This window comes from Sciurus carolinensis, chromosome 8, assembly GCF_902686445.1.
Source record: "Sciurus carolinensis chromosome 8, mSciCar1.2, whole genome shotgun sequence".
NCBI classification, from domain to species: Eukaryota; Metazoa; Chordata; class Mammalia; order Rodentia; family Sciuridae; genus Sciurus; species Sciurus carolinensis.
Window position 1 is genome coordinate 14,688,153 of NC_062220.1, and position 228,679 is coordinate 14,916,831.

The window sequence follows — 228,679 nt, forward strand, 5'->3', positions numbered from 1 at the left end:
TTAAGCACGATACCGACAATTTAGCTGTTTCTAAATATATTTCTGAAATTCTGCTTAAATGTTTCAACCCTGGGCTTTAAGGTCTTATTTTTAGGACACTAAGACTTTCAGTGTAATGGAAACAACACGTAGTATGGGCTTCCCCGCCTTCCTCCCTCTAGGATTTCAAATTCTCCTCGACACCACCCCAGTTCTTCTAGTAACTCCACATTTCAGAGCAGGCCGAGTACCGAGGAGAGCAAGAAAGGAAACCGGCTCCATGGAAACCGCGGATCAGAGGAAACGTGCGAGCAAGCGCTAGAGTGGTTGGAGGGAAAGGAACCCTCCTCCTGACGACGGCGCGAGGGCGCTCCGCGGATGACGTCACGCTCCCGCGGTGACGTCACGGCCGTGACACGCGGGTGACGCCGTTGCCGCGGCGACTTCTCGTCGTCTCCGCCCCCTTCGTCCGCCCCCCCACCCCGCGTCCTTCCCCCAATCCCCTCAGGCTCGACTGCGCCCGGGGCCGCGGGCCGGTACCTGAGGCGGCCCAGGCGCCCTCCCGCCCGCGGCGCCGCCCCGGCCGCCCCTCCCGCGCCCCCTGCGCCTCCGCCCCCGCCTCTTCCCGCCCTCCGCCTCCCTCCCCCTCCCCGCCCAGCGGCGGCCGCTCGGGCCCGGCTCTCGGTTATAAGATGGCGGCGCTGAGCGGCGGCGGCGGCGCGGAGCAGGGCCAGGCTCTGTTCAACGGGGACATGGAGTCGGAGGCTGGCGCTGCGGCCTCTTCGGCTGCGGATCCGGCCATTCCTGAGGAGGTGAGTACCGGCGCCACCCTGCCGCCCCTCGCGTCGCCGCGCTCGGCTGACTGGTGTTTATTTGGGGGAAAGAGGCGGCGGCGGGGGCTCTGGTGCCCTGGGCCACCTTCTGCCGTCGGCTCCGCGGGGTGGTTGGTGGGCATGGTCCCGGGGTCCTTCCCCGTCATGCGGCTCCTCGCTACGTAAACACACAATGGCCCGGGGTGGGGGTTTCCCTGGCCCCCGCCCCAGATGTGGGAATGGGGCAGCGGTGGCTGGGCAGGAGGCAGTAGGGGCGAGACTCGGGTGGCCCGAGAAGGTCACGCCTGGCTGGGGGATCAGTCCCTGCATCTCTTCGACGCTTTCGTTATTTGGGGAGGGGGAGGGTGCGGCTTCGTCGAAGTGGAGGCGGTAGGTTTGCGGCCTGGCCGGGACCCCGGCCCGGGTTCCTGCCGTGTGTGGTTATGACACGGTCTTGGGGACGGATGATGGGGCGCATCTGCCGCTCTCTGCCCTCCCTGACTCCCCTCCCACCCTTTCCAGGCCGCGGTCCCTCCTTCCACTTTTGTACTTGTTTGGGGGATTTTTTTTTCACCTATTTTCCCCGGCGGATAGTTTTGATTTTTGTCTTCGCTTTCTCACCCCCAGATTACACTGTTTCTGCTGTCTTTCTCATCCCGGTCTCTGGTCCCTCGTAATGTTTGTCCAGTGCCCTGTCGCTGACTGGTAACCCGCATCCCGTCCTCATCTCTCGCTCCGCACATTTTTCCATTTGTCGGACCTGCCAGCTTCCTAACCTCAGCTCGCACTGAAGAGCATTTTTGCACTTCTCTTACCCTGGTCCTCTCAGGCCCTCTGCTTCATTCCACCGCTCCCTTACATCGTTGTCTATTGTTATCTTCACGAACCCTTCTGCACACTTTCTAAACCCTGAAGCTGTCAAGATTCCCTCGGGTTTCACTTGGCTCCTTGCACCCTTACACTCCTGGCACCTTTTGATTAGTCCCTCAGTGTGCATTCACACCTCTTTCTTCTTCTTCTTCTTCTTCTTCTTCTTCTTCTTTTTTTTTTTTTTTTTTTTTAAGTAAATGTGATTTTCTTGTGTTGTCCTCCTTTTTGTCCTATTTTTCTCTTTTACTTTTCCTCTTTAATTTTTGCCTCTTCCCTGTTTTTGCACTATTAAGCCTCTTGTCACCTTTGTCAGTTTACTTCATTTACATTTTTATTACATAAACTACACTGTATTCAGTATTTGGTACCTTACTACATAGAACAACATGCACTATTATACTTCACTAATAATAATGTAATATCTGACCTAACTGTACTGTTATTGATTAGATGATGTGGTTTACTGTATAGACTTTGCTCAGAGTTCTATTCCTTCCTGCTACTTACATCTTGTTTCCCAATTCTCATAACATCTTACTCTCATCTCTGCTGTTTTCCTTTTCCTGCCTCATCATCTTTATTTTGGAAATTGGTCTAATATATTTTCTTTATTCAGTAGCAGTTTATTGTTTTCCATCCTTTTATACCATCTGTCTCTGTACCCAGAATGCGTTCTGTACATCATTTGATGTAGTCTAAATTTCTCCTTTTTTCTTATTTAACTTAAAATTATTTCACTTTTCAGTCATTTCTGCTCACATCAGTTCCTACTAATAGCTACTCAATTCACTCAACTGCTTGGATTCCCAGGATAAAGCTCTTCCCTTCATCCAGTTCCTAGTTTATTCTGTTTCCCTTTCCCTGTTACCATTCATTCTGTCTTGTTTCCTGGCTTTTGGTACTTAACTTACTGAAGCTTCCTCTTGTCTTCCCCACACCTCCACATTCCTTCTTATTTATAAACATCTTTGTTCTGTTGACATGGAAATTTATTTTTAGGATACATTGTTTTCAATGGATAAATATGAGGGGTCACATCTGCTGTCTATTTTCTCCTGGAATCGGATATGCCTTTGTCTTATCAGGCACAGGTGCCTTTGGACTTTACTTACTCTGCCCTGCATGTGTGGTTTTGTTGACTTGTATAGATGTTTGAAGGCTGCTACAGAGAAGAATAGATGAATTAATGAGTAAGAGTTATGAAATTGTAATTCTCTGATACACCATTGTTTACATTGAGAATTTAGTTTCAGAGTTATTGGGACACTTTGCAATTCTATAGAGAAGGCTTTTGTTAAGTCAAATTTCTGCCCTGCTGTTTCACTTAAAAAGGCCAGGTTGTTTGGAATTCTACCTGCTGAAGAGTACCCTAGGTTAGCACTAGGGCTATGGTTTTCTGTATTTGGCATACTTCCTGAGCAGTTCCCACATCCAGTGCTTGAGAACCTCTAGGGTAGATGAAGTTGAGCTTAAATTGCCAGCAGCTGAAAAATATTCTCATCTTTTGAAACTGTACAGGCATTCTTTAATTTTATTTAGTAAAAAAACAAATGTTTCCCACTGATTCCCTCCACCCAGGTTTTGATGTTTAGTGATGAATTATTTATCCTCAATTTTTTTTGTAAGAACTAATAATAAAGGTGTTTATCTGGGGGATATAAATGATAAAAAGTGGACCTCTTTTGAGTGTAGATATCAATATTACAGATGACAAAATTCATTCAAGATACAATTTTTAATTTGAAGTTGATATTCAGTGGAAATTGACATACTATGATTTTTTTTAATTAAAATGTCTTCCTTGTACTAAGAAGAATGTCATATAATTGTCAAGGACATGGGAAGACATGAAAAATTGTGCTTGTGTGTAACAACATATTACATTCTGAAGATTTTATCTTAACTGACGTTAAAATATAAGCGTTAAAAAACTGTCAAGAGGAAAATTTCATCTGCGGTAAATAAAAATTCTAATTACAGAGGGAAAACACATGTTGAAAAATCAGAAATGTAAGTAGAAAAAGGAAAATAAAAGTCATCTGTAATCTTAACCACCAAGATAAAATTACTATAAACATTTTGGAGTATGTCTACTCTTTCTGTGCTGATGTAGTACACTGTATGTGGTTTATAGCTCCCCCTGCCCCCACTAGAGGTTGAATCCAAAGCCTCACACATGCTAGGCAAGCTCTTTACCTTAGATTGTGTCCCAGTCCCTTTTTTATTTATTTAGCCAGGATCTCTCTCATTGCCCAGGTTATCCTTGAACTTTAGATCCTTAAGCCTCATCCTCCTAAGTAACTGAAATTACAGGTGTGTGCCATGCCCAATTTGTAATTATTTATAACTTAAAAATATAGCAAAGCTTTTTATATATCATTAGCTAATCATTATTTAGCTAATCAACTTTTTTGGATATGAGGTTATTTTCAATTTTTTTTTTTTTTTACTATTATCAAACATCTTGGATATAGACTGTAGATTTTACTATTTAAAATTACTTTGAGGGATGAACAGATCTCATGTCCTGTATTTTTATTACTTTGTAGGGCTCGAATTAGAATTTTGTGACAGGAACTTATTAAATGTTTATTAAATGAATGCTTATACTTGAGGCATTAAATGTTTACTTTTAATCATTCATATTTCCTTGATGTGTCTTTCAGGCTGTTTGTGAAGTCTGTTTTTTCTGTTGGATTTGACTGTCTTTATAAATTACAGAACCCATGTACCTATCTCATGACTAATTTGTTTGTTTTTCTGTGGGTCTGGAGGTTGAACCCAGAATCTCATGCATGCTAGGCCATCACTCTATTACTGAACTTCATCCTCAATTTGATGTTGCTTTCTGTGACCTTGTGGTATATGGTGTAATATGAAAATAAGATACAATAAATACATCGGATGTAAAAAATACGTGGTACTTGGATATTACCTTGTTCCTCTTGTGCTGTTTCTGTAGAAGGGTTTCTTACGTTTGGTTTACAATTGCAATTGTATTTTTTTGTTTTCAAGATCTCTTATGGACAATTTTGGTTAAGCTGTGCAATTATGATAATGCAATGACTAGGGAATATTCTGGGATGGGATCTCCTTTATAATGAGGTCCACTGTATTTGTGAACCAGGAGTTGTATTGCATCATATCCCTGAATAGTGGTATTCCCACTAAGATAGGTGCTGTGCAGTTTGGCTATTGCTGTTAATATTTGTGTAGATATATTCAAAGGTTTCCTTTATGTAAAAAATTATGCAACAGTTGATTTTGGTATTTATGTTCCCTTTGGTACATTTTTCTTTGTCCTTTATGAGCTCCTTTAGGCATCTACTTACTCCTTTTATTTAGGAAATTATCTGATATTGGTCACTTATATTTGTTGGCAGTTGATTGTCAGTAAACAGATGAGAAAGGAGTATTGGATGGGATACTTGAATGTAGTAAACCTGGGCATAAATTTGATTTAATTATATTTGGACAATAGAAAAATTATATTAGGATAATAAGCTAGAGCAGTCTGACTTTTCTTGTTTTTCTGACCCCTGCTTTCCTGATTAGGATGAATAGGAAGCAGATCTAGCTAATAGAACCTGTGTTCTGTGAGTGATGAGGAAGCTGCATCTTTTTTTTTAGCTTTTTTTTTTTCCCCCACCTGGGATTGGACCTAAGGACACTTAACCACTGAGCCACATCCCCAGCCCCTTATTTATATTTTATTAGAGACAGGGTCCCATTGAGTTGCTTGGGCCTTACTAACTTACTGAGTCTGGCTTTGAATTCACGATTCTCCTGCTTTAGCCTCCTGAGCTGCTGGAATTACAGGCACATGCTACTGTGCCCCGCCATTTTTGGCATTTTCTTAGACCTGCTGCCCACCTTGTAAAATGAGGCAACTGCTTGGTGTTCTTCCTTTTCTTTTTTTCTGTAATCATAAAATGTTTTCTCCTTCAGAACTGATAAAGTGCATTTTGTTTGCTACCTTGATATTTAATTTAGCTGAGAACTTATTGAACATTTTATCATAATTTCCTTGTTTTGTGAAATTTCGGATGTTCCTAATTTCAGTATTTCTGCCTTAGATTATCATTAAGGTAAGCCTTTTTTTTTTTTTCCTAAATCCCTTACTATTTCTCAGGCCTTAAATTATTTTAAGTTTTTTGCTCATTCTCTTTATTTCACCTATATTGGTTATTCTGTAAAGTCATAATCAGGAATAGTTATAGAACTTCTGGTTTCAAAGTAGGTGGGCCTGTTTGGGAGTTTTTCTGTCTTTTACAGTTAGGTAGGGCTTTCTTAATTGTAGTTTTAGAGATAAATTTGTTAGTAAAACAAAACAAAAAGCTTCATTTGTTCTATTCCTTCCTTAAATATTTTATGGAGGCATCGATATGTTCTTGGAGGTAGTTTTTATTTTTTCAGTCTCTTTGGGCTACTAACCTAATTTACTATCATACTTAATTAGTGTGATAGTCAGAAGGAACTCTTAATACTGCCTCTACCCTAACATTAAGCAATTATTTTTTTCATCTTTCTGCCCTCTGAGATTATTTTCGTTCCCATGTTTTCTCTTGGGCTTTTAAAAAAACACCAACAAACTATTATTCTTTTTCCTTCCTATATCAAGACTGGTGCCTAAGAGGGAAATTGATGCCTTGTAACTTTACATTCCTTTCTGGGTCTTGGGAATGCCTTTGATACCGAATATAAAAATTGCTTTGAACTCTATTAACTTTATATCATCTGGAAGCTCTGTAACATCAAATGAAAGATTATTTTCATCCTTATTATGTAGCTAGTTATTGACAGCACTTTGGGGACAAATGTATCATAGGATGGTGGTTTTCAGATTACTCCAGAGAACAATTTTTAAAAAGACACTCTATCATTTTATAAGAAATAAGAAATAAGCATTTTAAATCTCCCTAGTATATACACGTGTGAAATAGATTTGTCTGTTTTATACCTTTTTTTATCTTCACCCTGTGTAACAGTAACTGGCACATAGGTACTCAGATATTTAGAGAAAGAGTGAGTGAATGAATGAAACCCTATTAGATATGAGTGAATGAATGAAACCCTATTATTTTCTATACTATTCAATTTTTTCTCTTTTTTAAAATGCTAGTCATAAAATCAGTTTATTAGATTGACCACCACATTGCAACAGGCAATTTGCAAAACTGTTATGGTGTTTCAAGAACCTTCTTTAGAGTTTACCCCAATGCTTTGTGTAATGTCTCTGTACTTTAATTATTGAAGTTCTTCATTTATCTCTTTATGAGTTGGTTTCCTTGAAAAGGGGTTTCATGGCTATAAAAATGATAGAGCTCCTATATATAAAGGAGAGGTTTGGGCTGGTATGAATCTTAAGTGTCATAAACTGTGTAGAAAATTTAATCAACTTGTGTCTAATGCAGGGGTCCACACACTTTCTGAAGAATCATATGGTAAATATTTTAGGCATTGTGGCCATAAGGTTCCTGTCAACAACCTCTCAACAATGTTACTGTAGCTCAGAAACAGCTAATAGACAGTATATAAATGAATGAACTTGACTGTGTTCCAATAAAATTTATTTAAGGATGCTGAAATATGAAAGTCTTTTTTGAGGGAGGGGAGTACTGAGGGTTGAACCCAGAGGTACTTTGCCACATACCCAGCTTTTAAAATTTTTTTGGGGGGGCGGTGGGTACGGGGAGTTGAACTCTGGGTCACTCAACCACTGAGCCACATCCCCAACCCTATTTTGTATTTTATTTAGAGATAGGTTCTCACTGAGTTGCTTAGCATGCCCCCACCCCCTTGCTAAGGCTGGCTTTGAACTCCTGATCCTCCTGTCTCAGCCTCCCAAGCTACTAGGATTATAGACAGGCACCACTGCAACTCGCATGTAAGTCTTGATATGTGTTTTGCACATATCTCCTCCACTGGTTTGTTGTCCAATTTATTTTCCTAAGTGTCTTTTTTAAGACCAGAAGTTTTATTTTCTTTTTCTTTTTCTTTGAAGTGCTGAGGATTGAACCCAGGGCACTATGCTTGCTAGGTAAGCTGTATCACTAAGCTATAAGACATAGTTTTATTTTTTGATGAAATCCAATTTATGAATTCATTCTTTTATGATTCATGATTCATAAAAGTTTCCTCCTGTTTTCTTATAGAATTTTTATAGTTTTACCTTTTATGTCTATGATTCATTTGGAGTTAATTTTTTTATGTAGTTGGCCTGTTGCATTTGTGAATTCAGTTGAACATAGGTCAGAAATATTCGAAAAGGGCTGGGAGTGTAGCTTAGTGGTAGAGCTCTTGCCTAGCATGTGTGATGCCCTGGGTTCAATGCCCAGCACTGGGGGGAAAATTTTTTTTAATAAATTGAGTCGGGCTGAGGTTGTGATTCAGTGGTAGTGAGCTCACCTAGCATGCGTGAATCCCTGGGTTCGAACTTCAGCACTACATAAAAGTAAAGGTATTGTGTCCACCTCCAACTAAAAAATTGAAAAAAAAAAAAAAGAATTGGGTCTATACTGAATTAGTACAAACTTTTTTCTTATCATTGTTCCCTAAACAATATAGTGTAACAACTATTTCTATAACATTTACATTGTATTAAGTATTATAAGTAATCTACAGGTGATTTAAAGTTTATAGGAGTAGGACAATGTGCAAAGGTTATGTGCATATTTATCACAACATTATATGTAAGGGACTTGAGCATCCTCCAATTTTGGTATCCCTGGGAGTTCTGGAACCAATGCCCTATAGATACCCAGGGGTAGCTGCGAATTGTAAGGTAGTGGTTGAGGTTCATTTGTTCTTTCATGTAAAGATGTCCAGGTGTTTAACATTTCTTTAAATGACTCACCTTTTTCTATGTAATTAACTTTATTTGTTAATAACAAATTGTGCCTTTATTGAAATCAATTGCTTATGTTTGTTTACTTTGGACTCTACATAGTTTTACTAATCTTTGTTCTTAGAGTGATACCACATTATCTTGATTGCTGTAGCTTTACAGTTAAGTCTTCAAATAAGGTAAATCCAGTTGAGAGAATTTTAAGAGCTTTGAAATTTGATTTTTAAGTTTCATGTATTACTGAACTCTGGGAAGAAGATCCATAATTTTCTTTAGATTCCCAAAGGTATCTTCTACTCCCAAAAAACTTAAGATTCACTGCAGTATAAAGTTAATATATCTCTGACTTGAATTGTTTGGAGGTAAGTTTCATTAAAGATGCAGGTTAAAAAAAAGTTTCATCAAAAATTAATTTCCTTATAAGAAATAGATGAGATATTCTAATGGGTTGCATAAAATGTCAACCATTTCCTTTTTCTTTTTCTTTTTTTTTTTTTTTAACCATAATTTAAAAATACTAACTGTAATCAAGATACATGTTGGGGACTGGATGTATCATTCAGTGCTGGAGTGCTTGCCTGTATATGTGAGACCCTGGGTTCAATACCCAGCACTACAGGAAGAAAAAAAAAAAAAAAAGATGTGTAGGGGGAAAGTGAGTAAGTGTAATTTATTAAGATGTTTACTCACCAAAGAAAGTCACTGAAAATGTCAATCCGGCTTTGGAAGATAAAAGTTCACAATACCAGCTATGTTATTCTCCATTGTAAGAGTTCATCTGTTTGAAACCTGTATCATATTCTGTGATATTTCAGAATTAACACTCTTCTTAATTTTAGAGGCATTATTAAACTTGTTATGGTTTTGCTAAGGATAAGTATAAGGAGGTGGTGGTTCATATTTCTACCTTTTTTCAGTGGACCCATAGGCCCTTCGCCTTGTTAGATTATACTGGTGGTAGCTTATTACTGCTTAGCCTTAGAGCCATTCCTACAATACTAAAGGGTATTTCTAGTCATGATTTTCACTTAAGAATTAAAAAACAAAGAATCAGGAAATACATGTACGTGAAGCCTAAGCCTGGAATAACTGAATTGAACAGGGTCCTGTGATGATTGAAGAGGTAGAAATTGTCTAGGCCTTTGTTCATGTTGTAAGAAGTGTTCTAATTTTGTTTTGCCACCTTGCAGATTTTGAAACAGTACTTCCAGGGAGGGAGAAACATTTTGATAGATGGTTTTCAACTGTTAAGTTAGTGTGTTTAAAAAAAAAAAAAAAAAAAAAAAAAAAAAGATACCCATCTCATTGTAAAAAATACTTGGTGTTTAAATTGAGAAATACTCATTTTGGTTTTATGTTCTTGTACTACATATATAAAACTTTTAAATTAATACCAGACATTTTTTACTCTCTATTTTTAGAATAACTTAATTAAAATAAAATTTTGATGCTTAAAATTAGTCACTTTGAGTATTTTAAGCAGTTTAGTATACTGATTGGGATTATTCCTCCCTTGACCTAATATTTCCTGCCTTGAAGCAATTATTTTGCAAAATAAGTTTTTGGTTGGAATTATAAATATATTTTTAATATTAAAGGGGATTGCAAATACCAGCAGTAACATTGTAAAGTTATTGGAACTTACACTTTTCTGTACATAATACCCGACTTACTCCTTTTCCTGTTTCATACTCTCTAAGAAATCTCTCTGTTGCTTAGAGGGGGGAAAAAAATCAAACAATTACTAATATAACAGTCTTAAGTAGATGTGTTTATTTTTAAAGAGTTCTTGTTAGCCTAGTTTCTGGTAATGTTTGAAGGGAATTTAATTCCCATTATTAAAAATATTCTGTATTTTTTATGAATACCAAGCAATATTTATACCTTTTTTAAATTGTTAAAAGATGAAATACCATTGTTAATTACTCCTAAATAACTCAAAATTGGTTTTTATTTTTGGTACTAGGGATTGAACCCTGGGCTTTGTATACTCCAAGCATGCACTTTACCATTGAGTTGTACCTCAAGTCTAATTATTTTTTAATGCATTATATTACTATACTTCCAGAGAACTTCAGATAGGGAACAAAATAAAATTCAGAGTAGTCCTTACAATCCTATTGTAGAGCCATTGAAAGAGTTCATTTCCTCTTAGGTTGTACATGACTGCCTCTAACATTGACTATCCATTCCAGTCTTATTACACATGCCTTCTCATATTAACAGAAACTTACACAACCTCAAGTAGGTTTCTGTGTGTATGATTCAACTCAGTACTTGCCTTTCACTGGCATCTCTTGATTCCCCATCTCCTTTAAGTTACACACTGAACTTGATAACCCAAATGTGTTACATGGATCTTAAGAGTGTTATGAGAATAAGGTGAGATGATGAATAGTAAAAACCTTCACAAAATTAAAGTACTGTTAATTTTTTTTTCTGATTTTCAAAACAGGAGGTAAATGTATTTCAGATTTTCCTTCAGAAATATTTTTTATTTTTCTTAAAGTCCAGTGACATACTTAGCAAAGGTGCCTAGTAGTTAAGAACTGTTAGAACTGTTTGAATGTTGACTACATTCCACTAATGTTATCTTTAAACTGCTTTTGAATTAAACACACAAAAGGGCAACATATTGATATATTGGGTAAGCAATCCATGGGAAAGAGGTAAAACCTTTTAATATTATAGTAGAAAGATTGTATGTTAGGGCTTTATGGGGGGGAATATAAACATTATGATTTGTGTTTTGGCATTTTCATAACTGGTCACTATTTACTTGTGCAATCATCCAAAACTACATTGGTGACTTTTACATTGAATCATTTCATAGGACACATATTCATGAATTCAGTAAATATCTGAGTACCTGCTATATCCCAGATAGTACTCAGAGTATTTGGAAGTATGTTTGAAAACAAAAGTCTCTGCCCTTATCTAGCCACCTTCTGGTGCAGCTGTGTATTAGTGGACTGCAGGGCAGACAAACCATAGACACGCAAAAAAGAAATTATGTAATAAGTTTCAAAGTAATGAATACTATGGAAAAATGAAAGTAAAGCAGGTTGGAGTTGGGGGATGTAGATTGCCATTTATAACAGGGAGATCAAGGTAGACTTAATTGAGAAGGTGGCATTTGACAAAAATCTTCAGAAGATCAGGAAAAAGTTCACAGGTTCTCTTGACAGGAATGTGCCTTCCTAATTCAAGAAACAAGAAGACCAAGGTTACTGGAGTAACTCAAATACTGAAAGGTGAGTAGTAGGAGATGAATTTCCGGAGGGGTGAGGGAATAGCCAAGGGCTATTGTAGAGACTGATTTTGTGTTAAAGGGTAGCTAGTTGGTGTGTGCCCATAATCCTAGCAGTTCAAGAGGCCTAGGTAGAAGGATTACAAGTCCCAGACCAACCTGGGTAACTTAGCTAGGCCCTGTCTCAAAAAAAATAAAAAATAAAAAAGTTGAGTATGTAACTCAAAGTAGAGTGATAGTTCAATCTCCAGTACCACAAAAAAAGATTTAAAAAAGAAAGGGAAACTGCTCAGGGTTTAGCAGCCAGAACTGAGTTATATGATTTCACTACATTTTAACAGGAGTACTGTGGTTGTGGTATACAGAATCAAATGTAACGTTGCAGGATAGAAACTGGGGGACTAGGGTTAGGACAGAGAGTGGTGCAGTAGAAACATCAACTGGTCACATTTGGAATGTTTTCAGAGTAGGTCCAATGGGATTCGTTGATAGATTGAACTTGAGGTATGTAAGAAAAAGAAGTATCAAGGGTGAAGGAAAAGACAGATGGAAAATTCAGTTTGAGAGCTGGGCGTGGTGACACATGACTGTAATCCCAGTAACTCAGGAAGTTAAGATCAACTCAGGAGGCTAGGATCACAAATTCAAGGCCAATCCGTGCAACTTAGACCCTGTCCCTCCCTCCAAAAAAAAAGACAGGGCATGTTCTGGGTTCAATTCCCAACACCACCACCACCCAATAAATAAATAAATAAATAAATAAGCAAGCAAGCCGTTTGGAGCTCTCTAAGATGTTGAGTAGGTAGTTGAATTTGTGACTCTGGAGTTTTGGAGTGCGTACATGCAACAGAGTTCACCATACCCATGTGTCATTTTTTTCTTGGTATACAGCTGGACAGCATTTCTCCCTTGCTTACAGTTGTCATATGATTGAGTTCTAGCTAGTGAAATGTGAACACAAGTGATATGTACCATTTCTAGGTCTGTCCATTACAAATACACTCCATCCTGTTTTCTCCTGACTGGCTGGAATGGAGATGATTATCAGAATACCCGAATATGTTGACAGTTATGTGTTACAAATGGTAGTTGTCCACAGCATAGTTTCCAGAATGTGGGGAAAAGGACCACCCTGCTAACCTGTTCAGTCACCTAATACTGTTAGATAACTAAGAAATACACTACATAGTGTTTGAGTTCTTATCATTTTGGGGTGTTACAGCAGTTAGCCTATCCTAAATTAGGGAATTTAGATGATATTTAAAGCTATGAGACATGTTTGCCCATCAAGGGGCTGAGTATAGAAAGGAAAAAGAAGAGATCCAAAGTTGGAGAAAAGAGTCAAGAACCTGAGAAGGAGCAGCCAGTGAGGTAGGAAATCAGATGAAGAAAGTTTATTAATAGAGAGTGGTCAAGTGTAAAATTTTACTGAGAGGCCAATTAAGATAAAAAGTTGAGAATGTATCATGGAGTTAACAAAGTGGTATTATTCCTGTGATCTATACAAGAATAAAGCTAAGGGATTTTTTGGGGTTTTTTTTTTTTTTTTTTTTTTGGAGTGATTTTAAGAAAGAAAGGGAAATGAAGATAGTGCTATATGATTTGGATGTGGTTTGTCCCCCACAAGTTCATGTACTTGATCCCCAGTGTGGTAGTGTTGAGGTGATAGAACCTTTAAGAGGTTGGACCTTGGACTGGGTATGTAGCTCAATAGTAGAGTGCTTGTCTAGTCCGGGGTTCAGTCTTCAGCACCAGGAACAAATAAAATAAAAACAGATATGGGACCTTAACTGTCCAAACTGGGTTAATGCTACCTCAAGAACAGCAAGGCTACGCCTCATTGCCTTGACCCCCTTCTGCATGCTGCCAGTTAGTTCCCTTTCTGCTTCTCTGCCATGATACAACTAGCTTCCCTCACCCATATTCATGTTATTTGAACCCCTACCCACCAGAATTGTGAGTTGAATAACCCTTTTTTATTAGTTATCCAGCATTGGGTATTTGTTATAGGAACACAAAATGGAATAAAACAGTGAGGGGGGGGCGCTGGGGTTGTGGCTCAGTGGTAGAGTGCTCGCCTAGTCTGTGTAAGGCACTGGGTTCGATCCTCAGCACCACATAAAAAGAAAAAATAAAGTTATTAAAAAAAAAAAAACAGGGAAGTAGGGTCAAGAAAATTTTTTGATGATGAAAAAATAAGGGCATAATGTACCAGAAATGAACCATTAGATAGTAAAACATCAGTGATTTCAAGACGAGGTAATTGCTGAAGCAGTGTTTCTGAAGAGGCAAGAGAGAAAGGATTTAGTACACAAGAGAAGGATTTTAGTCCTATTGACTTTCAATAGAATACTTCATGATCACAGGAAAATAAGGTAAAGTATGTGCTAACAAGTTATGCTAGGTCAATAGATAATGATGGTTGGAGTCTGATGTGACTTCTTACAGTTGCTTCAGCCTTTTTCCCTTAAGGAAGTAAGGTTATCAACCTGCAGTAATAATTTGGAGATACGGTATTTCAAGGTGAGAAATTAGTGTGTTAAAGTTTTTTAGCAGCATGAGAGTGAATTGAGTAGTGACAAGTAGTGAAATTGATAAGCAACATTAAGTTATGAAAGGTCTGGACAGCACTGTGAATCTCCTGACTTTTTGGTGTAGGTCCTCAGATCAGAGTTAAATGTAACTTGTCAAGGCAGTTTAACACTTGGTATGAGTCATTCTCATTTTGACTCAAACGTAGCATCATTGGGAAATAGAACATGAATTTTTAAAAAATTTCCTTCATTCTATTAGGTATTTAGTGTTTTGTGTATGTAGAAAAAACAAAGAAATCACTGCCATCTGACTTTTTTATTCTATGCAGTGCTATTGTTACTTATTTTACTCTTCAAATTTGATTTGTCTTAGCCCATACTTTTTCTATTGCCTGAAATATAGATGTGTTCCCCATCCTAGTCCTCCAAACCTTTCAGACTTAACTCACCTGCCATTTATTGTAGAAGGCCTTCATAACCTCTAAGGCCTAATTTGTCCTCTCCTTTTACAGCGCCCAGAATTTACCTGTATCATTTTATTCACCATTGTATTATAAGTTTTTTGTTGGTGTCTGTTTCCTCTCAACCGGTACTGTTCAGACATACTTTCAGTAACAATGGAAATGTTCTTTGTCGTCCAGTGGGGTAGACACCAGCCATATATGTATGTGATTATTTTACACTCAGAATTTGCACACTAGAACTGAGAACTCGATTATTTTTAAATTTTAATTAAATGATCACATGTAGCTAGTGATCACCTTGATCAGTGCAGCTCTACACTTTTATTTATTTATTTATTTATTTAAGACAAAAGAATCTTTGTTGCCCCAACTGGTCTGGAACTCCTGGAGTTGAGCAGGTCTGCCTCAGCCTCCTGAGTAGCCGAGACTATGGATACACAACACCCAGTTTCTCTACCCCATTAAAGTTGAGAATCATGTGGGATTCATATTTAATGTATCATTGGTTAACATTGGACTTACTGCTGCTTAAATAACTGAATGCCTTTTCAGTACTCTTGGTCAAAATACTCACCACTCAGCTAGAATATGGCAATTTCCTTAATAAAACTCTATCTTTAACCAGTTTTTCAGTTTGTTTTCAAAATTACATTGACTTATGCAGCACTAAGTTCTTTAGTCCTGTAAATTTAAGGGATTTTCTTCCCCATTAGGACTGAAAAATCACATACCATAAGATTACTTCAAAGATTGTCTGAGGATTGGGGAGTGCTTAAGAAGCAGTTCATGGGCCAGGCTTAGTTTGTGAGGCAATTTCTGCTTCAGCCAAAATAATTCTACTTCATAAGTTAATATACTGGAATTGTGCTTGATTTCATTTGAAGAGTGGAAAAGTTCTTCTAAAAGATAACTGTGGTGTGTGTGTGTGTGTGTGTGTGTGTGTGAGAGAGAGAGAGAGCGCATGAGCGTGTGCATGCGCATGCGTGTACATGTATGAGCGTGTGTGTATGTGTGATGCTGGAGATCAGATCCCAGTTTCATACATGCTGGGCATGTGCTCTACACTGAGAGCATCCCTAACCCCAAAAATAACACTCTTAATTAAGGTGACAAGTCATGCACATGGTAGCATATGATTGAGATGGAGAATTACTAAATGCTCTAGGAGTTCAGAAATAAAAGACTATTTTGGGCTAATGGGGTCTTGATATGAAGTAATCTAGGCAGGTAGAAGAAGGGAAAAAGGGTGAAATAGACAGTGGAAATCATATTTACAAAGCATTAGAGTCTTAAATACATATAATAGTTTTTGGCTAAGGATTATAACAATCATTATAGTTGCAAATTCTGTGATGTAAAATTTGACTAAATTAGATGGGACTGGATGGTGGAAAAGAATGATAAACTGGGGGAAAAATGTGCACTTTCTATTGTATGCAGTGGGGTAAAATCTTTTGAGGTGTTTTGTTTGTTTACCGAGATCGGAGAAGGGGACACCGTTAGCATTTAACGAACAAGATTCAGGGAAGTCAGCCATCCCACAATACTCAGTATGGTCTGCACATTTAAAAATTATTCCAAATGACTACATGATTTGCTGGGTTTCAATGATGTGGGTGAAAAAAGGTGATCATAATGATCTGAGCTTAGAAATTTAACTCTGTTTTATGTATAATAAGGCATTTGTAGAGCACACAAAATTTCAGGAATTCAGTTGTTATATATGTTGGAGGAAGATTAAAGTTTTTTTTCTTTGAAAACTTTATCAAGAGTTCTTCATCACTTTAGAGGATGTGGGGGGAAAGGTACCCTCATACATTGCTGGTGGGAACTGTAAATTGGTGCAACCACTCTGGAAAGCAGTCTGGAGGTTCCTTAGAAAACTTGGAATGGAACCACCATTTGACCCAGTTATCCAACTCCTCAATTTATACCCAAAGGACTTAAAATGAGCATACTCATGACACAGCCACATCATTGTTTATAGTAGCTCAATTCACAATAGCTATGCTGTGGAACCTAGATGCCCTTCAGCAGATGAATAGATAAGGAAAATGTACCTGTACACAATGGAATATTGCTTGGCCATAAAGAATGAAATTATGGCATTTACCAGTAAATGGATGGAACTGGAGACATTATACTAAGTGAAATAAGCCAATCCCCATAAACCAAAGGCCAGTTGTTCTCTCTGATATACAGATGCTGACTCTTGGGGGTTTGGGAGGAGTGTTCACCAGACTGGAAAGGGGAAGGGGGATGGGAATGGGAACGAGTAGAATAAATTGGACATAACTTTCCTACGTTCTTACATGAATCCATGACCAGTGTAACTCCATATCATGTACTCCATGTATATATGATATGTCAAAATACATTCTACAGCTATGTATAACTAAAAAGAAAAAAGAGAAGGCCTCTCAAAGGAAAAAATACTTTACCTGAGAACAAACCAAAGGCTGAATGTTGTCTCTGCTATGTGGATGCTAACACACAATTTGGGAGGGGGCGGTCTACAGACGTACTTTGGATTAGACAGAGGGGAATGAAGGGAGGGAGGATGGGAATGGGAAAGGTAGTAGAATAAATCAGTCATTATTTTCCTGTGTTCATATATAAATAGACCCTAGTGCAACTCCACATCATATACAACCATAAGAATTGGAAGTTATACTCCATGTATGTATGTCAAAATACATTCTACTGTCATGTATAACTAGAAAGAACAAAAAATTTTTTAAAAAGAAAATTATGTAATTGATGGCAGCACCACTTGTACATGTTTTTGACTCAAATATTCTTCCCTTCAGTCTGAAGTTGTAGCTCTCATACTCATAGTGATTCTATGTATAATATAGAAGCAAGCAACTCATTATGCTGTTTATCATAATAATTATTTATACATTTTAAAATGTAAAATATTTTAAATATTAAAATAAATTTAAATTGATTTGTTTCATATTATTGATCACATCAATATTAATAAGTAGTAGGTTTTTCAAATTGCACTTAGGCAGGTGATCTCTCTATTTCATTTAGGACAGTTAAGGAATTATTGCAAAATAGTTGTTATAAAAAGGGGAAATCAATTTCTGTTCTCTGTAATGGTGGACTGGATTATTATGACAAACCTTTCTGATGAATAACCTAAACACCTTTGATTTTTTTTTTTTTTTTTTTTTTTTTTTAAACTTTAACTCGAAGAACTGAAAAGATAATGGGGAGCTATTAGGCCAAATTCTAGGAAAATAGCAGGAAACAAATAAGAATGAAATGGCTTTTCCCCTAAGGTTAGTTTCTAGTCTGTATATGTTTGGACCTGGGTTTGGTAGGTTTTTATGGAATGAAGAGGTCAGAAGTCATGGCCTAACATTCATCTAAAGTCAGTGTCAGAAAGAACAGTCTCATTGTTAGATGGATCTCCAAGGATTATCATTAGGTTATCAGCAAAGCAGAACTAAATTGTTTACCCATTCTTGTACCTCAGGGATCAAAGGGAAGGTTGAATGGAGCAGGGGAAGAAATGAAAGTAAGGAAAACAAATCTTTCAAATTGTGAGAACAGTTTAGGCCTTCACACCGATTTTGCTGCCCAGGTTTGTTGTGAGTGGTCCATTGACCCTCAATCCATTTATCATGATTCTTAGTTTCAGACTAATGGTATTCCAAGGCCTGGCAGAAGGAAAGGCAGATCATTTGTGGAGAAAGAACTTTCATTCTCAGGGAATTACTATCCATAATTTTTCAAGGACAGTGAATAGTATGTTGTCACAAGTAACCAAGCATAGTAAAAAAAAAAATAAGCAAAATTATGTATAATTGTAGTAGACTACATGTTATATATTTGTAGAATTATTTGAGCAGTATAATTTGTGCAGTTTTCTTTATGTACTTAAAACTAAGCTTTTTAAAAATAGAAAATAACGAAGCATGCATTCAGATGGCAATATGAATAAGAAATAGAGCAGAAATAGATCCACAAAATTCTCAGATACTGTAAACATCAGATGAATTTAAAACAATTGCTGTTAAGTTTAAAGAATTGAAGATAAGCAGAGAAGAGGAGACTATAAAGAATGACTTCCTCGACTGGGGGAAAAAGTAAATTCCAGAAATGAAACCACTGTATACCAAATACACCTAAGTGAAAGACTTAACAGGTTGTACTTAGCTGAAGAAAGAATTGGTTCGCCTAGAAAATGAGACAAAAGAGGCTTACCAGAATACAACCCTGAGAATCAGAAAACTAAAATATTGAAGAGACATGGAAGACAGTGAGACCTGACATTTAATCAGAGCTTGGGAAAGAGGTGAGGAGAAAGAATAGTGCAGAGGTAATATAGATGAATGAGTAAAGAAACTGTGGTATATATACACAATGGAATATTATTCAGCCATAAAGAATAATAATATTATGGAATTTACAGATAAATGGATGGAATTGGAGAATATCATGCTAAGTTAAATGAACCAGTCCCAAAAAACCAAAGACCAAATGTTTTCCCTGACTAGTGGATGATTATATATAATGGGAGGGGGGAGTGAGAGAAGAATGGAGGAATTTTAGATTACTTAGAGGGAAGGGAGGTATGAAAAATGGTAGAATGACAGACACCATTACGCTGTGCTCACTTAGAATGGGGGGGAATAGAGGTTCACTGAATTGGAGAGGGAGGATTTGTGGGAAGCAAGAGGGGTTGAAAATGGAAAAGACAGTAGAATTAATCGGACCCACCATTCCTGTGTTCATATTATTACATGACCAGTGTAGCTCCACATCAAGTGCAACCACAAAAATGAGAAGCTATACTCCATGTATGTATAAAATGTCAAAATACATTGTTTATTCATGTATAAGTAAAAAGAACAAATAAAATATTTTTAAAAAGAAGTGCATTGAATTTCTAACCATATCAATAAGAAATCTGCACCCAGACAAATCATAGTAAAACCACACAAACCCTAAAAGAAAAAAATTTTAAAAGCAGCCAGAAACAAAGATTGCCTTCAAAGGAGAAATTGTGGACTGACAGCTAACTTTTCAACAAATACTCATACATTCTCAAAATAATTGTCAATTGAAAGAAAATTCTGAAGTATACTTTAGGTGGAAAGATTTAAGATAAAGGTCTGAAATGAAAAAGGGTGTAAAAAGCAGAGAGTGGCAAATATGAAATGCACTGAAATAAACTAACTCTAAAATATTGGTAAAGCCTTAATTAAAGTATGACACAAGAAGTATTGAGACCTTTATGTTGTCTGGGAGATAGATAAATGTTGTCCATTGTAACTACTAAGGCAAGAAAAAGAAACTTAAAAAAAACAAAAGGATTGGAAAAGAAAAAATGAAACCATTCATGGACTACAGACTATATATTTAGAAAGTCTAAAATACAAATGTTAATGCATTCAGAGGTAGCTTTTATTACAGTATACTGGCAATAAATAGAAAGGAAAAATCTTAAGTCATAATCACTGACAATAGCATTAAAAAAGATATACCCAGAAATAAATCTAAATTATGGCTTAAGACTTAAAGTCTTATTGAAATAAATTATAAAAGACTTAATGGTTGGTGCCATATGCCATGTCATAGATAGAGTCTGTAATGTATAGATATTTGTCCTCCCCCAATGGATTTATATAATCCCAGTCAAAATTTTAAGGGTGATTTTGGGCACAGGGTTGGTGTTGTGTTTTAGTGGAAAATCTGATTCTAAAATTCTATGGAAGATAAAGGGCCTGAAACAGCCAAAACGCTCAAAGAAGAATAAGGTAGAAGGACTTAAATCAATTATTAAAACTTACTTCAAAGTTTAGTAAATAAGACTCTGTCATGATAGTCTGGTTATAGATGAACAGTGGAATAGAAAAAAATCTATGTGCCTGGGTTACTTTGATAAATGATGAATATATGCTGGTAATTAGAGAATGCCTTTTTAATTAAATGGTCCTGGAAAAATTGAGAAAGATTAGACTGTTTATAAGGTTCATAAATCCTGGGTAGATTAAATGCAAATAATAAAGCTTTTTTAAGATTATATGAGAAAATGTTCTAGCCTGTTTATTTAGAGAGGTTATTAGAAAGCTTTTTCATTAAATTTAAGAAGTCATTGATTCTGAAATGTACCATTATTTATTTTTGTATCTTTAAAATAAAATGTTGCCATGAATGCTAATTGTATAAAGTGTATCTCAATTTTCACATTTTTCATCTTTCAACATCTTAAAAACAACAAAATGTAGTGCATTTCCAAAATTTTCTTATATCTAGTGGGGCTATAACTTAGGTTCTTTCCTTAGTTAGATGCATTCTCACAATTGGGAAGGTACAGAAGATGGCTTTCTTTTTACTGCTGTTTCGACTGGTTGGCATGGTTGTGAGATCTGTTTAGAAGCAGTTGAGGTAGTTAGACTAACCATTCCAGTGTTCACTACCAGCCTTGTGGGGATGAAAAGCCAGTAATATCAGCAGTGACCTCAGCTTTGGGACCTCTGGTTCTCAGAGTATCCTTTATCTCAGTTCAGTGACTGACTTCCATTATTTTGAATGACTTATAAGCATCTTAGTTCTTGTATTAAATGGTTTTCTAGTCGAAATATCTAAACTGATGTTTTAATTTCTTTTTCTGCACTGAAACCTGATTAATAAAATTTTATTGACTTAGGGAATCATTTAATTTTGAGGAGCGGTCTGGGGATTAAACCTAGGGGTACTTTACCACTGAGCCACATCCCCAGCCATTTTTTATATTTTATTTTGAAACAGGATCTCACTAAGTTACTCAGGCTGACCCAGACTTTTAATCCCCTCCTCAGCCTCCCAGGTTGCTGGGATTATAGTTGTGTGCCACCATGCGCAGCTATTAATGGTTTTTTGTTTGTTTATTTGTTTTTGTGGTGCTGGGGATTGAACCCAGTTCCTTGTTTATGCTTGGCAAATATTCTACCACTGAGCTTCATCCTCAGCCATAATTTTTTCTTGGTTTTTAAAATTTTGATAAAATGTACATAACATGATTTTTGTCATTTTAACCATTCATATGTGTATAATTCCATGGCCTTAAGTACATTTAAAATGCTGTATAATTATCACCATTATTTATACCCCAAACTTTTTCATCTTCTCCAACAAAAACTCCCTGCTCTTTAGTCATTGGGGAGATGGAAATCAAAACCATAGTGAGCTGGCACTTCACTCTTAGAAGGATGCTGTGATAAAGATAGAAGAAGGAAGGGGCTGGGGTTGTGGCTCAGTGGTAGAGCACTCACCTAGCATGTGTGAGGCCCTGGGTTCGATCCTTAGCACCACATAAAATAAAGGTATTGTGTTCACCTACAACTAAGGGGGGGGGGAAATATATATATATATATATATATGAGAATAAGTGTTGGTGAAGATCTGGGAAAATTGGAAACCTCATGCCTTATGGGTAAAATTGTGCTACTGCAGTGAAAAACAATTTGGTGGTTTCTCAAAAAGCTAAACATGGAATTTCTCTACAACTCAACAATTGTAGTATTAGTAGTCCCCAGAGAATTGGAAACAGACTTGAGCAAATAGTTGTAAACTAATGTTCATTGCAACATTATTTACAATAGCCAAAAGTAGAACCCACCCTGTCCATTAGCAGATAACAAAATGTAGTGTATGTGTATAATGGAATATTATTCAGCCATAAAAAGGAATGAAGTTCTGATACATGCTGTGATGTGGATAAACTGAGTTGTATGCTGGTTACTGGGTTATAGAAATGAATATAAGCTCCTTGTAGAAGTAGACAAATCAAGAATTAAGGATAGTGTACTATAATGTGCCCCATATACAGAAGGGAAGAGGGGCACATAATTCAAAATGGGTGGAGGGAATGGAGGACAGAAATATTTCCTAGGAAAGGAGATACTTAAATTAAAAAAAATTTTTCATCCCAGCCCTTTTTATTTTTCATTTTAAGACAGATTCTCACTAGATTGCTTAGGTTCTCGCTAAATTGCAGAGGCTGGCCTCAAACTTGCAATCCTTTCAAATCACAGATTACAGGCGTGTGCCATCATGCCCGGCAAATTTTAAATATTTAAGATGTGCAAGACTCTTATAAAGAAGAATAGTTAAACCTTATGGAGAGACATAAAAGGGGACCTAAATAAATGGTATTGCATACCATGTACTAGGGTGAATTAAGAGTGGTAAAAAATATTTTTCTTAAATTGATAGTACATTTATTGAAATCTAAATACCCATTCCTGTAGGCTTGTCTATGGCACTTGGCAACCTAATGGAACAATTTCTGTAGAAGTAGAAAGGACCAAGTATAGAATATTCTTAAAATAAGGTGGGAAGACTTCTTTAATTCATCATCTCAGTCAACAAATTTTGACTGCTATAGCTAAGCACTGCTGGGATCTGGTTATTACCTGGGTGAATATAGTCCCGTCTCGCATCCAGAGCTCACATTTGAATCTACTTGTAGTGATATCTAGAATGTTTAATAGACCACTTCCTAAAATATCAGGTAAGTGCCAAGACTATCAACAAACATATTGCTCCAGTTTTATTATTTGAATTTTATGTTTAAAATTTTCCTTATCATATATGTTGGGTTTTTTCCCTATAAATTTTCTGTAATCGGTTTTTGCTAATTTCTCTTAACAGGAGGAAACCTAGAACTAGAGGTTTGCTTTAAATAAATCTCGAGTATAGTATCATTTGGGTCACAACTTTGTAAGAAGTGGGTAGGGTTGGAGAAGAATGTGTGGTTGAGTGGTATCTGAAGAGGTGTCCCACTTTGGGAAAAGAGGGAGGATGATGACCTGGAGGGTCTCACAGGCATGGAGTTTGAGTTGCAGCCTGTAGGGTATCTGAGTGGCTGATAAAAATGGAAGATGAATAACAAAATTACAGGTAATACAAAACAGGTAGATGTTACTAATCAATTTTGTATGCTTATTGGGAGTAGGTAGTTGGACATATGCTACATGACACTTGTTGAAACACTTATTTACTGTGTTGAATAAATGAAGTCAGGACCTGCCCCCCAACACATACCTGTTACTATGAATAAAAATCAGTTCCTAGATTAAATATGAAAAGGTAAACCCAGAAAGCTTTTACACAAATAAAAAGGCATAATTTTATAAGCTCAAGACAGGGAAAGGATTTCTTTTTTCTTTTTTGCAGAACTGGGGTTGAACCCATGAGTGCTCTACCATTGAGCTAAATTCCCAGCCTTTTTGATTTTTTTTTTTTTTTTTTTTTTTTTTTTTTTTTCATTTTGAGATGCTCTCACTAAGTTGTCTAAGCTGTCCTCAAACTTGTGATCGTCCTGTCTCAGCCTCCTGAGTAGCTGGGATTGCAGGTATGTGTCACCACACCTTTCTCTTTTGGGGCTGGGAACTGAATCCAGGGCCTCCAGAATTCCAACATCTGAGCTATTCCCCCAGCCCAAGAACAGATTTAGAACAAAAATTTGATAAAATTTGATTTAAATATAGAAACTTGTGTTCATTGATACCTTATCTGTAAAGACAACCCTCATCTGGAGGTCTTTTGTCCTGGCACGGCTATGCAGGCACCCAGAGGTGTTTTCCCTGGATGAGGCTACCACCTACTCTGCTGCCCCTAATACTGCTGCTGCTGTTGCCCTGAGCTCTTCTCTGTGGGTGCTGCTACCACCAATGCTGCTGCTGCCAACCCTTTTTCTCGGTGCCACTGTCGGTGGCCTGCCACCTGCTTCTGCTGCCACCCAGAGGTACACTGCCAGAGTACCTGCAGGTTTGGTTACACTTGGCTACCTCCATCTTGGAATGGTGGCCAGTGCCTGGGGGCCAGGGTGCGGGTTTGCTGCCACCACCAACTCTAGTCACAGCCACCTCTGGGGATACCAGCTGGAACTTAGAAGTCCAGTGTCAGAGTGCCTGCAGGGTTGGCTGCATCTGGAGTTGTCTCAATGGGAGTGCTGGTAGCCACCATCTTGCAGCTTCTTTTCAGGGTTACTCCTCTACGTGTGCCCATCCCTGGTGATCTCTCTGCAAATCCAAACAGCATTGAGACCTTGGAACTACAACGTGGCCAAGCCTCGGGTATCTAAAGCCCATATCTGTGGGATAATGACTGGGTCTGCATGGGCTGGTCTGGGCCTGGTAATCCCATGAAGAATCAGAGACAGGACTGAGAAAACTTTGACATAAACAGTTGTTCAGTTTTCCATTGAGGTTTTTGTTTTGTTTTGTTTTTCTTTTTAAAGAATTTTTTTTCAATCTTCTCTAGCATGTTTACTATTTCTGGGACCAGGTATTTTTCATGCATCAATTTGTTGAGGACTGTGGCATATTTTGCAGTTTCGTTGTGTATTCTTATATTTTTAAATTTTTTTGTTGTATGTATTTTTCCTTTCACTTGTCTGTTTCCTGGATTCTCTGTCTTTTCTCCTGCTAATGGTCATTCTTTGTCAATTGGTCTTCCACTCTTACTACAGATTTTGCTTCTGGCTTCACTCTTCCTTCTCCATCATGAACATCACATCCTACACCACTTTTGTTCTTTGTCCAACATTTAGAATTGTGAACCCTTTTAGCAAATTTGCTGTGTATCTTATGGACAGCAAGTGACTCGTCAAGTTTCTGTTTGTTGCGAGAAAGCTGTGGAAGTCTTGATAGGATCTAGTGGTTTTGGGGCTGTGTGTTTTTACATTGGGTGCTGTTGATGTTGGTCTCCCCTCTTGAAGGCAAGGTGCTAGAAACCTTTAAGGACACTATTGGTCTGCAGGATATAGTTTTTGCTGCCTTAGATCCATACTGCTAGATGGGAAAACACACAAACAACATGATAAAACAAGGAAATAAAGCGCCCAAACAAACCAAGATACTCCAATGACAGAATCCACTAACAACAGTAGAAGAAATGTCAGAGAAGGAGTTCAGAATGTATATAAACTGATCTGCAAAGTATAGTATAAGGAGTGAAATCAAAGGAAAAAACACAGGAAGCAAAAGATCACTTCAATAATTAGAGATTGTTAAAAAAAGACATCTTTGAAATGAAAGAATCAATAAACCAAATTATAAATTCAATAGAAAGCATCACCAAGAGACTAGACCACTTGGAAGACAGAACCTCAGGCAATGAAGTCAAAATATATAATCTTGAAAATAGAGTTGACCGTGCAGAGAAGATGGTAAGAAACCATGAACAGAACATCCAAGAATTATGGCATAACATGAAAAGACCAAATTTAACAGTTATCAGGATAAAGGGAAGTAGTGGAGATACGAAAGGAATGTGCAATCTTTTCAATGATATAATATCAGAAAATTTCTGAAACCTAAAGAATGAAATGGAAATCAAATACAGGGGCTTACAGAACCCCAAATATACAAAATTATAGCAGACCCACAGTGCCAAGACACATTGTAATGAGAATGACTAACACACACAATAAAGATAAAATCTTAAAGACCATGAGAGAAAAAAAATCACATACAAGGGGAAACCAATTCCGATCTCAACTGGTTTCTCAACCCAGACCCTGAAAGCTGGGAGATCAGGAATTATATATTTAAAACTTTTGGGCTAGGGTTGTGGCTCAGTGGCAGAGTGCTTCCCTAGCATGTGTGAGGTATTGGGTTCAATTCTCAGCACTGCATATAAATAAATAAATAAAAATAAAAGTTTATTGACAACTAAAAAATTTTTTAAAATATATACATATGTTTCAAACTCTGAAAGAAATAAATGACAACCAAGAATTTTATATCCAGCATAATTGTTTCAGATTTGAAGACGGAATAGAAACCTTCCATGATATGCAAAAGTTAAAAGAATTCACAACTAGAAAGCCTGCACTACAGAATATTCTCAACAGAATATTCCATGAGGATGAAGTAAGGGGAAAAAAGTGAAAACCAGCAAAGAGAGGAGCAACACTAAAGGAATAATCAATCAAAGGAGAAACTAAGTCAAATTAAAAACCAGAAATAAATAAATAAAAATGACCAGGAACACAAATCATATCTCAGTAATAAAATTTAATGTTACTGACCTAAACTCATCAATCAAAATACCCAGACTGGCAAATTGGATTAAAAAACAAGGTTCAACAATATGCTCCAAGAGACTCACCTTATAGGCAAATATATCCACAGACTGAAGGTGAAAGAATGGGAAAAAATATATCATTCACATAAACAAGCAGGGATTTCTATACTCATATTAGATAAAAGTGGACTTTAAGCCAGAGTTATTCAGAAGGAACGAAGAAGGACATTTCATACTGCTTAAGGGAATTATTTATCAACAAGACATAACAATTGTAAATATGCCCCAGGCAATGGAATATCTATGTACATCAAAGAAAGCCTTCTCAATTTCAAGAATCAAATAGACCATAACTCAGTAATACTGGATGGCTTTAACTCACCTCTCTCACCACTGCATAGATTCCACAACAAAAACTAAATAAAGAAGCTATAGAATAAAAAAAAAAAACAATCAATAAATTACTTAACAGACCTGTGTAGAAAATTTTATCCATCAATGATTGAATACACTTTCTTCTCAGCAACACATGGATCCTTCTTTAAAATAGACCGTATCTTAGGCCACAAAGCAGCTGTTAGCAAATCAAAAAATAGAGATAATACCCTGCACTCTATCAGATCATTGTGAATGATATTAAAATCAATAAATGATAGAAAAAAATAGAAGCTACTATAATACCTGGAGACTAAATAATATGCTACTGAATGATGAATGAATAACAGGTGAAATCAGAGAAGAAATTAAAAAATACTTAGGGGTAAATGGGAATAGTAATACAACTTATCAAAATCTGTGGGACACCATGAAGGCAGTGCTAAGAGGAAAGTACTTTGCATTGATCTTGGTCATTTAAAAGAATAAAAAGTCAACAAATAAACAACATAACGTTACAACTAAGAACCCTAGAAAAAGAACAAGTCAACATCAAAACCAGTAGAAGACAGGAAATAATTAAAATCAGAGCTGAAATCAATGAAATTGAAGAAAAAGAAACAATAGAAAAAATTGACAAAACAAAAAGTCAGTACTCTGAAAAAAAATAAATAAAAATGATAATCCTCTAGTTGCTTTAACAAAGAGGAAAAGAGAAAACTCAAATTACTAAAATACGTGATGAAAAAGGAAATATCACAATGAACACAGCTGAAATACAGAAGATAATTAGAAACTATCAAAAATTTATACTCTAGTAAAATAGAAAACCATTCAGACTTTGACAAATTTCTAGAGACATATGGCCTACCCAAACTGATTCTGGAGGACATACATGTTTAAAACAGATCAATTGCAAGTAATGAAAATAGAAAACACCATTAAAATCATAGTGATCAAGAAAAACCCAGGATTGGGTTTCTCAGCCGAGTTCTACAGGACCTACAAAGAAGAATTAACACCAGTACTTCTCAAAGTATTACATGAAATATAAAAGGAGGGAACCCTTCCAAACTCATTCTATAAGGCTAATATTACCTTGATACCAAAACCAGACAAAGACACATCAGAGAAAGAAAAATTCAGACCAATATCCCTGATGAACATAGATGCAAAAATTCTGGCAAATCACATGCAAAAACATATTAAAAAGGTAGTACACCATGATCAAGTGGGGTTCATCCCAGGGATGCGAGGTTTGTTCGACATCCAGAAATCAATAAACATAATTCATCACATCAATAGACAATCATATGATCATCTAATTAGATGCAGAAAAAGCATTTGACGTAGTACAGCTATCCATTCATGTTCAAAACACTAGAAAAACTAGGGATAGTAGGATCATTATAAAAAGCTGTATATGCTAAACCCAAGACCAACATCATTCTAAATGGAGAAAAATTGAAAGCATTCCCTCTAAAAACTGGAACAAGAAGGATGCCCTCTTTGACCACTTCTATTGAACATTGTCCTTGAAACTCTAGCCAGACCAATTAGGAGAAATTAAAGGGTTATGAATAGGAAAAGAACAACTCAATCTATCTCTGTTTGCTGACAACATGATTCTGTGTTTAGAAGATCCAAAAAATTCTACCAGAAAACTTCTAAAACTCATAAATGAATTCAGGAAAGTAGCAGATTTTAAATCAACACCCGTAAATCAAACTCATTCCTATATATCAGTGATCAGTCTACCAAAAGAGAAATTAAGAGAACTACCCTATTCACAACAGCTTCAAAAATAAAATACTTGGGAATCGATCTAACAAAAGAGGTAATAGACCTCTACAATGAAAATTGCAGAACCCTAAAGAAAGAAGACCTGAGAAAATGGAAAGACCTCCCATGCTCCTGAATAGGCAGAATTAATATTGTCAAAATGGCCATACTACCAAAAGTGTTATACAGATTTAATGCAATTCCTATCATTTGGAAAAATGAAAAACTCAGAATAGCCAAGGCAATTCTTAGCAAGAAAAGTGAAGCAGGAGGCATCACAATAACAGACCTTAAACTATATTGCAGAGCCATAGTAACAAAAACAACATGGTATTGGCACCGAAACAGACATGAAGACCAATGGTACAGAATAGAAGACAGAGACAAACCCATATAAATGTAGTTGTCTCATACTATACAAAGACTCCATAAACATACACTGGAGAAAAGAACCTATTCAATAATTGGTGCTGCGAAAACTGGAAAACCACATGTAGCAAAATGAAATTAGACCCCTATCTATCAACCTGTATGAAACTCAACTCAAAGTGGATCAGAGACTTGGGCACTAGACCAGAGATCCTACACCTAATAGAAGGGCCAAATCTTTGTCATATCAGCTTATGACCTGACTTCCTTAACAAGACTCCTAAAACTCAAGAAGTAAAATCAAGAATCAATGGGATGGATTCCAACTAAAAAACTTCTTCTCAGCAAAGGAAACAATGCGAAGAGAGAGCCTAAAAAATGGGAGATCTCTGCCACCTAGGTGCACCTCAGATAGAGCATCAATCTCCAGGATATGTAAAGAACTCAAAAAACTTGACAACAAAAAAACAAGTAACCTGACCAATAATTGGGAACTGAACAGACACTTCACAGAAGAAATAAAGTCAATCAACAAATAAATGAAAAAGTGTTCGACATATTTAGCAATTACAAAAATACAAATCAAAACTATTCTAAGATTTCATCTCATCCCAGTCAGAATGGCAGTTATCAACAATACAAACAATAATAAATGTTGGCAAGGATATGGGGCGAGGCTACAACTCATACCTTGCTGATGGGAATGCAAGTTGTTGCAACCATTATGGAAAGAGGTATGAAGATTCCTCAGAAAACTTGGAATGGAATTACCATTTGACCCAGCTATCCCACCTCTCAGTTTACACCCAAAGGACATATTAGTGATGCAGCCACACCAATGTTTATAGCAACTCAATTCACATTAGTTTAACTGTGGAACCAACCTAGGTTCCCTTCAACCAATGAATGGTTTTAAAAAATGGGATATATATTACTCAGCCTTAAAGAAGAATGAAATCATTGCATTTGCTGTAAGCGAATGGAGCTAAACAATATCCAATCCAAAAAACCAAAAGCCAAATGTTTTCTCTGATGTGCGGATGCCAATTCACAATGGGGGGAGGCTCGGGAATAGTTACTTTAGGTAGAGGTGAGTGAAGGGAGTGGGGAGGGGTTATGGGGGTAGGAAGGACAGTAGAATGAATCGCACTTGATCATCCTATGTGTATATATACTATATGACTGGTGGGATTCTACATCATGCATAACCAGAAGAATGAGAAATTATACTCATTTTATATGATGTATCAGAGTGCATTCTACTGCCATGTATAACTAATTAAAACAATTTTAAAAAATCAATTAAAAAAAGAGAGATAGTTGCCCAAACTTGGACATTTAGTCTCCAAAACTGTGTGCTAAATAAACCTCTCTCTTTCTTCAAAAGAAAAAAGTAAAAAAGGATTTGTAAAGGCAAAGCATGAAATTAGTGAAGGTACTTGCAATACACACATATTAGTTATCTATTACTTATAATAAATTACCCAAAATTTAGCAGCTGAAAATAACATCACACTTTCATGGGTTAGGAATCAGAGCAACTTAGCTTGGTGTTTCTGGTTCAGGGGTCTCATGAGGATAAAATCAAGGGCTACAGTCATCTCAAGGCTTTACTGAGGGAGGAGCTGCTTCTGGGCTTCCTTGTGTGGTTTGACTGGCCTCAGCATGTCTACTTCCAAATTTTCTTATGTCCACCTCTTCACAGTATGGCAGTTGATTTTCCAGAAGAGAGTGAAAGAGACAGTCCAAGACTGAAGCCACAGCCTTTTTGTAACCTAATTTTAGAAGTGACATCTCATCACTTCTGCCATGTTGAATTAGAAGTAAATCAATAATTCGAATCTATACTCAAGGGGAAGAGGTAGTACAAGGTATGAATACCAGGAAGTAAGGATCACTAGGGCCCATTTTAGAGGCTTCCTACCACAACATATGATGGTCTTTAACTTATATTAACGGGGATAAAAATGAAAACTACAGTGAGATCATTTTGAATAAATCAGATGGATAGAAATGAAAACATCCCTCAGTATCAAGCATTGGTGATGATATAAAGCAGAAGGAACTTTATTCCACTGTTGGTGGCACTGCTGGTGGAAGTGTAAATGGGAAGAACCACTTTGGAAAATAAAAGTACAAGCAGTACTAACCCCACTCCTGTGGTTCTCAAACTTGAGTGCCCATCAGAATACCCGGAGGGATTGTTAAAACTTCCAAACTGAATCCACCCCACCCCTCCACCCCCACAGTTTCTGGATTAGATAGGATGGGGTGGGGGGTGATAATTTGCATTTCTAAATTCCAAGTTGGTGACTGATGCTGCTGGTCCAGAAATCATAGTTTGAGAATCAGCCATTGCCCTAGAGAAATGTGTGAAAGAAATAATGTATTTGAATGTTTATAATAGCATTATTTAAATTAGCACCAAAATATTTAAAAATTTAAGTGTCCCTCAGTAGGGTAATAGATAAATAATTTTGTATTTAATTATAAAATAAAAACCTGGGCTGGGGATATAGCTCAGTTGGTAGCGTGCTTGCCTCGTAAGCACAAGACCCTGGGTTCAGTCCCCAGCACCGCAAAAAAATAAATAAAAAATAAAAACCTAGTTCATATAGAGGAGAAAAACATAAATCATAAACAACTGCATTAATATGTATGAATCACACAAATACACTATTAGTCAAACAAAAAAAGGAATGTGCAACATAATTCTATTCATAAAACACTATTAGTCAAACATAAGAAGCAATGTGCAACATGATTCTATTCATAAAAAGTTCAGAAGAGGATGATATTTACTGTATTATTCAGGAATGCAAATATAGGTACTAGAATTATAAAGGAATCATTGAATCAGTGATGAATGATAATAATTACCTTAGGAATGACAAAAAATGGATGTGATTGAGGAATGGCACAGAGAAGATTGACAGTGTTATGTTTTTAACTTGAACTGAGTCGCTCGGTTTATTCTTTAAACTATGTTTTGCAAACTATTTAGATAATTTTATAATAAAAAGAAAAATATCACTTTGATTTCCATCTTTGATTATTAGGTTAAACTTGTTTTATAAGTTTATTAGCCTTTGAATTTTTTTCTTACTAGTTATTTATGGACATTTTAGGTTTGTTTTTACATTTTATTTTTAGGTATCCTCTATTATGAACATTGTTATCCATTATGTGTTGAAGTATTTTCTTCTATGCCTTAGTTATAAGGAAGTTTGTTATTGTTTATGTGGCCAAATATATTTGACTTTTCATTTATAGCTTTTGTCTTTTGTTTCTTCTTATTTAGAAACTTTCCTCTCTGGGTTTACAAAGGATATTTTTTATGTTATCTTCTGATAAATTTAAAATTTGAAAAATTTATGTTCAGCGATTTACACAGTTTGGTTATGTGAAGATATGAAGATATTTGGGTAGACAAAATTATCCCATCATTATTTGTGTGTATGTGCATGATCTTTATCTGATTCATGAAATAATCTCTAATATATTCCAGATTCCCATGGGCCTATTCCCGTTTGTCTGTAATAGCATCAAGTCCACACTACTACTTTTTATAATATATTGGTTTTCAATAATGCCATTCTCTTCTAGTTCATTTTGCGCAAACCTGTGTTTATATACTCAGACCATTAGAATTAGGTTGTCAAGTTCCATAAAATGTCCTTTTGGAATTTTTTTTTTTTTTATTGTAAACAAATGGGATACATGCTGTTTCTCTGTCTGTACATGGTGTAAAGGCATACCATTGGTGTAATCATAAATCTACATAGGGTAATGTTGTTTGATTCATTCTGCCATTTTTTTCTCTTCCCCCGCACCCCTCCCACCCCTCCCCTCCACTATACAGTCCTTCCTTCCTCCATTCCTGCCCCCCTCCCTAAACCCAACTCCAACCCCAACACTAACCCTTCCCACCCCCCATTATGTGTCATCATCCACTTATTAGCGATATCATTCTTCCTTTGGTTTTTTGAGATTGGTTTATCTCACTTAGCATGATATTCTCCAGTTTCATCCATTTGCCTGCAAATGCCATAATTTTATCATTCTTTATGGCTGAGTAATATTCCATTGTATATATATACCACATTTTCTTTATCCATTCATCAATTGAAGGATATCTAGATTGGTTCCACAATCTGGCTATTGTGAATTGAGCAGCTATGAACATTGATGTGGCTGTATCTCTGTAATATGCTGATTTTAAGTCCTTCGGGTATAGGCCAAGGAGTGGGATAGCTGGGTCAAATGGTGGTTCCATTCCAAGTTTTCTAAGGAATCTCCACACTGCTTTCCAGAGTGGCTGCACTAATTTGCAGCCCCACCAGCAATGTATGAGTGTACCTTTCTCCCCACATCCTCGCCAACACCTGTTGTTGCTTGTATTCTTGATAATCGCCATTCTAATTGGGGTGAGATGGAATCTTAGGGTGGTTTTGATTTGCATTTCTCTTATTACTAGAGATGTTGAACATTTTTCCTTATGTTTGTTGATTGCTTGTATATCTTCTTCTGTGAAGTGTCTGTTCATTTCTTTAGCCCATTTGTCAATTGGATTATTTACATACTTGGTGTAGAGTTTTTTGAGTTCTTTATAGATTCTGGAGATTAGTGCTCTATCTGAAGTATGATTGGCAAAGATTTTCTCCCACTCTGTAGGCTCTTTCTTTGCATTGCTGATAGTTTCCTTTGCTGAGAGAAAGCTTTTTAGTTTGAATCTATCCCAGTCATTGATTCTTGCTTTTATTTCTTGTGCTATGGGAGTCCTGTTGAGGAAGTCTGGTCCTAAGCCGACATGTTGAAGCTCTGGACCTACTTTTTCTTCTATAAGATGCAAGGTCTCTAGTCTGATTCCGAGGTCCTTGATCCATTTTGAGTTTAGTTTCGTGCATGGTGAGAGATATGGGTTTAGTTTCATTCTGTTGCATATGGATTTCCAATTCTCCCAGCACCATTTGTTGAAGAGGCTATCTTTTCTCCTTTGCATGTTTTTGGCCCCTTTGTCTAGTATGAGAAAATTGTATTTATTTGGGTTTGTGTCCGTGTCCTCTATTCTGTACTATTGATCCACCTTTCTATTTTGGTACCAATACCATGCCGCTTTTGTTACTCTTGCTTTGTAGTAGAGTTGAAGATCTGGTATTGCGATACCCCCTGCTTCACTCTTTCTACTGAGGATTGCTTTAGCTATTCTGGGTTTTTTATTCTTCCAGATGAATTTCATAATTGCTTGCTCTATTTCTGTAAGGTAAATCATTGGGATTTTAATTGGAATTGCATTGAATCTGTATAGCACTTTAGGTAGTATGGCCATTTTGACAATATTAATTCTTCCTATCCAAGAACTTGGGAGATATTTCCATCTTCTAAGGTTTTCTTTAATTTCTTTCTTTAGTGTTCTGTAGTTCTCATTGTAGAGGTCTTTCACGTCTTTTGTGAGATTGATTCCCAAGTATTTTTTTTTGATGCTATTGTGAATGGGGTAGTTTTCCTAATTTCTCTTTCTAAAGATTCATCACTTATGTTTAAAAATGCCTTAGATTTATGTGCATTGATCTTATATCCCGCTACTTTACTGAATTCACTTATGAGATCTAAAAGTTTTCTGGTGGAATTTTCTGGTTCCTCTAAGTATACCATCATATCATCAGCAAATAGGGATAGTTTGAGTTCTTCTTTTCCTATTCGTATCCCTTTAATTTCTTTGGTCTGTCTAATTGCTCTGGCTAGAGTTTCAAGGACGATATTGAATAGAAGTGGTGAAAGAGGGCATCCCTGCCTTGTTCCAGTTTTTAGAGGGAATGCTTTCAGTTTTTCACCATTTAGAATGATATTAGCCATGGGTTTAGCGTAGATGGCCTTTACAATGTTAAGGAATGTTCCCACTATCCCTATTTTTTCTAGTGTTTTGAGCGTGAAGGGGTGCTGTATTTTATCAAATGCTTTTTCTGCATCTATCGAAATAATCATGTGACTCTTGACCTTAAGTCTATTGATATGGTGAATTACATTTATTGATTTCCTGATGTTGAACCAACCTTGCATCCCTGGAATGAAATCCACTTGATCATGGTGCACTATCTTTTTAATATGTTTTTGTATGCGATTTGCTAAAATTTTGTTGAGAATTTTTGCGTCAATGTTCATTAAGGATATTGGTCTGAAATTTTCTTTCCTTGATGTGTCTCTGTCTGGTTTAGGAATCAGGGTAATATTGGCTTCATAGAATGAGTTTGGGAGAGTTCCCTCCTCTTCTGTTTTCTGGAATACTTTGAGAAGTATTGGAATGAGCTCTTCTTTAAAGGTTTTGTAGAACTCGGCTGAGAACCCATCTGGTCCTGGACTTTTCTTTGTTGGAAGGCTTTTGATGACTTCTTCTATTTCATTACTTGAAATTGGTCTATTTAAATTGTGTATGTCCTCCTCGTTCAGTTTAGGCAATTCATATGTCTCTAGAAACCTGTTGATGTCTTCGAAATTTTCTATTTTATTGGAGTATAGATTTTCAAAATAGCTTCTAATTATGTTTTGTATTTCACTCGTGTCTGTTGTGATATTTCCTTATTCATTCCGAATTTTAGTGATTTGGGTTTTCTCTCGGCTTCTCTTTGTTAGTGTGGCTAAAGGTTTATCAATTTTGTTTATTTTTTCGAAGAACCAACTATTTATTTTGTCAATTTTTTGTATTGTTTCTTTCGTTTCAATTTCGTTGATTTCAGCTCTGAATTTAGCTATTTCCTGTCTTCTACTACTTTTGGTGTTGGTCTGTTCTTCTTTTCTAGGGCTTTCAGCTGTAGTGTTAGGTCATTTACTTGTTCAGGTTTACTTCTTTTATTAAATGCGCTCCATGAAATAAATCTTCCTCTAAGTACTGCTTTCATAGTGTCCCAGAGATTTTGATATGATGTTTCTTTGTTCTCGTTTACCTCTAAGAATTTTTTAATTTCCTTCCTAATATCTTCTGTTATCCATTCATCATATAATAGCATATTGTTTAATCTCCAGGTGTTGGAGTAGTTTCTGTTTTTTACTCTTTCATTAATTTGTAACTTCAATCCATTATGATCTGATAGAATACAAGGTAGTGTCTCTATCTTCTTGTATTTGCTGACATTAGCTTTGTGGCATAATATGTGGTCTATTTTAGAGAAGGATCCATGTGCTGCTGAGAAGAAAGTGTATTCGCTCTTGGTTGGATGGTATATTCTATAAATGTCTGTTAAGTCTAAATTATTGATTGTGTTATTGAGATCTATGGTTTCTTTGTTCAATTTTTGTTTGGAAGATCTGTCCAGTGGTGAGAGAGGCGTGTTGAAATCACCTAGTATTATTGTGTTATGGTCTATTTGGTTTCTAAAATTGAGGAGGATTTGTTTAACATACATGGATGAGCCACTGTTTGGGGCATAGATGTTTATGATTGTTATATCTTGCTGATTTATGCTTCCCTTAAGCAGTATGAAATGTCCTTCTTTTTCCCTTCTGACTAATGTTGGCTTGAAGTCCACATTATCTGAAATGAGGATGGATACTCCAGCTTTTTTGCTGAGTCCATGTGCATGGTATGTTTTTCCCCATCCTTTCACCTTTAGTCTATGGGTATCTCTTTCTATGAAGTGAGTCTCTTGCAGGCAACATATTGTTGGATCTTTCTTTTTAATCCAATCTGCCAGTCTATGTCTTTTGATTGATGAATTCAGGCCATTAACATTCAGGGTTATTATTGAGATATGATTTGTATTCCCAGTCATTTGGTTCATATTTAAAATTTTTGACACATCTTGGTTCCTCCTTTATTTGACAGTTCCTTTAGGATAATTCCTCCCTTTGCTGATTTGCTTCTTTGTTTTTTATGTCTTCCTCATGAAATATTTTGCTGAGAATGTTCTGTAATGCTGGCTTTCTTTTTGTAAATTCTTTTAGCTTTTGTTTATCATGGAAGGATTTTATTTCATCGTCAAATTTGAAGGTAAGTTTTGCTGGGTATAAGATTCTTGGTTGGCATCCATTTTCTTTCAGAGCTTGAAAAATGTTGTTCCAGGCCCTTCTAGCTTTTAGGGTCTGGATTGAAAAATCTGCTGATATCCTTATTGGCTTCCCCCTGAATGTAATTTGGTTCTTTTCTCTCACAGCCTTTAAAATTCTGTCTTTATTTTGTATGTTAGGTATTTTCATTATAATGTGCCTTGGTGTGGGTCTGTTGTAATTTTGTGTATTTGGAGTCCTATAAGCCTCTTGGACTTGATTTTCCATTTCATTCTTCAGATTTGGGAAATTTTCTGATATTATTTCTTCAAATAGATTGTTCATTCCTTTGGTTTGTTTCTCTAAGCCTTCCTCAATCCCAATAATTCTCAAATTTGGCCTTTTCATGATATCCCATAGTTCTTGGAGATTCTGTTCATGATTTCTCACCATCTTCTCTGTTTGTTCAACTTTGTTTTCGAGGTTAAATATTTTGTCTTCAATATCTGAAGTTCTGTCTTCCAGCTGTTCTATCCTATTGGTTATGCTTTCTATGGAGTTCTTAATTTGGTTTATTGTTTCCTTCATTTCAAGGATTTCTGTTTGGTTTTTTTTTTTTTTTTTTTTTGGTTTTTTTTCAATATCTCTAACTCTTTATTGAAATGATCTTTTGCTTCCTGAATTTGCTCTGTTAACTGTGGATTGGTGCGATCGTTCAATGCCTGCATTTGCTCTTTCATCTCATCGTTTGCTTCCCTAATCATTTTAATTATGTACATTCTGAACTCCCTTTCTGTCATTTCTTCTGCCATGCTGTCGTTGGATTTTGTTGATGTAACATCTAGATTTGTTTGGGGCATTTTCTTCCCTTGTTTTCTCATATTGTTCAGGAGTCAGTGGGTCATTAAGATATTGCAGATTTCCTCTATCAACTTATAATGTCCCTGAAGATTGCTAGTATATCCCCTCTTATCCTTCAGTAGCCTGAAGTCTTGGAGGAGGTTGATAATGCAGAGCTCCACGAAGAAGCTGCCTCTCTAGGGGTGGTGACCCTCAGGTGGCGTATATTCCCTGCTAGTGGGCAGAGGTGCCTCCACTTGTTGACCAATGGTCATCCAAAGGGGAACTAGACTGCGGGCTGAGGCAAGGCCTGTTTGTGCCTGTGTCTCTGGTTTTACTGTCCCTGTGGGAAAACCTTCCCCGGCCGGGAAGACTCACTCGGTGGGGACATCTCGCTGGTCAGTTGCCCTCCTAGAGGTTCCCCTCAATCTACAACTACCACCTGGGCTGGGCTGTCTTCCTCTGCAACGATCGCAGGGGCCCGGACCTACGTCCTGGACCTGGGAGCCTCACCCTTCGCAGGCGAGTCTCCTTAGGCTGCCTCTCCCAAAGAATCTGCCTGCAGCCCTGGAAACTTCGCTCCGCCCCTAGGCGTGTCTCTGTGCGGCTCTTCCAGCAAGAAACCACCTAGCTCCTGGGATCCTGCTCTGCACCAATCGCCTGGCTATGCAGCCCCTCCTCTGAGCCACCACCTGGAGCCCCGTACAATAGCTCTGAGACCCAGAGACCTGCCACACACCTCCTCCTCTGGTCAGCCGCCCGGTTTCCGACACAGCCACTAGGAGTCCAAACAACTTACTTCGGGTCTCCTCCCGCCAACCACCCGTAGCCCTAGGCAGTCACTCCAAGTCCAAGTGACCCGCCCTGTTCCTCCTCCTCCTCCTTGGGGTAGCCCCCCGGGTGTTCAGGAGCGGTGGCTCCGAGACCAAGTGACTCACCACGCTCCTCCTCCAGGCAGGCCACCGGTGTTCAGCAACGGTCGCTTTTAGTCCAATGAACTCACCACTCGCCTCCTCCCCTGGCAACCACCCATGGCTCCGATGCAGTCACTCCTAGACCAAGCGTCCCACCGCTCTCCTCCTCCAGGCAGGCCACCAGTGTTCTGGAGCAGTTGTTCTGAGATCAAACAGCTAGCCACACAGCTCCTCCTCTGGCAACTGCCTGTGGCTCTGATGCAGTCACTCCTAGGTCAAGCAACTCGCTGCGCTCCTCCTCTTCCTCCGGGCAGTCCCCCAGTGTTCAGGAGCGCTCGCTCTGAGTTCAAACAGCTCACCACGCAGCTCCTCCTCTGGCAACCGCCTGTGGCTCCGATGCAGTCACTCCTAGACCAAGTGACCCGCCGAGCTTCTCCTCTTCCTCCGGGCAACCTCCCGGTGTTCAGAAGCGGTCGTTCTGGGTCTAAACAGCTCGCCACGCAGCTCCTCTTCAGGCAGTCGCCCGGAGCCCCAGTGGTTGCTCGAGTCCAAGCGCTGTGCTGAGCCGCCTCCTCTACGATGATCCCAGTTGTCCGTGTTTACCGCTCCAGTGGGGGGAGGGGCGTCTCGCCGAGCAACTCCACTTCACAAATTCCCTGCGTTCCGGGGCTACCGCCCCATCCGGGACGCCTCCCCAACGGGAGAGACTCACCCGGCAGCTTTGAGTTGGTCCCAAGTCTCTCACTATCTCCTCTTTTGAATCTTGCGTCCTGGAGCAACGTGAAATGCAGCCGCCCTCTAGTCCGCCATCTTGGCCCGCCTCCTTTTGGAATTTTGATTGTAATTGTTTTGAATTTTTATACTAATATAGGAACATGTATATGAGAGATTTATGATTATAATACAGAGTTTTTCAATTTATGAATGTGGTCTTTACCTTCATTTATTGAGGTCTTTTAAAGTTTTCCTTAATTAAAGATTCATAGTTTTCTAAATAATGTTATACTGTGGGGAGTGGGAGTTGATTTGATTCCTGGGAATCTTTTTGTGCTATTGTGAATGAATTGTTTTTTTAAATGATCTTTTCTTATTATTTGGTGGTGGTATAGGAAGATTGTTGGTTCTTCAGTACATGTGTTTTGTATGTGGTTCTTATAGAATGTTAATTTTCTCAAGTTCACCATTAGATGGATCTGGATTTTTAAGTTACTCATATTTACAGATAATTGTTTTTATTTGTTATTTTTCCATTCTTATATGTCTTGTTCTTGTTGTTCTAATGGATTGGCTTAGGTCCTTCCACAGATTTGGTTGTTACAGTAATATCTTTTAATTCTTGTATCTTTAACGGAAATGCTTCTATTCTGCTTAGTGATTATTATAATTTATTAATATTCTGTATGAAGTTTAAGAATGTTTTTTCCATTTTTAGTGTGCTGAGTGTTCTTAAATCATAAAAGATATTGATTATAGACATTCTATCTTATAGACATCCTATCATCTCTTGAATTACTGGATACACTTTATTACAATGTATTCTTTTAATTCATTCTTGATTTGATTCACTGATGCACATTTGTATTTTGATGTTTACATCTGTATTCATAAATGAGATTAGTCTATAGCTTTCTTGTGCAATTACACCCTAGTTTTGGCATCAACTTTTTATTAGGTATTGGTATTATTAGAAAGAGCCCATCAGCTTTCCAGGTTTTTCTGTATCTTGGACATTTTTCATGCCAGTTTAGAGAATATGTTTCTTGAAAGTTGTTTGGATGGACTTCAAGTAACCTTTGGGCCTATCCTTTTACTGAACGTTTTTGAGTGAATTTTAGATTTGAATGTTGTATACTGCATTTGTTTGGGGCTTGGTTTTTGAGCCCGGTGTCTTTTTTTTAGTGAATGAATTTATCCCATTTGTATTTTTGGTAGGGCAGTTCTCACATACTATATTTTTTTCATCACGGCCTTTGTTTTGTCTCTTAGGGATGTGTGTGTGCGCGCATATACACGTGTGCATGGGTGTATTTGTTTCTCATCTAGTAATTTTTGATGGTTTATAAGTCTTACTAATTCTGCTGACTACCTTTATAGATGTAATATCTGTAAACCTCTATTTCTTGATTTGCCAAGTTAATCAGGATTATCTTAATCCTTTGTTATTAAAGATAAGATAATAAATGCACTTGTATCTCCCCTACCTCCATCAATCCTTTCTTTACCTCTTCATATGAGAGATAAACCTTGTCAGTGATTTATTATTGTCATTTATTTTGTACTTTATGCTTAAGTCTCAAAGTGATGTGTTTAAATGGAATTGTTGACCTTTAATTCTTTAAAACCCAGGAGTCTTAATTTCTGATTACACTATTTATTCATCTTTTCATCAACCAAATTATACTCTTAAATATGTTTAGATGAGCTGGACATGGAGGTTCATGCCTGTAATCCCAGTGACTGAAGAGGCTGAGGCAGAAGAATCACAAGTTCAAGGCCAGCCTCAGCAATTTAGCAAGAGGCTAAGCAACCTAGCAAGATCCTGTCTCAAAATAAAATAAAAGGGACTGAGGATGTAGCTCAGTGCTAAAGCATCCCTATGTTCAATCCCCTGTACAAAAGAGGTTTAGATTGATTTTCATGGCCTTTGTATTTATGTGAACGTAATGTAAAAGTGGGCAACTATAAAATTGTTGAATTATGTATATTTTTTTCTCCTCTGAATTCTGTAGATACTTTTTCACAAACTTTTTCTTCTAGTATTAAATATTACTGAAGAGAAAAGATGTAAGATCAGCCTGATTGCTCTTTTCTGTTCTTAGTTGCCAAATGTACTAACTTCTCCAGTGCAAAACTTTCTAGTATTGGTACATACATTATTTTTTCTTCATCAGCTACATCATTTAATTATATGTTAGCTGTCCTTTATCTTCAGTAATTAGCATCATCTCACATTTTGACTCTTTATTCTTTTCATTATATTAAATGTGGCTTTTTTCTCCCTCACACTTACCTTCTATGTTCCTAACAAGTGTCTACTCCGTTTCATGCTATTTTCAATATGACTTTCTTCTCATTTCTTTCTCTAACCTGCTAATTTACTTTTTGTTTTCTTTTTCATCTGTTCCCCAATCTTTATTTTCAAACGTTTTTTCTTACAAAAAATGCATTTAATAGTGATAGTTGGGGATGTATTAGACAGTTTCCCTGACAGACACCTGTACATTTCATCTGCCTTTTGTTTGTTGTTTTTTTTCTCCTCCTTCTCCTGCACCTTTTTTATTGGAGCAGAGATGTTAAAATTTCTAAGCATAGGTCCCATGCTTGATCCTTTATTGTTCATCTGTCTCATTTAAATAGACTACTTCTATTTGAGCCTCTCTTTGCTCAAGAATGCTGTGGGGAACACCAGGAAGAGTGAACCCAGCGCAGGCCAAGCTTTTTACAGACATCTTATCTCAAAGCTTCCTCAACAAATCTGTTGTGTTCTCATCACTCCTTTTTAAAAATACCTTTCTTCCCCTTCCTGCCATTTTGGGCCAAACCAGTCATTCAGTCAGCTTGAAGAGTCCACTCAGGCAGGAGATAGGTGAGCTTTATTCTTGTTTAATGATTTGACTTTTATTTTTATTCTGCTCAACTGACATCGGACTTTTTAATCTTTTATATGTAATCTTCAGGTCATTCTTATTAAGGAACTGGTTCCCACTAGAAGAAGAATATTAAAGAAACTGTTGTTTAAATTAGATTTTTCCAAACCTTGTTGACTGGAACATTGCTTGTGTGAATGTGACTATATACTATGAAACATTTAGGGAAATGCTATTTTAATACCAAACTCTTGTGTTTCTTCTCAAGAATGTTTTTTCTGCCTCTAGCCTAGAATGCTCTGTAACTTCATCTTCCCATCACCTGCCCTTCCCGCCCCAACCCCCCCAGTGATTTATGCAGTGGTACCTCCCCCACTGGGAGACATTTGGAAGTGTTTTGATGTCATAATGACTAGAGAATGCCTGTCACTCAGTGCCATAGGCCAGGGAATGCAATACACTAGAAGTCCTGCCTGGCAGAGTTGCCCCACCCAAAGTACCACTCATGTACCCCTTTGAGAAACACTGAACTCATCGACTTTTACTCATCTTTTATAACTCACTTTTGGTTATCTTTTACAGAAACTTTCTCTAACTTCTTTTGTTTTCCTGCCCACACTACCTCCATCCCTACTCCCCTTTCACCCTATCCGATTGTACTCTTGTGACATTTTATACAAAACCAGATTACTGAAGTAATTTTTTTAATAGTATAGTTGTCTAGGACTGTGTAATTCAACCTTACTGTGGGAGCTCAAATTTTTCATGGTAAAGATATAGTGTGTCATTGGTCCAAGGCAGATTTTTTAAAAATGATTGTTACATGACATTAATGAATGAGTTATACTTTTAATATAAATTAGAAGTATGGTATGACTCTTAAAAAACTATTCTCTTATACTGCATTGATAATATTGTGCAATAATGATCTCTCTTAAAATATGCTTCCTTTTTTCAGATATGGGTGATAGAATTTAGAGTAGTGTTTTGTTTTGATTTTAAGCTTGCCTGCACATTGGAAAAACTTGAATAACTTTAAAAAGTATAGATACCTATGTCCTATCCTCAGAGACTCTGGTGTTTGAGAGTGAGGCCTTTCATTTGGAGTTTTAAAGTCCCCCAAGTGATTTTTTAATCTATAGCCAGGGTTGAAAACTGTCATTTTGTGAGCCACTGATGTGCAACATTTTGAAAATTCAGAAAAGAGAAGACTGAGAAGCTACTAAATCATTGAAGAACAATGAAGAGAGTAGGGAATTTTGGCTTAGGAAAAACAAAACTAAACAGAACCTGCGAGTTTTTTTGAGGGGAAGAACTTTGTCAGTTTTGTTCAATTCAGCTCTCAGATCAAGTCTGAGCACAAGTAAGGATTTGGTAAATATTGACTGAATGAAAGTATATAGTTAGGTATTTAAAAGATAGTTGCTGAAGAACTATAGAAAACAATCATATACAAAAAATATTTTTACAATGATACAGTGCCACTTTAATTAGTCAAATTAATAAACTGAGTATTTAATTCACTTGTTATTTCAGTTCATTAATTACTTTGTGCCAGACAGTGAATCTCATGTGATTCTCAGATCAACTCAATGAAGTTTGTATCATTTGAAGGATGATAGGAATATGTCAGAAAACTGACACTTGAGGGCTGAGTAACTTGCCCAATTTGCATAGCTAAGTGACAGAAGCAGTAATTCTGATTTTAAAGCCTGTGTTCTTAGCTACTACATTGGACAATAAGTCTTCACAACAACTCTGAGAGTTAGATATGATAATTCCATTTTGTAGATGAAGTTTGTTTGGAAAGGTTATGCAACTTGCCTAGGGGCACACTGCTTAAGTGGAAGATCTGGGATTTGGATTCAGACATTCTGACTCCAGAGTTCATGCTTGTAACCACTGTGCTGTTGGAGCCTCCCCATTTAGTAACGTATAATGTACAGCCACCTCTTTTTGTGAGGTTTTTAACCACAGTTGTTCACAGTTTTTCTGTTCATTTTACGACTTCTGGCATCTTCACTGATTTTCTGCTGATGGTTTTCAATGTGGATTTTTATCTTAATTCTGATAAGTACCTTAGGCTTGCTATTCCTGGAGAATAAAACATTACTTTACCAGGTTCTTTCATTCTTATTTTCTGTTTTCTTTTAGTGATTTTTAAATTAGATTTTTCCTCTGCCCTGGAGTTTGAACCTAGTGGTACACTACCACTGAGCTATATCCCCAGCCCCTTTGATTTTTTTATTTCAAAGACAGTCTTGCTAAGTTGCTAAAGATGGCCTTGAACTTGTGATCCTCCTGCCTCAGCATCCCAGGTAGGTGGTATTACAGGCAAGGGCCACCATAACTATTTTTGAATTCGAATTTTAATAAACTTGCTTGTATTATTTCAGTCTCTTTGTAAACCTCAGTTGTTTGAATCAGTAGTCTTCAGACTTTATTTTGTGCCCTATCAGCAAAAAGAATTTAAACACATTATTTCCACTGCATATTTGTTTTGTGTCTACCACTATATAAAATCATGATCATACATTATAAAATTTGAACATCCTTATTAGCATATTTTTTAAAACTAAACAAAAAAATGAGTTTAAAATTGTGATTTTGGGTTCATCTTTAGGTTGATATGTCGTCATAATGTACTCTTAGGGCATGGGTCATCATTACAGTACTAGATACAAGTCCATATTTTAAATAATCTGGGTAATTTTTTTTTCCAAACAAGCCAGTTTCTTGTCAGATGTGATTAGATCAAGGTTTCTCAGTCTTGACACTATTGATGTTTTGAGCTGGGTAATTCTTGGTTGTGGAGAACAGTCATGTGTATTGGAGGATGTTTAGTAGGTTCTGTGACTTCTACCCACTAGGTGCTGGTAGTACTCTTCTTTGAATAGAGACATCAGAACAGTGGATTGCAATGCAGTGGCCAAAGCTGTGGTCTACAGTGTAAGTACACATACTCTTTAAGTGTGGGGTGTTGGCTGGCCATGTATTAGTAATGCATTCATCTAGAAAATTAACAAAAAAAATCCTTTTCATATTTAATATTTATAAATGTACAGCCTTTGGGCTCTAGGGACTTCCAGGTATCTTTGGGGCAAAATCACCCCTGGCTGAGAACTACTGAATTAGTTGTGTGTTGTGGATTTTTATCCTGCATCATGGTCGACAAACAGCTTGTACTAGAAACAGGCAAAGCTTAGGCTTTGATTTTTTTCTGGCAGCAATAGTATTATCTTTAATACTAATCATTATTTAATAATCAATAGGAATTATTTTAAGTCACTGCCATTCTATAAGGTTTTGGTAAAACTCAATATAATCCATACATACTTAATTCAGTCTGTGGGAGTCAGAGTATGCTCACAGTAAGACTAATGTGCAAGAGGAGAGTGACACTGTCAAGTGCTGTACTGTATGGAACACCCAGTCTTCAGTGTGCTTCTTGACCATACGGGGACATGCTCCTCTGATAATCAGCCCCAAGGGAAGATGCCTGTGTAAATATTAAAAGCTGATTTTTTCCCTTAATTTTCTAGGTGAATGCATTACTAAATAATGTAACCAGCCAACACCCCCAATAAAGCGTGCTCTCAGTAGTGTATTTATTTTGTAGACTACAGCTTTGACTATTGCACCATGTTATTTCAGCAGTAGTATTCAAAAGGAAAAATAGTCAAATGTGATGGTGCACACCTGTAATCCCAGCAACATGAAACTGGGGCAGGAAGTTTAAGGCCAGCTCCACAGTTTAGCAAGACCCTAAGCAATTTAGTGAGAACCTGTTTCAAAATAAAAAATCTATAGGGCCAGGAATGTGGCTCAGGGGTTAAGCACACTTGGGTTCAATCCCCAGTACTAAGAAGAAAAAAAAGAAAGGGAAAAATAGTTTAAGCTTTCTGAATTGACCTCCACCTAATCAGTTTATCAGGTTAACTGATGTTCTCCATTTAAAAAAATATTTGCTGCAAATTAGGTGTTAATTCATATTTAAAGGAAGATACTTGGAATGAATGCTCATTTTATAGTTTCAAGTTAACATAAAATGTTTAAGGAACTGGGGGTGTAGCTCAGTGATAGAGTGCTTACCTAGCAAGTGTGAGACACTGGGTTCAATCCTCAGCACCACGTAAAAATAAATAAAGGTATCATGTCCATCTACAACTAAAAAAAGTATTTAAAAAAATTTAAGGTATGAGCTTGCCATTTCTTTATGATTTTCTAACTTAAATGATATTTTCGGTTAACTAATCACCAGACAAAATTACATTGATTAAAGGGACTTCTTTTGCATTCGTATCAGTGTTGGAATTGTCATGATTTACTTTGGAGTTAGAATGTTATTTTCTTTCACCGACCTATTTTTCTGGTCATCTAAATTCAGAGCTGAATTATTACACCAAAAGTTTTCAGTTCCTCTTTTGGAATGGTCATTTACTCTCAGAATCTTGACTTTCTCCTTGCTACCTTACAGAAGAGTATTAGATCTATCAGCAGCTCAGACTCTGATTACTTCTTGGCTAGAATTGTAGCATGCTTTTCATGAGACTCCCTGCCTCAAGTGCCTCTCTGACTTGTTGGTTAACCTAAACATGTTGCCAGAGTAAACATCTTAAAATAGTATGTCTAAGATCAAAAGCCATTTATGACAATAAAAAGTGCATTTAAAAATTTTACTATATGTGATTTGCTTAGATGTGATCTCTGCAATCAGAAGTCTATTAATCATTATCAAAATATACACACGTGTGCGTGCACACGTACACACACACATTCTAAATTTTGATATATGCCAAGAAAAAATATGGAATGCTGTGAGAATTTAATGAGGATCTAATATAGAAGAAGTGTGAGTAAAGTTCCTCTGAGGAAGTGAGATTTAAACTCTGAATGAAGGAACTGCTCTTTGTTTGGAAAAGTGTGGGACAGAGAGTGTTCCAGGCTTCTTCCTGGAATAAAATGTGTGAATTTGTGGTTACTGAAGCAAAAGGTAGGCAAGGATAAGCTCTTGTAGGACCTTGATTTCTATATTATGAAGTTTTATTCTGATTGGGATGGGTGTAAGCAATGGAAGTGATAGAGTCAGATATGTGTTTCAGAGATTTCGCTCTGGAGAATGGATGAGAGTTGAATAGGAATAGTACAAAAAAAGTTGGGGAATCAGTTAGGATGCCTTTGTAAGTAGTACTAGTTCAGAAAGAGCATAATAGTTTTTACTAGAGTAATGACAGTAAACAAGGTAACTCAAGAAGTAATTAACACATCAAAAATTCATCACAATAAACTTGTGAAGTGTAAACAGAATAACATTTGGAATAAGCCTGCCTAATAAATAGTGTTGTAAGGAGTTAGAACACGTGGTATTGACCATTTTTTGGTCCTTGTCTCCAAAGTAAAATCTAAACTCCATTGAAGGTTTTTCAGCCAAAATTTATTTCTTTATCTTTTCCTAAACTCTTACCTATGCTCTAGCCAAACTAAACTTTTGAACTTAGTTTTCATGGACATACACCATGCCTTGATGCCCCTGATAATTGTTTCCTATGACAGTCAATCTGATAACCAAAAAAGATAGTAAATAACTAATAGGTAGTGTATGTAGTGTGAACAAACTGGACAAAATGATTAGAGGTGCGTGTGTGCGTGTGTTTATATTTGTTAAGTCTGAGGAAAAACAAATTGGTTTAGCGTCAGTATTTTGCTTGTGAAAATTAAAGACCTATAGTATATGAACCATAGGTCTTGTCTTATTTCTAAAATATGTGTAAAGTTATGTAATACTCATGAATAGATGACAGTGTTGGAAATTCTGCTTAAGTGGTTAAAGTAGTATGACATAAAGTGGTCTACCAAAAATCACAAAACTTCCTGTAAGAATCAGGCTTACATATTTCTGATATATGAATATTAGTTTAGAAAGATTCCTTATAATCTGGCTTATTTTAAAAAGTGAATTTCAGTAGTTAAACAGATTTTATCTTGAAATTTAGTTAATATAGCTATAATTATTATACAGTTTTACTTATATAAATTCTTCATCTGTTTAATGCTTGATTTTGAAATGGGCAAAACTATTACAGAGTGTCTACACTTCCGTAGTTATGTGGCTTTATACACAATTTAAAACAGTTATAATTAGCCTCTTATTGGAAGGTACCCCCCTTTATTTTTTTAACCAAAGCATATACAGTAAAGAATAACTTCCACCCTGACAGACCTCTAACCTTATTTCCCATGTATAACCACTAGTCATGATTTCTGTATGTCATTTCTGAATTTTTTTGTACACAGCCAAGTGTTCAAAGACTTTTAAACTGACAGAGTGGAGTCATTTTAAAGTGTATGATAGTACAGTTTAAGTTAATTGTATACACAGAAAATTTTGGGTGATACTGCCCTTTTATGTTTTGTTTTTTACCTACATCTAATGAAGTGTTGAAGTTTGGATAATCAGAGATAGGCAGAAAAGTGAATCAGGTCGTTCAAGATGTTTTACTTTCTAATTTTAAAATTGTATAAATTTTGGCTGCATCAGTTATATAAATTGTATTGATTTAAAGTTGTTCATAATAGTTTTGTGTCTTAAATTTAATCTTTTTTTTTTGGCTGAGTATATAGGGTGCTTTATTCTCCACAGAATGGTACATGTTAAGGTGGGTGGGGCTTGGGCCAATGTCCCCATATGTACAGAACTGAATACAGTGGGTCTCTGAGCAGAAGTCTTAATTTGCCTTGATGTGAAAGGGTGATGGGTAAGATGTTACAACCAGAGATGTGTTCAGTCCTGTGCTGGTTCTGTTGTGGAATGTAGAGATGAGGCAGCTCTCAATGTGGTCATTTTTTTTTTTTTTTTTTAGAATTTTTTTTTTTATTGTAAACAAATGGGATACATGTTGGTTCTCTGTACATGGAGTAAAGGCATACCATTTGTGTAATCATAAATTTACATAGGGTAATGTTGTTTGATTCATTGTTATTTTTCCCTTCCCCCCACCCCTCCCACCCTTCTTTTCCCTCTATACAGTCCTTCCTTCCTCCATTCTTGCCCCCTACCTAACCCTAACTCTAACCCCTCCCACCCCCATTATATGTCATCATCCACTTATTAGCAATATCATTCGTCTTTTGGTTTTTTGAGATTGGCTTATCTCACTTAGCATGATATTCTCCAGTTTCATCCATTTGCCTACAAATGCCATAATTTTATCATTCTTTATGGCTGAGTAATATTCCATTGTATATATATACCACAGTTTCTTTATCCATTCATCAATTGAAGGACATCTAGGTTGGTTCCACAATCTGGCTATTGTGAACTGAGCAGCTATGAACATTGATGTGGCTGTATCTCTGTAATATGCTGATTTTAAGTCCTTTGGGTATAGGCCAAGGAGTGGGATAGCTGGGTCAAATGGTGGTTCCATTCCAAGTTTTCTAAGGAGTCTCCACACTGCTTTCCAGAGTGGCTGCACTAATTTGCAGCCCCACCAGCAATGTATGAGTGTGCCTTTCTCCCCACATCCTCGCCAACACCTATTGTTGCTTGTATTCTTGATAATCGCCATTCTAATGGAATCTTAGGGTGGTTTTGACTTGCATTTCTCTTATTACTAGAGATGCTGAACATTTTTCCATATGTTTGTTGATTGCTTGTACATCTTCTTCTGTGAAGTGTCTATTCATTTCCTTAGCCCATTTGTTGATTGGATTATTTGCATTCTTGGTGTAGAGTTTTTTGAGTTCTTTATAGATTCTGGAGATTAGTGCTCTATCTGAAGTATGATTGGCAAAGATTTTCTCCCACTCTGTAGGCTCTTTCTTCGCATTGCTGATAGTTTCCTTTGCTGAGAGAAAGCTTTTTAGTTTGAATCTATCCCAGTCATTGATTCTTGCTTTTATTTCTTGTGCTATGGGAGTCCTGTTGAGGAAGTCTGGTCCTAAGCCGACATGTTGAAGCTCTGGACCTACTTTTTCTTCTATAAGATGCAAGGTCTCTGGTCTGATTCCAAGGTCCTTAATCCATTTTGAGTTTAGTTTCGTGCATGGTGAGAGATATGGGTTTAGTTTCATTCTGTTGCATATGGATTTCCAATTCTCCCAGCACCATTTGTTGAAGAGGCTATCTTTTCTCCTTTGCATGTTTTTGGCCCCTTTGTCTAGTATGAGAAAATTGTATTTATTTGGGTTTGTGTCCGTGTCCTCTATTCTGTACTATTGATCCACCTTTCTATTTTGGTACCAATACCATGCCGCTTTGTTACTCTTGCTTTGTAGTAGAGTTGAAGATCTGGTATTGCGATACCACCTGCTTTGCTCTTTCTACTGAGCACTGCTTTAGCTATTCTGGGTTTTTTATTCTTCCAGATGAATTTCATAATTGCTTGCTCTATTTCTGTAAGGTAAATCATTGGGATTTTAATTGGAATTGCATTGAATCTGTATAGCACTTTAGGTAGTATGGCCATTTTGACAATATTAATTCTTCCTATCCAAGAACTTGGGAGATATTTCCATCTTCTAAGGTTTTCTTTAATTTCTTTCTTTAGTGTTCTGTAGTTCTCATTGTAGAGGTCTTTCACGTCTTTTGTGAGATTGATTCCCAAGTATTTTTTTTTTGATGCTATTGTGAATGGGGTAGTTTTCCTAATTTCTCTTTCTAAAGATTCATCACTTATGTTTAAAAATGCCTTAGATTTATGTGCATTGATCTTATATCCTGCTACTTTACTGAATTCACTTATGAGATCTAAAAGTTTTCTGGTGGAATTTCCTGGTTCCTCTAAGTATATAATCATATCATCAGCAAATAGGGATAGTTTGAGTTCTTCTTTTCCTATTCGTATCCCTTTAATTTCTTTGGTCTGTCTAATTGCTCTGGCTAGAATTTCAAGGATGATATTGAATAGAAGTGGTGAAAGAGGGCATCCCTGCCTTGTTCCAGTTTTTAGGGGGAACGCTTTCAGTTTTTCACCATTTAGAATGATATTAGCCATGGGCTTAGCATAGACAGCCTTTACGATGTTAAGGAATGTTCCCACTATCTCTGTTTTTTCTAGTGTTTTGAGCATGAAGGGGTGCTGTATTTTATCAAATACTTTTTCTGCATCTATTGAAATAATCATGTGACTTTTGACTTTAAGTCTATTGATATGGTGAATTACATTTATTGATTTCCTGATGTTGAACCAACCTTGCATCCCTGGGATGAAACCCACTTGATCATGGTGCACTGTCTTTTAAATATGTTTTTGTATGCGATTTGCTAAAATTTTGTTGAGAATTTTTGTGTCGATATTCATTAAGGATATTGGTCTGAAATTTTCTTTCCTCGATGTGTCTCTGTCTGGTTTAGGTATCAGGGTAATATTGGCTTCATAGAATGAGTTTGGGAGGGTTCCCTCCTCTTCTATTTTATGGAATACTTGGAGAAGTATGGGATGAGCTCTTCTTTAAAGGTTTTGTAGAACTTGGCTGAGAACCCATCTGGTCCTGGACTTTTCCTTGTTGGTAGGCTTTTGATGACTTCTACTTCATTACTTGAAATTGGTCTATTTAAATTGTGTGTGTCCTCCTCATTCAGTTTAGGTAATTCATATGTCTCTAGAAACCTGGTGATGTCTTCGAAATTTTCTATTTTGTTGGAGTATAGATTTTCAAAATAGTTTCTAATTATGTTTTGTATTTCAGTCGTGTCTGTTGTGATATTTCCTTGTTCATTCCGAATTTTAGTGATTTGGGTTTTCTCTCGGCTTCTCTTCGTTAGTGTGGCTAAAGGTTTATCAATTTTGTTTATTTTTTCGAAGAACCAACTATTTATTTTGTCAATTTTTTGTATTGTTTCTTTTGTTTCAATTTCGTTGATTTCAGCTCTGAATTTAGCTATTTCCTGTCCTACTACTTTTGGTGTTGGTCTGTTCTTCTTTTTCTAGGGCTTTGAGCTGTAGTGTTAGGTCATTTACTTGTTGAGGTTTACTTCTTTTATTAAATGCGCTTCATGAAATAAATTTTCCTCCAAGTACTGCTTTCATAGTGTCCCAGAGATTTTGATATGTTTCTTTGTTCTCATTTACCTCTAAGAATTTTTTAATTTTCTTCCTAATACCTTCTGTTATCCATTCATCATATAATAGCATATTGTTTAATCTCCAGGTGTTGGAGTAGTTTCTGTTTTTTACTCTTTCATTAATTTGTAACTTCAATCCATTATGATCTGATAGAATACAAGGTAGTGTCTCTATCTTCTTGTATTTGCTGACATTAGCTTTGTGGCATAATATATGGTCTATTTTAGAGAAGGATCCATGTGCTGCTGAGAAGAAAGTGTATTCGCTCTTGGTTGGATGGTATATTCTATAAATGTCTGTTAAGTCTAAATTATTGATTGTGTTATTGAGATCTATGGTTTCTTTGTTCAATTTTTGTTTGGAAGATCTGTCCAGTGGTGAGAGAGGCGTGTTGAAATCACCTAGTATTATTGTGTTATGGTCTATTTGGCTTCTAAAATTGAGAAGGATTTGTTTGACATACGTGGATGAGCCACTGTTTGGGGCATAGATGTTTATGATTGTTATATCTTGCTGATTTATGCTTCCCTTAAGCAGTATGAAATGTCCTTCTTTTTCCGTTCTGACTAACATTGGCTTGAAGTCCACATTATCTGAAATGAGGATGGATACTCCAGCTTTTTTGCTGAGTCCATGTGCATGGTATGTTTTTCCCCATCCTTTCACCTTTAGTCTATGGGTATCTCTTTCTATGAGGTGAGTCTCTTGCAGGCAACATATTGTTGGGTCTTTCTTTTTAATCCAATCTGCCAGTCTGTGTCTTTTCATTGATGAATTCAGGCCATTAACATTCAGGGTTATTATTGAGATATGATTTGTATTCCCGGTCATTTGGTTCCTTTTTTAAATTTTATTTATTTATTTATTTTTTGACACACCTTGGTTCCTCCTTTATTTGACAGTTCCTTTAGGATAATTCCTCCCTTTGCTAATTTGCTTCTTTGTTTTTTATCTCTTCCTCATGGAATATTTTGCTGAGAATGTTCTGTAATGCTGTCTTTCTTTTTGTAAATTCTTTTAGCTTTTGTTTATCATGGAAAGATTTTATTTCATTGTCAAATTTGAAGGTAAGTTTTGCTGGGTATAAGATTCTTGGTTGGCATCCATTTTCTTTCAGAGCTTGAAAAATGTTGTTCCAGGCCCTTCTAGCTTTTAGGGTCTGGATTGAAAAATCTGCTGATATCCGTATTGGTTTCCCCCTGAATGTAATTTGGTTCTTTTCTCTCACAGCCTTTAAAATTCTGTCTTTATTTTGTATGTTAGGTATTTTCATTATAATGTGCCTTGGTGTGAGTCTGTTGTAATTTTGTGTATTTGGAGTCCTATAAGCCTCTTGGACTTGATTTTCCATTTCATTCTTCAGGTTTGGGAAATTTTCTGATATTTCATTGAATAGATTGTTCATTCCTTTGGTTTGTTTCTCTCTAAGCCTTCCTCAATCCCAATAATTCTCAAATTTGGCCTTTTCATGATATCCCATAGTTCTTGGAGATTCTGTTCATGATTTCTTACCATCTTCTCTGTTTGTTCAACTTTGTTTTCAAGGTTAAATATTTTGTCTTCAATATATGAGGTTCTGTCTTCCAGGTGTTCTATCCTATTGGTTATGCTTTCTATGGAGTTCTTAATTTGGTTTATTGTTTCCTTCATTTCAAGGATTTTTGTTTGTTTTTTTTTCAATATCTCTAACTCTTTATTGAAATGATTGGTGCGATCATTCAGTGCCTGCATTTGCTCTTTCATCTCTTCGTTTGCTTCTCTGATCATTTTAATTATGTACATTCTGAACTCCCTTTCTGTCATTTCTTCTGCCATGCTGTCGTTGGATTTTATTGATGTAACATCTAGATTTGTTTGGGGTATTTTCTTCCCTTGTTTTCTCATATTGTTCAGGAATCAGTAGATCATTAAGATATTGCAGATTTCCTCTATTGACTTATAATGTCCCTGAAGATTGCTAGTATATCCCCTCTTATCCTTCAGTAACCTGAAGTCTTGAAGGAAGTTGATAATGTGCTGCTCCACAAGGAAGCCGCCTCTCTAGGGTTGGTGACCCTCGGGTGGGGTATATTCCCTGATAGAGGGCAGAGGTGCCTCCACTTGTTGACCAATGGTCATCCAAAGGGGAACTAGGCTGCGGGCTGAGGCAAGGCCTGTTTGTGCCTGTGTCTCTGGTTTTACCGTCCTTGTGGGAAATCCTCACCCGGCAGGGAAGACTCACCCGGTAGGGAGGTCTCTCTGGTCAGTTCCCCTCCTAGAGGTTCCCCTCAATCTACAACTACTGCCTGGGCTGGGCTGCCTTCCTCTGCAACATTCCCAGGGCCCCGGATCTACCTCCTGGACCTGGGAGCCTCACCCTTCGCAGACGAGTCTCCTTAGGCTGCCTCTCCTCAGAGAATCTGCCCGCAGTCCTGGAACCTTCACTCCGCCCTAAGCGTGTCTCTGTGCGGCTCTTCCACCAAGAAGCCGCCTAGGTCCTGGGACCCTACTCTGCCCTTAATTGCCTGGCTATGCGACCCCTCCTCTGAGCCGCCACCTGAGACCCGACACACACCTCTTCCTGAGGACAACCGCCCGGTGTTCCAACGCAGTCACTAGGAGTCCAAGCAACTCACTTCGCGTCTCCTCCTCCCGCCAACCGCCCGTAGCCCTAGGCAGTCACTTCGAGTCCAAGTGACCCGCCCTGTTCCTCCTCCTCCTCGGGGTAGGCCCCCCCCCCCGGTGTTCAGGAGCAGTCGTTCCGAGACCAAGTGACCCACTGCGCACCTCCTGCAGCCAGGCCACCGGTGTTCAGGAGCAGTCGCTTTGAATCCAAACAACTCACCACTCGCCTCCTCCTCTGAGTAGCCCCCGGAGCTCTGATGTAGTCACTCCTAGACCAAGCGACCCGCTGCTCTCCTCCTCTTCCTCTGGGCAGCCCCCCGGTGTTCAGAAGCGATCGCTCTGAGTACAAACAGCTCGCCACGCAGCTCCTCTTCAGGCAGTCGCCCGGAGCCCCAGTGGTTGCTCCGAGTCCAAGCGCTGTGCTGAGCAGCCACCTCTATGATGATCCCAGTGGTCTGTGTTTACCGCTCCAGCGGGGGGAGGGGCGTCTCGCCAGGCAACTCTACTTCACAAAGTTCCCTGCGTTCCGGGACTGCCGCCCCATCCGGGACGCCTCCCCAATGGGAGAGACTCACCCAGTGACTTTGAGTTGGTCCCAAGTCTCTCACTATCTCCTCTTTTGAATCCTGCGTCCTGGAGCAACATGAAATGCAGCCACCCTCTAGTCCGCCATCTTGAAACCTCCAGTGTGGTCATTTCTAAGCAGGAGATGCCTGCCAGGCTTGCAGGGCTTTCTTTACCACATCTTCCCACTGGGCATCCGATAGCTCCCAAGCCCAGGCAGGAATTCCTGGTTCAGGCAGGATTACTCCAGCCATTGTTGTTTTTACCAACTCTCTGTGTTCTGGGTCCATGGGAATAGAGCTGTGCTGTTGAATCCATTCGCTCCCTCCTCATTTTCATCCTCACTCTCTAATGGTGGGTCTGGCAAATGAAGCCCCAGGGCCTGGATCCAATCCTGGATGTCAGCAACTACTTCTTCTCCATCCCCCACTGGTGCGAGCTTCATCTCCTCTTGTTGTGGATCTTGGTTTAGGGGCTGTAGGAGTAGCCAGCCAGGCCTGCTCCTGTTTCCTCCTGCTCTTCTTTAGGCTCTTCACTGCTCCAATCCCCAGTGCCTTCTGTAGGTCTCTGATGTGGCCCCAGTTCTTCAGTCTGATTGGAGAAGATACTCTCAGGGCCAATGGTGTCTCCCCCTAGAACTACTACAGCCATCCTGGCAGCGGGCCTCTCAGCCCACCTTAAATTTAATCTTCATGTGCAATTATTTTACCTTTTGATTGTTAATGTTGTCTTACCCCTTTTGTTTTCTTCCCTCCCTCCCATCTTTCTTTTTTCTTCCTTTTCTCTTTCCCTTTCTTTCCCTTTTTTTGCTGTGAGTGTAACCCAGGGCCTTGTATATGCTAGGCAAGTACTCCTACCACTATACTACCCCAGCCCTAGAGATATCTTTTTAATAAAGGTTTTTAACTATGTGTTGAGTTTCCTTCATAGTTATAGGACCATTCATATTATTTGTTCCACCTTCTGAGGACTTTATGTATGTGTTTTTGATTTTTGAGTAATTTATTCATTCCCCCCCCCCAGGGTTTTGTATTTATATTCACTGAATTTTTTATAACATTCTCTTTTTATTAACCTTTAAATGTCAGTCAGGGGCCTGTGGTTTATTTGATTATTAACATTGGGAATTTGTATATTTTTTTCATCAGTCTTGCTAAATAATTATAAATTTTGTTTTCAAAGAACAGCTTTTGTTTTATTAATAGCATTCTTTTTCACTGATTTCTGCTCTTTATTATTTCTGTCTTGCTTTTTTTGGGTTCTTCAAATTTTCTCAGGTGGATTTGAGGTCATTTTCACCCCAATAATGGTATAAAATTAGTGAGACTTTTTGTTTGTTTCCAACATGGGATCTTGCTCTGTTGCCCAGGCTGATCTCTAACTCATGGGCTAGAGTGATCATCCCGCCTCAGCTTCCTGAATCACTGAGACTACAGGTGTGTGCCACTGTGCCTGGCTTAATGGTATAAAGTTCATTGTAATCACTCCTTGAATTTCATCCCACAGATGCCTGTGTTCTTTGGATTGCATTTCTTTTTCTTCTTCCTCCGCCTCTCCTTCCTCTTCCTCTTGTTCTCCTCCTCCTCCTCTTCTTTTTCTTCGTGTTCTTGGTTTTTCTTAGATGCCTAGGGGTCATAGTGAAGGTTAAAAATGATCAGTATTGAAAGCTAGAGTGAACTTCATCAATACTTAACCTATTCTCACCTGGTCTCCTAAAAATAGGTCACTTATAAGAACCTAAATTGAGCACAGATAGCCCATTTATGGTAACTTTTTAAAGTCTCTGGAGAAAGTGGGTATTGAATATAGGAATCTGTGGATTTGTGGAAGAATTAGGCAGTCTTCACTATTTAGGGAATATGGGTACCATGTGACTTGTGCTCCTTATGGTAGTCCAAACTTACTATGAATAATCCTCTCCTTGGCCATTCTATCCAGACAGAACTCCCAAGGCTGATTACCTTTTTCTTCCAGATTTAGACCAGATACAAGTATTTGGGGGCAAAGACAGGAACTCTTGAAATTGTGATTTGTATGTATGACAACTCTGTAAGAGACTTTGTTTAAAAATAGAAGGAAAAGGCAGTGATTTTGACATATCTTACTAGGAAAGGAAAAGGTGGAAAAAAACATTTTTAAAGAAAACTAAGAAAGCTTTGCTAGAATTGATCTGACTAGTGAATGACAGAGTGAGTCATTTTAGGTTCATAGTAAAGCCTAGGAATGCTCTTTGTACTTCTCTCCTCTCTCTTTTGCTTTTGCTATATTCAGGAAAGCCAAACTGACTGCAGACTACTTGAGTAATAGAGTAAAACTTTTTTCTCTAGTTACCTAAGTCAAAAGGGTAGGATTACTAGAGGTTTGGAAGGACTTTAGATGCCAAAATTACCTGGAACCTGAGAGCTGCAGGTAGGGCCTTTTACTGTTAGTTATGAAAAGATAAGAACTATTACAAATAGTCTATATTAATATTAATCATTAGATTTTAGTTTTAGCATATAATTTAAATTGTTAAAAGTCTGTTTATTTTTTATTTATTTTTCAACTTTTATTTTATCTTATTTCATTTTTTTGAGATAAGGCTGTCTCTATGTTGCCCAGGCTGGACCTGAACCTGGGATTCAAGCCATTCTACTTTCTCTTTCCTCTGCCTCTCCAGTAGCTGGGACCATAGACATGTACTTATCTTTTTTTTTTTTTTTTTTTTTTTTTTTAGTGGCACAAATTTTTATTTTATTTATTTATTTTTATTTAGCTTTTAATTTTTTACAGACTGCATTTTGATTCATTGTACACAAATGGGGTACATAATTTCATTTTTATGGTAGTATACCATATAGATTCATACTATTCATATAATCATGCATGTACATAGGTTAATGATGTCTGTCTCATTCCACCATTTTTCATACCCCCTCATTTTCTTTTACATATTCTAAAGTTCCCCCATTATTCTCTCATTCCCCACCCCCACCCCCATTATATATCATCCTCCACTTATCAGGGAAAACATTTGGCCTTTGTTTTTTTGGGCTTGGCTTATTTCACTTATGATATTCTCCAATTCCATCCATTTATTTGCAAATGCCATATTATTATTCTTTATGGCTGAGTAATATTCCATTGTGTATATATACCACAGTTTCTTTATCCATTTATCTGTTGAGTAGAAATGGTGAAAGAGGGCATCCCTGTCTTGTTCCAGTTTTTAGAGGAAATGTTTTCAGTTTTTCTCCTTTAAGAATGATGTTGGCTGTAGGCTTAGCATAGATAGCCTTTACAGTGTTGAGGTATGTTCCTACTATTCCTATTTTTTCTAGTGTTTTAAGCATGAAGGGGGTGCTGTATTTTATCAAATGCTTTCTCAGTATCAATTGAAATAATCATGTGATTCTTAACTTTAAGTCTATTGATGTGGTGAATTACATTTATTGTTTTCCGGATGTTGAACCAACCTTGTATCCTTGGGATAAACCCCACTTGATCATGGTGCACTATCTTTTTAATATATTTTTGTATGCGATTTGCCAGTATTTTGTTAAGGATTTTTGCATCTATATTCATCAGGGATATTGGTCTAAAGTTTTCTTTCTTTGATTTGTCTTTGTCTGGTTTTGGTATTAGAGTGATTCTGGCCTCATAGAATGAATTTGGAAGGGTTCCCTCCTTTTATATTTCCTGAAATACTTTGAGGAGTATTGGTACCAGTACTTCTTTAAAGGTCTTGTAGAATTCAGCTGAGAATCCATCTGGTCCTGGGCTTTTCTTGGTTGGTAGACTTTTGATGGCTTCTATTTCAGTGCTTGAAATTGATCTGTTTAGATTGTGTACATCTTCCTGATTCAGTTTAGGAGGATCATGTGTGTCTAAAAATTTGTCGATATCTTCGATATTTTCTATTTTGTTGGTGTACTTATCTTTTAAAAGTTAAATCTTAAAAAAAAATAATCTAAGATAGAGCACTAATCTCCAGAATCTATAAAGAACTCAAAAAACTCAACACCAAGACTACAAATAATCCAATCGACAAATGGTCTAAGGAAATGAACAGACACTTCACAGAAGAAGACCTACAAACAATCAACAAACATATGGAAAAATGTTCAACATCTCTAGTAATAAAAGAAATGCAAATCAAAACCACCCTAAGATTCCATCTCACCCCAATCAGAATGGCGATTATCAAGAACACAAGCAACAACAGGTGTTGGCGAGGATGTGGGGAAAAAGGTACACTCATACATTGCTGGTGGGGTTGCAAATTAGTGCAACCACTCTGGAAGGCAGTATGGAGATTCCTTAAAAAACTTGGAATGGAACTACCATTTGACCCAGCTATCCCACTCCTTGGCCTATACCCAAAGGACTTAAAATCAGCATACTACAGAGATACAGCCACATCAATGTTCATTGCTGCTCAATTCACCATAGCCAGATTGTGGAACCAACCTAGATGCCCTTCAGTTGATGAATGGATAAAGAAACTGTGGCATATATATACAATGGAATATTACTCAGCCATAAAGAATGATAAAATTATGGCATTTGCAAGCAAATGGACGAAATTGGAGAATATCATGCTAAGTGAGATAAGCCAATCTCAAAAAACCAAAGGAAGAATGATCTCGCTGATAAGTGGATGATGATACATAATGGGGTGTGGGAGGGGTTAGTTTTAGGGTTAGAGTAAGGGTTAGGGAGGGGGGCAAGAATGGGGGAAGGAAGGACTGTATAGAGGGAAAAGAGGGATGGGAGGGGTGGGGGGAAGGGGAAAAAAATAACAGAATGAATCAACCAACATCACCCTATGTAAACGTATGATTACACAAATGGTATGCCTTTACTCTATGTACAAACAGTGAAAGAACATGTATCCCATTTGTTCACAATAAAAAAAAAAAAAAAAAAAAAATAATAATCTAAAGTAAGCTTATACATCTAACATGTAAAAAATTCCTCATCCTCCTCCATCACGGTCATTGTGGTGTGTGCATGCACAGTGCTAGGGATTTAATGCAGGGCCTTGTACATGCTAAACCAAGTATTTTACCACTGAGCTATACCCCCAACCCCAGGTAAAAAAGAAAGTCGTTTCAACAGTTTAAACAGAATCAGACTTTCAACAGATTTGAGAATAGTTGAAGTTCTCCATTACTGTCATAACTTTTCTTTGTAATAGATGTGTAATCTTTATTATAGAATGTCATCTAAATACTTGGCATCTGGTATTTTCTTCTACTTTCCTGACAAGACGAAAACCTTTGATTATATCTCTTTTAATCTGTACTGAGATGTCACCACCTCAGATTTACGTACAGTAATAATTGCTGTTCCCGTCTCCAACCCTGTCTCTCCTTTTTAAATTTGTTCTAATTAGTTATACATGACAGTAGAATGCATTTTGACACATTGTTCACAAATGGAGCACAACTTCTCATTGCTCTGACTGTATGTACATGATGCTGTCACACCAGTAGTTTAATCATACATGTATATAAGGTAATAATGTCTGTCTCATTCCACCATCCTTCCATTCCCATATCCCCTCCCCTTGCTCCACTTTGCCTAGTCCAATGTTCCTTCATCTCCCCTGTACTCTCCCCACTCGCTACCACCACCATTATGCATCAGCATCCGCTTATCAGAGAAAACATTTGACCTTTGGTTTTGGGGGATTGGCTTATTTCACTTAGCTTGATATTCTCCAGCTCCATCCATTTACCTGCAAATGCCATAATTTCATTTTTCTTTAAGGCTGAGTAATATCCCATTGTGTATATGGTATATATGTACCACATTTTCTTTATCCATTCATCTGTTAAAGGGCATCTAGGTTGGTTCCACAATCTATCAATTGTGAATTCAGCTGCTGTAAACATTGATGTGACTGTGTCACTGTAGTATGCTGATTTTAAGTCTTTTGGGAATAAACTGAGGAGTGGAATTCCTTTCTCTTTTTCTTTTCAATACCAGGATTGAACTCAGGGATGCTTAACCACCAAGCCACATCCCCAATTTCTCTCCCCCTTTATTTTTGGACAGGACCTTTCTAAGCTCCTGAGACTGTCTTTGAATTTTCAATCTTCCTGTTTCAGCCTTCCTAGCTGCTAGGGTTACAGGTGTGCACCACCAGACCCAGCTTCCTTTCTCTTTTGATTGAATATATTTCAGTGTCATGTATTGAATATACAAAGTTTTGGTGAAAGTTACTATGTTATAATTTTGACTTCCCTATTTTAATTATACTTAATAACTTGATAATGGATATTTGAATTTTGTTTCAATGCAGAATCATTATTTTTCTGAAGGCGTTTTAACGTGGCAGTTAATCTTGACAGTAATAGCAACAGTGTACTTAACAGTTGAATAATAACATCATGAATATCCTTAATCAAGTTGTATGTGTGCTGACAATAACAACTATATCATGCACACTGCCTGGACATCAGCAGTTTTAACATGTGATCAGCTGTTATTATGGGGAGGGGTCTCCAATAGTTTTTTTCTTAACTTCCAAATTTGTATTTCCAGCCAGACCTCTTAATTCCAGATTTGTGTATCTAACTCCCCTTATTATGCTCCTGATTGTTTAATAGGCCTCTCAGGATGTTTAAAATAAAATTCTTTATTTTATATCCTGTGTCCTTACCCCCCAACACTAGTGCTGCTTCTGCATTAGTTTGATCTGGGGCTCTTGCATTCTTTGATTTATGCAGGTTAAAAAGTGTAAAATGAAAAATGACTCCTTTCTATAATGCCCTGCATCCAATTCATCTGCAAATTCTACGGTCTCCACTTTTATAATATACCCAGTATCTGACACTTCTTACCATCTCTGCCACTGTCAGTCTAGTTAGTAAAAAGGCTTTCACTTGGTTTCTTGGCATCTACCCTTCTCCCACTATGGTCCCTTTCCATATAGCAGCTAGAGTAATGCTTTTGAAAACATAAGTGGTCATGTCATTTTCTTTTTTAAAAATATGACATATATAGAGATCGATCACATATCATATAAATCACCATGTAAAACATCCAGTTCAAAGGCTTTTAATATATTCACAGAGTTGTACAACAACCATCACCAAAATTAATGTTAGAATATTTTCATCTCTCCAAAAAAGAAACCCCAGATGCTTTTAACTGTCATCCCTTTTTACTCCCTTTTCCCCCCTCCATTCCTAGGCACCTACTAATCTAATTTCTGTCTCTATAGATTTCCCTATTCTGGGCATTTTATATAAGTGGAATCGTACAATACACAATCCTTTGTGACTAGCTTCTTTTACCTTAGTAGCAAGGTTTGTTCATGTTAATATTTATCAATATTTTGTTTCTTTGTATTGCCAAATAAAATTCTATTGACTGAATACATTGTATTTTATGCATTCATTAACTGATAAACATTTTGAACTATTCACATTTTGGCTATTACATGTAGTACTGTTATGAACATTCATGTACAAGTATTTGTGTGTTCTTTTGTGTGTTTATGTTCCTCCAACACAGTGTATTTCTGTTGTGTAACAAATTACTGCAAAGCATAGTACTTAAAACAACCACTATTTTAAGTATATAAACAGGCCTTTGTGTGTTGTGCTTAACCTTGGTTGGACTCAGTCACATATCAGTGACCAGTTGGTTCTAGGTATCCAGCTGTTGTAGGATTGCCTGAGTGGCACAGCTTGGTTCTAGTAGACTAGCCTGGGTTTATTCTTTTACAGAGGTAAAAGAGCAAGCAAATTAATTTGTTCAAGATGGCAAGAAGAAATGCATATGTCCTTTTTAAGCCTCTGCTGGGTCATGGTTATTAATATCATGTTGTAAGATAACATAAGAGTAAGTCACTTGGAGAAGTCCAGAATCAGAGGGGAAGGGACTGCTAAGTTACAGGTGTACCTATGGGGAAGCCATTGATTGAGGTCATTTACACATTCAGTCTGTCACACGAACACCAAACCAGTTTTACTCCTACCCTAATTCCTGTTGCATATTTTTCTCCTTTATTTGGACTCATTTCCTCTTCCTTACCTACATGGTGAACTTGATCCCTTTCCTTCACGTCTTTGTTCATATATCTTATCAATGAGACCCTCAAATTTGACTGTGCTACAGAATTAAAAGCCACTGTCCCCTCCTGCTCATCAGCTATTTTCGTTTGTTTGTTTTCTCTTAACTTATAACCATCTAACATATGTTGTTTGTTTAGTTCTTATCTTACCTCGACTAGAATGTGTACTTCATGAGGTCAAGCACTTTACTTTAGTTGCAGTGTCTTCATTACCTAGAACCTTGGCACTCATTATTTCTTGAGTGAAGGAATGAATCTACACAGATCCACTTTTACCTGAATGCTTAGTATTTTAAAGTTCTAACCTGCCTTCATAGTGTGAAATGTCTAGTATGCTCTTGGTCAGTGTTTTAGTCAACTTTTTCGCTGTTGTGACTAAAAGGATCTGACCAACACAATTGTAGAAGAGGAAGAGTTTATTTGAGGGCTCATGGTTTCAGAAGTTTCAATCCACAGACAGCTGGCTCCATTACTCAGTGTTCGGGGTGAGCTGAACATGATGACAGAAGAGTGTGGCAGAGGGAAGCAGTGCACATCATCAGGAAGCAGAGAGAAATTCCACTCTCCAGTTACAAAACATATTATATCCTGTAGCCAGGCCCCAATTCCACCTCCTCCAACCACACCCTACCACTTCAGTTAATCCCTAATGGGATTAATTCACTGATTGGGTTAAGACTCTTAGACCCCAATCATTTCTTTGAACTTTCCTGCATTATTTCACATGTGAGCTTTTGGGGGATACCTCAAAACCATAACAGTCAGCATACCTAATGAAATATTTCTTCTGCTTTTCATAAATGTTCATAGAGGCTGTGCAATATAAGAGTAATTCTAAGTTGTCTAACATGGTTCAAGTCTTTTTTAATCCCTGTTTACTCATCTTTGAAATAGGGTTAAGTATCCCAAACCTCATTGAATTGTTGGGAGGAGCTGAATGAATTAATATAGAAAGAGTATATGGTGCAAAGTAAGCATTACAATAAGATTGGTACAACAGGAGCTGCATAATATTCCTAGCACCCATACTAGAACAGTGAGAGATTATGACAGGGAGTATATGGCACAAGCTGGAGAAAGCTTATATTAATGGAAGAATCTTTGAAAAACTGATAAAGTCTTTGAAAACTGTTTTTTTTTTTTTAAAAGGGGTTTGAAAAGCACATTAAGCAAGTCAAAGAGTCAGTTGATATTTTTCTAACGTATAGTAACATTTTGTCTTTAAAATATTCAAATACTATGAAATGTTCTCCACTGTTGTTTATTTTAGTGTTTACAAAAAAAAAGTAAACTAATGAATATACATTTAAAACTCCATCTCTCTTAAGTGTTCTAGAAATACCATTCTAGATGCATGGAGAAGAGGCAATTCATTACTTATGCAGTTTGCCTTTTGGGATATTAAGACTTAATTTTCTCATGGTACCCTAATTAAGAAAGAACAAATACACCATCTTGACTAAAGTGGCTTCTACTTTTCTGGCTTACCTGTAGCCTGTTACAGTACTTCTGTGTGTGACCTCAATAGAATCCTCTTGAATGTGATTTCATGAATTTCCTCTGAGTGTAATTAAAATATGGAATTTTTATAGAAAAATAAAGAATATTTTCATGTAGCCAGCACTTACAAACTACCTGCTTCATGCTAGACAGTGTCCTTTGATACTAGTAATAAAATAGTGATCAACATGGTATAAATAGATCCCAACTTCCCAGAACTCAGTCCTAATTGACTGTTATGCCCCAGTTATTTATTTGTGATGATGTTTTCCCACAGAACTTTAGTTTTGTAATAGTAAGATGTACCCTGGATGGTGTCTCAGAGTTTGGGAAAACTGAGAATAACTTGGGAAAGGCGGCTACAGTGAGAGAATATGACAGGGAGTTGTACCAAAGGCAGGAAATGTGCATTGCTAAGATGTGTAAAAGTATTTGCAGTTGTCGTGAACTTGAACTGCTTTTATTGTTTCACTTGTATCTATGTTTTCATTCAGTTTAACCCCTCCAGATACAGTTCCATTCATTTCAATTCTATGTATGTGACAAAATTTGATCTGTAATAAAGGCTCTTTTGAATAGTACCAGTGAGCAGTTGTTGAATTTTAAAAATTAGGTAGATTTAGTCAATGACTCTGTGAACAGTTCATGACAATATGGACATTACCAATTTGTACTTATTTTCCTTCCAGGATCTTTGAAACTTAGAATTTACTTGCGCTTAACTAGCCAGGAGGAGAAAAAAAAAAAAAGGTGATTTTTCCCTGAATCCTGGGGATTGAACCCAGGGTCTTGGGCATAAAAGGCAAACCACTCTACCACTTAGCACTGTCCCCAGTCTAGAAAAATTCTTGATCCTTTTATTCAGTTTTAGATCATTTTAGGTGAATTTCAAAATTTAAAATAGAGTACCACTTTCTTACTTTTATTTCTCTCTTTACCTAGCCAAAGGAATTGTGAAACTAGAGTCAACAAACTCCTAAATCCTCAACTTCTTTCCTAACCATTAAAAATGTTCTGACCTCATATTACAGCCCCACTTCTTCATGGCCCACCTTTCAGACTATAAAAATTACTAATACCTTTGACTCTTTAATTCTTCTTCTCTTTCATTTTGTAGGACTGTCAAAATACTAGCTATCCACATTCTCTGCCTGCACATAGGCAGTTGAACGTACTGCTTTAAATTTATGCCAGAAACCTCAATAGGGCATCACAGTGTCTGTCAGTGAGCTGCTTCTTTGCTTCCCCCATGTAGAGTGTATTTCCACTCCCTGCAGACCTTCCACAGTTCTTGCTGTCATCTGTGGACTTCACTTCAAACCTACTGAGAAATCATGCAGCTGCCGTCATATTTTCACCACCAGTTCTACAAATCTATCCACTTGGTCCTCATGTTCTATCTTCATTTCACTTGTTATCAAAGACCATTCTTAACAGTCTGACTCCTCTACTTATGGAGGATTTCATCTCTTGCAACTGTCTCTAAAGCTTTTTCCCTGAAGTTAACAACTCTTCCACATCACTTTCTCCTACGTCACTGGATATTCCCTTCAGCCACAAATGTGCTGTTATCTTGCAGCCCTTATCTGTTTGCAAATGTATGTACATATGAATGACCACACCCTTCCTAGGTGTCTCCTAGCCACTATCTCCTGTTCCCATTTTCCCAATCTTAACCATGAAATTTTCTTCACTCAATAGTTTTCATCTACCTCGGTGTCTGTTTCTTCTCAGCTGTTTTTGGCGTCTCTGTTCTCCACCCATCTTACTAATGTTGGTGGGTTCTTACATGCTGAGTCTGCTTCATCTACACTCCCTTGAAGATATGCTTATTGATATGTTGGTGACACCCAAATGTGTCTCTAGCCTCATCTCTCTTCCTGAGTTCCAAACTCACATAGCCAGTTACCTCCTGGGTCATTTAATCAACCTCTCCTGTTGGTGATATATGCTTGATTTCTTTCCCTCATGAAACCACTGCCCACCCCTGTTGCTCACACCAGAGTTTTAGTCAACCTTGATCCCTTATTAATTTCCCTCACCACTACTCCATGTCTAATGTACTAGTGGTTGTTTTTTATTTTATTTATTTATTTTTTTTGTCTACCTTTAAAACATAATCTCAGATTCACCAGTTTTTCTCTCTACATTAGACCAAGCAGTAATCTCAGTCAGTCTCAATTGGTCATCCCTGCATTCACTCTTGCCCCCATTATAATCCAATCTCCTCTAGGGTGATATTTAGAGATACCATAATATATATTCTGCTTTGGATTTTTATTGTTTAGAATTAAATCCTGATGCCATCATTTACCAGTTGTGTGACCTTGAGCAAGATATTTAACACCTCTGTACCCCAATATTCTCAACTGTAAAATGGTGATAATAATAAAAATAAACTATAAATCATTAAATTGTTATGCAAACCTGCTTTTGAAACTTTAGATTCTAATTGCACTTAGTTTAAAATTCAAACTGTTTATCATTGCTTTCAAGGTTGTTCCATTGCCTGCACTATGATCTGATTTTTCTGATTCCCCTCTCTTGTATGACCCCTCTCCTTTTACTTACCATACATTCTGTACTATAGCTTTAACCACTGTCTTTAACTTTCTACTTTGTAACATGGCTTTTTTGAGTAGGGTATGTTTTCATTTTTGGATGAATTTATTCACATCCGTTTTTGTGCTTGTATGTATGTAAAGACTGCTTTTTTAGTGTTATTTTCACCTAGTGAATTATTGCTTTATCTTTATCAGTTCTGGGACTAGCAACCTACTCTATTTCTCAACTTCATGGTTGATAGAATTCCTAGAAGTAGAATTGCTAGGACAAAAGTTAGAAATGTTCTCAGGTCTGTGATTTCTGCTGAGGTACATTGAACCATTACATGTCTAAAAGTTGTCATTTGCTCTCATGAGTGATTGGTAGTTTGCTTGAACATAAAATTTCCACACTGAAAATCATTGTTTGGTTAAGGCAGTGAAGGCATTAGTCCACTGATTAATGGAGGGGGGCATTTTGGCTTTTTTTTTTTTTTTTTTTTATAGTGCCAGGGTCTTACACATGCTAAGCAAGCACTACCACTTAGCTAAACTCCCAGACTGCCTTTGTCTTTTAAAAACAGATTTATTGGTATATAATTCACATGCCATGCAATGTAGTTGTTTAATATATTCTCAGAGTTGTGCAGCTGTCACCACCGTCCATTATAGAATGTTTTTTATCATTCCAAAAAGAAACTCCTGGACTTACTAGTAATCCCCATTCTAACCAGCCTCCTAGCTTAAGTCAGCAAGTATTCTCTGTCTTCATTATCTTTCATGTTGCTGAAGAAAAGTCTGATGACAAGTTAATTGTAAGAATATTATGGGAAGCTTTTGGGGATTTTCTTTCAGTTTTGAATTTCTAAAAGTTAATCATGGAAACTAGGGTTTATCCTGATACATAGTCTTTTTAATTCCTAATACATAAGTCTTTTTAACTCAACATCCTTACTCTCTACTGAACTCTTTTAGTAGAAGATAGGTGTTTTTCTTTGGCCCCAAATACTTTTAGGATCACCTTTATTTCTTCATTTACTTTATCTAGAACTCTTACTAAATAGATTTGAACATCCACATGCATTCTTAACATCTCAGCTTTCTTTGAATCATCCATCTCTTTACTCCTCCCCTTTCTTTTTCTCTCTGTTAACTGGGAATTTTCTTTATCTTATAAATCATTACCATGATCATCAATATTCATTCTATTATTTATCCCTTGTTATTGTAAAATGTGTTTTCAATAATAATTTTTTTCTTTTTGCCCAGTTATTCTATTTACTTATGATGATCTTTTTCTTAGATTTTTCAGTGTCTTCTGACTGTTGCCTATTAACATTCACAAATAAACAATTAAATTGATCACAGAAGAGAACTTTGCAGTTATGTATTTCTAAGCTTCTTTTCTAAATGGGAGATCTGATTGTGGTTTCTCTACAGGTGTTATGCTCACTGATTGCCTTTCCTCTAGGGTGCAAGGATTGTCGCAGGCATGTTTAGGGCCACCTAAATTATAAAAGAAAGAACAGTTCAGTATGTTTTATTTCTGGAAGGTGCTCAGTTTAACACCTCAATTCCTTCCCTCTGTCACTTCCTCCCTCCCTCCTTTCTTCAAGTGTACAGAGAAAAGTGTAGGGAATAATATACCATGTACCCCATTACTCAGCTTTCTTGAACCATGTATTTTACATATTTGCTTTATATTTTTCTGAGCAAATTTTAAAAACTACAGACACAGATAAAGCACCTTATAGGCTTATCTTTATTGTGTTGCACTAAATTCATTTGGGGAAATTTGAATCTTTCTGTAAAAGAACATTTATGTAGGTCTTCACCAAGTGAAGGGGGACATGTGTGCACCTGCTTGTCATTTGGTGTAAATGTGAAGTAAGGTTTAGTGAGAGGCTGGGGGTATAACTCAGTGGTAGGCACTTGCCTAACATACACAAGGCCGTACATTCAATCCTGGCACCACCAAATAATGATAGAAATGGTGATGGTGATGATGACATTGATGGTGATGACATTGTTATTGTTTAGTGAAGAGAAATAAAGGTGTACCAGGGCACACACAATCTCCTTAGATCTGTTATCCCCATAATGATGTGTGCTTAGGCCAGACATAACCAGAATAAACCACTTAGCTAAACTCCCTAAATAAATGTATTATGGAAAGGACTCCTATTTAATATTTGGGGCTTATCAGATGGCTTTATTAGAAAAGGGAAGCTTCCTTCCTGAGTTCTGAGACTGTAATCAGTCTTTTTTCTTCTATTAAGCAAACAGACTTGCTGAGCCAGCTTCCTGATAGGCTACCAAAAGAGGGAGGTCATCTGACTTTGTCTCTTCTGAGTCTTTTATGCACTTACATTCTTTTGTTGCTTTTACCACAAAAGTCTTAGCAATATTTGATAGATTTTTCCCCCTGGATTTTTATAGTTTCTGTTGCTATCATGAAAAGCGTTTCCTTTTAAAATTGACTTTGGCTAATGCATTAGAGCATTTGTGTTCTTAATCTTATATCCAGCAACTTTACTAATCTTTTACATTAGTTTTTATAGTTATAGTTATTAACCCCAATCATTTATAAAATTTCTGTAGATTTCTGTTTTAGTCAGCTTTTTCACTCCTGTAACTAAAGGATCTGACCAGAACAATTTTAGAAGGAAAGTTTATTTGAGGGTTCATGGTTTCAGATCTTAGTCCACAGAAGGCCGACTCGATTTGTCAGGGCTCTAGGTGAGGCTGAAAAGTGTGGCAGAAGAAAGCAGCTAACATGGTGATCAGGAAACAGGGAGAGACCCACTCTGCAGATATAAAATACATACCTGGTAGCCACCCCCACCCTGCCCCATGAACCACTCCTCCAGCCACAACCCCCTGCCTCTAGCTATCACCCACTTAATCCCATCAGGGAATCAATTTACTGATTAGGTTAAGGCTATGACCCAATCATTTCTCTTCAAACCTTCTTGCATTACCTCACATGAGAGATTTTAGGGAATGAATACCTTACATCCAAACCATAACAGTTGATTATATCCTACAAATATTCCTATGATATGTTTATACACCTTGTCCCATGGCATTAGCTCTAACCTCTTATCTGTAATAGCAAAGACACCTTTATCATATCTCTGATTATTCACTGTGACATTTTGCTGTTTCTTGTAGATATATCCTTTATTAATTTATAAGATCCCTACTTCTAATGTTCTAAGAATTTTTATGAATTTAATGTTGACATTTTCAAAGGTATATTCAAATAGTTATTGATTTCCAAATTATATGGGAATATCTGTCTGATAACAATTTTTAAAAATATTTATGAAATTTGCTTTGTGGCCTAGAATGTGGCCACTAGTAGATGTAAGAGAAAGAATACCAAAACTTGATCAGTTCAATAGAAACCAGAAAAGCAAGAAAAAGCACATAATTAGATGGTAGAATTAAATGAACTATAAAAATGTAAGTGAACTCAGTTCTTGGTTAAAGTACAGTTACATCTGCTTAAAACAAAACAAGCTAACAAGAAAGTCTAGTTATGATCCATTTATAAAAGAGATACAATAGGTGAAAGTAAAGGATGAGAAAATTCATACCAGGCAAACGGGTGAAAACTCTATGCAGATTAGTATCACATAAATTAGACATTAAGAGAAAAGCATTATTGTGGAGAAAAGATCACTACTCAACATTAAAGGATAAAGAAAGAAAAGGTTTAGGGGAAAAACTCAAATTTCTAGTAAAGTTAAAGTGTAATGCACACTCATGGAAACATTACCTACACCATTGTAATGATTGTTATTTAATGTTTTGCCATGTTCGTGTCTCCCAAGAGAAAGGAAATTACTTCATCTAACCAAAATATCATCATATCTAGGAAAATAAATAGTTCTGTATTCTTACATCTACTATATGTTCAAATTTTTGAAGTTATTTTCTCCAGAATGTCCTTTAAGGCCATCCTCCATCCCTATACTAGGGTCTACTTTTCATGCAAGCCCAGAATTAGTTGTCTTTTAGTAGTTACTTTTTCTCTACTTCTTTGTTTATTTGTTTGCAGTGCAGAGGCTTGTGCTCAGGGCCTTGCTTGTGCTGTTTTGTTTCCCCATGCCATGATTTATTAAAGATTCAAACACAGTTGTCCTGCAGTGTCCCATATTTTGTATTTGTTTTGTCTGACTGTCTTACTATTAATTTTTCTAAGTCAGTCTCCTTGTAAGGTTTGTTTTCCCCTTTATCTTAATCTCTGGGGAAATAACTTTACTATGTGAATATCCTTTTCCCCATCAACTTTTCACTTAATGGTTTTAGCATCCTTGGATCCTTCCCTGAATCAGTAATTTTATATTAACTGGCATTCTTTTGTAAAGAAGAGCTTCCTCACATCAAAGGAATAACTATCATTTTTTTCTAAAAAGGCAATACGAATGTGTAGTTCTTTTCCTTTAATATTCAGATTACTAAGGTTATAAGTAAGTGTGGTGGTAAATGCCTCCCCCCACATTTGTGAACCCATGAGTTTTTTTTTTTTTGTTTGTTTGTTTTGTTTTTTTTAGTATACAGTCTGTTTTGCTGGAAAACTTCTAAATTTGTTAAGTAGGAATCTCATCAAGTTGGCTCCGGTTATTTTGACATCTGTCTGGCATAGTAAAATGTTCTAGGGATTCCTCTTGTTGAATAATAATAGATCTTAGAATGCTTTACTGCTTACCTTTCCCCCATTATTTGTTGTCACCACTGTTTTTTAATTTTTTTATTTTTTAAAATTTGTTATAATTAGCTATACATGACAGTAGAATGAATTTTGACACATTGTACATGAATGGAGCATAACTCCTCATTCCTCTGACCCTACATGGTGCAGAGTCACACCTGTCATGTAATCATAAATATTATCATGTAATCATAAATATTATATAGGGTAATAATGTCTGTCTCATTCTCTGTCCTTCCCATCCCCACCGCCCCATCTTTCCCCTACTCCCCTCTGCACAATCCAAAGTCCTTCATTCTCCCCCACCCCACCACCACATTGTGTTGTTTTTAAATATAGTCTGCTTGTTTAGGTTTACCCTCATTTTTATTAGTCTCTAGGATTTCCATTTGTATGTGTTTTCTGCAGCTGCTATAATGAAGTACCACAAAATTGGTGTTTTATCATACTGCAGATTTATTTTCTTAAAATTCTAGAGGTCAGAAATACAGAATGGATTTCAATGGACCAAAATCAAGGTGTCAGCAAGGCTGCACTCTCTCTTGAGGCTTTAGGGAGGAATCTAATCACTTCCCCTTTCCAGCCTCAGAGCTACATTTTATGTATGTATTGACTGGGTCCCATCTTCAAGGCCAGCGTATACTATCTTTAAATCTCTATTGGTTTCTTCATATCACATGATTCTCTGTAGTAAAATTTCCTTTTAGTTCCCTTTTATAAGGACATTTATGATTATATTTAAGACCCTCCTAGATAGTCTGGGATAATCCCCCATTGCAAGTTCCTTAATTTGATCACAGCTGTGAAGTTCCTTTTGCGATTTAAGGTAAAATTTACAGGTTATGGCTTTTAGGATATAGCCAGCTAAAGGAGGGTATTATTCAGCCAACCATACCATTCATTTTTTTTTTTTCTTACTACTGCTGAGTTTAGTTTCCTTTTTCTAGGTTGCCAGATATTTTCTTTTTGCATCTTAAAACTGTTTCATTATCTTTCTGCTTCTTTTACTATTGTTGAGAAGTTTGCCATCAGTCTGACTTATCTTTCTTTTCTCTCTGGTTGACTTTAAGAACTCTTCTGTTCTTTCATTTTTGGAGTTAGTTTTATCTCTCATGGCCAGGATTTTAGTGTACTCCTTTAATCTCAGTGTTTTTGATTATCAACTGGTTTGGAAAATTTATGGCCATTTCCTGTTCAGATATTTCTAATTTACTAATTAGACTTACTAATAAACTATTTTTTATATCTTACAATCCATCTGTCTCTGACTTTTGGCTAATTTTTTCAAAATCATCTTTCAGTTCTAATCTTTTTACCTCACCTGAAGTTTTTGTCTTAATGACTGTATGATTCAAGATTCAAGTCATTTGGCAGGGAGGGTACCCAGTATTGAGCCCAGGGTCTTACACATGTTAGGCAGGTACTTTACCACTCAGCTCCATCCCGTCCTTTAAAAAAAATTTTATCTATCTTTAGGCAGGGTCTCCCTAAATTGCCCACGCTGGCCTCAGATTTGCAGTCCTCCTGTGTCGGTTTCCCGAGTAGTTGGGATTACTGGTGCGTACTACCACCCAACTCAAAAATTCAAGTCTTTGTAATTTCCTCCTCCTTCTGTATTTGTTGTCCTTAAGCTTGGAGGTCTTCTAGAGTTATTTCAGTAGAAGATGCCTCATGTTTTGATCTGCAGTTTATTAGCTTTAATTTCTTTGCAGAGCCGATTATATTCCATTTCTGTTTTTCAGGATTGTTCTGATCCCACCCTTGCACCCCAACCTCTGTCATTGATGCCCTGACCTCCTTGATTTCAGTACCATGATTCTTCCGACATTTTTCTTTTTTTTTTGAATTTTAGGTCTCTTTGTGTTTTTTCTATTACAATAGTCATGTAGTTTTCTCTTTGACCTATTAAGTATTATGTTAGTCCCCACTAGTAACTATCCTTGCATTTTACACACATATATATTTATATCATTATCTATATCTCTGTATCTTAAATATAATTCAAGGATTATATTTAAGGGCTCTTTTACTCCATGGGTTGGATTGTTTATGGTTTTAGTTTTTCCTCTTAGTCTTTGTTTGGCTAACTTCAGAAAGTGAATTTAGGAATTTTTCATACGTACACTATCACAATATATATATATATTTTTTTTTTTTTGCACAGTGGGAGAAGCTAGTATTAGAACCCAGGGATTCCCCCCGCCCCCCAGCCATATCCCCAGTCCATCAGTCCCTTCCCCCCTCTCTTCTTTCTTTCTTTTTTCTTTTCTTGTTTTTTTTTTTTTTTTTTTTTAAAGATAGAGTCTTGCTAAGTTGCAGAGGGTCTCTCTCTCAAACCTGTGACCCTCCTGCCTTAGCCTCCCAAGTCACTGGGATTACAGGTGTGGGCCCATGCTCCCAGCTCCTCAGTCTTTTATTTTTTCTTTTTCTTTTTTTAATTTTATTTTCATTTTTTATTTATTTATTTTTTTGGTGGTGCTGGGGATTGAACCCAGGGCCTTGTGCATGCAAGGCAAGCACTCTACCAACTGAGCTATCTCCCCAGCCCTCCTCAGTCCTTTTGTGGAGAGGGAATTTTGCCATTTGTGAAGTCATTAGAAGTGATCAGTTGTTTACTAAAGTTTCCTGGTTTTAATTGCTGCCTACTGAAGAGATCAAGATAGGACAGGAATCTTTTAGTACCTTTCTCAAAGCTTTAAATTTTTTTTTTCATTCCTGTTTAGGATCATTGTAATGGATACTCCTCTTTTTCCTAGAAGGCATTTTAAGTCCAAAACTATGTATCTTTTGTTAGCTTTACAAATACCTTACTTACTTTTTAATATACCTCATTTTATAAGAATCCTCAAAGTTCTTTCTCTCAACTCTTCTGGGAAATTGAAAGAATCTTCTTCCCAAACTCATTATTTCTAATTTCCACTAGGCTCATTATAATTTTTCTCCATTATTTGGTATAAAATTACTTTCCTTTGAGAAAATAAGAAAAACAACTTCCAGACACACTCATGGACTGGCCCCATACCACCCTCCAAAAGCAGTCTTATTTTCTGGTTCCAGCAAGAAAAGTTCATTATCAACTCAGTCTCTTCATTTCTCCCATGTTCATTACCCCCTTAACTATTCTCCCCCTTTTTCTTTTCCATCCCTTGAGGGAGCAGTTATTAATGCTAAGTGAACGTGTGGTTCAGGTATGGAACTTTGCGGGGAGGGGGAAGACTAATAGAATCCTGAATTAACTGGGCAAAGAGAAGGACCACTGAACTGGGATTCATTTTTATTGTTATTACCCTGTTCTGAAAATAGCTTAAATGTTTTGCTTTAATTGAATGTCTGTAATAACTAAGACACCAAGTGATGAGGTCACAAAAAGATAAACATATTTCTGATATTAAATTAGCTAATAGACATGAAAAACATAATCAACTAAAAGATATAAAATTCTGACTTATAAAACATGTTTGCCTAGGTTGTCAGTAAATTCATCTTAGAGGGAAGATCTAAACAAAGTATTCATTTTTACTACCAAATATATATTTGAGTGTTTACAATATGCTAAGCACTATTCTAGGTGCTAGGGTATCAGAAAACAAAACAAGACAAAAACTCCTGCCCTCCTGAACTTGACTCTGTTAGGGACTAGAGAAAGACACATACTATTAACAAAAGATAAAATATAGTAAGGTGGTTACCTGTGTAACAAAGTTAGCAAAGGGAACTAGAAACTGATCTGTTTGCTCATGGGAATAGGGAGAGAGAGAGAGGCCATTCTAAAGATAATCAGATAATATCTCATTGATAAGGCGACACTGGAATAAAGAGATAAATAAACTTGGTATGCTAACAAACCTTGTAGAAAGAAATCTTAGGGAAAGAGTATTCCCTACAAAAGGAGTAGTAAGTGCAGGATTCCTGCATTGGAATTACACTTGATGTGTTTAGTAAGGCCAAGTGAAATTTAGGAAAGGGAAAAAGGGGAGAACAGTAAAAGATCTGGATAAACAAGTAACAGAGGGCCAGATCATGTAATGCCTTCCAGACTTCCATTAAGGCCTTGGAGATTTTTACTTGGGAAACTATTGGAGTGTTTTAAGCAAAAGATTGACTGTTGATCTGTAGTTGCAGTTTTAGGTATACACAGTGAAATGTTATAAAAAACCATTAAAAAGAACAAAATTCTGTCATTGGCAGCAACATGGATGGCACTGGAGAATATTATGTTAAATGAAATAAATCAGCCACAGAAAACCAATTACTAAAGTTGCTCTGAAAGGAGTAGAGAATAGAATAATGGAAAGAGCGTTGGGGAGGGAGGGATGAAGAGAGACTGGCTAGTGAGTATGGGAGTACAGCTTGATAGGAAGATTAACTTTAATGAAGTTCTATAGCACATAGGCTAACTATAACTGACAATTAATTTACTATTTCAGGGTAGCTAATAGGATTTTGAATGTTCTCAACACAAAGCAGTGACATGTCTGAGGTGATGGATATACCAGTTACCCTGATGTGATCCTTGAACATTATGTACATAATATTAAAATGTCACATTATACCCCATAAATATGTACCCCATAGATACTGTACTGTGTGTCAATTGAAATATATTTTAAAAGTGAAAATTAAAAAGATTACCTACTGTTTTCATTCTAGGCATGAAATAGGAGTGACCACTTCAGAGAGAGTTAGTATAAACTAAGAAATCATGATGACTTAGACCAAGGTGGTAGTGGTAGAAAAGGTGAATATATCTTGATTTGGAGATGGATTAGATATCACTTTTGAGAACGAGAGTGTCAAGGATGATTTTAGCAGCTCAAAGAATAGAGTTTGTCATTTTCTGAGTCAAAAATAACTAAAAAACAAAAACATTTTTGGGGGTGGTTGGTGAGAAGATCAGATCTTACTTTTTGAACATGTTAAGTTTGAGATGCCTATTAGTTATCCTAGTAGAGATGTTCAATAGGAAGTTGGAAAGAGAGTAGTAAGTCGAGAGAAGACAGAGCTGGCTGTTAAAATTTAGACTTCATCTGTTCATAGTAGACATATAAAGACACAATGACATTATCTAGGAAGTAAGCATAGCTAGAGAAAAGAAGACATCTAATTTGCCCTTTTGGGAAATAAATTAGCAAAGTCATCATAAAATAAAATGTTATATCTGACAATGAAAGAATTCAAAACCTCTGTCATTACTTCTCAAGCTTTGATGTACATTTGAATCATTTTGTTAAAAGGAACAAAGTAAAGCCTGGCACAGTGGCACATGCCTGTAATCCCAGCAACTCTGAAGGATAAGGCAGGAGGATTGCAAATTCAAACCCAACCTCAGCAATTTAGCAAGAATGCCTCAAAATAAAATTTAAAAAGACTGGGGGTGTAGCTCAGTGGTTTAAGCCCTGGTCCCCCCCCCCCAAAAAAAAAAAAAAAAAAAAAGAGAGAGACAAAGTGAAAAACAAGTGCAGGATTAATTTCCAGAATAAAGAATATATCTATAGATAAGAAATTAATGGATGAGAAAAAACAACTCTATAGAACAAAAGGGAGTACAATACAGGTGGCCAGTAAACATGAAAAACACCCAACTTTCCAGGAAGTGCAGATTAAAACAACACAACCCCCATATCCCTTTCAGAAAGTTTGTTAATGCCTAATGTTGGTAAATTTGTGGAGAAAAGGGAGGGCTCATACCATGTAGATAGGCAGATAGCATTTGACATGTCTTCTTTTGGGAGACATTTGGCATATTTATTAAACTTTTAAAATATATGGGGTTGGAGAAGTGTGACTCTGTCAGAGCACTTGCTTAGCCTGTGTGAGGACCTGTGTTCAATCCCCAGGACTGAAGAAGAGTTGAGGGGGTGGGGGTGGGGGTGGGGAGGAGGATTAGGGTGAAGGTGAGGATGAGGGTGAGGAGAAGAGAAAGAGGGAGAGAAAGAGAGGAGAGAAAGAAAAGAAATAGAAAAAACCCTTCTGTCCATGAATCCTCTGCCTAAATATTGAATAGAAAGACTTGCACCTTTGCTCAGAAAGGCAGTTCAAAACTATTCGTTGAAGCATTGAGTTTGAGAAAAATGATATAACCTAAATGTACTTGAGTAAGGGAATTATTAAAGGCTCTTGAAATCTTCTACTCATTTATTTTCCTTTGTACTTTTTAAAATTGATATCTCGCTTTTTTTTTTTTTTTTTTTTTTTTTTTTTTAATGAGGTCTCACTATATTGATCCTCCTGCCTCAGCCTCCTGAGTATTTGGGACTACGGGTACACACCATCACTCCTGGCATCACATCTTGTATTTGTAATTTTAAATAGCTTAAAAGGTCATAATTTCTACTGTATTACATTTATAATGTTAAATACATCTAGGAGGGGTCAAACCTTAAAAACTGCAGATTAAAATATTTGGTTTATACATAATATTGCCACATAATGTTATTTTTAAGCCAATTCTCGCTGTGAAACTAAATTGGACAACATTGTTTACCAAGAAAAAAATTCTGACCTTTTTACATTATCTTAAATGTGTTAATATGTGCCTTCGTTAATTACTACTATACTACTGAATTCTGTGCTTAGTGACTAGATAAATGAAAAAGACTTGGGACCTTATAGAACTCCATTTCATTGATAAAATAAGGTGTTGCCCTTAATTTTTATCTTTTCACCTTTTTTTCCCAAGAGATTTCCCTCTTTTAGTTATCTATTTATTAGATACTTTGGAATTTATATATCTCAGAGTAGTATCTTAGCAGTATTTGAGAACTTTGCCTTTCTTCCAAATGATGATTTTAATAGGGGAAGTGGGCAAGAAGAACTAGTTCTGGTTTTGTTTTGGGTTTGTTGTTTTGTTTTGTTTTTTGAAGGAGGAGATTGGTGTGTGTAGTTTTTTTTTTGTTTTGTTTTGTTTTTGCAGTTCTGGGAATGGAACTTAGGGTCTCATGCATACTAAGCCAGCACTGTCACTGAATTACATTCCCAGCCCAGAATTAGTCCTTAAGCAAATCAGTTAAGGAGAGTACAATACAGATGGAAGCTAATCAATCTGCAGTTGATTTTCTTAAAATTATCTTGTCCACCTAACCCCTGGTTACCACTGAAGTTTGGAGATCATTAAAATTTAGCAGTGTCCTAAAAAGATCATAAAATGGATATTTATTCAGCCATTAAAGAGGAGTAAATGTGTACTAATGTCAGAATAATTTTGAGCATTGTTATTTAATGGGGGTAAAAGCATCAAAATGTTTTATATAATATTTATATTAAGCGTATTTTTATGTTTTATACACATATGTACTTGTTTTTTACACAAGTCAAAAGGGAATATAAGATGTAACTTATTAAACATTTACCTTTTTGATGGAGGACCTGGAATGTACTAAGTGATCTTTATTTAAATTCTTTTAAAATATTTTTTTTAGGTGTGGAATATCAAACAAATGATTAAGTTGACACAGGAACATATAGAGGCCCTACTGGACAAATTTGGTGGGGAGCATAATCCACCATCAATATACCTGGAGGTAAGCTTTTGAGTATCATTATCTGTAGTAATTTTGAAAAGAAAAATAAATGGATTTGTAAAAAGTTTTGTACTGTTGATTTGATTCTTGTAAGGAGGTGGGAGTAGGAATAAATATTAGAAGAGAGAATTAGAATTAGCTTTGACTTTATTATGGTCTTGTTTCACTTGTTAAAATACACATGCACTACTTTCATAATTTAGGAAATATCAAAACTAAGGAGGAAGTCCTCTTTAAACTTTAAAACGTTGCTCCAAATAAAGAATTTTAAAAAGAGAGAAAGCACACTGTTTTGGTTGTCAGCAAAACTAGTAACCATATTGGAAAATGGGACAGTTTTATAAATTATCTTTTCTAGAACAAGTTTCCCCACAATTATTTTGTTCCATAATAGAAAAAAAAAAAAAAGTATCACCTTGAACTAACCCAATGTTGCTTAGCTTTTCTGTTTAATAGTTCCTTGAGATTTGTATCAAGCCTTGGTTATGATTGCAAATTTATATAGAGAGTTAGTCTTTGTGTTAGTCTTAATCCTGTGAAATAGTGGGTACTGTTTTAATCACTGATAAACCTTCTTGACCTTCGTTTCCTTCAGGAAGTCAGCCTGGTTCCATAGTGAGTCAGCTGTTCCCAAATCTAGGCAGATTATACAGTACACAAGGCACACCATTACCCTCCACTGCCTTTCTCTATGAAAGCTACTTCAGCTGTAATCACTAGTCATAAAGGAAGACAACTCTAAATGATAAATGATTAGATTATCATTTGGCTCCAAATGACAGGGATTTTAAAGCATAAATTAAAAGACTCCTAACTAAATTTCTAATATAATACTCTAATTACTTTTTAAAGGAAAAATTCTTTGTTATTTCATGAGAAAGTAAATTTGCATTTCTGAAATAAATCTTGGAATGAGGGGCATGTAGCAGTGGTAGAGCCCTGGCCTAGCAGGCACAAGTCTTGTGTTCAGTCCCCAGCACCTCCTGCCACCCTGCCCCCCAAATCTAAACAGGGTAAAATAAATGTTGGAAGTTTGGAAATACCAACCAGCTAATAAACTGTTCTATTCTTTTCCTCCTCTTCGTATGACTTACAAACAGCACACTAGTTATAGTCAGTGCTAGGACTAGAATTTTTATCTGGATACTAGTTAGTATATTTTCTAATATCTCATGCTGTCCCTTTTACTTGGATGTCTTAGGATGCCAAGCAAAAGAGTCATAAAGAGATAAATAGTCCTAGTAAAACTGACAATTCTTTGTTAATCAGAGTTAGACTGTAAGCAGCAATTTATCACACACCCATTTCTATGTCTTGGGAACTTTTCCCCCATGCTCAAATATAATACATTTGCAGAAGTAACCATGTCTTTCAATAGTAGTGATTCACCTCCTCCTCCACACACATACTCTTCAGACTCTTTAATATTTGAAGACTGATCATTAACAGTAACAAACCTGTAACTTAATGTGTGCTCAATACTGTGTTAAATGCATTTATTAATTTAATCCTTATCGTTACTTTGAGCTTGGTGATAGATGGTAGGTATTCTTGTTATCCCCATTTTGCAGGTAAATAAACAAAGCTTAAGAGATTCTAGTGCTACATAATTTTTAGCTATATATCGTGTTTTTAAAAATATTTTTACACATGTATGTTTATGTATAAACAAACAAACACGCAAATATACACACACAGATACATAGAGGGCCATAAAATATAGTGATTAAGGTGAGCCAGTGAGGTCACATCAAAAGTATTTTTGAATCCCAATCGTGCTTTAGTTCCTGCATACAGGTTACTCAGTTTCCCTGCATCCCACCTCATAATATGAGAATAAGATTACACATGTGGTAATTTAAGGATTGAGTTTTATATAGTTTCTTAAAAGACCCTAAATTTCTGCCTTGAAATAGCTGTGCTTGAGTCAGGGAATGGAGGTATAGACGGTGAACATATAAGTGAACTTGAACATTGTACTTTACAACATTTGATATACTGTGAAGGAGACCCTGGCTAGAGATTACAGAATTCTTGCCTATGAAAACTGATCAGTCCAAGAGAAAAGACTTGTAGGTTCTGGTATTTCAAGACCCTTCAATGAAAGCCAAGTCTATACCCACCGTTCTACAGGTTTCTAATCCACCACCTAAGAGTCCTTAACGCTTTTTCTTTTTTCCTTTTATAGGGGTGAAATATTCAGAAAATTTAATATTATAACAACTTTTAGATATACAGTTCTGTGGTGGTATGGCATTCATAGTCTTATGCAACCATTACCATTATTTATCTCCAGAAGATTTTTTTTAACAAAGAACATGTTGGTAACTTATTTTCTTGATTAAATTTATTAGAGAAAGATTCTTAAGAATATTGAAGACCTAAATAAATAAGTGAATTATATTTAGTTCTATCTAATATGAAAATTTCTGCCTGTGACTTGGAAACAAGAATATCTATCTTTTTACAAGTATAGTGGCCAATCACAAGATTTAAAAAAAAAAAAAAAAAGACCATCAATACATGTGAAAAAGAAGAAATAAGAAATAATACAGACAGCGTTTTTGGATCACAGTTCTTGCAGAAGTAAGGACCAAGTTCTCCAGAAGATCTTTATCATCCCACACTGAACCTTTTTATCCATTAACTACTAATTCCCCTTTCCTCTCTCTTCCCAATATATAATAACCGCCATTCTCCTGTTTATATGAATTTTAATACTCTTATAGAATCATACAATATTAGTCCTTTTGTGATGGGCTTTTTTCACTCAGCATAATGTCTTTATGATTTAGCCATGCTTCAACATGGATAATGCATGCATAAAAATTTCCATCCTTTTTTAAAAAAATTTTATTTTATTTTAGTACCCTTCAATTGAACTCAGGTTCACTTGGCCACTGAGCCACATCCCCAGCACTATTTTGTATTTTATTTTGAGAGAGGATCTCACTGAGTTGCTTAGCACTCACTTTTGCTAAGGCTGGCTTTGAATTCAAATCGTCCTGCCTCAGCCTTCTGAGTTGCTGGAATTACAGGTGCACACCACCCCGCCTAGCAAAATTTCCTTCCTTTTGAAGCCTAAATAATATTCCATTATATGTATGTGCCACATTTGGTTTAGGCATTCATTTGTCAGTGGACCACTTGGGTTGCTTTCACTGTTATGAAGAATGCTTCTATGAACATGGCTGTACAAATAACAGTCCTTTTCAGTTTTTATGGAAATATAGCAAAAAAATAGAATTGCAGGATTGTATGGTAATTCTATTTAAGTTTTTAAGGAAATTGCCAAGACTTTTAACAGTGCGCTTGCAATGCCTTACATTTTTTATAAGTTTTTTTTAAATTTTATTTATTTTTATGTGGTGCTAGGATTGAACCCAGTTCCTTGCTTGTGCTAGGCAAGTACTCTACCACTGAGCTACTGCCCCAGCCCCTATAAGTTTTTATTTGTTGTTTTTAGTTAAACATGACAGTGGAATGTATTGATGTATCATGCATACATGAAGTATAAATTCCCATTCTTGTGGTTGTACATGATATGGAGTTACACTGATCGTGTATTTATATATGAACATAGGAAAGTTACAACTGTTTTATTCTACTGTCTTTCCTATCCCTCCGCCTCTGCTCCAATTCAGTGAACCTTCACTCCTCCATCCCCTCTGGCCTATAGTGAGTCATCATTTGAATATCAGAGAAAACATTCAACCTTTGGTTTGAGGGATTGGCTTATTTCACTTAGCATGATAGTCTCCAGTTCCATACATTTACTGGCAAAAGATTTTCATTCTTTATGGCTGAGTAATATTCCACCGTGTATATGTACCACATTTTCTTTATCCATTCATTTGTTGAAGGGCACCTAGGTTGGTTCCACAGCTTAGCTATCGTGAATTGAGCTGCTACAAAAATTGAAGTGGCCGCAAAACTATAGTATACTGATTTTAAGTCCTTTGGAACTTTTTTTTGCCAAGGAGTAGGATAACTGGGTCAAATGGTGATTTCATTCCAAGTTTTCTGAGGAATCTCCATACTACTTTCCAGAGTGGTTGCACCAATTTGCAGTCCCACCAGCCTTGTATGAGTGTACCTTTTCTCCCACATCCTCTCCAACATTTATTGTTACTTGTACTCTTGATAATTGCCATTCTGACTAGAGTGAGATGAAATCTCAGTGTAGTTTTAATTTCCTTTTGTCTAATTGCTAGTGATGTTGAACATTTTTTCATGTATTTGTTGACCAGTCGTATTTCTTCTGTAAAGTGACTGTTCATTTCCTTTACCCATTTATTGATTGGATTATTTGGGGGTTTTTTTTTTGGTGTTAAGTTTTTTGAGTTCTTTATATATCCTGGAGATTGATGCTGTATCTGAGGTGCAGTTGGCAGAGATCTTCTCCCATTCTTTAGGCTCTCTCTTCATGTTCTTAATTGTTTCCTTTGCTGTGAGGAAGCATTCTAGTTTGATACAATCCCATTTATTGATCCTTGCTTTTTTTTCTTGTGCCTTAGGAGTCTTGTTAAGGAATTCAGTTCCCAAGCTGACAATGATATAGTTTTGGGCCTCCTTTTTCTTCTGGTAGGCTCATGGTCTGTGGTCTCATGCCTACTTAATCCACTTTGGATTGAGTTTTGTGCAGGGTTGAGAGATAGAGTTCTAATTTCACTTTGTTACATGTGGATTTCCAGTTTTCCCAGCACCATTTGTCAAAGAGGCTATCTTTTCTCCAACGTATGTTTATGGCACCTTTGTCTAGTATGAGATAACTATATTTATGTGGGTTTGTCTCTGTGTCTTCTGTTCTGTACCATTGGTTTTCATGTCTGTTTTGGTGTCAATACCATGTCGTTTTTGTTACTATAGTTCTGTAGTATAATTGAAGGTCTGGTATTGTGATGCCTCCTGCTTCACTTTCCTTGCCAAAGATTGTATTGGCTATTCTGGGCCTCTTATTTTTCCAAATGATTTTCATGACTGCTTTTTCTATTTCTATGAAGAACATCATCAGAACCTTAATAGGAATTGCACTGAATCTGTATAATGCTTGTAGTAGTATGGCCGTTTTGACAATATTAATTCAGAAATGTGGGAGATCTTTCCATCTTCTCAGGTCTTCTTCATTTTCTTTCTTTAGTGTTCTTTAGTTTTCTTTGTGGAGGTCTTTCGCCTCTTTTGTTAGATTGATTCCCAAATATTTTATTTTCTTTGAGGCTATTGTGAATGGGATAGTTTTCCTAATTTCTTTCAGTTGATTCATGACTGATGTATAAGAATTCAGTTGATTTATGGGTGTTAATTTTATATCCTGCTACTTTGCTGATTTTGTTCATGAGTTCATGAAGCTTTCTGGTGGACTTTTTGGGATCTTCTAAACATAGAATCATGTTGTCAGCCAATAGGGATAGTTTGAGTTCTTATTTTCCTTTTTGTATCCCTTTAATTTCTTTCTTTTGTCTAATTGCTCTGGCTAGAATTTCAAGGACTTTGTTGAATAGAAGTGGTGAAAGAGGGCATCCCTGTCTAGTTCCTGTTTTTAGAGGTAATGCTTTCAATTTTTCTCCATTTAGAATGATGTTGGCCTTAGGTGTAGCATGTATAGCTTTTATAATTTTGAGGAATGTTCCTGTGTTTTTCCTAGTGTTTTGAACACGAATGGATAGCTGTATTGTTAAATGCTTTTTCTGCATCTTTTGAGATAATCATGTAATTCTTGAAGTCTTTCAATGTGATGAATTAATTCATCAATTTCTGTATGTTGAACCAGCCTTGCATCCCTGGGATGAACCCTACCTGATCATGGTGCACCATCTTTTTAATATGTTTTGTATGTGATTTGCCAGTATTGAGAATTTTTGTATCTATGTTCATTAGGGATATTGATCTGAAATTTTCTGTCCTTGATGTGTCATTGCCTGGTTTTGGTATCAGGGTGATAGTAGCCTCATAGAATGAGTTTGGAAGGGTTTCCTCCTTTTCTGTTTCATGGAATAATTTGAGTAGAGTTGGTGTTAGTTCTTCTTTGAATGTCTGGTAAAACTCAGTTGAGAATCTGTCTGGTCCTGGACTTTTCTTTCTTGGTGGACTTTTGATGGTATCTTCAGTTTCACTGCTTAAAATTGATGTTTAAATTTTCTTTGTCCTCCTTCATTTTGGGTAGGTTGTATGTGTCTAAAAGTTTGTCCATGTCTTCAAGATTTTCTATTAGAGTATACATTTTCAAAATAAGATCCATTATGATATTTCCTTTTACATTGTGAATTTTATTAATTTGAGTTTTCTGTTTCTCTTTGTTAGCTTGGCTAAGGGTTTGTTGATTTTATTAATTTTTGTTCGAAGAACCAGCTTTTTGTTTTGTCGATGTCATAGTGTCCCAGAGATTTTGATGTGTTGTATTGCTATTCTCAATTTCATCACTGATTTCTTCCACTATCCATTGGTCATTCAGTAGCATATTATTTAGTATTCAGGTGTTAGAGCAGTTTCTATTTTTATTTTATCATTGATTTCTAATTTCATTCTATTATGATCTGAGAGAATGCAAGGTATTATCTCTCTCTCTTTTTTTGTATTTGCTAAGAGTTGCTTTGTGGCCTAAAATATGATCTGTTTAGGAGAAGGATCTGTGTGTTGCTGAGAAGAAAGTGTATTTGGTCCTTGATGATGAAATATTCTATATATGTCTGTTAGGTCTAAATTATTAATTGTATTTTGTAATTCTATACTTTATTTAGTTTTTGTTTGTAGGATCTATCCAGTGGTGAGAGAGGTGAGTTAAAGCCACCTAGTATTATTATGTTACGGTCTGTTTGCTTCTTGAAATTGAGAAGGGTTTGATGTATGTAGATGCTCCATCATTTGGGGCATAAATATTTATGATCGGTGTGTTTTGTTGTTGTATAATTGCCTTAAGCAGTATGAAATGTCCTTCTTTGTCCCTTCTTATTAACTTTGACTTGAAGTTCACTTTATCTAATATGAGGATAGGAAACCCTGCTTATTTTCATGATCCATGTTAGAGATGTTTTTTCCCATCCTTTCACCTTTAGTTTATGGGTGTCTTTGCCTATGAGGTGAGTCTCTTGGAGACAGCATATTGTTGGATCTTGTTTTTTAATCCAGTCTGCCAACCTTTTGATTGATGAATTTAGGCCATTTACATTCAATGTTATTTTTATTTTCTGTCATATGATTTATTTCTGGTTTTTAATTTGAATTAGTTTCTCCATTGATTGACTGTTCTTTTAGTGTAGTTCTCCCTTTGCTGTTTTTCATTTTTATTTTTCATTTCTTGTTCATGAAATATCTTACTGAGTTTGTTTTGTAGTGTGGGCTTTCTAGTTGTGAATTCTTTTCTGCCTTACATTCTTGATAGCAGTACACAAGGGTTCTGATTTCTCCAGATCTTCACCAACACATTATTTTCTTGTTTTTGTTTTCGATAGTAGCCATCCTTGTGGGTGAGGAGTAGTATCTTTTTGTGGTTTTGATTTGCATTTTTCTGATGGCTAGTGATGTTGAGGATCCTTTCATGTTCTTATTGGCCATTCGTATATCTTCCTTGAAAAAATGTCTATTTAAGCATTTTGCTCATTTCTCAATTGGGTTGTTTGGATATTGGTTATAGCATTAAAACATTTTTTTTAATGTTCTGGATATCAGGCTTTATCAGATAAATGATTCATAGATATTCCTCCCATCCTGTGGTTTCCTTTTTCACTCTGTTGAAGTATCCTTTGATTCACAGAAGTTTTTTTTTTTTTTTTTTTTTTTTTCCTTTTCTTTTGATAAAGGCCAACTTAACTAGTTCTCCTTTGGTAGCCTGTTGTTTTAGAGGCACAATAATATTTAAAATTTAATACCAAATCCAGTGTCATTTATTTTTTCCTGTAGGAGTTTTATAGTTTTAGCTCTTATGTTTTGATCTTTGATCCATTTTGAGTTAATTTTTGTATACAGTATAAGGTAAGGGTCCATTTTCATTTTTTCACACATGGATAGCCAATTTCCCTACACAATTTATCAAGAAGACTATTCTTTCCCAATTGAATAGCCTTGACCCTCTTGTCATATTTGGGAGAGTCTATTTCTGGGCTTTCTGCTCTGTTGGTCTATATGTCTGTGATTGTTTGATCTCTAACTTTGTAGTAAGTTTTGTAATCAGAAGTGTGAGTTCTCTAACATTGTTCTTTTTCAAGATTGTTTTAGCTATTCTGGGTCCCTTGAAGTGTCATATGAATTTTAGAAAAGGTTTTGTTTTGTTCTGTTTTGTTTTTTAAATTCTGTAAGTAGGTCATCAGGATTTTGGTAGAGATTGCATTGAATCTGTAGATTGCTTTGCTTATGATTGACATTTTAAGAGGGTTTTTTTTTTTTTCTTTGTACCAAGAATTGAACTCAGTGACACTTGACCACTAAACCACATTCCCAGCCCTATTTTACGTTTTATTTAGAAACAGGGTCTTACTGAGTTGCTTGCTTTGGCTGAGGCTAGCTTTGAACTTGGATCCTTCTCCCTCAGCCTCCAGAGCTGCTGGGATACAGGTGTCTCTGGAGGCCTACTGTAATCCCAGCAAAGAATAACCATATAGTTAAGAAAGAAAACTTTTAGCTGGGAAGACAACTGCAAATATGGTGATAGGAACTCAGAAATAATGCAGAAAACCGAAGAAAATCTGAAAGTAACTATAATTAACATCAGAGCTAAGAGAAGATAAGAGTAATCCATTTTGTGTCATAGTTCTAAAGATGCAAAAGTAACAGAACTCTTGGAAACTAAAATTACTATACAGAAAAAAAAAATTCTATATACGCATATATGAATTCACAGACTTGTGTATATGTATACAAATTAAGAAATATTGAAAGAAATGTTTCAGAAAACAATAAAAACAGATAAAAATGTTAGAGGAAAGATCAGAAAATCAGAATATATCCAGATCTGTACAAATTATTAGTACTTTAAATACAAGAAATAGAAATTGCCAAAAACAGGTTGACAAAACAAATAGAGGTTTTATTTTCCCTTAACAAGAAGAATGGAGGTAAATTATTCTAAGATTGATTGTATACTCAAGGTTGTCAAACACTGGATTGTATCTCTACAATCATTTTTGGCTTTTTTTTTTTTTTTTTTGGGTCAAGGCTATAGCAGCTCTGAGACTTTCTTTCTCAGAAAATTCTCAAAGAGAAAGCAGAAAACAGATTCTCTTGTATTTTGAGTTCTTGCTGAGAGGAAACACTTTCCCCAAAATTCCCTGTAAGTCTTCCCTTTATATCTTATTGACAAAAATTAGGTCTCTTTTAGCCCTAGACCTATTGACCATACTTACTAACATTTCCTAAAATGAGAGTAGAGTCAATTTTTCCAGTATCAACAGTTTTTCTTCACATTAGTTTGTACACTGGCAAGTAGAAATTGTACTGTAGTTATTTCATTACATGATGTTTCTGTAAGGAGATAAGTCATTATCTACCTATCCCTGTCTTTTCCTTGTAGCAAAATAGAGAAATTATGTCACCATCAGAAATCCTCTTGATTTTCTTTTTTTTCCATATACTAATTTATTTAAAAACTAGATTTTAAGTTGTTCTAGACTTTCTCCTGCTGACAGATAATAATTAGCTTTTTGTTGATTGCCTTCATGATAAATATAATGAAATAAGCTCTAGTACTCTAAGGAATTTCAAATTTGTCTTCTCAGTTGTGGTTCTCTGTTTTCAGCCATCATCTAAAGACAGAAAAGATGTGTTTGCCCTAAATATTTCTTCCCAAGAGTTTCTTTTTTTTCTTCAGTACTGAATGATTCAGTACTTTTTAATATTATTACAATAAGTTGTACAACATCATCACTAACTCTAAAACTCCTTTATCACCTTTAGAAAAGAATCCTTAATTCATTAGTGTTCATTCCCTTCTGCCCTTAGAAACCACTGATCTATCTGTTCTTATGGATTTGTCTCCATTAACATTTTAATAAATGGAATCATATACACTGTGTGGCCTTTTGTAACTGGAAGCTTTTACTTAACATTATGTTTTCAGTGTTTATCCATCTTGTAGCAGGTAATAATACTTCATTTCATTTTATGGCTAACTGATGTTCTGTTATATGAATAAAACATTTTCTGTATCCATTCATCAACTGATGAAAAAGAGGGATATTTATACTTTTTGGTTATTGTTAATAATTCTGTGAGCTTTCATATACAGACATAGGTTCATATGTAGACATAGGTTTTTCATTTCTCTTGGTTGTGTGCCTAGGTTTAGAATTGCTGGGTCCTATGAACTCTTATGTTTCAAGGAACTACCAGTTTTCCCATGCCCTTGCACTATTTTACATTCCTGCCAACAGTATATGAGGGTCCCAGTTTTGCCACATCCTCACCAGCCTCTGTTATTTTCTGTTATGTTTTCATTATAACCATCTCATTTAACCCCCCCAATTATTTCAGAGGTAAGAAAAATTAGCCATATAAAGAAGGGTATGATTAATACTCTAGAGGAGATTAAAGAATAGCTCTTGTGACTTTTATCTCTTTTTTTCCTTTTTTCTTTTCTCTGGCTTTTATCTTAATTAGGGTTTTGATGAGAAGTAGGGATTTTGAAAAGTTGCATTCAGAAAAAGTGTCTGGTATCAGCAACATTTTAAAGAACCAAAGGAATTTTTTTGGTGGTAGTTGTTGAAGTATATGACTTGCCCATATTTGTAGTTAGGAAACAGGAGAAAGGGGAAACATAGAAGATATCAAGAGGAAATGGTAATGATGATGGACCAAGGCCACCATAGTTGAGGCCCTTGAATAGTGCTAGTGCTAAATTAAGAGTAGAAGGTTGGGGAAGGACTCAAATTGTTTAGACAAAAAGTAGAGGAAGCTTTCATTTGATGACTTTAATCTTTAAGATTTAAGTGGAAGGTAATGTTGTTTCCAGAATGAATTAAAGGTTGGAGGATGAGATTGGGATTCATAGAAAAATAAAGAAGGTTGGGATAAATATGATGGGTTCAGTGACCCACACTTGTAATCCCAGCGGTTCAGGAAGCTTAGGCAGGAGGATTCGAGTTCAAAGCCAGCCTCAGCAAAAGTGAAGGCACTAAGCAACTCAGTGAGACCCTGTCTCTAAATAAAATACAAAATAGAACTGGGGATGTAGCTCAGTGATCGAGAACCCCTGAGTTCAATCCCTTTCACACCCCCCCAACAAAAAAAGAATAAATATGATTTAAAAAATTATGATGCTGTTAAAAACAAGTAAAAAATGTCAGGCAAATAGTGCGGAGGACCTGATGAGTCTTAAGTTCCATGAATTGATGATGGAAACTGTCCTAGAACAAAACTGTCCTAGTTTTGTCCTTTTCTCCAGCAAATATGTGGTAACTTGAGAGAAAAATGGAATAGTTGAAAGAAGAACTAGCTAGAGAACTAAGATGCTACAATGGCATTATTGAAATTATGAGCCATAGAGGAAGGGGGAGGAAGACAACAGTGACCCAAATCTGAGAAATGACTTGAGGTATTAATGTTGACCTGAAAATGTGGTAGTAAGTTGTAAATTGAAGAAGGTATATAAGTATGTGCATGTAGGGTCGTGAAAGGTGGATTTCTTTTGTAAATACTGTGGTTTGAATGTCTCTGGGCCTTGAAGGTAAATAGAAATAAATACCTTCAGAGATGAGATTTAGGTAACTCTAAGGCAGGCGTAATGAGGCGAAAGGACCCAGGTGCCTTGGTGAACAACAGCTGCAAGGATGAAGAGAGGCAGAGTACATAGATGTGTCATACATAAAAGAAGGACTGCTGATAAGTGTGAAATGAGAGTTTGTAAGCCATAGTGGAGGAATCCGTATATTTTCAAAAATTAAAGCTAACATTTTGATAAGGAAATACCATTAGGAAAATTGTTTCCACAACTTCATTACCTTTCCTAAGCCCAGTCTTGTGTAGTAAATGGACCTGCCCAGATGACATTAATAAGAATAGTTATGTATACTAGAGGAAGCTGTTGCCTCCTAGCTTGCATGTATATAATCTTCAAAGGGTTAAAGTTTTGTCTGTCTTATTTATTTTTGTAGTCTAAACCCTAAACAATGCCAGACACATGTGCACTAAATATATATTTATTGAGTAAATGAATCACTTTGAGAAAGATGCCTTTTGTTTGGAACCAAAAGCTAAACAGAATTATAGCTCACACAAATTTGAATTGATATGTGTATACTGCCCTGATATTCTCTGAAATAATTTAGGATCAGAATAGGGCAATTAGCAAGTTGTAAAGGAGGAGAGGGTATTTTGATGTAGTTTAGTTCTCTTACCTTAGTAGTTCATTTTACTCCCCCTTTCCCCCCCCCATTTTTTTTTTTTTTCTTCCTTCAAAGTTATGTGGTAAGTAAGATAGAGCCTATCAGGGTGCTGCTATAACCTTTACTGAAATGAAATTTCTTTTTTATTCTCCTTTTTCTTTGGCAATTTTCCTTTACTTATAGAATAAATATCAGACTGTAGAGGATGCCATATACACTCTACGCACCCTTGTCTCTTACCATTTTTCTAGTCTTATTGTTTTCCTGTTTGCTTAAATTCTACAAACACATTGATCCCTTGTTCTGTTCCACATACTATGTGGCATTCTGCTTTACCAGTTTGTAGTTTTTCCTCTGTGTCTTAAACTTTAACATCTCCCTACTATGTTAAAGAATTTCTTCTGTACATAGGTCTCTCCTCCCTGTATATATCCTCCATCCAAGTGATAACCTTTCTAAACCCCCCTCCTTGCTAATTTTCACCTGATATCTAGAGTGTACTGTTTCTCATGTATGATACTTAAAAGTGAAATTACCACTACCTTAAATAATAACTGTGGACATAATAGCATCTGATTTATTCCATCTCTTTACTTTCAGTGTCATCTCTTCCTTTAGAATTTGATACCTTATGTAGTCAGTTGTTCTGATAGCCTTAGTCAAATGAAAAACGCTGAGGATATAGCATTGCATAGTGGTCCCAGAATTTCTTGATGGGTTATAAGTCACATTTTCAAATACAGTTCTTATTTTCTAAGCAGTATTTGGTAGGGAAAGAAGAAATCTGTGGTATTTTTAATCCAGGCTACTCAGGAGGATCACAGGTTCAAGGCTTACCAACCCTGACTCAAAATAAAAAATGAAAAGGAATGTGGATATAGCATTCCTGAGTTCAGTCCCCAATATGGCAAATAAATAAATACATACATAAATAGAAAAAAAGTAAAGTATTTAAGGAAGAAGGTGACTGTCACACATCCTGAAGAGATTTTGGGACTAACAACAAGATCTGGCTATATACCTCAATCTTGTATTTTGACGAATCCCTTTTAACCCTTCTTGTTTTCAACTTCTTTTTCTGTTACTGAAGTGAGAGAGAGTGAGTGTGAGTGTGTTATGAGTGTGTATATGAGAGAGAGAGAGAGAGAGAGAGAGAGAGAGAGAGAGAGAGAGAGAGAGACTGAGAGACTGAGATTTTATATACCTACAGCTTTCTGGAAAATAAAACTTAGTGGAAACAGAAGTAGCTGTTCTTTGGCTCCAAAATAGGAAAATACATACTTTTTAAATTAATATTCATGAACCATCTAGACATCACATATATAGGTCAGGTTTCTCAGTGTAATGTAGTAGTATCTTACAGTAGTTTATCCATTTAAAAGTGAAAGTATTCATTTACAGTATTTTCAGCACTTATTTTGTAACTTCTGACTTAAAACCCTGTTAGCTAGATTATAAGGTTTTAATTAAAGACTGAAACTTCATATTTTTTGTTTATGTCAGGCAAAGTCCAGATTCAATGTGAGTCTACTTTATTTTATAGGCCTATGAAGAATACACCAGCAAGCTAGATGCCCTCCAACAAAGAGAACAACAGTTATTGGAATCCCTGGGGAATGGAACTGATTTTTCTGTTTCTAGCTCTGCATCAATGGACACCGTTACATCTTCTTCCTCTTCTAGCCTTTCAGTGCTACCTTCATCTCTTTCAGTTTTTCAAAATCCCACAGATGTGTCACGGAGCAACCCCAAGTCACCACAAAAACCTATCGTTAGAGTCTTCCTGCCCAACAAACAGAGGACAGTGGTGAGTCATTTTCTTTGTCTTTTTCAGACAGACTAGTTGTTGAAAATTAATATTTCATCACTTCATATTCAGAGGTTATGCAAATGGGAACATTTGTTTCAAACAAGAATGGAAGCGCATGATTATTTGATGCCAAAGTCTGTACACCTTAACAGGGACAAATGATAGTGTCAGATTTGACATTTAAAACTGTCTGCCAAACTTGAACAACACTTAAGTCTAAGTACAAGTTAAAAATCAGAATTCAAGACTTGAGCTTGTTTGTTGTCTGTCAGGTAAGATTGTTCCCCCTTGAGAAATCTCTATTCTGTCTTATTATCAAATGTTGAATTTTTTAGCGTCCTTGATATTTTTCACCTTGTATGTATAACTCTTTATTGTTTATTATTAGTATCATCTCTGGAACTGCATACCCTGTAAATAACATTTAAAGCAAAGAAATCTGCAGAATTATGATAAATGACCTGTAATCCTCAAGTGCAGCAGTTATCATCAGTAACCCTAATAATAATGCATGTACAAACATCACTACACTTGTAATGCATTTGGTTGGCTTTTACCATTAATTTTAAAAATTCCCAATCAGCTGAAGCCAAAGTAGTTTTTTCTTTTTTTTTTCCTCAGACAACAGAAATTAAAAGTATGATTGCTGTTTTTCTGTGTTATTCAGAAATTCCTTTCTTACTTTAAAAATATATATATAAGGCACTATGCCTCAGATTTTAGGAATTCATGCATTTGAGATAAAACTAAAAAAACTAAGAGTTGCCAGCAACCAGCCTATAGATTTTGAGCTTACCGAGGAAATATGGCTTTCCAAAGGAGTTATTATCAGGGGGTCATTCATGCATACTTTTTCTGTCCTTTCTTCCATGGACAGAGAAGAGTAGGTTGTAATAAAATGACTTTAGATTATTCACTGTGCAGAATTACTACTCAACTTATAAAAGAAAATTAGTTCTCCTACCCTCTTTCTTATTTAAAAAGAAATAGCAATTGTTTACATAGATAATTTCTTAGCAGTATCTTTCCACAGATACCCCCTTAAAAAGGGGAATATAAGGTGAAATTTTATGTGAATTATCTATCAATAGAAATTCTATTATCTTTGAAGCAATCTGTTAACACAATTTATGACAAGCCATCCCATCCCAAATAGATCTTAAATTAATTCTTTATTGTCTGTATTCATGAGCAGAAAGTGGGAAATATGTTCTTAAGTTCTAGACTTTTCACTTTTCCTCACTGTAGTATTCGTCATCCAAGCTCTGCTAAACTTAGTGTGTGAGTTTTTAAAGATAGCCTTTCAGATTTCTCAGACTAATCTAAATGATTAAGGTAAGGTAGCCTCATATTTTATAAGGGAGTCTTAGAGAATTCTTAAAAATACTACCACTAAAGCTTATGATTTTCCCCTTTAAAAAGCAATAAATAGGATCAAAACTCTTCAAAAATGTAAAATGATAATAAATGAAGAACTGCTAGGTACTTGACTACTCTTACCTTTATAATCCTAGCTAACCTTAAAATTAATAAGTTACTGGTTCTTATCCATTATACTTGTACCTTAACTTTCCATATTCCATCCTCAGGGAAACTACACATCATGAACTTTAAGAAAGTTTATGAATAGTCAGTAAATGGGTCTGTGGTGTTAAAATCTTTCAAGTACATCATTTTGTTATTCTCCCTTTACCCTTAACTTCCGATATTCTTTTCCCTTTCTTCCCTCAATTCTTAATTAATATCAAAAGTTACTGTTTGAGGACTTACCATGTTCAGGTTTTGTGTTGAGGTCTTTGCATCTGATGTCTTAATCAGGATACTCATTTTTTAAGTAAAATTGTGAGTGGTAGTCAACAACTCCTCAGTCAAAATACATACCTCTATCTCTTTGTCCTTAACTCAGGAACAGAGGGCCCTAGAACCAACTAGAAGTAAATGGAATTAAGTACCGAAATGGGGTTTTTTTTTAAAAAAAAGATGTAGGTTTGTAGTACAAGATTGCAAACTTAGCATTTGCCTTTCTATTTTTTTTTTTCTGTCCAAAAATTCCATTTAAATGACAGTAAGGATGTGTTTTTTAAAAATTCATAATTTTAACAAAACAGGATAAAATGCTGTCAGGGAACAAGACAGTTTTAGGAATTCCTGAAAGATAGAAAATATATGACTGGATAAATGAATAAACCAAAATAGAAAAACAAACTAAATACTAGTAACTGGATCCATGAAGAAGAGATTCTTCTAAGCCCAATCCTGATGAATCATAAAGCTTAGTCAGCAATTACCAAGAAGAGGATTTGCCTCTTGGGCAGTCATTGAAATAGTAATTAATTCAAGGTCTCTTGGCAATAGGACAAAATCATGTCTTTGGAATCAGGCAGATAATTTAAATATGAATATGTTGAAAGTGTGTGTTAGTTATGAGCCCTATAGAAAACTAAAGTGAACTAGACCCCGCTGAAAACATTGAAGTTCTGAATTTTGAAAAGAATAATTTTTTAAAGGTACTGGTCAGATATTTTGAACCCTGTGCTGAGTTCTTAGCATAGCCCTGTACTACACACAGCCATAGAACAGGGAAGTTCAGGAAGGGGGCCCTAGCAGTTCCTTTTCTATATATAGACAGCAAATGGTTTATAGCAATTACTGTTAATAAAACTCTGAAATTGCCTTCTAAACAAAATGAAATTTCTGCCTGGAGACTTCTGCATGTGTGGTAGGGGAAAGATGAGTAGAACTGAATATCAGATGCCTGAGAACCTCAGAGAAATCCAATGAGGGAAAAAAAGGAAAGGCTAATCCACTCAGGAATTAAAGAATACTCTGTTTCCATCTGGAGTGTACCAGATTTCCAGACTTTCCCTCACCCATGTACCCTTCAATAGTGTGTCTGTGTATAATAGGGAAAAAAACTGCTTTTTCCTACTCTAGTCTGAGCATAATACACTTCTGTGACCAAATGTGTTGGGTGTTTTCCTCCCACTAAGCAGTTCCCGGATTCTCTGTAGACGTCAACTGGGTGCCTTACAATTCTTTTTTAAAAATTTTTATTGAAACATAATTGTACATTTCTGTGGGATGCATTATGTGGCAATTCTATACATATTCAATGTGTAAATAACCAAATCAGGGTAACAAGCATTTCCATCTCTTCAAGCATTAATCATTTTTGAGTATTGGGATTTTGTACTCTTCTAGTGATTTTTTAAATATATTATAGATTGTTTTATCTTCTAGTTACCCTACTATGCTAACGAAAAACCAGAAGTAATTGCTCCATTCTCTGTTTAGGTGCTTTTTATTGAACTTCTTTGCACCCCTCCCCATTTCCCTGACCTTCCCAGTCTCAAGTGGGATCCTTTAAAATTCCCTCAATTCTGAAACCTTCTACAGGTTAAAGACTCTGGTCCCACAAGAATGCCTCACTTCAGCCAGGTGTAATGGCATAATACAGGAGGCAGAGGCGGAGGCAGGAGGATTGCAAGCTCAAGGCTAGCTCCTGTAACTTAGTGAGACCTTGTCTCAAAAATAAAGGTTGCAGGACTGGGGCTGTTACTCAGTGGTAGAGTGTTTGCCTAGCATGTGTGAAGCACTGAGTTTGATTCTCAGCAGCACATATAAATAAATGAATAAAATAAAGGTCTATCAACATCTAAAAAAATTTTTTTTTTAATTAATAAAGGCTGGGATGTAGTTCAGTGGTAAAGTGCCCCTGGGTTCAATCCACTGTAGTCCCTCCCCTACCCCACCCCCAAAAAATTGCCCCACTTCAGATGCCAATGCAGATTCTAGGTTGTGACCTATATTTTTTTTCTTTTCTTTTTTTTTTTTTTTGATTTGAAAACTCAACTTTATTTACAGATGTTTTCCTATCAACAAAGATGCCATTATACCCCTTCAAAATAACTGATAATTTTCACAAAGACCATTTACATAGTTTTAACCTTTCTATATAAAACTGTATAATGGGATGAATAAATAACCTCACTATGATGATCCAGGACACATAAACAAAAAATAAAAAACAACAACTAGCATGAATACTCTTGACAGAATAAAGAATTAAGAATCATACTTTTTAATGTGCTGCTCCACCAAGAAATGAAAACATGGTAATATTTTGGGAGGTAAAGGCTTCACAATAAACAGTCTTACATAGGATAGTTTAATTGTAATTGTTTAGGATTGATATTGCCAGCTAATATTTATGCTGATTTTATAAGATAAGTCATCATCATTGTAAAAAGGGCACAGATGTTTCTACACAGATTTTTCTACTGATGAAAATATGTGGATACTGGTTTGGTCTCATTATTCAGGCAAATTAATAATAAATGCATAAAAAGAACTTAAAACCACAATCATCAGGTGACCAACTTACAAAATTAGAATTTTCCCTGAAATCAAAGAGTATTATCCTTAATAGTATTAAATTTTACTAACACAATATAGACTAAATGTTTAACCAAACAGTTCAAAGTAAAATTATCCAGATTACTTATTTATCATTTATGTGTAATAATTACATTTTTAAAATCCTTTAAATTTAATCTAGGGGGATATTCATTATCACATCACAGCTAAGTCACAAGGAACTTCCAAACTTTGGGAAAAAATTCATCCCTGAGAAGTGAGAGAGAGAAAAACATCTAAACAACCAACCCAGAAACAACAGTCCTATACCCTTTTAACAATCTTTTTCTATAGCATGAACTTTTATTAATAGCCAGCAATCAAATGTATTTCAATCCTGGAGAGCTACTACCCCTGGTGATCGATCTTTCTGTAATTAAACTTCAAGTGCAACATTTTTAAAAAATCAGATAAATAGAAATTCTGCCTTTATTGTCGACTTCACCGTTTTGTCAAGTGCAAGGTCAGCCTGCTAAGAAATGAATATTCTAGTAATGACTGAAGTAACAACTTCCACAGACATCTCTTCTTCAGGGTCCCCTTTACTCCCATAGATGTTCACTCAAATAATAAAAGCAGTATGATAACAACTGAGTTTACTATTATGATGGCACTTGCATCACAGTTCTTACACATCCAATAAGGTTCATTAGCTGAGATTTAATTCCTGGCTTCTCTCTGAATCCACCGATTCCCTGGGCTGTTAAGGAAGTGCTCCTAATGCAGCATGGCAATGGTGTTGATGCACAGCAGGACTGCCTGCAGTATTGTTTACAGGGTAAAGGCCATGGTCACCAGGAGCCTTTCTGAGGCCCAACTGATCCCTCTCCTGCCACCACAGTGGACATAGCAGATGTGACCCCGCAGCCACCTCCACTGTGACCTATATTTCCTACTGGCAATAAATTGAGGGTTCCCTCAACTCCTTTATCAGATTTGAATATTTACTAGAGCAGTTTACAGAACTTAGGGAAACATTTACTGGTTTCCTATAAAAAGGATATCACAAAGGATGAAAGATGTTGTACGAGCTTGGTACAGTGGCACATGCCATAATTTCAGCTGTGCAGGAGGCCAAGGCCAAGAGGATTGCAGGTTCAAGGTCAGCCTGGACAACTTAGCAAGACCCTTTCTCAAAATCAAAAAAGGAATCAAAGAAAGGAATATCGTTAGTCACTTATAACTTAGTGATAAGAGTATCCCTGGGTTCAATCCCCTGGACCACAACAAATAACAAAAAACAAATAGTCTTCTTGTGCAAAGACTGCTTTAAACTGCTTTAAAATTGACTACCAAAAAAAAAAAGGCAACCTTGCAGAAAAGATATATATAGCAAAAAATATAAATAGGCAATTCATATAAGTTTAAATCTAAATGAACAATATACATGAACATTGTTCAGATTCACACAGTTGTGAGAGAAATGAAAATTAAAGCAAGAGATTATTTTATCTTTCTAGCAAAAGTTAAATTATTATTGTTAAGGGTGCAGGGAGAAAACTCATTACACTGTGGGTAGAAGTGTGTTATTGGAAAGCACTTTGATAATCTCTCAAGACTCACAAGTACTGTGTCTCCCAAGCCAGTACTCCAACTATCAGGAATTTAGTCCATAGAAATAAAAGTACCAATATATAAGGACATCTATACAAGGATATTTGTTGTCATTGTTCATAATGACAAAAGAATACAGACAATTAAAAAATAGAAATGCCCATTAATATGGAAATTATTATACAATTATTATGGTTTATCCTTATCCTTTAGTACACTGAAAGCCTCTTAAAAAGAGTGAACTAAAACAGTAGTTGTTCTTGAAGGTTTTTCTAAGAAGTATTACTGAATGGGAAAAAAAGTGTAGGAAATTATCATATTACCTATTTGGGTTTTAGGAAATTCTTCATGTGTGACACTTATGGTATTCTTATATGTCCACAAATCTCTCTCACACCTAGAGATGCTGAATAAAAATACATGTATTTAAATGTATAACATGTATAACTTAGCTTACTTGAAAATAAGAAAAAGCCTACCAAGGGTGAAAACAGAGGAAACTAAAAAACCAGAGAAGTATGTGACTGAAGTTTTACAGTATCACTGAAGTGTGAACCTCAGGCTAAATCCAGTCCACCACCTGTTCTTGGATAGCCTGTAAACTAAGAATGGACTTAATGTTTTTAAATGCTTGGAGGAAAAAAAAAATCAAAGGAAGAATAATATTTCATAACACATGAAATTCAAATTTCAGTGCCTATATATAGTATTGAAATGTAATGCTACTATTCTGTTTACATATCGTCTGTGGCTAATTTTGTGATATATATATAGCCACAGTGTTGAAAAGGCATACACCACTGTGTGACCTTCAAAACTGGTTCTTTTTGAAAGAAATTTACTGGCCTTTGCTTTAATAGTCTTCAATGAAGTCATTATGTCACTTTCTGCAACAAAGGGGTGTGAATGTCTATGTGAGGGGACACAAGAGTGGGCCTGGGGTGGTTGTCATAAACAACAATAGTGGAACTCAGATTATAACATAAATCTGAGCCTTTGAAGGGCATTGCCTTCAGTTAAAGGATGAAACCTTTTCACCAGCATATATAAATGAAACGAGTCTGTCTTTTTGATGATTCTAAGATGAATGTTTTCCCTGTGACTTCTTAACTTTGGACCTACTCTCATCCTAGTATGAGCTACACATTTATGCTACCTACATTCTGCAGGAACTTTCAAACCAAGAAATCAGTATTTAACAGCTGGTCCTGGAGTTGTAGTAACACTTAGGCAGTGGGTAGAAGCAATTCAAAGCCTCCCTTGACCCATCTAGATTTCACAGAATCACAGAGATAACACCCTCCTGAAGAGCTCAAGATCCCAAATTATAAAACATACAAAGAAACAGTCCGCTATTGGTACATTAGAAGGCTTAAGAACAGCAGAGTTAGACTCCTAAGAAGAAACCAAATAGAGAATGTAGGTATTCTTGAATTTTAATACTCAGGGGATAATTTCCTTTTTGAGGTATCCTTGTTAGGTATGAATAAGCTTCTGAACCTTCCATCTTATAATTATGAAACACAGCGTATTGTGCTGCTGAGAGAACTTTAAATGTTTCAGCTGATCTATGAATTTAACTAGGTTAACAACAATGGGTAAATCCACAATAAAGACCTTTCTAGACAATTTCTCTTTTAACACTGTCTTTTGAAGACCATAAGTTTTTAATTTTTATTAAGCCAGTTTATCAATAAACATTATGGATTATGCTTTTGATGTTATATTTAAGAAAATTTTGCGAACTCCCAAGTGTCCTTTCACAGGCTTTGCTTGAAGGAATTACCCCAAAAAGGTTTATTTTAGAAAGGAAATTGAATACAGAATGAAGGAATGAAAAGTTAAAAACTAAACATTAAACTATAAAATTGGTAGAAGAAAACATAGGACACCTGGGAGTTGAAAAAATTTTCTTAAATATGACACCAATCCATAATGAACATATTGATAAATTGAATTTAATAAAAATTAAAAACTTATGGTCTTCAAAAGACAGTGTTAAAAGAACAAAAAGACAACTGATAATATTTCAGTGTTTATATATAATAAGGGGCATGTATCTAGACTATTAAAGAACTCTGAAAGCTCAAAAAAAAAAAAGCAAACCATTTAAATAACAGACAAAACATATGAACACTTTACCAAAGAATTATATATGTGATAAACACATGAGAAGACGCTCAATATCGTTAGTCATTAGAGAAATGCACATTTAAGAAACGAGATAAAACTTCATCTCTCTTAAAATGGTGAAAGAATGACCATGTCGAATATTGGTAGGAACTATAAGGAGGAACTAGAATTTCCGTATGCTGCTGATAGGAATATTTAATAGTAGGCTATTTTGGAAAAGAACTTGGTGGTTTCATTTAATGCAGTTATTTTCAAAATTCCAACAGTATTCTTTGCAGAAATACCCAGATCCATCCTAAAATTGATATAGGATCTCAAGGGACCCCAGATAACCAAATGTACAGTCTCCAGTGAGGTTCTGGGTTCAGTACTCAGTACCACCCCCCCAAAAAAACAAACAAACAAAAAAAACAGTCTTGGAAAGAACAAAGTTGGAGGCCTTGCGCTTCCTGAGTTCAAAATTTTTACAAAATTACAGCCATCAAAACACTGCAATATTGGCAGATAACATACATACATACAGGCCAAAGGAATAGACAGCCCAGAAACAAATCCTCACATATATGGTTAAATGATCTTTGACAAGGGTACCAGGACAATTCCATGGGGAAAAAGAGTCTCTCTTCATCAAATAGTGTTGGAAAACTGAATGTCTACATGCAGAATCCTCGTGAGATGGGAACCTTGCTTAAACCACATACAAAAGTTAATTTAAAATGGATTGAATACGTGTGAATGCTAAAACTGTAAGACTTTTAGAAGAAAATATCGGAGAAAAACTTCATGATGTTGGATTTGGTAATGATTTTGGCTGTAGCACCAAAAACACACGTAACACTATTGAAAATGGACAATTTGGGCTGTGTCAAAATTTAGTACTAGAGATGCTGCTCAGTGATAAAACTCTTACAATATGCAAGCCCCTGGATTTAATCCCCATTAACTTGAGTGTATCAGAGGTTTCAGGTAACAGTGAAAATGCAACCTGGAGTGGAAAAACACTTGCAAATCATGAGTCTGATAAGGGGTTAATATCTAGAATATTGTACATTGTTGGTGAAAACAGAAAATAGTACAACTGCTATGGAAGATGGTTATAGAAGTTCTTGAAAAATTTAAAAATAGAATTACCACATGATCCAGATCTACTTCAAGTTATATAACCAAAATAATTGAAAACAGTCTTGAAGAGATATTTGTACACCTATGTAATAGCAGCAGCAGCAGCATTCACAGTAGCCACAAGATGAAAGCACCTCAAGTATCCATTGGTGGATGAATATATAAACAAAATGTGTGATTTATGTACAATGAAATACTATTTGACCTTAAAAAGGAAGGACATTCTGATACATGCTACTCTTGGATAAACCTTGAGAACATTTTACTAAATGAAATGAGCAAGTCACAAAACAAATAAATACTATATGAATCTACTCTTAACTACGTACTTGGAATATCCAGATTCATGGAGACAGAAAGTAGAATGGAGGTTACCAAAGACTGGAGGGAGGGACAATGGGAATTGTTACATGGTTGCAGAATATCACTTTACAAATATGGAAAGAATTCTGGTGGCACTACAGTGTGAATGTACTTAACACTATTGAACTGAATGCTTAAAAAGTAGTTGAGATGACAGACTTTATATGTATATTTTATCACAATTAAAAAAAAAAAAACAGTATGTTAGTTATATGAAAAGTTAAATATATCCAACCATTTTACTTCTAGGTGTTTACCCAACAAAAAAGAAAGTGTATGCTCATACAGAGATTTTTTTACATAAGTGATCTTAGTTAACTTTATTTATAATAACCCCAAACTCCAGATGAACCATCAGCAGGCGAATGGTTAAATTGTGGTACAATCATAAAATGGAATACTATTCGGTAGAAATGAACTGATATATACAACATAGATGAATCTCAAGATGATTATACCAGTGAAAGAATCCAGACAAAATGAATACAAACTCTATAATTTCATTTATATAAAATTCTAGAAAATACAAACTGTGACAAAAACAGATCAAGATTTACTCGGGCATAGGATTAGGACAGAAGGGAGACATTGCATAGGAGTACAAGAAAACTCAGAAAATGATGGATCTGTCCATTATCTTGAATATAGTGATTGTTGCATGGGTGTATACACAGTAAACTGCATAAAATCATGTACTGTTTACATCATTGTGATTTATCATATGTCAGTTATACCCCAGGGTCTTTTTTAAATTAAGAACCTTAAAGCTGATGATGCTATGTAAATATTATATAAAATAGATTTTAAGGGAAAAAGAATTATTAAGGATGAGAAAAGTTATGCTTAAAATAATTTCAGAGAAAACTTGGAATGGAACCACCATTTGACCCAGCTATCCCAATTAGAATGGCGATTATCAAGAATATAAGCAACAACAGGTGTTGGCGAGGATGTGGGGAGAAAGGTACACTCATACATTGCTGGTGAGGCTGCAAATTAGTGCAGCCACTCTGGAAAGCAGTGTGGAGATTCCTTAGAAAACTTGGAATGGAACCACCATTTGACCCAGCTATCCCACTCCTTGGCCTATACCCAAAGGACTTAAAATCAGCATATTACAGAGATATAGCCACATCAATGTTCATAGCTGCTCAGTTCACAATAGCCAGATTGTGGAACCAACCTAGATGTCCTTCAGTTGATGAATGGATAAAGAAACTGTGTATGTGTGTGTATAGAATAAAGATTGAAATATACAATGGAATATTACTGCGCCATAAAGAATGATAAAATTATGGCATTTGCAGGCAAATGGATGAAATTGGAGAATATCATGCTAAGTGAGATAAGCCAATCTCAAAAAACCAAAGGATGAATGATATCACTAATAAGTGGATAATGACACATAATGGGGGGTGGGAGGGGTTAGAGTTAGGGTTAGGGAGGGGGGCAAGAATGGAGGAAGAAAGGACTATATAGAGGGAAAAGAGGGGTGGGAGGGGTGGGGGGGAAGGGAAAAAATAACAGAATGAATCAAACAACATTACCCTATGTAAATTTATGATTACACAAATGGTATGCCTTTACACCATGTACAAACAGAAACAACATGTATCCCATTTGTTTACAATAAAAAATAAAAAAAATTTAAAAAATAATAATTTCAGAGAAAAACATCAAAATTCTGAAGCATTATATTTGAATGGTAAGCTTGTAGGATACACATGAAGCAGCATTTAAAGGAAAATTTATGGTGGTAAAAAGCCTTATTTATTGCAAGATAAAATTTAAAACCAATGAAGGAACTGCCTTAGGGGGAAAAAGCAAAACAATGAAATATAAGACATAATGACTCTAGAGAAACAGCAAAAGAAAAGTTGAGTTTTTGAAAAGACTGATAAATCTGGCAAGAAAGAACAAGAATAAAGATTGAAATAATTGAAATGATCATAAAGGTACCATAACTATTATACGGTATAGGTTTTTAAAAATTGAGTACAATGAACAAAAAATTAGGAAAAATAAACAATTATTGAACATGAGTGTGTTTCTGAGATGAATTAAAAAGGGAATTGAAAATTTGAATAGGCCTTGTAGGAAATGAAAAATCTCTTAGTTCTTGCAACTGGGGCCATAGAAATTAAACTGACAAAAAACATTAACAAGAAAAAAGACAGTTTTTACTTAATATTTTTATGTGTATGCAAGGTCTTCATATAAAATAAATGTTAGCGCAGTAAGTGCATGTGACTGATGATATACTGTGTCAAGAAAAAATGATAAATTGTAGAGCTATGAAAAGTCAAAGGGCGGGTTCTTTCTAGGGCTTGTAAGTGTGGGAAGATAAACATATAGTGTAAACTAATGGGAGATAAAAGTTATTTTAGTAATGTTTGTTTTCAGAGTCCTCTCAATGTTGTGTCTTCGGTTTTCCTCATGACCATAAAACTTTGGAGCCTTCCAGGAGCAGAAATTTGTTAACCTTCTCAGAAGCTGCCCCTTAAATTAGGTAAAGAAAGCTCTGGCAAAGCTTCTTTCAGTATCTGTTGTTTCCCAGGTGTCTGTAGTTAAAACAATTCTATACCAAAGTGACATTTTGGCATGGCATATTCTGACCCTGTTCAACCTTTGATCACATAAAAAAGAATCTACATATTTATGCTTCATTTTGCAGGCAAATCTTACAAAACATTTAAGAAATACAGAATGCTAGTCATATACAAATTTTAGTGTTTAATAAGAAATAAAAATACATTTCCCAACTCAGTTTATGGAGCCTATATATCTTGGTTCTAAAACCAGGCAAGATTATTCAATGAAGAAAAAATAAAGGTTAGTCTCACTTGCAAACATATTTGCAAACATCTTTAATAAAATATTGCCAGAGTCCAGCAGCATGTATCATTTAGAAGAATAATTCTTCTAAATTAATAAAATAAAATTCTAAATTAATGGTTTTTAAAAATCTTTGAGGTTCACATTAGCAGGTTAAAGGAAAATACTGCATGAGACATCTCCAGATAGAATAAGCAAAAAAAGTTTAACATCCTTTTGTAATTAGAAAAAAATTTTATAATAAAAGACCCTTTTTTCCTTTCTTTAAAATTTTTTTTATTTAAAAATTTTTTTTCATACATGTATATAGAGTAATAATGTCTGTCTCATTCTACCATCCTTCCCATCCCCATCGCCCCACCCCTCCCCTCACTGCCCTCTGCATAATCCAGTTTCTTCATTCTTTCCTACCTACACCCTACTATGGATCAGCATCTGCTTATCAGAGAAAACACTGGGCCTTTGGTTTTTTGGTTTTGACTTATTTCACTTACCATGTTATTCTCTAGTTCCATCCGTTTACCTGCAAAGACCATAATTTCATTCTTTAAGGCTGAGTAATATTCCATTCTGTATAAGTACCACATTTTCTAAGAGAGTCTTCTTATATTGATAAGGTTATGTCAAAAATGTCTAAAAAGCATTCTACTTAATGGTACAGTCTCATTAAAATCAGAAACAGGCAAGACAAATGCCTATTACTGCAGTTTGTTCAACATAGAATTGGATTTTCTAGTCAATGCAGATCAAATCAGAAATATTAAAAAAAAAGATTATATAGAAACAAAATTCATTTTTTGCTCTAAGTACAAAATATATTAACATTATTAACAAAGAAAGCAGCACTTAATGTGCATGTGTGTGTGTGTATACTTCTTTTTTTTTTTTTTTTTTTTTGTACTAGGGATTGAATCCAGGATCACTCAACCACTAAGCCACATCCCCAGTCCCTTTTTTTTAATATTTTATTAGAGACAGGGTATCACTGAGTTGCTTAGTGCTTTGCTGAGACTGACTTTGAACTCATGATCCTCCTGCCTCAGCCTACCCAGCCACTGAGATTACAGGCATGCACCACCACACCCAGCAATGTGTATAATTTTCAAAAGGGTATCATAGACAGTTTTAACAGATAAAATAGTATGTTCAAACCTTTGTGAAGGAAATTTGTACAATTTTATTGAAATATATTTTAAAAGAATAAAAGAAAAATTTATTTCTGATTATTTCCCTATTTATATTTTCTTCCCATGTTAGTCTGTAAATTCTGTGCAGATCAATTAAAAATTCTAAATGGTCTTGTCCCATCTTTCCTGCCCCATCTGACAAGCTAATTCTAATATTTATATGGAAGAGCAAAAGAGTACCTCTAGAAACCTTTTCAAGGGATGACCTATTTTAGTGAGAAGTATTTGCTTCAAGTTCAGTTTCTTTGATCTTACTTTTTATCCTGTTAAAGTTCAAATAGAGTTAAAACTTCCTTGTTAAATGTTGTAGTGATTATTTCACAGTGGTGGTTTTGAAGTTGTATTCTTTTCAAAATTTGTGACAAATGTCAGAAGTATTTACTTTTTAAGAAATAATTCACAGATTTTATGAATTTTTATTCATATTATTAAATTAATGTTTATTCATTTTTTCTGATAATGAAAACATATAAACATGGTGTCTCAGTACAGATCCTGAACTAAGTTTAAAAGAAAAACAGTGGTTAGAAGGAATAAACGTTGGGTTATCTTCAAATTGTGTATAAAAGCCTGTCAATTGTGGTTGTTTCAGGTCGGGGACACTGGGGCAAGAGAAACAGACTAACTTTTTACTTTATGCTTATTACCTTTCTTTCACATAATGCAAAACTGTTCTTTATGGTTGTTTAGGGTAATGCACAAATAAAAATACACTGTGTATGGGACTGGGGATGTGGCTCAGGGGTAGAGCATTCGCCTAGCATGTGTGAGGCACTGGTTTGATTCTTAGCACCACATATGAATAAATAAAAATAAAGGTCCATCAACAACTAAAAAATATTTTTAAAAAATATACAGTATATCTTTGTATATTAACTGTATATACTAATACTAAATATCTGTGTACAACAATATAGCAATATCTGATTTATTTAGTTATTTCTTGATGAATAATTGGGTAATGCTGCACATATATTTAAATACATGTCCTGAAACACTGAGAATATTTTTATAAATTAAATACCTAGAAATAATTATTGGGTCATAGCATATGTATACTTAGAACTTTGTAATACCTTCAAATCAGAAAAGTGGGGTGCTTTTGTTTTTGATACTAGGAATTGAACCCAACACTTTACCACTGAACCACATCCTTTTTTTTTTTTTTATTATTTTGAGACAGCAACTCACTAAGTTGCTTAGGGCCTTGCTGATTTGCTGAGCCTGATCTCGAACTTGTAATCCTCCTGTCTCAGCCTCCCAAGTTGCTGGGATGACAGGCATGAGCCAGAAAAATTTTTGATTCTCAACAGTCTGGGGAAAAGTATGAGTTCTGTAAGAAACTGTGTCACAATAAGAGAAAGAGAAATGAATCGAACAAGAATAAAACTGAATGCTATAAAAAGTGTTAGATTGCCCAGTTACCCAAAACAGTGACTTGTCCTCAACCTGCCTTCTTGAGTTCATAATTCAAAAGACAGAATTTCCTTTTTTTTTTTAAACAGATACATTGAGATACTTCAAATGGCATGCATTTCACCCATTTTACAATGGTTTTTGTGTCATCATACATAAGAGGTATACAACCATCACCACAATTTTGAGAACATTTTTATTGCCCAAAAGAGAAACCCAGTACTCATTAACAGTCACTTCCAATTTCTCCCAGCCCTTTCAGCCCTAGGCAACCACTTATCTACTTTCTTTCTATCTTGTTTTGTTTTGTTTCAAGATGGACACAATACCTTTATTTTACTTGTTTATTTATATGCGGTGCTGAGGATTGAACTCAGTGCCTCACACATGCTAGGCAAGCTCTACCACTCAGCCCCAGCCCCAGCCCCTACTCATCTACTTTCTATCTCTGTAGATTTGTGTACTTACTCTTGGTGTTTCATGTAAATGAAATCATGAGGTATGAGGTATGTGACTGTTTTAACTTAGCAGGTTGCCAAGGTCCATCCATGTCATACCATGTGTCAGTCCTTCCAGTCTTTTCTTTCTCTGCTCACCTTTCCCTCTCCTCTCCTTATTTATTGGTTTATTTCTATGTTGATTTTTGAGGTAGGATTTTGAACCTCTGGGCTGAAGGAATCCTCCTGCCTTAGCCTCCTGAGTAACTGGGATTACAAGTGGGTCCCTCCATGCCACCTCCTTCGTTTCTTCTTTATAGCAAAATAATATCCCCTTCTATTAGATGTATATACAACATTTTATATATACATTTATCATTGATGCACATTTGTGTTGTTTTTCTACTTTTTGACTGTTAAAAATAATTCTGCTATGAACATTCCTGTACAGGTTGTTATGTGGATATATATTTTCATCTTTCTTGGGTATATGCCTGCAGCAAACTTTCGAGGAACTGCCAGCATGTTTTCCTAAATAGCTGTACCATTATACTTTCTCACCAGCATGAGTTTTCAGTTTTTTCCACATTTTTGCAACACTTATTTAATATTTGTCTTTCTGATTAAAACTATCTAGCAAGTATGGAGTAGTATGTCATTGTAGTTCTTGTTTGCAGTTCCCCTGATAACTGATGATGTCAAGTATCTTCATATGATTATCTGCTTTTATATAACATTTTGGAGAACATATTTGCTTTTATAAATTGTCTTAAATGTCATGCATAAACACAATGCCAGAGGTCTGAAACAAGGGGGAAAAAAACTATGGTTTTTGAACAGTGCTCTAATAATAGAAATTATAGAGAAAAGAGAAAGTAGCCAGGATTGTTGCATCTAGAGATGGGGAAAGGTACATATTCTGTAAGGGCCTATGTCAAAATAGGAGAAAGAAAAGGTGAAGAGAATAGAAACAAAACTCAATGCTTCAGGAACCAATAAAGAGATATTAAACATATGTAAGCCTAAAATTAGTACAAATAAGGTAGATTTAGTGAAAGCATTGTAATGTCAAGAAATATTAAAGTACATATGTAGAAGCTTAATAAAAAAAGGTTAAAAAATTTTTAAAAAGGTTGACCTTCTGAAAGTAAAACACCAACTACTAAAGAATGGGAAGGCTATGGGTAAGAAAGAGGGAAATTGGATTGAATCAGTACATGCTATGTGCATGGATGGAAATATCACACTGAATCCCATTGATCTATACAGTTTTTTTTTAATTGGATCTGGTTTTTGTTTTTTTTTAATGTGAGTAGCCCTTAAAAGTAATTTTTTACATAGCTAAGCAGAAACCATGCTTATAAGTGTCTAGAGTTTTGTGAAGAAAATTATGTATTTGAGATTTTGGGAGCTTTAATTTAGTATGTAGAAAAGATCATAGGTTTTTTTTATCTTTTTATTTAGAAAGTTTTAAATACTTATATGGAAAAGCCTTAAAGACAATATATTAAACACCTGTTGTTACCCTCAGTGACCAAATACTAATATTTTGTTATATTTGCTTTATGTTATACACACACACAAATCAGCACCACTATCCCGCCACTGTGTATACACATACTTTTCTTTGCAGTACTGGGGATTGTATCCATAGCCTCATGCATACTAAGCAAGTGCTCTACCACTGAGCTATCTTTAGATTCCTCTTCCCAATTACATTCCCTGCTGAAAACAACTCCCATCCCTTACTGTTCCCTCAAAAGCAACCCTATGATAAATGTTAGGTACATTCAATTATAGTTTATATTTTATTACATATATATCTGTACACCAGTATTTTTGTTATTTTAATTTGTGAACTGATATGATACAGTATGTTCAGCATATTGTCCTTTATATTCAGATTTTTAATTTTAGGATATTTGTTGATAAAAATAAATTAATTCAGTTAACTAGAATCAAATATTCCAATCTTTGAATATACCACAGCTTATTATCCATTCCCTCACTGGAATTCCTTCATCTAGGTTATATTCAGTTTTTGTTGTCATGACAGACAGTGCTAAAATACGAATATCTTTGTACATGATTCTTTGTATACATGTAGCAGGGTATTTCTTTTTTTCTTTTTCTTTTTTTTTTTTTTTTTTTTTGTTCTTGTTGTTCTTTTGTTTTTTTGTTTTGTTTTGTTTACCAGGGATTGAACCCAGAGTTGCTTAATCACTGAGCCACATACCCAGCCTTGTTTTTTTGTTTTGCTTTTTTTTTTGTTGTTGTTGTTGTTCTGAGATAGGGTCTCTTTAAATTGTGTAGGACCTCACTGAGTTGCTGAGATTGGGTTTGAACTTGAGATTTTCCTGCCTCAGCCTCCCCAGCCACTGGGATTATAGGCATGCCCCACCATGCCTGGCTCTAATGGTATTTCCCTGTTACAAACCTGAAGGTGAAATTCCTGGAGCATGGAATATGCTACATTTGGTTCAACAGTAGTAAAAGAATTGGAGTGTGAAAATGTATCTAAAACTACTATATTGATTGTAGGAAGGTTATTTAGCTCTATGAGATCACCTTTCCTTGTTTAGTTTACTCAATGACTAGAGTACTGCCTAGTGCTTAGTACACGTTCTATAACTGGTCTCAAGAGAGTCTTTGGATTTACCATACTTCAGCATTTGTAAATACCTATTGCTATTAATTCTGATTGTTTCTAAGATAAATGAAAGACAAAGGGAAGAAATAGGGCAAGATTGAATGCCTTAAAATCATGCCCTATTCGTACTATAATTAAGCAAGGAGTGTTTGTAGAATGCAAGAGAGTAAGGAAAAACATGTTCTTTTTTTTAACCATTTGGTGGGGGACCTAATATTAGAAACCTTCATCTCTTCACCAGTACAAATAAGTAGTTTTTGTGGAATAGCTTGAGAGTAAAGGACATCGTTAGATGAGAATGAATGCTGTAACCCCAGGGAATATCCTGCCTCTTTATGTCTAGTCACAGCCAAGCAGAAACCCAAGATCTACAAGTGATAATGAAGGCAATCAGCTTCTTTGCAGACTGGAAGAATATTACCTTTTACATAGTGATTTACATTTTGTAAAAGCACTCCAACATATTCTCATTTCATCCTCATAGCAGCTTTTGTGAGGTACTTCACAAAGGAATATTAGCTCATGTTAGCATTTAAATCAGTGTTTAATTTTAATAAAATAATATGGAATCCAGAACATTCTTGATTCCTCTAAATTCTAGTCTTAATTTTTACCAGTAATAAAAGGGGTTCTCTGTCCGTTGCAAGATAAGTTTTCCCCCTTCAAGTACTAATATGGTAACTGATTTTGATTTGATTGGGATGACAGGCAGTAAAAAGTATCTCTTATTTAAGTCCTGTGATCACTGTTGTTTTGCAACTTACATTCAACTTGAACTAGGAGGCACAGGCATACTTAATTCTGAAATTGCTTTGCCAAATTACGAAGATTTTGTAGTATAGGCAGCTTCTTCAGTAAGACCACGTAATAAACATATAATTTTCCTTAACCAGTTTTGTGATAACAGTCTTGAAAAAAACTTGACATCAAGATAAATTATAAAATCAGGAAGCTATATATTTAAATATTTGAGGTACATTACAGGAGTACATGAAGGAGATATCACCAAGGCCACTGATGACCTTTTATGCCATCATATGGAATTTGAATTTTGTTATATATATATATATATATATATATATATATATATATATATATATTTAAATTTGAAGGAGATAAATGAAATATAAAATTATATTTTAGAATGGGCTCTGCGCTGAGGTAGGTAGACTCCTCAGCAGTGCATACACGAACATGAGTTTGCACGAACTCTCTGAAATTCTGTTTCATCCAATTCTTTGAAACATACACACAAAACTTAAGAATACCTTCTTTACAAAGATGTCTGTGATAACATAGGATAGACTAGATTGGGGCCTAAAACTGAACATAGGTTCACCAATCAAGACGTTTTTGCATTAGTATAGAGAAAGCATGAGTAGAAGGAAAGAGTGAGCTTTTTCCTTCTGTTCATTAACACCAAAATTAGGTTTACTCTAAGATCTCTCAAATAAAGTTTAGGAAAAAAGAAAGACCTTCTTGGGTGAGCGTTCGGCTAATAGAGTATTTTGACTGATTCAGTATCCTGTATTCTGGTCTCATCTCTGTGCGAACTTGCTGTGTGAGACTGAAGTCATGGCTCTTTCCCCTTTGGGAAAAGAAGATTTTGTAATATAGGCAGCTTCTTCAGTAAGACCATGTAATAAACATATAATCTGTCATAGTCCAGGATCCCTTGGGTAGTCTGATTTGTAGTTTCTTCAAGGTAAAGAAGAAACAGGCATGGGAGCTGTGAGTGGGTTAAATATTTTTGCATTTGGAAACTTATGAGTCTTTCCAAATACAATGAAAAGCGTTCCCACCCCACCCTCAGATGGCACCACCGAATTCAAAACTAACAGCATGTAATAACCAGAAGTCTTGTCCAAGAATTGTCATCAGGTTTTTGTAAATCAAATAGCGGATAAACAGTTCTGTAACCATCTCTGTGAGTTCATTTGCATAGTTTCATGTAACAGTAGTGAAACTGTTTAACAGACTGTTCAGGAAAGGTAAGATGGAAACATAAAGTCAATAGAAGTTTTTCCATGGGGAAATCTTTTAGAGAAAGTGACTTAAGACCTGTGTTCAAGAAAATGTGATTGCAGAAAAGTTAAATTTTAAAATGAAAAGAGGAAAATCTAGATAGAGTTACAGTTGAGTAAGAGGTGCAGAAGGAAACCCCATCTGCTGGAGCCTGCACTCTGGAGTGGACTCGGATGGCAAATGGTAACACCAGTCACTCCAGGATCAACATTATCTTTTCACATTTCTCCATCAAAATAATTGTCGCCTACCCAAACGTTAACGGCCCTGTGATGTAAGTGGCACAACAAAGCGTAACCAAGTCAGGAAACACAGACCACATCATCATGCCTGCATCCTTGTTCTCACTCTTCTGCCTGTTCAGTTTTATCTCCTAAAACTGAAGATAGGGTCACCAGTCGAAAAGTTTTTGCATTAGTATAGTGAAAAGATAAGTAGCAGAGGGAGAGAGTTTTTCCCTTCTGTTCATTATTTCTGGAAGGTACACCGTTTTTGTTATCTGCAGTAGTTCTATATATTTGTTACAAACACTGAGTTAATGAATATTGAACCATCATTCCTCAGGGAAATACAGAATTGTTTTTATAGAAATGAGCTAGAGATTGCCTCTGTATATTGGCCTTTAAGGTTATTTCCTCACAGAAGACTGGAACCTTAGCTCAAAACTGTGCTTGCACCAAACTGCTCATATCTGATTATTTTAAGCATAATCTTGATGAGCAGATTTGTAGTCATTGAGAACCTTCCTGCTTTGCAAACCCCACAAAACTTTACACCTTTATACCTGACATCTGCTAACCTTGGATAAACTCAGTCTCAACTACAAAAACCCCAAGCTGTTGCTATTCTTTGGAGATCTTTGATTCTGTAGACTTCCTGCCAGGTTGTTAGGCTGCCCTCTGTCTTGCACCCTCTCCCCTGGGAGTTCCCTTGCTTTTCCTCCTCTCCACCTTAACCTGTGGGCTATCTCATACTGTTAGGTTTGCAGTAGGGGAAGTTCCGATCAGTCCTATCAGCATCACCCAAATAACGGTCATACGTGCACATAGTCATATCTTTCTCCTTAATGGCACCCCAGATCCCTTGAACTTGATAAAAACACAGATTCTTGAGACTCCATGGTCACATTTTCTTTAGTTCTGTCACTACAAAACCTTGTATCATATGTGTTTCTGATTACAGACACCTTTTTCAATGTACATTATTGGTTCATTATATTGAACTCATGACTGACATCACTAACTCATACCTGAAGGAATTTTCCCTAGCACTGTAACCTTTCTCTTCTAGGCATATTACAGCCTTACACTTAGGAGCTCTAAACAGAACTTCAGCACTGTGAAGCCATTTTTTAAAGACACAGAAGTACAAAAAAACATGACAGTAAATACACCGTACATAGGACACTGGTTTATAGCTTGAAAATTGAAACAAGGCAAAGCATCACCTTGTTCCATTTTTAGTAGGAAGATATGTGCATAAATGGCACAGATTTTTCACTGTTCTGCTCATGTATGCAAAAACAATACAAGTATTGATTTTGGAATTACAAATTTTAGCAAGTAGACAAATTCACAAATAAGGACTCCATAAATAGTGAGATTATTGTACTAATCCAGTCACCACTTAAATGGTTCTCATGATTAGCTCTCTCCCTCATGACAAGCTTTTCCCTTGAGAGATAGTTTTAATGGTTATATTGAGCTCAAATCTGTCTCCTGTTATTTCCAATCTCCGCTTCTAATTAGACTTTCTGGATTATTCCTTCTTTAATATATTGCTTAAATTCAATTGTCTTATGTTCATCTTTGTTCCATTTTTCACCGTCATATAAAATTCCCCATTTCTTTGGAAACATTTGGGTTGCTAAGTATTTTAAAGTGATTTAAATGAACGGGAAGTTTAGTTTTTATTGTAAATAACTGACACATCACCTTCTTCTTATACCACCCCCCCAGCAAAAACTGCACCCCCTGTATTCTCACTGCCTCTCTTTAAGTCTACACTAAATTTGCCTGGGGACATGAACATGGGAAAGGGCTAAAGAGTAACTGTGTCTTTCCTTTTCCTTGTCCTTCTCCACTCCCAGTGTCATCTGTACTTCGCCCTATGTCAGCTTTATTCTGTAACCAGATTTTCTCAATGTGGTAGGAAGATGGCCACCCTGAAGGCTCCAGATTTCTATCCTCTGGGCCGACTGTAACTGCAGTAAAAATAAGAACTTCTCTCAACCTATGTCCATGTATTGGTTTAGGAAGTAACTCTGGCACTTGTTGAGGTCATATATCTAGCTCTGGGCTAGTTGCTATTACTAAGGATATGGGAAGCTCCTTGGCCAGCTTTTGTCCTCTGTAGCTAGAAAAGTAGTGCCTCTTGATTGAGGTAGTCTCTCTAATGCCATGTGGATTTCTAGAGAAGGGCAGATTCCCAGAGGAAATAGGACAACTAAGCAACAAATATCAATTATACACATTAAGACAAGTATTTTCTTCCTATTGTGTTTTGGGTCAATAGGATGTCTCTTAAGGACTATTATTATGATTAAAGGATTACACAGTTTTTAACTTTGAACAATGTTGGATCAAAATTGATTTTGTTTTAAATGCTGACATCTATTATTTCAAAATGGTATGTACATTGTATTGGTGGATATATTATAATGGGTACTATTATATTTTCTGTTCCTTTTTACATGTATAAAATATTTCATAACTTTAGTAAGAAACCAAAAATCAACTATTGTGATTTGGGTCAGTAAGATGAATAATAATGGATATTTTGGTTATAATTTCCCTCTAATATTAAGTGAGCTATAGAAATGATATTGTATTTAACCTGGTAATCCATGACATTTTAAAGGTGTTATGAAGATAAATTACTGAGGGGTTTTTTGTTGTCGTTTGGGTTTTGGGTCCGTCCCCCCGCCCCCCAATGATGTGAAACAAAATTTTCCTTCTTACATGTATTTATCCTGTAGGTACCTGCCAGGTGTGGAGTTACAGTCCGAGACAGTCTAAAGAAAGCACTGATGATGAGAGGTCTTATCCCAGAGTGCTGTGCTGTTTACAGAATTCAGGATGGGTATGGTTTGTATGTGTTGTGAAATTTTGTTTACAAAGAAAATCAGACATTAAAGTTTGGGGTTTTCTATAGGATCTGTACCCAACCTAGGGGATTGAAAAGCAACTTTAGAAAAAAAATTTTAATGATTACTGAGTTAGTTAATTTTATGCGACTATAGTGTTGGTTACTCTTATCAAGACTTTATTGGAGTTTGAGATTTTCTGAATTTTTGAACCATAGAATGTGATTTACATGGATAAATGGTTATCCACTCCATCATTTTTTAAAAAAATTTTTTGTAGTTGTAGATGGACAGAATGCCTTTATTTTATTTATTTTTATGTGGTGCTAAGGATCATCAAGCCCAGTGGCTGGAACTGTGGCTCAGTGGTAGAGCACTTGCCTAGCATGTGTGACGTACCAGGTTCGATTCTCAGCACCACATAGAAATAAATAAAAATAAAGGCTTTAAGAAAAGAAAAAAAGGATGGAGCCCAGTGCCTCACTCATCCTAGCAAGCACTCTGCCACTGAGCCCCAGCCCTACTCCCTCATTTTTAATACAAACTCTTACTTTCACAAAAAGTTTAGCAAAATTAACATTTTATGTTGAACTTTTTCTTTCAGAAAGTATGTAACATTGTTCCAAGACTCCCAGATTTTGTATCCAAATTTTGAATCGTGTCTTGGAGTGCATATAGTACTCTTTTTCTCTGAATAGATTAAGTCCACACCTTTTTTTTTTTTTTTTTTTTTTTTTAAGGAGGTAGACAGGAACAATCCATTTTTTTGCTGACGTAGGTCTTTTCTAGAGCCAACTTGAAGAATAGAATACATCTCTTTACCATGCTGTTTGTACAGAAGTGATACTTTTATTTGAGACAAACTTAAAAATTTATTGCCATTTAAATTTCTGATGATTGAAGACCAAGAAGCCAAGCCTCCCTATTACTAGCCCCTCAATAACAATCTTCATATCTTCACCATTAGGCATGTAAGGTATTCTTAGGTACAGTAACCAAGAAGACTTATGTCTACATTTTTCAGAGAGAAGAAACCAATTGGCTGGGACACTGATATTTCTTGGCTTACAGGGGAGGAGTTGCACGTAGAAGTGTTGGAGAATGTTCCACTTACAACACACAACTTTGTATGTACCTTTACATTTTTGAAATGCCAAAAATGTTCAAGTTCTTATCAATATATTTTTATTGAAGAATATGAAAATGGCTGACTCATTTTGTGTTGACATTTTACCTAAGTTGAAAAATTGTTCTGTTCTTATACTTTTAACACAAGTTTATTTTCATCATGCTTTCTTTTTAACTTAAAAAGAACTACATGTGTGTTACTAAGAGAAAAAAATTGGAGTGGTGCAAAAGTATATCAAGTAAAAAAGTGAAAATCCCCCTCCTACAGGTCAACCTTTGTGTGAACTAAATGGATAACTGTATAGTCTTCCAAACTCTTTCTGAATACACAAACATATGACTGTAGCTGTAAACCCAGAGTTTTCTCCTTTTCCGGTTTTTTTCTTCCCTTCATTTCTTTCCTTATCTTTCCCTTTCTTAAGTCAAAAATGGAATCATGCTCTGTGATTTTCCTCATCTTTTTTTTTTTATTTACAGAGTATTATGGACTAAAGTATGCTATCATACTCAGCTTTATTCCTGTAATGATCATATAATAGTTCATAAGAATAGGAATTTGGTATATTTAACCATTCTTTCATTAATAGATATTTATTTATTTAAGTTTTTGTATTTTTTAAAAAATCTTTTATACCTCTATTTCATGTACAAACAGAGAAACAAGATGTATCCCATTTGTTTACAATAAAAATGAATTTTAAAAAATCTTTTATATACAGGGCTCAACAGAATCTGCATACACATTTGTGTAAATGTTTCTGAAGAATACATTGATGAAAGTAGAAGGTGAAATAGCTGGATATTGAACTCTCCCTCAGTCTTTTCCCTGTTTTTTGCATTTGCTAGAACTTCACGTAAGCTAAGTGTCACCAGGGTGTGACCTTCCACTAATTTACTGTACATACGCAGTTATGCTCAAATTCTAGACGAAGCATAAACTGTGACCCAGAAGAGATAGATCTTCCTGTGCCCACCTTTATTGACAAAGGTATCCTTGCAGATATATACATATGTTGCTTAAAATTTGTGCTGAAATGCATATTCATATATTTTCCTCCCCCTCAGATATTTTGCTTTCTACCTTACATTCCTCCCTCTCCCTTTTTTTCTTCTCTAATGTTTCTCCTTTATGTGCACAACCAACCAGTTATACATAGTTTTAATATATAACTTAATAGGGAAGAGAAGGGGGACAGGCATAGGAAAGACAGTTGAATGAATCAAACATAACTTCTCTGTGTTCATATATGAATACATGACCAGTGAAACTCCACATCATGTGCAACCACAGGAATGGGAAGTTATATTCCATGTATGTATAATATGTCAAAATACTCTATTGTGATGTATATCTAAGAACAAATTAAAATATATCACATGTATAGTTTAATGAGAGGAAGAAAAGCAGTCGAGTAATTTAATGAAGGAAGAGGAAATTGAGGGCTTCAAGAAATTGAGTAAATTATTAGGTTGTGTGGTAAGCAAAAAGATTTGGATGACTGAAAAACACTGATACCTTTGAAAGCATACTTTTCTGTGCTATTTGCTGAGGTTCTGCTAACAGTGTAAAAGATGCTTAGTATGGTAAGTGTAATGGTCACATAGAAAATATTAAACAGGACATTTTTAATTTCTTACCTAACCAGAGACAAATGGAAAAGGAACAAAGCTAGAAATAAGAATTTGCCTTTTTCATATCCCCTAGAAAGTGGTACATGGGAAATGGGGGGAAGGTGAAGAAAACAAATGCCACTTTTAAAACTATAAATATTCTCAAAAAGAATTGTATGTCGGGATATATGTGTGTGTGTGTGTGTGTGTGTGTGTGTGTGTGTGTGTGTGTGTGTTTGCAGTGCTGGGGATTGAACCCAGGGACTTATGCTTGCAAGGCAAGCATTCTACCCACTGAACTATATCCCCAGCCCCAATTTTTTTTTTTTTTTTTTTTTTTTTTTGATGGAACACTTTTTAAATAACTTCCACTAATCTTGATTGAAAATAGTTTTGGGGTTAAAATCAATTTAATGTATTGTGAAAATCATTTGTATCTAATAGAATAGACTCAGAAATTAATGAGATATATATATCTCATATATCATGAGACATATATATATATATATATATATATATCAAGGTAAATGTTGTTATGATTACAGGTATATCCTGGGTCATAAAGTAGAATATATGTATTACTATTGTTTGTGATTTAAACTTTGACAAACTGAGATGATTGAGAATATACAGCAAAGAATGAAATAGAAGTCATCCATATTCTTGATACTCTGAAATAATCATTATGAAGAGTTTGGTATTTGCGTGTCCATCTGTTTTCTATTTGTTGTATACCCAAACATGTTCATTTTAAGCCATTTCTGTCTTTGGTAAGATGGATTCTCCCTGGCACAGTTTTGTTTATATTATCCATGTTCTATATCACTTGTCTTATGACGTGGAATTTTTATATATTGCCTTCTATGTTTGATGTAAATAAATATTCACTAATAAGTTTAGGTTGCCTGAATATTCTAATCCCCTAACAATTGATAGTTTGTTAAAAGTATTTTTTTATTGCTGGGTATAGTGGCCCACTCCTGCAATCCTGACTGGGGAGCATCTAAGCTTTGAGATGAAAACCTGGAGACCTGGACCACATAGCAGGACCCTATCTTCAAAATATATTTTTAAAATTTGTATTTTAGATGATTTTCCTATCCCTTATCCAAATTAGTTCAGAACTGATTTTCATATAATTACATACTAGTTGTATATTTTATAAATAATTATTTTTATATTTGTACCCAGATGGTACATGTATATGCTTTAAAAAATACTACAAAGGTGCCAGGCACAGTTGCACATGTCTATAATCCCAGTGACTCAGGGGGCTAAGGCAGGAGAATCACAAGGTTGGAACCAGCTTCAGCAACTTACTGAGACCTGTCTCAAAAAAAAAAAAGGGGGGGAAGGAATGTAGCACAGTGATAAAACACTCCTGGGTTCAATCCCCAGCACCAGAAACAAAACAAAGCAAAAGTAATACAGAGGTGCTTATAATTAATAATTATCTGTTGTCCCATCCCTTGCTAGCTTCTAATGCTGGTTATAAATTTCACCAGCCTTGTTTTCATTGAAACTATTCAGCATTGTACATTTAAAATATGGTTAGAAAGTAATATGTAGGATAGCCAGCATTTCTCCCTCAAATTATAATTCTGATTTAGCTGTACCTTACATTTTATATCATCTTTTAATTAAAAGATCCTAACCCATAGAAATCACTTTTCAGTAATTTTGGAAGAAGGGGTATCATTTCATTTAAGTTGATCATTTTATTTTTGGACCACAGATGATGGGTTCTGATTCTTTCACGTATTTTTAAAATCATTTTTTTATTTTCTCACCCTTCCTCTCCTCTTCTTCCCTTCCTTAACCCCTTCCAGAGGAGATTATTGTTAATTTTTAATAGTTTCTGTTTTATGTTTGTTGGATAACTGCTGTCATATCAGTAAATATTTTTTAGCCAGTTTCTCAATTTGTTAAATTTAGATATCATACGGAGTAGTAATTCCATTAAGAATTAGCTTATTTGTAACATTATACCCTTCTCCTTTTCTCCTTTTATTTTTACTTTTAATTGGACATCTTTGTAACTGCTGTTTTTCTTTTATCACCAGTCAGCATTCCTTCTCTCTCCTCGTTGTACAATAATTAAATTATATGGGTACTTCTTTCTCCATCGTTTTGCCTTTGTTCCCTCATTTTGTGTTTTTGTATTCATTTTGTCAAGCTGAAATCTGCTGCTAGTCTTTTGTTTCTCAGTCTTCCTGACTTCTGAGTTTTTAAGTTGGATATAGGGGTGGAGTAGAAGATAAATGTGGTTGCCCATCTACTGTCTTAAACCCTTTGGTTTTCATTTTTGTATTTTAGAATGTAATGATATAATAATGTAATGTAATTTATTATGTAAATGTATTAAGACTTTGTTATTTTAAACAAGATAAATATGCCAATTTCTAAAAGGGTTCTTGCAAGCTTTTGATATTCTCTATGCTTTTTTTTTTTTGCAGGTACGGAAAACTTTTTTCACCTTAGCATTTTGTGACTTTTGTCGAAAGCTGCTTTTCCAAGGTTTCCGCTGTCAAACATGTGGTTATAAATTTCACCAGCGTTGTAGTACAGAGGTTCCATTGATGTGTGTTAATTATGACCAACTTGAGTAAGTAATCCAAAAAGAATCTCTTATACCATTTTACATTTAAATTTTCATAATGTAAAACTAGTTGTCTTAAAGTCCATGAGGGATTTTTTTTTTGCCCAGTATAGTTTTTATGGGGAATTTTAAAGTATGATTAAAGAATAGCTTGTAACATAAAATAACATGGAAAAGCCAGCACTTCTTTCCCAAATTGTAATTCTGGTTCAGCTATACATTTTGTTTATATTTTGTATTCTCTTTTTTAAGTAATGAAGACCCCTAGTGCATAAAGATCATTTTTGGATAGTTTTTGGGAGGGGACCTGAAGTGCCATTTCAATTAAGTTGAGCATTATAGTTTGGGGTCTGATTCTATCAGTTATTTTGTGAATTACTTTTATATTCTCTCTTTCTCTCCCCCTCCCCTTTTTCTCCCTCCCTCTCTCTCTTTCTCCCCCACCTTGTGTTTCCTTCCCCCAGTTTATTAAAAAGTAAGATATAAAATCTTCATACCCAGTTTCTTTCTTTCTAAAATTTCTTTCGCTTTATGCTGGAATTTTTCTAATAGATTAGACTGAGTCTGTTATAATCTCTTTTTCTGTCATTGTTGTTACTGCTTTAAGGTCTTATATATTTCCTGATCACTTCCTGAACAAATAGTATTTAACTCCATACTTTAAAGTAAATTAAAATAATGTAATCTAATTTAGCAGTAAATACTTGTTCTTCTAATTCTTTAACTATAAAGCATGATTTTTTTCCTCTTCTAATATGTAAAATTTGCTGACAAGAACAATTAGTTGTAGATTTTTGAGCTTGCCTTTGAAAATACAATGTAATATTTTTAATAAGTCTTTAGACAAAAATACAACTAATTGAATTTTAACAATTGTTTCTGAAATGGAATTTGATCCCATATTTTCCCAGTAACTATGTGTTCTGGTGTACTGAAGATTCTGGGTTTTGCACAAGTTAGGTTTGTTTTGTTTTGTTTTGTTTTTGCCTCACAGTTTGCTGTTTGTCTCCAAGTTCTTTGAACACCACCCAATACCACAGGAAGAGGCCTCCTTAGCAGAGACTGCCCTTACATCTGGATCATCCCCTTCTGCACCCCCTTCAGACTCTATTGGGTATGATTTGACTCCTGCTGTTCAATGACATGCTATTTGAACTGCCTTCTAACACTTGAAGTGGTAAATTAAGGAATTCTTTTTTCAAATAACTTATCACATCATTCAGACGTTTACATGCATTTGTACAGAAATGGGATTAAAAATGGCATTTCAGAACCAGACCTGGAAAAATATCAGGGAACAGGTAATTTTTAGGTAATATTACATATAGAACTATATCATATCACTTTCTTTTATGAAAGTTGCATTAACAAGCCAGGCATGGTGGCGCATGCCTATAATCCCAGTGGCTCAGGAAGCTGAGACAAGAGGATCAAGTTCAAAGCCAGCCTCAGCAAAAGCAAGGTACTAAGCAACTCAATGAGACCCTGTCTCTAAGTAAAATACGAAATTGGGCTGGGGATGTGGCTCAGTGGTCAAGTGCCCCTGGGTTTAATCCCCAATTTCAAAAAAACAAAAGCAGAAACAAAAAAGTTGCATTAACATATAAAGCAATTGCAAAAAATTTAAAATAACATATTACTGTAATATACAGTTTCTGAGAGTATGTTAAACTATGAGGTGAGGACAAGTGTTTTCATGTTAAGTAGGGAGAGTAGTATAAGAGAAAGTGCTCAGGAAAACTTAATAGAGAAGTTGGGATCTGAACTGAACCTTAAAGAATGACTACAATCCGAGTGAACCTAGGAAATAAAGGCATGGTATTAGGGAATGGAGAAGGAACATAAATGGAAGGAATGAGAACTGGGCACAGTGGCACATGCCCGTAATCCCAGCAGTTTGGGAGGCTGAAACAGGAGGATTGCAAGTTCCAGGCCAGCCTGGACAAAATTTAAAGTGTTGAGTATGTAGCTCATTGATAAAGCACCTCTGGGCTCAATTCCCAGTACCAAAAAAAAAGGAATAAGAATGGCAGGCTTAGGACCTAGTGAAGAAAGACTTATCTTCAGTAGTGTCATGTTTAAGACCAGATTATAGAGTCTTGAATTTAGACTGGAATTTACTTGATACAAAAAGGGGGGAGGAGGACTGAGGACATAACCCAGTTGGTAGAGTGCTTGCCGTGATGCACAAGGCCCCGGGTTCAATCCCTAGCACCACAAAAAAAAAAAAAAAAAAAATCAAAAAGGGAGGAGGGTTCTGAGACTGTGGCTCAGTGGTAGAGTGCTTGCCTGGGTACATGTGTGAGGCCCTGGGTTTGATCCTCAGTCCCACATAAAAATAAATAAATAAAATAAAGATTAAAATTTTTTTTAAAAGGCAGGGATGGGGTATAGGACTCGGGTTGTGGCTCAGTGGTACTGCGCTTGCCTAGCACATGTGAGACACTAGATTTTCAGCACCACATAAAAATAAAGGCATTGTGTTCATCTACAACTAAAAGAGTGGGGGCACAAATTAAAGGTTTTCAAGCAGATTACTAATCTGATAAAAACGTGTTTAAAAAATCACTTAGTAAAATACAAGTGATTTGATATAGAAAAGTGTAAGGCAAAGACTGCTGACTAGGTAGTAAAGACTGAGAAGCAATGAAGACCTGAACTGGAGTGGGAGCAGTGCAGAGAAGGTATGGATATTCTTAAGATTCATAGTAGGAATAAAAAGACCTGGTATTGATGCGCTAAGTGGGTATTAGTTGGCTCTGGAGCATTTCTTACACAGATCTGCTTACTCTTTTCCTACTGGATTTGGGATGGCCTTGTTTATGCTTATATCTGGAAGCATATAGGAAAAAAAGTTCCTATATAGTGTTCTATTCTAGACTATCCGGGTGAATTTAGTTCAGAAATATTGTTAGTTTTTACCCTACTTCCTCCCACTCTTCACAATGTGATATTTCTTTAGACTTCTGCAGAGATAAAAATAATCATAAGTTGACACTTCTAATAGGCCTGTTATTTTTGTGAAACCAACCTTCCTGGAGGTCTCATAGGTTAGAAAATTTAGCAAAAGAATTTTATGTTAATGAGTGAGTGTATTTGTCCATTTGGAACACTAGAAATGTAACCACTGTGTTCTTTTGTCAGGTTATAACAGTTCTTTGAAGCATTTTATTCCTACTGCTCTGCCATTAGTTGTGTGCAGCTGTGTGGGTTTTTTTAGACTATCAAATCAAAATGTTTTTATTGTTTGGGTTTTTAATTAAGCCTTTGGCTTTGACATTTTCTTTTGACAGATTCTTTAGACCATGATGTCTTTCTAATGACAGGTCCCAGTTCTGTGAGCAGTTACAGAACATTAGCTTGGCCTCTCTGAAGGTTTGTAATGGTAACAATCCAGGAAGGAGTGTTGTCTTAAAAAAATATATGCCTGTGCCACAAGTATTTTTTTCATAACTAAACTGAAGTATAGTCTGATCTTGAGCAAATGAAAAGATGTTCAAACTTCTATAAATCATTTTCCTGATTCTTTTATGTCACAGTATAGATGATTGCCTCTGTAAAGATAAAAATTGGTCATATCCAATATCAAAACTCACTCGCATTTTGTTTTTAGTCCTGATAATAGTCATAGTGATCATGAAGCAAGTGTGATAATGGATGTAACCAAGAAATTTTGGATAAGTGATACATTATCCAGTTTTGATACAAAATAAGAGATGCCTCTTTTCTACTACTTAAAAATGCTGAAGAGTGTATTGTATACATTTAAGAAAAGCCAGCATTTACAATTTGCATATCACAAAACAATAGTAGTCTCTTTGCTTCAAAAATTTAAATATTCTAGCTTGAAAATGAAGTCTTACTTAATGGTAATATACTACAGACTGTTAATATTTTTCTAACTTAAATTTGGTACCACTTTAAAGAGGTTTGCAGCAGGAGCAATAAAAAGTTGTCATTTGAGTAAAAGCCAGTTGGATGTCTGCCAAGGTACTTCATGGGTTATAAATTACCTTGGTCCAGGTAAATATTTCCCAGTATTAAAACTCAATTTTATCCATTTCCAGAAATGATGAGAGTTAGGAATATACTGGTTTGCATTAAACAAAGTAAGAACAGACTAAATCAGAATATCAAGTAATTCTTCCTGTAAGAAATTTACCTGTTATATAAACCAAGTTTTTTGTGTTGGATGAGCCAATACTCTTTCAGAAGATATTTAAAAGAAACCAAATTATAATGTTTTTGTCAAGCATGGAATTAGTACATACTTCTGATATTTAATACATCAGGGTGTGATAACTTGAGGTATTGTCATCTGTATTGTAATATATATCTGCCCTCAAGACTAGATGAGGTGACACCTTCCCTTCCAGGTGCTCTTAGTGTCTTTGATTTTATATGATAGACAGTTATTCTCTTTTTCTGTTCGGTACTGTTCGGTACAATGGGGTGGGGCACTTTACCACCGAGCTACATTACTTTTTATTTTGAGATAGGGTCTTCTAAGTTGTTGAGGGTCCCACTAAGTTGCTGAGGCTGGCTTCAAACTTTCAATCCTCTTGCCTCAGCTTTCCAAGTCACTGGGATTACAGGTATGCACCACCACACCTGGATATTCTCATTTTCTAATATATACATTCTTTTCTTTAGATATGAAAATGAAACTTACCAAATTCAATTCAGGGTGTTTCCTTTTTTTTTCCCTTGATATATGTATATATCTGATTTGTCATCCAGTATGTTTCTGTCATTGAACTAAGTAAGTTTCAAGAAAGAGTTACTGCTACTTCTACACATACCAGATCAATTATAGCATTGATTAGACTAACCTATACAGTTCTAGTAAATTTGGGCTTTTTCTAGTTTTAACTCATGATTTAAAGTATGTGCTTGCCCTGAGACTTTAAATCAAATCAGCCTATAAGTAGTTAACTGTCAGTTCACTTTCCAAAGTTTTTTTTTTTTTTTTTTTTTTTAATTAACTAATCTTTCCATTCTTTTACTTCTCTCACAATTCCTTAGCAAAGGGCATATATTTGTAGCTTCAAGCAAGAAATTGGAAATACTTCTCAATAACCAGAAAGCATAAAAAGGACCCAGGTGAAATGTGCTAATTTTCCCAAAGTCTGGTTTCATCTGTCTTAACTATAATTCTAATTAGGCTGATAATAATTTTTTAGTACATAATGTCTTACTATTTTTATATCAGTTACATATGAATTCATGTAATTAAAATTAGCACATAAAATCAGAAATTTCCCCCGTCCTTAATAATTGTGCTTAATAACATTGTGCTCAGAGAAGAAAGGATATAAACTGTAATGGTTCAGATTCTGTTGACATTTTGTTTGGAGACTTTTGTAACTATTGAACTTTCTTTGCTCTTCAAATCTTTATCCATTCCTTTTCCTACTGTATTTTCTTACCATTCCTCTTCAAACCCTCTCCTGTCACAGAATGTGTTTTCCCTCCCTCATCATTGTCTTTCTGGCCTAACAATTACTAAATAAAACTGATCAGAGAATTTGCATAAGATGGGTGGAATGACAACCAATATTTGTAAAGAGCTTATGTTAGCACTTCATTGTTCCCAGTGGTGCAGCTTAATGAGACAGCCACACCTTCTACTGAGTGATCACCCCTGCTCCTGTAGATACCTTTTCTAAGAAGCATAGACTTCTTACAGGTGCTTACAGTCTATCCTCAGAACTTTAGGTTTTCTGTGTCACGTTTGTTTTAGGGCCAGTGAAAGATCATACCTCCTTATTTGTCTACAGTACCAAAGTAGGTCACCCTGTAACCTGTTTTGGTGGTTTGATCAAAAAATAATTTTTAAAAAATAACTGCTTTAATATTTAATATATGATTCTCCAGTGTCTTTGATATCAATAATTGGGCATGATAAAAATTTCAAAATGTGAACAGTATTGGCACTGTGAAAATCATCTTGTGAATTTGGAAATGATCTTTTGATATTGTTCAGAATTTTCATTCATCTTTGGTGTACAGTAGCAGGTACATTTTTCAGGTCCTGAAATGTACATGCTATATTCCCAAAATATTTATAACTTCCAGGGCTGGGGATATAACTTAGTTGGTAGAGCGCTTGCCTTACATACACAAGACCCTGGCTTCAATCCCCAGCACCACAAAAAAAAAAAAATTATAACTTCCTAATACTTTTCATAAATTTTTCATTTTAGTAATTTCAGCTCTCAAGAAATTGAAATTTAGGGAAAAATAGCAGATTTTATTCAATCTCTACCTACCATTATCTATAACTTTAAAAAGAAGAGCCTCTTCAGCTGATTAACCACTGGTAATTTCTAGCCATCTGTAGATTTCCTTCATGTTTTCTGGGTAAGAATTAAGTGTTCTTATCGATATTTCCTAAAGGTTCTGCTTTGAGCATAGCAACTTTGACAGTTCTAGTTGTAGGTCTGTTAGTCCTCTTTAATGTTTCCTATAAAGCCATTATAGCTGGAATATCAATGGTTTTATCAATTTTAAAGATTTTTCTGTTAAACAAGAGAATCTTTATATCTTCCATTATTTAATATTATTATCTCTATACAGTTGCTCTGAATCTTATCTTCCAATGACTTGATTTTTCCAGGCCCCAAATTCTCACCAGTCCGTCTCCTTCAAAATCCATTCCAATCCCACAGCCTTTCCGACCAGCAGATGAAGATCATCGAAATCAATTCGGGCAACGAGACCGATCCTCATCCGCTCCCAACGTGCATATAAACACCATAGAACCTGTCAATATTGATGTAAGTATCCAGCATTGCTAGAACTGAAAATTTCAGGTGTATTTCTTTATTTTTCTGTTATAATATAGATAAAAAATAAGTATCATCTTTTCATTCATCAGTTATTTTAAGTCCTAGGCTTTATATGAATCACAGATCAGAAAAACCTGTCATCTTCTCTAATGATATTAAATACTTCACTATTGTCAAACTAGAGTTATTCTGACATTTACCTTAATGACACCATCTCTGTAAAAGTCTTATCTTCAAATGAAAATAGTTTAAATATCAAAGGATTGATAGGAATGCCTGAAGTCTTCTAAAATTCTTATAAAATTGATTACAATCGTGCTGTAAAAGATATATATGAAATTAACAGTTTCAGATGGTATTGTCATAAGCTTGATTCTTTGTATGTTTAAGAATTAGTGTATAGTTGGAACTATAAGTTAAATTTTATTTTAAATGTTAGAAACAAAACTTTGTTACAAGCTGGTCGTGATGGCATATGTCTGTAATCCCAGCACTCAAGAGGCTGAGGCATAAGGATTGCAAGTTCAGGGCCAGCCTCAGCAATTTAGTGAGACCCTGTCTCAAAATAAAAATGAAAAGAACTGGGAATGTGGGCTTAGTGGTTATAAGTACTCCTGGGTTTAATCCCCAGTACCAAAAAAGTAAATAAACTTTATCATAAATTTTAATTTCATCCAAAAATCAGACTTTCTTCCCACATTTTACTCTGAAACTTTTTCTCCATTGAGGGATTCCCAATGGAGAGAAAGTGGCTTTCTCCTAGTATCATTTTTCCTTAACTAGCAAATAGAGGAGGAAATATGGGAATAAGGAGATTGTGAAATAAGAAATCAAACCAAATTTCTAGTCAAGGTTTGTTCTTATTGTGTCTAAAATTTTAATCTTCATCTTTACTACTACTTTTTTTTTTTTTTTTTTTTTTTTTTTTGGTGCTGGGGATTGAACCAAGTGGTGTTTAATCACTGAGCTACATCCCCAAACCCTTTGTTTTGTTTTTTTGTTTTTTTGTTTTTTTTTTTGAGAAACAGTCTCACTAAGTTGCTTAGGGCCTCAGCCTCTTGTTACCTTTACTTTAAAAACTAACATCCTTTTAAATTGTTTCCTTTATTCTCTGATTGTGACCACTGTTCTGATCTCTCACGCTTGAACTTTTGAAGTGTTACTCTGTATCTTGCCTTTTCTTCTTTCTCATAAATCAGTTATCACCTTTTCCTTTTCATGTGTATCTCAAACGGTTCTCACTTATTGCCGCCACCATTTGAATACATATTTCCCACTTGAAGTACTTACTACATTTATCTCCTAAATGGGTTTCCTGTCATTGATTTATCTATACTATCATCAGGATAATTTTTCATAACACACTTATCATCATCTCTTTCTTTATTCTAAAACTTTCAGTGACTTACCATTGATTACAAGATGAAGTATGAACTTGAACATTTGCATTCATGTTCAGTCCCACTAAAAAGATTTACTTTTGACCCTGAGCTAGTTAAGTAGATATTAAGTATGAATTATCACATAGTCTTTGCCCCTTAAGAAGTCACATTTTAGTAAGGAATCAGACATATAAAAAATAATCACAAAAAATATAGTGGTAGTTTAGAGAATAATAAACTACATCATTGGATATAGGAATACTTAGCAGAGAAAGGATAACGTTGAAGCCAGATTGTAAAAGATGATTGAGTAGGAGTTTATTAAGTACACCACGTAGGGAATTAGGAATGAAAGGCATTTGGTAGAAAGAAAATAGTATGTACAAAGACATTTACATGGAATGTAATTAGTAGTTGATATTGGAGGAGTTTAAGGTTCAGGAGAAGGCTGACAAATGGTGGAAGATGAAAATAGGTAGAGTCCACAATGAAAGGCTGTAAAGTCTCTGAGGTGTCAGTGTCTGAAACACTTTTTGAGTATGAGAGATCAACTCTATACTTTAGAAAAAGTGGTCACGTGCTCATGTGGAGGATAGATAAATGGGTATCAATCATATCTAAAGCCAAGACTGTCAATAATGTGACTTTTGCAATATTCTAAACAAAAGCCTATAAAGGTTGAAACTGAAGTAGTAGTATTGGTGTCAAGTTAGTGAGTTGAGGGAAAGGAGACTATAAATTAGTGAATTAGAGATAAGATTCCTAAGAATCTGGAAATTAACAACTGTTTTTGAATTATTACTGTGTGCCAGATACTGCGATAGTACTTTAAATAAATTTTCTTGTTTGAACCTGATATAAACTCACGAGTTAAGTACTATTATTATCTTTAGTTCACTGTTTAGAAAATTAGATTTACAGAGGTTAAAGAGTACACCCAAGATACTTACAAGTGTATTTGAACCTGGCCTTCCTTTCTTAAGCTTACCCATTGTACTGTATAGTAGTAAAGGAGGGATTTGAAAGAGAGGAGAAGATAATGATGTCCTGCACAGGCGTGAATTAAAGATGGATGGATGTAGCTTTTACAAACTGTATGACTCTACCCTGCAACTAATAGTACCTACTCCTAGACTTTACTTTTTATACCTGGTACATAATAAGAATTGAGAAATTGTAGCTTATGTTACTCTACAAATATTTATGGATGTAAAAAGCAGGACCAAAAGTTCTTTTGATGGTTTCTGTTTATTGTGCGGAAGGAAAGAGATGTAAGAAAAAGAACTGTAAGAGAGTGGGAGAAAGTTTGAAATAGCCAGATTTGGAATACTAGAAGTCCTATTTAACCTAGAACAAGTAAAAATAGATTGTTAAGGAGTTTTAAGAACACATTTGAAATTGAAAAATGCAAGTTTATGTTGGTAGTAGCAATGGGTTGTAAGAGTGGAAAAAGCCAAATTTGGTCAGTTCATAGTTGTGGCTTTGAAAAAAGAAAGGGGTGTCGCTTTTCTCTTTTGTGTCCTTTTGTCTAGATGACCCTTAACTACACTCTGTTTTTCAAGCCCCACTCAGACATTTCTTCAAATGCTTTCCCAATGACTAAATCCTTTATGTAGAACAAAAATCTTTTTCTTTTTTCCTTTTTTTTTTTCTTTTTCTTTTTGGTGGTGGTGCTGGGAATTGAAGCCAGGGCCTTGTGCATGCAAAGCAAGCACTCTACCAACTAAGCTATATCCCCAGCCCCCTAAACTAAAAATCTTACTGTGAAAAGCACTTGATTGACAGTAACTTAGCAACAAACTGATATTTCTTCTATACTGTTTTACTTGTTGTAATTATATCATTTAATTTTCATGAGTGTACATTTTTCTCCCAGTGAGTGAAAACTTTCAAACCCACAGTTAGTAAGACCACCAGGATTTTGTATTTATTGGTAGCCACACTCCTAATACCTAGCACCTTGTTTGAAGTTATGTGAGTATTCATTGATTATTCTGTAGAAAATGTTGCAGACTTTATGTAATATATTAAACATGAGAGAAATATACCTATAAAGAATCTATTCTTTGTTTTAGCTATAGACAAAAAACTGCCTATTTGCAAAGGGCCTATTTAGATACATTTGGGGCCATTCAATCCCTCACATTTAAATTAAACTGAGTAAGCAAAAACTAATCCCAGTTCTGCCTGTGAAGGTCCAAATTGCACAACAGAGAGACTTCCCCACTACTAACCTTGTAATTGTATTTTAATAATAATTCTTATTTGAGTTATTTTGATTTTTTTCCCTCTTTGTAGTGTGTCCTTGTGCATCCATATTTTATGGTATTCAGTGTACTTTTAACTTTGTTTTTTTTTTTTCATCATAACATGTTTCATGATTTAATCTTCATTATTCTTTTTGTGGTTGCATAATACTTCATTAAATTGATACACCATAACTTACTTAACCATAATATGTCAAAATGCCTATAATAGGGAAATAATTATTTCTGACTTTTTAGTATGATGGATAATGCTGCACTAAACATCTTTGTGCATATCATTTTTTCTTCTGAATTATTTCCTTAGGAAAAATTCCCAGAAGTGGAATTACAGGATCAAAGGGTATGAACATTTTTATGGCTCTTAATATGTGCCAGTAGAATTTTCTTTAAGGATTGATGAAGCCATTGGTTTTGAATGGCCTGAAATGGATTTCAACATTTGATCAGGACTAATAATCTTTTCAGTATAGGGTTAGGTTGGCAAGTACTTCAAAATTTAGATTTTATCATGTACACTAGCTAATTTCATATTCTTTGTGAAGTAATTGTAAGAGGTATTATTTTGAATCAACCTTTCTATTAATATGAGTGAAGAATTCAGTGTTGTTATTATTTTCTTTCCATATGCTTTGAATAAATATACTTTACTATTTATTTGTAGGATTTGATTAGAGACCAAGGGTTTCGTGGTGATGGAGGTAAGTAGTAATTTCATTGGGAAAAAAAAAATGCTCAGGGAAAAATGCAATTGCTTTGCTGCTTATCTCCTTTATACTTGCTTCTTTCATGAAACACAGACACAGAGAAAAATAAGTAGCGAAAACCCAAATTTTTATAGTATTTATTATTTATTCCTAATAAAATGTTAACTAATTCTTAACATGAGTAGAGAAATGAGAAAACACAAAAGGTAGTCTTAAATGAACCATCTATAACTTAAAATATTGTTTCAAGGAGAGATCCTTAATTATTTTACCCACTTTGTTAACTTCTACATCTTCTAAGCTGAAGTTAATAAATTTTCTTCGGGGTCCTCTACTCATAGTTAAAGATTGAGCATAGAATTAGATAAATCTTGACTTTGCTAAATCATTCCTGGGGAGGAACCACTTGGATTGCCTGCCACAGTTTGTCAGACATTTCCTTCAACTTTCTGGAAGTGTTTGAAATGTCCTTTTCATTGAACAGCCCCACTTGCCCTTGGGTTAGTCTGCTACATAAAACAAGCAAAGAAGGAATTGCTATATCCTCCAGAATTTTTTATCTAGTATTCTAACAAAGAAACATTGCTTAAAACACCTTTTATAAGAATTTACCCCATATAATGTTTTCTAAGAGATGGTATTTAAGACTGTCTTGAAGTTTTCTTGCAGAAGGTCCTCTGCACTTATCTTCTCTAATAAGGAAGACCTGTAATAACTGTTTATCATGGACAGAGCTGGTCTCTTCATTGTGACCTTCTGTACTTCAAAATATCTAAGCCCAGACTCAAAGATTTATCTTCTAAGTAAACATTGTATAGACCATCTTTTGTTATGTTTCTGTATACCTATGAAGCTACCAAAATAATAAGCCTGCATTATATACTCTGGACTTGGTACTAACAAGAGCACATAGTTATACAAAGGGTTTTTCTTCTGTTTGTTATTCCATGAACCTGCCAATTTAATGTTGCTGCCAGTTTGACTTTCATATGTCTTAATAACTGTGGCTTTTGATAATTCTGCCCAATACATCCAGCATTTAAATGTTGCCATCATGTTAGCATCACAGAGTTAACTTTGTCATAAACACTGCCTGCTTAGAATCTAAAATCAAGTGACATTTCTTGTCCTTTTTATGAGTCACTTTTTAAAAAATCATTGGGATTTTATAAAAATAAGCAGGTTAAAAAAATCCAGAATTATTTTGTGAAGCGGGCTTCAGTTCATCTTATTTATTCCCCATGACTTCTTTCATTTCTTCTGTGTGTCTGTCTTCCTGTGTTTGCCTGCCCCTCTCTTTCTCTTCTAACAGCCCCCTTGAACCAGCTGATGCGCTGTCTTCGGAAATACCAATCCCGGACTCCCAGTCCCCTCCTACATTCTGTCCCCAGTGAAATAGTGTTTGATTTTGAGCCTGGCCCAGTGTTCAGAGGTAGTTGGGCTCTTCTTTCTTGTTTTCACCCAAAGCAAACTAAATATAAACTACAGATGCTGTTTGTGCCTCACCCTCACAGCGTGTGTTTGTAAGTGTGAGAGTTTTCAGTACTAAATTTCTGCTTGGCCTGGCTGGAATGCTCTGAATGTGCTTCTCACACATACTCACTACTACACGTTTTCTGTATACTGTCTATTATAAATTTTTAAAAGCAAAAAAAAAAAAAACCTGAGCTGAGATTTCCATCTTGTTATTTGTTATCTTATTACATCTTGGTCTTGATAACTTAAACTCAGTGGGTGGGAATAAATAAGATGGGAGGGATCTTCAATATGGATTCCTTTAATTTTAATGTAGGTGATAACTTTGATTAATTATTTGTTAACAATTTTTGTGGGTTTTAAGAAAATTAAAATAGAAACCCCTATTAAATATTTTTATTAGACCTTTGGCTTTATTTTTTTTAATTTTGTATATTAGCAATGTGTTTTGGGGTTTTTTTTCCCCCAATATGGGATGTTTGTATTTTATACCAAAGTAGGGAGTTGTTTTTTTAAAAAGAAAGATTTATAATGTATTTTGGATATTTCAGAATACTTCAGAAACTCAGAGGAGTTATACTTTTAATTATACCCTAACAGAAAGAAAAAGTTAGCAGTATAATTTTACTCTGCATTTTATTTTGACATACTTTAATTCTTAAACTGATTTTTAAAATGTGAAGTCAAAGTTGGTACAAGTGTCTTGTTATAAATATTTTAAAAGAATTATCTGGGTTAGCAATGTATACCTGTAATCCCAGCACCTTAAGGAGCTGAGGCAGGAGAGCCTCAGCAATTTAGGGAGACTGTCTGAAAAGAAAAAATGAAAAGGGCTCTGGATAGTTCAGTGGTAGAGCCACCCCTATGTTCAGTCCCAGGATTATATATACTGACTCTTGTAATTAGTGATTAATACTTTTTTAAAAAGTATCTTTAGTCATAGATGGACACAATACCTTTATTTTATTTTATTTTTATGAGGTGCTAAGGATCGAACCCAGTGCTTCACACGTACTAGGCAAGCTCTACCACTGAACTACAACCCCAGACCCTATTACTTTTTTCTTTTTTAATGTAGCAGTAGTACTTTTCAGTTTTTGCTGTCTCAGCCCAGCTATGTCTCAGAAAAGTCCTTTAAATGGAATAGAAGTTCATTCAGTACTGAATAATATGAACTAAGGAATACAATATTACTACATAGATCAGAATGTGTCATTTGGGTAAACAATTAAGACTACATGATGTTCAATATTATCAGTGGCAGGTATAAAATGGATTATGCTCTAATTAAAAGACATGCTAGACACCATTTTATTTTAGAAAACTGCCTGTGAGATCATGGAAATTTCACATGATATTATAGCATGATGTGATAATGATAAAAATTCTACCCAGATTTAACCTTTTTTTTTTTTTTTTTTTTAAGAAAAGGAAGGGAGGAACAATGTAGGGCAATCACTTAGAAAGATTAACATATTCTTCTTTTTTGGTACTGGAGATTGAACGCTGAGGTGCTTTACCACTGAGCTACATCCCTAGTCCTTTTTAGTTTTTACTTTGAGACAGGGTTTCACTAAGTTACCAAGGCTGGCAATTCTACTGCCTCAGCCTCCTGAGTCTCTGGTGTTACAGGGCTGTGCCCCTGCACACAGCCCAGATTTAACATTGAAATGTTGTCTTTGACATCCTCTTTCTTTGAAAGATTATGGTTCCTTCTCTACCTTGAAAGTTAAAATCATTTAAAAAAAAAAAATTTTTTTTCCTGAAACCTTTTTTTCCTGTATATGGAAATATTACCTAGAAATCTTAGTCCTGTTCTATTGTACTCAGGCCTGACTTACTGTCCTGAGCCCATCTGAACCAGATACTACTATACATAGACTTAGGATGTTTAGCACTGAGTCACTATTTGGAAATGTGCCAATCAGAAAGGTTTCAATCCTGCCAATTGAGTTTGCTTCCAAAGAGTACCCCTTGGGCTTACTTGGCTTGCAAATTATTGGCATTCTTAGTAACTTGCCTGAAAGGCCATAACATTTATTTTCTATTGACTTACAAATGCAGAGATTTTTCAGAAAATCTTGAGAAACCTACTTGTCTTTGCTTACATTCATTTTGTTATACAGGTAACAAATTATATTAGTAAAAATAAAACAAAAAACTATAAAACTCAAGGAACCACTGACACTAATCAATATTTCTTAAGTATTAAAGCTTATAGTTTGGGGTTGTATTTAAATTTAGTGGCTATGGTGAAAGAGCCAGATGTTTTCAATAGTAAGGTCATTAATATTAGAAAATGTTGGGCTGGGGAGATAGCTCAGTAGGTAGAGTGCTTGCCTGCCCTGGGTTCGATCCCCAGCACTGCAAAAAAAAGAAAGAAAAAAAAATTTAGGAAATGTTTCCACTTGGGGGTTTCCATAATTTTTAATACTGATTGACTATTGAGGTAATACAATTAAAAGTTTGTTGGGTTTTTTTTTGTTTTGTTTTGTTTTTTTTAAGAGGGTTTCATCGAGTTGCTTAGGGCCTTGCTAAGTTGCTGAGGCTGACTTTGAACTCTCGATCCTCCTGCCTCAGCCTCGCAAGTCGCTGGGATTACCACACTTGGCAAAGTTTATTTTTAAATGTGTGCTCTGTAGACTTTTTAATTGACTTCGCTTTTTTAAAAAAATGCTTTGTCAAAGACACAAATTTAGGATACAAATTAGGATACAAATTTTTTTGTATCCATTGTTTCAGAGAATTTTTTTTTCCTAGACTTTGGACTAGTTAAACCAAGTTTATATCTGTCATTAGATTTTAAAACTTAAGTTGACCAGAAAACTAAAAGAAATTAGTACTAATCATCGGTAGGCCTCCTTTGGTTTATTATTTCCAAAAGGTCAGTATTTGAACATACACTAAATTTTAAAAGTCTTAAGACCAAGTCTGAGTCCTCCCCTGCACTTTGTGCACCCCCTGATAAAGGAACATGCTTGCTCCTCCTTAATGGATACATTTTCCCTAATTTAGGATCAACCACAGGTTTGTCTGCAACCCCGCCTGCCTCATTACCAGGCTCACTCACTAATGTGAAAGCCTTACAGAAATCTCCAGGACCTCAGCGGGAAAGAAAGTCATCTTCATCCTCAGAAGACAGGAATAGGATGGTAAGAATATTTCTTTTTTCACTTGAGTTCTTTCTTTTTTGAAATCAAAGCCACATATAATATTACTTTTAGATATGTCTGTATATGAAATAAAATTCCCATAACAAATTCAAGAGTTGATTTTTGCTTAAGAATATTCCTACAACACTAATTTTCATTTTCATCTCTAATATAAAAGACAGTTTTGGAAAAGTAACAGTAGCATTCTGCTTCTAAAATAAGAAAAAAGAGCCAGGCATAGTGGTGCACACCTTTAATTCCATCTACTTAGGAGACTGAGTGAAGCGGTAAGATAGCAAGTTCGAGACCAGCCTCAGCAACTTTCAAGGCCCTGTCTCAAAAAAATAAAGAGGGCTGGAGACGTGGCTCAGTGGTAAAGCACCCCAGGTTCAAACCCCAGTACCTAATATAAAATAAGGAAAAAGAGTAAATGAGGATTCGGAAAGCATGATTAAGCGTATGTATTCTAAAGGCTGGTTTACAATTCAAGAATCTACCAAGTGACAGCTTTCCCTATTTGAAAAATTAACTTCCTGCTACTCTTTGGGTAGATGATCCTTCAAACCTACCAAAGTAATTGGATATGTTGATTTTTTTTTTTTTTTTTAAGAGAGAGGCCAGTTAAGATATATGAGAAAATTTAGCTCTGACTAGAAAAAAGTAACTAGAAAAATTGTCCACAGTTACCATAACATGTTAAGTTAAATTTTGAGGGCTTTGAAACCAGAACTAATCACAAATACCTACTACTTATCTTGCCCTGATAGTCCTCCAAATGACACAATACTGTTTTATTGATTTTAATAATATGCATTTCTCACACATGATCAATAAATAATTTGCATTTTTAAATAAATTGTTTCCATCCAAGACTGACTTGTCTTAAATTTAAGTTTTGTATTTTTAGACATACCTTTAACTATTATTTCTTCAGTTTTTTGTAAAAGAAGCCATTTTATCTTCCTCATTTATGTTCCTCTCAGGCTTAGGTTAATGTACTTGACATGAAACATAAGTTTTCCCTTTTTGTTTGGTTTGGCCTTACTTGACTTTTGCACTTTTTTTTTTTTCTTTTTTCTTTTTTTTTTTTTTTTTTTCCAAGAAAACACTTGGTAGACGGGATTCAAGTGATGATTGGGAGATTCCTGATGGACAAATCACAGTAGGACAAAGAATTGGATCTGGATCATTTGGAACAGTCTATAAGGGAAAGTGGCATGGTATGTATGTAACATTGGTGACATAGTCACAAGTCACACAGGAATAGGATATGTGTAACAATTTTATTTTAAAAAATCAAACAGAGTATTAACTATTTGCGTCTTTAAACTATCTTCATCAGATGCAGAAGTCCTCCCAAAACTTGTAACAAAAATTATGGGAAATAAAAACCTAGGTTCACAGTAATCAGGACTCCTTTCATTATATCGCAGTAATTATTTACATGTGTGTGTGTGTGTGTGTCGCGTGCACATGTGCAGTGCAAGGGAGCAAACCCCAGGGCCTTGCCCATGCTAGACAGTTGTCCTCCCATTGAGCTATTTCCCTGACCCTTTTTATTTTGAGAGGTTCTCACTAAGTTGCCCAGGCTGGCCTCAAACTTGTGGCTCTCCTGCCTCAGCCTCCTGAATAATTGAGAGCAATAGGCATGTGCCACCTTGCCTGACTGCAGTTATAATTTTTTAAAATGAAGATTCTCCAGATTAGCTGTTCCCCAAAATGTTTTTGTATTTTGTTTTTTGTTGGTTTTTTTTTTTTGGTTTTGGTTTTTTTTTTTTTTTTTGGTACTAGGGACTGAACCCAGGAACTTTAACCACTAAGCCACATCCCCATCCCTTTTTTTTTAAATATATATTTTATTTAGAAACTCCCTGAGTTTCTTAGGGCCTTGCAAAATTGCTGAGGTTGGCTTTGAACTTGTGATCCTCCTGCCTCAGCCTCCTGAGCCGCTGGAATTACAAATGTGTGCCACCACACCCAGCAAATGGACAGATTTTTTTTTTTTTCCTATTGACCATATTTGGAGTTGTGATTATAGTACTGCTGGTGGGAAAATAAATTGCCACAAATTTTCTGTAAGGCAGGTTGGCAATATGTGTTTTGATCTAAGTGTCTATTAAAAGAGGATTGGATAAATAAATTGATAAATCTTTACATGATTATATAGGACTTTTTAAATCATATATAGAAGTACATTTATTGATATGGAAAGGTGTCTTTGGTATATTAACCTATATAAAATAGCATGTGTGATGCCCCATATATGTTATATATGTAATACAAAAATTTTCTAAAAGAATTTTAGTATATTTCTCTTTAGTTTATCATTTTATATGTATTCATAAATATTAACACTGCATACCTATATAAGCCTTACTACATATATATCAGTATGATGTCAGCTGAGTGGCATTATGGGAATTTTCTTCTTTCAGAATGTTTTTAAACATTTCAAAATGTTTTTAAACATTTATTTTAAGTGGTATGCAAATTATGTGTTACCACTGATTAAATGAATGCTGTATTAGATTGATAATTAAGAGAAATCAATAATACACATATAAAAGCATAATGTAAAATTTAAAAATGCGTATAAGTACACAAGTAGCTGAAATCTCAAAAAGTGAATATAACCGTGAACAACAAACAAAAGGGCTAGGGATATAGCTCAGTTGGCAGGGTGCTTGCCTTGCAAGCACGAGGCCCTGGGTTCAATCCTCAGCACCGAAAAAAAAAAAAAAAAATTCTAGTTTTCCATTGTGTGACTATAAGCTGATTTCTTCTTCCATCTACTATATATTGAGCATTTGGATAGTTTCCAGTTTGGTGCTATTCCAAATGATGTTGCTATGAATACTTTTTGTATGTGTTTCAGGGAACATGTAAGTCCATTTTTCCTGGGTATACAATACCTTGGAGAAAATTATGGGGCTACATGATTTGCATATGTCCAGTTTTATAGATACTACCAGCAATATTACAAAGTGGTTGTACCAGTTTTCACATTTAGTTGTAGGATGTGAGAGTTATAGCTGTTTTACATGAAGTATTTTTGAATTATGATTTTAATCATTTTCCTAATGAAAAGCATCATAAGTAATCCATAGCTTTGTAAACAATGTTAACTGCTCTCATAAAGTTTGAAGTTTTAAATTTTAAGTGAAACTCCACAGGGACTGTTATCTCTAGTTTCAGTGTTCATTTAGTAAATATATCTCATTGAATACGTTAAATAATCAGGAAAATACTCTGGGTACTTAGTTAAGCCAATTTTTCAGGTAAAACAAGATTGGCTATTTGGGGATTGGTCTTTTGAAATACTAGTATAGGAGTATTTTTGTCAGTTTTGTTTTTATCCTTCAAAAATTAATGCAGTTTAGATAGTTAAGCCATCATTTATTTGTAGTTTAATAGTGGTATAGATTTAGGGTTATGATAATTAGTGGAAACCCCCAAAAATGTTTTATAGTTTTAAATTTTAAAAATTGGAATGACATTTGAAATGATAATTACCTTTTAGGTGATGTGGCAGTGAAAATGTTGAATGTGACAGCACCCACACCTCAACAGTTACAGGCCTTCAAAATGAAGTAGGAGTACTCAGGTGAGCTTCTTATGCAAATTACTATTTTCAGGAGAAAGAAGTCGTTGTTATTAGCTCCTGTTCTGTTGGTACCCACTATTAACTTTACAAATTTCCTCAAAATGAGTAAGTAGATAGAACCTTAAGATGCCTAATTTTATTTTATCTTTCAGTGTATTCTTTTCAGTGGTATGCAATATTATTTGGTACAGCTCATAGAAAACTTAATTGATTGAAGTAATGAAAATATAGTATTCTGACCCTGTGAAATAGCAGTTCCACTTATGGAAATAATGCTTTCAAAATTCTTAAGTGTTTCAGAACAACTTGAGAGATTGCATTTACTTCTGTACCTAGAACTTAAGGAACATTTATTTTACAAATGAGAGTAAGTTCAAGGTAGGACGACTTAAGTGAGGAAGATTCTAGAACTGTAATTTGGGAAGACAAGTCAATAAAACTTATATTACAGAGAAGACTGTTAGATTTAAGAGAATCCTGAGTTGCTACATTATATTTCAGAGAGCAGAACAGGGAAGCCAGTTGTGGAGGTTGGAGGAAAATGATTTTGTCTCCATACAAGAAAACTTTCTAATACTAGAACTATTTAAACAAAGAAGGGAAGTGACTTTATTCAATTAATGAGCTTCCCATAAAGTCACGGTATTTAGCAACCTCTACTTACTTGTCAGAGATATTTAAAAAAAAAAAAAAAAAGATATTTCTGAATATGATGGGTGATTAGATAATTAGATAATTCATCTAAGTGTATATGTCTAATGCTTTTTTTTTTTTTAATACCATTTTCTGTTCATCTAGTGCTTGACTACTTTGGCTCTCTTGCCAAAGTTTATTGACATTTATTATTTACCATCATTTTACTTTTACAGGAAAACACGACACGTGAATATCCTACTCTTCATGGGCTATTCGACAAAGCCACAACTAGCTATTGTTACCCAGTGGTGTGAGGGCTCCAGCTTATATCATCATCTCCACATCATTGAGACCAAATTTGAGATGATCAAACTTATAGATATTGCACGGCAGACTGCACAGGGCATGGAGTAAGTTCCATTCTGTTAATTCTCTTGTAAATTCCTTTTGAAGACCCTTGAAGATGTTTTAAAGGCTTTGACACTTCTTTTAAGTTGCATTTTTAATTACTGTTCAACTGTATAAGGACACTAATGACTAGCAATGTGATACAAAAATATAAAGCAGTCTTTCTCTAGTGTTGTTATCAAAGCATACAGTGAAGTACACCAAGTATTTAACAGTAAATATACAACTGAGTGTTTCACATTCAGTGACTGAAGTAAACAGTAGAGGCTCAGGAAGCAAAAATAGGCAAAAAGGTAAAAATAAAAAATAAAAACAACTAAAAATCATTAACAGTTGTTTATATATATATGTATATATAAAAATGTTAATTATTATATATAATGTTAATTATTTATCCTTTCAAATCATTTCTCTAAGTGCCCAAATTTTCTCTTGTAAAATAGTCATTTAATAAGTTAAAATGAAAATCCTCATTCTGATCCTTTTCAAGGGTTTCAGGTTGAGGGGTGTGTGTGTGTGTGTGTGTTGAATTTTGTGATATAATTGAAAATATAGTTATTTTTTAAATTTACATAGCTTAAAATGGATAACTCACTTGAAAGATTAATTTTGCATATAACTCTTTAAGAGCAGATAGATAAACCAAAAGGTAAAATTAAAATTTGAAAGCACTTACATGAAAAATAAATTCATTAAAATAATCTAAGCATATTTTAAAAATATGTATTCTAATCTAAATAATTTGTAGTATATAAATTATTTTCACATGCATATGCTGTCATTTAATGTTATGAAGTAGACATTTTTATTTTCTTTTTACAAATAAGGAAACGGGCTTTAAGTATTTGTATAAGGACACATTTAATAAGTAGCAACAAAGGTACTTAACTCAGGATTTCAAATTCCAATATTTTTTCCCTATAACCACTATGCTACTTTTTCATTATAAAATTGGAATAAAAGTCTTTCCTCTAAATTACCTTCCCTGGCTCAGATCTAGGTAATATGTCAGTAATTTTAGATTGTTTACAAGCCTATGTTCAGCCAAAATGCTTATATCGCAAATTATTACTTTATTCAGTAACAGTCCCACTTGTCTACTACACATAAAACACCCTTTCAGATGAGTTGGAATTTGTATCTGTTCAAATCTAAATTCAAAGAGTAAATAAACTGTGGCAAACGTAGTAAATATTCAGCAAGAAACAGCTTCCCTCAACCTCCAGTCTCTTTCCTATTCCTTTAGCAGACTAGATATGCTCTCTTCTCAGCACCTTTATACTTGTTCTTTTCCATTTAGGATACTTATGCTACAAAAGTCCCTTCTTTTTAAGACATGCCTTCTCAGATCACTTAAGATAAACAGGTCCCCATCCCATCCAGTCACTCTATTGCCCCTACCCTTGTTCATTTGTTTGTTTTAATACCCAACCCCACGTGACTTGTTTTTTTTGCGCCACAACCCCCCCCCCCCCATTAGAATGCAAGCTATGTGAGAGCAGGAGCTTTGTTTTGTTTGTTGCTTTATGCCTAATGCCTGGAATAGGGCCTGGCCTGTGATAGCTATGCAATACATACCTGTGAAATGAAGAAATGCATTATTACACACAACTGCACGTTATTGATAGGTTTGTCTTCCAGAAGAGAGAAAAGCCAAATTCTTCTCATATCAAAACAAATGTCAAAGAAAAAAAAATAACATCCAAAGAAGTAATAAAAGTGAATAATAGTAGGCTGGGGTTGTGACTCAGTGGTAGAGTGCTTGCCTAGCATGCATGAGGCACTGGGTTCAATTTCTAGCCCTGCACATAAATAAATGAATAAAATAAAGGTTCATCAACAACTAAAAATGTATATAAAAATATTTTTTTAAAAAAAGTAAATAGAGGGGAAAAGATTTGTGATAGAAGAGGCAGCAAAATATAGTTGTTTTTAGTAAGACACAGTCCACACTTCTGTAATCCCAGCTACTTAAGAGGTTGAGGCAGGAGGATATCAAGTTCAAGGCCAGCCTAGGCAATTTAAAATTTCAAGACCCTGTCTCAATAAATTTTTAAAAACACTTTTTAGCAACAGTGATAGGGCAGTGAAGTACCAGGATTAAAACAAGCGACAAGCTGGGTACAGGGTGTTGTACGCCTGTAATCCCAGTGTCTCAAGAGGCTGAGGCAGGAGGATCATGAGTTCAAAGCCAGCTTCAGCAAAAGTAAGGCTCTAAGCAACTCAGTAAAACCCTTTCTCTAAATAAAATACAGAATAGGACTGGGGATATAGCTCAGTGGTCAAGTGCCCCCGAGTTCAATCCTCAGTACCCAAAAAATAAGTAAGTAAATAAAGTGACAATAGAAAAGAACACTATCAAATTGAAATTGTTGTGTAGTCTGGGAAATTGTCAGGGAATAGGTGATATTTTCCCATTACTTGATTGTTTAGAATTATGCAGTCTATGTACTCCAAAACACTGCGCTTACGTTTTGAAATTGTTCTCACTCTTTAATGAGTATACCTCACACACACATATTCTCTTTTTCTCTCTCTTTATATGTGTGTGTGTGTGTACACATTCACACTTTTCCATCAGGTTTATCCTAGATTATAGTAGCTAGAAAAGTACTAATTATAAATTTTAAATCTTCTAGCAGAGTTTACTTTTTATTGCAAGCTTAAAAATTAACCAATTAGCCGGGCATGGTGGCGCATGCCTGTAATCCCAGCAGCTTGGGAGGCTGAGGAGGGAGGATCATGAGTTCAAAGCCAGCCTCAGCAAAGGCAAGGTGCTAAGCAACTCAGTGAGACCCTGTCTCTAAATAAGATACAAAATAGGGCTGGGATGTGGCTCAGTGGTCAAGTGCCCCTGAGTTCAATCCCAGAACAACAACAACAACAAAAATTAACCAAATAAAATACAGTTTCTTCTCCTTTTTTCCTCTTTTTGTTCCTTATAAGATGGTAATACACTTCTGGCTAAATATACCAACACATCTTGAATTTCTAAAGGTATGGTGGCGCACACCTAAAATCCCAGTGGCTCGGAATTCAAAGCAGCCTTAGTAATTTAGCAAGACCCTAAGCAACTCAGTAAGACCCTGTCTCTAAATAAAATATTAAAAAGGGCCTAGGATGTGACTTGGTGATTAAGTGCCCTTGGGTTCAATCCCTGGTACAAAAAAAAAAAAAAATGGCTTTGCTCTCTCCTGAAACTCAACTAAAAATATAATAAAGGAATTTTTTTAATATGAATATATGAGGATAGGGATAATAAAGAAGAAAAAGACAGTAGCAACAGCATTTTAAAAGCTGAAAAACAGATAGAGGAATGATAATGGACTGAACTATGACCAAAAACACTAAATCATTAGTTGGCAATGGAAAAAGGAAAATGAACCCAGTTTATATCACAGAATTCTCAACAGTCTTAGGAATTAACAGTACCAAATATAGGGTGGGGCAGGGAGGCTAAAGTGAAAGGCCTGTTTGAAAAGCAGTTATTTATCTAAATCCCTTCTACTTTATGCCATTGGGTAACTGCCTATCCCTGTCCTGATGGTAGACTGAAAGTTTTGTTCTCTAGAGAGGGGAAAATGAGTGTCTCCAAACTGGAGTACTCTAAGCTGTGTTTAGGATGTGCATACCTTACCAAAACAGAGAGATTTTGTGACTACATACTTCTCACTGAGTGATGAATAGAAATTTTCCCAACCTTCTTTTAATTGGATTCCCAGCGTGCTAACAGTCAAACCTTATTCTTTCTGTAGGATATTTGAAGATCATAAGGAATCTGTATATGTGTAATGTGTGTAAAAGTTTTTATTAGTACATTAGAGTTAAACACTATAGTTCTCTGAGGAATCTTACCAGCCAAAGAGGAAGGTCCCAAAGAGAGTGACATCAGGGATTCCCACCTAGATCACTGTACAATTCAAAGCCCATCTATATGCCGAAAGCTTCCATCCAGTTTATTAATCCTTCACTTAGTCTAAGACAAATTATCTCTGGATCATCAGATAGAGAAGGGGAACTCTGATGCAAATGAGAGAAGACTGAAACACACAGAGGAAAAGGCCCTGGCATTGCAAGAAATAGACCCAGTGAGAAGAGAAGAGAAATGGACTGAGGATGTAACTCAGTGGTAGAGCTCTTGCATGACATGCTTGAGGCCCTGGGTTCCATTATCAGCACCATAAAAAAAAAGAGAGAGAAAATACACACACACACACACACACACACACACACACACACACACACACACACACACACCAGCCCAGTTGGTGGAGAGCTACCAATTTCTTCAGAGAGAGAAGAAATGACTTGCTGTCCAATAAACAAGAACAGATGCTTTCCAAGCACATAACAACAGAAGATGTTAGTTAAAATTTTGATATTTACAGTATACTGGAAATTATATCCTTTTCAGTTATTTACACTTTTAAATGTTAATTTTATGCAACAAGGAGTTGCATACTTGCATACTTTGTTAGAATTCATTTAAGAGATCTTTAGCAAAAGATTGTTAGGCAAAATGCTTTGTGGTTTAATATTAGTTTGTCTGTATTATACAACATAGTTCAGAAAGGACACCTGGACAAACTTTTTCTACAAACTTGAGTTACATAAAGGTGTATATTTAATTGGAATACATAAGCAGATTTTGTCAGTGACTTGGTGAATGGTTATCCTTGTTTTGTTTTCTGCTATGAGTGACTGAAGCACACTGTTTTTCTTGTTTGATTAAACTGTTGTTAGAAGACATTCAAATTTGTTCAGGCTGGTGGATATTAGGACAAACAGGATATCCCTAAGGGTCATTAATTGGTTCTTTAATTCCTAACTGTTGGTTATAATTTTATAACAAATTTTAACTTGCCTTTTGGCTTATGGTCACCTTTTCAACCTCATGTTTATCTTACTATGGATCAAACAACACGGAGTCCCTCACATATCATACTTTTCCTCCCTATTTCCAATGCTTGTTCATCTTGAATACTAACTGATTTCATCCTGAGGGCTTTGTTTCAAAATTATCTCCAGTAGTTCTTCCCAGTTGGTAGCCTGCTTGGATAATTAAGAGCTTCTTAGCACCCATCCACCTCTCTTTCCTTCAACCCTGTGGCTCTGACTCTTCATGGCTTTTCTCCCCAATCATCATCATCTCCTAAAGGATAGAACAAGCTAGAGATAGTTCATAGACTATTTAAGTAGCTACTTAATAATGTACTTTTACAAAGCCCTCATTTCAGAATAGTCTGCCCTCTGAATGTTTTCTATATGCTGTTCAAAGTGGCCTTTTTTGACTGTTCACCAGAATTGCATTCTAAAGTCCCAAGACATAAGCAAAACAGGAGCATAGTAACTCATAAATTGCTGGGTTGCAGCCACTTAAAAAATAAAATCTTTAATACTTAGAAATTAACAGGATTGTGAGCCTATGAATGATTTATATATTATCTGTACAGTTTTTAATTTCAAGACAAAATTTATTACAAAGAAATATAAAATCATTACAAAAATTTCAGAGAATATAAATACAAATAAGCACCAATAAACCACCATCAAAAGATATCTTTCATTAATATGTTGATGTATGTCATGTATCCTTTCATTAATTGTATTTTATAATACTCTACACAGTGGTTTTGTTACTGGTTTTTAAGTATGGAATTATACAGGGTTTGCCTTCTTCATTCACTCTTAAACTTCTTTACTGGTTAGTAAATATTATGTTCTGATCACAGCTATTCTACATACTATTGACTCAATGTTTCCCTTTTTTTTTTTTTTTTTTTTTTTAATACTAAGTATGTTCTCCAGTTTTAAACATACCCTGACATTTATTTATGTATTTAACAGTTATATACTCTATGTTCAGACTGTGTACATAATAGACTTTACCTATGTACTCTCTATACACACACACACACACCTGCGTCTACCTCACAGGTAGATGTGAGGTAGATGCAGTTACTATCCCCGTTTAGTTTTGTGTTTTTTGGGGTTTTTTTTTGTTTGTTTGTTTGTTTTTTATTGTAAACAAGTGGGATACATGTTGTTTCTCTGTTTGTACATGGAGTAAAGGCATACCATTTGTGTAATCATGAATTTACACAGGGTAATGTTGTTTGATTCATTCTGTTATTTTTTCCCTTCCCCCCACCCCTCTTTTCCCTCTATATAGTCCTTCCTTCCTCCATTCTTGCCCCCCTCCCTAACCCTAACTCTAACCCTAACACTAACACTAACCCCTCCCACCCCCCATTATGTGTCATCATCCACTTATCAGCGAGATCATTTGTCCTTTGGTTTTTTGAGATTGGCTTATCTCACTTAGCATGACTATCCCCGTTTTACTGATGAAGAAACCAGGGTATAGAAAGGTCAAGTAACTTGCCCCCAGGTACTTTGGCTTCGGAGAACAATTTCTTAACTTTTGTGCCAGGTTGTTTTTCTGACTTACTCAATTTTTCCAACAACCCCAATGGGTCCTTAATGTCATGCAACAACTGTGCTTCCAGTTAACTGATTGATTCACTCTCCCTCTCTGCTAAAGACTGTCATACCTCCTATTCTTAGATCTCCAAAAACCCTTTTCCAGTAACAGTCAGCTGATGACCTTGCTGATCATTTCATTAAGAAAATTAGAAGCACCAGCTATGGCACCTGCCCACCTGCCTACCTTCATGCCAAATTATTTTTCACTAAGCATCAAAGCCAACCACTCCATTATGGTCTTGATCCCATCCTCCTCTTCTACTTAGAAAGGTCTTTTTAGTAACTCTCCTATCTCTTGTTCATCAGCAGTTTTTCCTTTGCTACTGAATTACCTTCCTACAAATATCTTTTTTCCAGTGCACATTTGGCAGAACGTTGACAGTTGTTAATCTAGGTAGAAGTTCCTCTATGCTTAAAATTTTAATAATAAATAAGTTTGAGGGACTCTCTTAATCCTACTGTCTTCTTCAGCTATCTCATTCCTCTTCTTTCCTCTGCAATAAAGCCTCTTAAAAGAATTGTTGATGCTCAGTGTTTAATTTCTGTCCTCCCTTTTTATCTTGGAACTCACTCCAATCAGACTCCACAGAACATTTATACTAAGACAGTCTGATGACCTCTGTGCTCTTAGATCTAATGATTAAATTCTCAGTCTTCAGTTTGATGTTTCAGAAACATAGGATGCAGTTAATCACATCCTTCTTCATGAAACATGTTCTTAATTGTTTGGTTAATCGTGTTCTTAATGTCTTGGTATTCAAAATGTGGATAGTATCTGTACCACCTCTGAACTTTTTAGAAATGTAAATCTTAGTCAGTTCTTAATGTCTTGGTATTCAAAATCTGGATAGTATCTGTACCACCTCTGAACTTTTTAGGAATGTAAATCTTAGTTACCACCCCAAATCTACTGAATTGAAGTCTCCATTTTAACAAGATCCTCAAATGATTCCCATGGATATTGAAGTTTGAAGAACACTACTTTAAAGCATATTTTCCTTGTTGTCCCACTACTATCTGTTCATCAGTTGGTTCTTCCTCATCCCCCTTGGGATCTCATCCAGTTTCATGGTTTGAAGAACCATCTAAATATCATTTATCTGCCAGTCTCCAACCAGTTTATTTTGTTTGTACTCAAGATTCATATCTAATTATCTGTTTAACATATCTATTTGACTGTCTAATGGGCTTCTCAAATTTAATACACGTGAAACTGAGCTGCTTCTCTTTTTCCTTGAGCCCATTCTTCCTACATCCTGTTCCTCTCAGCAGCTGGCAGTTGTTCTTTCAGCTGTTTACATAGATCAAATATTATATTTTGTCCTTTTTCTTCACAGCACACTGTTGATCATCAACTCTTATTTTCTGCTTTATCTCCAAGACAGAACACTTGTTGCTTAGCACATAGTGGGCTTCCATTAAATGTGGTTAACAAAATAATAAGAGAAATAACCAGCAAGATAAACATTATCACCTCCCTATTACAGATTAGAATCTGCAAATTATAAAATGTACCCAAGATCAGATGGCTGTTAAGGGACATAATTGAATTTCAAACTCAAATCCATGTGCCCAAAACCCTTACTCTTTCTGCCTTTCTGCCGTGCCTCTCTGGTCACATCTCTTAAGTTCTCTGGACTCGTAAATTCCCATCTGCATAATTGAAATTGTTGACTTTTTGCATGCTTCACAAATAAACAAGTGAAGGTTATAAAACCAAATAACAATTACTCTGAAAACTTTTTTAAATGCTACATGGGTGCAAAAGTGTGGTAGTGATTTTCCATTTTATTGAAGTGCTATAGTTTTTGCTTTTAAGTCTTCAGTTCACTTTAAATTAATTTTTTGTGTTACGAGGCATCCATCAAGTTTTTTTTTCTTTTCTATATGAATATCCACTTGTTCCAGCAATATTTGTTATAAAGAGTGTTCTTTCCTCCACTGAGAAAGCTTGCTTTGTAAATAAACAAATGTTGCCTCTGATTTTATGTTTGGATTTGTGAATGTTTGAAATAAACTTAAAAAAAGAAAGAATAGCAAGGTTTTTGCTGTTCCAGACAAAAATAGGGTGTGCTGAAAAATAGGAATAGGCAGGCATTGACTCTCTCCAGAAAACCAGAACATGTGTCCCCATAATTCCATCTAGAAACTGAATGTGTAGTATTTGAAGTTAAGAGATTATCTTATAGTTGTGAACTCTGAAGATTTCATATACAAACTATGCCTCGCTTTCATGACAGTAAGTAAAAAATATGAACCACTGTGACAATGAAAGAAGAATAAAATCAAAAACAGATCATGAAGGTTTAAAGTTTTCTGCAGGTAAAGATGAGGTAGCTTCAGATCTCCTAAGCAAAGTACTAAATGCCAACAGGGGCAGTGAAAACCCCAGGTAGTCAAGTCACATATTACATGAATAATACCCAACGGAAGAGATAGTCCTATACCAGTGTATTAGAGGCTTTGACGATCAGCAGGCTACCATCTCACTTTTCTGTAATTTCACAGCTTGTTTTTTTCTTCTTCTTTTTTTTTTTTTTTGGAGGGGGAGTATCATTCTAATTTCTTATTTTTGTTTTTTGAATGTGTGATACTGGGGTTTGAACCCAGAGATGCTTTACCACTGAGCAACATCACCAGGCCTTTTTATTTTTTATTTTGAGACATTGTCTCACTAAATTGCTGAGGTTGGTCTCAAACTTGAAACTCCTGCCTCAACCTCCTAAATCTCTGGGATTATAGGCATTTGCCCCTGCACCCAGCTCTCTATAAATTTTATGATTATGTCATCGATTTCCAAACAAATATCTGCTGAGATTTTTTTTTTAATGTTTACTTCAATAAGTATAAAAGAACCAGACTTGACTACACACACATGGGTTCACTCCCTAGTATTAAATTTAAAAAAAACTTTTTAATATGGAGATGAAGTACCTAAAAATTTATAGTCAAGACACTTGAAAAAAAGAACAAACGTAAAGGATCTGTATTGTTGGATATCAAAATTTAGTATAAAACCACAGTATTTACAACAGTGTAGTACTGGCTTAAGGATAGACAAAAATCTATGAAACAGAATAGAAAGCTTGGAAATAAATCCATAGATCTATCGTGCTTTTCCTATTTTTACCAAGGTGCCAAGGCAATTCTTGGGGTTGACCCCTTCAATAAATATTGCTAGAACAACTAGATATCCATTTGGATAACATAAACCAGTAACCCTTACCAGACACATAACATAGACATTTACTTGAAATGAATCAAAGACCTGAGACTACAATGTAAAAATTTAAACCTTCTTTAAGAAACAGAAGAAAATTATTGTAGTCTTAAGACAAGCTGGGAGTTCTTTGGGGTGAGAAGCAGTACTGAGTATTGAACCCAGAGGTGCTTTACCACTGAGCTACACCCCCAGATTTTTTTTTTTTTTTTTTTTTTTTTTTTAAGACAAGCTCTCACTAAGTTGCTTAGGCCCTCACTAAGTTGCTGAGGCTGGCCTCCAACTTAAGATCCTCTTGCCTCAGCCACCCAAGTCACTAGTATTACAGGCATGCACCATGTTAGGAAAGATTTCCTTAAATCACAGAAAGCAAGAACTTATTAATTTAAAAATTAATAAGTTGGATTTCATCAAAATTTGAAACTGTTGTTCCTCAAAAGATACTGTTCATAAATTGAGAAGACAAGGCATGGACTTAGAGGGAATGTCCGTAAAACACATCATCTAATAAAAGACTGGAGCATATAAAGTACTCTTACAGCTGTGTAATAAAACATTGCCCGCTGAAAAAAACAGCCGTAAGAATCTGGATGTGCCACGTGTCTATAATCCCAGCTACTGGCAAGTTTGAGGCCAACCAACAGCTCAAGACTGTCTGAAAAAGAGCCAAAAGATTTGAAATTTGTATTAAACAAGGTATGTAAATGGAAAATAAGCACATACAAAAATTTTTACTTGTAAATGATACCTCTTTTATTTATTTATTTTATAATGTGATGCTGAGGATCAAACTCAATGTCTCACACATGCTAGGCAAGTGCTCTGCCACTGAGCTACAGCCCTAGCCCCCAAAGATTTTGGTATAGTTAGACATAAGGAAAAAGCAAATTAAAACTATAGTGCTATAGCACTTCACCTATCAAAGTCCCTGTAATCAGAACTGGCAATACTCCCAGTGTTGGTAAAGACGAAGAGCAACCTGGAACTCTTATGTATTACTGGTAAGGATTTCAAATAAGACAACCATTTGGGGAAACAAATTGATAGCGTCTTTTAAACTTACCAAATAGGCAATTCTAATCTTACCTAACAACAAAAGAAATAAAAACATGAATCAAAAACAAAGATTTATACATGTACATTTACCGTATCTTATTCACAATTACTGAAAACCAAAAAAAAGTCCAAACGTTCAACAGGTAAATGGGTAAGGTATGGTATATTCCTGCTATGTAACACTTCATCATGTTGATCTCAAAATTGTTTTGCAGGGCAAAAGAAGCCATATAATTCTCTTTATACAACATTCTATAAAGGTGAAACTAATCCACAGTGACAAAAAGCATTAACAGTGGTCATCTGAGAGTCGGGGGAGGAGGGTGTTATTAATTGCAAAAATATATGAAGAAACTTTTGGGGTGGTGGATATTCTTTTTATTGATTGTGGCTGGTTATTATACAAAAGTATATATTTGTTGAAACTCATTTAATTATACATTTAAAATTTAATCACTTGTGTAAACTATACCTTAAATATTGTTTTTTAAGAGTGAAATCTAAAAGAAATGAAAGTGAAATAGAATTTAGGTCATTATAAAGCACAACTGAAAAATCTGGAAACTACCTATTGGATATTTTAATTATTTTTAAAGTGATAAATGATTCCTGACTACAGTGAAATAGCAGAATGTCATTCCCTTCAATCTTGCTCACTTTCCACATCATGATTTTCAAGGGAACTGAAGACATCAAAGTAGAAGGAAGAGTATATGACACTGTTAACTACTGTCACACCTGCTGGTTGTGACAGATTGTTTTCCATGGATGGCTAGGGTGTCAGAGAGTCAGCTTGTTACCTAAAGTTTGATAAGCCTTTGTGAGAGATGTAGAATTTGATGAAAGAGGGCTGAAATGTAGGTGTCTACTTAGTCCAGGTCTGAAGTTTTAAAAATAGTTGAAAATACAAGAAAATTACAGCACCTAGAAGCTTTCACAAATAGACTAGATCAGTAAATCAGCCAGATGGTGTACATAGTATTGGAATTTCAGCAAAGCATTTGAATAATATTCCTCCTGTTTTTTGGTTTGGTTTAGTTTTTGATGTTAGTCTGGTTTGGTTTGAGATTGGGTTTGGGTTTGGGTTTTGTTTTGTTGTTTTTCCTTTGGTACTAAGGATTGAACCCAGAGTTACTGTACCACTGAGCTACATCCCCTTTTCATTTTTTATTTTGAGTGAGGGTTTCACTAAATTGCCAAAGCTGGCCTCCAACTTGTGATCCTCCTGCCTCAGCACCCTCATTCACTCGTGGCATGAGTCACCACACCCAGCTTTCACATTGTTCTTAAAGATAAAATCAAGAGACGGAACACAAATGGCAGGACTTAACTAGGTTCACAACTGAATAAACAGTTATACCTAAAGATAGCAAGCTGGAAGATTTCTGTCATTCCTCTCTTATGAATATGATGAGCATATTTAGCAGTAACATAGATGAGCACATCATTAGAATGCTGATCTTTTAGAACCTATTTTGAGTGAAAACTAAAAGTTTAATGTGAGATAAAAATTTAGAAAGCAATTTGTAAACCCTAAAGGATTACACAAACCATATCTACAAACTATAAAATTCCACCCAGGTGTAAGGAAAAGTATACAAATATAGGAGGAGGAAGCATTTTATAGGAGCAATTAAAGAAGAGTAATTCTGATGTTAATTAAACATAATCTTAGGAGTCCGTAGAGTGACAATGGCTCTCTTAAATTTTTTATGCCCACCATGGGGGACAGATGAAAATGGGACTTTCACTTTAGTTTGCATTAGATCAAATCTTAAATGCTCACTTACTTTGAGGCATCATCTTGTGCTCTAAAAAGAATGCTGAAAAAATTAATCTTAGATAAGAACTTAAAAGGAGTATACAGAAAACAAATTTTACTAGATAATTTTGCAGATCCAAGAATAAATGATTCTATTGGTGGACACTTTTTCTTCAAGATAGAAGATTCCTAAGAGAATTCTGTCAAGAGACTATGATATTTAGTTGATACCATGTTTGTCTTTCCTAGTGATTTTGAAAATGCATAATACTGTTGTAAACCCGTAATGTTCTCCTTAACATCTTAAAAAGTTCAGAGGAATGCCCAGTATAATTATCCTAAATAATGGATAGACTTCTGTAGCAGAAGTCAGTTTATTCTTGTTCCCTATCTGTTCCTCAACAATGTGGTTGTTTGTTTTTTTGTTTTGGTTTTTTTTGTTTGTTTGTTTGTTTTATTTTTTGCATCTTCCATTATAATGGGTCATTGCCTATGAAATTGTTTTAGTGTCAGCCTATATAGAATCATTTATGGTACAATTACTGTGAAACTTTATATTATATAGGGCTGGGGTGTGATGTTCATCCCATTTTTCTAGTTGGGGAAATAGTTTCTTTTCTTTCCAACCTTCCATTATACAGACCTGGACTTTACTCTTTTGCCACTTTTGTTACAGAAATATTATAGAAAGAGAATTATTACATGAGATAAAATTAAGAAAGCAATTTGTAAACCCTAAAGGATTACACATATGCAAGGTGATGCTATTTCAGGTTGTGGCCATTTGCAACTTTGATCTCCAATACATTTATGCTGTCCAGCTTCTACTGGTAATATCACTAGTTCAACAATCACATTTATATTTTGTTAATTATCTAGTACATTCCTGGACAGAAATTTTCTCTCCTCAAGCCTCCAAGTTCATTTCTATATGTTTTATTCTGGTTCTGTTGCTTTGCATCAAATTTGTTGAAAGAATTGATACCATTCATCAAGAACACCTTTATCAGACTGGGAGTGTAGCTGAGTGGTGGAGTACCCGCCTAGCATGTATAAGATCTGGGGTTCAATCCCTTCTATTGCCCCTAAAAATAAAATAAAAGCACCTTTATCTTCACTCCTTTTAACTTCATCATGCCTCCATTTTCATATATTTATCTCCCATTTGGTTTTGTATGTTCAATCTCACAGGAGAAGGAACCACTTTCAAAGACCAACACCTTTGCTGTGCTTTAGACCTTGGGTCTCTTTGACCTACCACCACCACCACCATCATCATTTACCCCCTTTCGTTCTTATGGAGTCAAGTTCTCCTCATCTTGAAAAAGCTTTTAATTAGAACGTGTTTATCTCTGTCTGATTTTAGCTTTCTATGTCACTGCAGAACTTTTCAAGCAAGTGGTACCAATAATTAACATCACATTTTCTTTCAGTGGAAGAGTGATAGTGTGATATAGTGGAACAGCACTGAGCCTACATGGCAAGATAATTTTATATTGTGATAAATGCTGTAAAGGAAAGAAATAGTGTAAATTTAGAGAGTAATTGGAGAAGAGGTTACTTTGGATAAATAGCAACTTGAAATAAAAAATTTTGTCCAAAAACCTAGTTTTAAAATCCTGATGTCTGGGAGAATAAGGAAGCTTAAATGGAGACAAGAAAACTTGAATAATCTCAGTTATTTGCAAATCTTCCATTTTTAAGTGTTTATTACATGATTTTGATCATATTATTTGGATTTTAAATTCTTATTCTAAAGCAGAACTTATTTCTTAATGGTCATTGTTAGATTTTAGAAGTTTTATCTGTTTTTTCCAGTATTAAACTTGACTCTAGAGTATTATGTATCCTATTATAGTTGATTCAACTGACATGTATTGAATACTTAACATACATGAAAGGCCATTAGGCAGTTTAGATAAATGGAAATAAATTAATCGGAGCCCTTTCCCTCAGTGAACACAACTAAAGCAATTTTTGGTGGTAACATAGATAATTTAAACTTTAAGTTAATTTTAAAATAGATCCACTGTGGCCATTATAGAGGAAGTCTGCTCCTCACTAGTTTCAGTAAGGTCCTTTAAGAATATATCATACCACCTTTAAAAATAGTTGTAATTTACCAAACTTTCATATTATGGTGGAGTTTATATTCTAAATAGAAAGCAAACATAGGCACATTTAAAAAATGAATTCAGCTATTGATTTTATAATTGCTATATAAATTGAATGAAAGATCACTTTCATTTGGGTTAGTCATAGGAAAGTTTCATTTAGGTGTTCCATCTTAAAGGACAAGTTTAAATCAGTGAAAAATAGAATGAAAGCTGATTTTGGAGAGATGGATGCAGGTGGGAAGCATTGAATGTAAAGGTGTATTTATAGGAAATGAATAAATAGACTTAACAGGGTTGAAAGGTTTGTATTTGTAATAGTGAAAGATAAAGTGAAATCTTTGACTATAAAACAAGTTTTGGGCTGTATATAATAGTAATATGTTTCTATAATCCTAAATTCATTTACAGTCTAATTTATGTATAAAGAGATTATAACAATGTACAGATTTCAATTGTATCATGATTCTAAAATAAGTCTTTATACCCCTAAGTATGTTCTGTAGATTCTGAAAGGCCAGAGTCCTTTAGCCCTACTCAGGTTAAAATGATGTTTTGTTTTTCAGTTATTTACACGCCAAGTCAATCATCCACAGAGACCTCAAGAGTAATAGTATCCTTCCTGAAATTTGTCCGCGAAGTTTGAAAACATCCTGACTTTTCTTCTGCATTTTGTCTTCACATTATGTAAAAACAGTTTTCATGCTAAATTCAGTACACTGTAAAGAAAATTAATACATCAGTTTGCATGAGAGTATAGTAGAGCAGGATGTAACAACCAGTTTTGGTTTCTGAATGATTGAGCACTATAAGAAAATCTGTCAAAAGTCTTCATAATATTAGGACTTTTTTTTAAATTGCTTGCTTACATTCTATCCACACCTTAAAACATTAGTTTTCAGTCCTCTGCCCTTGTTCAGTAGTAGTTCAGATCTAATTAAAGACTCTAAATTATATAACAGTGAGGTGAGAAAAACCATTCTTTTTCCCTAAGCCCAGGCTAAGACCCTGCCTGCTGGCATCTTTATTCCAGCAAAGAGCCTTTATAGATTCTCCAGCAGCGCTAAAGGATACCTGGGCCCAAACAACCAAAATCAAATGGGAAAGTTCCTAGAGCTCCCGAAGGCTTAGGAAAGCATCTCACCTCATCCTTGTACATTTCAAGCCCCCAAAATTTTAAAAAACAAGTTACTTAGGTTAAATACAACTAATTATTGTTTAAAACATTTTTATCAAATTTAGGAAATATGAAGTACTGCACTTTTTTAAAGAATAACATATTACAGAATAACAGAAACTAGATCTCTTACCTAAAATTTTCATAATGTTTGCTCTAATAGGAGAATTGAGATCTATTGTTTTCCTTTACTTACTACACCTCAGATATATTTCTTCATGAAGACCTCACGGTAAAAATAGGTGATTTTGGTCTAGCCACAGTGAAATCTCGATGGAGTGGGTCCCATCAGTTTGAACAGTTGTCTGGATCCATTTTGTGGATGGTAAGAATTGAGGCTGTTTCTCCATGGATTAAATTTTTGGAGCCTGAGATGCTGCTGAGTTACTAGAAAGTCATTGTAGTTTTTCAACTATAGTATTTCCATAATTCCCAGTATTTGCAAAAATCAATGTTTTATGTAAATAGTTTAACTTTTTTTATCTTTAAAGTAATGTACAAAGCCAGTTTCAATATATTTTGAACAAAAATATATTTTATAAACAATGTTTAAATTTTATTCAGAATTGTCTGTTTAAAAATATTTTGTGTTCAAAATGTCCTGTGTGCACTGTTTTTAAAAAATAGGTTTGTAATTTAAGGCAGGTGTGTTTTGCAGCCATTATTATGGTTTTGCTAAGAGAACTGTTCCTTTTAACAAAGAGGCTGTTTTACAGTCCTTACTTAAGCCTAAACTGGAAAGTTACTTCCTTCAGAATGGAAAGAACTATATAATTATGGGGCAGCTGGGAGAGGAAAGGCAAGAGAAATTTTGGGAAATTTTGAACTATTAGCCATATGTTCAACTTATTTTCTCTTTCTTTATCCTTATTTCTGCTTTGTAGAAAAGACATAGAGGTTCTAAAAGAAGAGAACAAAACTTGTGTGCAGTTACTGCAGTAGACAGTTAAAAAGTCAGTTATAGCTAGGCATAGTGGCATAGGCCTATAATTCCAGCAACTCTCAGGAGACAGATGGAAGGCTTGCAGGTTCAAAGTCAACCTCAACAATTTAGCAAGACTGTAAGCAATGCAGGGAGACCCTGTCTCAAAATTTAAAAATTTAAAAGGACTGGAAATGTAACCCAGTGGTAAAGTGCCTCTGGATCCTATCCCCAGTGCCCCTCAGAATTTATAGTAATCATGCTGTAAATCAGCGGTTCTCAAAAGGGTTCATAAGACCTTTGAGAGGGACGGACTACAATAATCCCTTTGTGAGACCAAATTTTCTTCTTATCCTCCAATCAAAACACCACATAGCAACATACTGAATTTTGATCTGCAAGAACAAAAGGAAAGTGAATAAAGAAGCAAATAGAATCCACCTGGTTGCTATTAAGCCAGATATTAAAGAGAATCATAGTACTATTCTCACTAACCTTTGTTTTTGAAAATATTTATTAAAAATGGGTGTTCTGTGTTGACATTAATGGTTATTATTTTTAATATTTAAATGAATTAGTCACTATTTTAACAGTTTCTTGGTTAAGCTTTAATATGACAAGCCACAGAATCAATCCACATAAACAAAAGATTAGGGTCTTTAATAATTTTTAAGAATGAAAACAAATCCTAGGACCAGAAAGTTTGGAAACTGCAGCTCTAAGCTGAATACAGATATCCCAGAAGTCTTAGTGTAATTTTAAGCTTTAAATAATTTAATATGCATAAAAATGTTGGTAGGGCTTCTGAAGCTATATTTGCCTAAATTCCTCAAACTGTATGTAGCAATGCCCAAGAGAATTCCAGGGTAGGATTTCAAGTTTATCAAGATTGGCCCAGGTTTAAATCGAGCTATGATTTCTTATGACAGTACGTGGAATTAGAGCAAATGGCAAAGTGGAAGAGAAGACAATGGACTTTAAAATTAGAGTCAGGAGATCTGTATTCTAGTGTTCTGGCCATTAACTTGCAGGTTCCTTAACCACCTCTCTCTCCATCTGCAGTGTTGGGTTGGACTAGAAAATTTCTGAGGCCCTTTCTAAAATTCAGTAATTGCAGTTAGCAAAGTTTTATTATTATTATTATTATTTAATATGTTTAATGGTTTAAATTAATAGTTAGAAATAGGAGGCTAGTTAATAATTATAATCTGGATCTCAGGCACCTTTAAGGTAGATGCCTGTAACAAAAATGGCAGTGTATCCTAAGATTTTGGGCAGAAACAGATTTTAAGTGCTGAAATTGCAGAACCTAAAAAACAATTCACATTTTTTAAAGATGTGTTTATTTTAACTACTGTGGGAGAATTCTGCCCGATCAAGTCCCCAAGTTCGTTCTTACTCTAAAAAAATCTTAAGATTTTACATTTAGTGTATTATTACGCAGAAAGTTTCTATTTCCTTCTTATTATTTTTGTTGATGCCTGAATAGATAAGTTCATCCTTTATGCTAAATTTTAAGGTAAGAAAATAACCAATACTGTACCTCATTGTAAAATAAATCTGAGTTGATGCTGCCTTCAGAAGCAAATACAGAACTACAGGCTAGGCAAGAAAAGTTTGATCAAAACTAATGTTATATGGTCCTCTGAGTTATTTACAGTTGTCTTAACTTTCTTTTATGTGTATCTTGAAAGAGAAAGAAATCTTTGTGAAAATTTTACAAATTAAATCACTAAATTGAGGATCAGTTATGCATTTCTTGTAAATAGGTTGCATACAACTTATCAATCCGTCCACCAACAACAGTGAAATAAAATGTTGGTTTTTTTTTTTTTTTTTTTTTTGCGGTGCTGGGGATGGAACCCAGGGCCTTGTGTTTGCAAGGCAAGCACTCTACTGACTGAGCTATCTCCCCAGCCCATAAAACTGATTTTTAAAAGGACAGTTAAATTGATTTATACTCTGTCCCTCGCAAAAATTGGTTTGGGCTTTGAAAATTATGTCTTTATCATAACCGGCCTCTTGGTATTCTGGTTTGTTCATTTCATCCAAGTTGTAAGTGGTTTATTTTGTACTATATTACTTAAAAGTAACTATCAACAGAATGTATAACAAAAGCAATCTTTTTTATAGATGCAGTCTTCTCTTCCAGTCCCATCTTTTGACTCCCTTTAAGTTCTCCCACAGATCTTCCATCAGTGGTTCTCAATTTGGGTTGGACATTAGCATCACCTGGGGAGCTTTAACAATAACATCTGGGAGCCACCCCAAGGTTCAAATATTAAGTTACTGGGATTGAGTGTAGTCTGGCCTTTGTGAGTTTAAAGGCTTCACAAGCGGTTCTGATTTGCATCTGTAGTTGAGGGCCATTATTGCCTCTCCTTGTGAGATACCTGCCTTTCCCACACCAGGAATATTTTCCCGTCTTCCGGCCATTTTTGCAGTTAGTAAAGCTTTTGCTGTCAAATTGATGTTTTCATTAATATTCCTGCAACTTTCATTCTTTGCAAATGAAATCAAACAGGAGATGCAAATGAAGGAATAAATCTTTTAAGCTAATTGTTAACCAATCATTGTATTTCATGTAAATAAAAAATCTGGTTGTACAATACAGTGACTGAAATGTGTAAAAATGTAGCAGATAATGATTTGATCTATTTCTTTGTCCAAGGACCAGTGGCCAAAGATTCTTTATATCTTCTTTTTTCTAAATCTACCTGCTGTCTATAGCTTTTGTTAATGAACTTTCCATGACATGTTTATACTACATGTTTATCCCATGGCTTAAAAGGGGGTTTATCAGCCTTAATTCTACCATTATTTTCTGAGGTGCCCTGAGATGAGGAAAACCTTTTGTAACAATGGAAAAACTTAAGTTCTAAGACAATTACTACAGTAGTTGTGCCTACTCTCAAGCATCTTAGAACTACAGGTCTAGTTTTTGTTGTTGTCATTGTTATTTTTTGCTGAATCAGGAATGAGAAGTGGAAACTGATTCTGATAGGGTAAGTCTTAGGAAGAAATCAAATGACAGTGATGGTATTTTCTTCAGAAAGAAAAGTAGCTGAGGGCTGGGGAGATAGCTCAGTTGGTAGAGTGCTTGCCTCTCAAGCATAAGGCTCTGAGTTCAATCCCCAGCACCGCAAAAAAAAAAAAAAAAAAAAAAAAAAAAAAAAAATTGCTGATATAATTATGAAGTCTTAGTGATGCATTATAGAATCTTACCTAAAACTGCTTCTTTCAGAATCTGTAGAGCAGGAATTTTTTTTCTTCATCTTTCTTAATTGGTTTTAGTTCTTTGACTATTAATAAGAGATGAATTTTTAAATGATAAAACATTGCTCTGGGAATTGTAGCTTTTATTTCTTTATTCACTTGAAGTGAAGAATAAACTACAGAATTTTCCTTCTTATGTTCTAACAGGCACCAGAAGTAATCAGAATGCAAGATAAAAATCCATACAGCTTTCAGTCAGATGTATATGCATTTGGGATTGTTCTATATGAATTGATGACTGGACAGTTACCTTATTCAAACATCAACAACAGGGACCAGGTAAATATTTACTATCTCTTGGGGGTTTATTTTAGTATTTGTATAAAAGCTCCAGTTAATTATAGAAAGGGAGTATTGAATTTTGGGTAAGCCTAAAGGATCACTCTCTTGATCTTTGTGACCAGTTTTAGAAATCTGTGCACATTTGGCATAATAGCAGCATGTAGTAAGGCCTTTTCTCTGCAATTCTGGTGCAGTGGAGTGAAATTCCTGATTTTGTGACTGAAAACTAGAGACAAAATAGATAATACCTCATGTTACTTGACCAGAGTTCAAGCAGAAAAATGATCTCTGCTGCCACAGTACCTAGGTTTAAGCCTTTTACTCTGTTGAGGATTGTGCAATCAGAGTAGGTACTTGCTATGAATGTCTTCATCTCAAATTCTTTTAAAACTATTAAGATTTTATTTTTAAAACCATGGAAGGACTATTAAATCATGTTTTAATTTTTCTATAATAAGGACTTTTTTTTTTTTACTTTTCTTCCTGAGTTACTGTTCTCTGTCCCTTCCCTTCTAAAAAGTACAAATACAGCTTCATGTAGCTCTTTGCATTTTCTGTCTTTTCACAATAAATTCACATAGGCTTTTAAAACTAACCAAGAAAAGTGAATTATTTTTACCGAAATTGTCTTGGATACCTCAGCATTTAAAAAGCATGTGTAGGGAGACAGAAATTCCAGCATTAAACTATTAATATTATATTAGAAAACAGTGGTTGACAGTGTAAACTGTAATTTTAAAATATTTAGATTTTTTGCTATGATTTGCATTAGAATTACCTGAGAAATTGCTTATAAGTGGAGACACCAGAGCAGATTCTGATTGCTTACTGGAGGGTCCAAGCACCTATTTTTAATGCTTCCCAGGTGATTCTGACACATACCAATGTTGAGAATTCTCAGCCAGAGAATGAAAACAAAAAAGTATGAACTTATTATGTATTTCATCATGACTTCCCAACCTAATGAAATGATAGATTTTATGTATAAATGTGTTACTTTATTTAAGTGATATTTATTTTGGTCAGTAGCTCAACTCTTTTTGGTGATAGCTTTCTCATTCAACTATTATGTGATCCAACTTACCCTGAACTTTGTGCCTTCTTATTGAATCACTTATTGAATCTGAGTCTTGATTTTTGCTTTGAGCATTTTAAAAATGACTGCATTTCTGCTCAGTTCATCATAAAGCTGAATTTTTAATTCCCATTGGGTGTTTCTAATCACTTCGTTAGCTCTAAAATGTTGAGTCTTGGCTTTGAGTGTTGAACAATATAGAACTTCTGTTTTGATGGTCTGATGTTAAGCCTGCATGAAACTTAGATGGGTGGGTCAAAATACTAGCTAAAGAAAATAATTGAAACACTGTACTTCCTGTACTTGTGACAGGTCTAGATCACTGAGATGACCAATTAGATGATGGCAGTCTGATTAGCAAAATTGTCTCTAATTTGGAAGCATCATGTGCTCTGTCTTTTACAAAAGTATTTCAAGCATACAGCTTAACACTCTGTGCCATGTTCACTTTTCCTGAAGGAGGACTAGGGATTTTTAGTTTAGTTTTAGTTGTTTGATCATATAGACTACAAATTAAGAAAAATTTGTGAACTTAAGATCTGACCATTTATTTTAATAAAATAATAAAATTATAACATGGAAACAAATATTACTATCTCCAAAATATGGATAAAAGCATCCCAGAGTTCTGCACTCATCCACTTCTTGGCATTTTAGGTGCTTTGTCCTCCATGGGAGTATAATAAATGATGTGGCAAGGGCTTACTCTCTGAGAGGAGTGAGTGACCAGCAGAAGGGTAAGGCCTTTACTAGTTAATTCTTTCTAGTACTATAGTTAGAGCCCCTGGAATATGCCAGCCAGAAACCAAGTTAAATATTTGCTAAAGGAGAAGGAGGTAAAAGAATGATGTACTCTTCTCACTACCCATTCTACTTCATTGCCCTGGAGCCTATTTTCTTCAAAGGTAGTTTCCATGGAACTCCCCATTTTGAAAGCATAATTTGGTCATCCTCAGTGAGGTAACCCCGATTGTTCCACTCATCTTCTCAATTTGCATTTTCTTTAACTTTCTCTTGAACTCCATGGCTTTCAGATTAGACCTCTGTTTGAGAATCCAAGAGTAATATTCTCTTTTCCATGGGCCATGGGACAACTGCTTCTTTGCTATACAGTATAGGTACCATTCCTCTGCACTCTCACCATACTCTTAGGTAGCAGGTTTTGTCTTTAAATTGAAAGCAGGGGAAAAAAAAAAAAATTGAAAGCAGGGCTCTGGTAAATCAATATGGTACATTGGCAGGCATGGCCTCAAGATCTACGTTACATGGTCTTTTTACCTCCGTATGTATTTTTTTTTTAATTCCCAATTATGAAAATCAGATCTAAAAATCAGATTATTTACTAAAGTAAGTCCCTTGGCTGTCTGAGAGATGACCATTTCTATTACTTTGCAAAGTAGTACACCATTTCTTCTTTACTTTTCTTAGTGCTGAACCTGAGAAAACACTTTTTCTCTTTTGTTTTACTCTCTCATCCTATTTTCCTCTCTGGTCTCCCTATTCTTCCCTCTTTAAAGGCGTAGCTTCTCTGCTAAATTGGGATTCATAATGGGCTCATCTAAGCTAAGCATATTGAATATATCCTCATGGCTTTCTTTTATTGGAACAGAAATGCTGTGTCTTTTTAGGGAAAATAATAGATAACATATGTGAGTTATTTTACATATATTCCAGTTATTGGTATATAACAAATCACCCAGAATGTAGTGACTTAAAATCATTATGAATCTACAATCAGGCTGCTCCCAGTAAGGAAGATTTATCTGTTTAGATGGTATTGACTAGAACAGCGTGACTGAATGTTAAGGAGATCTTCTTCCAAAATGGTTCATTCACATACCTGACAAGTTGGCACTAGCTCTCGGCTAGTCGGGGTCATGGTTTAGGGACCACACTTTTTTACACGGACCTTCCCTTAAGGAGCTCTTCAAGCTGCTTGTTCTTTCTCACAGCAAGTTACCTGGGTTCTAAGCATAGGATCTCCAGAAACAGGAAATGATAAGTACCAGTGTCTTAATCAATACACAAATTAACAGAAAAAGGTTTTTACTATCTACTACATACAAAGCACAGTGGAATATACAGACATTCAAAGACGAATAAAGCACAGCCTGAACTCCCAATGGAATGTAGAGTTCTATTGAGGCAATATAGGGAGTGATGTTGAAAATGGATTGATAAAGGATAGGGTGTCTGTGAGAAGTACTGATTGTGGGTTGCAAGTAAGAACCAGTCCCAGGTTTCAAGCTAATGTATAGATTTTGTGCATGTGTACCATGCAGATTTTCTTGAATTATATCCAGGAAAGACATCCTTTTCCCTTCCTGCTGTGTCATCATCACTCAGCTCCCCAACCCCAGCAGCAAAGGTCACCTTGCCTAGTACTCCACAGAAACTAAATTCATTGGGGCATGTAAAAATATGAGACTTGTCTTTGATTTCTTTCTCACATCCCTTCTGGAATTCAGGTTTTTGTAAATTTTTGCCATCTCTGTGAATGCCTTTAAGTTAGCATCTAAAAAGTTTTAAGTTTAAGTAATTGTTAAGAATGTAATTTTCAGGGGTGGGAGGGGTGCGGGGGAGGGGAAAAATATAATAAACATCATTACCCTATGTAAACGTAAAAAAAAATAAATAAATAAAAAAAAAATGTAATTTTCAGTGTGTTCAGTTAAAATTTTAAGACTGGTATAACCCCCTCTTTTGAAGGTTTTTTTTTGTTTTTGTGTTTGTGTTTGTGTTTGTACTAGGGATTGAACCGAGGGACACTTTACCACTGAGCTACATCCCAGCACTTTTTTTATTTTTTATTTTTTATTTTGAGACAGGGTCTCCACTAAGTTGCTTAGGACCTCACCACATTGCTGAGGCTGGCCTCAAACTTGTGATCTTTCTGTCTCAACTTCCTAAATTACTGGGATTAAAGTCATGGGCCACCACACCCATCTACAACCCTTTTTAAAATATACCAGGGGCTGGGGATGTAGCTCAGTGGTAGAACACTTGCTTAGCATGCTGAGGTCTTGGATTTGATCACCAGCACGAACAAAAAAAAATTAAATGTATCCAATAAAATCTAAAAACCATAACAATTTGATCTACAATCACTTATTTTTAAAAAAATAACTCTACATTAATTTTTTGAGGTTTGATGTGATTCCTTTTTTCTTTTAAACTATTTGTAGTGTTCTGTTTCCCTCTCCACATAATTCCACCCTATATGTAACACATTTCTATGCTTTAAAGTTTTTTATTGATTATTCACATTACTTATTTATAATAATATGGGTACAAATTTATTTTTATTTTTTTACATTTTTTATTTTTTTTTATTTAGCTTTTAATTTTTTACAGACTGCATTTTGATTCTTTGTACACAAATGGGGTACATAATTTCCTTTCTATGATTGTAAACAATGTAGGTTCATACCATTCGTGTAATCATATAATATGGGTACAAATTTAAACTGAGAACTTGAAAATTTTTTTCTGTGTTTTGGGTTGTTGATTTTTTTAAAATTCTGAATTATGACATTGTTAACAATTTTTAATATATAACTGATAAAAATAAGTTTTGATTAATAGAAACAGTATAAAATTTTGTTGAAATGTGTATCTTAATAACACTAGACTTTTATTTGCCCTTCAATTAATTTATATATCTGTAGGTAAATGTGATTTTTTTAGTAGAATGAGCTAGGGCTTAATATTGATCTTTTTCCTTATATTTTTAAAGAGGTAAATATTAAGAAATCTTAAAATGGGAAAGGTAGGAGTTTTATTATAGCTATATGCAGAATTTCATAGTCCCCAAGACCAAAAGGACTCACTGAAAATTCTCTGAGTCTGTTTTACTCACAGTTACAATTTATTCCAATGAAGGAATGCAGGTTAAAATCAGCCAAGGGAAAAGATACATGGGACAGAGTCCAAGAACATTTATCATGTGGAACTTCTAGCTATCTTCTTCCAGTGGAGTTGTGGACAGTACTAAATTTCCTGGTAGTGGTATGTGACAATACACATTGTACATTGCCAGCCAAGGAAACTTCCTGGGCCTTAGAGTCTAGAGTTTTTATTAGGATTTGGTTTCATAGATGTGCTTGACTCTTGTGTAGCTGACCTCAGTTTCCAACTCCTCCAGGGGTCAGGCTGATATTAAATGATCCAATATATAACTGATAAAAATAAGTTTTGACTAATAGAAACAGTATAAAATTTTGTTGAAATGTGTATCTTAATAACACTAGACTTTTATTTGCCCTTCAATTTTAGTTAGGCCTTCAATTCACCTGGATTTCACATGCACATGGGAAGGAGCCAAGGCCGTATAATCTTGGTTAAATATTTCTGTTGGAATGGTCTTATTCTATTTGTTTATTTATTTACTTAGTACTGGAGATCAAACCCAGGGGGACTTTACAACTGAGCTACATCTCCAACATTTTTTTATTTTTGAGACAGGTGTTATGAAATTGCCGAGGCTGACCTTGAACTTATGATCCTCCTACCTCAGCCTCCTAAGTCACTGAGATTATTATAGGATTATTATTCATTATTACAGATTATTACAGTCACCATACCCAACTCCAAATTCTTATTATATAGCTGTATTATCTTGGACAAATTCTTTGATTCATTTGGGCTTTGGGTTCCTAACTTGTAAAAAGGTTTGATACCTACGTTGTTAGAATTATTTTAAGCGTTAAATTAGCTAACATCTATAATCGAAGTGTCCCAGAGTTTTTTTGGCCTTTCAGGGCTACCTTTTCCATTGATAGCCAAGTCACTATGTCTGAACTGCTGTCATCTGTGAATGTAGGCAATCCAGACTGTTTCTCAACTTTGAAGACCCCTTTGTTAAGTGCTTTATTTTTTCCTGGTTGTTGCTGTGGTCACCTGTTTCTCCAAGGTGTTATTCCAAGTTCCTTCTAGAATCCTGAGACTCTTTCCTCCATTAATGTGATCATACGTCCTCACTTCAGAAGAGGGCAAGATGGAAGAAATCTGTGTTCCCCTCAATATCTCTTCCCAAGCCTCATCCTTTTAACTGTACCATAGAGATCACATTGCAACTAAAACTTTACTTTAGGCTCATAGTTAACAAGGGTCATTTGACACCAACCAGGAAATAAGATATTAAACTTGAGCATATCTAAAATTCATCAACTCTGCCCAGAATGTGGGCTTTCTTACGAGTTTCCTCTACCCTTGCATCTATTCTAGCCATCTTGGACCTGTTCCCTCTAAGATCAAAACTCTCTTTCTCAAGGTCCTCTCTTCCCAGAGTTCCAAGAGTCCTAACACCTGTTTCTGTCCACCCTTAAAAGAACTGAAAGGCTTCACCTTCTCTTCTCTGGAGGGAGGCTATGGTTCTAAGGTCCTGTAACCAAATGCTACACATATACAAAGGAGTTAGTAGCCTAATGCCCAACAATTAGGGCAAGTACTCAGTAACCCTTTTTTTAAGGAAGGAAGAAACACTATTAGCTCTGTGTGTTTCACAGTTACTGTCAGTGGGAACATGACAGTATAAGGAGCGACTAGAAGCACAGGGATTAAGAGCTCTTTGTGCAGCCCCAGGTCATGAAGATTTCAACTTTGCAGCCCATTAGCTATGGGTATTCTACAGTCTGAAGTATGGGAATCCAAATACTAGCAGTGTTGGTTTTTTCAAAGCATAATGTATGTTTAGAAAAGTACAAATGTCTTAAGTGTAGAGCTTATTGAATTTTCATTATTTGTGTATCTTAACTTATATAAAAGGTTATGTGATTTGCCTTTATTTTTCTCTCCAGATAATTTTTATGGTGGGACGAGGATACCTATCCCCAGATCTCAGTAAGGTACGGAGTAACTGTCCAAAAGCCATGAAGAGATTAATGGCAGAGTGCCTCAAAAAGAAAAGAGATGAAAGACCACTCTTTCCCCAAGTAAGAAAAAACTTTGTGCTAACTAAAAGAATAGCCTAACATTCAGAGGAAGATTTTTGAGCACTCCATAAAGCACACTATTTGTATTTCATAGGTTTAGATTCTATGTGCTTATGTGCAGCCTCCAGATAGGTAAACACATGATGATTACTTTATGAAAGTCAAGCAGAAGTTTGAGATCCTAACACAAACATTCAGAACTGCACTTATCTAACAATTCTCAAACTTTTTGGTCCCAGATCTTTTTATACATTTAGAAATTATGAAAGACCCCCAAGCACTTATGCTTACTTATGCTTATATAAGCACTTTTGCTTACATAAGTAATAATTACTATTTTCCAAACCAAAATAATTATAGTGGGAAAAATGGTATTGTTTTACATTCTTTTTCAGATGTCTTTTAAAAAATAAAACTGGATTTTTTGCTTTTGTATTATGATGCAATTTGAAATCTTGACTTGTAAAATGACAGTAAAAAGGCAAATAATAGGGTTGGAGATATAATTCAGTTGGTATAGTGCTTGCCTCAAATGCCCAAGACCCTGGGTTCAATCCCCAGCACCACCCAAAAAAAAAAAAAAAAAAAAAAACAAATAATATCTTAATATTGTTACGAAAATAGTTTTGACCTGGGGACCTTTTAGAGGTCCATAAACCATACTTTGTGAACTGTTGCTTGTTCTTGATGATAAACGGGTTACAAGCTTCCCTTTTATACTAAGTCTTTTTAAGGGAAATGCCCTCCAGGGGCAGAAAGAAAAAGGCAGTGAGAGCGATCTGCTTTTCATGATTCTTTATAACTATTCATTGCTTTTTTATCTTTTCCTGTCGTGAGGCTAAAGTTAATCATCTTTAGTAAGCCACAGAAACATCCAGTGTGGTGTCACTTACTTGGGAGGCTGAGGTAGAGGGATCACTTTAACCTTGGGAGTTTGAGGTCAGCCTGGGCAACATATCTAAAGTCCACCTCAAACAAAAATCAAGAAAGAAAAAAAGAAATAAGCATCACAAAGAACTGAAACTAAGGTAACAAGTTTAGAGCATTTAGCTGTAATAGATATTATTATATAAATGCAGCATTTTCTTATGCTTAGGAACTTCCTGATAACGCTGTGTAAATTCACCATGACAAATCAGAAGTTTCAAGTGGGAAGTGTTAACTCCCATAGTTAATCTATCATCATCATTGCTGGGAGTTTCTTTGTGGACCCTCATGCCTTTGAATATCAGTCCTATTTGGGGTACTTAGATAAGTCACCATTACAGAAGTGAGATTCACTCATCTTTTATTTTTTATTCCCAAATTTGTCTTCTCTAAAGAGTTAAAGAAGGTAGAATTGATGGTTGTAGCAAGAGTTAAGGGTTGCCTCAGAAAAGAAAGAGGAGGCTAGTGGTTAAATGGGTAGGTAAATATGTTTTATGTTCTAGGACTCAGAGTTACTACTACTTTGAGAGAAAATTTTGGGATATTTTGGTTTGCTTTGCTTCGCTTTGGCCTGGCTTGGTTTAGTTTGGTTTTTAACTCGGAAAACATCTGGTTTGAGACAATCAAAGTGAAAGACCAAAGTTGAACAGCTGCAGCTTGGCCCAGTACCATGATCTCTTTTTACATCCCAGGTGCTAATGTTTCTTATTTAAAGGGACAGAATTGTTCATACTTCTAAGTATACCATTTGATTCATTTCATGGTATCAAAAAGTGAAATGCATATGCAAATATGAATTTTCTAGATTAGTGGAGGCTACCCCTTTAAGTATTATATCTAAATTTTCATTACAGGTTTGTTTTTGTTTGTTGTTTTTCTGTGTGTGTGTGTGTGTGTGTGTATTTTACTGGGAATTAAACTCAGGGCATTCTACCACTGATCTACAGCCCCAGCCCTATTTCGTAGGTTGTTTTTCTTTTGTTTTTTTTTTTTCCCCCTCTTTGTTTTTTTTAATACAGGGCTTCCCCACGTTGCTAAAGCTGGCCTTGAGCTTGGTGATCCTCCTGCCTCAGCTTCTCAAGTAGCTGGGATTACAGGCATGTGCTACCACACACAGCTTGTTAGAGGTTGTCTTTTCACATCATATAATTTTGTGCCACATAAATCCTAAATGGCTACAGATCTATATGTAAAACAATTATAAAATATGAAATCTTTTTTTTTTTTTTTTTTTTTTTTTTTTTTTTTTGCGGTGCTGGGGATTGAACCCAGGGCCTTGTGCTTGCAAGGCAAGCACACACTACTGTCTGAGCTATATCCTCTGCCCCTGAAATCATTTTTATAGTGTTGAAGAAGGAAAGGCTTTCCTAAACAAAAGGCAGAAGTTAGTAAAGTTTAATGTATATGACTGCATTAAATTTTTTTAAATTTCTACATAGTAAAAAATATTATTGAAAGTTAAAAATATATATATATTTTAAATTTAACCCAGGGTCATTTTACCACTGAGCTACATCCCCAACTTTTTTTTTTAATTGTTTTTCTTTTTCATTTTGAGATAGGGCCTCACTAAGTTGCTGAAGCTACACTTGAACCTGCAATCCTGTCTCAGCTTCCCAAACCACTGGGATTACAGGCATATGCCACCACACCTGGCTGTTGTAGCATATATAACAAAGATGAATATTTGCAATACACAAGATAATAAGTAAAAAAGAACTGGCCATGGTGGCACACACCTGCAATCCCAGCAACTCAAGAAGCTGAGGCAGGATGATCACTAGGGTATATAAGAAATGTTTAATAAGTTAAATTTAAAGACATAAAAATGAAGGTATCTTTGTGTAGATGGCATGGATATCAGTGAGGAAAACGAAAACAATGAGGAAAATGTGTGTAGTATGATACCAAAGGTAGTGAAGATGGGCTCTGGTTTTATATGTATGTATTTATGTATAGGAAAGATCCAGAAAAATTTTAACGATGATTATCCCTAGAGGATGGGATTTAAAGAACCTTACACTTTCTGCTTTTTATATTTGTATTCATTTATTCATTCACTTAGACACTAGTGATTAAACCTGGAGGCACATTTATCACTGAGCTACATCCCTAACCCCTGTTTTATCTGGGTCTCACTAAGTTGCCAAGGCTGGCCTTGAACTTTAAATCCTCCTCAGTAACTGTGATTACAGGCATGCACTACTGTACCCATGTAAATTTTAATTTACATGTTTTAGAATTTGAAAATTTTTTATGACATTGCTTACTTCTTTGCCTTCTTATACTAGTCACTAGGGACTGGGGGTATAGCTCAGTTGGTAGAGTTCTTGCCTTGCAAGCACAAGGTCCTGGGTTCAATCCCCAGCAATGCCAAAAAAAGAAAAAAAAAATTCTTTACGTTTCTTATACTAGTCACTATAAAAAATTATAGTTTGACTTGAAAAATAGTTTTGGTAGTTCAGAACAGTAATAATAGTAATAATGATAATGACTGCTAAAATTTCGTTGAGTACTTTGTGCCTGGCATTGTGCCAAGCCCTTTGTACATGTCCATGATTATAAACATGCATTATCATGCTGTATACTTTCATATCATGTTTCTTTGTACCTTAAAATATCTGAATTTCTCTGCTTTGTGTATTGTTACCTATTTGTAGAATTTTCTTATCTTCATCCTTCATTTGTCACTTCTCATTTACGAAAAGTGCCACTAGTAGTCTGGGTCAGTGTGGTCTTATTTACATGTGTGTTTTTTAAAGGATAAGTTGCTCTGTTGTTCTGTTTAGAGTTAGCCATGTGGGTGCTCACTTATTATATTCCATCTTCTTTCCAAAAGGAACTTGTGGTCCGTGCCAAACAACTATATAATTGGTTTTAAATTTTTATTATTTACTGATCTAAAATATAAACAAAAGCTCTGAGTTACTTTCCCCATTCAGTTTACAGAAATAAAGGTTGTAGTATCATGGTAGATAGTTTTTGTTTTTGTTTTTGTTTTGTTTGTTTGTTTGTTTTTGTTTTTTAAGGAAAAATACCAGCTTCCATTTTTCCAGGCATTTATAATACTAAAAACAATGTAAGACTTCAGGTATTTTCTTCTATGAGGAAGTTCTTAAAGATATATCCCACCCAGATTTTCATTTCTGCTTTCTGATTTCTTTTTGTTTGTTTGTTTGTTTTCTTTTTTCATAGATTCTCGCCTCTATTGAGCTGCTGGCCCGCTCATTGCCAAAAATTCACCGCAGTGCATCAGAACCCTCCTTGAATCGGGCTGGTTTCCAAACAGAGGATTTTAGTCTCTATGCTTGTGCTTCTCCAAAAACACCCATCCAAGCAGGGGGATATGGTGCGTTTCCTATCCACTGAAACAAATTAAATGAGTGAGGAATTAAAGGCGGGTAGCAACAAAAAGAAAATAAATGGACTTGTGTTTGCTTATATGTTATATTGAACAGGATATTTTTTTCCTTTCTTTTCTTTTTTAAGATGAGCCAAAGAACACTTGTATATTTAAATACTAGGTAAAATTTTTTTCCAGTCTAAAATCCATATCCTAATATTGGATTTAACCACAGGTGAAAACACACAACATGGCTGAAAACTGGCAGTGCCTCATCCAGAGGCTTGGTTTTCTGTTCTGAGTTTGTTTCATTCAGTTGGTTATTCTAATTAAACCTCAGTTTTCTCATGCAGCTTTTGTTATTATCTGTCAGTCATCATTAGGGATGCCAGAGAAGATGCTTGTTCACAGGTGAGAAGTTGACAGTAGGTTAGCTTATGTCAGATAGGGCAAACCAAAGCAGATCTAATTTAGGGACCACTAGAATTGAATAATTCTGTTTTTATTCTATTTAATATTTTTTCTATAACTTTCTTTTTACTCCTTTATAGAAAATTTGGATGTTTATCCCCTTAAAGCAATAGACTAAATTTCTTTTAATAAATTATGAGTGCAGATAACCAAAGATATTGCTGAAGAGTGGCATGTTTGACATGAGTAAAACAGTTTAACTTTGGAATTTTAGTGGGAAAGTGTTACAAATTGGAATTCCTTTTAGATAAATTTTCTTTATATATTAAGGATGTCTTACGTGAACAGAAATGCATTGCCCCCTTATTCTTATTCTTATCTTCTTTTCTCAAAAATAACTTCACAGAATTTTCTAAGAACTTTAGCTAATTCTGATTGCCAAATAATCAGGTAATGGGTTTTTTTTTTTTAAGTTATTACTTTAGAATATACTTATCTCTTATGATCTATATTAATCACCTTATCATTGTGCATCATAAAATTTCTGTCCCCTTTGTATCCTTTGTCCAGCAAGATTCTGCTCTTGATGAATGCTTGCTCTTCTCTTTTTTGCATTCCACAACATGAATTTCTTCTAATGCTCACATTTTCTTGTGTACAAAATGACTATAATGTGGCATTCATTCGATACATTCCTACCATGATATAAAGGAAATCAAAAAATAGGGAAGCAGTATTGTGTTCTTATCAAAGATACTGCCATCTCTACTTATGGTCAGTTTCGAAACAAAACCTAGCCTCTTAACTACATCTTCACTTACTCAATTTGGATTTGTGCTAATTTTTTAAATACAGCAGCAGCTGAAAGTTATTCCAGCAGACAGACATCTGCATACATGCTATCCTTCTTCAAAGTCAATAAAGAAAAAAACTGAGAAAATGGTAAATTAATGACAACTTAGTTGTTAAATACCACAGATAAACTTCTGAAACACTTTGTTTGCCTAGGTAGATTTCATCCAGGAAAACCACTCCTTAATAACTATGGCATACCTTTTGCCCCTCATTTGAATAACTGAAGATAGGCATCATTGCACCAGACCTGGTGGTGCACACCTATAACTCCAGAGGCTCTGGAGACTCAGGCAGGAGGATCACAAGTTCAAAGCCAGCCTCAGCAACTTATCAAGACCCTAAGCAACTTAGTTCTCAAAATAAAAAGTAAAGACTGAGGATGTGGTTTAGTAGTTAAGCCCCACTGGGTTTAATCCCTGGTACCAAAAAAAAAAAGATAGGCAGGCATTGCCATTATGACTTTATATATTGATTAGTACCTATCAAGATAGTAGAAAAGAACATTTTTCATATTTAAAAAATAAGAAAAGGATAAAAGAATGTAACATGTAGTAAAACATCGAAGTGAATGATTTCTAAAACCTCCAGTGACTCTAAAGATAGGAGGGGTAATAGTAAAGTTGTATGTATTCACAAAAAGAACAGCAGGCACCTGGCAAAGTTTTTACAAAATTGACTTAGTCTGTGGAGTGCTCAAAAAAGTTTTGGGAATTTCGAAATAAAGATCAAGGGGCTTTTTGTTTTGTTTTTGTTTTTATTTTGTTTTTGCAGTGCTTAAGGTTGACCCAGGGCCTCATGCATTTAAAGGATCTTTTTATTGATAGAACTCTTTCTGTCATCTTCCAGTATACCTGCCTCAGTTGTTCCTTTCTTACTTTCTTCCTAACACTATTCAGCCCAGGAAACACTACCACCATCATCCCATCTCCCCCATCTGCATTTGACTTCTTTCCTTTCTGTCTTGGTCTTTTTGCCAAGTGAGCATTGCTAAACCCTGTTGCGCTGCTTAGGAACTCATCGTGTCTGTAGACACTGGAGCATGCCTCCAGGGGTTGCATAGTAATTTAATGTCCCTTCCAGATTTGGCCCATTATATTAGTGGAAGAACATTAAAAATATGGAAATATGACAAGTGAGATGTTTAGATCAGAGAAATAGGAATCTTTAGAATTAAATCAGCTTCCCTTTCTGTTTGTTGTTTGTTTTATGCTAAGCTTTAGGTATAGTCTCCAAAAAAGGAAAAACAATTTTTCCTAAGCATATGTAGAGCTACTCTTTCACTCAGTAATTGAAACAGGATACTCATTCTCTTGTAATTGATCATTTCTTTGCTAAGACCTTGCCTAGATATTTTTTCAGTAAAGTTGATTTCCTTCTTCAGAAGGCAACCTTGTTATAAAATTTGTTTTACATTTAAAAAAAAATTTTTCCCCCCTGGTGGCCTGGGGATTTGAACCGGGGTCCTTGTGCATATTTGGCAAGCGCTCTCCAGCGGGAGCTATTTTCTTCAGCTCCAAATTTAAAAATTTTTAAGAGTCATTGATAAGGAATAAGATTTGTTTTGATATAAGTAGTTTAAAGACCACAGAATTTAATCACATGCTTCATTCAGGTTTGTTTGTTTTCAGGTATTATAATATTAGCCATTTAAATTCTAAACCAGTTAAAATCATCCTATAGTGTGACTGTTTAACACTCTAGCCTAAAAGTCCTCTCTCTCAAATGGGTCACTCTCAACTCAAGAAAATAGTCTGCCTTTTCTTATATATTATGAAATGAGTACTACCAGTTACAGTCCTTTTTTAATTGAGAATTACTAAAGTATTAAGCATTTCCTTAGCACTTTTCATTTTACCAAGTATTCCACCTTCCTCGTGCTGTTTCTCTATGAATTTGAGCACCTCAGGGTGTGTATGCCAGAATGTTTCTTATCCTTTTGAAACTGCCTGAAAGGTCATCACAAAAGTCAACGTGGCTTACTCTGGTTTCATTTGTCCCCTGCAGTGATGGATTTGTATAAGGAATAACCTTTTAGATTTTTCGTAAACTAGTTAACAGAGTCCTTAGCTTTCAAATAAATCATGATAATTTGAGGTATCTAAAATCATAAGGTCTTGTTTTTTTTAAAGTCTTTCCAAGTAGTTCTCCGCCCTGTTCCTAAATAAAGTCAAATGGAAAATAAGAGCTTAGGTTTTCCTTATCCAGAAAGGAGAAAGAAAAATGTGATGTTTTAGTTTAATTTTTTGATGAGTTCAGTTGATATACCAAGATTTTCAAAAAGTCACAAAAGGTAGCAGATGTTTCACTTCAAATTACTTTACACAACCAGAGTTTCCTCTGAATTCAAGTAAAATAGGTAAGAGGTGGAATCTAGAGATTCCCAGATACGCAAGAAGAAATTAGAATGGATTTTTTTTTTCAAAAACAGATTCATCACCTATTATTCCCATCTTTTCTTTAAAATTCTCTCTCTGTGATTGTGGGGACATTCATAAAGTCTTATTTTATTGCTTCCTAAACTGTAAGTTCTTTTTGTCTCTTCTACCCACCCACCCAAAATCTGATTATGAAAAAACTGTACTTAATTAGAAGCAGTAGACTTAATAGGATTATTTTTAGTGTTTGCTTTACTCATATTAGATTTGGAGTTTGTTGATGTTATTCTTTGGGGGTGGTTTTGTTCATTGTTTTTAAGGCTCATATTTTAAGTTTATAGAATAGAGCAGTGCTCAACAAAATGGAATGTTATCTAAAACTTATTTTCATCTCGAATTGTGCTAGATACAGTCATTACTCAAGAATATTGCAAGTCATTTTAAAGAAATTGAAATACTGAAAAATAACCTTAAAACCAAAATGTACCCAAAACTAAGCAGTGATGATGAGTATGCTTGTGTATTCCAAGTTTCTATTAACATAATAGCTTCCTGTGGTTGTGCTCTAAATACTTTACTCTCCAAAGTCTTAGTAATAATTCAGATCTTCCTCTTAATCAGTGCCAAATTCCTTAATCCTTTTAACTTTAAGGTAATAATTCTTTTACCCTTCCCCTGATCTTCAATTTAGCAATACCTTGGTTGATTGCTTATTAAGAGGACTCCTTGGATAGAAATAAGGATTATCTGCAGTTCAATTAGTAGTTGTATTCAGTGTGGGAAAATAATTATTGAAATTTGTTCAGGGGCTTGTTAATTGTTGAGAACCTTAGACTTTGGAGTCAGCACCTGAGTTAGCATTCCAATTCCACAGAATCCTAACTGGGTGATCTTTTTGGGCAAGTTACTTGACCCCACTTTAAACCTCAACTTGCTCATCTATAAAATGAAGGTAAGTAATAGGATTTGCCTTATAGGATTATTATGAGTATCAGATGTAAATATGTATAAAATGTTAAGTTGAGGCATCTGGCGTATGTCCAGCACTCAAACAGTTGCTAATATCATCAGCATACAAATCTTAACAGTTTGGCCAGTCACCAGTCACTAGTAATATGTTATGCATTGGGACATGCTGACACTCTCTGCAACCAGGTAGAATCTAACAGCAATCAAAAATTGGATAGATTCTTCCTAGATTAATAGTGTATTCATATAAGTGATTACTTAGAATCCTCATTGGAAGCTGCTATCTAAAAAATAATATTATAGCTGGCTAAGTTCTAATAGTTATCAAATATTAACCAACTCCCAGAAATTAACTTTAGTGTTAATGTAATAATGAGAACTGGCCTCGAGTTACAAGTACAAGCTGTAGACAGAATGTTAAATGAAAAATAATGCCATAAACTGGTCACAGTGGCACACACCTGTAATCCTAGCTACTTGGGAGGCTGAGGCAGGAGGATCACAAGCTCCAGGCCAGTCTTGGTAACTCAGCTCCTATTCAAAAGAAAAAATAAAAAGGACTAGGAAGGGCTGTGGTTGTGGCTCAGTGGTAGAGTACTTACCTAGTGTATGTGAGGCACTGGGTTCAACTCTCAGCACCACATAAAATAAATAAATAAAATAAAGATATTGTGTCCATCTACAACTTAAAAAAATATTTTTTTAAAGAATCTGAAAATTCTGTCTTAAAAAAAAAAAAAAAGGACAAGGGATATAGGTCAGTGGTTAAGCACCCTGATTCAGTCCCCAGTACAAAAAATAAATAAATAATTCCAGTAAACTCCCACATTTGGCAGGCTTGAAGGAATATGGTACCTCAAAGGGACCTTATGCTTTAAAGAATTCCATATATGCAGAGAATTATGTTCAGTGACAAGTGCCTAGATTTAATTTTTCTAGTTAAAAATGTAAAATTAACTATAAAGTGAAAAGTCTGGACTTCCTCTCCTGTCAAATGTATAACGTGGAAATTGGTGTATGCAAAACAAGGATAATTCCTGCTTCTTCCTAATAGTGGCATTATATCTGTAATACAATAGGTGAAAATGAGTTGATAATTTAGAGCAGAGAAGAATTATACAAATTGACATTTTGTACAATTATACAGTTTCATTTAAAATTTTGTTTTGGAACTGTTTTCAGCTTGATCTGAACCATAACACATCAAACCCAGCTGGGAAACTATCTGCAAACTTGATATTTTATTGATATAGCTGAACCATATTTATCTATCTCATGTATAAATATGGTGTGTGTGTATATATATGTATCTGTGTACATATATATATATATATGGCTTTTCTCATGCATTTCAACCATTTTGGGTTTTAAGCCAGTGATGATGTTGCTAGATTTGTAGTATATAACTAGTCACCTTTCAATGAGGTTTAAATGCAGTTTTACTGTCTTGAGGTTATTTTAGATAACTTTTTAAAATTAGCTCTTGTCGTCCCTTACAGGAGAATTTGCAGCCTTCAAGTAGTCCCACCATCATGGCAGCATCTACTCTTTATTTAAGTCTTGTGTTCGTACAGTTTGTTAACATCAAAACACAATTCTGTTCCTCAAACCTTTTTTCAAAGATATAAAATTTTCAGTGCATAAGCTGATATGGAACAGACTGGAGTTTCCTTTCCAACAAAAGAGGGAAGAATGTTTTAGGAACCAGAATTCTCTGCTGCCAGTGTTTCTTCTTCAGCACAAATACCACGTGCACACGTCTGCCCACTCCCAGGATGAAAGGAAAGACCCTGAATTCTGACCTTTTGATGGTCAGGCATGATGGAAAGAAACTGCTGCTACAGCTTGGGAGATTTGCTATGGAAGGTCTGCCAGTCAACTTTGCCCTTCTAACCACCAGATCAGTCTGTGGCTGGTCATCCGATGGGCAGTTTCAATCACCAAGCATCGTTCTCTTTCCTGTTCTGGGATTTTGTTGTGGAGCTCTTTCCCCTAGCCACCACCGGTTAATTTCTGAGGAATGGAACAAAAATGCAGCATCCCCTTCCTGTGTGGTACATGTTCAGTTCTTGACAAATTCTCTCACAGCAAAGCTCTCTTTATTTAATTGGAGGTTGAGAGGTGAGGAGGAGTGTGGGGGCAGAGGAAAAGGGAATGCTGCATCTTCTTCCTGACCTCCCAGGTCTCTGGCCTCTGGTTGCCTTGCTCACTGGGGCTCTGCCTAACCACACAGGCTGGACAGTGCTGGCACACATCGCCTTCTTTTCTCATTGGGTCCAGCAATGAAGATGAGGGTTGGGAACTTGTTTCCTCCACAATGTAGCAGATTCTCAGGAAAATACAGTCTATATCTTCCTCTAAGCTCTTCCAGTCACTAAGTATTTATGTGGCTACTTTGTCCAGGGCCAAAATGCCATGGACAGTATCTAATTAAAAGCCTACAAAACTGCTTAAAAACAGTTTTGAATGTGAGAAATTTATGTAATTAAATGTAAGGTACAGGTTTTAATTTCTGAGTTTCTTCTATTATATTTTTATTAAAAAGAAAATAATTTTCAGCTTTAATTGGAGTAAAATAATAGTTCCCACCAGAATTATATAGCCTGAAAATTGTATTTTTGTTACATAAACAACTTTTAAAGAAAGATCATTATCCTTTTCTCTACCTAAATATGGGGAGTCTTAGCATAATGACAAATATTTACAATTTTTAAATTAATGGTACTTGCTGGATCCACACTAACATCTTTGCTAATAATCTCATTGTTTCTTCCAATTTATTCCTACACTACATCCTACATTCACTTTCTAGTCTTTTATCTAGAATATGCAACCTAAAATAAAAATGGTGGTGTCTCTATTCATTCTCCTTCTTCCTTTTTTCCCAAGCCTGGTCTTCAAAAGGTTGGATAATTTTGCAGCTGAGTTCCCCAAGCAGAGAATAGGAAAATCTTAGGGATATCGGGACTGAGGTAGGGTGTGTGAAGCCTATCATCAGTTGTTTTTATAGAAAGAACTGCCTGTGGTATTGAGAACCTAAATCAAGATCTTTGCACAAATGGAAAATATAACCCAGTCATAGTTTCCCTATTAAAGGGGAGTATACATCACTGAAGTAGCAAAGAAAGTGACCAAATGTATTCATAGCAAATAATCTCCCTTATCAGAAGTCTAGAATCACTTATCAGGATTGAGGACTTCAAATCAAATGAGATGTACTTAGCCCAACTGAGCTGTTTGTAGCCAAGGACCTGAAGGAAATTCCACAGAAGTTAAATCAGGGAACCAGAAGTTATTTAAATTTTTCATATTATAATCCCTCCCCCACTATCTATATTTTAACCTACTTCTATTAGATGATTTTTTGCTAAAATATCTATAATCAGAGGAAGGCCTATTGAAAATTTCATGGGCTTATCAAAGGTTTTCCAGTAGAATGGAATATATCCTGAAGTTATTAATCAGTTTTAACAGTGATGTGTTTTTATTGTTTTGTGTTTGGTTTTTGTTTTGTTTTGGGAATGGAACCCAGGACTTCATGCATGTCAGGCAAGTGCTTTACACTGAGCCACATCCCCAGCCAGTGGAATGTTTTTAGCTCTTACGAGCAGAACAGTTTGTCTTAGAAATTTTAGAAATTAAAAGGCATCTTCTGTCCGTATGATGCGCTTTCTGAAGAGCTTTGTTTACTTGTCCTTTTTATATACATCTCTACAGACGGTTTTAAATATGGCTGTGTTCCCTTTACCAAGATTGGCTCAGACCTTAGATCCTCTCTGGAGAGAGCAGGGCTTGCGTCATGGATGTGTATTTGGGTCCTGCTGAGGAGCAAAGCCTGCTGTGTGCTAGGCCTCCGTGCAGGGCCACCTCAGCACCTGGGAGGAAGCCAACATGCTCATGGAGGAAGCTTAGCATTCCAGTTTTCTGAATGAGATACAGGGTGATACTCTTTATCCTACTTTCATTTTAAAGTAGATTGCTATTTCATTTGAAAAGCGGGAGCAGGTCTGATAAATGAAGCTGTGCCTAGAAGCCAGGCTCAGGGTTTTGAGAGATTTAATAGAGAACTTAAATAAATAAAACGTTTAAAACCTTCCTTATTTCCCATCAAATCATAGTTTTTTCTTTAGTTTACAAATGGCATAAAAAGGGGTTTCCTTTGGGGTTTTTTGTTTTGCTTTTTGTGCTTAGACTGCAGAAAGACTTGTTGAGCTCCTAAGAAAACAGACGGAAGAAGCCCTTGTTTGTGCAGAGCACTTTATGAGTAATTTGTATGTGACTGCTTCACCCACATCTTGTAAGGCTGTAGCTGTCAGTCTTATCCATAAAGTGGTTGCAGTGCCTTCTGCGGGCATATTTCAGTTTTGGTAGAAAGAACGAAGCTTTCTGAAAAATTGAAAGCAACTATAAAAGATTGTTTTTAAATACGTAGTATTTCTGATGGATTTTTTTTTTTTTTTTTTTCATTTTTAAACTAGGGTCTAGGACCCTGAAAATTGCCACTGAAATACTATTGACCCCCCAAAAACAGTTTATAGAAGGGATTTGTGAATACAGAATCCATGTGATCATTTGTACTTAGGTGCACTTAAAAGATTTTGTCAAACTCTTAAATTCTGGTTCCTGAACATCCCATCCCTGAATGTATTTGAAGTCTAGTAGGACATACTGAGACATCCTAGAAGCTGAAATCTCTTATAAGTTATGTTTATGTTGGTGTTAGAGAAGGAAGAGCATTATATAAAGAAATAGTTCCAGGCTGCAGCACTGTCAGCCCGACTTTGTAAACACCCTCATTCTTGTGCGGTGTCCCAGCTCTTGTATCACAGCATTCTCTTGTACATCAGGCACCGTTGGGGCTGCTGCACACCCCTCCTCAGACTCACTTGTCCCCACCCTGCCAGGCTTTTGCAAACCTCCTCTTCCAGCTTTAGTTTGAAACACGCTGCAGGGTTCAGGTGACCTCTTCAAAAAAACTACCTCCTCAGGATGAGGTAATGAATAGTTATTTGTCTTCAAACATGAAAAGTCAGGAGCTCTAGAACATGAAGATGATTTAAGATTTTAACTTTTATGTGTACTTGTATTTGAGCACTCTCATTTTGTCCTAAAGGGCATTATACATTTAAGCAGTGATACTGTTAAAAAAAAAAAAAAAAAAAAAAAAAATTGTTGTTAAGAGTATCTGAATGTTGTTGGAAGTGGTGCCAGGGTCAGTTTAGGGATACGTTTCAGAATCTTAATCTGAAGTCAGTTGCATGAGTTAAATAGTTAGGGTATCGCTTCACTTCCAGTGATATGATCTTAATTTTCAGTAGGCTCAGCAAGATAGCACATCTTCATAATGAGTTAGCCACAGCTTTGTCACTTGCACAGATACTCATGAGAGATTGCCCAGCTAAGAGGGTAGAGTGACTGCCCTTTATGCAAGATTCTCTTTTTTTGTCCCAGTTGGAGTATTTAATGCTAGAATGTCAGCAGATGTCATCTGTTAGGCCATAAACCACAGCCAGGATTGGAAAGTTTACTGAGAGTAGGAATAGCAAGTAGCTTAGAGGTCGTACAGGGAAATGGTGTAGGTGAGGCTCTAGAAAAATACCTGGACAATTTGCCAAATGATCTTACTGTGCCTTCATGATGCAATAAAAAAAAAAGCTAAAATTTTAGCAGAAATCAGTGATTTATGAAGAGAGCAGCCACTGTGGTTTAACTCAGCTGTGTTAAAATTTTTTAGAGTGCAATTTAGACTGCAAAGATAAATGCACTAAAGAGTTTATAGCCAAAATCACATTTAAAAAATGAGAAAACAAGTAAATTTTCAGTGAACAAAATTATTTTTTTAAAGCACATAATCCCTAGTATAGTCAGATATATTTATCACATAGAGCAACTAGGTTGAAAATACAATTCAGTGACATTTCTAGAGAAACTTTTTTCTACTCCCATCAGTTCTTCAAAGCATGGAACTTTTATACAACAGAAATGTTTTGAAAGACATTTTAAGAAGCTGCTGTAGTTTAATGTTGAAGTACTGTATGCTGGGCAGCAGTCATGTATCAACCTAATGAGAAAGGAAAAATTAAAATACAGGAAAGAATTGATTTGATTAGTTTGTAGAGTACTGCTGCCAGCTTAGACACTGAATTTTCAGAGTTTGAAATGTAAACTCGCCTCCCAGACTTGTCTGCAAATGAAGCTGGACTTGTGCTACTAATCCTGCTCTGGTGTTGAGTGGGGGGGGGGCCAAGGAGGGCAATCCCTGGAGACTTCCCTTGGAATTGTGAATAACCTAGCAGGTATGTGTGAAACTGGACATACTTCATGGCGCGATTCTTGTATCTTGTTTCATTCCTCACCACCCCCAAGGAAGTCAATGTATTGTCCCCAACACATCCTTTAGCTGTTTGAGAGATTGAGATGGATTACTAATGCCCAAGGAGGGCAGTAGCATCTCTGCCTGCAGAGGCAATGATTTGTAAATTGCCCAGAGGAGAGTAAAGTGACCAGTGCATTTGTGGTCCGTGTTTCTAGCTCTGGTAAAGGTGAAAATACTGGTAAGATGTTTGTTATATCAGTACACTAGACAGTAAGCTCTGTGTTATTTTCCAGTAATTTAATTTCACTTTCATTTAGACTTTTAAATTAAAATTCAGTCCTTTTGAAAGTAGAAAAGGACAGAATCTGAAGTCCTAAAATCTTAGGGTAACAGGTTAAAAAAAACACATGGGGACACTTAGTCACCACCTCAACAGTGATTAAAGTAGATCCTTTATTTCAGCATCTGCAATTTCAATTAGTTTAGTTTTATTAATTACTAAATCACTTTAATTAAAACATTTAGCCATTTTGACTAATTATAATGATATAACCAGTTGTGCATGAGGATGCAACCAGTGTATCATTTTTTATGGTGCATTTTTTTGGTAAGGAATTCTGTAGATTGAAGTACTCTTTGAAAACAGAGAACTAAAATATATTTATTCATGTTAGTATCAAAAAAAATGTTTGTGCAAACCATTTGCTTCTCCTGGCAGACTGCGTACATTATCAGCACCCATGAGCACTGGTTCCCATCTACAGTGTATGCGCAGGGGAGTCAGGCAAGAAATGCATGAAGAGGTGCAGCAAAGGGAGAGTCTTGACAGCCCGGAATGGGGTTATGAGTTGAGTCCTGTTTTGCTCTGAAAAACACTCTTTTGCATTTGTGTTAAGCTTTTGACCCCATGTGTTTTGGTGGTGTATGGTTACCTAGGAAACTGCAGACTGGCCTAAGCAACAGGGCTCTCAGACTAGGCACAAATGGAGAGAAAATCGACCAAAATGGGGTAGGGTGGCAGTTCAGTCTGGGGAATAGGAGGAAGTGATGTGAGGGTAAGAAATAAACTATAATAGCCAGAAATAAAATGTAAGTGCAATAAGTGCTTTTTATTCTAAGCTGTGAACGGTTTTTTAAAAAAATCATTCCTAATACATTTGTGTATGTTCCATAGCTGATTAAAACCAGCTATGTAAACATAATGCCTTTTTATTCATGTTAATTACAAACATAAGTGGCTAACCCTTATGTCTTATTTATCTTCATGTTATATTAGTTTACATGCCAGGGTGTGTGTGTGTGTGTGTGTGTGTGTGTGTGTGTGTGTGTCACATACACGCTGTATTCTTTTCCCTCCTTCATTTGAAAATGGAATTCACTGAGTCCTGTTTCCTTTGGCCATGCCATATGGTGTAGCCTTGGTTCCGCCTTCCTGATGTCGCCTGATTTGAAAGACTTACCATATTTGTCGTAACCCCATTTGTTGGGTGTACATTTAATCCTTTGCTCATTCAGCAGTTGCTGCTTCTCTTAAGATGGGATCATGCAGCTGATCAGGGGATTGATTGGACCATTCTTCAACACGTCTCTGCATTCTCTTCGGTAGTTGTGATTGCTCTTTGGTTTAGACCAAGGAAAAGAAAATCCCCCCTTTTCATGTACTTCTTGATTTGAGGACAAGTCTCCTATCAGGGAGAAGAAAGGGAAATGCTTTGTGATTGAACTGCAGTGAATTAACGGCTCCTGTTTCACCACCCCAAACCTTATGGCAACTCACACATTCCTTTCTGTAACTGCCAGAGGTCCGGGTTTAGTTCACTTCAGTTCCACTTAAGCATTAAAAAGACTCTCATGGAGTCTGGGTTGGCCCAGTGAAAAGATGGGGACTTTTTCATTGTCCACAGACTTCTCTATACCTGCTTTGCAAAAATTACAATGGAGCAACTATTTTTGAAGCTTATTTTTCAATTCATAAGAAAGACATTTATTTTCAGTCAAATGGATGATGTTTCCCTCTTATCCCTTAACCCTCCACGTTTGCTTGAATTTTTTTTTTTTTTAACTTCTTCCCCATACCTACTTCCTGATACTTTGGTTCTCTTACCTGCTCAGGTCCCTTCATTTGTACTTTGGAGTTTTTCTCATGTAAATTTGTATAATGGAAAATATTGTTCAGTTTGGATAGAAAGCATGGAGAATTTTTTAAAAGATAGCTGAAAATCAGATTGGAGAAATTTATTTCTGTGTAAAGTTATTTAAAAACTGTATTATATAAAAGGCAAAAAAGTTCTATGTATTTGATGTGAATATGCGAATATTGCTATAATAAAGATTGACTGCATGGAGAAGTCTTTTTCAAGATTACTTTTCTAGCACATTAATAACAAAAAGTAGTTAATGGTTTTGTCAGGTAGTTCTTAGAGGCAGTGGAGACTGAGAAATATAGATTCTGTTTCATTTATAGTGTCAATTACGGCTTGGTAAATAGAAGCTAAAGCTAATCGAGCTTCCTGCATGGTACACTATACATGCTGTCCAACTTACATGTCCTACACTGGTAACCAGTCTTTTATCAGGTGCTAGTGATGACCCTTAATTTGACAGTTTTGTGACCTTAAGTATCTTTAGTTTAAAATAAGTGCTTTTCTCTTTGTAATCACATAGTCCAGGTATGTGCTCTAGTTTGGTAAAGTTAAAACTTAACATATGACCAGGCACAATGGTTCACAATCCCAATGACTCGGGCTGAGGCAGAAGAATAGCAAGTTCAAGGCCAGCTTCAGCAATTTAGCAAGGCCCTGTCTTATTCAAAACAAGGACTGGGGATGTAGTTCAGTGGTAAAGCACCCCTGCTTTCAATCACAAAAAAAGCATGTATCTATAGAAATTCACCCTTTTTGTGGAGGGGCGGGGATTGTTACTGGGAATTGAACTCAGGGGCACTCAACCACTGAGTCATGTCCCCAGCCCTATTTTGTGTTTTATTTAGAGACAGGGTCTCACTGAGTTGCTTAGCACTTCACTGTTGCTGAGGCTGGCTTTGGACTCGAGATCTTCCTGCCTCAGCCTCCTGAGCCACTGGGATCATGGGTGTGTGCCCCCGCACCCAGCCACCTTCATATTTTTATCCAAATGTTTTAACACAACTTGCACTTTGTACTTTAACAGAATATGCACACAAACATTTGAAAACGTACACATTTTCAACTTCCACTTTTTAATGCTGATTACCCCAGTAAGTAGATTTTATGCATTTGATTCCATGACCTGAATTTTAAAAAAAACCTAAAATATTTTCAAAATATATAAAATCACCAGACAAGGTTTCCAGAAGAGAAGTAAACAATTCTAAAACTTCACCTGGAAATCCTGAGGACAGTGTGAAGAGACAGGTAAATCCCCAAAGGGTCTTCATACCTTCATGCCCTTCCAACCCTAAGATGCTGTCTAGACAGTATTTTCTCTGAACTGTTTTTCTCATCTGAAAAATGCAATTCTATAATACAAATATTAGAGAAACTAATTTTCTAAAAGACCTTCATTCGTGACTATAATGGCAATTTTAGCTTTTTAAAAAAAATACAGAAGTTTTCCACAAAATATCCCAGAATAGTAAATGCTTTAGTTATTATACAGTGCTGTTACAAGCCAGGCACAATGGCACACGCCTGTAATCCCAGCAGCTAGGGAAGCTGAGGCAGGAGGATGGTGAGTTCAAAGCCAGCTTCAGCAAAAGTAAGATGCTAAGCAACTCAGTGAGACCCTGTCTCTAAATAAAACACAAAATAGGGCTGGGGATGTGGCTCAATGGTCAAGCACCCAAATTCAATCCCTGGTACCCCCCCACACACACAAAAAAAAATCATGCTGTAACAAAGAACTGCCACACTAGTGCATCTGAAATTTTGTCAGGGTCTCTGATTATTGTACATACTGTCTGGGTTAGATGTTCTCCCCAACTTCATAAAACATAATGCAGCGTTATTAAAGATAATCAGGCCCACATCCTTTCATATCAGGAACCATGTGAAGTCCTGAAGGGCACGCCTTGCCTAAGCTAGTGTAGCCAGGACCCAGGATCTATGTATATCATTTGCCATGATCATGATGGCTATGGAAATTTGGAAAGAAATGGGTGTTGACTCTAGAACAGTAGGTTCTGAGCTAGAAGTGCTAGGTATATTCCACTAGCCCCTGCCGTCCTCAGTAAGGTAAAGCCACTGAGGCTAAGGCAGGTCACACATGGCTTGGATGGCTCCCGCTTCTTGACTCCACTGGCCTGTGGACCACTGCTCCTGATGAGGTACTGGGGGCAGCAGCTGAGCCTTTCTAGGGACTAGTGCTAAGGGCAGGTAGAACCACGATGACCACTGTTGCCTTCTGAGAACATGCTCACTGACCAGTGTTCCTTACACAGGAACTTCATGTCCTAACAGATAACTGTGTTATTAAGTTTCCATAGGAAGCTAGTTGCTAAAATTCGACACTTGATCCTCTTTTGCCATTAGTAATTCTTTCACCAGCAAACTTTCAATTTACATGGCACCTCTCTCCATCAACCAAGCCCACCCTGAAGCTTAAAGTGTACTTTTAGCTATTCATCAGGAAGAAAGAAACAAATACTCTTAATTCTGTTTGTTTCGCTTTGGTTGTCTTTGGCAAGAGAGGAGTGGCACTGCATCTGTTGAGTATTTACTGCTATTAAGTGTTTTCATAATGGATACTTTCCCTAAAAAAAGTCCCCTTTCTACAGGTGTCACCGTGAACTTAGACCCAGTGGTCTAGAAATAACAATAGCTTCCATTTAGAGTATTTCCTTCATGCCAGGCATAGTGCTAAGACCTTTACATATTCATTTAATCCATTTTACAAAAGAAATTTAGACAAGGTAAGTAATTTGCCCAAACTCACAGCAAATAAATGGTGGACCTACAAGTCAGATCCAGCAAGTTTGAGACTGGGTTCTCAAAAGCATTATGCCAGCTTTTCAAACTTAACCCATCAGCGGGTAGTATGATCAGTTTAGGAGGTCTCAACCAGCCATTCCTTTTAAGTATGAAGCAAAATTTAGTGTGTATTGTGGGTAAGTATTGTTTTATAAAACTTGTGAGAAATTTAAACATATAAGCACATTTATATATAAGGTTACATATAAAATTAACTGTTAGATGTCATAAGGTTTTATACCATGTTGTGCTGACTCAGATAATCCAGCTCTATCTACCTAGAGCCAGCCAGCCAGGATTTGAACCTCAGCTCTCCCTCTAACTGTGTGAACTGGCAAATCCACCCCATAGCTTGAGTTCTTCATCTTATAAAAGGGAAAAAATAATGTGAGGACTTAATAAACATATAAAGTGTTTGCAAGAGTGCCTGACCCACAATAAGTCTTCAGTTATTTCCTTTATATACTGCCATCAAAATAACATACTTAACATCTCTTTAGGACCTCTCACATTTATTTTCCCACATGCTATACAGCAGGATGGAGGCCCATTCCTCTGAAAAGGTTGGAACTATTTTTTATATCAACTCAAGCCCAAGCCTAGAAATGAGAATTCCAGTTTTGTTTTGTTTTGGAGAGGGTTCCGGGGATTGAACTCAGGCACTCGACCGCTGAGCCACATCCCCAATGCTGTTTTGTATTTTAGAGACAGGGTCTGGCTGAGTTGCTTAGCACTTCGCTTTTGCCGAGGCTGGCTTTGAACTGGCATTCCTCCTGCCTCAGCCTCCTGAGCCTCTGGGATTATGGGTGTGCACCACCACACCTGGCTCCAGTATTCTTTTTAACAAAAGAGTTACGTTTAAAAGTTATCTTTTAGTTCAAGTCAAGCAATTCTGATTCTGAGGAAAGGAGCTAATGGGATTATTCTACTTGAGTTCACTGTTACAATATAACAACACTGTTACGTTCTTTCCCCAAAAGAACTTTATATCAGGGGAAGACAACAGCAGACCTAAAAAGTACATGTCCAGGCATGTACATACCTGTAATCTCAGCAACTCCAAAAGCTGAGACAAGAGGCTCCAAGTTGAAGGCCAGTCTTTTTTTTTTTTTTTGCGGTGCTGGGGATCAAACCCAGGGCTTTGTGCTTGCAAGGCAAGCACTCTACCGACAGCTATCTCCCCAGCCCAGGCCTTGTCTTGAGAAATAAAAAGGGCTAGGAGTGGCTCAGTGGCCCTGGGTTAAAAAAATTTTAAAGTACAGAGCAACCTGATGGTCTTTAAAAGTAAAGACCTAAATAAACACTTTGTGAGCTGAGACAGTCCCCCCTACATGGGTTGTGTGCAGCGCCCCTTGCCAGTGGGGAAGGGGGTCACTGCCCCACTTGCTTGAGGTTTTGCTATTATTATGTCCTCTCTGGGACAAGTGAAGAGAAGCAAAGGAGGAGAGGAAACCCAAGTACTATAAAATCATGCATCACAGCTGAACATGATGGCACACACCTATAATCCTGGGAGGATTAAATTTGAGGCCAACCTCATCAACCTAGACACTTAAAAAAAAAAATTAAAAATAGAAAGGACTAAGGATGTAGCTCTGTGGTAAAGCACCATGGGTTCAATCCCCAGTATCAGAAGGGAAAAAAGGAAGAAATCACCAGGAGTGGTGGTCACACCTGTAATCCCAGTGGAGGAGGCTGAGGCAGGAGGATCTTGAGTTTAAAGCCAGCCTCAGCAACTTAGCGAGGACCTAAGCAACTCAGCGAGACCTTGTCTCTTAAATAAAAATATAAAAAAAAGGGTCGTGGATGTGGCTCAATGGCTAAGCACTGCTGGGTTCAATCCACAGTACTAACCCTGCTTAAGGCCTGCCAGAGGTTGCTCACAGCATTTAACATAAAATCTAAATTTATGATCATGTCCTACTAACATCATCTACTGCCCTGCTCTCCTCACGTGAAGCCACACTAGACTTCGTTTCTTAAACACAGGTGCCACCATTCCATGCTAGATCTTGCTTCTGCTGCTCCCTGTCCCTAAACAGGTTCTACTTGTTCAGGTTTCAGCTAAGATGTCTTCCCTGAACACCCAAGAGTAATCCGCCTCCCTCACCCACCTCTAGCACATTACCCAATGGTATTTCCTTCAAAGCACTTAGTAAATCTCATGCAGTTACTGGTGTACCATTTGTCTTCCCTTCCTAAAATGTTAAGTTCTCAGAGAACAGAATCTTAGTCACCTCATAGCACTGAATTCCCAATGCCTAAATAGTCCAAAACTTTAAAAAATGACTAGTTGTGCTTCTGGGCAAGTCATCAAGCTACCCGATATTGAAAACTTATATCTGTGGATGGAAGAAAAGTCTGTCCCATCTACTCTCAGAGTGCTGCAATGCTATAGAAAGTCGCAGATTACTGTGAAACAAACATTAGCACGCCCTGTTTTATCCCTGTCTCCCATTCCACTGGTCCTAAGAATTAACAGAAGTGACTGAGAGTCCCACAAAAGGCCACTCAACACAATGCCCACAGGAATACACAAAAACAAATGGTCTACACTGACCCCTAACCTCCATTCTCAAGCAAGACTCCACCTGCGGTAGAGAAAATGGCAAGAGTGGTCACATTACCTGCCTGTGTGGCATGGCAGCTGTGCAGGAGCTGTGGGGTCAGACCTCGCCTCACCCTTTACCAGGGTGCAATGCTCAACAAGTAACTTCGTCTCTGCATTCCTCAGTGTCCTGCATCAGAGGGCACCCAGAGAACAGGCTGAAAGGGTAGGCAACCCCCCTAGCACAGCAGGTAGGGCCCAGGAAGTACGGTAGTTGTCACTACCAGAGACACCACGACTCAGTCTTTGTTCTTGGCCAAATCACTTTATTGTTTTTTGTTTTTCCAATCACTTTAATGTACAACTTTTAATGTATCCTATGAACTGCATAATTTCTTGAAAGTCTCACCTTGCTCCTGCAAGAAAACAAAAGTGGAACATTTTAAGTACTTTTATACTTGCTAATCAAAATCCACATTTGTTTATCCAATTATTCAAGCATTTACTGAGCTCTGATCATGTGAGCAGCCTGTAGAGGAAGAAGCAAAATCACCCTCTTTCAGAGGGTTTACAGTTGGGTCATGAACACCCAGCATTAACCCAGGTGTGTATAGGAATACGGGGAACCTTGGAGGAACACCAAGATTAGTGTTAGCTAGGCACAGGCACATAGGTCACAAACCTGAATCCCAGTGACTCCCGACGCTGAGGCAGGAGAATTGCCAGTTCAAAGCCAGCCTCAGCAACTTAGCAAGATCCTGTCTCAAAATAAAAAAGTGCTAGGGATGTAGCTCAATGATGCCCCTGGATTCAATCCCCAGTACCAAAAGCAAAGGTAAGTGAGGATGTCAATGCCTGAGAGTTTTGAGGGGAACTGGGATTCTCCTGATATTTCCCTTCTCAAAAAGGAATGGAAAATAGCTCAGGATAGGGATGTGGCTCAGTGGTAGAGCATTTGCCTACCACTTGCATGAGGCCCAAGCTTCAATCCCCAGCACCACAAAAAAAAGAGAAGGCCATAACCCTTTGTAGTTTAAAGAATCAAATTACAAGTGGGGCACAATGGTGCATGCCTGTAATCCCAGCAGCTCAGGAGGCTGAGGCAGGAGGATCACAGTTCAAAGCCAGCCTCAGCAAAAGGAGGTGCTAAGCAGCTCAGTGAGACCCTGTCTCTAAATAAAATGCAAAATAGGGCTGGGGATGTGGCTCAGTGGTTGAGCACCCCTGAGTTCAATCTCCAGTACCCAAAAAAAAAAAAAAAAAAAAAGAATTTCCATACACTTAAATTTCCACAACAACAGACCCATATGCTGGATCTTTCCATTTAAATGCTGAGAAGAGGAAGGACACTGTGTTTTTGTTGCTGCATACCATAAACTCCCTGTCTTGTTCACTCACCACTGTATTCCTGGGCCTGGCACAGAACTGGTCTTTCTGTTTTGATTTTGTGCTGGGGATTGAACCCAAGGCCTCACACATGCAGAATTAATACACCTTTGATCAAAAGGATAGATAAATGGGACCCTAAAATTGTAATTTTAAGGAAAATTAATTTTTTAAAATATACAATGAAAAGGAAAATAAGACTAAAGGGGGTGGAGCACATGTGAAAATACTTAAGACAAAAATTAGCTACATGGGGCTGGGGATACAGGTCAGTTGGTAGAGTGCTTGCTTGCTTAGCGTGCACAAGGCCCTGGGTTCCGTCCCTAGCACCACCAAAAAAAAAAAAAAAAAAATTAGCTACATGACATGATTTAACTCTGCTTCATGCTGTTAGAATATGCAGTTCCTTCAAGACTGTCAAAGGTACAAAGTCAAATATGACAAAAGGTAAAGAATAATTTAAAAAGAAGAACTTAAGGAATACTTACTTGTAAAGAGTTGAGTCTATATTTTCAGTCTTCATCATCAGGGGGGATACCTAATTCCTCATCTGTCCACTGGGAAGGATCTGGATATGTAAAATGACCCTGGAGACAACCATTCAAAAAGAAAAAGAAGTCAGGAATCTATGCTAAATGAAGCAATTAAATTTCAAAAGAAATCTTGGAAGAAAAAAGAGTAATAAGGCTGATTGCCATATACACAGCCGTTAAGTACCACAGGAACAAATTGCCCCTTAATTAATTGGCGGCCTAACTGCTGTTTAATCTGTGCATTATGCACAGTGGCCTGAACTTTAAAAGTCTCCCCATTATGGGGGCACCAGCCTAAAGCAACACCGTTTGTGATAGAATATAGGAAAGAGTGGAGGCAACACATTTCAAAGATGCTCCACACCTGGCCAATGTCTTAAATATAAAGGTTCCAAACGCCTGTCATTCCTGCCGGGAATGCTGCGAGCCAGGCTGATGGCGGGATCCTCAGTCCTCACCTAAAGCCTACCTGGCTGTACCATCTGCCGGTAGCCACTTGTGCTCCTGACAACTGACCTGCAGTGAAACGGGTTTTAAACAGGAAATGTGCTGTCAGTTCACAGACACCTAACCAGCTCTTTCAGAGGATCTTTAAAAGGAATGGAATATAAAGCAACTTGATATTTCCAAAACTTGTATACTATTTGAGATTTTTTTTCCTATCCTGAACACAAACCCAAGTGTACTAAAAGGCAAAGTACTCTGGTCCCACAAGCACAGATTTGAGAAAAGTTAACTCATCCGGTCCACCCAAACCTGGCTGCCCTGTGCCTCTGGAGAGACGAAAGGACACTGATAATCATTAATCCACCTATTTAGTTTAGATGGTAAGAGAATTAGTTTCTCGTTTCCCTTCCAAATATGAAAACCTAACAAAAACCATAAGACATGGACCACCAAAATGAATACCATCAGGTGAAGTCAAAGGTAAGGAGTTTCATCCATGATGAGGTTCCTGCACACATTCGGACCACGTGGTAGTGAAGGGATACATTCACACAGAAAAAATGGTCTAGAAACAGAAAAACAAGCTACACTGATAACTTCCCTTCCAATACTCAAAAAAGGACACGAACCTGCAGTCTCCTGCACTTACCAGCACAGCATCTGAGTCGTGCCAAAAGCGCCACAGAATCCAGAACCACATAGTCGCACTGAAGAACTCACCCAGGAACACCTGGGATCTGGTCAGCTGGGGAAACTGCCTGTACCGGGGCTCAATATGCACACCACCACCAGCACTAGCAGACAAAACCAAAGGGAAATGATTTGCTACATGTTTTTGATACTAGAAACTGAACACAGGGGAACTCTACCACTGAGTCACACCCCCAGCCCGTTTATTATTTTTTTATTCGAGACAGAGTCATGCTAAATTGCCAAGGCTGAACTTGAACTTGCAATTCTCCTGCCTCAATCTCCTAAATCTCTGCACCACTACACCTGGCTATATCTTCAAAGTAAGTCATCCAAAACCCTGAGTTACATCCTACAAACTTTTTTTTTTTTTTTTTTTTTTTGGTTGGGGGGAGAGGTACCAGGGATTGAACTCCGGGGTACTGGACCACTGAGCCACATCCCAGCCCTATTTTGTATTTTGTTTAGAGACAGGGTCTCACTGAGTTGCTTAGCGCCTCACTTTTGCTGAGGCTGGCTTTGAACTCAAGATCCTCCTGCCTCAGCCTCCCGAGGCTCTGGGATTACAGATGAGCTCCACAGCGCCTGGCTAAAGCTAACATTTCTTAACCTCCTCCACCAAAGTAAAAGAAAATGATGGAGGTTTGCAATCCCTTTCATTTAGCTTGCTGTAAACGTGCAGCACACATTATGACTATGTTATGTTCCACGCCAGATTAACTGCACTGTGGCAAACTGAACACACTCCGAGCAACTTTCCAGGTTGAAAAAACTATGGTAGATGAAATTAAACATATATAATAAGGCATAAATAATATATAAATTCATATATATCCCTGCCCCCACCACCAGCATACAGGTACAAAAGTTAGCCTGGGACGTAGGAAGTGCTGAAGCTGCCATTCACCAACTATGCTTGAACCTCCACCCAGACAGCTACGGGAAGTGTGGGACGGAAGAGGCAGACTGGGGCCACCAAGACCAGGAGTCTAATTATTAGGCGCCTGAATAAAGCTGCAGCCTCATGGCAGAAGGGTGAATGAGAAATAATCACGGAGAAGGGAACCAGAACCTGTTACCAGAAGCCAGTCCTCAGGTAGATTTGCACCCAAATTCACACTACAGGGGTTGGACCTCTGTGGTCCAAAAACCCAAGCCAAGAATTTAAAGTAATCTCGGATTGGTGGTGACCTCCAGAGGCTACCAGAAGCAAGACCTCTAAAACTCGGATAAAAGTTCCAGGGAAAACATGCTCACAATCAAAAAGTACAACAAAATAAAATACTATGAGCCCTGTAGGGAGGAAATAAATAAGGAGGAAATAAATTGGGAAGAAACACCACCCAAAGAAATAATAGACCGAGCGTGAAGGTTCATGCGTGTAAACCTAACAACTCCGGTGACTGAAGCAGGAGGATCACAAGTTCAAGACCAGACTCGGCAACTTAGCCAGACTCTGTCTCAAAAATAAAAAATAAAAAAAGGCTGGGGATGTGGCTCGGTGGTAAAGCATCCCTTGGCTGAATCTCCAACACCAAAAAAAAGAATAGTTCGAACCTAGGATTTCTAAACGTCAAGTTGAAAAGGCAAAAGTGCTCTCGATTTGTGAAAGCTGCGTTTTAAAGGAACCTCCCTCGAGCCGTACTGTTTTCCTGCCTTAAGACCTACGGCTGCCCAGGATTCCCAGGTAAGACCCCTCGTCCTCCAGGGCGCTCCGCCGCCGGCGCCTCGCGTCTCGCGAGCTCCTCTCCACCCCTCGGCTCGCCCGCCTCCGCACGAACCCGGCCACCCGGACGGACCACAAGTCCCAGCGTGCCCCGCGCGCAGCCGCGACGCCCTGCGCGTCGCCCAGGCCCCCGCCTCAAGGTGAAGGCGTCCGCATGCCTCGCTGGCCGTTAGAGCCGGCAGAGCGCTCGCCCGGCGCCCGACACTCACTGGCGCACTCCGCTGCCTCCACCCGCCCGTGCGCCGCAGCCTCTGAAGAGGCGGCCTCCTCCGCGAGCGAAAGGCGCCAGCCGGGCCAGAGCCGACATGCTCCCAGCGTCCCGACAGCCGTCCCTGACCGCCCGCCCTGCTTGCGTCACTTCCCCGGAGCCCCGCCCCGTGACGTCACGGGCCGCCCTCGGCTACCGAGGGTGCGGGAGCCCGGGGAGGCGGGATCCTGGCGTTTCGGCCCCTGGGGTAGCGTTCGAAGGGCTCCGGTCGGCCCTCCGGCGTAGCCGGCGTGCGTAGGCTCCGGGCGAGCGGTTCAGGCCGGCCGGGCGTGGGCTGGGCGGAGCCTACGCCGGGCTCCGGACCAGGAGACCTGGTGCCTCGAGCTTGGCGAGCAGCCCGCTCGACGCCGTACGAGACGCCTGGCCGGGGAAGCTCCCAGCTCACTCTGAGCTTGGCGCTGCCTGCCTTGGCTGACCTAGGCCTGTTTCCCACGTGCTCTGGCCACTCTGCCAGCGCCTCCTGTCCAGAGGACGTCTTCCTCTGGTTCTTCCGAAGTGTCAGTACGTGGACTAGTGAATCAGAATCACTGAGAAGCCCAATCCCAGAGACTCGATTAAGTCTGGGTAGGGCCAAGGAATCTACACTAAAAAGGCTCCTAATTCCTTGATCCTTAGGGCGGACTGGACTTCTTGACTTTTGTGGGGTTTTTTTTGTTTTTTGTTTTTTGGTTTTTTGTTTGTTTGTTTTTTTTGTTTTTGTTTTTTTGGTGGGGGGGAGTGAATCCTGTAGCGCTCTATCGCTGAGCTACATCCCCGACCTTTTTTATTTATCTGTTTTTGTTTTTTGAGACAGGATCTCTCCTGGCCTCAAACTTGGCGATCCTCCTCCTTCAGCCTCCAGAGTCGCTGGGATTACAGCCCCACTGACTTTTTTCTACTAATATTACTTTCTATTCAATCCTGGATGAACTCCAACTTCTCTGTACTCCTCCAACCCCAAATTCTTAAGGTCTCCCCAGATGGGTTTTTCTCAGAACCTCCAGGCTTGTCTAAATTATAACAGCTGCCAACCGTGTCACACCTTGGAGATCTAATTTTGATATGATCTACCTGCTAAGCTCCACAGTATTTCACACTGAAAACTTAATATAGTCACAAATATGAGAAATAAGATGGCTTTGAAGAGAAGAATGGGCTTGAACTTGGGGATATGATTGCACTGAATGTGACTGATACCATTTCTTATGTGCCCAAACTCCATGTGCCCCTTTGAAATCCTTCCCAAGAGGTAAGCCCACATAAAACTTGTGATTGCTTAGCTGCCTCAGGCCCTTGTGAACAACCTTGGTTTGACCCCTTGCTTGGCCCTTTTTTATTTTTATTTTTATTTTGAGACAGGGTCTTAAACTTGCAATGCTCCTCCCTCGGCCTCCCAAGTCAGTGGGATGACAGGTGTACACCGCACTCTGCACTGCAGTCTTAACTCTTACAGGTGTATTAATTAGAGGAAGACATCCACGGTTTTCTGGATAAGTTGATTTTCTGGTTTACATGCAACAGAGGCTTTCTCTGGGCTACAACATTCACCAACTACTCTTTCTAATGACGTGTGCAAACCCCTGAAATAGTCCATGAATTGGGGGAAGCTGCCTCGCTGCCTGGCTTCCAGCAAAGAGCAACGCTATGGTTCCACAGCCACAAAACAAGCACACCTTAAATTTTAAAACATATCACAGAAACTGGGAGTCTGAAGATCTAGAGTTCAAACCTCAGCTCTGCCAATTAATTCTGTAAATTTGGACAGGTCACTTTCCCTCCCTGAGTATCAGTACCCCTCATCTGCAAGTGAGTCATTTAAGATACTACCTGGCTCAAAGCACATCAAAAATTTTCATTCCTTTGTTACGTCTTCCTTTCCCAGTACTAAAGTAATTCAGTTGAACTCGAATTCATTCACCCTCCCCATATTTCTTATTGAATTAAAGAAACTAGATTTCAATGCTTGCAGTATTTAAAGCAATATATAGTTAAGGATTCACCAAGGGTCTATAGACAGATGGATCGTAACTTTTTTGCATTGCTTTGTTTTTTTACTATAAAAACGTTTATGGGGGTTGGGGTTGTGGCTCAGGGGTACAGCGCTTGCCTAGCATGTGTGAGGCCCTGGGTTAGATCCTTAGTAGCACATAAAAATAAAGGTATTGCGTCCACCTACAACTAAAACAAAATTTTTTAAAAAAATTTATGATCTCAACCAGATGTTGTGGTCAACACCTGTAATCCCAGCAATTCAGGAGGCTGAGGTGAAAGGATCATATATAAATAAATAAGGGCTAGGGAGGTAGCTTAAGGGTAAAGCAAACCCCTGGGTTCAGTCCCCAGTCCTGGAAAAAAAAAGTTTATGGTCCCAATCAATAAACTATCTTGACTATGAAACAATGAAGCACATTTGTTTTCTAGACATGCTTTAAGAACTCCTAGGGCAAACAGCCCCTCCTGCCTTGCAGAGTACACTATGGCCCTCTGTTGTGGTGGTCAGATAAGCACAGAGCTTGATAACCACATTTCAGCAGCTGAGGGGAGGGATGCCACACCTGGGCACAGAGCTCTCGGCTTCTAAGTGCAGATCCACTTCACTAGACGCTGTGACCTAACACAGCACCTAACGCCAGCCTCATCTGAGATGAGAAGAATGAGAAGGAAAAGAACGTTGCTGGCCAAACTTCATGCTTATCTAATTCTCTAGAGGCGGACTAGGTCTCCTGGGGTGGGAGTGGGGTGCTTGGAAAGAAGAATGGAGGTCCTTCCTCCAGTGGCTTTCGCAGCACTGCTTTCTAGTCGAGCAGGGATCCAGCTGAGATGTCTCTTCAGCAAGAGCTGCTGAGCTGCTGCGTTATCAGCTCATACCCAGGAAAGCAGCCTCTTCTCCTTAAAAGATGACTTTGTATATCAAATATAGTTCTTAAGATGCTTATTCTAACTTTGAAGGTGAAGCAATTCCTCTTAAAATTCTAATTTTTTAAATTGGCAAATTGCTGTTAAGTCACATTTGTTACCACTTTTCTCCCCTTTGAAGTCTCAATTCCATCAGGGGATACTGTGAGCCAGACCCAGTCAGGCTGTACCCAGATTTCTGGCCCGAAAAAACTGAGAGGCAATAAACTTTGTCTTAAGCCACAAAGTTTAAGGGTGGTTTGTACACAGTGACAAAACTAAAACATGCCACAAATGGCTTGATTAAATTCACTGATTTAGCCAGAAACAGTGGCATACACCTATAACCAGTGACTCCGGAGACTGAGGCAGGAAGATCCCAAGTTCTAGGCCAGCCTTAGCAACTTAATAAGACCCTGTCTCAAAATACAAAAATTAAAAGGTCTAGGGATGTAGCTCAGTGGTAAAGCACCATGGGTTCAATTCCTAGTACCAAAACAAATACAACAAATCTACTGGTTTAAGGAAAGGGAAGCTCAGGGAAGTACCTGCTCTGTCTGTGTTCCCCTCTCACCCACGGGGTAAATAAATGTGTACTTGGCACAAGGGGCCATGTGTCTTGCCAATATGCCCTTCCCTCAGCCATGTGGTGCCACCCTGACCTCTCATTGCCTGCCCACCTCAAAACTTTGGAAATATTGCCTCGCAAGCATGAGGCCCTGGATCCAATCCCCAGCACCACAAAAAAAAAAAAAAAAAAAAAACTTTGGAAACAAATAGTATGTCTACGTAGCCCTTTGGGGAAAAAAAGGCACCAAGGGAATCTCTGCCCTAATAAACTACTTGCTCCCTAAAAGAGAGAAATGAGGAACTGTATCCTGGTGAAGGAAAAAATGGAAGGATCCAGTCTGCACTCAGAGTGGACGTTGAGAGAACAGAAGGGCTTGATTGTCGACCCATCGCCTCCACGCCGGGCAGCGTAACGTGCTGGGGTGCAGGGATAAATGCTGTTGAAACCTGAAGAGCTGCGTACACCTTACTAACATCCACTCTACAGGCTCATCAGTCGTGTCAACTGACCACATGTCATGCTGGCTCTGAGAGGACATCCCATGGGCGGGACCAGTGCAGAGGAGCATGCAGTAATTGCCACCTTAGTTCACTTTGAGTGTCACTAGGTGCCACTGCAGACCAAAACCTTGGTGAGAAGGGCATCCTGACTATGGTAACTATATATTGAGATGAACCAAAATTAACCTCACAAATGGAGAGGGGCAGGACACCACTGCAGAGCAACTGCAGTCTCAACATGAATGCCCAATTTTGAGACAGGATTTCCCTAAGTTGCTTAAGGCCAAGTTGCTGAGGCTGGCCTTGAAGTTACAATCCTCCTATCTCAGCCTCCCGAGTTACTGGGATTATAAGCATGTACCACAACGCAGGGCTTTTATGGCATTTTCTAATCCAAATATCAGCATAGGAACCACCAGCAGGACCCACCTGACCCGGGAGTATATAGAAGGTTAAGAAAAGAAAAAAACAGGAAAACAAAATAACTGAACATATTTGTCCTCCTCTGCAGACATTATCCCTAAAATAGTGTCCCTGGTGCCCAGCTTCCACAACTGAACGGACAAGAACCTTCCCTCCCTTTACTCCCCAGATAACCCAAAGCTTTCAAACAGACCCTGAAACCAATCACAGGAAAACAGTGGTGTGCCCTCCACATATCCCAATTTCAAAAGTTCCAGCTGCCACAGGAGAGGCCCTTGGGAGCAGCCTTCACTGCATGCCCACTGCCATGGTCAGGAGCAGGACGCTGGCCCTTTGAGAAGGAAGGGCTTTGCTGCCTCCAGGATGTCCAGCTTGGGGTCCAGTGAGCGGCCAAGCCCCTCCAACACCATGATGGCAAACACAATTGAGGCAAAGTTGCTCTCAAGCTTTACCTGAAACAGAAAAACAGCAGTTCTTCCTGAAGCCTCTTGATGAAGGTGTGAACCCTGGATAACCGTGTTACTCTCGCCCCTCAGCCTCTCTCGTACCTGGCCATGTGACTTTTACCATCTAGCTGACGTTCTTCCCCATACCGCATCACCCCTCAATCCTGCCTCTCTGCTCCCAGGAATCACAACAGCCAGACAGGGGTCAGGTCAGTCCACTGGGGCCTCCAATGGCATCGGCACAAGAAGCACCTACTCAGGAAGGAGCTAAGTGTGACTTAGATGAATTCCAAGCCACATTAATGTGAGCCAAGGTGTTAGCCACCCTGATCCTGGTTGGGGGGGTTTGCCCATTTGTTTGTATTAGTTTTGGTTTTTGCAGTTCTGGGGACTAAACCCAGGACCTGGTGCATGTGAGGCAAGCACTCTACCAAGGGGCTACATCCCCAGACCTTCCGGTCTTGTTTATCTTTGAGGAGAGGCTGCCTGAAGGTCAGAAGTCCCTCTTCAGGTGGACTAGCCAAATCTAGCTGGATCTGAGATGGCTGCCAGAGTGACCCCACATAACCTCTACCTCATTAGAAGCCCATTTTCACACTAGATGACACGCCTCCAGCACCATGACAGTTGACGATTGCCATGACTACACCGGAGAGAACCATGAAAGGAGGAAAAAGAGATGGTGCCCATATTGCCAGAAAAACCTCTCCCTGTTCTCAAAAAACATATGAATATTACTCCCCTTTATTAGCCTGTCCTTCTCTTTTTTTTTAACCCAACAGTCATAACCTCCTGACCCCCAACAAGTAGAGAAGCTGATCTGTGAGTCTATCTCCAGCTTCTCTTTTTCTTGACAAAAAACAAAGTCTCCTTCACTGCTCAATCAGTTTGTCTCTGTTAGGTCCAAGATTCTGAGGGAAAACAGACCCAGCTTGGGGGGAAAGTATTTGGTAACAGGAGAGACATGGAGTGCCTGAGTTGAGCTGTTACCTTTAAACTCGATTTTCTACAGCTAAATATCACATAGACTGAGGCACAGACCTGACAGACACAGACCAACCCTGTTCTGAAGGAAAGGCCCTGCTGTGCCTCCTCCCTGCAGGTGGACGGTGATGAACGTGCTCTCCACAGAGCTCTGCCCCCACTGGCTTCCCCAGCACGTCCCCGCTGACTGGGGCCTCACCTTGTGAGCCATCAGCAACTTGAAGACACTGGAGAGAAGGCTGGAAACGTGAAGCTGAAAAACAGAAGGGAGTCAGTACAGGTGCAGAGAATTCCAGAACCACCTCTCTCCCTTCTAGGACCCATGCCACCCCCTTTCCCAGCATGGTCACTCACACACACCGGGGGGCAGGAAAAGGACTATCCAACAGACTCCAGGAAGGACATCACCCCATGAGTCCCACTGCCGACACAGATGCCTGCAGGACAAGCTTCTGAGGCCAGCCCATGCCATCCCTCAGTGCACACAAAAATCACAGCTGAACAGACGTGAATGAAGTACTACTGGGCATTTCTCGTGCTGACCTGCTCCTGCTAATGCAGGTCGTGACCTTGGGGAAGGCACAGTGAGTTTTAGGGCTGTGTGTGATATACAGTGCAGGCTCTGGGCACATCCTTGGGTAACTCCCTCTCTCCATGCTCAGCAATCTCCAGAACAGCCACACCCCAGAAGGGAGGGGTCCCCGCCACATGGCCGTGTGGTGTAACCCAGCCAGGGTCAGAGATTGCCGTGGGCTTCCTTGTGCCTCCTGGAAGAATGTGGAGAGGGAAAGGTCTGCTCTTTTCCTGCCTAGAAACTCACATCCCTCTGCTGGCAAAGAGGCCTTCCCTAGACCTGGGACTGGTTGTGCCCCCAGGAAAGAGCCGTGAGCACCACCTGCGCCTGCCCACCTTTTCCAGAGTGATGGTGTTCTTCCGGGCCTGGGTCACCAGTGCAGCCATCTCCGCTTTGAACCCCTCCACATCCCTGCACTCACTGGCCCGGGCATGATGAAGGATGAGTTCAGCCACTTTGTGGCCCTGAAGATACAAAAGAAAAGCAGCTTGGTAGAGTTCACAAGCCTAGACCTGGGAACTGGCCACAGTCTGTCTTTTTTCTTTTTCCTTGCATAGGTGGGTGGTTACCAGGGTTTGAACCTAGGAGCCCTCAACCTCTGAGCCACTTCCCCAGCCCTGTTTTGTCTTTTATTTAGAGACAGTGTCTCACTGAGTTGCTTAGCACCTCACTTTGGCCGAGGCTGGCTTTGAACTGGCGGTCCTCCTGCCTCAGCCTCCCGAGCTGCTGGGATTACAGGCGTGCACCACCATGCTCAGCTGAGCCACAGTCTCAAAGCCTCCCCGGCCAGTGGGCCCTCTCTGTGCTTGGCACAGTCAAGGCAAGGTGCACACACTGTTCTTTGCCCTGCTGGGCCACATGAGGCACCCATGGAGCCAGAGCCTGAGTCCTGCTGTAACAGGCAGCTGTTTAGGAGGGAGAGCAGAATCCTTCCCTATGCCTTTCTGCAAGGTTGCTGCATCCCCTTAATCCTTTTAAACCACCTTTTGCTTAGGAGGTTGGGATCCGTTCCCCTGAGAATGAAGAAAGAAGAGACACTCATCCTGGGTGAGGAAGATCCTGCGCAGCATGTAGCCTTCCTGCCTGACCTCTCTTTTTCTCCTTGTAAAACCCCTTTGCACCCCGAACCACACTCCCAAGATGAAGTTTGGAGGATGCTTGCCCCTCTTTCCCCTTCAGAGTCGGTCCTTGAATAAAATTCATCCCTTCCTACCAACTCCCATCTGCCAAATATTGATTTTCGGGTGCTGGGCATCCAGGACTTACTCCAGTGAGATTGCTGCTTATTCTCTACTGAACCGTGTGGCCCAGGTCCTTCCTGGAGCAGCCGGCCTCTCCCAGGGGGTTCTTCCTGCCCAAAGAGAGCTGCCTTCCCCTGGTTGCCCCAGCCCCTGTGCCTTCTCCCTGCTCCCTTGGGACCATGTGGATCAAAACCCCCACAGTCTCGTGGGACATGCAGCCCATCCCCAGTGATCGTCAAGAATGCCCATCACTGCCCACAGCACAGCTCCAGATGTGGTGCTCCTCCTCCTGGGGCTGTGACCTTTGTCCTTCGCCCAAACCTGTACAGAGGCCCCACCTGCAATGCACCTCAGGGCACACTTCCAAAGTGACTTCAGGCTCCACTCTTGGTTGTTCCCCTCAAAACCCAGGGACTCATCTTAATTTTGCCCTTTTTTTGGTAGGGGTGCTGAGGCTTGGACCCAAGGGAACTACACCACTGTACCACAGCCTCAGCCCTTCCCATTTTTTATTTTGAGACAGGGTCACCCTAAGTTGCTGAGGCTGGCCCAGAACCTGCAGTCCTCCTGCTCAGCCCCCAGAGTCACTGGGATTCCAGGTGTGAGTCACCGTGCCTAGTTGCTTTTTAAATTTTATTCTTTTAAAACCAGCTCTCTTTCACACAGGGAAAAAGAGAATTCTTCAGCAGACAGTCAGAGAAGGTCTTCACAGTCACCCTTGATGTGGAATCAAGAGTGAGTTCCTGAAGGCCTCTTCTCTAATAGTAATCCCCAACCCTTGGAGTTCTTCTGAGTCACAGGAAGGGTCAACAAACAACTCACAGCACCCACACCAACAATCCACATGGAGGGTATGTTCTCTACAGGTGGCTTCTCCCAGCTGACTGTCTTGCAGCAAAGGGCACAGGCTGGGACAGCCATTTTTTGGTCAAGAGGTTAGCATTACTATTGCCCACCCACACATTTGCTGAGGGAGAAGAGAAACTACTAGAACACAAAGCATTTGGAAAGGTCACCAACCATAAACTGCTCAGAACTGGCCTGACCTGGGAGCCAGCAATGAAGACCCATAACACAGCTTCATGTCCTCTGCTCCTTCCCACTCCACTCGTGTCTAGCGGCAGCACCCTGGCAAACATGGGCACTTAGAAGAATGACCAGGTTGAGGAGCCCCACATCAAGACAGAGGCAGCTCCCCAGAGCCTGAAAGATCCCCTGCTCCCAGCAGATCTCACCTGCCCCATAGCCACAGCCAGGAAAACTGCCCGGAAATTCCTCAGATCTGCAGCCTGCAGCTCGGCCACAATGCCAGCATCCAGCAGCACCAAGCGCAGCGGGCACAAGGCAGGTGCCATGGCCACCACCAGCGTGTCACAGACATCCACCTGCTGTAGCTGTGCCTCACGGCTCGGGGAAAGTCCATCAGCACCCTGGACCAGGATGTTCCCGGGGTGAAGGTCCGCGTGCACGAAGTTATCCACAAATATCTGGAAAGAGATCACACCACTCAAGGCTGAGTCAACCCTTACCACCCCAGCGCCACCAAGCCACATGCAGAAAAAGCTTCAGGGTAACACTAAGCTCCCAATGGCCTATTAAAATGGTAAAGAGGTATACTGTTTCATGAAGCCTGACTGTTTGGATGTCATCAATTCAGAATGTGTGCAGGGGCAAGCTAAGTAAAAGTTTTCAAGAGAAAAATTATTTTCAAAGTAAAGAGCAGACCCGACTACATTTCAAAAGACTTAATTTTTACATTATGATTTGAGTCACTAATGTTCTAATTAAAAATTATTATTCATTGTTTAAAAATTTCCTTCAAAGCTCTATGTTCCTAAAATTCACAGAACTATATTTCTTTAAAAATGGGGCTGAGAGCCCCGCCTTGTTTCCTTTTATTTTGGAGCTAATGCCTCTGTGTGTCTAGTTTTGAGTGCAGTAATATAGAATCAGCAAATCACACTTATTTTTCTCCTTTTCCAGTATTTTTCATTTGTTTCTGTAGCAGCAGTATACACCAACTCTTCCTGTATATTGCCTGTTTGCAGGAAAATATTGTATGTTGAATAAAATTTTCTATAAAAAATTTTTTTTAAATGGGGCTGAGGGGCCTGGGGTTGTGGTCAGTGATTGGAGGGCTTACCTAGCATGTGTGAGGCACTGGGTTCTATTCTCAGCACTGCATATAAATAAATAAATTAAATATAGGTCCATCGACAACTAAAAAATAAAATGGGGCTGAGGGCCAAGCGCAGTGGCACATGCCTATAATCCTAGAAACTCAGGAGACTGAGGCAGGAGGATTGCAAGTTCAAGGCCAGCCTCAGCAACTTAGTGGTAGAACAGAGTTCAATCCCCACTATGAGAAGAAAAAAAATTTCTATTCAGCTAGGCATGATGACACACACCTGTAAGCCCAGCTATTCAGGAGGCTGAGGCAGAATTGCAAGTTCAAGATTGGCCCAGACAACTTAGTCCTGTCTCAAAATAAAATCAAAAGGACTGGGGGCGGGGAGGGGAGGGGTGTAGAATAGTGGTGCAGAGCTCACCTAGTATGCAAGAAGCCCCGGGTTCAGTTTCCAGGACAATAACAACAACAACAAATTACTATCTCAGCTCTTTGTCTGAACCCTGGGCAACTTAGGCAGGGCCTGGGCCTTGCTCACCACCATTCCCGCAACGCACAGAGGCACACTAGAGAGAAAGTGCTCAGCAGAAGCTGGGGTTCCTACAAGCATCTGGCGGGTTCAGCTACTTTGTAGAGTACACTTCCTCAGCATGTGGCTCCCTGCTTGGCTCACCCTCCTGCCCAGATGCTGAGCAGAGCCCCAGCATCTCTGATACCAACTTGACCACTGCCCTGGGCCTGAGCACCCAGGTCAGTCCAAGAGCTCACCATCTTCAGGAGCATGTTGATCCCCAGCTGCGCAATCTTCCTCTTCAAATCAACAGGAATTCCTGCCTGCTGGTAACTGGACACAGGCACGCTCTCCTTGGAGAAAGTCCGGGGAGAAAACAGGTTTTTACCCTGGCCCGCCCACCCCACTCCTACCCCTCTGCCCCCCATGCCACATCAGTGCTGCCTCCCCTGACTGGGGGTGGACCCAAACAGTCTGATCTTTCTCAGAGCCCTTAGGAATCTGTCATCCACATTCATTTTAACCGGTTTACATTTCTCTTCTGACATTTCTCAAAGGACAAATCTCAGGCTTATTAGAAAGGAAACCCATCAGCTGTGCCACTGATAAGGAGATGTTTGGTATCCTGGAAAAAGACAGAACCAAGTGTGGAGAAAGCTAGCTTCCAGTCAAGAATTGGCCAATAGAGCCATGAATGAGCTCTGTGACCTCAAGTGGGAAAATGGAAAAGAAAGGGAAGCAAGAAGAATGGGGAACTGACAAATAAGCATTTTAACTGGCTTTGTTTAATTCATGGTCAGAGCAACCCACCGAGATAGATGTTGGTATCCCTAACTAACAAATAACGAATGAAAGTCCAGAGTTTACGTGACTTGCTTAGTTCACACAGCTAGGAACACTGGACGGTTCATCTCAGACCCTGGATCCCACAGAGACCTCCATCTCTCAGAAGAGGCAGGACCAGAGGACAGCTAAGGCAAATGATGACACAAAAGCTTGGTGAGCACCTTTTCCGTGGTGAATGGTTTGCACTCGATGTGTCATGTCTCCAGAGATGACCCTGTGAGGCAGGAACTCTTGCCCTCCTTGCTAGGTCACCACAAATAACACAATAGGTTTTTAAATCTAAGAGGTCTGAGGCCGTGGACAATGCTCTCAGCCAGCTCACCATGCTGCCTCCCCTCCTGCCAATCTCCCAGCTCCTCCTGATTTTACAGGCACGAAACACATCCTCTCCCCCAACTAAAGCCTTCCTGGGGGCAGCCAGCTGCTGGAGTGACAGGTACCACCAGAGTCTCACTTCATAGGTTTCCACCAGCACATCCCTAGTAACGAAGGGGCGCAGAGGGGTGGGGAATCTGACGGATGACACATCCCGGAAGTTACGCTGGAAATGTTCTAGATTCCTAGCTTCATAACGCAGGTCAATCTAGAGAAATGGAGAGAAAAGATGAGGGCTAGTCTGGGCATGTGACAGTCACAGGTGAAATGCCAGGGAGCGGGCAAGTCGTGAGACTCGCCATGTCTTTTCCACCAGCTCTTCCTGCAGAACTCCCCAGGATACTTGAGATGTTTTGGCTAAAGGCTGCCCCAGAAGTCCAAAATCTCCACGTGAACTCTAAGCTGCAGACAGCAGATACCCCAGAAGGATTTGGGCCACTCTGCTTCTGTACCATCGCCTTCGTGCCCACCCACCCCCTTTACACCAGCCAGGGGATCCCCTGCCCCATCTCCCAAGGGTTTGGCTTCACTGCCCTCTCAGGCAGTCCAGTGCCCCTCAACTGGCCAGTCCTTCTGCCCTCTCCTTCTACTGGGGCCACTTCCACGCAGACCAACTCTTCCATCTGAAGGCCAGTTGGTCCTCCATCCACTGCAACAACACTGTCACCACTAACTCCCAATGGCTTTATGTGTGCCCGACTCAAAGGACTAGCCCTACTTTTTTTAACAGTACTGGAGATTGAACCCTGTGGTGCTTTGCCTCTAAGCTATACCCCCCCAGTTCTTTTTAGTCTATATTTTGAGACAGGGTTTCACTAAGATGCTGAGGCTGGCCTCCACCTTGTGATCTTCCTGCCTCAGCTTTCTGAGTCACTGGAATTACAGGCATGTTGCACCACACCCAGCCTCCCCATTTGTATCTTTTTCAGGGGATGGGGTACTGGGGATAGAACCCAAGGGTGCTATACCACATCCTCAACCCTTTTTATTTTTTATTTTGAGACAGGGTCTCCATGTTGTTTAGGGCCTCGCTAATTTGCTGAGGCTAGCCTCAAAATTTGTCATCCTCCTGCCTCAATCTCTCAAGTGGCTGGGATTACAGGCATGTACTAACCACACCTGCCCCCACCACTTTTTGTACCAGGGAATGAACCACAAAGCCACATTCCCAGCCCTATTCACATTCTATTTTGGAGACAGGATTTCACTAAGTGGCTTAGGGCCTCGCTAAGTTGCTGGGGCTAGCTTTGAACTTGCAATTCTCCTGCCTCAGCCTCCCCAGCCACTAGGATTACAGGCGTGTACCACCACGCTCCCCCCCTCTGGCCCCCATTTTTATCTTAATGAACCTCTCTGAGCTCCACTCTGGTGTGCTGATGCCCATTCCTCCCACACTTCTCTTCTTCCAGTCCTTGCTCTTCCCTTTCTGTGGGGCCCCTTCACCTCTCTAACTGTCCATGTTGGCCAGGTCCGTGCCTATCTCCCCTGACATCTGGCTCCGGTTGCTGCCTGGACATCCCCCAGGCAGCTCCCCTGAGGACAGCATTCTTGCTGTCAGGGTCAGATCACAATACCAGCCTCCTGACTGTCAATTTCAATTACAACTGGATGTCACTCTGTGGAGGCCCAGAGACCTTTAAACACTGGCTAAACTGAATTTACTTTCCCCAGTCCTCTTGTTCTCAGTCACCTGTGAATCACTAGACCACATCTCCCCTCCCCTCCAAACCTAATGGTGACCAGTGTCATCAACCCCCAAGGTGGTGGTGTCAGGAGGTGGGGCCTTTGAGAGGTGATTAGGTCTTGGAGATGAAGCCCTCCTGAATAGTTTAGTGTTCTTATAAACGAGGCCTGAGAGAGACCTTCACCTCTTTCTACCATGCAAAAACACAGTGGAAAGGCACCATCTATGAGGCAGAAAGCTAAATGTCACCAGACACCGAAGCTGCCAGCACCTTGATTTTAAACGTGGCCTTCAGAACTGTGAGAAATAAACTGCTGTTGCTTATAAGCTCCCCAGTTTATAACAGCCCAATTAGACTCACATGAGTCCCTGGGACTTAAAATCTTAAATCAGAAGATAGAAAGGAATGCTTGGTATATATTGCTTCTGAAAACCTGCCAAGTCCTGCACCATCAGACAGGGTGCAGAAGTCTACTGGACTAAGACTGCCCCCCTGGTGTGTTTATGAAGTCTAATTTATAAAAATGTCCCAAGGGTCCTGAACAGGGGAGAAGTCCTTATCTTCTCACCAATCCCTGGAAACAAAGCCCAATAGAGGCAAGAATGCAACGTGGCCAATTCCTCTTCTCACCCTGGAATTCAGTCTCTGATGGGAGCAGAACTAATGCTATATATCCCTTCAGATTCGTTTCAGTTTTCTCCCAGGCACAAAGGAGCACTATTTCCTAAGCTCCCCACAATTCCACCATGCCCATGTGATCAAAGCCCTGATCTGGACTGGGAAGAAGTGATGTTCCCCACTTCCAAGTCTGGTTACAAAATCTCCTACGTGATCCTTCAAGGCCTCCCATTTCCACTGAAACATGTTGAAGAGGGCAGTGCCAAACTTGGGAGGAAATTTGGTCCCCGAATAACTATGGAGCAGTGCCTCATCCTCCCCTCAGTTACTTGTATAAAAGCAAGAAATAACCTTGTTGCATGAAGCCTCTGAGATTTGGGTGTTCTTTGTTTTGTCAGCTAGTGTTACCCACACTAACTAAATTCATCGTGCTCTCCACATCCTGGGAGTTGATTCATTCAGCATCCCCTAAGCAACTGCTAATGGCAAGAACTAGGTTAGATGCTATTTACAACTGAGGGAAGAATTCACCTGTTGAACCATAAGCTTCTCAAACTCCTCCACAATCTCAGGCAAGCTAAGCCACTTGATTCCTGGCAAAAGTCCAAGGGCTCGGCTTCCAATCTTCATCAGCAGCAGGTCCATATGCACCTGAGAGAGCAGGCCAGGGTGCAACACCTGCCAGAAAGAGGAATAGTGAGACAGGAGAAGAATCAGGAGGACACATTTCACCTAGCCAGTGCAGGGTCCCACCTTAAAAAGAGAAAAATGGCTTCTTCTCAAAGCAAAGAAGTGGCCCCAATACCCACAATGCCCTAGGATGGTGGTTCCTCCATCCCAGAGGTAGCAAACTCCACATCTTCCTCATTTTCCTCCATCAGAGGAAGCCCAGAAATAAAACAGCTTGCACATTATAGGTATTCAAATATTGGTTAAGCTAAAAAGGTTGAGCATCCCCAATCCAAATACCCAAAACCCCAAATGCTCCAAGATCCAAAACTTTTTAAGCAATGACATTATGTCACAAGTGGAAATTACACACTTGACCTCATGTGATGAGTGGAAGTCATACCCTGCTGCACTAAAATATTACATAAAATTATCTTCAGGTGATACGTATAAGGCAATATGAAACATAAATCAATGTCATGTTTAGACTTGGGTCCATTCTCAAGATATCTCATTTGGGTTTTTTTCCCATATTTTTTATTGGTGCAGCATAGTTATACATAATGATGGGATTTGTTGTTACATATTCATACATGCACACGATATAGTTTAATTTGGCCAATATCACCCCCCAGCACTCCCCCCTCCCTCCACGCCTCCCACCTTCTGGTCTCTTTCCTCTACTGATCCCCCTTTGATTTTCATGAGATCCCTCTGCCATACCTTTCTTTTCCTTTTTCCTCTCTAGCTTTTGTGTGAGAGAAAACACACAACCCTCGACCTTCTGAGTTTGAACTATTTTGCTTAATATAATCATGTCCAGTTTCATCCATTTTCCTGTAAATGATATAATTTTATTTCTACTTATGTTGAATAAACCTCCATTGTGTTTATGTAGCACATTTTCTGTATCCATTCATCCGCTGATGGACACGGAGGCTGGTTCCCTAGTTTGGCTATGGTGAATTGTGCTATAAACATTTTGAATATGCAAATATTTAAAAATTCAAAAATGTCCAAAACACTTCTGGTCCCAAGCATTTGGGGTAAGGGATACTTAACCTGTGAATAGGAAGAATGTGGGGGCAACTTGCAGGGGGCATGTCTGGGACAGCTCAGTGGGCAGGCAAGATGTGAAGGCCTGTCATAGATGGAAAGGACCTAGCTAAGACATCGGAGCACTTACTTTCACTGCCACTGGGATGAGGTGATCCTGGTGGTCAGAGGCCTGAGACCCGACTGCATTTCCAACCAGTTCAGCTTTAGGGAGAAGCAGCCTTTCTAGAAATGACTGGTCAGCGAGATTTCCTGTGGGCTTCGGCTCCTTCTCAAGGTGTCCTAAGAGCTCCCTCAGGCCACCGACTGCCCCAGCTCCTGAAGAAAGCTTCAGGCAGGTGGCCTGACCAAGTCTGTGGTCCTTCTCCAGGAAGGCAGTGCTGGCAAACGCCTTGTACACCTGGGCCACGCAACCTGAACCCACTGGTTCCTGGGTCTCAAAAAAGAGGACACTTTGCCAGTCCTCCCCAAACGCCTGCCGGAGAAAGTGTTCAGTGAGGGTCCAAGGGTGAGGGGTCACCCGGACATGCAGCTTGGAGAACAGGGCACAGAAGGCCTCGGAAAAGAGATCACGCCGAGTGCTGGCCCACTGGCCCAGTTTAATATAGGTTGGGCCCGAGGTCTCTGTGGCTTTCAGGAGTAGGTGGAGCCAGAGGGTGGAAAGGCCGGGAGCCAGGTAAGTGAGAGGGTAGAGGAGAAGGAGGGGGAAGAATTTTGCCAAGAGAACACCAGCCCGAAGCCAGATACGGAGATGCAGGAAGACGGAGCCCAGCGGGCCAGCCTGGGAGACCCTCTCCACTGGCCCATTTTCTGCCAAGTCACTCCAGTGAGCCCTTCGCTGGCACAAGCTGTCAGGGGTCCTCTCACCACCGTCCCCATAGGCTGAGATGAGTTTGGGCAAAGTGCCCAGCAGAAGCCAACAGAACCTCGTACTGCGAGAACACCCCAAGGGTCTGAGAAGACCAAATTCCTTTCGGAGCTCAAAACACCTGAGATGCGACAAACAGACCCTGACGGAGATGCGCCAGGGGGTCACCATCCTCCCAGAGGCCCAGGCCTAGTCTGTCCGCTCCGCACTCAGGGGACATGCATCTATGGGGACGCTCGGGCAAGGCGCGGAGGCGTCCGCGGCGCAGCCATGCTCCGACCCCGCCTCCGGGGAGCAGCCTCAGCTCGGCCTGCCCCGCGTCCTGCTCCCGCACGGCCACCCACGCCACCCCGGGGCCGCCCGGCGGGCCGCCCATGCGGCCCGGCTCCACACCCGGCTCCTCGCCTGGGCCTAAGGCCCGAGACCGGCCGGCGCCCGGCCCCCGCGGCGCCAAATGGGGGCGGTCGGAGACGAAGCGACCGTGAGCGGCAGGAGCCGGGACGGACGGACGCGGGTCAGGCCCGGGGCCGCAGCGACCTGGAGAGGGGCCGCCGGCGCGGACAGGGCGGGGCGGACGCGGGGTCACCACAGGGCCGGGGCCGGCGCGGGATAGCGGAGCGGCAGCGCCCCGCCGAGGGCCGGGCAGGGTGGGGAGTCGGGGCGGGGCGCGGTGGACGGGGCCAGCGCGCCGGGGCGGCGGGACCCGCGGCCCAGGTCTTCCGGGAGCTCCCGGCGGCGCGGCCGGCCCCGCCCCGGAGCCGCCCCTTAAAGTGGACGCGGCGGGAACCCGGGCAGAGGCTGCCCGAGCCTCAGAAGACTGGTGACTGTCGCCGCCGCTCTTGTGATTATGGTTATTACGTTTTGCGTGTTCGTCTTGGGGGATTAAGCCCAGTGACCTGGAATCTGGGGTCCTCCCACATCAGCCTCCCCGGTCGCTGGGTTACGGGACGGCGCCACCACAGATTCAACACAGAACGAGCACCTTCCCCAGCCTGCCCGCGGCGACTCTCCTCTGACAGCTTCGAATCCTTACCACGAACTGAAGGCGGGTTCTGAGCACAGGCCGCTTTTCAACCTCGCTAGACTTGGGGGTGGAGTGGGGTCGGGGGTAGGAAGGTGGGGAGGTGTCGGTCTTGTGTGATTGGCGATGGCGTTTGGACATTGGGGAGTGGCTCCAAAAAGGCCACGTTCATTCATGCGACTAATACTTCTTGAGCGCATCAAATCCTTCTTGAATTCATGTTGAGTCTCAACAATGCATATTGAGCCAGGTGTTGCCTTGAGCTTTGGGGCAGTGGATACTTACATCCTGCGCTCAGAGGCTAGTCACTTAAGGAGGGGTCCTAAATGTGCAGTTTTAAAGTGTGACAAGAGTCACCAGAGCAATGAAGATCAGAGACACTTCCATTGGAAGGGGCTTCTTTTGCGGGGAAAGGAAGAGCTTCTGGAAGGGGGCCAGAAGAATAAAGTCCTAGCGGGTCAAGGTGACTAGGGCTGTAATCCCAGTAAGTTGGAAACCACCCAGCCAATTTAGCAACTCCTTGTGTCAAAATAAAATTTAAAAATAAAAAAATAAAACGGCCTGGAGGTAGCTCAGTGATAGAGAGCTAACCTAATGTGTGCAAGGCCTTGGGTTCTCTCTCCAGTACTGCAAAAACAAAACACCCTAAAATAGAAAGGAATTTGATGTGAAGTTCAGTGGGTTTGGTTGTATTTTATTCAGGGATTGAACCCAGAGCCTTTTGAATACTAAGCAAGTAAGTGCTCTGCCCCTGAGCTGCATCCCCAGCCTCTGGTGTAAGGTTTTGAAGTCTGTGTGTGTGTGTGTGTGTGTGTGTGTGTGTGTGTGTGTGTAACCTTGAAGAACCAAAAGGATCTGATCCAAAGGGAGATCAGATGGCCCTGTTGACCAAGAGGGAGAGCCACGGAGCTTGGGAATCAGCCCTACGGTCACTGATGGGACTGGTATTTCAGGTCCTTCAGCCATCTTCTCTGCTCTTTCAAGAGCATTCAAGAGGCTGCCTGCCTTGTGCTACCATAGCTGTCTCTAATCAATAGCCTTTGCTCCATACAGGGAGAGACTTACAAAAGTCTGGTCAAAGGTGGGTGTGAGGGCATCACAAGTGGAAGGGCTGCCAGGACATGACCCACCACCACAGTTCCTACTGCTAGCAGTGTGGTATGACCACTCAGTAGCCTTAGGAGTACCCATGAACGTGGAACCTGAGCTGCTGACACAGTCAGGAACAGGGCAGTGGCCAAAGACGCCTATGTTGTTAACTAACAATGTTTCCTTTTGCAGAAAGATGCTGCACACCCTTTGCCGTTCCCAGGGCAGACATCATACCTGTCACTGAAATATGGTCAGCCATGCTGTGTGTGGTGGCACATGCCTATAATCCCAGCGGTTTGGGAGGATGAGGCAGGAGGATCACAAGTTCAAAGCCAGCCTCAGCAACTTAGTGAGGCCCTGAGCAACTTAGTGAAACCCTGTCTCAAAATAAAAAATAAAAAATGCTGGGGATGTGGCTCAGTGGTTAAGTACTTACTCCTGGGGTACCAAAAGAGAGGGAGGGAGGGAGGGAGAGAGAGAGAGAGAGAGAGAGAGAGAAGAAGAAGAAGAAAAGAAGGAGGAGGAGGAAGAAGAGAGGAGGGGAGAAATACAGCTAACCATTAATATCTTCTTCCTCCTGAGTCATTTACCTGTTTTATGTTAAAGGTATGCACAGCAGGTTGGGAATATAACTCAGTGGTAGAGTGCTTGCCTAGGACATGCAAGGCCCTGGCTTACAGTACAACAACAAAAAAAAGAAATAGAAAAGTGCACGGTAGTCACATGTATGACTAATTTGCCAAAGTGTTTATCAAGAACTTCATTTTTGTTGTGGTGTGGTGGCGGTACCAGGAAATGAATCCAGAGTGCTCTACCACTCAACTACACCCCCCCACCCTTTCTATTTTTTGTTTAGAGATAGGACCTCATTAAGTAGTCAGGATTGTCCTTGAACTCTTGATCCTCCTGCCTTAGCCTCCTGAGTCATTGGGATTACAGGCCTGAGCCACCATACCCACTTAAAGACTTCATTGAAACCACTGCCCTCTAACAATGTGAGCCCAGGCAATTCTTTCTGGACCTCTGCTTCTCATTAAGCAAAACGAGGAAGGGAATTCAACTGAAGCTCTGTAAGTTCAACTCAAAGTTCTACAAGTCCTCTAGACATATATTTATGACTCTGGAAGTTAGTATATTTATCAGGAGTTATGAGTAAAAATTCTGGAGCTCAATAAACCTGGTTTCTTATCCCAGGTCAAGGTCACCTTATCCCTGGGGCAAAGCACTTAACTCTCTGAGCCTTCATTCCTCATTTACAAAATGGAGGTAAGAATAATACCCCACAAGGAGCAAACCAGAAGGTATCTGTGGTGTGCTTAGCACCTTGCTTCACCTAATGCTAGCAAATATTGTCATTTTTGTTATCTAGATAAGTAAAAGTTGTTCTGTTTCTCCTACTACTTAATATGACAGGTGCTTTCTCACAAATTTGGAGAATGCATTGTGGAAGATCTCATTTAAAATAAAGCCTTTGAGGCCGAATGTTTTCTCTGATAAGCGAATCCTGGTCCATAGTGTGGGTGGGTAGGGAAGAATGAAGGAACTCTGGATTATGCAGAGGGGACTGAGGGGAGGGGTGGAGCGCTGGGGACAGGAAGGGTGGCGGAATGAGACAGACGGTATTACCCTATAAACTGCATACACTACTGGTGTGACTCAGCATATGTACAGCTAGAGGAAGGAGAAGTTATGCTCCATTTGTGTCCAGTGTGTGAAAACGCATTCTACTGTCATGTATAACCAATTATAACAACAAAAACAAAAACTTATTACCTGACTTGATTTCAAAAGACAACACCTACTGAACACATACACTATTGTATTAACATAAGTCACAAAATCATATCTTTTTTAATTTAATTTTTAAAACATTTTTTCATACATGTATATAGGGTAATAATGTGTGTCTCATTCTGCCGTCCTTCCCATCCCCACCCACCCGACCCCTCCCCTCAATTCCTTCTTACAAGCCAAAGCTCCTTCATTCTTTCCTATCCACTATGGATCACCATCCGCTTATCAGAGAAAACATTCGGCCTTTGGTTTTTGGGATTGGCTTATTTCACGTAGCATGATATTCTCCAGTTCCATCCATTTACCTGCAAATGCCATAATTTCGTTCTTTAAGGCTGAATAATATTCCATTGTATATATGAAAATCATATCATTCTAATGAATTTATTTTCTTTATGTTTTGCTTTGTTTTTGCCATTTTGTAAAACAACAAAATAAAATAAAGCCTTTGTGGCATCCTAGAAATTTACCTAGAGAAGAGCCTTTCAAACTTTAAAATCTATCATAACAACCTGGAGGGCTGACCTCACCTCCAGTTTCTGATTCTGTAGGTCTGGGATGGGGTCTGAGAATTTGCATCCACATGATGCTGATGCTGTTGGTCCTGGGAACACAGTTTGAGAACATCTAACCTTGTGGTGGTGGTGAATTTGATAGTGGTTAAGCACCCCTGGGTTCAATCCCTGGTGAGTGAAATGGTGGTGATAGCGATGGCGGTGGTGGTGATGGTACAGGTAAAGAGTTAGAGTCAACTCCCAAGAGGTGAAGCTGAAGGATTACTGGGGCCCATGTCAGTTTGGAGAATGATGTCATACATTTTAAGACACCATGGATAGCAAAAACAACCAGTTATATCAAATCTGTAGGGAGTTTTTTGGTTGGTTGGTTGTTTGGTTGGTTGTTGTTATTCAGTGCTGGAGACGATACCCAGTCCCTTACAACATGCTAGGTAAGCACTCTAGCACTGAGCCCAGTAAAATCAAATATGAACCTTAATCAAAATGTATAAGGGTAGCCTTTAGAAAATCACAGGCTTGGGCCGGGTTTGTGGTTCAGTGGCCGAGCGCTTACCTAGCACATGTGAGGCACTGGGTTTGATTCTCAGCATCACATATAAATAAATAAAATAAAGATCCATTGCCAACTAAAAGAATATCACAGGCCTTGGGTTGAAGTGGAGCCACTTCTCAAGTGGGTGGTAACTTTATACAATCTGCTTCAGGATTAGCAATGACCGGAAAGTACCTCTTAAAGTGATTAATGAATTAAGAGATTGAATATACAAAAAGACAACGGCCAAGCCACCTCTGAATAGAACTCTGACCCACAACCTCTGCTGCCATAGGCCTGGAACGTCAGAACTTTCTTGGTCAATGACAGCCACTTGCCCTAATTTTTTTTTTCTTATGCATTTATTTCTTTATTAACATATCATTTTAGAATATTTTTACTGGTTCTTGCTATAAATATAGTGTGCAGTATTTATTGCATTGCTTAGACCTCTTTAATTATTAATAGCTACTATAGTGCTCATGTTTTTGAGAAACATGCCACGTTCAAATTTGAATATGTTCTTCATCTTTCTAATCGATTCTTCATCCAGTGGAGGCTTCCTCTGGCTTCCAGGCTGGAGAAATTTGTTAATTGTGGGGATGCAGCTGATTCTGACCTTGAATTCCTGTAGCAGAGGGAAGCCCAAGAGGACACTGGGTTTGCACTCTTCAGCCATTAAGATGACTTCAAGGAGCTGTATGTCAGCCCAGCTCAGCTGACCGCCCCCAAGAAAGTCTTGCCCATGGTCTCTTAGTGCCTTCTCATAGACAGGGAAGAATCTCACAGTGGCTCGCTGGAGAATGTACTCAAGATTCATCTCTTTCTCTTCAGGCAGAGAGAGTGGAAAGTCATGTCACTCAGGTCCCTCAAGCCTTCTACGTACATGTCAATCCAGGCTTGTTCCTTCAGTTTCCTTCCATACAAGCCATATTTTGCAACAATGTATCTTAGAATGGCCCTGACTTCCACCAAATTCATTCCATCAATTTCCACCATGAGGACTTGTTCATACATCAGGGTTCCCCCTTGGATTAATTTTTCAAATTCTTCATGTGTTTCAAAAAGTTTTTCTTCAAACTCCACTCCTGCTGCAGCCAAGAGCCATTGGATGGACTCCATTCTACCCCTTCCATTGAAGTAGTGAAGCACAGGCTTCCTGGTCATGCTGAAGGATTCCAAATGATCAAACTTGTCACAACTTTCCTGAATTCAGTTTCCTTTTTCTCAAAGTGTACCATAATAGAGAATCTGTATCATTTAGGGAGGAAACGTAGGAGTTTCCTGAAGCAAAAAGGAGCTTCAACAGCTGCTGGGATGGTCCCTCAGTCCTTCCCTTTACTCACAGAAATAGCTCCTCTAGTTCGGCCTGAGGCAAACTCACCATCTCCAAACTCTCCTGCAGTTGATTCTCAACAATTTCAACAGCACCATGAATCCTCAGCATGGAAGTGGGGTTCTGTGGGAAGCATTCTTATTTAGCAGAATTAGACTAGGTTGAGCCATGTGACGCATTTGGCCTAGCTTGTAGGAACTCCACCTGCCCTAATTTTAACTCCACTTTCAATTCAGAACCAACCCTGGAGAGCCAAATGCCCTCTCCAAACCCATCACAAGATATCTCCGCCTGCAGCTTTTCCTTGCCAACAACTTCTTGCAACAGCACACCCGAACTTTTTGTCTCGGGAACCCTTTCCAAATAGCATTTGAGTCTCCACTGTATTTGAATCTCTGCCAAATACAAGTGATGGCGGCTGACTTCCTTGGCATAGGAAGTGCTCAGTAAGTGGCCTGTTTTTCCTCATTTGGGTGGTCTTTGTTAGTTTCAGACTCTTCTCAGCCACGGAAAGCCAGGTAATTATTACTAGTCTCCAGTTCTTGGAAATGTCCCTGCCGCTGTTGTTCACGCTAGTCCCACTAGGTGGCACCGTGCACCTATGCAGTGCAGCCATGCTCCTTTGCCTCCAGACCCTGCGGGGAAGGAAAAGAGGAAAGCCATGCAAAAACCAGTCTGTTCTGATTCTCTTTTCACGTAAACCTAGTGATTGTGATTTTAGCATGTCCCACGTGACATTGTTATATGGCAAATGTGACACGGCAAGTACTAGCTCTAGAGTCCTGGCAAAGCAGGGAACTGACTGGTCCAGTTCTCAGTCTCTGCACTTCTGAGTTCTGGGCACTGTTCCTTGTGGTATGTGGAAGGGGCTGTCCTGTGGAGGATGCTTAGCAGCATCTCTGGCCTCTATTCGCTTCATGCCAGCAACATCCCCTGTCTTTGTTTGTTCAGGCTGCTATAGCAAAACACCGTAAACTGGGTGGTTTATAAACAGATAACACTTACTTCTCACAATTCTAGAAGCTGATAAGTCCAAGATCAAGGTGCCAGCATGGGTGGGTTGTTTCTTCGTATGTAAGAGACTAGCTAGTGCTGGGACTTTCCTCTCAGGCAGTCTCTGAGAAGCATTCATACTACCAGTGCCTACTCAGAAAAAAGTAGAGTGAGGCTGTGAACAGGCGGCAGCTTGTGCCCTCCGCCTATCTGAGAAGCTGGAGCTTGGGGACCTGAAGGCCCAGCTAGCCTCATCTCCCCAGCAACCTGCCACCAGAGAGGGATTGGACTTGCCTGAGGTCATGTGCCAGTTTGGGCAGTCAGACATCATCTGTCTTGCCTTTGGCCAAATTTTTCCCCCCACTATTAGGGGTGCTCTACCACGGAGCCACCTTCCCAGCCCTTATTTATTTTGAAACAAGGTCTTGCTAACAACTTGCTAAGGGTCACACTAAATTGCCCAGGCTGGTCTCAAATTTGGGATCCTCCTGCCTCAGCCTCCTGAGTAACTGGGATTACAGGCATGTGCTACCACATCTGACAGGCCAATCTTTTTTATTTTGATTTAATTTGATTTGATCTGAATTGTAGGAAGTGGTCAGATATTAGAGCTTTCTGGAAAAATGTTCTCCAAGCAAGACGTGTGGCCTCTGAAGGGCAGTGTGGTAATTTACAACCATTTAATGGTCTAAAGACTGAGATTGCAGGCCAGGGAGGGTTTTAGTTGTGGTACAGTGCCACAGCTCCTAACCTTGTGTGATCACACTCTTCTGTGGGGAGTCTAGGGAGATTGCCTGGTTGGAACAGGCAGTGGAAGATGCCTAGAAGCAGGAGATAGGATCTTGGTGCCCTGAGCATGGGCAGTCATGTGGAAGAGCTGGACTCAGAACTGGCCTGCCAGCCTAGGGTCTTCTGGGATTACAGTGGACACAAAGAATGACAGCTGCTTCCCCAAAGAAGTACATGCCTCTCCTCACCCAGGGCTCCTCATTCTTGTTCCTTTCCTCAATGTTCAGCTCGATGCCCAAAGGAAGCAGAAAAGATGTAAGTGTAAAGGTTCTCTAGCATGGCAAGCTTGATATTTGAGACTTTGCTTAAAGGTAAATGACAGGGAGAATCCAGTCCATGACTTGATTCTTTGTTTTGCATCATAAACACGCTAATCCTTATTATGTTATGAACACTTTAATTCTTTTTGCGGGGAGAGGTACTGGAAAGTAAATCCAGAAGCACCTTACCACTTACATTCCCAGGCCTTTTCATTTTTTGAGACAGGGTTTCCCTAAATTGCTTAGGGCCTCACTAAGTTGGTGAGGCTGGTCTCGGACTTGTGATCCTCCTGCCTCAGCCTCCTGAGCTGCTGGGACTACAGGTGTGCGCTACCCAGCTTTTTTTTTTCTTTCTTTCTTTCTTTCTCTTGGCATTAGAGTAGAACCTAGGGCTTCCCATGGGCTGGTCACACACTCTATCAATAAGCAAAGCTCTGCTACCCACCTCTGAACACTTCAGTTCTTCATGAAAATAAGGAAAACATCCTCCAAAATAAGCTAGCAGGTGGAAGTGAAACAGAAATGGTTCTTGGCCAAGAGTTATATGTTACTGTGTTATTGGCCAATTCAGAAATTCTGAGATTTCCTGGCAAGTGTCAGTGACCTGGGGTGATACACAAAGGTCGTTTGCTTCTCATCGCCCCCTCGTGGGCCTCCACGACTGCCTGTCTTCCAGTCCTCACCGCAGAGGTACGAGGTGCCAGGCATCCTGAAAGAGGGGACAAAGCCATCTGTACCAAGGACTGGGCCCTTGGCAGCCAGGGGAGGACAGAGGAGCCCTGAGGCCTCAGTCTGGGCTCTGCACACCTTTGGCAGGGTGGCCTCCGATCTGCCTCCCACCGTCCCACCCTTGCCCCTCACCTCCTGGATTGCATCTGATAGGGAACAAGAACACACCCAGCCTGGGGAGAAGGTTTGGGTGGATGCTCGACTTGGTTTTGGTTCCTCAGAGGGAGGCAGGCTGGTGGTTATGGTGGGATGAGGAGGAACTTCCTCCTGAAGAGGAAGGGAGTAGCTGCCTTCGAAGGACTGGAAGGGAGCCGGCCCTGCTCTCCAGGTGGCTCCTCTGGCCCCAGGCTGCCAGGTGCTTGGTGTCTGCAAGGGGCAGGCAGGCGGGCGTGAAGGAGCTCCAGCCAAGGGCATATCAAGGTGAGTCTGCCTGCTTTCCCTGCCCCCGCTCATTCCCCTCCTTTGCTCTACTTCATCCAGATGCCACGGGCCTGAGCGCAGGTGTGAGCTCCTTTTCCCATGCCAGCTAATAAACAAGTAACCAGACCGCTTGCCCATCACCTACTGGGTGTGTGCCTTCCACTGTGCCCCGGGAGACAGGTAGCAAGGTAGAAGAGGGATTCCACCATCAAAGAGGCCCGAGCCAGAAAGAGTCCCAGGGACCCAAGCTGAGGAACCAGTTCTCAAAGGGATGGTCAAGGGAACTCATCTCAAGGGACGTTCTGAGGAACTGTGCTTTCTGTCCCTTCCAGGGGCTGAGACATAGCAAGGACATGAATTGGACACTGACCCAGAAGTCTCCTTTCAAAGTGGGCGAGCTGGGGAGAGCAGTGCCCTGGCATGGAGCTGTGTAACTCAAAGGATATGAGTTGAGCCAGGCAGGCCTGGATTTGTGCATAACCTCATGGAGTTAGGCTTTCCTATCCACAAAACGGTGGGGATTGACTTTCAATTGCTCGGGGTTGTGGGGAGGACTCAGTGACATATCATACAAAAGTGCCTGGGACAGAAAAGAGGCTCAAGACATCTTTAGCTTTCAAAAGGAATCTCAGTGGAAACGTGACTATTTGAGATTTGAGAGAGATGTCCATAGGCCCTTTCTGAGGCTCTGTCCCATTTTGAATGGGCTAATCTTCACGGTCCCACAGACCCTCTCATTTCCCTGATGGCTAACACCTGTCACAAGCCTGGCAGAGGCCTGGACGTAGAAGGGGTGGGGAGTGAGGGGGAGTTGAACTCCGATAGGGAAGAAAAAGTGCCTGCTTCTCTTCTCCTCTTCAGCCTGACTCCCCATGTTCCTACAGAGGAAAGAAAGCAGAGATCAGCACAAGAATGAAACGCAGGAGGCCCCTGGTGAGTCCTCCTGGTGGGCCAGGCACAGTACTAAACCCGCCTCTTGATCATCTGACTGGGGCCTCAGAATGCTACTCTGCTGTTTCATCTTACATGATGTGGGGACTCAGAGGCCAAGCAACGCGCTCCAGAGCTGGATTTGGCATCCAGTCCCCAGCCTGTGTTCTTCAATGGGACACTGAAGGAAGAGGGAGAGGAAGTAACAGATGCTGTGCAGTGGTCAGGGCCTCCCTGCATGGAGGAAGCAGGATTAAAGGCTCAGAAGAAAAATCAATTCTGTTTTCTTCATCTCACCTCAGCCTTCCATAACTGTGGGTTCCACATCCACAGAGTTGACCACTTACAGATGGAAGATATTTGAACATACATATACAACTGAACACGGACAGCCTTTTTTCTTGTCATGAGTCCCTAAATGACTACTGAAAATATTATTTACATAGGATAAGATATTATAAGTAATCCAGAGATGATTTATAATATATGGGAGGTTATATACAGATTATATGCAAACACTTTTTTTTTTTTTTTTTTTTTTTGTGGTGCTGGGAATTGAACCCAGGGCCTTGTGCATGCGAGGCAAGCACTCTACCAACTGAGCCATATCCCCAGCCCAACTGAGCCATTTTATTTATGGGATTTGAACATCCAAAGATTTTGGTATCCCCAGGGGGTCCTGGAACCAATCCCCTATAGACAGAGAGGGATAACCATATTTTTACCCTAGGACTCATTTTCCAACGTGGAGAGAAGCCAAGGAGAGGCAGGGAGGGCAGGACATGAATGCCCTTTTGGAGTGATTGGTGTCTTGAGTTGGGAGAAGAGGGAGCTCTTCTTGCAAGGTCTTCTAGACTCTGGCACACAGCGCCACCTTGAAAGGTTACCCTTGGCTACCCTGCCTTCCAGGGCTGGAGAAGCAGGGCTTGGGAGAGACCAGGATATCATCAGCTGAAAAAAAACTCCTGGAAGCCACGAGGAGCAGGACCACATAGGAAAGGAGAGGGAGCGATGTGTTGGATCCCTTTCACTAATTAATTAATTAATTAATTAATCTATCTATATTTTGGTACTATGGATGGAATCCAGGGGCACTTTATCACCAAGCTGAATCCCCAGCCTTATTTATTTTTGAGACAGAGTCTCACTAAATTGCTGAGGGCCTTGCTAAAACTGCCCAGACTGGTCTTGTTATACAAAGTTCCTTATTTATTTGTGATCCTCCTGCTTCAGTCTCCAATGTCTCTGGGATTACAGGCATGTACCACTGTGCCCAGCGTGGGACCCCTTTCATGGTGACAGAGACATATGATGACCGACCGTGTGATGGAAGCAACTCGGAGTTTGAAATGATGAGATGATCAGAGATAGAATCTAGAAAGTAGAGACCCTACCTGGTATCATTCATCAGACTCTGGTTCATTGTGTTACCCTTAAAGAAAAGGGAGAAAATAAAGCCCCATGTCCCTGAATGCCCCTTTCTGTTCCCTAAAACCTAGTCAAGTAAAGGGAACAATGAAAGCAAGCCTGGGCTGGAATATCTGGATACATGTTATCTTGAAGGACTCTGGTTTTCTCCCACATATTCTGAGAACTAGGGCAAGTTAGTGTTATCTGTCGAAAACTGCTTTCTTGTATGCACGCCAGGACAACTGTTCCTTAAGGTGCTGATCACACAGTGGGACAAAGCAAGCTAAACTGATGCTGCCTCTGTCACCTAACCTATAAACCCCCTCCTCGCAGGGTGGACCAGCGCACCAGGGAGAGGGAAGCGCTCATCCAGGCAGCTGCCCCGGACAAAGCACTGTGAGCAGAAGAGATGCGACTGTCTGATGAGATACCTGAAGCACTGCATGGAACAGAGCTATACTTGTCCAGCTTGTCACCACTGGACTTTTTGGTGAGGTGCCGAAGGCACTGCTTGGAGCAGAGGTGCATCTGTCCAGCCCAGCACCACTGGGTCCTCCTTGTCAGTATTTCTCAATAAACACTGCATCTCATGTCCCACCTTGGGGGCCTTCCTTGGTCTCTTTGGAACATGTCCCACTGCCATAGCACTACTGGGCAGTAAAGACTACATGCAAGGAACAGAGGCAGTGACATTTTTTCTAAAACAAATTAGTGCCCAGAACTCAAAGATTGAAGGAATGACAGTCTGGATTTAGCAGTTGTTGAAGAAGCTCCCCAGCCTTCTGTTGTCATACACGCCTAAGATGCATTGGAATAGCAGTTGGGAGGCCACAAATTCAAAGGCTCCTGGGTTCTCCATGCACTGGGTTAGGGGAGGCACCAGCTGTACTCTGCTCAGTTGTTCTCCTTGAACTTTGCAGTTTGCTTCCTTACACCTGAGGGCCCTGACAGTGATTAACCATTAGGAAGTCACACCTCTGATCTTTACTTAGAAAGTGAAAACATATTGAATGATGCTTCTGCAAACAAAATAGTAATTTAAATGCTTACTTTTTACCTTTTTTTTTTTTTTTTTGGGTGCTGGGGATCAAACCCAGGGCCTTGTGTTTACAAGGCAAGCACTCTACCACTGAGCTATCTCCCCAGTCCCCTTACTTTTTAAAAATGCTTACACTTTGCAAATTTGTATTCTGAAAGTTCACTGTGCTTAGTTGATGTGAAAATGGCATAAAGAAGAGCTTCAGAGAGCTCATAAAATGATCAAAACCCTTAGCTATGACTGTGACTTTTTGGGGGGTGGTTGTTAGGGATTAAACCAGTGATGCTTTGCCACTGAGCTACATCCCAGCCTTTCTTATTTTTTATTTTGCGATAGTGCCTCCCTAAGTTGCCAATGCTGGCCTCTCATTTGGATCCTTCTCCTTTAGCCTCTGGAGTCACTGGGATTACAATGGGTGCCACCACACCCAGCCTTTCCTGTGACTTTGAACAAATCCCTCAAATCTCAGGTTCCCAGTATCTAACATTCCTTGCTATACAAAGTCCCTTATTTATTTGTTTTTCTCTCTCTCTCCTGAGCACCTCTCTTGGGGATTTGTAAGGTTAAGTTTCTCTTTTTTTTCCCCCCTTGCCTAAACTTTAGGCCTCTGGGGCTAACCCTTCTGAAGGTACCTGAGCTAGACAAGAATGGTTTTCCTTGGGTTCAGAGGGACTGTCCTGGAGGCATGCCAGCACCTGTAAATTACAGCTACAGGCTTGTCTCCCTTTCCTCTGGGCACTCCTCTGCTCAAAAACTTCCCATTACCCCCCACCCCCCAATTGTTTGCAGCATAAACTCCAAATTCTATCCAGGCCTTAAAAATCAGGCCAGGCCTATCTACCTGACCTTATTCACCATTCACTCCTTGTCTGTGACACAAATTCTCTGTGTCCCACCTCCCCTTTGCCTCTGCTCATGCTCTTCCCTGCAACTAGACTGTCTTTCCTGTCTTCCATTTTTCCTCCACACCCCAATCCATTCAAGATCCTCCGCCAATCGAAGACCCAGGGAACTTCCTCAAATGCCCCAGCTTGTATTGGGGCCTCCTTTCGGTGAAGCCCACAGCATTTTGAGTCTGCG

At 37.6% G+C, this 228,679-nt stretch overlaps 3 protein-coding genes and 3 pseudogenes across 7 annotated transcripts; 1 reads left to right on the forward strand and 5 right to left on the reverse strand.

Annotated features, from left to right (window-relative positions):
• The first annotated feature begins 479 nt into the window (after positions 1-479).
• On the forward strand, positions 480-182,590 carry Braf (B-Raf proto-oncogene, serine/threonine kinase). Its single transcript, XM_047560012.1, is given in 20 exon segments — positions 480-791; positions 80,121-80,222; positions 94,077-94,340; positions 117,459-117,562; positions 118,591-118,693; positions 122,762-122,910; positions 123,899-124,018; positions 129,524-129,683; positions 134,006-134,042; positions 138,540-138,676; positions 139,779-139,896; positions 142,197-142,256; positions 142,259-142,280; positions 143,150-143,326; positions 158,529-158,575; positions 159,346-159,464; positions 163,485-163,616; positions 170,493-170,627; positions 174,750-174,903; positions 181,007-182,590. Coding segments are annotated over 20 exon segments (2,283 nt in total). The 5' UTR covers positions 480-671; the 3' UTR covers positions 181,030-182,590.
• LOC124990235 (male-enhanced antigen 1-like) lies at positions 56,006-56,522 on the reverse strand (annotated as a pseudogene).
• Positions 99,318-99,548, reverse strand: LOC124990448 (immediate early response 3-interacting protein 1-like; annotated as a pseudogene).
• Positions 182,591-193,626: 11,036 nt separating the features above from the next.
• Positions 193,627-198,510, reverse strand: Ndufb2 (NADH:ubiquinone oxidoreductase subunit B2). The gene is made up of 4 exons (XM_047561576.1): positions 198,309-198,510; positions 196,333-196,477; positions 195,192-195,290; positions 193,627-193,733 (listed from the first exon to the last, which is right to left on the reverse strand). The coding sequence occupies exons 1-3, from the start codon at positions 198,404-198,406 to the stop codon at positions 195,216-195,218; spliced, it is 318 nt and encodes a 105-aa protein (XP_047417532.1). The 5' UTR covers positions 198,407-198,510; the 3' UTR covers positions 193,627-193,733; positions 195,192-195,215.
• Positions 198,511-202,011: 3,501 nt separating this feature from the next.
• Adck2 (aarF domain containing kinase 2) lies at positions 202,012-215,480 on the reverse strand. 5 transcript variants are annotated; one of them, XR_007109971.1, is made up of 9 exons: positions 213,999-215,478; positions 212,675-212,821; positions 209,920-210,048; positions 208,877-208,972; positions 207,216-207,467; positions 205,075-205,203; positions 204,365-204,418; positions 203,284-203,433; positions 203,049-203,187 (listed from the first exon to the last, which is right to left on the reverse strand). XR_007109971.1 is itself a non-coding variant. In XM_047562749.1 (9 exons), exons 1-8 carry the CDS (start codon positions 214,905-214,907, stop codon positions 204,376-204,378), a joined length of 1,929 nt encoding a protein of 642 aa, XP_047418705.1. In that variant the 5' UTR covers positions 214,908-215,480; the 3' UTR covers positions 203,050-203,187; positions 204,365-204,375. The 5 variants fall into 5 exon arrangements, 4 of the variants coding, with proteins under 4 accessions (XP_047418707.1, XP_047418705.1, XP_047418706.1 ...); XM_047562749.1 differs by lacking the exon at positions 203,284-203,433 and adding an exon at positions 204,709-204,932 and having other exon boundaries at positions 203,050-203,187; positions 213,999-215,480; XM_047562750.1 differs by lacking the exon at positions 203,049-203,187 and adding an exon at positions 204,709-204,932 and having other exon boundaries at positions 203,312-203,433; positions 213,999-215,480.
• Positions 215,481-220,147: 4,667 nt separating this feature from the next.
• Positions 220,148-220,860, reverse strand: LOC124991258 (glutathione S-transferase-like; annotated as a pseudogene).
• Positions 220,861-228,679: the final 7,819 nt, after the last annotated feature.

Excerpts from the sequence above, each read along its gene's own strand:
- Ndufb2 (XM_047561576.1), bottom strand. The coding sequence starts at position 198,406 with ATGTCGGCTCTGGCCCGGCTGGCGCCTTTCGCTCGCGGAGGAGGCCGC. Across the intron at positions 196,478-198,308 it reads GGAGGCAGCGGAGTGCGCCA|TGCTGGTGGTGGTGTGCATA; the intron begins GTGAGTGTCGGG and ends TTTGTCTGCTAG. Across the intron at positions 195,291-196,332 it reads ACGACTCAGATGCTGTGCTG|GGTCATTTTACATATCCAGA; the intron begins GTAAGTGCAGGA and ends GGTTGTCTCCAG.
- Adck2 (XM_047562749.1), bottom strand. The coding sequence starts at position 214,907 with ATGGTGACCCCCTGGCGCATCTCCGTCAGGGTCTGTTTGTCGCATCTC. Across the intron at positions 208,973-209,919 it reads TGCTGGTGGAAACCTATGAA|GAGAGCGTGCCTGTGTCCAG; the intron begins GTGAGACTCTGG and ends ACTTTCTCCAAG. Across the intron at positions 204,419-204,708 it reads ACCTGCATTAGCAGGAGCAG|CTTCACGTTTCCAGCCTTCT; the intron begins GTCAGCACGAGA and ends TCTGTTTTTCAG.